We start from the raw sequence: 288358 nt of genomic DNA, 5'->3' as shown, positions 1-288358 counted from the left end.
CAGGTCATGTTTTCTAAACCACTGATCATTTTTGCTGCTCTCCTCTGAACTGGCTCCAGTTTCTTCACATCTTTTTTAAAGCGTGGTGCCCAGAATTGGACACAGTACTCCAAGCTAATACACCTCAGAATAACCTTTCCCTTTTTCACAACAGCATCACACTGTTGATTCCTATTCAGTGTGAGACCCATGATAACCCCCGGATCTTTTTCTGCAATAGTGGCACCTAGCCGGTTATCCCCCACTTTGCATTTGATTTTTCCTTCCCACGTGCATTACGTCACATTTGTTTTGACTGAAGTTCATCTTGTTGACTTCAGACTAACTCTCCAATTTAGCAAGCTTATTTTGAATTCTAACCTGTCCTCCAAAGTGCTTGCAACCCCTCCCAGCTTGGTGTCATCCGCAAACTTTAAAAACGTACTCTCCTCTCCATTAACCAAGTTGTTAATGAAAATATTGACTAGTACTGGATCCGGCATACCCCTGGGGGAGCCCACTTGAGACACCCTCCCAGGTTGCAAGTGAATCAGTGATAAGTCCTCTTTGAGTACGGTCTTTCAATAAGTTGTGCGCCCACCTTATAGTAATCTCATCTGAATCATATTGGCTTAGTTAGCTTATGAGAATGTCTGTCTGGTGGAACTGTGTCAAAAACCTTACGGAACTTCACATCCATCATCATATACTGCCTCCCTGCATCCACTAGGCAAGTAACCCTGTCAGAGAAGGAAATTAGATTTGTTTGGTATGGTTTGTTCTGTACAAATCCTGGGTGGCTATTCCTTATCACCCTATTATCTCCTCTAGGTTCTTACAAACTGTTTAATAATTTGTTCAGTATCTTTCTGGGTACCAAAGTTAGGCTGACTGGTCTCTAATTCCTTGGGGCCTCCTTTCTGAAGATATTCCCCTTTCTGAAGATAGGTTCTGGGTCTGCCCTTTTCCAGTCCTCTGGGACCACAGCCCTCCTAAAGGTTCAGACATTACTTAGCCTAGCTACATCGAGGGTGAATATCAGGAGGCTCTGCCAACTTAAATACATCTAACTGACCTAAATTGTCTTTTACCTGTTCTCTCCCTAGTCTGGCCTGTATTTCTCCCCCCTTGTTGTTAATATTGTGTTAAGCATCTTGTCGCCATTTACCTTTTCAGCGAAAACTGAAGCAAAAAAGGCATTAAACACCTTGGCTTTGTCTGTGCCATCCATTATTTGCTCTCCTTCCCTGCTGAGTAGTGGCTCCACACTTTCCTTTGTCTTTCTCTTGCTCCTAATGCATTTATAGAGCTGCTTCTGATTGCCTTTTATGTCCCTTGCCAGATAGAACTCATTTTTCATAGAATCATAGAATATCAGGGTTGGAAGGGACCCCAGAAGGTCATCTAGTCCAACCCCCTGCTCAAAGCAGGACCAATTCCCAGTTAAATCATCCCAGCCAGGGCTTTGTCAAGCCTGACCTTAAAAACCTCTAAGGAAGGAGATTCTACCACCTCCCTAGGTAACGTATTCCAGTGTTTCACCACCCTCTTAGTGAAAAAGTTTTTCCTAATATCCAATCTAAACCTCCCCCACTGCAACTTGAGACCATTACTCCTCGTTCTGTCATCTGCTACCATTGAGAACAGTCTAGAGCCATCCTCTTTGGAACCCCCTTTCAGGTAGTTGAAAGCAGCTATCAAATCCCCCCTCATTCTTCTCTTCTGCAGGCTAAACAATCCCAGCTCCCTCAGCCTCTCCTCATAACTCATGTGTTCCAGTCCCCTAATCATTTTTGTTGCCCTTCGCTGGACTCTCTCCAATTTATCCACATCCTTCTTGTAGTGTGGGGCCCAAAACTGGACACAGTACTCCAGATGAGGCCTCACCAATGTCGAATAGAGGGGAACGATCACGTCCCTCGATCTGCTCGCTATGCCCCTACTTATACATCCCAAAATGCCATTGGCCTTCTTGGCAACAAGGGCACACTGCTGACTCATATCCAGCTTCTCGTCCACTGTCACCCCTAGGACCTTTTCTGCAGAACTGCTGCCTAGCCATTTGGTCCCTAGTCTGTAGCTGTGCATTGGGTTCTTCCGTCCTAAGTGCAGGACCCTGCACTTATCCTTATTGAACCTCATCAGATTCCTTTTGGCCCAATCTTCCAATTGGTCTAGGTCCTTCTGTATCCTATCCCTCCCCTCCAGCGTATCTACCACTCCTCCCAGTTTAGTATCATCCGCAAATTTGCTGAGAGTGCAATCCACACCATCCTCCAGATCATTTATGAAGATATTGAATAAAACCGGCCCCAGGACCGACCCTTGGGGCACTCCACTTGATACCGGCTGCCAACTAGACATGGAGCCATTGATCACTACCCGTTGAGCCCGACAATCTAGCCAGCTTTCTACCCACCTTATAGTGCATTCATCCAGCCCATACTTCTTTAACTTGCTGACAAGAATACTATGGGAGACCGTGTCAAAAGCTTTGCTAAAGTCAAGAAACAATACATCCACTGCTTTCCCTTCATCCACAGAACCAGTAATCTCATCATAAAAGGCGATTAGATTAGTTAGGCATGACCTTCCCTTGGTGAATCCATGCTGGCTGTTCCTGATCACTTTCCTCTCATGCAAGTGCTTCAGGATTGATTCTTTGAGGACCTGCTTCATGATTTTTCCAGGGACTGAGGTGAGGCTGACTGGCCTGTAGTTCCCAGGATCTTCCTTCTTCCCTTTTTTAAAGATTGGCACTACATTAGCCTTTTTCCAGTCATCTGGGACTTCCCCGGTTCGCCACGAGTTTTCAAAGATAATGGCCAGTGGCTCTGCAATCACAGCCGCCAATTCCTTCAGCACTCTCGGATGCAACTCGTCCGGCCCCATGGACTTGTGCACGTCCAGCTTTTCTAAATAGTCCCTAACCGCCTCTATCTCCACAGAGGGTTGGCCATCTGTTCCGCATTTTGTGATGCCCAGCGCAGCAGTCTGGGAGCTGACCTTGTTAGTGAAAACAGAGGCAAAAAAAGCATTGAGTACATTAGCTTTTTCCACATCCTCTGTCACTAGGTTGCCTCCCTCATTCAGTAAGGGGCCCACACATTCCTTGGCTTTCTTCTTGTTGCCAACATACCTGAAGAAACCCTTCTTGTTACTCTTGACATCTCTGGCTAGCTGCAGCTCCAGGTGCGATTTGGCCCTCCTGATAACATTCCTACATGCCCGAGCAATATTTTTATACTCTTCCCTGGTCATATGTCCTACCTTCCACTTCTTGTAAGCTTCTTTTTTATGTTTAAGATCCGCTAGGATTTCACCATTAAGCCAAGCTGGTTGCCTGCCATATTTACTATTCTTTCGACTCATCGGGATGGTTTGTCCCTGTAACCTCAACAGGGATTCCTTGAAATACAGCCAGCTCTCCTGGACTCCTTTCCCCTTCAAGTTAGTCCCCCAGGGAATCCTGGCCATCCGTTCCCTGAAGGAGTCGAAGTCTGCTTTCCTGAAGTCCAGGGTCCGTATCCTGCTGCTTACCTTTCTTCCCTGCGTCAGGATCCTGAACTCAACCAACTCATGGTCACTGCCTCCCAGATTCCCATCCACTTTTGCTTCCCCCACTAATTCTACCCGGTTTGTGAGCAGCAGGTCAAGAAAAGCGCCCCCCCTAGTTGGCTCCTCTAGCACTTGCGCCAGGAAATTGTCCCCTACGCTTTCCAAAAACTTCCTGGATTGTCTATGCACCGCTGTATTGCTCTCCCAGCAGATATCAGGAAAATTAAAGTCACCCATGAGAATCAGGGCATGCGATCTAGTAGCTTCCGTGAGCTGCCGGAAGAAAGCCTCATCCACCTCATCCCCCTGGTCCGGTGGTCTATAGCAGACTCCCACCACTACATCACTCTTGTTGCACACACTTCTAAACTTAATCCAGAGACACTCAGGTTTTTCTGCAGTTTCATACCGGAGCTCTGAGCAGTCATACTGCTCCCTTACATACAGTGCTACTCCCCCACCTTTTCTGCCCCGCCTGTCCTTCCTGAACAGTTTATAACCATCCATGACAGTACTCCAGTCATGTGAGTTATCCCACCAAGTCTCTGTTATTCCGATCACGTCATAGTTCCTTGACATCACCAGGACCTCCAGTTCTCCCTGCTTGTTTCCAAGGCTTTGTGCATTTGTATATAAGCACTTGAGATAACCTGTTGATCGCCCCTCATTGCCAGTATGAGGCAGAAGCCCTCCCCTCACAGACATTCCTGCCTGTGCTTCCTCCCGGTATCCCGCTTTCCCACTTACCTCAGGGTAAGTGCCTTAGCTTTTCTGATTTTCACCCTATGCCTTGTGCTATTTTTTAGTACGTCTCCTTAGCAATTTGTCCCAATTTGTTTCTCTCAGTTCTTGCTCCCCGGGACCACGTCCAAGGAGGTGCATGGGCAGCTGAGGGCAGTGGTAAGGATCAGCTGGCTGATCAAACTCATCGCTGGGCACCACAAATTCAAGGTGAGCAGCCTTTGACCCTGGCCGCCTCCTAACTGCATTGAGCAGCCTCATGGTGCAGCGCTTCCTGGTAGGGAAAACCCCGGTCTAGAATAGTGACTCAGCAAGATCCTCGGTAGGAGTCCAGTCTAACAAGCACTGATGTCGACGGGTCTGTCCTCTGACTCCAGTGTGCTTTGGGTTGAGTCCCATAATTCTATCTCCAAGGACTCTCTCCGCTGTTCCCCTAGGACCAAAGTCTGCTCCACAGAGTCAGTGCATTTACACAGGATCGCCCTGAGAGCACCCTCTGAAACCAGGTGTCTGTTCACCCCCTTTGTCAGTTGTCCCCAAGATACTTTGGCATCAGCTCCTGCTAGGCTGCCACATGAATGCGCCCTGCTCTGGGTGCTCAGGGCCATTTCGCTGCTGCAGCTGCTCCATCCCCTCTGTGGCAGGGCCTCCCCTCTGGCAGCTGGAAGGGGGCGCTTGGATGACGTGCCCCCAGAGGCTGGGGCAGCGGAACAGAAGGAGGGAGGTGGGAGGGGACAGAGTGAAAGGGATGGGAGGAGCCAAAGGAGCCAGAGCAATGGGGAGTGGGTGTGGGGAGGCTGTGCAGACAGCAAGAGAGGAGCGCAAGGTGCTTGGTGCGATGTGGGGAAGAGCAGGAAGCCAGCGCAGAGGCTGCAGGAGGGGTAAGGGAAGGTCTGGAAGGAAGGGGAGACGAGAGGACAAGGCTGCAGGAGAGTGCCAGCAGGCTGGGCATGGTGCAGAAAGTGGGGGCTTTGGGGAGCTTCAGAATGGAGTGAGAGAGGCGGGATGCAGAGCAGAGGAGTCCAAGGTGACCCCAAGCTCCTGGGCCTGAGGTCAGTGGAGGGAGGGGGATGGCAGAAGGGGCTGGGATGAGGAGCTTGCCCTTGAGATGGAGACTGGATGTTAGTTCATTCATTACCAGGGTTCTCACTTGGGGGCAACGTTTGCTGACTTTGCTACCCAGATTTCCCATCCCTGCTGAGCTTTCCTCAGCCCCCGGTGTTGGGCCCCATGGCTCCTCCTGCTCTCATTGTCCCCGGTCTCTCTACGCTGGGCTCTGCCTCCCCTGGTTCTAACCCATCGCTAGTACAATGGCAGGGGGACATACTGCACCGGTCCTACAGGAGCAAGTGACTCCCTTTGCTCCCTCTCCCCGTCAGGGAGTGGAGGAGTTCAGAGTCCTGGGCCAGCTGGTGGGGTGTCCCAGTCTGTGCTGTGCTGAGCAGGAGCAGGAGATCTTCCGATGGGTTGTGGATGGACTTCACCACCTCTACTCCTTCATGCTGCAGCAAAAATGTAAGAGCACTGGAGACCCTTGTCCTTTCTAAATACACTGACATGGGGTTTCCAAAGAGAGAAAACATATTAAAGGAACACTTCCGCCTTTACTGCATCCTTTTAAACAGTCTCCATCTAGTAATGAGCCTACACCATTACTAGGATTTCTTTTGTTCCTAATACACTTAAAAAAAACCCTCCTTATTATCCTTTGTCCTGCAAGCCATGGAGTTTCCCCTAATGTCTTTAGCTTCCCTTATCCATATTCTACTCTTCATAACTTACATAAGAATGGACATACTGAGTCAGATCAATGGTTCATCTAGCCCAGTATTGTGTCTTCTGATAGTGGCCAGTGTGCCTCATGCTCCAGAGGGAAAGAAATGAACAGGGAAATTTTGAATGATCCATCCCCTGTCATCCAGTCCCAGCATCTGTTAGTTGGAGGTTTATGGACATGCAGAGTATGGGGTTGCAGGCCCTGATCATCTTGGCGATATAAAACTTGGTAGCTGTAAATTGTGAAAAAAACTATTGAAAAGGGCTTTGTGACTATCTGTGTTTCTGTTTGAAGGTCTCAGCAGCCCTTAAGTGAGCTAAAAGTTTTAAAGGAGCATCTTGATTTGTTTTCAAGGAGCTGTATGTCTGTTAATAAAAAAAAAATAGTTTGTGAGAACCTAGCTCTTATGTCCTTGTGTAAAAGAGACCCATTTACAGCAAAAAACTGAAATGTATGTTGTAGAATCATGTGAGGGGAAAAAAAACCCCTAAAAATGTGTTTACAATTAAAAAAAAAAACAGGGATGGTTCAGACATGTGTTTGAGTACAATAGAGCTGACCCACGCTGTTGAACTGAATGGTTTTAACCACACCCCCACTGAATAGTCAGGGTAACTGACATTACCCACCCTTGTTGCCATCAGGCTTAATCGTATTAGTAATAAGAAATTAAATTTGACGGGGGTACACCCACAGTAAGGGAGGTGGGTGGGTGAGGATGGCGAGATTTAATATGAAAGGAAATAAAACCTCAGGAGTTGGTAGACGCTATTAGACAGTTAAAAATATGACCCCAGGAGTTGGTAGAATTCTATTGGACAGTTTAAATATGACCCCAGGAGTTCGTTGAACGCTATGGGTCACTCTTTCTAGTAACTTAATGTCATTGAAATAATATATTTACAAAACTAAAAATGGGTCTAACCCAAAACTGAAATGTTTCAAGGGTTCACAAACCTCCACCATACTTTAGAACAAACATTTGCGCTAAAGACAATCAAACCTTTAAAAGCTCTGGGTATTTCTAGGGTGCTTACTATGGTTGTGGTACACCCATTTTATTTCAAAAACAATCCCCAGACTTTAAGCATGAAAGAAACATGTTTAAAAAAGAAACAGACAAGCACCAAGACATTCACTGATATCTGTGTAACCCTTCTGCCCGTCAGAGTTGGCAGCAACAAGGGCCGGGTTCAATATCTAGGGGTTCCATTCCAATAACACAATGCAAACCGGCTCGAGCCCCCACCCAGTGACCTGGGACCAATATATACCACCCCCGCTGGGCGCCTCCAAGAGGCAATACTTCCCCTCTCGCAAGCACATAGTCTGAGTGTAGCAAAAGTCTTTTAATAACAGAGAGAAACAATGTGGCATTATGTTGGGGAAACACCACCAACAGGATTCATAACACAACCCATGAGCAAAAACAACCCCACCCCAGGCAAATTGGGGCATGCCCTTTTCCCTTTGGTTCTTGAGTCCAGCAACCCCAAATCACCCAAAGTCCCAAAAGTCCAATGCCCCAAAAGTCTCTGTCCCTGGTCAGGGCAGCCCCAGAGTTCGAAAGTTTATCGGCGGAGCTTTACCTCCCAATCTGGGTGGAAATGGGACAGGGGTAAGAGGCACCTTACGTGATCTGAAGCTGACCGCCCCATAGCTCCATAGCGGCGCTCCGCTCCGCCAGCCGCCCCACGAACTCCTTCGCTCAGCTGCGCTCCGCTCCGCCAGCCGCCCCACGAACTCCTTCGCTCAGCTGCGCTCCGCTCCGCCAGCCGCCCCACGAACTCCTTCACTCAGCTCCACGGCCCACAAGCAGCTCCTGCCATCCACACACTGCTCCGCGTCGAACTGCTTCACCAGCCGTCCCGCAAATTGCTCCACAATATATCTTCAGGCTCCCCCACTACTTAACACAACACTCAGTGATTTCAGCTCTTAGGTGAATTCAGCTTATAGTAGGGGAGCCCCAGTGCTGGTGCACTGTCAGCCCAAAGTGAGCTCAGCAGCCTATAACTAGACTTCTAATGAAATCAAAATTAGCTCTGATATTCCACAGTGGAGAGAGGAGGAAGTGCAATCAGCATGTAAGGCCCTCACCAAGGGGCCCATGCCACCAAGTATTAATACTTGTCCCCAGCCTCTCTCCATTCACACAGTTTTGGAACCCATGACCCTTGCCTAGCGAGTGATACTTAGTTGATGGTGAATCCCTCCATCATAACAAAAGGCCACGTACAGTTCCAAGCACAGTTCCCATAATCAGGGTAATAGCAATTTATTCTTCCTGCCCCAATAACAGAGACACTGGGGATCCCACAGCAGCCAAAGTGACCATTTGGGCAGCTATGGTCTCATTCTAGGCGTGGTGGGTGTGCCTATGCAAATGAGATCGGCCCCTGAAGTTCTTTTCCACAACTTGCCACACCTCACCACCAGATGTCAGGGTGGAGCTCATCCTGACACTGCTTACATCTGTAAGGGGCCCCACACTTCGGAATGGGTACAGTAACGTTAAGGATTGTTGTGTATGGTGATTTACTGCTTAATACTTTAAGAAGTCCCCAGAGATAAATGTATTTTAACTTTAAAAAAAAAAAACCAAAAACCAAAAGCAGCCCTGTTGTGCAGACAACTTAATTCCCCCACCCCAGATCGCAAAAGGGAATGTTAGGGGAGGGGGCCCTAAAATGGTTTTTAAAAGCAGTTTGATTTTTATTCTGCAAATTTTTTTTTTTAAAAGGGGTTGTTTGTCGTCTTAAAAGAGTTGGCTTTAATGTTTAAATTTGTTAGTGATTCAGGGGCCTAAGCTAGATATAAGTGTAGGTGTTTGAAAAAGTATTTTGTTGCAAACTGTTGGTTTGGTGTTTTAAACTGCTGGGGGGTGGTGCACAAAACATAGGTGTGTTTTTTTAAAAAAGTATATGGCTGCAAACTATTGGTTTGGTACTTTTCAAACTAAAATGGATTTTAAAAGTTGGTTTTAAAGCAGTTTGTTTTTTATTATTTTCTATAAAATTCATTTATTGTCCTAGCAGAAATATTCATCCTCCACATTTATTGCTAATGGGGAATTCTTTTCACTCTTTGTTTAATTTCAGGTGTGAATTATGAGGGAGAATTTCTCATTTATCTCCTTGGATTCAATGAAGGTTACAAATCTGAATTCGGTTTAGGAACAACCTTGTTGCTCATCTCAGAATGTTCTCTTGCTGGTTTTCCGCTTTTACCACATGCCTGATAGAACATTCAGTGTAACCCCCCCGCCCACCGTCAAACAGCTGGCCATACCCAGAGGTGGCCTGCCATTGTCTCTCCGTTTGTTGTATTTCAGCCCCTCCCTGTGATGAACCCTGGAAACTGCACAATTCATCTGGCAAGAAAAACTTCCACTATGGGGAAGACTTTCAGAAAGGATTTAATATGAAAAAGGCAAAATTCAAGATGAAGAAATTATAGGCATAAAAAAGCAGGAAAATTCAACCCCCTTCAAACGGTGGAAAATTACACAAGGAAAGTTTATGAACCTTTTCCAACTCCCACTAGTATTTTCTACAACTTCACACAAATCTTATAGACAAAGCAGGTGTTTTTATCTACCAGGCAGGGACTGTCTCTAGGCATCATAGCAGAGGGAGCATTTCTGAGAGAAAAAGGCAAAGCATTTATATCATCACAAGGTTATTTTTTCCCAATCAAATCATTCTGATATTGATCCCCCAGAGTCACCATGTTCCACATCATCGTAACCTGTGTCTCCAGGAAGCGGGAATGGGGTTTCTCTGTCCATCCCAGAGACAACTTCACTCCTTTGCGAGTGCAGACTCCCACCTGAAAATACCAAGGGAGACACATACAGACAGTGGATCCACTCTCTGGTGATGGGCAGCAGCAGAGCAAGATGGAGTTTACAGCTGTGGTTCTCTAACTTATTTGATCTCCCCCCTTCTTTGTGTCCATTATAGTTGATGCCTCCCACCCCCACCACACAAGTACATACACCGATTTAAAAAAATCAGTGTGCAACTAAATATGAACAGCAGTCGGGCACTGAGTCCAAAAGAGCCATTTAAGTACATAGCTCTCCAGCCACCCAGCTCTGAAGGCAGCACTACCGCCAGCAGCAGCGGAGAAGTGAGAGTGGCAACACCATACGCTGCCATCCTTACTTCTGCGCTGCTGCTGGTGGCGGCGCTGCCTTCAAAGCTGGGTGCCCGGACAGGAGCCACCGCTCTCTGTTCTGGCTTCTCATGCCGTCCCAGAATACATTTCGTGCACCACAGCTGAGAATCTCTGCTCTGCAGTAATGGTTAGGAATTGTTCCCCCTTCAGTCTTCTGGCGGGTCTATGACAAGGTCTAATCCATCATCTCTGTAAATAGTCTGGAAATTAAAACCTTTGGTTTCCAGACCAGCTAACACTGCCCAGTGAGAACTCTATTTACCTGTTACTTCATGTAGAAAACCCAAGCACTTATCAGCCAGGAGCGCTTAGTTAAGAAGACCATAACTCACTCTGCCCTAACAATGAACATAAGAACATTCTTCTTATCAAATACTAAGCAATGCACATTTCATCACCACTGCACCTCTTCTGGGGTGGCCGATGGTCTCCCTGCTCACAGAAAAATCAGGAGGGGAGGGGAGATTTTCGCCAAGGACAATGGGCAAAGCCCAACTTTTACAGGATGTGTCATGGGCTCTTTAACATTTGCATAGCAGTAACAGGACTTTGGTTCATAGGATTCCGCCCAAAAGATACACGAGCAGTGAAGTGGTGGGAATCCAGCACATCCAGGGCGTGGCAGCCACACAAGGATTGGAACCTAGAGGCAGAAGGATCCTGGGTGTCTTGCTGGTCTGACCATGAAGTACCACCCAGCAGGGACCCTGCTGTTCCTCCCCCCATGGCAGGCACTGAAGCCTCTGCGTTGAGAGAATGGAGAGACGAGAGGAGAGATTTTCTCACAGGCATTGATTTGTCCAGAGCTGTTCCCTTGCTCTGTACCCCACATTCCCAGCCCTCCCACTCTGCAGAGACAGTGCGAAGTGTAAATAGTTCTCCACTCACCTGTCTGTGAATCCCTGTGTCTGTCCCTCGCCCCGGTGCCTTGCTCATCATTCTGCCCCGAAGCAGGGTCACCTTCAGAGTCAGACACTTCTCTGATAACTTCTCTGATAATAAATTGGTTAGTCTCTAAGGTGCCACAAGTCCTCCTTATCTTTTTGCGAATACAGACTAACACGGCTGTTACTCTGAAACCAGACACTTCTCTGGCATCATCATAACCATCCCCTGGGACATCTCCAGGCAGGGCAGGGGCATCTGACGGGAAGATGTGAAGTAATTAAGAGAATAGTCACAGTGAAGACAGAGTTAAACTACAAGCTGCAGATGCACCAGCCTCACTGATCCCTGGGGATCTCTCAGGGCAGTAAGAGGAGCCCTCTCTGGAACCCTCCGACGGGGCATTTCACATATCACATTGATTTGATACATTTCAAGAGCCAGTTAAGAGGATCCTAGAGCTCCCAGATGAGGAGGGGGGGTTCTAGAAAGAGGTGACTGGCATCTAGCCTAGAGGGATTGCTCCGCAAAGGCATTTTGTTACAGTAGTTATGTGTTCTCCTGATAAAGTTTACCCCATAAACTGCCATCAGTCTCCAACGTACCGACATCACTGGGAGCTGAGCCAGCTAATAAGGGTTGGACATGGGCCTTTGCGTGTAAAATCTACATGTCCCACCCATCCCCCTGTCACAGTCAGGGCTGGCCTTACCATGAGGCCAACTGAGGCGGCCACCTCAGGTGCCAGACTGTGGGGGGCGCCACTAGGACCCAGAGTGTAGAAAATTGTGTCTGCTGCTGGTCCGTATGTATTCTCTCTGCTCTAGATGCGCAGAGATGGTGGAGTGCTGTGCTGGAGGAAGGAGGGCACAAGAGACATAACAGGCAGGCAGGAGAAAAGGGGAGAGGGAATAACAGAAAGCAGCAGGAGCTGCAGGGAGAGAGAGAAGGAGGAGCCTCTTATTTACCTCTCTAGCACCCCCAGGAGCCTGGACTGATTAACACCTGCTTCTCAGGGAGCTTCCTGTTTCCTGCTGCTTCCCTGAACCCACTTGAGGAGAACAGGTAGCCAACTGAAGTAGTAGGAGCCAGTTAGGCCCTTAAGACGCTGATATCTTCCCACACTCAGGCCCTGCTACCAGCCTGCTTATTTGTCCCCTTCAATTGAGTGTTGAGAGCCACTATAGCTGGCACAGAACAGCAATCATGAGTGAAAGAAGAAAACGCCCCTCTGGGGCAGCATTCAGAAAAAGAAAGAAAGCAATGAAGCTTTTCTATCTAAGCCGGAAGGAGCTCTCCTGAGATACATAGACACAAATGTTCAGGGTGAGCCTTCCAGCCCCAGTGAGGAAGTGAGTGGTGAGGAGATGCCTGATCTTCCAGTTAGTGACTTGCAGGTGACCTGGCAGCTACTGCAGCACCGATATCTCCATCTCAGATGGATGTAACCATGCACATTCCTGAAGAAAAGTGTAGATCAGAGAAGAGTGTGATGGAGGCACAAGAAACAGCAGCTGCTGAGTTTAGTTCCTTAAGTCTAGATGATCCAGGACTGTGGACCCACTTGAGCAGTAGCCTGAGGGACTTCCTTGTACTGCATGGGCCACAGCAAGTGAAAAACTTCATGTTCCCCAAAGACAATGAAAACAGAAGTTTCCATCCAACACATTGCTAGTGTGAAGTCCCCAATGGTGAGAAAGTGGAGAGGCCATGGCTTATGTACTCAAAAACCCAGAATGCTGCATACTGTTTTTGTTGCAAACGCTTCCAGTCTAATGTTCCAGCCACACTGGGTTCTACAGGAACAAAGGACTGGAAAAATCTGGCTAGAAATCTGGCATGCCATGAGAAGGCAGCAAATCACCAGAGAGCATTCCACAGGTGGAAAGAGCTTGAGATGAGGCTAAGGTTAAAGGACACCATAGATGATCAGCATCAAGAGAAGATTGCATCAGAGTCTCTTTATTGGCAAAATGTTCTGAAAAGGCTCATTGCCATTGTGAGAATGCTTGCTACCCAAAACCTAGCACTGCGTGGCACTTCAGATCAGCTGTATGTGCCAAACAATGGAAACTTCCCTCAAACTGTGGAGCTGATGGCTGAGTTTGATGCTGTACTCCAGGAGCATCAAAGAAGAGTCACCACCCAAGAAATGTACACACACCACTACCTTGGAAAAACAATTCAAAATGAGATCATACAGTTACCGGCAACAAAAGTCAAACAGAAGATTGTGGCAGATCTGAAGTCAGCAAGATATGACTAAAAGAAAAGGAGTACTTGTGGCACCTTAGAGGCTAACCAATTTATTTGAGCGTGAGCTTTCGTGAGCTACAGCTCACTTCATAAGTACTCCTTTTCTTTTTGCGAATACAGACTAACACAGCTGTTACTCTGAAACCGTTCAAGATATGACTGTTATTCTGGACTGCACACCTGACATCAGCCATACAGAATAAATGACTTTAATGGTGAGTTTTGTAACAACAATAGAACCTACTGAAAATGTCCCTGCAATGGTGACTGTCAGAGAGCATTTTCTAGAATTTATTGACAGTGATGATACTACAGGAGCTGGTATGACAAATGTGCTTCTTAAAAAGCTGGAAGATACAGGAATTGAGATAGTCCTGACCTCTCTTGTCAGCTACGATAATGATTCCAACATGAGAGGAAAGAACAGAGGAGTGCAGGAACCGCCCCCACCAGCACTTACCAGCGGCGTGGCTGGGAGCCGGCGGCTTGGAGTGGGCTGGGGCCAGGTCGCTTCTCTTACCTCTGCCCGGTGAGTGCAGGGCCCACCCGACCCCTGCTTCAGTCCTCAGAGGAAGGGGTGAAGTAGGGGCGGGGCTGGGGCAAAGCAGGGGCAGGAAGAGGCAGGGTGGGGACTGGGTGTGGGATTTGGGGAAGGGGTGGAATGGGGGCGGGGCTGGGGTGGAGCGGGGGCGGGGAAAGCCATGGGGAAGAGGTAGTGCAGGGGCTGGAGCAGCATGCAGCTGCATAGGGCACCGTGTCCTACACAGCTGTGTACTTTGCCTGTGGGTAAGGACAGCCCTGAGTCAGAGATGTATTAACTTTTGCAAGAACCAATCGTGTCAGGGGAGAGCTGGTAAAATACTTTTCTAATGAAAAAAATTCATCAAAACTTCTGGTTTGAAGAAAGCAAATTTGGAAGAAATTTCCTTTTGGTGAAAAAATGTCAAATACAAAAATATTGGTGTTGTTTCTTTAAATTCCTCTCTTCAAATGTTTGGTTATTTTTTAATTTCACACTTTTTTCTCTCTGTTTCTTTTGTTTGCTGACCAAATTTTGTCCTATCTTGCCAGGTTTTCCATGCTTTCTGAGTGTGCCCACATGTACTGGGAGAATGTATGATTGGCTCAGCTGACCTGCATGTCCCACAGGGTGAACAGTTGCTCTGTCTATGATGAGCATTGATGCTAGGCCGAAACACAGTACAAGACTGACTGTCTGCTTCTGGGGTTCCCTATGGAGCTGCAGCTGCCTCCCCTGACATCTTTGGGCGGAGGAAAATGATTTGGGGATGGTGATTGTCTCACTGACCATTGCAATTTGCAGCTGCTTGGCTGGGATTTCCATTACATAGGAGTCCTGTGCAGGCCTTGTACACTGTGGAACTGGACACCTGCTGGCAGGGTTCCCTGCAGGGTGTCTGGGCTGCACACCCCTTCCCATCCTCTCCTCCTTATCCTCCCCCTCCTCCTCTTTCTTCTCTCCCACCCTCACCCCACCTTTCACACTCTGTAGGGGTTATCTTGGTGACATTGTTTTGGGGGCTTGAGAGTTTTTGTGTCTGTGTGTCTAGAAGCCAGGGACAGCCCACCCCTTCCTTCCCCATCACTGACACATTGGAAAATACACACAAGGGGCCACAACTCCATCTCCTCTGCTGACCTGAGATTTCAATGTTCCATTAGCTTCAAACTGAAAATATCCAAACTCTTCCTCTCTGGTTTTCAGTTCAAAACTGTCTGAATTTTACATTTTATGGGAAATTTCAACATTTTGTTCTATGTTAGAATAAAAAAGCTTTTGAAATTTCCCATTTCAGGAGGCAGGGAAACTGAGGCACAGAAAGGTGAAGCTAAGTCCACACAGGAACTGGGTGACAGAGCCTGAATTAGAAAGTCGGTTTCCTGTCTAGCAGCCTGGTGCTTTGTCCACTGCCCCACATCTCATGGTGATAGAGTCTAAGAGCTGCTCACCAGGCAGATACACTTGCCAGTCTTGCCATAAACAACCGGTTGTTAATTAACCCAATGGTAAATGATGGCACCAGCGAGAGCGGTGAGGAACACGCTCAGTCCCTGATTTTCAACAATAGCAGCCTGAGTTAGTCTTCTGAAGTCCATCCTTCAGCAACTACAGTCGTGTAGTTGGGAGTAAACAAGGGTAAATAGAGTTTACCAAAGTCTCATTTGGGGGATATGGAGTTTAGTTTGGAAGTTACGCCCTTCTTTTTTTACCACTACATCACTGCCCAACTAATTCCCGTGAGTACTCAGCATTTGCGAGCCTTTTTTATGACTTTCTCTCTCCAGCTGCCCTTGGTGATCCCCTCCCCTCCTGTGCATGTGACCGACAGCACAGATCCAGGCTGGGCTCAGGAAGTTCACAGTGTTAGTCCAGTGTCACAGATGTACTGATGCCAACAGCTAGTTAGTGCCATAGTGAATGCAGGGTCTCAGCTCCCTGCAGGAGAGATGGCTGATGTGGCAGACAGCTAGAGCCTCCTGCATGAGTTTCAGCAGTGTGAGCCATTAGCATCTCAACACCTGCCTGATCCCAGTGACCTGAATCAATCTCACTGCTGCTGTGCAGCCTTCCAGCCCAGCAGGCTGAATTCACAGAGGACACTAAGGGGAGGGTGAATAACAGAACAACCTTAATTTCCTTCTTGCCTGCAGCTGTGTACTTCTTCTGTAAGGCCCCCTAGTGGCCTGTCTAAAAAGTGTCCCTAGACAAAATCCTCCTCTGTGAGGAGGGAATGATAGTAAAACATTCCTCCAACCATAGGCCAGGCCAGGCCAGGCCAGGCTAGGGTCACCTCCTGCTTTTTCACCATGGCCCTGCTCGCACACCTCCTCTTCCTCCCTGCTCTTCCCCTCTCCCGAGGCACCTGCTGCTCACCGCTGGCTGAGTCCCTCCTCTCCTCCCATCAGGTGCCTGTCGCCTGCCACGTGTTTTTCACAAAGCCTCAGCCCCTGTAACCAGACATCATATTGAACTGTACTTAATAAAGAGGGACAAGATGAAGGTGAAATGGATCAGCAGGGGTCAGGCTCAGGATGGAGACAGAGGCTGTGCCTGAGCAGAAGCAGCAGGAGTGGAGGAGGGAAGGAATGCAGCACGTGTCTCAGGGGAGGGGGATGGAGGAGGAGAGGGACCTGGCCACCGAGGTGTCTCAGCTGAGCAGAAGTGGATTAAGTTTTATTGGGGCCCTGGGCACAAAGAACAATGGCCCCCGGTCCCCACCCCCACCACTGGGCCCCACCCCCTGCTCCTCTCCTTCCCCTCATGGCCCTGCCTCCTGGCCTAGCTGGAAGTCAGGCTATTGTTAGAGATGCTCAGGAAGCCTGGGCTGCTGCGTGGAGCCCCAGACCCTCCACCTGCCCTGGGTGGTGCACCCTTGGGAGCAGGGACACGGGCCGGGGGCTGCTCTCACGCACCCTGGCTCCTCACCCAGTTCAGGTGGAGGGTCCGGGGCTCCCCACAGCTACCCGGGTGGCTCTTAGTACAGACTAGGATGACCATACATCCTGTTTTGGCCAGGACAGTCCCCTTTTTAAGCCCTCACCTGGACATCCTGACTTTTTTGGCAAAATTGGGCATTTGTCCATCATCAGCAGGCAAGAGCAAAGGGAGCAAATGCCCAATTTTGCCAAACAAAGGAACTTGGGGTCAAGGCAGCTCCTCACAGGGAGGTGGGGTGGGTGGGGGGAGCATGAAGAAGCTCGGGGGGCCTCTAAAAGGGAAGGTCTGTTTACAAATACAGGGAGCAAAGGAGCAGTTTGTATATATATTTAAAAGAGAAGGGGAATTTTGGCTGTCAAATAGGGAAGGAAGGAATCTGAGTGAGGGTGAGAGGGGAACAGAGAAAAGCCTAGATAGCTTATATATATATATATAAACAGTTGGTATCTTAGGTTCAGCAGAAAGGCTGGATTCCTGCCTTTACACAACAGAGCAGCCTTGTGAATAGGCCCATAGACACTTTGGATATGTCTTGTGGTCTCTTGGTGAACTCTAATGCATCAGATGCCTTATGGATGCAAAAATTTGTCATTGTAAATCAGAAGGACTGTAGTTCAGACATAATGCTAGGGATTGGTTGTGTCTCTTTAAGGCCTGGTGTCCATGCAAGTTACCCAGCTGACAAGGGAGGAACAAATTTGCCTGTAGCTGTTGACAGTGAGAATGCAGCTGGCCAGCCTATAGATTCTGTTGAATCTAAAAGCTGTAATTTCAACTCTCTAGAAAGGGGAAAGAAGGAGGGCAAGTTAACCCTTGAAAGGCAGAATGCCCTTACAGTCTTACCCCACTTTGCCCTAAAATACCAAGACCCAAGGATGTAAACAACCTAAAAAATTATGCTAAAGGAAACACTAAAGTAAAAAGGAAGCTGATTAATTTTGTGCAAATATCCCAGAAGGGCACTGAGCAAACTGACAAACATTCTTGTGAAAGCACACCTGTGATAGGTTCAATATTAATATTGATACTAATAAGTCTTGGTATGAATGCAATGTTGAAGTCAAAATCTGTAAAAATGTACAATGTGTATGATTTATGGGAAAAATCCTTAAACATGCTGGAAATGGTACATGAGACTCACTTTGATAAAAAGTAGGGCTGTGGATTAATCACAGTTAACTCACACAATTAACTCAAAAAAAATTAATCATGATTAATCACACTGTTAAACAACAGAATATCAACTGACCTTTATTAAATATTTTGATGTTTTTCTACATTTTCAAATATATCAATTTCAATTACAACACAGAATACAAAGTGTACAGTGCTCACTTTATATTATTTTTATTACAAATATTTGCACTATAAAAATGATAAACAAAATAAATAGTATTTTTAAATTCACCTCATACAAGTACTGTAGTGCAATCTCTGTGTCATGAAAGTTCAACTTACAAATGTATTTTTTTTTGTTACATAACCGCACTCAAAAACAAAACATGTAAAACTTTAGAGCCTACAAGTCGATTCAGTCCTACTTCTTGTTCAGCCAATCGTGAAGACAAACACATTTGTTTACATTTGCTGCCCACTCCTTAATTACAATGTTACCTGAAAGTGAGAACAGGCATTCGCATGGCACTGTTGTAGCTGGTGTCATAAGATATTTATGTGCCGGATGCACTAAAGATTCATATGCCTCTTCATGCTTCGGCCATCGTTCCAGAGGACATGCTTCCATGCTGATGACGTTCATTAAAAAAATAATGCCTTAATTAAATTTGTGACTGAACTCCTTGGAGGGAGAATTGTACGTCTCCTGTTCTGTTTTACCTACATTCTGCCATATATTTCATGTTGTAGCCGTCTTGGATGGTGACCGAGCACATGTTGTTCATTTTAAGAACACTTTCACTGCAAAATTGACAAAATGAAAAGAAGATACCAATGAGAAATTTCTAAAGATAGCTACAGCACTCGACCCAAGATTTAAGATTCTGAAGTGCCTTCCAAAATCTCAGAGGAATGAGGTGTGGAGCATGCTTTCAGAAGTCTTAAAAGAGCAACACTGATGCAGACACTGCAGACACTACAGAACCCAAACCACCAAAAAAGGAAATCAACCTTCTGCTGGTGGCATCTGACTCAGATGATGAAAATGAACATGCGTCGGTCTGCATTAATTTGGATCGTTATCAAACAGCACCAGTCATCAACCGGGACGCATGTCCTCTGGAATCGTGGTTGAAGCATCAAGGGACATACAAATCTTTAGCGCATCTGGCATGTAAATATCTTGCAACGCCGGCTACAACAATGCCATGCAAATGCCTGTTCTCACTTTCAGGTTACATTGTAAACAAGAAGCAGGCAGCATTATCTTCTGCAAATGTAAACAAACTTGTTTGTCTGAGCAATTGGCTGAACAAGAAGTAGGACTGATTGGACTTATAGACTCTAAAGTTTTACATTGTTTTATTCTTGAATGCAGGGGTATTTTTGTACATAATTCTATATTTTTAAGTTCAACTTTCATGATAAAGAGATTGCACTACAGTACTTGTGTGACAAAGTTGGGGATTTTTGTATTGTTTTACATGAATAGCATGTGCGCACCTCAGTTTCCCTGTGTGCTGCATGTTTAACAAGGTGGTGGGAGAGGGTTTGTTGTTGCAGAGGACCAGGTGTGACCTTGCCTAATGGCCGGTGTGATGGGTTGGGAAAACCCCTTCGGAACTGCCAACTGATGTGCTGAGACTACTTCTAATCCATTTTCCCTGCCAGCTTGGGACTCCAGAACCTTACCAGTTTGAGCCAGACATGCTAGCCTGTTACAAACCCAGACACAGGTCTGAACTACGTCCCCCAACAGCTGCAGGCTTAACTGAAAGCAGCTTAAGAAGTGTTCCTGTCTCTAACACTCAGATGCCCAGCTCCCAATGGGGTCCAAACCCCAAATAAATCAATTTTACTCATAAATTGTTCGGCCTCTGTAACACTGATAGAGAGATATGCACAGCTGTCCCCCCCCCCCCGCAGGTATTAATACATACTCTGGGTTAATTAATAAGTAAAAAGTGATTTTGTTAACTACAAAAAGTAGGATTTAAGTGGTTCCAAGTAATAACAGACAGAACAAATTGAATTACCAAGCAAAATAAAATAAAACACATAAGTCTACACCTAATACAGTAAGAAAGTGATTACAGATGAAATCTCACCCTCAGAGATGTTCCAGTACAGACGCTCGCCGGGTTACGCAAACCTGACTTACACAAATCCGAGTTTACAGAAAAACTTCCATAAGCTAGAAATAGGAGGGTTTTTTTTTTTTTTTGCCTAATGGCTGGAGATATGTTTCCAACTTACGCAAATTTTGACTTACACAAGGCGTTCCAGAATGGAATGCTTGTGTAAATTGGGGAGTGTCTGTAAACTTCTTTTACAGACTAGCCTCCTTCTAGTCTGGGTCCAGCAATCACTCACACCCCCGTAGTTACTGTCCTTTGTTCCAGTTTCTTTCAGGTATCCTTTGGGGGTGGAGAAGCTATCTCTTGAGCCAGCTGAAGACAAAATGCAGGGGTCTCCCAGGGACTTAAATAGACTTTCTCTTGTGGGTGGAGACCCCCTGCCCTCTCCTATGCAAAATCCAGCTGCAAGATGGAGTTTTGGAGACACATGGGCAAGTCACATGTCCATATATGACTCAGTTTTTACAGTCAGCTGTCATTGCTCACATGCTATCTTGAATGTCTCCAGGAGGACATCTTATGTGGATTGGAGTCTTCCAAGAGCCATTGTTAGTTAAGTGTTTCTTGACTGGGCACTTAATTTGCACATTCTTTTCTCAAGAAGCTGACCAAATGTTTTACTAAGGCTACTTAAACGCAAACAAGTACACAGCCAATATTCATAACTTTGAATACAAAACTGATACATGCATACAAATAGAATGAATATATTCAGTAGATCATAACCTTTACAGAGATATGTTACATGGCATATGTAGCATAAAACATATTCCAGTTATGTCATGTTTACATTCATAAGCATATTTCCATAAAGCATTATGGGGTGCAATGTCACACCCGGGACCCCTGGACAATGGCCTGGAGATGGGGAACCCTAACAACTGGTGACCTGGTGACTAAGAGGCCCACCCCAGCTTGGCCGTCAGATGGTTCTGGCCAGTGGGAAGACAGAGGGCTGAGGAGAGAGGACCCCGATGACCTGACCAACCAGTTCCAGCCAGAGGGGAACAAAGGACGGAAGAGAGAGGGCCCCAGCAACCTGTTTACCTGGGATGGGACACAAAGGAGAGGGGAGGAGCTGTTGGGGACAAGTGATATCGGATGCCCAGCTGGAAAGTGCAGGGTCTCTGAACTGGAGAGAGAGAGCAAGCAGGGGCCACCAGGATGCAGGAGAGACTTAGATCTACTGTGCTGAGGGAGACCAGGCCTCAGGGCCCTGAGAGTTTCCTATGCTGTGTTCAGACATGCAATAAACCTTCCTGCTTTACTCTGGCTGAGAGTCACTCCGGTATTAACTTTTGCAAGAGCTGAGCATGTCAGGGAAGAGCTGGTAAAATACTTTTCTAATGAAAAAGATACATCAAAATAGCTGTTGTGAAGAAAGCAAATTTGGAAGAAATTTCCTTTTTGTGACAATATTTCAAACATAAAAATATTGGTGTTTTTTAAAAATTCCTCTTTTCAAATGTTTGATTATTTTTAATTTCATATTTTTTTCCCTCTCTGTTTCTAGTTTGCTGACCAAATTTTATCCCATGTTCCCAGGAGGTTTTCCATGCTTGGTGAGTGTGCCCACACACACTGGGAGAACGTGTGATTGCCTTAGCTGACCTGCATGTCACACAGGGTGAACTGTTGCTCTGGCTGTGATGAGCATTGGCACTAGGCCAACAAACAGTACAAGACTGACCATCTGCTTCTGAGGTTCCCAATAGAGCAGCTGAGCTGCAGCTGCCTCCCCCTGACATCTTTGGGCATAGGGAAATGATTTGGGGCTGGTGATTGTCTCCTTGACCATTGCAATTTGCAGCTGCCTGGCTGGCCTTTCCATTACATTACAGGGTCCTGCACAGGCCTTGTACATTGTGGAGCTGGGCACCTGCTATTATGGTTCCCTGCAGGGTGGCTGGGCTGCACTCCTGTTAAGGCTGATTCCCCACTTTGGCACTTTGAGTGCAGAAGGTGGGGGCCTGCAAGGACTTTAAAAATTAATACTGGCCACTCCAGGCTTGTATTAAACTCCCAAGGTTACAGCTTTTCTCTGATCTTGCCTGGGTAGATCCAAATGCAAAACCCCTTGGAACCCAGGATGGCGCACTTGGGAATTCTTTCCTGTGGGGTACCTTCAAGCCCTTTCACCCCCATCCAGGGAAGAGTTAAAAAAGGAAAACAAAGAAATCAGCTGTTGCCACCAGCTAACTAAAAAAATGTGCACAAACCTCTTAAGACACAAAAATCCAAATCCTGTTAGTAAAAAAGGTAAATTTTATTAAAAACAAAAAGAAAGAAAATACATCTGGAACTTCGGCTTTTGCTAGATTTAAAGAAATCCACTTACAAAAATTAAACATCAAGAATAACCTTGAGGTCCAGCTTAAAGGAGCAAAACAAGCAAAACAAAAACATTTGGTGGTTAGCACAGAGGAGTCCACATGCCATAAGGAAATAAAAGAAATAAACCTAATAGCGTCTTTTTAGACATTTTCTAATTTGCTTACATATCTGGGTAGTTCTAGGTATGATCTGATGATTTGCATACCTGGCAAAAAGCTTTTTACAGCATAGTCATAACCATGACTCTGCTCTGTCCCCTCTCTCTGGAGAAAGACAAAGGGAAAGTTTTTTCTCAATTTTAAAAAGTTCTAGCCTTCCCATTGTCTCTTTTGGTCAGGTGCCCGCTCCCTTTCTTTTTCCTATGGACTTTTTTAACCCTTTACAGGAAAGCAAGTAGAGTACAGCTACTAATAGGGATTTTATAGATAACTGGCTGTTCATAAAAGAGAGCTACCCCCCCCTTCATTTATCATAACTCCACTTCCCATCCTCTTCGCCTTATCCTCCTTCTACCCTTTGACACTCCGTAGGGGTTATGTTGGTGACATTGATTTGGGAGCTTGGGTGTTTTTGTGTCTGTCGGCCAGGGACAGCTCTCCCTTCCCTTCCCTGTCACTGACACACTAGTAAATACACACATAGGCCATGGCTCCATCTTCTCTGCTGCAGCAAGGAACCGTGGCTGGCAAGGCGGCCAGGTGGTTGGTGTGGTGGCCAGCCGAGCAAGCGGAAGCAAGGTGCCTTCTTCCTTGGGTGGGAGGTGAACTCACACAGATGCATCTCTGAGCCCTGGGTCCTCACTGACCAAGGACAACTACTGTGAGTGGGGTGTGGTGAGAGAGCAGAGAGGGGCACAGAAAAGGAACTTTTGGTTGTAGAACTAAAGAACATGAGGTGGAAGGCACTGCCCCACGCACGCTGGGGTGGGTCTCCTGCTAATAGTTTTATGTTTATGAATCCTGCTTCTGGCATTTTCCCTAATTAATGTCTGGTGATTTCCCTCCTTTCATTAAAAAAGTTTCTTTTCTACACTCAGACTCTGCTTGCGAGTGGGGAAGTATTGCCTCTCAGAGGCTCCCAGGGGTGGTGTGTAATTTTCCCAGGTTACTGGGTGGGGTCTTGAGCCTGTTCTGTGTTGCATTGAACCTGGCCCTGGTTGCTGCCAGCTCCACCTGGCAGAAGAGTTACATTTATAATGATTTTCTTTCCCCAGCTGCAGTTGGTGAACTCCTCGCCTTCTGTGCATGTGACCAACAGCACAGATCCAGGCTGGGCTCAGGAAGTTCACAGTGTTAGTCCAGTATCACAGATGTGCTGATGCCAACAGCTGGTTAGTGCCAATTTCCTCCTTGCCTGCAGCTGTGTACTTGTTCTGTAGGGCCCCCTAGTGGCCTGTCTAAAAAGTGTCCCTAGACAAAATCCTCCTTTGTGAGGCAGAAATGATAGTAAAACATTCCTCCAACCATTCTCTAAACATCAGCACAGACTACTAAAAACAGCCCACTGAAGGCTGGGCAGACTGCCTGACCCGTCAGTCTCGTGCCAGGGGATTGTTCTGCCCGGGGAAAACACTTGGCTACTAAATCCCTGAGTTCCTCAGGTTCCCAAGATCTGACCTAGCCTTTCAGGAAGGAGAGAGGCTGTTAGACCCAGCCGGGTTCCCCTTGCCTGTCAGATGTGGAGGAGATGGTGTGTATATCATAGAATCATAGAATATTAGGGTTGAAAGATACCTCAGGAGGTCATCAGTCCAACCCCCTGCTCAAAGCAGGACCGACACCAACTGTATGATCAGGGGGATCATTACTCAGAGGTTCAGCTTGCAGGTAGGGATCTGAGTGCTCCAGAGAGCTAGCTGCTGAAACAAACTGATGGCAACTGCTACCCCGGAACTAGAACAGGGTAAGATCGAGGGGTGTTCAGCTGTGCCTGTACTATTCCTTCTTCTGCAGAGCCTTTCAGCCACACCCGATCTCCTGCGTTCAGCTCCGTCAGGGGTTTGACTCTAACATCTGGCAAAGTTCCTCTTCCAAAAGCTTTTAGATTGTTCTTCCTTTCTTAGTAGCATTGGAAATTCCATCCTACTAAGGTCTAAGAGTGAAGGGATGGTTGGGATGATGGAACTCAACACAGCTACTGACTGGGGCTGAATCCATTTCCCAGAGGTGCCGGCCAGTATCCGAGCAGGGCCAGATACAGACCTGTGGATGTTGTAAGAATCTGTTTCACCGTTTTGAGTGAGAGTTGTGCCTCCCCATGGTTTTGTGAAAACTGGGAACTGATGTAACGTGGTGAAACTGCAGGGTTTTGTAAATTTAACAGTGTCCAGTGGAAACTGAGGATCATTATCTGAGCAGACTTGCAGTGGGAGTCCATTGCAGTGAACATGGATTTCATCCTAACCCCAGAGTCGGTGATGTAGTGGTCAGTACCTTGGCTATTTCAGTAAATCTTGACAAGCAGCCAGTCACTGGAAGAGAGGTTCCATTAGCCAGCTGGAGAAGGACTTTCCTCCATGGTGTGTCTGGGGGAGGGAAGGTAACGATGGTTCTGGTTGGTTGGTTCTCATGTGAGTGCAGGTCTCAGAGTTCTCACCTCTCTCTGGTACTTGTTCCTCAGTCAAGGCCACTGAACTGTTGAGCAGTTTCTGTGCATTTTGGGCCGGCTTGATGGCCCTCGTGCAGTTTATGAGAATGTCCTTTTTCACCCATGTGGGGATGGCTACTCTGGACGCCTTCAACAACAGCCTGGGGTTTTTGCTAAGATCACCTGAAACCACCCAGTGCAGTTTCATAGAGATGCCCGATGTTGCTCCTATGTCCAGCCTTCTTTGCAGTGGGTCGTGACTTTTCTGAGTAATTCAGCTGCCTTTTGCTTTCTTTTCACTGTGGAGGGTACGTCCACACTGTAGGCATGAGGTGTCATCACAGCTTGAGCGGACATACCAGCACTAGCTTTAATGTAGCTAGCTCAGGTATCAGACACCATACGCTTCATCGGTCTGTACCAGCCCACTCAGAACCCTGGGTAATTACCGGTGGGACTAGCCTGCACTGAAGCTTGTGCAGCCCAGTGTCACAGCTCCGGTACCCGAGCTAGGTGGATTAGAGCCGCGGTTCCCCAACTTGTTGCTTAGGCAACCCACTAACAGAATTTTGCTTTTCTTGTGATTCACCATTACCTATATGCAGCCTTCACCTGGCACCACAACCCAAATCCTGGCGTGGTGCAGGGGGTTCTGGGGTTGGAGAGCCAGCCCGCCCGCCCTGCACTCACCCTGCAGTGGTGGTTCCCGTCCTGCAGGGCTGGGCCCAGTTCCCTGCTCCAGGCATTGTGACCTGGCACATGGGGATGCAGGGCCTCTCAGGAGTGGCCTGGCCGCTCCTCCACAATGCCAGATGTGGGGCTGGGCCACATTTGAGTAAGTGGTGTTGCAACCCGACTCACAGTGTTGCAGTGCCTCTCAGGTTTGGACTGGACACCCATCCACAAGGACAGATGATGCATGGGGCAGTAGGGCCAAAACTGAGTGGCTTTGTGACCCCATTCGCCAGGTCCCAATGCCTGAAACAAGGAGCTGGTATGAGCTAGGAACCCTATGGTGTATAGTATTTCACAAAGATTCCCTGGTCAGATATATACATAGAATCATAGACTTTAAGGTCAGAAGGGACCATTATGATCATCTAGTCTGACCTCCTGCACAATGCAGGCCACAGAATCTCACCCACCCACTCCTGTAACAAACCCCTGACCTATGTCTGAGCTATTGAAGTCCTCAACTCGTGGTTTAAAGACTTCAAGGTGCAGAGAATCCTCCATCAAGTGACCCATGCCCCATGCTGCAGAGGAAGGTGAAAACCCCCAGGGCCTCTGCCAATCTGCCCTGGAGGAAAATTCCTTCCTGACCCCAAATATGGTGATCAGCTAAACCCTGAGCATGTGGGCAAGACTCACCAGCCAGACACCCAGGAAAGAATTCTCTGTAGTAACTCAGATCCCACCCCATCTAACATCCCATCACAGGCCATTGGGCATATTTACCGTGAATAGTCAAAGATCAATTAATTGCCAGAATTAGACTATCCCATCATATCATCCCTTCCATAAACTTATCAAGCTTAGTCTTGAAGCCAGATATGTCTTTTGCCCCCACTGCTTCCCTTGAAAGGCTGTTCCAGAACTTCACTCCTCTGAAAGTTAGAAACCTTTGTCTAATTTCAAGTCTAAACTTCCTGATGGCCAGTTTATATCCATTTGTTCTTGTGTCCACATTGGTACTGAGCTTGAATAATTCTTCTCCCTCCGTGGTGTTTATCCCTCTGATATATTTATAGAGAGCGATCATATCTCCTCTCAGCCTTCTTTTGGTTAAGCTAAACAAGCCAAGCTCTTTGAGTCTCCTTTCATAAGACAGGCTTTCCATTCCTCGGATCATCCTAGTAGCCGTTCTCTGTACCTGTTGCAGTTTGAATGCATCTTTCTGAAACATGGGAGACCAGAACTGCACACAATATTCCAGATGACGTCTCACCAATGCCTTGTATAATGTACAAACACCTCCTTATCTCTACTAGAAATGCCTCGCCTGACGCATCCCAAGACCGCATTAGCTTTTTTCACAGCCATATCACATTGGTGGCTCATAGTCATCCTGTGATCAACCAATACTCTGAGGTCCTTCTCCTCCTCTGTTACTTCCAAGTGATTCGTCCCTAGTTTACAACAAAAATTCTTCTTATTAATCCCTAAATGCATGACCTTGCACTTCTCACTATTAAATTTCATCCTATTAACTATTACTCCAGTTTACAAGATCATCCAGATCTTCCTGTATGAGATCCCGGTCCTTCTCTGTATTGGCAATACCTCCCAGCTTTGTGTCATCCAAAAACTTTATTAGCACATTCCCGCTTTTTGTGCCAAGGTCAGTAATAAAAAGATTAAATAAGATTGGTCCCAAAACCGATCCCTGAGGAACTCCACTAGTAACCTTCTTCCAGCCTGACAGTTCATCTTTCAGTGTGACCTGCTGTAGTCTCCCCTTTAACTAGTTCCTTATCCACCTTGCAATTTTCATATTGATCCCCATCTTTTCCAATTTAGCTAATAATTCCCCATGTGGAACAGTATCAAATGCCTTACTGAAATCGAGGTAAATTAGATCCACTGTGTTTCCTTTGTCTAACAAATCTATTACCTTCTCAAAGAAGGTTTCAGAGTAGCAGCCATGTCAATCTGTATCTACAAAAAGAAAAGGAGTATTTGTGGCACCTTAGAGACTAACAAATTTATTTGAGCATAAGCTTTCGTGAGCGGAGGCGGGGGGGAACTTTTGTAGTGACAATCAAGGTGGGCCATTTCCAGCGGTTGACAAGAACGTGTGAGGAACAGTGGTGGGGGGAGGGGAAATAAACATGGGGAAATAGTTTTACTTTGTGTAATGACACATCCACTCCCAGTCTTTATAACTCTTTATAAGACTGGGAGTGGATGTGTCATTACACAAAGTAAAACTATTTCCTCATGTTTATTTCTCCTCCCTGCCCCCCCCCCACTGTTCCTCACACGTTCTTGTCAACTGCTGGAAATGGCCCACCTTGATTATTACTACAAAAGGTCCCCCCCCCCTGCTCTCCTGCTGCCCACCTTACCTGATTACTCTCCTTACAGTGTGTATGGTAACACCCATTGTTTCATGTTCTGTGTATACAAAATCTCCCCCCTGTATTTTCCACTGAATGCGTCCAATGAAGTGAGTTGTAGCCCACGAAAGCTTACGCTCAAATAAATTTATTAGTCTCTAAGGTGCCACAAGTACTCCTTTTCTTCTCAAAGAAGGAGATCAGGTTGGTTTGACATTATCTACCTTTTGTAAAACCATGTTGCATTTTGTCCCAATTATCATTGACCTCAATGTCCTTAACTACTTTCGCCTTCAAATATTTTTCCAAGACCTTATATACTACAGATGTCAAACTAACAGGCCTGTAGTTACTCACATCACTTTTTTTTCCTTTCTTAAAAATAGGGACTACGTTAGCAATTCTCCAGTCATACGGTACAACCCCTGAGTTTACAGATTCATTAAAAATTCTTGCTATGGGCTTGCAATTTCATGTGCCAGTTCATTTAATATTCTTGGATGAAGATTATCCGGGCCCCCCGATTTAGTCCCATTAAGCTGTTCGAGTTTGGCTTCTATTATCCTTAACCTCCACTCCATCCTCAGTGTTTAGCGGTCCCACTTCTTCTTTCTTTGTTTTCTTCTTATTTATATGGCTATAGAACCTTTTACTATTGGTTTTGATTCTCTTTGCAAGGTCCAACTCTACATGGCTTTTCGCCTTTCTCACTTTATCCCTACATGTTCTGACCTCAATAAAGTAGCTTTCCTTGCTGATCCCTCCCATCTTCCACTCCTTGTAGGCTTTCTGCTTTTTCTTAACCACGTCTTTGAGATGCTTGGTCTACAACTCCTGCCTATGGATTTTTCCCCCTTTCTTGGGATGCAGGTTTCTGATAGTTTCTGCAACCTTGACTTGAAGTAATTCCAGGCCTCCTTTGCCTTTAGATCCACAAGTTCTTTAGTCCAATCCACTTCCCTAACTAATTTCCTTAATTTTTTAAAGTTAGCCCTTTTGAAATCAAAAACTCTCGTCACAGATCTATTTTTGTTTATCCTTCCATTTAGTTTGAACTGAATTAGCGCATGATCACTCGAACCAAGGTTGTCCCCTACAACCATTTCTTCTATGAGGTCCTCACTACTCACCAAAACGAAATCTAAAATGGCATCCCCTCTTGTTGGTTCAGCAACTACTTGGTGAAGGAATCCATCAGCTATCGCATCCAGGAAAATCTGAGCCCTATTATTATTACCAGCACTTGTCCTCCAGTCTATATATGGGAAGCTAAAGTCTCCCATGATCACACAATTCCCATTAGTATTTACTTCATTAAAAACATTAAAGAGGTCTCTATCCATATCCAAATCGGATCCCGGCGGTCAATAGCACACCACAAGTACTATCCCAGGGGAGGCCCTAAAATAAACCCTTCTGTTTTATGTTGGCTGAGAGTCACTCTGATCTAGAGATCAGGGTTGCATTCTTCCCTCTGGGAGTGGAGGCCCTGGGGTTCCAGAGAGAGTGGACTCCCTGAGGGGGCCAATGGCGAGGGACAGGCATGCAGAAAGCTCAGAGATATGGTCCCAGGGAGTGGTGGGGCTAGAGGGCCTAACCCCAGAGAGAGAGAGTGCAAGCTTCACGGAAGGCTGTCATGCTGAAGGAGGATCACTCCCAGGGACCCTACGGAGCCGAGGTGCATGAGTCCTGTGAGTCCATGACAGTTTTCAATGGAAATATAAATCCAGAACTAAAACATTGAGGATTTTTTTTTATTTTTGAAAACTCAGAAATGAAAAGGAGTGGATTGTGCTGTCTTTTTGGCTAATGTTTATCCCCCTTTCTTTTCTTATACTCAAGTCTACAGAGTATCAATCCTACTGAACCTCAGGACATACTATCTCAAAGGTTCTGAAGATGTACCCTACCTGTCCTGGACGTGGTCCCTGCCAGCTTATGTTATGCTAGCTTTGCTGACCCTGCTGCTGGAAGAGAGAGAGGGAAACATTACCTATCAATTGGATTTTCCCTTCAATTGCCTAGTCTTCAGTCTGGCCTGAACGTTCATGGATCAGGATCATTGAGCCAAGAGATGGATTTTAAAAAAAATGAAAAATTTTCACAAACACTTTGACTTTCTCAGATTTCCATTTCTTGGTAAAATGTCATGGATCATTTTGGGTTGAATGGGTAAAAGAATACAGGAAATCAGTGTTTCCCCAACACTATATTATGTAAAGTTTGCAGTTAAAAGAAGGTACAGAAAAAAGATGAAAAGGCGGATGCAGACTTAGTTTCTTTAAGCAAAAGGGGGCAATTGATGTGACCTCAAAATTCTTAGGGCTCATAATATGATATGGCAGAGATGAACCTTCTCAGTTTGCAGAATCTTTCAGTTTATGTTTGGGAGTGTGATGGATCTGCTAAGAAGGGAACTACAACCTATACTAGACCTTTCTCCACAGCACTTCCCTTTCCTCTGGCCAGGTAATGGGAAGGGTCCTGAACCAGGAAGTGGATGGGCTATTGTGGGAAGCAGTGACCACATGGAAAGCAAGGAACTGCACAAAGCTAGATGCAGAGGGCAGTCCCCAGGAACTGTATTGTGACCCACATGTGGAACAATCTCTGACTGCACAGCTTACAGCCTGGTGCAGTTCTGTGGGGGACTTATCGGGGAGCAGCAGCAGCTGGACAAGGAGCCAGTGCAGAGAGGGCCCCAATGAGAGACATTAAATGAACCAGGCCTGGAAACTTGCAAGCTCCTATTTGCTTGGCTAGAGAGTGGACTGGACAGGGCACCCCAGGCACTAAGCCTGAAGTGCCCGGACTCTCGACTGGACAGCCCCAGAGACCCAAACATTTACCACTATTGCTCACTGTGAACTGTAACTGATTAAGCCTCTGGACCTAGGGCATCTGCAACCTTCCCCTTTCCTGCCAGCCCTAGTAAAATGCCCTTTTCCTTAGCCAGGTGTCTGAGTGGTTATTGTGACCCTCCAGGGATAGCACCCACAAGGCCTAGCTGCTGAAACACCTACAACGCTTGCCTCTGAGTCACGGCACATGGCATGCTACTGGCACCTCAGGGGTTTGGTGTATTCCGGCACTGAGAAGCCCCAATAATTACAGGACAGTGGTAATTTTCTAATGGGTGTGATGGGGTGTACCAGCCCTGAACTGGTTCAGCAGGGGTTAATCCCACTCTTTGGGTCGAGGAGGCCATGCTCCCTCATCTCTGCTGGGTAGGCTCCAGCTGGAACCAGGATATAAAAGGGAGCAACTCAGCTCAGTCAATACTGCCAACTGGAACAGAGGTGCGCTGCTGGTTCCTGCAGAGGGACTGCCGACATGCCAGGACATGGAGGCCAGCCAGACTATGACAACCAATGATCCCCAGGCACGCAATGCCGTAGAGGGAGGAGAGGCTGTGGGACACCCGAGACAACTAGCCGTGGAGGAATGGGTAGGAAGTAACCCAGGGGAACTTAATGGGGAGCTGACTATAGAACCAAGGCTTGGCTTACTGTGCTTTGGCAGGATCCCTGCTGAGCAGGTGGCTTGTCAGGGCCCTGGGTTGGGACTTGGTGGAATAGGGAGGACACAGGTGCCTTTACCCTGGCGGTGGCCCGCCACTCCAGCCATCAGCCCACACTGCCCGGCTGCTCAAGGGTAGCCCTATCGCCTCTGGCCATTGGCCACACAGCCCTGACAAGAAGGGCAGTCATATTGAATCTGGTCATTAGGCCATGCAGCCCCACAAGAGAGGGCACCGCTAAGGACTTTGGTCACTAGACCAAGCTGCCCTGCTGCTCAGGGGTAGCCCTACTGACTCTGGCCATTGGGCCACTCAGCCCTAACGAGGAGGGCAGCTGTAGTGACTCTGGACACTAGGCCACACAGCCCTGCAAGGAAGGGCAGCTGTATTGACTCTGGCCACTAGACCATTCAGCCCTGTGGGGAAATGCAGCTGTATTGACTCTGGACACTGGGCCATGTAGCCCTGCAAGAGAGGGCAATCACATTGACTCTGGCCACGAGGCCGCGTAGTCATGCTAAGGAGAGCAGCCATATTGACTCTGGCACTTAGGCTGTTCCGCCCTGAGACTAAGAGCAGTCAGCTGGATGCAGCCGCGGGGCTATAATGCCCCCTTCCCATCCCAAAGGAGGACAGGCTGGACCAGCCCCGCAGCAACTGGGGGAGAATATGGGAAATGAGCGGGACTAGCTAGAAGGATCCAAACCAGACTGGTGAGCTGACCCCCAATATGAGAGTCATGGACACTGAGAAGCATTGAAGTGGCTGCTGGAGAGCCAGCAGCAGCAGGCCAGGCAGCAGCAGCAACAGCAGGCCCAGCTGTTCCCACAGATTGCCACCCAGCAACAGCTCCAGATGCCACAGCAGCAGCAATAGCTGATGCAGGAAATGGCCGCCGAACACCAGGCGCAGAAGAAGGGCCATCAGGGAGTTCCAAGACATCAAATACATGCCACACTCCCTCCCCCCTCCCCCCCCAGCGAAGGACCCGACAGAGGATGGACAAGGGTGGTTGGACATTGACGGGGATGGCCTAGAGGAGCAAAGGGGAGAGCCGAACTTCAGCTGGGCATGGGAACAGGCAGTGGGCCCCACTCAAGTGGAGGACCAACCCCAGCGATGCCCCCAAGGGCTGTGATTTGAGGTCCGTAACAACGTTCTCTATAGGCTGGTCAAGGATCCGCAGACAAAGGAGGAACTTCATCAACTGCTAGTCCCACGGAGGTTCTGGAGAGGCCTGCTACACCTGGCCCACCCCATACCCTGGGCAGGGCACCGCAACAATGGGTTAAAGCAGAACTTGTGCTGAGATTAAGATGTCCCTCTTGGGTTTGGTGTTTTTACAGTGTGAACTTGCTCTGGTTGTGGGTACAGTGTATGTGTTTCAGCTGGTACCCACACACCAACATGGCTGAAACACGCAACTCCCCATCATGAGTGTTTCTATCCCCCTCATCATTCCTTTCCACTGGGAGTGCTGGACTATCTCCTGCATGGACAGAGACCCTCGTGTATCTGTCAGGGGTGTTGTGAGAACTTTTGTTTTCCGTGACTAGTGACTGCCCTCAAAGTTATTCCCACAGCACCCTATTGCCTTTTGCGGCAGATGCCATTCCCTGAGTACTAGGAGGTGACTTGATTGGAAAGAGGGGGCACCTGTGAGTCAGAGTGGCCACAAGTCAGACACAGCAACATTGTAGCCATAATATAGATGTGCAGATTTTAAGGTCAGTCAGGACAACTAAATAATCCAGTCTAACCCCCATAAACATGAGAGGCCACCAAAGTCACCACTGCACTGGGACCAACAACCTGGATGAGACAAAGTATTACAGCCCTCAGGAGACTAAACTATTGCGTGCCACAGGCAGAGATTAGGCAGGACTGAGATGCACCAATACCCGAGTCCCCTGCATTGGCAGGGAAGTAATTTTGAGATATATCAAGATGATCCTAGCAATGATGTGCACCCCATGCTGCAGAGGATGGTAAAAAGCCTCCAGGGTCCCTGACAATATGATCTGGGGGAAATTCCTTGCCTACCCTTAAAATGGTGATCGGTTAGATCCTGAGCATGTGAGCAAGACCCACCAGTGAAGCAGCTAAGAGAAATAATTTTCTATACCACCTCAGAGCACTTGCTCAAACCCGCCCCCTCCCCTGTGTGAGGTAGACAATCTGTCTCATTTCCCTTTGTAGATTGTTCCAATGCTTAATTACCCTATTAAAATTTGTGCCTTATTTTAAATTTCAGTTTCTCTGGCATTAACTTCCAGCCATTGGTTCTTGTTGTGCCTTTTGCTGCTCTATTACAAAGCCCTTTAGTACCCAGTACTTTCTCTTTGTGAGGGTATTTTATGCACCGTAATCAAGTCACCTCTTGATCTTCTTTTTGATACACTGGAGAGATTGAGCTCTTGTCTCTCATTGTAAGGCATTTTCTCAGCCATCTTTTTTGTAGCTCTTCTCCACACCCTCTCCAATTTTTCACTGTCCTTCTTAAAATGTGGACCCCAGAACTGGGTGCAATATTCTGGTATTGGTCATAACAATGTTGTATACAGAGATAAAATCAGCACCCTATTTCTCATCACTATTCTCCTGCATATGCATCCAAGGATTGCGTTGGCCATTTTGGCCACAGCATCACACTGGGATTTCATGCTGAGTTGTTTCTTCATTATCACACCTAAATCTTCTTCAGAGTTACAAATGTATGACCTTGCATTTTATTAAAGCTCAGTATGTTTGAATGGACCCAGCCTACCAAGTGATCCAGATAGTAATAGCTTCATAACATGCACAAGGGAATCCCCTACTCAGTCACCTTCACCTGCTGTTGTTCCTTTTATCCAGGATCTGCATGTGCCATTCTGGGGGGAGTTTTCCTCTCTTTGCCTGTGAGTGATGTGACCCCACCCTGGACGGACTGACCAAACCCAGAATTCCTTCAGCCTGAAAGAAGAGAAGAGCCTTCACCGGCTCCCTCTTTAAGGCTCCAGTCCCAGGCCCTAGGCAGCATCAGCAGCCTGGGTTCCCTGCCAAAGCACAAACATCCATACGGGGGCCACTCCTCTCTCTGTGGTCATTTCCTTTGTCCCACAACTCTGTCTTGAGAACACAACCCCACAAACAGATGAGCAAAGCCCCTGAGATTTCCCTCCTCAGTCTCCAAGGGTCAGTATCCCCTATTACATGTCTCAATAATGTCTTATTTTGTTTTTCTCCTTTCAGAAGAAAATTGTTGTATTTCTAGTCTCTTCATATGACCACTGCTGAGCTGGAGCCGGTTCGCACTGGTTCGCTAGAACCGGTTGTTAAATTTAGAAGCCCTTTTAGAACTGGTTGTTCCACAAGGGACAACTGGTTCTAAAAGGGCTTCTAAATTTAACAACCGGCCAAATGTGGCACCTTAGGCACCGACTCCATGAGTGCTCCAGGGCTGGAGCACCCAAGGGGAAAATTTGGTGGGTGCAGAGCACCCACTGGCAGCTCCCCACCCCACCCCCAGCCCCAGCCCCAGCCCCAGCCCCAGCTCACCTCCGCTCCCCCTCCTCCTCCTCCCTTGAATGCTCCTCCCCACTCTGTTTGTCCACCCCCCCGGCTTCCCACAAATCAGCTGTTCACGTGGGAAGCTGGAGCGGGCTGAGAAGCAGGCGGCGGCTTCGCACTCAGGCCCAGGGAGGGGGAGGCGGAGTGGAGGTGAACTGGGGCAGAGGGGCACGAGGAGGGCCACCCACACCGCAGTAGGTAACCCGGGCGGGAGGGTGCATAGGGGAACCACTCCCCGTCCCAGCTCACCACTGCCACCCTCAGCCTGAGTGGGAAGCCGCCGCTTGCTTCTCAGCCCTCCCTGGCTTCCCACCGAACAGCTGATTTGTGGGAAGCCATGGGCGGGGCGGAGAAGCAGAGCGGGGCGATGCATTCGGGGGTGGAGCAGAGGTGAGGTGAAGTGAGCTGGGGCTGGGCGCGGGGCGGGGAGCTGCCGGTGGGTGCTCTGAACCCACAAAATTTTCCCCATGGGTGCTCCAGCCCCAGAGCACCCACAGAGTCAGCACCTAAGGAGCCACTTTTGATGTGATCAGTGAGGGGAGCAGCCGCTCCCCCTGTTCCCCCGCTGGCTACGCTACCCTGCCCCTAGGAGCCAGATGGACCTGCTGGATGCTTCCTGGGAGCTGCCCCAGGTAAGCACCGCTGGGACTCCTCACCTTGCCCCCCAGCAGGTCCCTCTGGCTCTTAGGGGTGGGGTGGGCACCCACTATGGTGGCCCACAAGACCCTCCTGCCCAGTTCTGGGGGCAGTCAGGGGACAGGAGAGGGGGTGGAGGGAGCAGGGGTCCTGGGGGGAGTGTCAAGGAACACGGGGGGTTGGATGGGGCAGGAGTGGGCAACGACCCCCTCGTGGGGTGAGGAGGGAACCAGTTGTTAAGATTTTGGCAGCTCATCACTGCATATGACCCCACCGGACCTGCTGTTTCCAATCATCTGTCGACCTTTTCTATTTTCATTCGAACCCGCTAGAGATGAAGTGACCAAAACTGAATGCAGGATTTGTGGTAAAGGAAAGAAAGACACTATTTCGGTGAAATAACAATGTATTCTGCATATGTTCTGGTATTGATTTCACTGGAGGTTCATCCAGAGAACACTTCTGGCTTTTCCACTGGTCAGTTCTCAGCTCAGCATTGATTTTAAACTATATTTGTGGATTGTCATGGAAATAAACATGCCATTGTGTGAATCAGTTTTACTGGGGTTTCTAGCCTTATTGGTTCAGTGAAAACCCAGACTCTTGTTAACCCTCTCTTTGTCATTATTGTCTATAAAATTAATTGATCCTCCTAGCAGATATTTTCATCCTCTGTATTTATAGCTAATGGGGAATTATTTTCACCATTTGCTTAATTTCAGGTGTGAATTACCCAGGGAGAATTTTTTCCATTTACAGTAACTCCTCACTTAAAGTCATCGCAGTTAACATTGTTTCGTTGTTTCGTTGATGATCAATTAGAGAACATGCTCATTTAAAGTTGTGCAATGCTCCCTTATAACCTTGTTTGGCAGCCGCCTGCTTTGTCCACTACTTGCAGAAAGAGCAGCCCGTTGGAGCTGGTGGGGACTTGGAACCAGGGTGGACCAGCAGGCTATCAATTGCCAGGCAGTTCAGCTGTTTGTGCCATTGCCATGTGCTGCTCCTGTCCTCTGCCTTGGAGCTGCTCCCAGCAGCCTCCTGCTTGCTGTGTGTGGGAGGGAAAAGGGGAATAACGTCAGGGTGTCCCCCTTGCTCCTGCTCCCACTTACCCTCTCTTGATAGAGCTAGGGGGGACACAACAGGGCTCAGGACGGAGGGAGCTTGCTGGCAGCAGCTGCTGTCTCAACTTGCTGATCTACTTAAAAGGGCAATGTGCTTAGAGTGCGCTCAGCGTACTTAAAGGGGCAATGCTCATCTCTCTCTCTCATACACACACACAGGGTGTGTGTCTCTGTCTCTCTCTGCCATGCTGTCTCCCCTCCTTCCATTTGTGCTGTCTTGTAGAGTGTGAGGCTACATTAACAACAACGTGTTAACCCTTTTGGGCTCAGCCGAGTGCTAGTTCATCATTGAGCAGTAAGGCATCCCCTGGGACATATCCCACCCTCTTCCACTCTCTGACTTCACCCCCTCAACCAAGCTTCACAATCATCACTGCTGTGTACAGTATTAAATTGTTTGTTAAAATTTATACTGTGTATATATATAGTTTTTTTTTCTGGTGAAAAAACATTTCCCTGGCACCTAACCCCCCCTCTTTACATTAATTCTTATGGGGAAATTGGATTCGCTTAATATCGTTTCACTTAAAGTTGCATGTTTCAGGAACATAATTTCATCATTAAGCGAGGAGTTACTGTATCTCTTTGGATTCAATGAAAGTTTCAGATCTGAATTAGGTTTAGGAACAACCATGTTGCTCATCTCAGAACGTTCTCTTGCTGGTGTCTCACTTTTACCACATGCCTGATAGAACATTCAGTGTAAACCCACCCTGCTATCAAACAGCCGGCCATACCCAGAGGTGGCCCACCCTTGACTCTTGGTTTGTTGTATCTCATCCTCTCCCCATGATGAGCCCTGGAAACTGCACAATTCATCTGGCAAGAAAAACTTCCACTGCTGGGCAGACTTTCAGAAGGGATTTAATAAGAAAAAGGCACAGATTCAAGCTAAAGAAATTACAGGGATAAAAAGGCAGGAAACTTCCATCCTGGCCGATGAATAGGAAATTATACAGAGGATGTTTGTGAACCTTTTTCTACTCACACTTGTATTTCCTATAAATTCACACAAACCCTATAAAAACACCTGCTTTGTCTATCTACCAGGCAGGGACTGTCTTCGGGCATCATGCAAGAGGGAGCATTTCTGAGAGAAAGAGGAGAAGCTTTTACATCATCACGAGGTTATTTGGCCCAATCAAATCATTTCTGATACCGATCCCCCAAAGCCTCCATGTCCCACATCATCATAACCTGTGTCTCCAGGAGGCAGGAACAGAGTTTCCTTCTCCACCTCAGAAACACCTTCACTCCAACCTGAAAATACCAAGCGAGACACATACAGTCAGTGGATCCATTCTGTGGCTATGCATGGCTGCCCAGCAAGAGTAGAGGGCACTCTCCAGTATGGATTAGAATTTAGAAAATGTTCCCTCTTCATTTTTCTGATTGGGTCCATGACAACTTTCAATCCATTATCTCTATCCATGTTCTGGAAATAAAACCCTGGATTTCCACTCCACTTCCAAGTGACAATTGCAGCTACCTGTCACTTCGTGTACAAAACCCAAACACTTACCAGGAAGGAGCTCTTAGTTAAGGACATCATAAAATTCACTCTGTCCTAGCAATGAACATAAGCACAATATTCGTACCACCCACCGCTTTCCACTTTGGCATCTCATGCCACCCCCAGAATATATTGTGTTCCCCAGTTTGAGAACCTCTTTTTTCCAGTACAGGTTAGGAATTGTTCCTCCTTCAGTCTTCTGCCTGGGTCTATGACAAATTCTAATCCATCATCTCTATGCATAGTCTGGAAATTAAAACCTTTGGTTTCCAGACCAGCTAACACTGCCAAGGGCCAGCTGTAGCTACCTCTCACCTCATGTACAAAATCCAAGCACTTACCAGCAAGGAGAACTTAGTAAAGAACATCATAACTTTCACTCTGCCCTAACAATGAACATAAGCATCAAGTACTAAGCAATGCACATTTCATCACCACTGCACCTCCCCTGGGGTGGCTGATGGGGTCTTTGCTCATGGCCCAATAGGGAAGGGAGGGGAGATTTTGGCCAAGGACAATGCGCAAAGCCCAACTTTTACAGGACATGTGACAGGCTCTTTAACAATTGTGCGGCAGTAACAGGACTTTGGTTCATAGGATTCCGCCCAAAAGATACACATGCAGTGAAGTTGTGGGAATCCAGCACATCCAGGGCGTGGCAGCCACACAAGGATTGGAACCTAGAGGCAGAAGGATCCTGGGTATCTTGCTGGTCTGACCATGAAGTACCACCCGGCAGGGACCCTGCTGTTCCTCCCCCCATGGCAGGCACTGAAGCCTCTGCGTTGAGGGAATGGAGAGACGAGAGAAGGAGAATTTGTCTCACAGGTGTTGGTGATAGGAAAAAAACCCAGAAAGCGACCCTATAATCATGTAAAGCTACGCTGCTGTCTTTTTTCTATGCTTATCTGTCCTTTCTACTTTGTTTATGGATAGAAAGAATGCGAACTGTGTGTAATCTGCACTCCCTGCTTTTGGGGAGAGAATTCCTTATACAGATAAGCCTCCATGCTCTTACCTACCCCAGAACTTCAAACAGACTGGGTTAACCGGTTCGAACTGGAAGAGATATCACAATGTATGTTGAACCAAGCTATAAAAGCTCATCCCTGTTCTTTGTTCGGGGCTTCACCATTTTCCTCTGAAAAGGAATTGGTGAGCCCTTCAGCTGTCGTATTCGCTAGCAATAAAGTGCCTCACTTTATCAAAGAGCCAAGACTCTGTGTTTTGTTTGGCTAATACAGAAGTCCAGGGAAGGCTACCCTCCTAACCCTAGACGGGAGGGGAACCCTTTTTCCCTAACAATTTGGGGGCTCATCCGGGATCGCCTCTTCTCCGGACCGGTGGACGGTCGGGACTCTGAATCCTTCTTGCCGGCACCCGGGTTGCTTTAACCCTGAAGGCTTCCCGTCTCGCTTCCACCCGCCGCTTCGGCGAAATAAGGCATCCCGAAGGCACTAGGGTCCGGACCTATTGGTGAACACCGGCCGGTGGGAACTTGGTGAGTTCTGAATTTTTCCTTTGTGATTGTCTAGACAACAGCCGGGGGTCCCGTCTTTGGGAAAAGATGGGGGGGGTCCAGTAGAACTGTTGATCCGTCTACGCCTCTGGGCTATATGTTAAAACATTATGATAGGGATATCAAGGCCTTACAATCGGATGGCAACAAAGCTTTGTATAAGTTTATATTTTTGTGTCAAGGTCCCTGGGTGGGAATGACGCAAGACGACCCGGAACCAGGAAATCGCTGGCCGGGGGAAGGAACATTTGAGTTACATAACATTGTTCAATTACGAAAAGTATTATATTATTTACAACCGCGGCAACTTAAGTATTCTGATGTATGGATAAGGGAGGCCGAACGGCGCAAAAGTGCCAGTGTAACTACTAGTTTACGTGCTGAGGTAGAAAAACTTAAAGCCATGCGGCCCCCACCATACAATCCAGAATCTAGTCATGCTGACCAGAAGCTAAAAACGTCAAAGTCTATTTATCCCCAACTCCCATTGAAAGAAGCGGGGGATCCTATACCATTGGAAGAATGTAGCTGGCTATGGGGTGGGGTACCGCAGCCTGACCCTGATGCACCCACTCCCCCAACCGGGGAAAGGAGCGGTTCCACTCTCCCACTAGCCACCGATACCCCCACAATTAACGCAGAGCGGGGGGGCGATCCGGAGGCTGGCGCCTCTACCAGGGGGTTGACACGTCCTGATCCGCGACACCCCAGTGATGCAACCCCTGCAAAGACCCGGTCTCACGGTTCTCTAGGCACCCCTAAGGCAAAAGTTCTTGGAGCTGCAATAGCTAGTGCAGTCCAAATGCCTATGCGACAACTGCCGAGCGGTGTGGGGGGGACACAGATGGTGTATGTCCCTTTTACCAGCACGGATCTAATGAATTGGTCATCTACTTTTCCCTCATTTCGACAGTGTCCGGAAGAATTTATTAAAAAGTTAAAGGGTATTTTCACAATGTATAATTGTAATTATGATGATGTGGAAATGATTTTAAATCAAGTGCTAAGCGAGGGTGAGAAGGAAACGGTGTATAAGAAAGCTAGAGAGACGGTGCAAGGCAGGGCGGCTTATCCGCAAGAGAAACCTGAAATGGATTGGGATGTTCCAGAGACCGTTCAAGAGTGGATAAAATGAGAAAGCGAATCTTAGAAGCATTAGAGGATATGTCTAAGCCTGTGTATGATTGGGGAAAAGTAGATGCATGTGTTCAAAAGCACGATGAGCACCCAGGGGAATTCTTCCACCGCCTTTGTAAGGTTTTGAAAAACCACGGCGGCTTAGATCCAACCTCCCCTGTAGCGAAAACACAAGTGATCGGCCAGTATGTAAAAAATTTATTACCATTCGCTCGGAAGTATGTGTGTAGTCAACCAGCTTATGAAAACAAAATGCTGGAGGAGGTGGTGGGGTTAGCAGCCCATGCCTGGAGGAATAGGAAGGAATTAGACACTAGGAGGTCCGAAAAGCTCCTTAATCTGCAGTTGCAAGGTTTCCAAGACGGCTCTCGGGGACGGGATGCAAGCCGCAGGAGGGGAGGCTTTCGGGGACGAGGCGGAAGAGGAGGCAGCTCTACCCAGGGATGGGGATCACAAGGTCAGAGCTTCCAGCCACGGCCCGGGAGGGCAGGGCCAGATGAGTGCCGGCGGTGCCGACAAAAAGGACACTGGGCTGCCCAGTGCCCAAATTACCCCCTCCAGCCAGCTGACCCTCTTATGCAAGCCTACCAGAGGGTACAGGAAAGGGGGGAAGAAAAAGGAAGTACTGATTGAAAGCTAGCCGCCCACAATGCTTCGTCCCCCTCGCCAGGAACCCCCTCCGCTTCTTGGACAGTGCAGTTGGATGCAAACCACCCGGAGCTTCCAGTTGTGGTGGGAGGAAAAACTTATTCAATGTTAATCGACACCGGGGCAGATAGAAGTACTCTACAGGACCCCACCCTTCCTACCACTTCTGCAACCGTAAAAGCTATAGGCGTTGGTGGCACCGTGTGCGCCCTTCCTCTAACTGCGGAGCAAACGGTCCAGCTTGGCCCGTTATCAGAGGATCATAGCTTTTTAATTGCAACTTCCTGTCCTGCAAATTTATTAGGTAGAGATCTGTTATGTAAACTACGAGCAACTATAACTTGCAGCCCGGAGGGGCTATATCTCTCAGTCCCTACTTCGGTCCCTGAAGCTACGGTAATGGCATTGTTAGCCACTACACCCACCGCCCCCTTTGTCCCTGCTGAGTTATCTGATATTCCTGAAGCATTGTGGGCCTCGGCGTCCACTGAAACTGGACTTTTAAAGTCAGCAGAACCGGTGTATATCAATTACCGTACAGATGTCCCTCTGCCCCGAAAAATGCAATATCCATTGCCTAAAGAGGCCATAGAGGGCATTCGGCCAGTCCTACAACAGCTTTTAACTCAAGGAATCATTAAGGAGGCTACCAGCCCTTGCAATACACCTATTCTTCCTGTTAAGAAACCCAAGCCTGGCCCCGATGGCAAACCGGTTTACCGTTTCGTGCATGACCTCCGACTGATTAATGCTATTGTGATCCCGAGAGCTCCGGTTGTTCCCAATCCAGCAACTATTTTAACTGCTATTCCCCCAGGGGCTACTTATTTTACTGTGATTGATCTGTCTTCAGCATTTTTCAGCATCCCTGTGCACCCAGACTCACAGTTCCTATTTGCCTTTACCTTTGACGGATGTCAATACGTATGGACCCGCCTCCCTCAGGGCTACAGGGAGAGCCCTACCATCTTCAGCCAGTATTTAAAGCGAGATCTGGACTCTATTTCGTTGATTATGGGTTCTTCTTTGATTCAATACGTTGATGATCTGTTATTGTGCTCTACAGCCAAGGCTGCCTGTGTACAGGACACTCGAATCCTTCTTTTTGCATTGGCCGAAAAAGGTCACAAGGTGGCACTCTCCAAGCTACAGTTTGCCCAACCCGAGGTGGAATATTTGGGGCATCGTATTTCATATGCTTCTACTGCACTTACTCAGGACAGGATTGAAAGCGTTCTGAGTATGCCAAGGCCTACCACTAAAAAGCAACTCCGCCAGTTACTGGGAGCAAGTGGCTATTGTAGAGCCTGGATTCCGGCTTATGCGGAGTTAGTGCACCCCCTCACCGATTTGCTGCTGGATTCCGTTCCCGAACCCTTACCATGGACGACTCTACACAATAACGCCCTTACCGCCCTCAAACAAGCATTAACTTCTGCACCAGCCCTGGGCAGACCGGATTACGCAAAGCCTTTCACCTTATTTTGCCATGAACAATCTGGCACGGCGTCTGGTGTGCTAACTCAGCCCTTTGGGCCTGGCCAGCGACCGGTGGCTTATTTTTCGGTCCTTCTTGACCCAGTGGCTCAGGGTCTTCCGCCCTGTCTCCGCGCTGTTGCGGCTGCCGCCGTGTTGGTCGAGAAAGCTTCGGGGCTTACCTTGGGCCACCCTCTTCTAGTTCAAGTGCCTCATGCCGTTGCAGCACTTCTTAATCGTGGATCCACGCAGCACCTCACAGCAGCCAGACTAACCAGAATTGGCCTTGCTCGCCAATCAGGCTCTTACCCTACGCCGCTGCGAAGTCCTGAATCCTGCAACCCTTTTGCCTCTGCCTGAGGATGGGGAACCCCATGATTGCCTCCACGTGGTGGATTTGATCTCCACGCCTCGTCCTGACCTCTCTGATATTCCATTGCAGAATCCTGACCTCCAATTATTTTGTGATGGTTCCGCCTGTCGGGACGAGTTTGGGGCCTTGCGAGTTGGCTATGCAATTGTTACCCTGATGGCAACGCTTGAAGCGCATGCCTTACCTACACAAAAGTCAGCGCAAGCAGCAGAACTTGTGGCGCTTGTTAGGGCCTGTCAATTAGCTGAAAACAAAACTGTGGCCATCTATACTGACTCCAAATATGCCTTTTCGGTATGCCACTCTACTGGACAACTTTGGAAGCATCGTGGGTTCCTTACCTCCAGCGGCTCTCAGATCTCCCATGTTGCCTTGATTTCTGCCTTGTTAGAGGCTATTCAACTTCCTGCAGCTGTTTCGGTTACACACTGTAAGGGCCACTCCCGCGCCTCGGACGAGGTTTCCAAGGGAAATGCTGCAGCCGATTCGGCGGCCCGTCATGCTGCCCTCTGTGGGGCTCCAGCCCCTTTTCCTTTTTTGGCACCCCTGCTACTGCAACCAGTGACGCCAGCCGTTTTGCTCTCTGCCCAGCAGACGACGCCCCCGGCCGAAGTTAGCCGTTGGAAATCCATTGGATGCCACCTAAATGAGGATAACCTCTACGTCAGCCCGGACGGTCGTCCGGTTCTCCCAAGACAACTCCTCCCTCAGGTTTCCCAGGCACTCCACCTGGCCTCGCACCTGGGAAAGGGGGGATTAGTGGCTCAAATGGAGAAGTTGTTTTTTGCTCCGGGGGTCCATGCAGCTGCGAAGACCGTCACTGCACAGTGTGAATTGTGTCAACGGTACAATCACCAAGGAGCAGTCAAACCACAAGCTATGGGACATTGCAAACTGCCTGAGTACCCATTTGCTGTGGTCCAGATGGACTTCATGGACTTACCACCAGTGACAGGACTAAAACACTTGCTTGTCCTGGTTGATCTTTTTTCAGGGTGGGTTGAGGCTTTCCCCACTCGAAGGGCAGATGCAGTATCCGTAGCGAAGTGTCTCCTCAAGGAGATAGTGCCCCGCTTCGGGATAATGACTCATTTGGAAAGTGACCAAGGCCCCCATTTCACTTCCCAAATTATTCAACACTTAGCAAAGGCCCTCGGCATAAAACAAGCCTTGCATACCCCCTATCATCCACAAAGTTCAGGAAAAGTAGAAAGGGTGAATGGGCTGATAAAAACCCAATTGGCAAAGCTATGCGAGCAGACTGGATTAAAGTGGCCTGAAGTGTTACCCATAGTGTTAACCAATCTTCGTAATACACCCCATAGGAAGCATTCGTTGACACCGTTCGAAATTCTATTTGGCCGACCCTTGCCGATTCCTCTAACCAGTGTAGACGGGTTTGCCCCAGCAAAAACTTCATTAATGGCTGGGCAAGATAAGTTGGCGGGTTATTGTCGCATGTTGCAAGATGCCTTGAGTGATGCATGGGCCAGAGTAAAAGATGCCCAACCTTTACCGCTTGATACTTGTGCGCACTCTCTTTTTCCAGGAGACTTTGTCTGTGTTAAAATCCATCGAAGGAAGCATTGCCTGGAACCAAGGTGGTCGGCCCCGGCCCAAGTCCTTCTGACTACTCCAACTGCAGTGAAGGTCGAGGGCATCGATAGATGGGTGCACTGCAGCCACTGTAAAAAGGTTCCTGCTCCAACATCCCCAACAACTCCCATCACGACCGCCGCTTCTACATGAACTGGGTACCGGTCAATCAGCGGAATCAGAAGCAGTTACAGAACTCTGGAGTATTAGTATACTGTTACAAATATTGTATTAATATTATTTTTTTTAGAGTTGTTAGTAGCTGGTAGTGTTTATAATGTATGTATGGCTATGGGCGTTAACCTGGACCTCTGCCCTGGGGGGTTGGGATAAAAATACGTTTCTACAATTAGCCCAAAATTTAACCAACGCATGGAATGTTAGTGACTGTTGGGTGTGTTCCCACTTCTCTTCCCATTCACTGCAAGGGTTCCCCATTTTGCCGGTTCCAGCGCTCCTCAATTCTTGGCAAAATGGTTTGGCGTGGTACGGCCAAAAGGGAAAAAGGGGAAGGGGACCCATAGATTTTAGGACCTGGATCCCGAACCATCGCCCAGACTTGCTCGTTAAGGCCCCCTTGTGCGTAGAAAAGAGGTCGCTACGCACCCGAGGCAAAACTACTCTGGGAAAATACCCGAAAACCCACTGTGAGAAAATTCTAATTTTGGGAAACAATGCAAGTACTACTCTTTTGCTGTATCCCAATGGTACTGAGGTAGCCAACTATGCCCGTGCTGGAGGCTATGTGGGGTACATTCTCAGAGAAAATGCGACTCAATTTGCCGGCCTTACATTATGGAAATGGGGGGGAATAGGACCCAATCCTGATGATGCTGCATCCCTGGTGGGACGATTGCAGGAAGTATCTCAGAACTCAGGGGGCAATAAAGGCAACTATAGCATAGTATTAGGAGATCATCACTTATGGTGGGTATGTGGCACTTGGGCAGGAAAGACCTTGCCCCCAAGGTGGTTGGGAAGATGCACGGTGGCCTTTGCCTGGCCAGGAGGGATGCATCGTAGAGACTTAATAGAAATCAGAGACACAACCCGACGAACCCGTCGAGATACCAGTTATAATCCTATTGTCGAGGAAGGCAGTACAGGTATGCGCGCCTTCCGTATTCTGTTTCCGTGGGTGGGGGTGGGCCAACTTGAATACGCGCTAAAAAATATGTCAGCCGAAATGGAAATATTTACTAACGCCACTCGAGATGCAATCCAAGCTTTGCAAGAAGAAATAAGCTCACTAGCTCGCTACAGTATGCAAAACAGGTTGGCCCTGGATCAGCTTTTAAGTGCACAGGGAGGGGTGTGCACATTTCTCAATGCCACATGCTGCCTTTATGTAAATCAAAGCGGACGCATAGTCACAGATACTAACATAATTGCAAACGTGTCAGCCTTCTTTCATAAGCAGGCCTCTATTTCTCCCAGTGTGGGCTTTGACTTGTGGGGCTGGCTCACCAGCTGGTTGCCTAACTTTGGATGGCTAAAAACCTTGTTTGTGTATGGAGTGGGATTCCTTATGATTGTGGGTCTGCTGTTTTGCTGTGCGTCCAGTTGTTGTGCTCTCTTCCACCGGGTATGTACCAAAACCATGAGCCCAGCAAAGATACTATATGTAAAAAAGGGTGGTGTTAACCAAGATGAGAAACACATGAACATGTTAAACAATGAATAATGAGCCATGTAAGATAATTATCTTCAGGTTCAAAGGGGGGAACTGATAGGAAAAAAACCCAGAAAGCGACCCTATAATCATGTAAAGCTACGCTGCTGTCTTTTTTCTATGCTTATCTGTCCTTTCTACTTTGTTTATGGATAGAAAGAATGCGAACTGTGTGTAATCTGCACTCCCTGCTTTTGGGGAGAGAATTCCTTATACAGATAAGCCTCCATGCTCTTACCTACCCCAGAACTTCAAACAGACTGGGTTAACCGGTTCGAACTGGAAGAGATATCACAATGTATGTTGAACCAAGCTATAAAAGCTCATCCCTGTTCTTTGTTCGGGGCTTCACCATTTTCCTCTGAAAAGGAATTGGTGAGCCCTTCAGCTGTCGTATTCGCTAGCAATAAAGTGCCTCACTTTATCAAAGAGCCAAGACTCTGTGTTTTGTTTGGCTAATACAGAAGTCCAGGGAAGGCTACCCTCCTAACCCTAGACGGGAGGGGAACCCTTTTTCCCTAACATTGGGTTGGCCAGGGCTGTTCCCTTGCTGCATACCCCACATTCCCAGCCCTCCCACTCTGCAGAGACAGTGTGAAGTGCAAACAGTTCTCCACTCACCTGTCTGTGAATCCCTGTGTCTGTCCCTCGCCCCAGTGCCTTGCTCATCATTCTGCCCCAAACCAGGGTCACCTTCAGAGTCAGACACTTCTCTGGCATCATCGTAACCATCCCCTGGGACATCTCCAGGCAGGGCAGGGGCATCTGATGTGAAGTAATGAAGAGAATATTCACAGTGAAGACAGAGATAAACTATAAGCTGCAGATGCACCAGCTACACTGGTGCCTGGGGATCTCTCAGCACTTAACTTTCACCCTCAGAGCAGTAAGAGGAGCCCTCCTCTGGAACCCTCAGACTGGGGGATTTCACGTTGATTTGATACATTTCAATAGTTGGTTGAGAGGATCCTAGAGCTCCCAGATGACAAGGGTGGGGGAAGAGGTCTAGAAAGGGGTGACTGGGATCTAGTCCAGAGGGATTGTTCCACAAGGCGTTCTGTTACAATAATTACAAATAGAAATTACTTGGAATTGCCCAGAGCTTGTCCCTGGCTTCCTAAACTTGACATTACTTTAAAATGTCTTTCAATGCATTCTCCTGATAAAGTTTACCCCATAAACTGCCATCAGTCCCCAACGTATTGGCACCACTGGGAGCTGAGCCAGCTAATAAGGGCGGAACATGGACCTTGGGTGTAAAATCTCTATGTCGCCCCCCCCGGCACAGCATGTCTGACACAGATGTATATAAACTGCTATAGCCACATGTCAGGAAAGGCTGACAGGGAACATTGCTGCACCGTACAGGTCTCTGCTTTGATGTGCCCTCTTCACAAATAGTGAGTAACCCTAGTGCTCATGGCAGTGAGGGTCACAGGACAGTGACCTGAGCCAAGTACCGCGTGGGCAGCTCCTGAGCGAAATGCTCCTTCAGTCCCTGCAATGGGCCTCTGTCATGACCTAGGACACCACACACTTCCCTACCCCTGGGCCTCCACACAGCTATTGTCATGCACCTGGTAAGCGCCCCCAGCATTATGCCAATAGACAATACTGGTGGGCAATGTTCCCTCTAATTTTTGACAGGCTGTGTGCGCAAAAAAATTTCTTCTGTGAAAATTTTTGTGCTTCTGTGCAAATTTTTATGTGCGCGGTGGTTCACCATGTGCGTGGGGTTTAGGATCTGTGTGTGCGTGCACAGCTTAGAGGGAACAGTACTGGTGGGTGAACTTTGTGGTTTTCTTAACAAACCACTATTGGCCCTACTGGGAAACATATTTAATTTTTCGACAGGGTGACATTGCTTCCAGAATGCGGATTCACTGCTCACCTTGGCCATCTGGAGTCTGGGGGACGTCGTTCAAGGCAGGATCGTCCACGCTATTGTAATCCAACTGAGACCCCCCCTGGGGAAGCTCCCTCTGGAACAGCAAACACCACACTCAGCCCAGGGCACCAGCAGTGTCTCTTCAGCGCAGGTGGCCATGATAACTAGAGCTGTTTGTCATGGCATGTGAGAGGGGAAGTCAGAGGGGCCCAGGGTGAGAAGGGCACTAGTCAGAGAACTACAGTGAAACAGGAGTCTCAGAAATAACTAGGGGTCATTCCTGTCCTTGCAGAATCCAACAGCAGCTCTTGTATGTGTTTCGGTGGGAGCAGGATCTGGGTTGTGCTGAGATAACAGGTTGGAACACGGGTGCTACCAGGCCAGAGACAGTCTCTGAATCCAGCTGATCTCCTGTTACACTGGGGTGGGGGAATCTTCCCGCTGCAGGAATTAAAGCTTACGCTGGGAGAGCGCTAGCCTGATCCTTTGTGAGCTCCTGCTCTCCACTAGCCTCTCGGGAAGCCCAGGGCTCAGCTTGGCAGCACTCCAGCTTCTCAGCCGAACTGGCTCATCTCCTCAGTGTCTCCTCCCCCAGCCATAGGCTAAACTCCCAAAGGGCCCAAATTAATGGATTCCCTTGAGAGCATCTGGGGTAGAAAGGCTGCTCTATTTATAATTAGAGATGGGGCCAGGCCACAAAGTTCAGATCCAGGGTTTTGCTTCAGCCTGTTATAGCGACAGATGCCAGCCCCAAAACTGAAATTCAGAGCTGGGGTCAGAATCTGCAAATTCCCCCTCCCCCAAAGTTCTGGTGGGTTCAGATCAGGGAGTTGGGCTGAGCCCATCTCTAATTATAACACAAGACAATCTTCCCTCTCTCTCTCAGGGGTGAGAGACAAGCTCTGCTGGGCATTGACACCTTCCACCCAAAGAGATTGACCCGTCTCCTCCAGCTCCTCACCTGGGGAGCTCAGAGGGATCTGTGCTCAGGAGATGGTCACATGTTCCCATCCTGAGATTCTGACAGAAATCCTATTCAATAGGATTAGACCCGACTATGTAAAATGGGGATCATGTTTGGGGAAATGGCTGCGATTGCAGAAAGTGTGATAGAAATTCATTTCTCTGCCCAGATTTGAGTCTCTCAGCCTGACTCTGCCCCTCCCCAATTACCTTTTTCTGATCCAGGATCGTTTTCCCTCTCGCTGTCCCCAGTGAAATACCGCAGCTTCATCACTGAGTCATCTGAATAGGAGACTGGAGAGACGAGAACCAGAAATTCATCACAGTGAGAACAGCAGAACTGTGGGACTGGGAACACATCCGGGGCCTGGAGTGGTATTTCCGGTCTCAGTCTATTCCTTCTTCCACAGGAGATGGTGACTCACAGCAACTCTGAGCGGTGAGAGGCTGACACAGACTCCCCAAGAGAAATCTCCATGTTACTGGGGTAAATGTGCCTGAGGGGATGATACAATCTGACCTGAAATATACTGAGGTGAGTGAATGGCCCGTCTCTGGCTGCTGGTCCAGGGAAGTTCCACAATGGTCCTGGCCTCCTCAGCCACAGAGGGGTGAAGGGTTAATGTCTAGCTATTCCACCTGGAAGCAGGCGGGGCACACCCTGACTGTTTCCTAGGAGCAATGCACACATTGCTCTATTCAAGGACAAGGGCTAGATATGAACCCTGAGAACTTGATTGTTTGGACAGCAACTGTGGGAGGTTTCTTTAGCCTGGGCTCAAGGCCTGAGAACCAGGACTGTAGTAGATAGAGGATGGTAACTAAGCATATGAATCAACATCATACATTCCTTTGTGTAGCAGTGTGTAATGCTTAGGGGGAGAAATATAATAAAAGGAGAAGGTGGAAGGCGGGGGGGCAGAACAGCCCATCTCCGCTGACCAGCCTGCTTGCTTGCATAAAGCTGTGTTCTGTCTCATCACTAAACCGCAACAACTGGCGCCCAACGTGGGGCCCTCAGCACTCACCTTGCCCGGCAAGGGTTTCAGACGCGTCACTCATCCACTTCGTGGATCCCGGTGAGTATTTTTCATTGTGGTAAGTATGGGAAGCTCCCTCTCTGCTTTGCAAGTGCAACACCGTAATGAGCTGCAGTATTTGCTGCGTAAGGCTCAGCATGACTGCCCGGCTCGAGAACTCACTCTCCTGCTACAGGAGGTGCGTGCCAAGTGCCCGTGGTATCCTGAAGCTGGAAGCCTTAAGCTAGCGGACTGGGAGCGATTGGGCCAGACATTGCACAAAGAGCCTCGGGCACCCGTGCAGGCTTTACATGCCTGGCACCTCTGCCGCGACGTGGTACAGCGTGTCGCCTCGGACAGACCCTCCCTCGCGAGGCTGGTGCTCTCGCCGCCCCCGTCCGCCCCTGCAGCCATCCCCCCTCCTGGCGATGCGACACAGCGTGTCGCCTCGGAAAGGCCCTCTCCAGCCCCAACAGAGGAGCTGCCGATCCTGCCACCCCCGTCCGCTCCTGCAGCCATCCCTCCCCCTGCTTCGCCCCCAGTGCCTCTATTACCACCGCCTCCCTGGCCTTCCCCACTGGAGCCGGTGTGTGATCACCCTCCCCACATGGGGCCCCCTGGAGAGTCATCTGCATCTGCTCAGAAGCTTTCGCTGGTGCAACAAATGGTTCACGCAGCAAAAGCTCGATCAGATCTTACAGCAGAGGAGCTGGCTGATCTGTTCTCCGTTTGCCCGGTGACCTGGCAAAATGATGACCAGGGCAACCCCGTGGGCACCTGGACCACTCTGCCATACTCGGTGGTTAGAGAGGTAAAGAAAGCAATTCGTGAATTTGGCCTGACTAGCACCTTTGTGCGTGGTCTCATTGAAGGGATGGGTGCTGGGTACTCCCTAATCCCTGAGGATTGGAAAACGCTGCTGCGCATGATGTTGTCACCCAGTCAGTATGTTATTTGGCTTAGTGAGTATCGGCAGATGGCAGAACGCCAAGCCCAGGTATATAGAGAGCAAGGTATCATTTATGAGCATTTGGCAGGGGAGGGCCAGTTTGCTACTATTGGGATGCAGTCTCAACTCCCTCAGGCTGTCTTCCCCATTATTTCCACCTGTGCCCAGCATGCTTTCAAGAAGGTCCCGGATTCAGGCAAGCCTACCAAAAGCTTTGTCAGTATCCGTCAGGGTGCCTTAAAGTCCTTTTTGGATTTTACCAACAGATTGCAGGAGGACACTGACTTTCAGCTGCCAGGGGAGGTCTGTGCCATACCTACACAGGTGACGGGACCTCTCCCTGCCGGCTTTGTAGGTCTTGTTCTCCCTCGCTCACATGCTGGGAAACAGGGCTTTTTTGTCATTCCAGGGGTCATTGATGCTGATTACACTGGCATTATTAAGGTTCAGGTGTGGACTCATCTTCCACAGTCGCTCCCGCGTGGACGGTCAATTGCACAATTAATTTTAGTCCCCTATCAGGTGCCAGCTGCCGAGGATCAAACTCGGGGTGGAGGAGGCTTTGGATCGACGTTGTCTCACTCGCCGTCTCACAGCGCGTCTTCTTGCCACTCGTCATTTCCCTTACTTTGTTGCTCATATTCGCAGTCATACCCCTCTGCCTGGGCCACTCACTGAGGGCAATGCACGCGCCGATTGCGCGTTGCGTGGTCAGGTAAATTCCCTTTTTTCTGACCCCATTGAAAGCCATGCCTTTTTTCATCAGTCTGCCTCTGTTTTGGCCCGGCAGTTTCACATTCCTGCTGATCATGCACGTTCCATTGTTCGTTCCTGCCCCCACTGTGCTGCTGCTGCTCCTACTTTTTCTTATGCTGTTAACCCCCGAGGTACCGCAGCAAATCAGCTGTGGCAAATGGATGTTACTCATGTACCACAATTCCGCCCCTATTCATTTTTACATGTTTCCGTTGATACTTATTCAGGCTTCCTTTGGGCAACCCCACAACGTGGGAAAGCCACTAACAAAGTTATTCACCATTTGCTGGCCTGCTTTTCTGTTATGGGTCGCCCTTGCCAAATTAAAACAGATAATGCCCCAGCCTACTGCTCTGCAGCCCTCTCCACCTTTTGTGCCCGCTGGGACGTCCGTCTTAAACACGGAATCCCTTATAATTCCACGGGCCAAGCCATTGTTGAACGTGCCAATCGCACACTCAAAACCTTGCTAGATAAACAATTAAAACAAGGGGAGCTGCATCTCCGAACCTTAGGAGACATTCAACAACAAATGTATATCCTCTTGTTTACTTTAAATAATTTAACACTGAATGCAGATCAGCAGACCCCTGCGGATCGGCATTTTCACAAATCTGAGGTACTGGAAAGACCGCGTGTCTTTTACCGTCAGCTGCCCGATCCACAGTGGCTGGGCCCAGCACCTCTAATCACTTGGGGTCGGGGATATGCTGCTGTGTCTCTCCCTGCAGGACCGTTGTGGGTTCCAGCCCGGTGCGTGCAACCAGCACTTAAACAACATGGCATGGCACCAGGGGCTGTCGAATCCCATACCAGAGTTTCAGCTGACCTTGGAGGAGACCGCGTTGCCCCCTGAGTCGACAACGGCAGGACGGAAACGGAGGAGGCGTAACGTCCCAAGCCAGCCCGTGACAGGGGGAGCAGTAAAAGCATTGGTCGCCACGGCTCAACGAAAACTGGCAGCAGATCAGCAGCCAGAAACTCCTAAGACTTTGTTTGTGGCGATTCTCGCCCAAATCACTGCTAATTCTGTGATGATTGTGTGCCTTTTGTGCCTGCTATTTCCTGTAGGGGTTGGCTCGGAAGCGCCTCCCCCGTTACAAGCCCAAAGGAGAATAAGATACTGCTCTTTGCTTATGCTAATTTTTTCTCCCAGTACTTTAGCATGGCTAATTGGGGCCCGGCCAACTATACTCTGCCTCGCACGGCTATATCCCTCCACACACCGTACCCAGCCGGGGCTCACAATGTCACCTGTGCGCGTGTAGTTAACTGCACTCGTACAAAGGTGCCATTGGGCTGTCAAAAAATTTCTCAATCCCTTTTAAATTGTTCCCATGCTGTTAATGTTTCATATAATTATGGCCATATCATCCTACCATCAGGATGGGTTTTTACTTGTGGTTCATGCACCTTTAATTATATTCCTGCAAATTTAAGTGATGGCACCCTTTGCTGTCTTAGTAGAATGATACTTATATTGCCTTTTGCTGGTTACAATTGTAGTAAAAGAAGTGTACCCCTTTTAGATGATTATATTGCAGATGTTAAGTTTTTGGTTATTTTGTGTTTGTAATCATTGGGCTTATTTTTGTTGCTGCTGTGTACAATGTATTCCTTCCTTGTTAAAACTTTGTAAAATTTTGCCCTGAAAAGCTCCCCAGGTTATGTCCTTGTCTGTCTGGGAGTTAAATAGCATGATAAAACAAATTGGCGGCTACCATAAGATGGCCAACTATCAATAAACAAAAAAGGGGAGATGAAGGGTTAATGTCTAGCTATTCCACCTGGAAGCAGGCGGGGCACACCCTGACTGTTTCCTAGGAGCAATGCACACATTGCTCTATCCAAGGACAAGGGCTAGATATGAACCCTGAGAACTTGATTGTTTGGACAGCAACTGTGGGAGGTTTCTTTAGCCTGGGCTCAAGGCCTGAGAACCAGGATTGTAGTAGATAGAGGATGGTAACTAAGCATATGAATCAACGTCATACATTCCTTTGTGTAGCAGTGTGTAATGCTTAGGGGGAGAAATATAATAAAAGGAGAAGGTGGAAGGCGGGGGGGCAAAACAGCCCATCTCCGCTGACCAGCCTGCTTGCTTGCATAAAGCTGTGTTCTGTCTCATCACTAAACCGCAACAGAGGGGACTCCTCCTGCTTAAGGGTAAATGCCCGACTCCCCCATGAATTAGTCGATCAGCTCTCCATGGTTTTTCTAGTTTAGGCCAAGACAGGCCCAGAGCAGAGTCTGTGATTTACTGTAACCATCTTGGCAGTGGTGCTGGGAGATGCCCTGAGCATGTTCCCAGAGCCCCACAACAGCAGAGCCCTGGGGCAGGATGTTCCCATCAGACATTAGGACAAAATGGCACAAAGGATAACTTGGCCATGCCTCAAAGTCATGTGGCTCTCCTGGGCTGATCTCTCTGCTCTGTGGGCAGGAGGGAGCTGACCCAGTAGACCAGTGACTGCAGTGGGAGGAGGCCACAGACCATCCCCTGCTCCAGTGTTACAAAGCAGTTTTCAAATGATAGTTTGGCCAAGCCCCAGACAGTTGCTTTCCTGACTCAAAACTGGTTACATTCCACAAGGCTACGGGATGGGCAGATGGGACATTAACTGTCCCTAGAATTGGGTCTCACAGAGTATTGTGGGAAGGAAGCCAATTTCCTTCCATCTACATGAGTAACTGCTGGTGTCCCCACTGACCCATCTCCCACAGCTAGAGCTTGGCAAAAATCAGAGGGTTTCGTTCTCTGGCCATTGTAAAAAAAGAAAAAGAAATGTTTTAGTATTGAGCCAAAAATGATATTTTTAGAAAAAAATTTGCAAATGCAAATGTAAAAAACATAATTTCATGTTGAATAAAACCATTTGGTGTTCTTTTGGACATTTTTGTGTATATATATTGTTAAGGTTCCTTTCCCACTCTGAACTCTAGGGTACAGATGTGGGGACCTGTATGAAAACCTCCTAAGCTTATTTTTACCAGCTTAGGTTAAAACTTCCCCAAGGTACAAACTATTTTTTCTTTTTCCCTTGGACTTTATTGCTGCCACCACAAAGTGTTTAACAGACATATAAGCAGGAAAGAGCCTGCTTGGAAACATCTTTCCCCCCTTTCTTGGGGAAGGCTTGATAAAAATCCTCACCAATTTGCATAGGTGAACACAGACCCAAACCCTTGGATCTTAGGAACAATGAAAAACCAATCAGGTTCTTAAAAGAAGAATTTTAATAGAAGAAAAAGTAAAAGAATCACCTCTGTAAAATCAGGATGGTAAATACCTTACAGGATAATTAGATTCAAAACAGAGAATCCCTCTAGGCAAACCCTAAAGTTACAAAAAGACACAAAAACAGGAATATCCATTCCATTCAGCATAGCTTATTTTCTCAGCCATTTACACAAACAGAATCTAACACATATCTAGCTAGATTACTTACTAAGTTCTAAGACTCCATTCCTTTCTGTTCCCGGCAAAAGCCTCACACAGACAGAGAGAGCTTTTGTTTCTCCTCCCCTCCCCTCTCCAGCTTTTGAAAGTATCTTGTCTCCTCATTGGTCATTTTGGTCAGGTGCCAGCGAGGTTAGCCTAACTTATTAACCCTTTACAGGTGAAAGGGTTTTTTTCCTCTGGCCAGGAGGGATTTTAAAGGTGTTTACCCTTCCCTTTATATTTATGACATGTATATAATTTTTATAAATAAAATTAAAGGAAATTTCTAATGGAAAATAATGTCAAACTGAAAAACAAAATGTTTTCTTTAGAAAATATTGAAATGAAATGAATTGTTCTGTGTGTATTTAGAACAATTGGGTGAAATTGACAGGAAATTGTGAAATATTTCGGTATCTCTGAATCTGCTTTTTTCACCAAAACATTTTGTAATGAAGGCTTTTGACCAGCTCCAATGACAAGCTCACAGGGCTGAAACTGCAGTGATTTAACTCTGGGTTAGGGCCTCAGATGGTCAGGGCATTAGATAGCTGCTCCCTGTTAAGAGTGAGACCCACAGACCTGAGCAACTGAACATCTCCTGCTTCTCTCTCATCAGGTTATAATCAATCTCCACATACACAGTCTCAGAGAAGGGATTCAGGGGTCCTCTGGAACCTGAAAACAAAGGGCAGGGTTTGTACAGGGTCACTGAAAGCAGAGATGGAAACACTGTTAGCTAATCCAGCCCCTCCCCCTGGGCCCAGTGCAAGCCTGAACCCTACAGCATGCTCCCACTGCTCTGTCCAGGCTGGATTTAAATGAACCAGGTGATGGGGACAATGTTCCATTCCACAAAATCCCTTTGATTGTGGCTTCAAGGGCTCCTTCACTGTCAGGAAGCTTCCTCACATTCATCTTAAATGTTCCCTCTTTAATCTATAAGCAGGGTGTGAATGAGCTCTCCCCTGATACCTAGCTGGAGTGGGGGAAAGACTTTAGGAGCAGACTGTATTTCCATATGCACACCTACTCTGCATAAGTATCCAGCAGACAGAGTGGTGTTGCCCAAAGTGATCAACTTTGGCTGTTGTTCGGTAACAAATCACTTTAGTACTGAATGCAGGGGTAGTGAAAGGTTGTTATCATTATTGTATGTGTAAAGGGGAGCAGAACTGTGCTTAGCCTGTCCTGATTGAGGGGGTCACCCTCAACTGAAAGAAACTCACTAAGCCAGAGGCTCAAATGCCAGACCCCTATAAAAGTAAGTGGGGGTAGGGGGATCAGGTGTCCCTGCTAGGCAGGGTGGGGGGTCTATCTCAGGCAAGCTTTAACCTGCTCCTTCCCACTGTTTAAAAACAGAGCTAAGTAGGACTGCATTAGGAGTCTTCTGTTTTAAGTACTCACTAGAGCCTAAATCACTTTTTGTGTGACAGAGTTTCTGCCCATCCTGCTTTGGTAATGAAGTTCCCACACTAGGAGTTGACAATCGCTGAGAACTGAAAATCACTAAGAGCTGGGGGGAAACCTCAAGAAACTGGCCTGCAGATGTCACAGTCAAGAAGCAGGTAGCAGCAGAGTATGATTGTGTGGCAAGTGGCTGGCAAAGCAGGGAGCAGCTGGTGGGGTGGCCAGACAAAGCAAGTGTTCAGATGGTGGAACAAGCTAGGTGCCTTCTTCCCCTATGCCCGCCCCGCCCCCCGAGATGGGAGGTGAACTTACACAAATGCACATCTGAATCCTGGGTCCTCACTGACAACCACTGTGAGTGGGGTATGGTGAGGGAGCAGAGAGGGGCATGGTAAGGGAACTTTTGGTTGTAGAACTCAAGAATATGAGGCAGAAGACACTGCCCATGCACTCTTTGGTTGGTGTCCTGCTCACAGTGTAGATTTATTAGGGAATCCTGCTTGTGGCATTTTCACTAATTAATGCCGAGTGACTTCCCGCCTTTCATTAAAAGTTTCTTTCCCACTCTCAGATGCTGTGCTTGTGAATGGGGAAGTATTTCCTCTCAGAGGCGCTCAGGGGTGGTGTATAATTTTCCCAGGTTACTGGGTGGGGGCTTGAGCCGGTTCTGTGTTGTATTGTTGAAAAGGAATGCCTAGATATTGAACCCGGCCCTGGTTGCTGCTGACTCCACCTGACAGAAGGGTTACAAATCTCATACCATTAATCCTAGTTATTCCCCTTTGGAGCAGCTTAAATATTTCTTGCTGGTGATTACACGCATTTACAAAATGGTGATAACTTTTTTTCATAGAGTTTAAGGCCAGAAGGGATCACTAGGACATCTAGTCTGACCTACTGTATAACACGACCACTGCATTTCACCCAGATACCTCTATGAGCCAGAAGACTCAGTTAAACTAAAGCATTTCAATCCTCAGGAGAATAAGCTATTGTGTGCCACAGGCAGAAAACAGGAGGGAATAAGATATCACCAATGCCTAGTGCCCCTGCAATGGCAGGGAACTGATGAGATGAGAGATACCAACATAATCATAGAATCGTAGAATATCAGAGTTGGAAGGGACCTCAGGAGGTCATCTAGTCCAACCCCCTGCTCAAAAGCAGGACCCATCCCCAATTAAATCATCCCAGCCAGGGCTTTGTCAAGCCTGACCTTAAAAACTTCTAAGGAAGGAGATTCCACCACCTCCCTAGGTAACGCATTCCAGTGTTTCCACCACCCTCCTAGTGAAAAAGTTTTTCCTAATATTCAACCTAAACCTCCCCCACTGCAACTTGAGACCATTACTCCTTGTCCTGTCCTCTTCCACCACTGAGAATAGTCTAGAATCATCCTCTCTGGAACCACCTCTCAGGTAGTTGAAAGCAGCTAGCAAATCCCCCCTCATTCTTCTCTTCTGCAGACTAAACAATCCCAGTTCCCTCAGCCTCTCCTCATAAGTCATGTGTTCCAGACCCCTAATCATTTTTGTTGCCCTTCGCTGGACTCTTTCCAATTTATCCACATCCTTCTTGTAGTGTGGGGCCCAAAACTGGACACAGTACTCCAGATGAGGCCTCACCAATGTCGAATAGAGGGGGACGATCACATCCCTCGATCTGCTCGCTATGCCCCTACTTATACATCCCAAAATGCCATTGGCCTTCTTGGCAACAAGGGCACACTGCTGACTCATATCCAGCTTCTCGTCCACTGTCACCCCTAGGTCCTTTTCCGCAGAACTGCTGCCTAGCCATTCGGTCCCTAGTCTGTAGCTGTGCATTGGGTTCTTCCGTCCTAAGTGCAGGACCCTGCACTTATCCTTATTGAACCTCATCAGATTTCTTTTGGCCCAATCCTCCAATTTGTCTAGGTCCCTCTGTATCCTATCCCTGCCCTCCAGCGTGTCTACCACTCCTCCCAGTTTAGTATCATCCGCAAATTTGCTGAGAGTGCAATCCACACCATCCTCCAGATCATTTATGAAGATATTGAATAAAACCGGCCCCAGGACCGACCCTTGGGGCACTCCACTTGACACCGGCTGCCAACTAGACATGGAGCCATTGATCACTACCCGTTGAGCCTGACAATCTAGCCAACTTTCTACCCACCTTATAGTGCATTCATCCAGCCCATACTTCTTTAACTTGCTGGCAAGAATACTGTGGGAGACCGTGTCAAAAGCTTTGCTAAAGTCAAGATACAATACATCCACTGCTTTCCCTTCATCCACAGAACCAGTAATCTCATCATAGAAGGCAATTAGATTAGTCAGGCATGACCTTCCCTTGGTGAATCCATGCTGACTGTTCCTGATCACTTTCCTCTCATGTAAGTGCTTCAGGATTGATACCTTGAGGACCTGCTCCATGATTTTTCCGGGGACTGAAGTGAGGCTGACTGGCCTGTAGTTCCCAGGATCCTCCTTCTTCCCTTTTTTAAAGATTGGCACTACATTAGCCTTTTTCCAGTCATCCGGGACTTCCCCTGTTCGCCACGAGTTTTCAAAGATAAAGGCCAATGACTCTGCAATCACAGCCGCCAGTTCCTTTAGCACTCTCGGATGCAACTCGTCCGGCCCCATGGACTTGTGCACGTCCAGCTTTTCTAAATAGTCCCTAACCACCTCTTTCTCCACATAGGGCTGGGTCTCTACTCCCCATGTTGTGATGCCCAGTGCAGCAGTCTGGGAGCTGACCTTGTTCGTGAAGACAGAGGCAAAAAAAGCATTGAGTACATTAGCTTTTTCCACATCCTCTGTCACTAGGTTGCCTCCCTCATTCAGTAAGGGGCCCACGCTTTCCTTAGCTTTCTTCTTATTGCCAACATACCTGAAGAAACCCCTTCTTGTTACTCTTAACATCTCTCGCTAGCTGCAGCTCCAGGTGCGATTTGGCCCTCCTAATTTCATTCCTACATGCCCGAGCAATATTTTTATACTCTTTCCTGATCATATGTCCAACCTTCCACTTCTTGTGAGCTTCTTTTTTATGCTTAAGATCCACTAGGATTTCACCGTTAAGCCAAGCTGGTCGCCTGCCATATTTACTATTCTTTCGACACATCGGGATGGTTTGTCCCTGTAACCTCAACAGGGATTCCTTGAAATACAGCCAGCTCTCCTGGACTCCTTTCCCCTTCATGTTAGTGCCCCAGGGGATCCTCCCCATCCGTTCCCTGAGGGAGTCGAAGTCTGCTTTCCTGAAGTCCAGGGTCCGTATCCTGCTGCTTACCTTTCTTCCCTGTGTCCCGGCAGGTGTTCCATGCTCTGTGCTTCAGAGGGAGATGATAATCCCCCAAGGTCCATTTTTGCAAATCTGACTCAGGAGAAAATTCCCTCCTGACCCCAAATCTGGCAACTGGTTTGACCCTGAGCAAGTGGAAAAGACACACCTGCCAGATATCTTAGAAAGAGGTTTCTCTATACCACTTCAGAGCACTGCTCCATCCCATCCAAGGTCAAAGCTCCCTCTGTAGTTAATGTCTGATGCTTCAGAGAAGGGCAACAAATAAAACAAAAAACAAACATGGGGGCTTCACAGAATTCCTTCCTGACCCCTGTAGATGACTGGCTGAAGCCCTGAAGCATGAGATCTGATTACAGTCATTGTCTTACTGCAAAGTAGTGAATGTTACCTGTATGTTGATAGCAATCCCGTTCTCTACCTTCTTTCCAAGGACTTGGTAGTGAATGTTTGTACAGTGTTTTATAGATGTGAAATCCTCTCCAAGTGCCATCCATGAGTATAATACAGTATAATGCTCCTTTTCTGCATTTCTCCTTCTTAAGATTGTCCTTTTTACTAGATCTCTCTCTTCATAACTATTTACCACAGCTCTATTTTTAGACACTTTTTTCCCCTGACAATATTTCCAGTCTCTCTAGGTCTCTTTTCATTATATCTCTCCTCGCTGATATTCAGACTCCGCCCCGTGACAGATATTGCAACCCCACACAGTATGTTTGGGAACCACTATAATAAATCCAAGAATGGTTTATGTACGATTGTGTTCTGCTGCATATGGCAAGCTTACCACAGCTCCTCCAAGAAGAAAAAACAGTGGGGGGTGATTAAAGTGAATCACTGAGGTTGTAAACAACTCCAGAAAGGTAACAATCTTCAGGGTGGTTTACACAGACTGGTTACAACTGAGTTACCAGAGACCAAGAGACAAACAAAGACTTCTGATATGAAAGGCTGAATTTAAACAGACTCAGGGTCTTCATTTTGATACAGGAAATGCACAGGACCTTCTGCCCACAGGGATCCCAATGCTGAATGGTTACACTCATAGACTTTAAGGTCCAAAGGGACAATTATGATAATTTAGTCTGACCTCCTGCACAACGCAGGCCACAGAATCTCACCCACCCACCCACTCCTGTAACAAACCCCTGACCTATGTCTGAGCTACTGAAGTCCTCAAATTGTGGTTTAAAGACTTCAAGGTGTAGAGAATCCTCCATCAAGTGACCCATGCCCCATGCTGCAGAGGAAGGCAAAAAAACCCCAGGCCCTCTGCCAATCTGCGCTGGAGGAAAATTCCTTCCTGACCCCAAATATGGCAATCAGCTAAACCCTGAGCATGTGGGAAAAACTCACCAGCCAGACACCCAGGAAAGAATTCTCTGTAGTAACTCAGATCCCACCCTATCTAGTGTTCCATCACAGGCCATTGGGCATATCTACTGCTAGTAGTCGAAGATCAATCACTTGCCAAAATTAGGCTATCCCATCATGTCATCTCCTCCATAAACTTATCAAGTTTAGTCTTGAAGCCAGATAGGTCTTTGGCCCTGTCAAGATTCCTTCCCCACTCTGAACTCTAGGGTACAGATGTGGGGACCTGCATGAAAACCTCCTAAGCTTACTTTCATCAGCTTAGGTTAAAGCTTCCCCAAGGTACAAACTATTTTACCCTTGGACTTCCACTGCCACCACCAAACTTTATCTGGGTTTACTGGGAAACGTTGTTTGGACACGCCTTTCCCCCCAAAATCCTCCCAACCCTTGCACCCCACTTCCTGGGAAAGGTTTGGTAAAAATCCTCACCAATTTCCATAGGTGACCACAGACCCAAACCCTTGGATCTTAGAACAATGAAAAAGCATTCAGTTTCCTTACAAGAAGACTTTTAATAGAAGTAAAAAGGAATCACCTCTATAAAATCAGGATGGTAAATACCTTACAGGGTAATTAGATTCAAAACATAGAGAATCCCTCTGGGCAAAACCTTAAGTTACAAAAAAGACACACAGGCAGGAATAGTCATTCTATTCAGCACAGTTCTTTTCTCAGCCATTTAAAGAAATCATAATCTAACACATACCTAGCTAGATTACTTACTAAAAGTTCTAAGACTCCATTCCTGTTCTGTCCCTGGCAAAAGCATCACACAGACAGACCCAGTCCCTTTGTTTTTCTCCCTCCTCCCAGCTTTTGAAAGTATCTTGTCTCCTCATTGGTCATTTTGATCAGGTGCCAGCGAGGTTACCTTTAGCTTCTTAACCCTTTACAGGTGAGAAGATTTTTCCTCTGGCGAGGTGGGATTTTAAAGGGGTTTACCCTTCCCTTTTTATTTATGACATATGTTTACATTTTTTTCCTCCACTTGGAATCCATCTTGGGTCAGACCTGGGGAAGAAGGGGAGGAAACGGCTGCCAGGGTAATTTTGTGGCTTCCACCTTCAGCCAAAGCTAATCCCATGCTGTTGCTTTCAATATCCCACAAAGCAATAATTTTATTGCTCACTACTCTACAACCAAGATGCTGAAAAAGACACAGTGCTCAGGTTTCAGATGTACATGGTGTTCGATTAGGTTTATGCACCACGGTTTAGTGGTAAGGACGTCCATGTAACAGTTAACCAATTCTCTGGCCTTCTCCTGGTGGGCCAGGGGCAGGATTTTTTTCTGATGGGTACCTTTGTGCACCACTCAGTCTCTGACCCCTGGGCAAATTTTGCCTCCAGAGTCAGGACATGGGCAAGACACACCTCCTGGGTACTTCAGGGCTTCATGATAGATCTGTGACACTGGTCACTTGCCCACCAATCTAACCCCATAGTCCACTCCCTGACTTGTTGGAGGATCTCAAAAGGCTCTTCCTTCATTGCCAGCTGTTTGCATTCAGCGAGAGTAGCAGCAGGAGAATGTTTTACGCCAGCTGGTAGACCCAGAGGCAGGTGTTTCTATTGAATTTTTGTCCCTGGGAGTGCTGTGCCACTCTCAGCTTCTCCTTAGCAAAGCCCCCTACCAAATCTAGTCTCTCCCTCAAGTTGAGGACACACTGGATTACAGTCTGGCTCAGTGGTGTAGTTAGGAGTGGAAATTTGGGTGGGCCCCGACGTACGGGTGGATGGGCAATGACAGACTGTGCGAGCCCAGCTTCTCTCCCGACATCACCCTCTCTGCCTAGCTCTGGTGCCCCCAGACACAGGGCTTCACCTGCCAAGCTGTGCACACGCATGGGGTGGCTCAGAAAATGGCAAGGTAGAGCAGCCGGAAAGGAGTTTTCTGAAGGGCGGGTGCATAGCTCCGTCCTGGATTTCAAGAGTCCGAGTGATGCTGTGGCAGCACTACACCCCTGCCCAGATTTGGGTGGGCTTGGATGCCAAGTGGTGGGCTGCAGCCCGTCCGTGTCTATGCCCCTGTTCTGGCTAGAAGTGTCTTGTTCCTGCCAAGACTGCTGTAAAAGACCCAGTACCCTCGAGGGTTGTCTTATGTACAGCAATTCCAAAGGCGAAAAGCTGGCGGAAGGTTGTGGGACCACCTGGATTGTGAGCAACAAATACAGGGGCATTTTGTCACAATTTGGGATTCTCAAATTACACATTTTTGCAACATCTCCAACATGAATGGATGGTTAAGCTGCTCTATCAGGCCATCTGTCTGTGTGTAGCAGAGGTTTTAAGCAACTGAAATTTCAGGAAAACTGAGACCTTGTGTGTTAACTGGGATGTGAAGGCTTTGCCTTGACCTGTCAGGAGCATTGCTGGAAATCCTATTCTAGCAAATACTTTCATTAATTGGGTAGCTATTGTCCGTGACATTGCTGAGCACAGAGCTACTGCTCCAGGGTACCAATTGCTGTAATCAGCAATCACCAGAATAAACCAACAGTGGCTTGAGTTGGGTCCAGTGACCCCATGCGGTCTACCCCAATTCTGTGAAAAGGTCTGCTCACCAATGGAAGAGGACTGAGGGGTCCCTGTGGGCTGGCTGGGGGCCACCACTTGGCATTCTGGAAAGGAAGCACAATGATCTTTGATGTCACCAGAAACCCCTTGCAAAAACAACTGGGCCTGTATCTTCTTTGGGGTCTTCTCCGCTCCCACATGACCAGACCACAGTACATCTTGGGCCAGTTTTAACACCTGGTTCTGATAAAATTTTGGGATCAGGAGTTGTGTTTTGTGGGCCCCATTTTTTTGTCCCACATCACCCTCATAAAGAGATCCACTTTGAGTTCAAAATGGGAGTACTGGACATAATTGTCAGGATCAGCCAGCCCCACATTTGCCTTAGTCAACCGGCCATGTAGCCGGCTGAAGACTAGATCCTCCCTTTGATTTTGGATGTAGTTGAACCCCTCCTCTAAGACGCATGGGTTTTCCCTAGGAGGAGGCTGTTCCTGTGGCTTCTCCGTAGGGAGCTCCAAACTATACTGCACCACGACCCTATGGGTTTGTCACTATTCCCAGCAGGACTTTGGTTTGGAACTGGACAGCTCGGGGCTGGAAAAGGGGAAAATTTCTTTTAGCTTAATCTCTCCTTGAGTCCTCAGGTTGAGTGCCAACCCTGCCTTCCCAGCCACCCTCACACGACTGGTTACAGGACTCCAGCCCTGCACCAATACTGTCAGGTAGGCTAGGTGTTGGGCCATGACCACCAATATTTTGCTCTTCTGCCCCTAGGATAGGGCCAAATGTCCCCATGAATACATCTTATATGCACAGATCTAGAGATCTGTAGAGCTATTGACTGCTCTTGGAGGAACATCTGCCCCAATCTGTTTCAGACAAGCCCAGCACCTCATTCCCTCCCCTGTAACAGGGACTACATTGGCCTTCAGCCCAAGCAGTTCGCCACACATTTCTGAGGAACAGAAATAGCCACAGACACACTGTCTATAAGGGCAATCTTAGTGCCAGGGCCATCTTGACCCAAAATGGAACAATCTAGGGACCCCCAACCCCCATCTTCTCAGCCGGGTCTCCTTCAGTGGTCGGCCCTCATTTGTTACAGCTGGCCCATTGTAAGGGCTTGGCCTGTGTTTCAGTCCCGAGGGATACCACAGGTGCACACTCTGACCCAATGTAGCCCTTCACAAGGGGTTTTCTGAGGCCTGAGGCACCTTCCCCATTGGACCTGAACCATGGATGTTCGATTGCCCCGGTTTCCCCAGAGGCTCGTTCTCTACTTCAGACTCAGGAAGTTCTCTACAAAGCATACTGCCTACTTAGTGGCGACAAACCCACTCCTGGGACTCTTCTGGGAGAACTCAGCAAAATTGCTCTAATGTCACTATTTCCATTGGCGAAGAAGTCTCTGATTTCAGCCAGAGAGAACACAAATCCCAGAGTTGTTGCTCTATTGCCCTCCGCTGGGAGGCCAGAGCCAATGGTTCATGCCACAATGGCTGACAATAGCATCTTCACCAAGCCCTAGGCAGACTAGTATGGTAGCTTGAGTGTCCTATAGGCCTTTGCTGCCTCTATCCCTGGTGTACGATATGCTGGCTTGGCCTTTCCTGACATGTAGAGTTTAATCATTGTGGCCATTCCTCCCGGGGCCACTGGTGTTCCCCAGCCACCCACTCAAGAGTCTCCAGCAAAGCCTCAAGGATGTCTTCTAGCCCCATTTTGGCAAGGACTCCTCCCTCTCACACAGGTAACCACAGCCCCACACCCACCTGGGGGCTCCAGTTCTCCAGGCTTAATAAACAAAGCATAAACGGCTGCTGCTCCCTGCTTCTTTTGATGGCACGGTTGTTGTAGCTGAAGCTGCTGGGTCACAATCTGCTGCCGCTGCTGCTGTTCTAGCTATTGGTGTTCACCCATCCATTTCAATGGGGCTTGAGGATCCATGGGTCTCCTGGGCTGTGGTGGAGAATGCAGGCAACGTCTACGAGTCAGGTGGGCCTGTCCTCCAACTTGGACAAAACAACCAGCCTCACCCAACTCTTCTTTAGCCTCCTCTTCTACACAAAAACAAGGCACGTGGAAAAGTCACAGAAGTGATAGTCCTGACCTGGGCTGATACTGCAGGATCCTCTAACTTCCTCCCACCCCGCTCTCAGGGAGCCACAGGGACAGCCTGTCCTGTTGTAGCCTTCTCCTGCTGCTGCTGCTAATACCTGTTTGTCTTTCTTCCCCCCCAGAGCTGGGTCCTCTCCTACATCTTCCAGCTGGGAACCAGAGCCACTCACTAGCTGCTGCTTAACTGGATCAGCTGGTTCCCAACACCTGCTGCTGAGCTTCTCCTTAGGTCAGGCCTTGCTGCTCCCTGCTCTGCAGACACAAGGGGCAGCTCCTCCTGCTACACAGAGCTTTTGGAGCTGTTTGCTAAAGAAACTTGAGGGCTGTAAACAAAAAAACCTGCTCCTTTCGTTCTTCATCCCTTCTGTGTTCAGAGTAGCAGGACTTTGTACATTCCTTGAAAACACCCAAGATAACACCAAAGAAAATACCAGACTCCATCAAATTCTGCTTCCAGCTGGAACATCCCTAGGGACCTGAATTTGACTAGATTCTTTCATTGAAAAGGGAAAACTGCCACAGTCAGGATTTGGGTTCCATTGTATATTGAAGACTATACAAATATGTAATGAAAGTCCCTGTCCTGCAGACTCTCGCAATGTAAAGAAATGTCTGAGTGACAGAGAGCACTCCCCCCCACCCCAAGACCCAAATTACAGGGGATTCACAATTCTGTTTATAGTGGTATGGTTTGAATAGTGCACATGTGTGATTTTCAGCTACTCTTATCTCTTATAATGATGATTATGTAAGAGCTGGAGCTAATAGCAGAATTTACAGTCAGGAAAGGAAAAAGTGACATTCTCTGAGTGGAAATGAGTGGTGGGAGAGAAACCAATTTCTTCCTAACCCAGGCCTGCTGGAGGGAGCATAGGAGTCTCCTATAGATGAGTTACTATGGACTGTGTTTTTTGCAGTTACGTCTGGCTTTTGAAAGGATTAATCTGTCTCTCCAGTGAGAGAAGGTTGGGACATTTTTTTTAAAATCATACACCTGAGAGAAATCTCTCTGGATCTGTGTGTGTGTCTGCGTGTGCTTTCCAATATACACCAAAAAGTCTGTTTCAAAAGTTTCCATTGTTATTCAAGCATGTCTGGGGAAAGCTGATCAAATATTTTTCAAATGAATAATAATAATAAATTCCTGTTTTGAAGAAAGCAAATTTGGAGGAATTTTCCTTTTTATGACAAAATTTCAAATACGAAATTTTGGTGTCATTTTCTAATTTTTATTTTCAAATATTTCATTTGTTTTAAATTTCACACTTTTTTTGGTCTCTCTCTTTCTTTTGATTGGTGACTGAATTTTGTGCCATGCTTCCAGCTGGTGTTCCATGCTTGGTGAACGTGCCCATACATCGTGGGAGAGCGTGTGATTGGCTCAGCTGACCCCCATGTCACACAGTGTGAACTGTTGCTCTGTGATGAGGACTGGGGCTAGGCTGACACACAGTACATGACTGACCATTTGCTTGTGGGGTTCCCTCTAGTGCTGGTGAGCTGCACCCACCCTCCCCACCGCAAATCTTTGGGCAAAGGGAAAAGATTGGGGCTAGTGATTGTCTCTCTGACCATTGCAATTTGCAGCTGCTTGGCTGGGCCTTCCATTCCAGGGGTCCTGCATAGTCTTTGTACATTAGGAAGGTGACCATCGACTAGCAGGGTTCCCTGCAGGGCTGCTGGGCTGCACCCTGCTCCCCATCTTCTCCTCATTATCCTTCCCTTCCCCCTCTTTCTTCTCTCCCACCCTCATCCCCACCTCCAACCCTTTCACAATCCACAGGGTTTATGACGGTGACATTGCTTTGGGTTTGGGGGGTTTTGTGTCTGTGTGTCTGGAGGCCAGAGACAGTCCACACTTCCCTTCCATGCCACTGACACACTGGAAAATACACACAACGGGCCCTTGCTGACCTGAGATTTCAATGTTCTATTAGATTCATACTGAAAATATCTAAACTTTTCCTTTCTACAGTTTTTAATTCAAAACTGTCTGAGTTTTATGGGACATGTCAACATTTCTTTCTGTGTTGAAATAAAAATGCTTTTGAAATTTCCCATTTCAGGAGGCAGGGAAACTGAGGCATATAAAGGCAATGTGAAGACCACACAGGGAAGGGATAACAGAGCCTGGAGTAGAAAGCAGGTCTCCTGACTACCAGCCTGGTGCTTTGTCCACTGCATCATATCTCGTGGTGATAGAGTCTAAGAGCTGCTCACCAGGCAGACAGACTTGCCAGTCTTGCCATAAACAGCCAGTTGCTAATTAACTCAGTGGTAAGTGCTGTCTGGGTGATGGCACCAGCGAGAGCTGTGAGGAACACGCTCACTGCCTGATTTTCAACAATAGCAGCCTGAGTTAGGCTTCCAAGTCCATCTTTAGGTACTTGCCTACAGTCGTGCAGTTGGGAGTAAAAGGGGGTAAACAGAGTTTATCCAGGTGTCCTTTGGGGAATATGGACTTCAGTTTGGGAGTTACCCCAGTGACAGGTTAGACCCCGCCCCCTTCTGGGATGCCACCTGATGTATTTGGATTTCATTGAGCCTACCCTGCTCAATCAACCTGGGCTCCCTCTCCCTGCTTTGCTGAATGAGGCTCTCTGGCCTCTTGCAGCACACACACACACAGGTCGGGCTGTGCCCTGCTCCAGACACAGACTGAAGTCAGGTCTGTGCCAGAGGACTCCCCCAGCACTCACACGCACACCCCTTTTTGGGAGATAAACCCAAAATAATATTTTCTTGCGCGGTATAGAAAAATCTGCACAGCGCAAGTGCATAAAAATCCGCCGTCTTCCTCAATGTGAAGAGAGATGTGCACACTTCTTGCCCCCCGCCTGTTAGAAATTACATAAACCGGGTTTTACTATAAACAAGAAATGAGTTTATTAACTACCAAAGGTGGATTTTTAAGTAAATATAAGAGATAGCAGACAGAACAAAGCAGATTACTGAGCAAATAAAACAAAGTACGCCAGCTAAACTCAATATACTTAAGAGACAGGTTACAAAATGTAATTTTTTACCCTAAATGTTATTTTCGGCAGGTTGCAAAGTTTCTGTGGTTTAGAGTTCCAGATATATTTCTTTTCAGACTGGACCCCTGTCTCAGTCTGAACTCCCCACTTGCCTTCTCTTCAGGTGTCTTTAGCAGTCTTTCTTCTTGGGCAGACAGGTCATGGAGACGAGGAGTCCCATTTGCCTTCCTCCCCACACTTAAATAGGATTTACATGAGGGGGGAATCCTTTGTTTCCCAAACTTGACCCCCTTCCCTTCCATTGGAAAGATACAAGAAGTCCCAGGTAATGTTTATTATCCGGTGACAAGACCACCTGACTCTACAGTATTACAGCATCTAGAAGTCAGTGGCAGTATGGAGCATCGCCAGGAAGACCAAGCCTTTCCGCAGTCCATTGTCCTCGCTGATGGGCCATCCACTTTGTCTGGCTTTTCCATTGTTGTACCTGAAGTGTTAGCAGTGGGCATCACGCAAAGTAGCATAGCTGAAATACAGATGCATACTCAATATTCCTAACTTTAGATATAGAAATGATACAGGCATAGAAATTGGATAATCACATTCAGTAAATTATAACCTTTCCAATGAAATCTTACAAGACCCACCTTGCATAAAGTACATCTCAGTTATGTCCTATTCATATCATAAGCATATTTTCATAAAGAATATAGAGTGAAACATCACAGCCCCCCTTCTTTTTTTAACACTACATCACTGCCTGCCTGATTCCCACAAGGGTTCAGCATTTGCAAGATTTCCTTATAATGATTTTGTCTCTCCAGCTGCACTTGGAGAATCCCTCCCCTTCTGTGCATGTAACCAACAGCACAGATCCAGGCTGGGCTCAGGAAGTTCACAGTGTTAGTCCAGTGTCACAGATGTGCTGATGCCAACAGCTGGTTAGTGCCATAGTGAATGCAGGGTCTCAGCTCCCTGCAGGAGAGATGGCTGATTTGGCAGACAGCTAGAGCCTCCTGCATGAGTTTCAGCAGCGTAAGCCATTAGCATCTCAGCACCTGCCTGATCCCAGTAATCTGAATCAATCTCATTGCTGCTCTGCGGCCTTCCAGCCCAGCCGGCTGAATTCACAGAGGACACTAAGGGGAAGGTGAATAACAGAACAACCTTAATTTCCTGCTACCTTCAGCTTTATCTTCAGTATGGCCACCTCGTGGTCTGTCTAAAAAGTGTCTCCAGAAAATAGGAGGGAACAACTGGAAAACATTCATTCAACCATTCACTAAACATCAACACAGAATATTAAAAACAAACAAACAACAGCCCAGTAAAGGCTGGACAGACTGTCTGACCTGTCAGCCTCATGCCAGGAGATTGTCTTTACCAGGTAAAACACTTGTCTGGCTACTAAATCCCTGAGTTCCTCAGGTTCCCAAGATCTGACCTAGCCTTTCAGAAAGGAGGGAGACTGTTAGATCTAGGCGGCTTTCTTCTCACACCCAGGTTCTGGAGGAGATGGTGGCTGGTCTATATGAGCAGGGGGATCATTACTCACAGGTTCAGCCTGCAGGTCGGGATCTAAATGCTCCAGAGATTTACCTGCTGAAACAACCAAGTGTCAGATGATACTCCAGAACTCAAATACAGAAAGATCGAGGGGTGTTCAGCTGTGCCTGTACTATTCCTTCTTCTGGGGAGCCTTTCAACAAGACATGATCTCCTGTATTCAGCTCCCTCAGGGGGTTGATTCTGTGATGTCTGACAAAGTTTCTCTTCTGACGGCTTTAGGTTGTTCTTCCTCCCTTGGTAGCACTGGAAACTCAGGCCAATGTGGGTCTAAGAGTGAAGCGGTGGTTGGGATGATGGACCTCAACTCAGCAACTCATAAGGGCTACATCCATTTGTCAAGGTGCTGGCCTGTATGGGAACAGGGCCAGATAAGGCCTGTGGGTTTTGTAAAAAGCTGTTTCACCATTTTTACTGAAAGTTCTGCTTCCCCATGGTTTTGTGAAGACTGGGATGTCACATGGGTGAAACTGCAGGGATGTGCAAACTTAACAGTTTGATAAAAACTGAGGATCCTTATCAGAGAGGACTTGCTGTGGGATTCCGTTGCAGCCAAACATGGATTTCATCCTGATCCCACTGTCTGTGATGTAGTGCTCAGCAGCTTGGCTAGTTCAATAAATCTTGAAAAGCAACCAATGACTAGAAGAGAGGTTCCATTCGCCAGCTGGAGAAGATCTTTCCACCATGGTGTGTCTGGGGGAGGGAAGGTAACGATGGTTGTGGTTGGTTGGTTCTCATGTGAATGCAGATCTCAGAGTTCTCACCTCTCTCTGGTACTTGTTACTCTGGCAAGGCCACTGAACTGACTGTTGAGCTGTTTCTGTGCATTTGGGGCTGGCTTGGTGGCCCCTGTGCAGTTTTTCTGGGGATGACTGTTCTGGACCCCTTCAAAAACAGCCTGGGGTCTAGGCTAAAATCACCTGAAACCACCCAGTGCAGCTTCCTTGAGAAGTCCGATGTTGCCCTGTTGTCCAGACCTCTTTGCAGTGGGTCATAACTTCGCAATTCATCTGCCTTTGGTTTTTCTTTCACTTTGGAGAGTACGTCTACACCGTAATCGCAGGGTGTGATCACAGCTTGAGCTGACACACTGGCTCTAGCTTTAATCTAGCGAGCTCAGGTATCAGAGCAGTGAAGCCACAGCACCATGCGCTTCATCAGCTCTGCACAAGCCCATCCAGAACCCTGTGCTAGCCTGGGACTCGCCTGTGTTGAAGCTTCTGCTGATGTAGCTTCACTGCTCTGGTACCCGAGCTAGGTAGATTAGAGCAGCGGTTCCCCCACTTTTTCCTAAGACTACCCAGTAACAGCATTTTACTTTTCTTGTGACCCACCGTGACCTATCTGCACCCTCCACCCCAGCACCACAACACTGAATCCTGGCCCGGTGCAGAGGGGCAGCCCCAGGGTTGGAGAGTGAGCCAGCACCTCACGCACCCACCAGCAGCAGCTGCTGTTCCATGGGGCTGGGCTCGGCTCCCTGCTCTGGGTGTTGTGAGCTGGCACATGGGGTTGCTTGACCTGTCAGGTTTGGCTCATCCTCCCCTCCATAATTATGGAGGAGCAGCAGGGCCAGACCCTGAGTGGTGCTGCAACCCCATGTGCCAGGTTGAAATATATGGAGTGGGGAGCTGGTTTTGACTTCTCCTCCAGGCAGCATGGACATTTCCCCAGGAGGTTCATATGCATAGATTTACTTGACATTGTGTGCGTCACTCATCTGGGTTATGGCTTGAACATTTCCTGGGTCTGCTCTGACCTCTGTCCCTCAATGATTTGACCTGTTCTCTGAGACCTCACCCTTATTGATTAATTTTAGGCCTAACTTCTCTAATCCCTTTACTACTGCGAAGAGACATTGGCCATGTTGGCTCTGCATTGACCTGTCTATGGGAATATCATTCATTTGGCAGAGGACCTCTTTACCCCTTATGATGTTTTCCCTTTGAAGTGCTCAGAGGCAGATGATTTGCTGAGCAGTACTTCATTGAAACAAAAGCCTCCCAAACCTTCTAGGTGTGATGAAAGCCGTCAATATACAGATTCCCTCTTTGATCTTCTGGACCAGTCCAGATGCCTGATTTCTCCACGGAGACAAAGCAATCGGACTTCCAATGGCTCGAAACCTCTCACACAGGGTTGTAACCATCTCTCAGCGTTTAGCTGTTCTCTCTGCTGCAGGTAGAGAACACTGTCCCTAGCATGCAGTTGCTGCACGAGAGAAGGTAGAAACAGGCCTCAGAGGCCTACAGGAACCCCTGGGAACACACCGTGGTGTGCAGCTGCTCTAGTAGGACAACCCCTGTGGACATGATGTGCAACTCAAGCCTGTCTGAGACCGGTGAATCTCTTGCCAACTTCAATAGTTGAAACATCAGGAATCAGGTCCCAGAATCATGAGACTGGCTTAAAAATCATGCACTGTTTTAAAGCAATATGTATGGATTCTGGTCTTTTGCCTTCTGTGTTAGAGCCTTTAGGGGGCCCTCTGTTTTCAAGCTTTTCTCCACAACCATGCTCCCACCTCCCGCAGCCGGCAGAGACATGGTGAAGTGAAGCATGTGCCATGATGGTGGAATCACCCGCTGACAGAGCCTGTCTTCAGGAGAGTCACTAATGATGGCTATAGACCTTAGAGACTATAGCAGTCTTCTTAGGAAAATGGGAAGACCTTACTTCCTATGAAGGAGAGCACATCAGAAAACATCAAATTTCTGTGTGTATGTGTTTTTTTAATTTCTCATAAACACTTTTTGTTTTTCAATGGAAATCTAAACCCAAAACGATAACATTGAGGAACTTTTTGGTTTTTGAAAATCCCAGAGTGAAAAGGGGTGGGTTGTGCTGATTTGTTGTTCGGTGTCCGTCCCTTTTCTTTTCTTAGACTCAGGTCTACAGAGTGTCAGTCCTACTGAGCCTCAGGCCATGCTGTCTTCAAGGTTTTGGAGATGTACCCTACCTGTCCTGGACATGGTCCCTGCCAGCTTATGTGACACTGGCTTTGCTGACCTTGTTGCTGGGAGAGAGAGAAAATTTGTCTATCCAATTCCCTTCAGTTGCCCAGTTTTCAGTCTGGCCCGAAAGTCCTTGGACCAGGGTCCACTGACCCAAGAGATGGTTTTAACAAAAAAAAAGAAAGAAAGAAAATTTTCACAAACACTTTGACTTTCCCAAATTTACATTTCGTGATAAAATTCCATAATCTTTTGGGGTTAAATCAGTAAAAGAATACTGGAAATCAGTGTGTTCCCAAAACTATGTTATGTAAAGTTTGTAATTTAAAAGGTACAGAAGTAAGCTGAAAAGGAAGATGTAGACTTTGCCATTCCCTTTGACACAGTTCACTGTTAATGGCCAATGAGAGCTGCGGGAAGTGGCGCGGGCCGCAGGGACACGCTGTCCACCACTTCCTGCAGCTCCTATTGGCCAAGAGCAGTGAACTGCAGCCACTGGGAGCTACGGGCGGCCATGCCTGCGGATGGTCAATGTAAACAAACTGTCTCGCGGCCTGCCAGTGGATTACCTTGATGGGCCGCGGGCCTCCCGCAAGACACAGGTTGCCCACCACTGACATGGATCCACAGATTTTAAGGTGAGTTGGAATGACTAAATAATCCGGTCTAACCCCTGTACATATATCACTGGCCACCAAAGTCTCCCCTGTGTAAGCAGAGTCTGAATGAGCTCTCCCTTGACATCTAGTGGTGAGCTGTGGAAAAAGATTTCAGAAGCTGATCTTGTTTGCACAGACGCACCCACCTCTTGATCTTCTTTTTGATACACTGACCAGGTTGAGCTGTTCTGTCTCTCTATAAGATATTTTTTCAGCTCCTGAATAATGTTTGTAGCCCTTCTCTGTTTTTCACCATCCTTTTTCAATTTGCACCGTCCTCTTTACAATGTGTACACCAGAACTCGATGCAATAGTTCAATATCGGTCTGATCAATGCTGTACAGGGGTAAAATCACCTCCCTATTGCTAGTCACTATTCTCCTGTATATATATATATAGTGACAGGGTCGGGCCAGATGGCTATAGGAGAGTAATTTTTTTTTGAAGCAAAAAGGATGTTTTTATTTGCACAACACACTTACAAAGTAAAAACAGCAGCATATGCAATGTGTAACACAGCAACCAGTCACAATTGTTTTCTCATTAGCTTCCTCAGGAGAAGGGACATGTTCAAGCTTGCCTAGGCCCAGAGTGGGGGGCTTCCTCCACTCTCGTGGTCTTCCACCTTTCCGAGTTACCTGGTGGTGCAGAGCGAGGGGGCTTCATTAACTCTCAAGGTCTGCCACCCCCTCGAGTTACCTGGCGCCACACCCAGTGTCACCAACAATTCCCTCCTCTGAAAGAACAAAACAAATGGGGCAGGCTGTGGGGTGGACAATCCGGGGGGGGGCACGTGCATCCATGTGTGAAAGGACCCCTCTAAGGTGGTGGTGTCCGCAGCAGCAATGGCTGGGGCTGGGGTCCCTTACTCTCTCCCCCAATCAAAGGGTCAGACAAAGGGACCCGGACGGGGACACCAAGCAGAGAACCTCGGACAGCGCCCACCGCTCCTCAAAAGCATCAAAGGAGTCGTTGGACGCCGCCCAGAGGAACTCCGCCCGGATACGTGAACAGACCGAGGATCGGAAAATGGCCCCACAGTCACAGGAAACTCCATCGGCCAAACTCCTCTCTCTGGTTTTATAGATGGCCGTTTTAGCCAGGGCCAGGAGGAGGTTAACTAGGAGATTCCGCGACTTTGTGAGGCCACAGATGGGGAGTGCATAAATAAAAAGGTGAGGGGAAAAATGCAACCAAAAACGTAGTAGGAGATTTGTTAGGAGCTGGAACAGTGGCTGCAGCCTGGCGCACTCCAAATACACGTGCGCCAGGGTTTCCCTCACACCACAAAAGGGACAAGTATCTGGGATGGGGTTGAACTGCGCCAAGTATGTGCCCGTGCTCACAGCTCCGTGAAGGAGCCGCCAACTGATGTCCCTGATGGGCCTCGGAACCAAGGTGGAATATAGGCTGGCCCACCAGGGCTGTTCAGCCTTCAAAGGTGGCAGAAGGTCTCACCACTTTGTGTCGGGGTGGGACACTAGGGTGAGGGCGTGAAGGGTGTGGAGCACAAGCGTGTATAGATGTTTCCTTGGCGTGGTTTGGAAGTGTACCGGCTGCAGTTCATGCAGCCGGATCGCAGTGAAGGTGTGAGGGGGTCGATTGGGTCTACGGGGCAGGGGTCCAATTAAAAGGTCCAGTGGGCCTGGGGTAGAGGGTGGGTGGGGCATGCCCTCGAGCAGGACCCGGTCGAGGTAAGCTTGAGCAGTGGGCGGCAAAGCGGCCTTCACCTCCTGAAGTGCGCGCAGGAGGGTACAAGGTCTGGAGAGCCCCATGCACCGGGCAAGGGTCAGGAGATCCAGCCAGTCTCCCTAGTCGTAGTCCAGGAGATCTCCGACTCTCGTGACTTCTGCCAGGATCAAGCTCTGGCGCACCGAGCGGGACTCCGCCACCTGCACACGGAGCTGGGGGTTGTGTAGCAGGGGCTCCACGAGGAGATCTACCCCTCGGTGGCCGCCACGGACCTGGTCTTTAAAAATAGTTTCCAAGTCCAGAGGAGGTCCTGGTAGAAGACCGGCAGCCCGGAGAGGTCTCGCAGAAGACCTCCCGGACGGAGATAAAAGGGCCGCCGGTCATATCGGAGCCCTCGCATGCAGCACAGGATGGCATGCGCCAGTACGCTCCACGCCAAACTGCCTGCACCATAAAGGAGCCTCTGTAGGGCCCAGAGGCGGAAGACACGGACTTTAGTGTATAGACACTTCAGGCCCTGTCCTCCTTCTTTCAGGGGTAGATGAAGAACCCCTACAGGGGCCCAATGCAGTCCTGACCAAAAGAACCCCAGAATCGATGTCCGGAGGTTGGTCAGGAAACCCGGCGCCGGGACCAGGGTGTTGAGCTGGTACCAGAGCATGGACAGGACTAGCTGATTAAGCACCAGCGCTCTCCCTCGGAGAGAGAGACATCGGAGTAGTCCCGTCCATTTCCAGAGCCGCTCTATCACCCCACCCTCAAAATTTTCCCAGTTCTCCAACGGAGAGGGATGTGTGGCAGAAAGGTAAACGCCGAGGTAGAGCAGCGGACCCGCGCTCCACCGGATGGTCTGAAGCGTGGGTGGGAGGGAGCTCACCTGCCGCCAGTCTCCTACCGCCAAGCCAGAGCTCTTGACCTAGTTGACCCTGGCGGAGGAGGCTGCTGAATAGATGGCCTGGCAAGTCTCCACCCGCGCCAAGTCACCGGGGTCCTGGATCATGAGGAGCACGTCATCAGTGTACGCCAACAGGACCAGGTGCAGCTCCAGCTCCCGCAACACCAACCCTGTCAACCTCCTGCGGAGAAGACGGAGGAAGGGCTCGATCACCAGATCACCCCTGCCATACTCCTCGCCCAAAGCTGACCGGTTCAGTTAGGGTCCAGTTGATCATAACCAGACATTCTGCGGAAGCGTACAGCACACGGAGAAAACCCACAAACTGGGGTCCGAAGCCAAACTCCCGCAGAGTGCTCAGGAGGTACCCGTGGTCCACCCTATCAAACGCCTTCTCCTGATCTAGGGATAGGAGGGCGAACGACAGACCTTCTCTACGCCCGAGTTCCAAAAGGTCTCGGACTAGAAATAGGTTGTCAAAAATGCTACGACCCAGGACAGTATAGGTCTGGTCTGGATGGATCACGTCCGCCATCACGGACCCTAGCCACAGCGAGATTGCTTTCGCTACGATTTTGTAGTCTGTGCTAAGAAGTGAGATGGGGTGCCAATTTCATTAATCGCAGAGGTCCACCTTCTTCGGCAACAAGGCGAGCACCGCTCGCGTGCACAAAAGAGGGAGGACCCCGCCCTGCAAAGACTCGGCCCAGACGGTGGCTAGGTCTGGGCCAAGGATGTCCCAGAATACGCGGTGGAACTCTATGGTTAGCCCATCCATGCCCGGAGATTTATTGGTGGGCATGCGACGAAGAGCTTCCGAGAACTTGGCCAGGGTGAGAGGCAGCTCTAGTCGGTCTCGGTCGCCCACACCGACTGTAGGGAGTTCCTCCCAGAGCACCCTGCAAGCGCCAGTATCGGTCGGATCCGGGGAGAAAAGGCTTGTGTAGAAGTCATGGGCCCTCCACACATCTCCACCGAATCCATGAGGGGGGTGCCATCTTCTGCTAGAAGGCAGGTGACGTGTTTCTTGGCCCCCCTCGTTTTCTCCAGGGCGTAGAAGAAATGGGAGGCACGATCCATCTCCTGAAGGAGGCGGATGCAGGATCGAACAAAGGCACCTCGGGCCCGGTGGTCCACGAGGGCCCAGAGCTCCTCTCGCTTCTCCCGGCACGCTCCGCAGAGGAGCGGGTCCTCGGGGCTGGCGGCCAGGCGCCTCTCCATCTCTAAGACCTCCCGTTCCAACTGCTCTATCGCCGCATTTCGCCATCGGCTGGTGCCCTGAGTGTAGTCGCGGCAGAAGAGCTTGGCGCGCACCTTCCCGAGATCCCACCATCGCCACACCGAGGGAAAGGCACGCCGCTGCTCTCGCCAGGCCAGCCAAAACTCCCGGAAGGACGTCACAAAGCTCTCGTCCTCCAACAGGCTGTTGTTAAAGTGCCAATAGGTTGGCCCCGGCCTCTCTGCACGGAGGGAGGCTGTTATGGTGGCTAGATGATGGTCGGAAAATGGGGCCAGCCGAATGGTGGAGGAGTGGGACTGTGAAAGATGGAAACGGGATAAATAAATACGGTCCAAACGACAGTGGTGTGACCGATGGGCCTCCACCCGGACAAAGGTGAACGTGGAAGTGTCATCTGGGTGGTGGGCACGCCAGACGTCTACTAGGGAGTGATGTTCGACTATTTCTCTGAGAATGTTCGCAGCGGCCGGGTTCAGCTCGGCCCCTGAGTGGTCCCGTTCCTCGAGGGTGGTGTTAAAGTCCCCTCCCAGGACTAGGCACTCGTGAGAATCTAGGGTGCCGAGGAAGTCAGACACCCGCTGATAGAATTGTGGCCGCTTCGGGCTCATTGTCAGGGCATAGATATTAATAAAGTTGACCACGAGCCCCTCCATACGGACTCGGAGATGCAGCAGGTGGCCCGGCACGGCCTCAGTGACCCCTAGCACCTCGGGCCGTAGGTTGGGGGAGAAAAGGGTCGCCACTCCAGCTTGCCGAATTGTGAAGTGGCTAAAGTATACCCCATCCCCACACTCCAGCCACCAGCTGTCTTCGGCGGTCGGATCCGTATGGCTCTCCTGCAGGAAAACTACAGAGTACCCCCCTTCCCAAAGGTAAGAGAGCACCTGGGACCTGGGGAGAGCCATCCTACAACCCCTGGTGTTCAAAGTTGTGATAAAGAGAGGCGTCATGTGGAGGGCTGGGAGGGGTGGGGGTTCCTTATTGGCAGGGGTGTTCGCGGCCCCCGGCGGGTCGCACAGCAATCCGTGACCCATCCCGTAAGTGAGTAAATCATTACGGAATCCGCGGGCCCACCCATAGGCCGCAGCACCGTGCTTTCCTTGCCCTCTACCCTCCTTTATAAGGGCCCTTGTGGCCTGGAGGAGTTGATCAAAGTCCCCCCATAGCTGGAGACCCAGCTGTACCCTGTTGCAGGAGCCACGGATGTTTTCTAAAAACTTCCGCAATGCATTTTGCAGCTCATGGTGGGGTGGGGTTGCGATTTCTGGGTTATTCCCTGGTGGGGCTCTTGATGCATCCTTATGGTCCGCTGAAGTGGGCAGGCAGGGTGCTGACCACCAACGGGGCATCTGACAGGCTAAAGTTATTAGGTCCATCTCATGCCTTGGGGTAGAAGGGGATGGTGGAGGGAAAATTGCAGCTCCTAATGGGTCGTGGCAGGAAAATGCAAAGGCTGCTCCCTGGGGGGAATCCGCAAAAAACAGAAAAGAAATAACTCCAGGGGCGGCAATAGCATTGCAGGAGGAGGTGGATTGGGCAGGGACAGGGGTGGGGGCGGGGGCAAAGGCAAGGCTCTGGGCTTCGGGAGGCAAGCAGCTGAAAGATGGTGCCTCCTGAGCAGATTCGAGGGTTGAGGGGTGTGGGAGGGGGCTCCCAGTGATGCTAGGCGTAGGCTCTGTGGTGGATTTGGTGGCCATGGCATCAGGTGGTGGACCACCTTCTGTAGGGTGCCCGCCCGGGAAGGCGGTTAGGGGGAGGGAGCAGGGGAAAGGGGGACTGAGGTGAGGTTGCCCAGATCGAGACCAGCCAGCAGTAGATCATCCTCTCCCTGGGTGACTGGAGTCAAACCTAGGGCCTCAATCTCCTCATACATGGAGGAGAGGTCGTCTTCTGCTACCCCGGGGGCCTCTCCTCTGGGGCCCGCCTCGACGGTCGCTTCGGGGTTTGCGGGGGGTTCGGGTGGTATCCGGGCAGAAGGGGCTTCCTCAGGGGTCTCGAAGGGGAGGGTCTCCTGCGGAGGGGAGATTCTACCTTCCAATGCTCTTCTGTCTTCCCCTCCCGACACCGGCGGATGGATCTCACTCGTGGGCATAGCGGAAGGCTCAGTATCAGTGCCTCCCTTCCTGGTCTTCCGGGGGGTCTCCGCATCGGATGGGTGCAGCGGAGTTCGAGCCTTCCGCTTGCCTCGCTTCCCCTGGACTAGGGTCCAGCCCTCTATAGCATCATCTGGGGGTTGGTTAGCAGGGGTCGTGTCGGGGGGCGGAGGCGATGGTTCAGGGGTTCGGGGGGTAACGGTGAGGCAGCATGAGGGGCGGGGGGTTCTCCTTGGGGTGGGCCCTCTCCTATACCCGGTTATGACTTTGCTGCACCCTCCTCCATAAGCTCTGCTGGATTGTTGATAGCAAGGGTGGGACTCCCTTGCTCATCTGGGCGTTGTAGGGGAGGTGTCTCTTGGGCCCAGACGGGAGCAGAGGTGGATCGAGCAGGAGGAGAGGTGGTTTCAGGTGCCGGGCGGCCAGGGACGTCGGCAACGACGGAGCCGACGTCCTGCCGGGTCTCGGGGGTCTCGGGTGCCCCTCCCCGCTGGGTCAAAGGGCAGTCTCTTTGGACATGCCCCGCTGAGCGGCAGAGGTAGCACCGGGCCTCTCCGGTGGATTAAAAGACCCGATAGCGGGCTCCCTGGTAGGGGACTAGGAAGGACCCCTCGAGTGCCTCTCCGTCACGCGCCACCGGCGGCGGTAGAAACTGCACTTGCCGGCAGAACGAAAGGATGTGACGGAGGGTGGGGTGCTTGCAGCCCAACGGGAGAGGGCTGATGACAGAAACAAGTTTCCCCAGGGTGGAGAGAACGGGTAACAGGGCGGCATTGGGTAGAAAGGAAGGGACGGAGGTGAGGACTAGGAGAACATCCAGGTCCTCTAGCGGCTCCAGGGGGAAAAACACCTCCCCCCCCACCGCCAGGCCCTTCTCCACCGCCTTCTGGGCAGCAGCCTCCGTAGCTAAGAAAAAGACGACCTTCCCGTACATTTTGGAGGCTGCCAAGATATCCATGGGTCCTACCACCCTTGCCAATGCCTGCAAGTGGGGCGAGGTGGGCACCAGGAGGCAATGGACGCCATGCTTCCTGGTCATGGTGGGAAAGGGGCCCCGGCCACTATTGATGGTAGCGGAGGCGGTGGGTGGGCGAGATGACGAGGCAGCAGGCGGGGTGGGCTGCCACCGCCTGGGCATACGCCCTGGGGGCTGGGGGAGGGACGCTCGCAGAGCTGGTGGAGGGAACAGCGGGGAGCGACGCCACGGTCGATGACGAGGCCACAGCGGTGAGGGCAGCCCCTGCCATGGAGGGCCTGGTGGTTTTAGCGGGGCCCTTTCCTTTCTTCACACCCTGGCCTTTCCAGCCAACTGGGGGGGTTTCCTAGAATCTGGGGGGGGAGTGGACATAGCAGCAGCAGTAATCACCCCGGTGCCTCCTGCTGCCGATGCCCCAGCGGGGGCGGTGGCAGATGTTTTGACAGCAGTGGTGACGGGGAGGGTTTGGGGGTTGGGCAGGGGGGCAGGTGGGGGAGGAACAACTGATATTGGTGGAGGGGCCTTGCCCGTCTCATTCCCCACCATTGTGAGCAGGGAGAGACGGGGAGACACCAGAAGGAGGAGGGGGGAGGGGGAAGCAGATTAACCCCTCCTCCCTGCTGGGCTGCAGGTAGGGGGGGGTACCAAATGGGTTGGACTGGAAGGGGGGAAAAAAGAGGAATCGGGGTCCGGTGTTAGGGGCAAGCTGTGGGATAAACAGTCCGGGGTGTGTGTGTGGACCCATGCACGTTTGTCCAAAGAGTCTCAGTTGGTCGGCTGTTATGTCCTGTCCGAAAGGCAAAGTACAAGGCAAACAGCTGGATCCGAAGGCAGATGGCAGGTTGCCAGCAGGGACGGACGGCGGGGGGCCGTGACAGTTGTAATAATGTTGGGGGGGCACCGATAAATCGGGGGGCAGCTCCGTGCCACACCCCCTGTGCCGCCACAAGCACAATTAAACCACAGTCAGACTCTCCCCCACGAGAGTATAATTCAAAAAGTTACTCAGTCTTACGGCCCCCTCCATGATGAATTGTAGCTTCCCTGGGTGATTTGTCTGTCTTCTGTTTTCTTCTCCAGCTGTGTTGGCTGTGTTCCAAGGCTTCCGGCAGGCCAAGAATATTGCAAAGATAAGCTGACAGCAAAACGGCTGGGTCTGGGGGCTTCTACTCCCTCCTCCGGATAGCGGGTCGGCAATCTTCCCCCCATCCTCTGGGGGTTTCAGCTGAGGCAAATAGCTGCGCCCGGGAGCAGGCGTAGGGCGGGGGGTGTGCTGGCAGCAAGTTGGCAGCCGACCAGCACTCAATGTCAGCAAAGAAAAATGGCAGAAAAACAAAACAAAACAAAAAAGCGTCTGGCCCAAATGGGGGGGAGGACTAAGGCAGGGGCGAAAAGTAAGAAAAATCCAGGCCAGGGGGCTTTAGGAAAAAATAGAAAGCAGATAGCTCAGGAGCAAGTGAGGGAGGTCCCGTTTCCCAACAGGGAAGGTTTTTTTGAAACAGAAAAGAATTTTATTGTGTAACACTTGCAAAGAATTACCAAAGAAACAAAACAACTATTCAACAAAACAAAGCAAACAGAAGGTATAACACAGCAGCTTTCAGGAGGGAGAAGTGTTCAGGCTAGCCTGGACCCAGAGCCGGGGGGCTTCCTCGACAGTCGTGGTCTTCCACCCTCCTGAGTTACCTGGTGGCCTAGAGCGGGGGGGGGGCCTTCCTCGACACTCGTGGTCTTCCACCCCCTCGAGTTACCTAGTGCCATGCCCAGTGTCACCGGTTATCCCTCTCCTGAGAGTGCCCGGCAAGATGGGCATGGCTGCGGGGTGGGCGGATTGGGGGTGGGGGTGGTAGACACCTATGTATTATAGGACCCCTCCTAGATGACAGTAATGATGGTATCCACAGCGGCAACGGCCGGGGCTGGCGTCTCTCGCTCTTCCCCTCAATCAAAGGGTCATACGGAGGGAACCGGATGGGGTCACCGAGCAGAGAACCCCGGACAGTGCCCACCTCTCCTCGAAGGCGTCAAGAGAGTCAGTGGACACCGTCCAGAGGAACTCCGCCCGGATACGTGAATGTACTGAGGATCGGAAAAGGGCCCTACAATCTCAGGACGTTTCATGGGCCAACCTCCTCTCTCTGGTTTTAAAAATGGCTGTTTTAGCCAAGGCTAGGAGGAGGTTAATCAGGAGATCTCGCGATTTTGTGGGGCCATGGATGGGGAGTGTATAGATAAAAAGATGAGGGGAGAAATGAAGCCAAAAGCTCAATAGAATATTTGTGAGGAGCCAGAAAAGGGGCTGCAATCTGGAACACTCTAAATATACATGCGCCAGGGTTTCCCTCGCATTACAAAAAGGGCAAGTATCCGGGATGGGGGTAAACCGTGTCAGAAACACGCCCGTGCTCACAGCTCCGTGAAGGAGCTGCCAACTGATGTCCCCGATGGGCCTTGGGACCAAGGTGGAATACAGGCTGGCCCACCGAGGTTGCTCACCTTCCAAAGGTGGCAGGAGGTCCCGCCACTTTGTATTGGGGCGGGACACCAGGGTGTGGGCGTGAAGGGTGTGAAGCGTGAGTGTGTATAAATATTTCTGTGGTACAATTTGAAAACTGACCGGCTGCAGTTCATGCAGCCGGCTTGCAGTGAAAGGGTGAGGGGTTTGTTGGGATCTACGGGATCGGCAGGGTAGGGGCCAATGGAAAGGTCCGGCGGGCCTGGGGTAGAGGATGGGCGGGGTGCGCCCTCGCGCAAGGCTCGGTTGACATAAGCCCGAGCAGCGGGGGGCAAGGTGGCCTTCACCTCCTGAAGTACGCGCCGGGGGGTACGAGGGCTGGAGAGCCCCATGCGCCGAGCGAGCGTCAGGGGATCCAGCCAGTCTCTCTGGTCGAAGTCCAGGAGGTCTCCGACCCTCGTGACTTCCGCCAGGACCAACCTCTGGCGCACCGAGCGGGACTCCGCCACCTGCACACGGAGTTAGGGATTGTGTAGCAGGGGCTCCGTGAGGAGATCTGCTCCCACGGTGGCCACTACGGACCTGGTCATTACAAACAGTTTCCAGGTCTGGAGGAGGTCCTGGTAGAAGACCGGCAGCCCGGAGAGGTCTCGCGGAAAACCTCTTGGACAAAGATAAAAGAGCTGCCGGTCATATCAGAGCCCTTGGAAGTGGCGCAGGAAGGCGTGCGCCAGTATGCTCCACGTTGAACTACCTGCACTGTAAAGGAGCCTCTGCAGGGCCTGGAGGTGGAAAACGCGGACCTGAGTGTACAGACACTTCAGGCCCTGCCCTCCTTTCTTCAGGGGTAAATGAAGAACTCCAAGAGGGGCCCAGTGCATTCCTGACCAGAAGAACTCTAGAATCAATCTCCGGAGGTGGGTCAGGAAACCCGGGGCCGGAGCCAGGGTGTTGAGCCGGTACCAGAGCGTGGACAGGACTAGTTGGTTAAGCACCAGTGCTCTCCCTCGGAGGGAGAGACATCGGAGTAGCCTCGTCCATTTCCGGATCCGCTCTATCACCCCGCCCTCTAAATTTTGCCAGTTCTCCAGCGGGGAAGGGTGTGTGGCGGAAAGGTAAACGCCGAGATAGAGCAGTGGACCCCAGCTCCACCGGATGGTCTGAAGCGCGGGTGGGAGGGAGCTTACCTGCCGCCAGTCCCCCTCTGCCAAGCCAGAGCTCTTGACCTAGTTGACTCGGGCGGAGGAGGCTGCCGAATAGATGGCTTGGCATGCCTCCACTCGTGCCAAGTCGCCCGGGTCCTGGACCACGAAGAGTACGTCATCGGCGCATGCCAAAAGGACCAGCCGCAGCTCCGGCTCCCGCAGCACCAACCCTGTCAACCTCTTGCGGAGGAGACAGAGGAAAGGCTCGATCGCCAGAGCATACAGCTGGCCCAAGAGGGGGCACCCCTGCCGCACTCCTCGCCCGAAGCTGACCGGTTCGGTCAGGGTCCAGTTGAGCCTAACCAAACACTCCGCGGAGGCATACAGCACCCGGAGACAACTCACAAACTGAGGTCCGAATCCAAATGCCTGCAGAGTGCTCAGGAGGTACCCATGGTTTACTCTATCGAACGCCTTCTCCTGATCAAGAGACAGGAGGGCGAACGACAGACCATCTCTCCGCCCGAGTTCCAAAAGGTCTCGGACTAGAAATAGGTTGTCAAAAATGCTGCGACCCGGGACAGTACAGGTCTGGTCTGGGTGGATCACGTCCACCATCACGGACCCTAGCCACAGCAAGATTGCTTTCGCTACGATTTTGTAATCCGTGCTAAGGAGTGAGACGGGACGCCAGTTTCGTAAATCACGGAGGTCCCCCTTCTTCGGCAACAAGGCGAGCACCGCTCGCCTGCACAACAGAGGGAGGACCCCCCTCTGCAAGGACTCAGCCCAGACACTGACTAGGTCTGGGCCGAGGATGTCCCAGAACGCGTGGTAAAACTCCACGGTCAGCCCGTCCATGCCCGGAGATTTATTGGTGGGCATGCGACGGAGGGCTTCCGAGAACTCGGCCAGGGTGAGAGGCAGCTCTAGCCGGTCTCTGTCGACCACGCTGACTGTGTGGAGTTCCTCCCAGAGCACCCTGCAAGCGCCAGGATCGGTCGGATCTGGGGAGAAAAGGCTTGTGTAGAAGTCATGGGCCCTCCCACACATCTCCTCCGGATCCGTGAGGGGGGTGCCGTCTTCCGCAAGAAGGCAGGTGACGTGTTTCTTGGCCCCCCTTTTTTCTCCAGGGCATAGAAGAAGCGGGAGCCGAAGGAGGCGGATGCAGGATCGAACGAAGGCACCTCGGGCCCGGTGGTCCTTGAGGGCCCGGAGCTCCTCCCGCTTCTCCCGGCATGCTCCGCAGAGGGATGGGTCCTCAGGACTGGCGGCCAGGCGCCTCTCCATCTCTAAGACCTCCCGTTCCAGCTGCTCTATCGCCGCATTTCGCCGTTGGCTGGTGCCCCGAGTGTAGTCACGGCAGAAGAGCTTGGCGCACATCTTCCCGAGATCCCACCATCGCCGCACCGAGGGAAAGGCACGCCACTGCTCTCGCCAGGCCAGCCAAAACTCCCGGAAGGACGTCACAAAGCTCTCTTCCTCCAACAGGCTGTTATTAAAGTGCCAATAGGCCGGCCCCGGTCTCTCTGCACGGAGGGAGACCGTTACGGTGACTAAATGATGATCGGAGAATGGGGCCGGCCGAATGGCGGAGGAGTGGGCCTGTGAAAGATGGAAACGGGATAAGTAAATACGGTCCAACCGAGAGTGGTGTGACCGATGGGCCTCCACTCGGAAAAAGGTGAATGTGGAGGTGTCATCTGGGTGATGGTCACGCCAGACGTCCACTAGGGAGTGATGGTCAACTATCCCTTGGAGAATAGTCGCAGCGGACTGTTGGAGGACTGAGGTGTACAAGCATTATCAGACACCAGGAGGAAGGTCCTATGGTGAGGATAAAGTAGGTGTTGGGAGAAGGCCATGGGGAAGTAGCCCAGGGAGTTGCAGTTGTCACACAGCTGTTCCAGGAGGCACTCTAGACAGCTGCATTCCACAGGACCCTGGGCTGGAAGCCGGACTAGAGGGTGGGCCCAGGTTCCCCCCAAATTCTCCCAACTCCTGGTCAGACACAGAAGGAGTTGATCTGGACTATGAGTTCAGAAAAATGGCCAAGCTGAGGGCTGCCGTGAAGCTCCAAGGCAAGCAAATCCGCCAATAAGTGCAAGACCCACCAAGGTAGAGCAGGAACTTTGTTACTATATATCTGTGATTGGGTGCCCACCGCACACAAGGTCTTGAGGGGTTAAAGTGGCTAGGCAGGATAATTAACTTCCCAGGCTGTGCCTGAAGAATAGGACTGCCAACTTTCTACTTGCACAAAACCGAACACTCTTGCCCTGTCTCCTGCCTCCCCTTCTCCGAGGCCCTGCCCCCCACTTACTCCATCCTGTCATCGTCCCCACTCTATCGTTTACTTTCCCCACCCTCACTCACTCTCTTCTCATTTACACCAGGCTGGCTCAGGGAGCTGGGGTGTGGGTTCCAGGGTGGGGACAGAAATGAGGAGTTCAGAGTGCGGGAGGGGGCTCCAGGCTGAGTCAGTGGGTTGAGATGCAAGAGGGGGTGAGGGCTCCAGCTGGGGGTGCAGGATCTGGTGCGGGGCCAGGGATGAGGGATTTGGGGTGTAGGAGGGTGCCCTGGGCTGTGACCAAAGGATTCAGAGAGCAGGAGGGGGATCAGGGCTGGGGCAGGGGGTTGGGGTGTGGGGGGGCAGAGTGAGGGCTCTGGCTGTGGGTGCGGGCTCTGGGGTGGGGCTGGTGATGAGGGGTTTGGGGTGCAGGAGTGTGCTCTTGGTTGGGACTGAGGGCTTCGGAGAGCGGGAGGGGGATCAGGGCTGGGCCAGGGGGTTGGGGCATGGGAGTGGGTCAGGGGTGCAGGCTCTGAGCCACACTTACCTGAAGCAGCTCCCAGAAACAGTGACAGGTCCTTCCTCTGGCTCCTGTGCATAGGAGCAGCCAGGGAGCACTGCCCCCGCACCTCCCGTTGGCCACAGTTCCCAGCCAATGTTGAGCTGCGGGGGTGGCGCTTGGGACAGGGGCAGTGTGCAGAGCCCCCTAGCTGCCCCTACGCGTAGGAGCCAGAAAGGGGGGATCCAGATAGGTAGGAAGAAGCCCAGGGAAATTGCAGCACGGAGTAGGACCATACAGCCCTTGGATGCTTGTGTGAGGGTTGCATGGCTGGAAGCCAGTGTAGAGGCAAGCCCGGGTTCCCTATCAGCCACTGGGAAGTGGCCCAGGGTGCTGGGGATGCCAGCTGGACAGCTCCTTCACAAGGACTTTGAATTTCCTGGAAGGGGAGAACCTTTGTGACTCAGCTCTCTGGCCAGGTCACTAAAAGGAAGCTGCAGCTCGAAGAGTGAAAGGGGCCATAGGGTGAAAGAGATGATGGGTAGAGACACCATCAGAGAAGGGTAGTGCCTGGCAAGAGCTAATCCCCAGAGCTGCCAGGAGGAGGCACCATGTGCAGTGAGTTGACCCCGTGAAAATATCCAAAGATGGCATTGGTCCTTTTGGCCACAGCATGGCACTGGGATTTCATGCTGAGTTGTTTGTCCGCTATGACACCTAAATCCTCTTCCGAGTCACAGAAATATGACCTTGCGTTTTATTAAAGCTCAGTGTTTGAATGGACCCAAGTGATCCAGATCACAATATCTCTATAACATCCCCCACTTATACAAGGGAATCCCCTACTCAGTCACCTTCACCTGCTGCTGTCCCTGTTCTCTTTCCTTTTCTCCAGGATCTGCATGTGTCATTCTGGGGGGAGTTCTCCTCTCTTTGCCCTGGAACAAGGTAGCACAGCCCCTGAGATTTCCCTCCTCAGTCTCCACGGGTCAGTGACATGTCTCAGAAAAATTAAAAAGACATGACTCTTTTCGAAAGTAAATTGCTGTATTTCTGTGTCTTCATATGACCCCTGACCCTGTTGAACGCAGATGATTGGAAACTCCTTCTCTCATCATTTCTATTTCCATTCTATCCTTCTACAGATGAAGTGACCAAACTGCAAGCAGGATTGGTGGTGAAGGAAAGAAAGATATTTCTGTGAAATAGCGATGTACTCTGCAAGCATTCTGGTATTGATTCCACTGAGGGTTCATCCAGAGAACACCTCTGGCTTCTCCACTAGTCAGTACTCGGCTCAGCATTGACTTTAAACTATATTCGTAGATTGTCATGAAAATAAATATTCCACTGTGTGAAAACAATCGGTTTTACTGGGGTTTCTAGTAACAACTCAGTGACTTGTTACTTGTTTTAGCCTTATTGCTTCAGTGGAAACCCAGATTCTTATTAACCGTCCTCTTGTCATTATTTTCTATAAAATTTATTTATTGTCCGAGCAGAAATATTCATCCTCTGTATTTATCGCTAATGGGGAATTCTTTTTACCTGTTTCCTTCAGTTGAGGTGTGAATTACCCAGAGAGAATTTCCCATTTATCTCCTTGGATTCAGGGAAAGTTTCAGATCTGAATTAGGTTTAGGAACAACCATGTTGCTCATCTCAGAATGATCTCTTGCCGGTGTCTCACTTTTACCACATGCCTGATAGAACATTCAGTGTAAACTCACCTCCCATCAGACAGCCGGCCATACCCAGAGGTGGCCCGTCCTTGTCTCCTGGTTTGTTGTATCTCAGCCTCTCCCTGTGATGAATCCTGGAAACTGCACAATTCATCTGGCAAGAAACACTTCCACAACAGGGAAGACTTTCAGAAAGGATTTAATATGTAAAAAGGCACAAATTCAAGATGAAGAAATTACAGGCATAAAAAAGCAGGAAACTTCCACCCCTTGAAACAATGGAAAATTATACAAAGAAAGTTTATGAATCTTTTCCCTCTCACACTTGTATTTCTTGCAACTTCACACAAATCTTATAAAAACACCTGCTTTGTCTATCAGACTGGAAGGGACTGTCTCTGGACCATCATAACAGGGGGAGCATTTCTAAGAGAAAGAGGCGAAGCATTTACATCAGCACAAGGTTATTTTGTCCAATCACATTGTTCTGATATTGATCCCCCAGAGTCACAATGTTCCACATCATCATAACCAGTGTCTCCCAGAGGCAGGAACAGGGTTTCCTTCTCCATCCCAGATACACCTTCACTCCTTCGCGAGTGCAGACTCCCACCTGAAAATACCAAGGGAGACACATACAGTCAGTGGATCCACTCTACGGTGATGGGCAGCAGCAGAGCAAGGCAGAGTTTACAGCAGTGGTTCTCAAACTTATCTGATCAGCACCCTTCTTTGTGTCCATTGTAGTTGACGCCCCCCACCCCCACCACACAAGTACATCTACCGATTTACAAAAATCAACATGCAACTCTCACTAAATATGAAAAGCAGTCGGGCACTGAGTCACAAAGAGCCATCTAAGTACATAGCTCCCCGGCTGCCGAGCTCTGAAGGCAGCACTACCGCCAGCAGCAGCGGAGAAGTAAGAGTGGCAACACCATTCTCTGCCATCCTCACTTCTGCGCTGCTGCTGGTTGCAGCGCTGCCTTCGAAGCTGGGCACCTGGAAAGTAGCCACTCTCTACTCTACTCTACTCTCTACTGCTCTCTGCTCTGGCTTCTCATGCTGCCCCAGAATATATTCTATGCTCCACGGTTTGAGAACCTTTGCTCTACGGTGTGGGTTAGGATTTGTTCCCCCTTCAGTCTTCTGGCTTGGTCTAGATCAAGTTCTAATCCATCATCTCGATACATAGTCTAGAAATTAAAACCTTTGGTTTCCAGACCAGCTAACACTGCCTAGTGCCAGCTATAGCTACCTGTACATTGGTGAAAAAAATCCCAAGCACTTGCCAGCCAGGAGCACTTACTTAAGGACATCAGAACTTTCACTCTGCCCTAACAATGAAGATAAGCATCAAGTACTAAGCAATGCACATTTCATCACCACTGCACCTCCTCTGCTCATGGCACAACAGGGAGGGGAGTGGAAACTTAGGCCAAGGATAATGGGCTAAGCCCGACTTTTACAGGAAGCGTCATGGGCTCTTTAGCATTTGTGCAGCAGTAACATGACTTTGGTTTATAAGATTCTGCCCAAAAGATACACGTTCAGTAAATAGGTAGGAATCCAGTACATCAAGAGTAGGGCAGCCACACCCAAGGACTTGAACCTAGAGCTTGAGGGAATCTGAGCTATCTTGCTGGTTTGACCAGGAAGTACCACCCAGCACAGATTCTACTTTTCCTCTCTCTATTTCAGGCACTGAAGCCTCTTCTTTGAGGGAATGGAGAGATGAGAGAAGGAGAGTTTTTCTCACAGGCGTTGGGTTGGCCAGGGCTGTTCCCTTGCTGTGCATCCCACATTTCCAGCTACCCCACTCTGCAGAGACACTGTGAAGTGCAAACAGTTTTCCACTCACCTGTCTGTGCATCCCTGTCCCTGTCACTCGCCCCAGTGCCTTTTTCACCATTCTGCCCCAAGCCAGGGTCACCTTCAGGGACAGACACTTCTCTGGCATCATCGTAAACAGCCCCTGGGACATCTCCAGGCAGCGCAGGGGCATCTGACGTGAAGATGTGCAGTAATTAAGAGAATATTCACAGTGAAGACAGAAATAAACTACAAGCTGCAGATGCACCAGCCTCACTGATCCCTGGGGGATCTCTCAGCACTTAACTTCCACCTTCAGGGCATTAAGAGAAGCCCTCCTCTGGAACCCTCAGCCTGGGGGATTTCACATATCACATTGATTTGATATGTTTCAGGAGCTAATTGAGAGGATCCTAGAGCTCCTAGATTACAAGTGTGGGACGGGGGGAGGTCTAGAAAGGGTGTCTGGGATCTAGTCCAGAGGGTTTACTCCACAAGGCATTTGGTTACAATAATTACAAACAGAAATGACTTGGAATTGCCCAGAGCTTGTCCCTGGCTTCCTAAACTTGACATTACTTTAAAAATGACTTTTCAGTGCATTCTCCTGATAAAGTTTACCCCATAAACTGCCATCAGTCTCCATGGCACTGACACCACTTGGAGCTGAGCCAGCTAATAAGGTCTGGACATAGGTCCTTGGGTGTAAAATCTCTATGTCCCGCCCAGCACAGCGTGTCTGACACAGATGTATATAAGCTGGGGCAGTGACCTGAGCCAAGTATAGTGTGGGCAGCTCCTGAGCAAACTGCTCCTTCAGTCCCTGCAATGGGCCTTTATTATGCCTTAGGACATCACATGCTTCCCTACCCCTGGACCTCCACACAGGTCTTGTCATGCACCTGGTCAGCGCCCCCAGCATTATGCCAATAGACAATACTGGTGGGTGAACTTCCTGGTTTTCTTAAGAAACCACTATTGTCCCTACTGGGAAATACAGTTAGTTTTTCGTCAGGGTGACGTTGCTTCCAGGAGGCGGATTCACTGCTCACCTCGGCCGTCTGGAGTCTGGGGGACGTCGTTCAAGGCAGGCTCCTCCACGTTATCGTAATCCAACTGAGACCCCCCTGGGGAAACTCCCTCTGGAACAGCAAACACCACACTCAGCCCATGACACCAGCAGCGTCTCTTCAGTGCAGGTGGCCCTTCTAACTAGAGCTGTGTATCATGGCACGTGAGAGGGGAAGTCGCTGGGGCCCATGCTGAGAAGGGCACAAGTCAGAGAACTACAGTAAAACAGGAGTCCCAGAAATAACAAGGGGCCAATCCTGTCCCTGCAGAATCCAACAGCAGCTCTTTCATGTGTTTCCGTGGGAGCAGGATCTGGGCCTGTGCTGAGATAACAGGTTGGAACACGGGCACTGCCAGGCCAGAGCCGGCCTGTGTGAATCCAGCTGATCTCTGCATACAGGTTTGAATTTTCCTGTTACACTGGGGAGGGGGAACCTCCCCTCTGCAGGAATTAAAGCTCCTACTGGGAGGTCACTGGCCTGATCCTTTGTGAGCTCCTGCTCTCCACTGGCCTCTTAGGCAGCCCAGGGCTCAGCTTGGCAGCGCTCCAGCTTCTCAGCAGAACTGGCTCATCTGCTCAGTGTCTCCTCCCCCAGCCACAGGCTAAACTCCCACAGGGCCCAAATCATGGACTCCCTTGAGAGCAGCTCGGGGAGAAATGCCGCCCCGTTTATGATTAGAGATGGGGCCAGGCCCGGAAGTTCAGGTCCAGGATTTTGCTTCAGCCTGTTACAGCGACAGGTGCCAGCCCCAAAACTGAGATCCAGACCTGGGGTCAGAATCTGCAAATTCCTCTGCCCCCCAAAGTTCTGGTGGGTTCGGATCAGTGAGTTGGGCTGAGCCCATCTGTAATTGTAACATACGACAATCTTCCTCTCTCTCTCGGGGACAAGAGATGAGCCCTGCTGGGCACTGATGCCTTCCACCCAAAGAGACTGACCCGTCTCCTCCAGCTCCTCACCTGGGGAGGTCACTGGGAGCCACTCCGAGGGGTGTGTGCTCAGGAGATGGTCACATGTTCCCATCCTGAGATTCTGACAGAAATCCTGTTCAATGGGATGAGACCCGACTGTGTACAATGGGAACCGTGTGTGTGTGGGGGGGGGGTGTGGAAATGGCTGCGATTGCAGAAAGTGTGATAGAAATTCATTTCTCTGCCCAGATGTGGGTCTCTTGGCCCCTCCCCCATTACCTTCTTCTGATCCAGGATCGTTTTCCCCCTCGCTGTCCCCGGTGTAATACTGCAGCTTTGTCACTGAGTCATCTGAATAGGAGACTGGAGAGACGAGAACCAGACATTCATTACAGTGAGAACAGCAGAACTGCAGGACTGGGAACACATCTGGGGCCTGGAGCAGGATTTCCAGTCTCAGTCTATACTTTCTTCTATAGGACATGGTGACTCACAGCAACTCTGAGCGGTGAGAGGCTGACTCAGACTCGCCAAGAGAAATCTCCATGTTATTGTGATAAATGTGACTGAGGGGATGATACGATCTGACCTGAAAGATGCTGGGGTGAGTGAATGGCCCATCTCTGGCTGCTGGTCCAGGGAAGTTCCACAATTCTCCTGGCCTCCTCAGCCACAGAGGGGACTCCTCCTTCTTAAGGGTAAATACCCACCTCCCCCATGAATCAGTCGATCAGCTCTCCGTGGTGTTTCCAGATTAAACCAAGAAAGGCCCAGAGCAAAGTCTGTGATTCATAAATTTGTTAGTCTCTACGGTGCCACAAGTACCCCTTTTCTTTTTGTCATTCATTGTAACCATCTTGGCAGTGATGCTGGGAGATGCCCTGAGCATGTTCCCAGAGCCCCACCACAGCACAGCCCTTGGGCAGGATGTTCCCATCAGACATTGAGACAAAATGGCACAAAGGATAAAAGGGCCGGGACTCAAAGTCATGAGGCTCTCCTGAGCTGATCTCTCTGCTCCGGGGGCAGGAGGGAGCCGACCCAGCAGACCAGTGGCTGCGGTGGGAGGGGGGCAAAGAACATCCCCTGCTCCAAAGAAGTTTTCAAATGATAGTTTAGCCTGCCCCAGACAGTCGCTTTCCTGACCCCTCACTGGTTACACGCCAAGGCTGCAGGACGGGCAGATGGGAAATTAACTGCCCCTAGAATTGGGACACTCAGTGTATGGTGGGAAGGAAACCCATCTCCCTCAGTCTACATGAGTAACTGCTGGTCTCACCACAGACCCAGCTCCCACAGCTAGAGCTTGGCAAAAAAACCAGATGGTTTGGTTTTCTGACCATTGGGGAAAAAAGCAAAACATAAGATTGTTTTGAGTTGAGCCAAAAATGACTTTTTTGGGAAATTTTTGGGAAATGCAAAAGTAAAAAAAAAAGTTTAATGTTGAATGAAACCATTTCGTGTTCTTTTGGACATTCGTTAATTTTTGTTTATTTGTTTTTTTTCCCGATAATATTAAAGGAAATTTCTAATGGCAAAGTAATATCCAATTGAAAAAAACAAAATGTTTTCTTTAGAAAGTGTTGAAATGAAATGAATCCTTCTGTGTGTATTTGGAACAATTGGGTGAAATCGACAAGAATTTGTTAAATGTTTCGGTGTCTCTGAATCTGCATTTTTCACCAAAACGTTTTGCAATGGAGACTTGTGCCCAGCTCCAATGACAAGCTCACAGGGCGGAAGCTGCAGTGATTTAACTCTGGGTCAGGGCCTCAGATGAACAGGGCATTAGATAGCTGCTCCCTGTTAAGAGTGAGACCCACAGACCTGAGCGACTGAACATCTCCTGCTTTTTTCTCATCAGGTTATAATCAATCTCCTCGTACACGGCCTCAGAGAAGGGATCCAAGGGTCTTCTGGAGCCTGAAAACAAAGGGCAGGGTTTGCACAGGGTCATTGAAACCAGAGATGGGAAACACTATGGGATCATCCAGCCCCTCCCCGTGGGCCCAGTGCGAGCCTGAACCCTACCGCACATTCCCACTGCTGGAATTTAAATGAGCCAGGTGACAGTATTTCTTTCCACAACAGCCCTTTGATGATGGTTCCCAGGGCTAATTCTCTGTCAGGAAGCTTCCTCACATTCATCTTAAATGTTTTTTAATCTCATCTCATTATTTCTGGCTATTCCCCTTTGGAGCAGCTTAAATAATTCTTCCCCCACGCAGGTGTTTCTCTGCAAAATGGTGAGAACATCTTTTTTTTCATCGAGTTTAAGGCCAGACGGGACCATTAGAACATCTAGTCTGACCTCCTGTATAACACAGGCCACTGCATTTCACCCAGATATCCCGAGGTTTGAGCCCAAAGATGCACTTAGAGTAAAGTATTTCAGTCCTCAGGAGAATAAGCTATTGTGTGCCACAGGCAGAAAGCAGGAGCGAGTAAGGTACCACCAATGCCCAAGGGCCCCGCAGTGGCAGGGAACTGATTACTTGAGCGATGCCTTGATAATCGTGGCTGGCGATTCATGCTCCATGGTTCAGAGGAAGAGGAAAATCCCCCAAGGTCCCTTTTTACCAATCTGACCTGGGGGGAAATTTCTTCCTGACCCCAAATCTGACAATTGGTTTAACCCTGAACATGTGGAAAGACACACCAGCCAGATATCTTCGAAAGAGGTTTCTCTGTATCACCTCAGAGGACTGGTCCAGCCCATCCAGTGTCACAGCTCCCTCTGTAGCTAAAGTCTGATGCTTCAGAGGAGGGCAAGAAACAAAACGAAGCAAAACAAAACACAAAGATGGGGGCTTCCCAGAATTCCTTCCTGACCCCTGCAGGTGACTGGCTGAAGCCCTGAAGCATGAGATCTGATTATAGTCATTGTCTTACTGCAAAGTTGTGACTGTTACATGTATGTTGATGGCAATCCCATCTTCTATCCTCTTGCCAAGGAGCTGGTCGCTAATGTTTGTATAAAGGGTGTTATAGATGTAAAATCCCCGACAAGTGCCAGCCTTGAGTACAAGATAGTAAAATGCTCCTTTCCCACACTTCTCCTTCCTAAGATTGTCTTTTCTACTGGATCACTCTCTTCACAACTATTTACCACAGCTCTATTTTTATACACCTTTTTTCCTTGACAATATTTCCAATTTCTCTCGGTCCCTTTTCCATGATGTCTCTCCTCATGATATTCAGATCCCCTCCCTGTGGCAGATACTGCAGCTCCAGGCAGTATCTTTGGGAATCACTGTATTAAAGCTATGAATGGTTTATGTTCTTCTGCATGTCGGAGGGTTACCACAGCTCCTCCAGGAAGAAAAAACACTGAGTGTGTGTGTGGGGTGGGTGATTAAGGTGAATCACTGAGATTGTAAACAACTCCAGAAAGGTAACAACCTTCAGGGTGGTTTATGCAGACTGGTTCAAACTGGGTTACCAGAGACCAAGAGACAATGGAGGACTTCTGATATGAAAGGCTGAGTTATAAAGACTCAGGGACTTCATTTTGATTCTGCAAATGGGCAGGACCTTCTGTCCATGGGGATCCCAACACTGAATCGTTAGAGGGATGTTGGTCTACCAGGCTGCCCATGAGGAAGATGGGTGAATTCTGGTATGTTCAGCAAGTGTGGAGGAATTTTTATTGTTTTTAATGTTTTCTCTGTCACACTTTTATCCTAGGAATAAGGTATAATCTGCTGAGAGAGAGCTGGGTGGTAACTTGTAACTGCTGGCAATGCCCTGCTCATAGCCCTTGAGAAGAAAGCACAGCATGGGGGCTGGCCTGTAGGCAGACTGGTTTGCTGGGGGTATCACAGTGGAAGGCAGGGGGCTGTGCAGTCTTAAAAACCCCTGGCCGCAAGGAGATGGGACAGGGGGTTCCCACCCAGAGACAGGTGACAGCAGGAGGCCTGAGTAGGCACTCCTGGAGTGGATCACCGGAGGGTGGGGGCGGGTGGGGATACAGATGCCGTTTCTTTGAAACTGTAAAGGTCCCTAGCTAGTATCATCTCCAGATTTCATGGCTGGGCTGTTCCACTGCCAGACAGTTAATGAAATATTCAATGAGAGAGGAGTTAACAGGCACCCTTGGCCACCCCACCCAGCCTGGTATCGCCCCTCACCCTGACACCCTGCAGCCCCCCTGCTATTGCAGAAACATTTCACACAGTGACACCAATCAGGACCCACCTCTGCGCTTTGCCCTAGCACTTTGCACCTGCGCCCCCAGGATGATTAAGACCAGGCAGAGCAGGGCCCCCAGAATAATGCAGATGACCACGGGCACCGTGACTCTCCCACTGTCAGTCGGAGGGCGGCTCAGGGGAGCTGGATGGAAATGAACATGTGACAGGGAGAGATTAGCCTGTGAGAGTCGTGGGAGCCCAGGGAGCTCCCCAGTCACTCATTGCAGGGCCCAGGACAGCAGGGTAATGGGCTGGGACACAGTCTGTGCACCATGGGGGCAGCTCACAGCATACTGTTTAAATCATGGGCCCTGCCAGGTCAGCTGGAGCCAGCAGACAGGAATCCTCTGGCTCAGCACAGCCTGCAGCTCCCACCCCGGTGTCATTCGCCCTCAGATGTCACAAGCCATGGAAAGGAGCTCCTTCCCTCAGGCTGCAGTTTGCAGCTCCTCCGCTGTGACCCAGCAGCAGGGAAATGTAGCCCTTGATGGGAGGAAGGGGATGCTTTAACTGGGGTATTTGGAAAATCTGTCCTCTCTGTCAGACCTGCAAAATTAAAGGGAGGAAACTTGGAACCTGTAGTAAGGAGGAGGTGATGTGTTTGTTCCTAGGGGGGATCCTCACCTCTGAGAGTTCCTTGTTGTCTCCAGCTATCACCTCCACAAACTCCCTCACAGCAGCACAGGACCTGTTTGTTAGTGATTTAGGGCCCAAGTCCCTTGTGCTCTGTGCAGCAATGAGGACTCTCATAACAAACCAGCACAGTGGGGCCTGTGATGGATGCAGGGGCTATGTGGGCTGATGCCTGAGCCAGTCTGACCCCACAAAGGTTCCACCCCTCAACATCCAGGATGCTCCAGCACTCAGGAGATGGAAGGGCCTGGTTTGGGACCAAAGGGGATGGGTGAGCTAAACCATCCTTTCCCCTGAATATTACAGCATGTAGCAGAAACATCTCCTGTCACTCACCTGAGCAATTCACGGCAGCATCTTCCTTATGACCACAGTTGCTCTCACCCCAGGGCCTGGCAGGACAGTCCCAGAGAGATGACTCTGTCCCTCTGCAATTCAACGTCTCCACCCAGATGGGACCAGTCCCCTGGCCGAATGCAGCCTCGCCCGGGGCAGATACAGCAGATCCACAGCCCAGTTGTTTACACACAACGTTAGCATCTGCCATGTCCCAGGAGTCATCACAAACTGTTCCCCAGGAGCCACGGTACCAAACCTCCACTCTCCCCGAGCATCTGTCCTCTCCTCCCATGATGCGCAACTTGTCCTGGTCTAGAAATGCAGAAACCTCACATGTTACTGGGACAACTTAGGGACCAAGAGGGAGACAGTGAGAAGCAAGATACCTGTGCAGCTGGGAGAGTTCGGGCATTCGGCAAACAGGGTCTGAGTTGGTGTTGGTTTTGGTTTTTTCCCTATGGAGAGAAAACGCTGAGGTGAATGCACTGGGTTGTGTGTGTGATGTGTGATGTGAGAGTAGAATTTATCTGTATTTTAAACCCCTAATTTCAGCACTGTGTGAACTGAAATGTGAACGCTGGGTCATTTAATACCTAATTACTTTGCTATTCAGCTGTTAATCAGACACACAGGCCGACATGCACCCAGATTTATGGGGGATTCCAGTTCTGACCCAAACTGCACAGCCTGGGCCCAGGTCTGATTGTTCATCCCAAAAGGATTAATAACCCCAGAGCTGCCTCATGATGGTCTCTAGGGAGAGGCTTTTCTTGGCTCTCAGACTACCTTATCGCAGTGTCTAACACCAGTCTCTTTTAAAATTAATTGATTAACTTCCATGTTTCTTGTTAATCAGACAAATGCTTGTTCCTATAAAACATCATGAAAATATGTTTGTATCTTGTGCTGAGAATTTAAATCTGCCTACACTGAGATGTGAACAACAACAAAAGTTCTATCCTAACCTTTCAATTAATTGAACACATCGCGTACATGTGGGTTTGCACGCGCGCATGCAGGTAGTTTCAGAATTACCAGTGCAAGAAATATGGGTCTCTTCTGCTCGGTTATCACATGACTTTGGATCCCAGGGCTCTGACGGGCACTGCCAGAGGGAGCTGTGCTGCTCACTGCATGCAACGTGGTCCAGCCACGTGGGACCAGAACCTGGTCCATATTCAAAGTCTCTTGCAATCTGCCCTCCGTCCCCACAGTTCAGCTGTTTGCAGACAATTGCTGGGGTGACTCCAGACATCGCATTGGAGCAAACACTGCCCCACGTCCCATTGTAGAAAACCTCCAGCCGCCCTGCACAGTCACTGTTGCTCACCAGCCTCAGATCTGTGAACTCTAGAAGGAAATGCAGAAAAAGGGAATTTAGATCATTTGATTCTGAAATGAACTGGGGTGTGAATAGTGAAATCCCAGCAATTGCTAACGATCCTGTGCCTCATTCTGCAAGAGCAACGGCTAGAGAACCACTCCAAGAGTAAGAGACTCTTTTGGACACCACAGGCCCCTTAGAAATACAGTGGGCGCCTCTGGAAGGCCACCATTTAGCAGCAGCTACATACAGATTGTAATAGATGAAGGCCGGGAAGGATTGTGACATTGGCAGGCCAGATGCCAGCTCTTGCCCAGGCTGCAAGCCTTAGCTGAGAACTTACAAGCTCATAGCTGGAGACCAGGCAGGGTCAAATGTGTGTTAGTTTTGCTGAAAACAGGTATTAGTCTTGGAAGAATGTATTGAGTGTTTAGACTTTATGAAATGCTGGTTAGTTGCTGCTGGCATTAATCTCACTTGTAATGTCTGTGGTCCATGCTACAAGAACATATGTAAGTTTTGCTTTATACTGAAAATGTTTGCTCTGAACTTGTGAACTCAGGCACGGGAATGATCCCCGCCGCCCATCCCCTGCATGTAGTACATGCAGAAGGTCTTATCCCATTGCTTTGAAGGCTGGAAGAGGGAAATAAAAATAATAGATGGGAAGATTTTTCATCTTTTTGGCTGTTTGAACTGTGACAGGGCTAAAGAAACCAAACTGAAGCCCGAGACCCCAAGGGGTTACCCCTGGGTCAGCGCTGAAGGACATTTGGACTTGACAGATCACTACAACTCTGTCACTCCGAGGATATAAATGGTAACTCATTTGTGTGTAGACGATTGCTTGCTTTAACCGTGTAAACAGCCATTTTATTTCTTTTTCCTAGTGAATAAACCTGTATATAGTTTATTACAGGATTGGCTACACGCATTGTCTTTGATGTAAGATCCAGGGTACCCAGTGATCTGAGTAAGTGGCTGGTCTCTTGGGATTGAAAGAAACCTGAATGTGATGTGATTTTAGGTGTAAGTGACCACTTATCCCTAAGTCCAGTTTGTTTGGGTGACAATAGACTGGAGAGTCTAAGGGGACGGTCTGTGACTCCATGGTAAGATAGATACAGTGATCCAGGAGTAAGTTCCCTCTGAGCTGTGTGGCCATATGGACGCACAGAAGGCTATCAAAGGCCTCATAGGCATGCAGCCACAGGGGCCTAGACTGGAGAGGCACCTCTTCCTCAGCCCCAGAGCTGCCGCAGTGGGGAGACGTGCCTCTCCCCTGGCCCCAGGCTGCTGCAGCAAGAGAGGCCTTGGGGGAGTTCTCTCTTCCCGCTGCAGCCCCAGGGCAGCCAGAACTACAAACCCCTCATCCCTGGCCCCACCCCAGAGCTCGCACCCCCAGTCAGAGCCCTCACCCTGTGCACAGCCACCCTCTGCCCCAGCCCTGAGTTGCCTCCCACACTCTGAACCCCTCAGCTCCAACCCCACCACACATCACCTCTAGACTGGTGCACAGAACAAAATTCATTCCGCACATGGAAGTAAAAATTACAGGGAACATTGGTCCAGGAGTTCACATCTGTTACTGGCTTGGTGAAATCTACTTATAGAACACACCAGCAGTTTGGGGTATTGCCTTGTTTCTCACCATCTGCCTGAGGTGGGCACTCAGTGCCATGAGCCTCTCCAGACAGTGTGACAGGGATCATGAGATCAAATAATTTGACCGTCTGTAAAACAGCTGCATAGAGCCTAATAACTTGAGTTTGACGTAAGCATAGCTTCCAGAAAGGCAACCAGTCTAGACAGAAGGATTTAAAGAGATGCATAATGCACCATTCCCTGGTAGTTTGTTCCGATGGTTAATCATCCTCCCTGTTAAAAACCTGGTCCTTATTTCTGAAGTGAATTGTCTGGTTTCAGCTTCCAGCCATCAACTATTGTTCTGCCTTTCTGCATTAGATTAAAGAGCCCTTTAGTAAGTGGTATGTTCTCCTTGTGAACGGATTTATGCCCTGCAATCAAGTTACCTCTTGATTGTTTTGATAAGCTAAACAGATTCAGCATCTGAAATCTCTCACCGTAAGGCTTTTATTCATCAGATCACTTTTCTGGCTCTTCTCTGCTCCAATTTTTGTGGACATACTGGAATACTGTGTCCAGTTCTGATCTGTCTCACCAGTACCATGTACAACAGTAAAATTTAGTCCCCACTCCTACTCACTACTCCCCTGTTTATACATCCAAGGTTCACATTAGCCTGTTTTGCCACTCACGACACTGGGAGCTTATGTTTACTTATTTCTCCACTCGGACCCTACATCTTTTTCAGTCACTGCTTTCCATGATACAATCTCCTTTAGATACCTGAGATGCAGCCTTCTAGCATTCTAAGGGAAATCTTGCAATATCTCCAACACCTCTGGGTGGGAGCTGAGGACTTTCTAATGGTGACCTTGGTAGGTAGTTACACAAGGCAAAGGGAGGCAGAGACAGTCAGGGAGAGTGTCATTCTCAGCAATCTCCTTAAACATCTGCCCCCTCCATTTAATCCCCTGGTAACCAGACTCACGTGAGCATTCCCAGAACAGACCTGAGCAGAGAACTCCCGCGTCCTCTTTGTGTCTGCAGTTGTGCTGGCCCCAGCCCCCCGAAGGACATGCCCAGAGATTGGATTCGTTCCCAGAGCAGTTCACATCGTCCAGCCAGATCTGCCCGGATCCTTGCCCATAATGAGCAGAGACAGTTGCATTGATGGCGCGTCCACATCCCAGTTGTTTGCAAACGACATTGGAGTCTGACAGATCCCAGGAATCATCACAGACCGTCCCCCAGCTGCCATTGTAATAAATCTCCACTCTCCCGGCACAGTGATCTGTCCCATTCACCAGTCTGATCTGCCGGCTCCCTGCAGGGATAGATCGCAGCTGTTAATATGTATTTTCTTACTGAACAGACAATGTTTGTGAGATTTGGAAATGAATCACCTGAGCAAATGACACTGACGTCCTCAGCAATTGCTGCCTGTGCTGTCTCAGATGTGGAGTTGTCACAGAGAATCAGACGAGTCTCATTTCCTGCACACTGGACCCTTCTCAGCCCCACAGGGCCCGTTCCTTGCTCAGACTTTGGGGGGTTAAAAGCTTTCTCAGCCACTCCACACTGGAGCTCCCTGCACACCACGCTGGCATCGTCCATGTCCCACTGGTCATCCAGCACTCTGCCCCACACACCCAAGAGGGAAATCTCAACTCTCCCATCACACCGACTCTCTCCGTTCAGCAGTCTGAGTGATTCAGAGTGACCTGGGCTCAGGGGAGATGGGAAACACACTGAATAACACTCTCTCTCATACACTAGAAATAATATGCATGAAATTGTGGACTATTTCTCAATAAAAAGGTATAAGCCAGTGATCAGAGTGTGTCACAGTGTTAAAGGGAACAACCTCTGTCAGAAGACACTTATTCCTGTGAATCTATAAGTGGAAGGTGCTGTTAGGATTTTAAAACTCTGAGCTTGATACAAGGGCTTGCCAACAGACTCTCTAAATGAGTGAGCGAGGGAATTCCTGCAGATTACTGATTGGGAAAATAGTCTCTGTGTGTGGTGGTGGAATGGCTGCTGAGGTTTGTAGTCACTTTATCCAGGCTTAAATGGCTGGAAGCCAGTGAACGGTGTCTGCACAAGCACTTAGCAGGTGGGTCGTGAATGATTTAGGCAAGTTTGCCTTCAGGAAGTTTGGCCAATGGAAGAGCAGGGTTCACGGTGGTCAGGAACAGGTTATTGTTGGTAAATACCCTTAGTTCCCTCTGATCTTTACTCAGCAGGTGGCAACTTTCTTGGTTCACGTAGATCCAGTGCAGGAGCTCCTAGTGTTAGATAGTTCCCGGCACTGGTGGTTCTAACTGGAGCTGTCCCCTGAAATGTGGTGTCATCTCTGAGTCTTACGTGAGATTCCAGCTGATCGATTCATAGCACAAGAAGCAGGTTGTGTGTGGGGCGGGGAAGGGGACGTGCTTTGTTGGTGAATATTGTGACTCCCTTGGGATGTGAATCTCAGTCTTTGCGTGTGTCTTAGAATCAGAGAGTCCGACAGCAAGGTGGTAAGTTAGGAATTACTCCCCGAGTTCAGACCCAGGTGCAGCCAGGAGAGACTGACAATGTTAAAAGACAACAGCAGAGTCAGTGCAGGGCACACCCACTGGCTGTGTCGGGTACAGTATGTACTAGTATGGCGACCTGATGGGTAAAGTGTGTGTGCACTGGATCCAACCAGCTCAAGGATCTTGGTAGCCAAATAACATTTCAAGGCTAAGAGTGAAATCCTGGCCCCACTGACGGCAATGGTAAAACCTCCTTTGACTTCAATGGAGCCAGGAGTTCACCCTAAGACTGGACCAGGAGACTGCCTGCATGCAGCTAGTGTAGTGCAGGGGTAGCCACGGGTCGGCTGTGGCCTACCCAGTGATCATCCAGGCCCACCCAAATTAGGGCTGGAGCCCCCCAAATCCACAGGCTGGGACTCCCAACCCCAGCTCGGTGTCCGTCAGTCTGTCTGCATCTTTTTTCTGCCAGCACCATGCGCTGCTTCCCTGGTCTCTGACCCAAGCATTAGCCCCGCAGGGGGTGTGCCTCGTGAGGGCAGGTCTGGGTGGGGCAAGTGCTGGGGCCAGAGACCGGGGCAGCAGCTCCCGGCACCGGCAGGAAAAGGACATGGCTGGGCTGACGGACACTGAGCCAGGGTCGGGAAGGGTGAGTAGAGCTTGAGCCCTCGTGGGACCCTGCTTTGCCCAAAAGGCACGCCTAGGTGACCAAATGTCCCAATTTTATCGGGACAGTCCTGATATTTGGGACTTTTTCTCATATAGGCGCCTCTTACTTCCCACCACCTGTCCAATTTTTCACATTTCCTATCTGTTTTCCCTAGGCACGCCCCGCAGCCTGTGTTCCCCGGGCAGCCTCAGATTTGGGTGCCTGCTGAGTGGTAAGGGCCGGCTGGAAGGGGTGGAGGGAGGAGAGCCCCCCTCTCTCCTGCCCCCTTCCCAGGGCACTGGATTCCTCCTGTACTCCTCCCTCTGCTCCTCCCGTCCCTGCCCACCCCCCTGAAAGCTGGGGCCCACCCAAGTTTCCTGTCCTAGGTATGCCACTAGTGTAGTGTGAGGGCAGAGAGTAGATCTGGGGCTTTCCGAGGAGGCTCATGGATATAACTGGGTACCACAGCCCCTCACGAAGGCCAAATGGGATCACGGCAGATGGAGCTTGTATGGAAGGGACCAGGTGTTCTTCCTTAGAAGGGATTCTCCTTCCAGCAATTGTAGGGAGAAATCAGCATCTTCATGTGCTGAGGAGTTCCCTCCGAGAACCAGGGTCTGGGCTGGGTAGCTAATTAGGAGAGGCAGGGCAGGGCTGCAGGGAATTCAGTTAGGAATGCAGGTATCAGCCTCTGTGAGAAGCAGGAGAACTGCGAGGTGAATTGTCCCCAAGGTACAAAGGTATCAGCTGTAAAGAGGAGAGTAGACGTCTGTTGAGAGTGCTGGGCAGCACCCTATAGGCTTAGTCGTGGTGTGTAATGGCACCAGTGACCCTGGGCTCTGTGGGAGACAGTCCTGGAAGCTACGTGTCCATTATTAGGAAGAAGGTTGAAATCCAGGGTTTCTGCAGTAGGTTTCTCTGTAAGGACCCCAGTTCCAGCCAGGCAAGAAGCCCTGTGGAGACTCTGTACATGGATGAGAAGATGGGGCAGAGAGGGGAGCTGCAACTTCATTAAGCAGGAGGGGTCCCTTTGGTGAGGGGAGAAGAGATGATCACAATGGCCTCTTTGGGTCTTAAAACTCTGCGGATCTACAGACCGATAAGATGGGCTCCATTTAGCCACAAGGGAACCAGGTTGGCTGGCCACTAAAATTAAGTTTTCGAGTGAATTATTTTTCCCGCACTTTCAGTGCCCAGGATGGATAAATCGGGGTTGTGAAGCATCAGGCTGTTACCTGTACGACCCCTGCCTCACTCACTTTAGAAACTGGAAAGCCTGTCGAGAATGAGCAGGGGAGCGCAGGAAGAACTAGGATGATCTTGTTAAGACAGTGACCGTCATTCAGTAGAGCTCAGTTCTATCCCTGCCTCTTCCGCAGACTTCACAGGTGATGCTGAGCAGGTCTCTTCAACTAGTTTTCATGGGGTCTGATTTTCAGAAGTACTGAGCACTCGCAACTGCCGCCAGGGTCAAGACAAGATGTGGCTGCTCAGCTCTTCAGAAGTCAGGCAGTGTGGTTGGAGGGAACGAGCACAGGGCTGTGAATCAAAATACTGAGTTTTATCCTGTGTCCGCTGCTGACTTACTGGATGGCCTTGGGCAAGTCACTTTGCTTTTCTTTCTCAGTTTCACTATCTGTAAAATGGAGCTGATATAAATACTTACCACCTGCTTCCCTGGAGTTCTGAGAGGGTTTATTAATGTCTGGACAGTACTTTGAACACACAAAGCTCTATAGAAATGGTGAGTACTCTGAAGAATCAGGCCATGAGGGTCTCAGGTTGGTACCCAATCACTCCAAATAAGTAGCGAGTTTGGAAGTTTGGCTTTAATCATTGTATGTAACATTTTCAAAAGCAGCTAAATGATGTCGGAGCCTAAGTGCCATTTTCAGAAGTGATTTAGGCTACAAGAAGGTGAAGTCTCCAGGGTTCTTGGGCTCCTACGTTATTGGAGAAAATGGGACTTAAGTCCCTCAGTCACTTAGGCAGTTTTGAAAATGTTATTCTTGGGCTTCTAAGTGTCTAAGTCACTTTTGAAATGGCATTATAACAGTCTGCTCTCTCCCAGTGGTGTTGTGAAGACAAATTCACTAATGCTTGTGGTGCACTCTGATACTACGGTGAGGAGCACCATAGAAAAGCCCATGAAGAAATGAATAATTCTGTATTCAGTGCAGTGTTTGTACGGTCTGTAGAGTGAATAAGGCCCTGGGTCACAGGTTGAATGATGAGGATAAAAAGAAAGATCCTCCAGCTCCTCCATCCCCTGAGCACCATCCTCCCATGGCACTGAAGGAGGCAGGAGCTGGTGGGATGGAGGGGAATAACAGGACGTGTGCATGCAATTAGACTGTGTCATAATGTAGATGAACAGGGGGGGCTGAATGAACATTGCACAGGTAATCTTAATTCTGATATTTCCTAATTCTTGTGCCTTTGGCTTTCACTAATAACACTGTTTAATTTGTTAATGTTTTTATGTGAGGTAAATATTTTCCCTGCTAAGTACTGTGTGGTCATGCAGGATTTCAGCTTCCAAACACACCCGAGAGACTGGCATGGGAAAATGGAAGGAGCATTTTTGTTTAGATTCTAACTAAAACATTGATTCATTTTAACTTTTGGAAAATGAAAAAATCAATTTTCCTTTTCATATTTGGGTTTACAGGTTTTCCCCCTTTCTCCCCCTTCCTATTTTTTCATCTTTTTTGCCACTGTAAAAAATTAGCAAAAATCAAGAAAAGTGTAAGAGAGCAGGGGGAGCGGGGGGATCTTTCTGAGTTTTTTTTCAACTGGAAAGGTGTGAAAAAGTTAGAAAAAACCAAAGTGAGATAAAGTGCTACTTTCTCTGTGGCACGCTCCCAAAAATACCCTCAGGAACTCAAATGAGAGAAGAGAAAAGTTTATTTTCCACAGTTTCTAATTCAGCCAACCTGGAAGGGATTTCCCTGCACGAGGGCAAGGCACTTCCCTGGCCCCAGCACTGATCCCTTGCCAAATTGCAAAGGCCTGCTGCAGACAATGAAGGCATACAATCTCCTCAAGAGCTGGTGGTGTGAGTATTTGATCAGAGAAAGTGTGATGCAACCTCCATCTTGGGAATTGCTAGTAGCTCCCCCTCTAATTACTACAGCAGTGATTTGGAGAAGGATGAGAACAGTGAATCGGTGACATTTATGAAACCCGAAGGACAAAGTGCTGCCCCTGCTCCACTGCCCGGTGGAAGGACAGAGTTGCTGATGTTTTTACTGGAGAATCCAGGGCATTCCCGGGTCATCACTGTTCTTTTTGAGGTCATGTTTACTTTAATTTTATTTTTAATACATTTACCATTATGATACGTAGTTTAGAATCTTGCTCCCTCTCCCCTTGCTGTGCCCTGAGGTTTCCCCGCTCTTGGGTCAGTGTCACACACTGAGGGGCCAGTGTCATTAATCCAGCATTACACTTACCTGAGCAAACCACACTGGCATCATTGTCATGGGAGCACTGAGAGGCCCCCAGGGCAGTAACAGGGCAGTGGCCCAAATGGGGTTCAGTCCCTTTGCAGTGAAATGTGTCTGTCCAGACAGAGCCAGTTCCCCTTCCAAAATACCCTCCTCCTGGGGCTGATTCAGCGAAGCCGCAGTCGAGCTGACAACAGAGAACGTTGGCATCCGGTAAATCCCAGCGAGAGTCACAGAGGGTTCCCCAGGCATCAAGAACCTGGATCTCCACCCTCCCTGAGCACGTTGTGCTGCCGTTCACCAGGCGGAACCCTGTGTGCCCTGGGGAGAAGGGAGAAGGGGTTTAGAGAGGGAAACTTGGAGCTATTTTATACCAAATAGTTAAAGAAAGGAAAGTCAGGGGAGGATTTGATCTGATTCTATTTATCTTGGATCATTTGTGTTTTACGAGAAGCTGGTGCCATCCTATTACCCTAGCTCTCTACACAGTGAGATCTGTATACTGCTTCACCCTAATCTAGAATTCACATCACTGGGATTTTAAAAACTTTGCACTGAATTCTTACCTGAGCATATGGCTCCAGCATCATTTGCATGTGAGCATGACTGACTGATGTGCGATATCCGGGGACAGTACGCATGGTGGGACTCATTCCCCGCGCACCGGAATGCTTCAGTCCAGATTGGTCCATGTCCTTCTCCAAAGTGAGCTCCTCCTGGGATAGACAGAGCTGTTCCACACTGTAGTTCATTACAGATAACGTTGGCAGCTTTGAGATCAAAGTGGGCATCACAGACTGTGCTCCATGTTTCTCCATCTTTTATTTCCACACGTCCTAAACAGGCACTATGCCCTCCAACCAGCCGGGGCTTAATGTGTCCTAGAAATTTAATGAAGGCAGGAATTTACAAAGGGGCCTCAGGGAGTTAGATGCTCGACAGCCATAACATTTTGCCTGAACGCCAATCATGGCTCAGTGGCAAAGTGCAGGCCGCAATGAGAAATAAAAAAGCAATATATAACAAATGGGAAACAGTGGTATTACATAACAATCAATATACATTAGATGATATAATGTGTAGAAAATTGATAAGGGAAACTAATGATGTCAGGGAAAAAATAATGGGTTGCTGCACTTAGGGGATTCACAAGGCATTTTTAACTATACTAGGAACAAACAAAAAATCCTAACAGTGGTGTAGTTCCACTGCAAATCAAGGTGGTAAAATTGTTAACAACAATGAAGAAAAGGCAGAAGTATTCAATAAATATTTCTGATTTTGGATAGAAACAGGATGTATCATATTATGTGAAAAGGATGAACTACTCTTCAGTCCATTGGTAACTCAGGAGGAAGTTAAACAGCCTTTACTATTTTTATATCAGCAGGCCTCAAGAGCTGATAAAACCCCAGAAGAAGAGAAATGTAGGGTTGGAAGGAACCTCAAGAGGTGATCTAGTCCATCTCCTCACACCAAGGGAGGTTTAAGTATACCTAGGCCACCCTGACAGATGTTTGTCTAACTTTTTGTGCAAAGTCACCAATGATGGGGATTACACAACCTCCCTACGTACCCTGTTCCAGTCCTTAATTATCCCTATAGTTCGAAACTTTTTTTCTAATATCTAATCTGAATCTCATTTGCTGCAATCTAAAATGATTGTTGAGTCCTACCCTTGGTGGATGTGGACAACAATTAACAAACAATCTTTCAGTTATTTGAAGACTGTTATCAGTTCACCTCTCAGTCTGCTCTTCTCTAAACTAAAAATGTCCAATTCTTTCAACATTTCCTCATAGATCATGTTTTCTAAACCTCTTACTCTGTTTGTTGCTCTCCTCTGGATGTTCTCCAATTTGTCCTTATCTTTTTTAAACAATGATGAGCAAAAACGGACACAGTACTCCAGCTGAGACCACACCATTGCTAAGTAGAGAGGGACAATTACCTCCTGTGTATTACATATAACATTCTTGTTAATATAATTCAGAATGACATTTCTCTTTTTCACAAGAGGATCACAGCTTTTCAGATTGTGATCCACTATAACTCTGAGATCATTTTCTGCAGAACTGCTACCTAGACAGTTATTCCCCATTTTTTTTATTTGATTTTTCCTTCCTAAGTCTCATACTTTGCACTTGTCTTTACTGAATTTCAATTTGCTGATTTTGGAGCAATTCTCCAGTTTATCAAGATCATTTTGATTTTCAACCCTTCCTTCCAAAGAGCTTGCGACCCCTCTCAGCTTCGTGTCACCCACAAATTGTGTCCGAGTATTCTCTACTCCATCAACCAAGTCACTTATGAAAATATTGATGAGTACCGAACCCAGGACAGTGTTATTTTTTATTTATCCACAGGAACACAGAAATCACAGAGAAAAGAATAAAGCAACTGAAGACCTACAGGCCTATGTCTTACCTAAAGCTCAGCTTTTCCCTCAAAACCTGGGTTGACTCAGCTTATCCAAGGAACCCCTGCTCCTGGGGACTGTGTTATAGTCTCCCTCCCTAAAGACCCTGCCTCACCCCCTCTGTTCCTCAGGGCTCCCCTGTTAACAATTCCCAAGCTCTCTGTTTAAGATTTCTCATCTCAGGGGCCCATCCCAAGGAAGGTGACTTGTGCACAGCTTGGCAGATGCAAAAGTTCCAAAGCCCTGACACCTGTATTGTCAGTTAAGTACCAGTAACTGGGTTCTATGAAACCATTGTCTGCCGTCCTGGGACATATGGGGAGCTCAGACGGGGGTTGCCCTTTGAACCCCTGAAGGAAATGTGAAAATAGCAGTAAAAGGAACTGAGGTGCACGTAATATTCACAGAAATACAGATATAGCCCATGTTCTTTACAGGGGTCATAGTAGACAAAGAACTGAACATGAGCTCCCAGTGTGATGCCGCTGCAAAAACGGCGAAGGTGATCCTTGGATGTATAAAGAGGGGAGCAATGAGGACAGCTGGCTGAAATGCAGGATTTCCAGTGTACAGGAAATGTCACTATTTTAAAATTTCCTGCAAATTGGAAATCCGACTAAAATTTTGTTTTGGAAACTCCAACCCATGGTGTATCCAACTTGAAATTTGCTCCCAGGAACCCCAACAGATGCGGAGTGACACTGACATTCTTGTCAATTTCACCACTGTTAACATCAGGACAAGCATGTCAATTTCTCAGAGCCACTGCTGGGGCTCTGGGGCAGCCTCATCATGTGGCCTGCCCTGGACTGGGAACCCCTGAGCTTCCAGACTCCTTGGCCAGCTGGCAGCCAAAATAGGCAAATAGCCCAGTCCGGGACATTCTGCAAGGCAGGGCTGCCCCAAGCCACAGACCCTGGGACACCAGAATCCATCCCGGGACTTCCAGGATCCCTGATGCAGACCCTGGAGCCGAGCCTTGGTTAGAGCTGGGGCTCCCAGGGCTTGCAGGTTCCTATCCCATGGCAGAGAGCCTGAAAGCATTGGCAGGGCTTCCCTGGAGCCCAGACCCTCGAAAGACTAGGGTCTCCAATTTTGGGGCAATCTGTATGGTGGGGCTGCCCCAGAGCTGCAGATGCTAGAAGACTGGGGTACCCAGCCCCAGGACAATCTGCACAGCAGGACTAACAGGAGCCACCAGGGAACCTGGCAGGGAACCATGGACATTTCAACCAGACAATGCTTGTGGTTTCGAGAAAGTTCATTGAACCCCAGTTCACTTTCATGATAAATGTTGAGTTCAACAAACTGGCACTTTCAAATGAAACTCTGGTTTGCCAGATAATTTCCAACAAGCTCCAGTAGGGAGGTGATTTTTCCTCTGTGTACAGCACCGGGGAGACAGATACTGCATCTGCTTTTAGTGTCCACATTGTAAGAAGGATGTTAAAAAATTGGAATGGGTGCAGAGAAGATCCACAATAATGATTCCAGGGCTTTAAAATGTGCCCTGCAGTGAGAGATTTTAGGAGGTCAATCTGTTTAGCTTATCAAAAAGATGACCGAGACGTGTCTTGATTTCAGTGTATAGATACTTTCACATGGACAAAACACTGCATAGTAAAGGTCTTCTCAATCAAGTGGGGAAAGGCATAACAAGAACCAATGGATGGAAGTTAAAGACAGATACATTCCTATTAGAGGCAAGGCATACATGTTTCCAGTACTACTGATGAAACATTGGAACAAACTACCAAAAGAAGCAGAACATTCTCCACCTCCTGAAGTATTCAGAACAAAATTGGGTGCCTTTCTGGAAGATATGCTTCAGCCAAACACAAGTTCAGATGAAGTACAGGAGTAATTGGTTTAAATTCTATAGTTTTTGTTACCCAGGAGGTCAGACGAGATCTAATGCTCCCTTCTGGCCTTAAAATCTATTCAGCTATGAATCAAAAAGAAAGTTAACGTTTGCAAAGTGAAGCACTCAAACATTCAGAATGCCAGACTTGCACTTGCCTGTGAAACCTTCATTAGCCCCTTTTGTGACTGTGCGTGCGGGTCCATTGTCCAGAGCATGAACCTGGCAAAGGCATGGTTGGTGTTGCAAAAACACAAACACTCATGAGAAGTGCTCGGCACTGGCACGTGCATAAACACCTTCCAGAAGGGTGGGACCAGAACACCCTGACACAGGGTTATGGTGTAAACACACTCCCCAAAGATGATGAAAGGAAAACATTTACTCCCTCCGAAAGATAAGGTCAGGATGACAGGGTGATGGATAGAGATGTTTTGGTCAAACCAACATGGACAAGGCAAAAGGTGGTAACTAGTCACATCAGAAGGGCAACATGTAACTTGATTTTATCACAGTACAAAAGACAGGTCACATGGAGGGGGCGGTTTCCGGCCTAGGTGCAGGGGGTGAGTGGGGAGTGGAAAGTCTCGCCACTCACTGAGCCAAGCCCATGGTAAGGGGCCTACATGTGCCAATGTAACTGTAGACATTGATCCGGGGAGCTAGTACCGTCCTTCGTCAGCAATAAACCTGAACGAGCATTCGCCACTGAACTGAGTCTGTGGTCTTCTTAGGCAGTTTGGTCAAGGCCTGCTGCGTCAGCTATCTGCGCAGAGCTGAAAACACACACAGAGAGAAAACACGCACAGCCAACAACTGACAACACTGGGGAGGTAGGGAAGTGTTATTATCTCCATTTTACATGGAGAACCAAAGCCCAGAGACACTCTATGGCCAAAATTATCAAAAGTGTCCAGTGATTTTGGGTGCCCAACCTGAGATACTCATGTCCTGGCTTTTGAGAGGATTTAGGCTTGTGCAGCACGGCTCCCACTGCCTTCAGTTTAGAGCTGTGGGTGCTCAGCACTTCTTCAGCTCAGATGTGCATGGTCTCAAGGGGGCCACCCATAAAATGAGGTACAGACAATTAATGACCACCTGTGAAACATTTGGTTTAAGTGACTTGCCAAGCATCACATAGGAACTCTGTGGCAGAGGCAGGGATAGACTCTAATTCTCCAGGGCACCATTCAGCTGCCTTAACAAGAGACCCTCCTTTCTCCTTCTGCAATCCCCTGCCTCACACACAGCACACTTCACAGTGTCTGCAACAAATGAGGCAGGGGTCCTGTAGACAACAGCCTCCTTCACTCCACAACCCTGAGTCAGAGCACCGTCAGTTCTGTGTGCTGAATGAAGCAGGGGTCCTGTGGAGAAAATAGCAAGTTATCCTGTCATGAAAGACTGAATCTTAACGCATACGTAAAGATGGGCCAAAATAGAGCTGCAAAGACAACTTTAATTCTGCTATTTCCTTATTCTTTATCGCTGAACTTTGCAAACTGAATGTTCCTTAAAAGTAATGGAACGTTTTAAGGTTTTAAAAAAGCAAACTGAAAAAACGGAAGATCAGTGCCACTGTGTCGATGCAGCGCCGCCGATTGGGCACGTCTGGTGAAGACGGGTGACGTCGAGGGGAGAGCGCCCTCCAGTCGCGTAGCTGGGGGGGGCGGGGCAGCGGCCACTCTCCCACCGAGCAGAAGTGGAGCCTTTTTAATTTTTTGGAGCCTTTTCAATTTTTACACACCCGGCGGCGCTCCAGGGCTTCAGTGGTGGGTTCGGCGGTGGGTCCTTCACTCGCTCGGCTCTTCGGCGGCATTTCGGTGGCGGGGGGTCCTTCAGTGCCACCGAGGACCGGAGCGGGTGAAGGACCCGCCGCTGAAGCGCCACCGAAGACCCGGAGCGCCGCCGGGTGAGTACAAGCGGGTGGGGCCTTTTTATCTGTCCGCTCCCCCTGTTCTCTCCACCGGGCTACGCCTCTGGCGCCCTCCTGTCTGTACAATGAGCCCACCTCATCAAGAGGCAGAAGTTCTGCTGGTGGGAGAGCGTCTTCCGCTGACATAGTGAGATGTGGACAACGCTTTAAGTCGATGTCAGTTACATTGCTCTGGGGGGGAGCGGGGGGCAGGGGTTCACACCCCTGAGTGACGTATCTTACATCAACTTAAGCAGCAGTGTAGACAAGGCCTTAGTGCACAGCCACACCATCCACATGGGCACCTGGTGCCTGGCAGGACACTGCAGGGTAGATTTACACTCCAGCTTGCCACAAACTCAATGTTCATGTCGATCTGCTCTCAGTCTCCCCACCCCACCCTGTCTGCTTATTCCAGTCTCCTCGCCCAGTTAGTCTTAGACTCCCCACACACCCTGGTTCCTGATCTGATCTGTTTTTCCTCACCCACCACCGGTTCCTTCCCACTGGTTCCCAGTCCCAGACTCCTCATCCAGTGTGGCATTCTATACTTTGGGGTGGGGGTGCTGTAATCCCCATAATCCTCATTTTCATATAATTGTGATCTTACATATAAAGCATGCCTTCTAAGCTATCAGGGGAAAGATTAGGATCTGCTGAAAGTCATTTCTCTATTCATATGTGTAGATCATTAATGCTTATGAAGTTATGAGAATTGTGTGGTATGGTTGTCACTAAAACATGCTGTAAATTGGGGGATCAGCCAGATATGAGCTCCCCAGAGGCAACAGCAAGGAAAGTAACCAACGCCTGGGCAGGATATCAAACAACCAATCAACTGCCATTGTCCAGGAAGGGAGTTACAATGAATGACTCACCTGCATGAGGCCACACCAGGGGAATTGCTCAATCTTCCTTGGAGAGATTCAGTAATGCTCACCTCACTCTGAAAAGGAGTGGGGAGGCAGGGGCAAAACCATGGGGGCAGAAAGGACATGATAAAAAGAAGAGACATTTGCCATGGTCTTCCTCTCTCTTCCACCTACATCTACAGACACCACCACACCAAGCCACTGAAGCGCTGATCAAAGGGGAGAGCCAGGCTGAAGAGTAACCAGGAAGCCTGCGGTGAGAAACATCTAAGTTTGTAAGGGCACTGAAAGTGTTAAGATCAGCTTAGAATGGGTTTTGCTTTTATTTCTTTTGACCAAATCTGACTTGTTATCTGTTATGTATTGACATAAACTGTGACTGTATAAATCATTGTTGCAACCACTGTGATACATTTGCAGCAAATATTGTACAAAGGTTGTCGTGTGAGGTGTCTATGGAAAGGTTCTGATCTGCTGGTTATGATTATGCTATCTGTATGCATGTATCAATTTTGTAGTTGAAATTATGAATATTGGCTATGTACTTGTTTCTCAATGTGTTTGATTCTAAGTAGCATTAAGAAAAGGAGTACTTGTGGCACCTTAGAGACTAACAAATTTATTTGAGCATAAGCTTTCATGAGCTACAGCTCACTTCATCGGATGCATTGTTAGTCTCTAAGGTGCCACAAGTACTCCTTTTCTTTTTGCGAATACAGACTAATTCAGCTACTCTGAAACCTGTCATTAAGTAGCATTAGTGAAGCATTTGGTCAGCTTCTTGAGAAAGGAATTTGCAGACTGAGTGCTCAATCGAGAAACACTTAACTAACAATGGACCTTGGGAGACTCCAATCCACATATGAGAAGTCTTCCTGAGATGTTCAAGGTGGCATGTGAGGAATGGCTGCTGCCTGCAAACTGAGTCATGCATGGACATGTGACTTACCCAGGTGGCTACAAACTCCATCTTGTTGCTGTGATTTTGCACAGGAGAACAAAGGGAAAGAATATAAAAGGCCCTGGAAACCCCTCCATTTTGTCTTCAATCCTGCTTTTTTACTTCTGGAGGAACTTTGCTACAAACTGAAGCTCCGAACAAAGGACTGAATGACCCATCCAAGCTGTGGATGTACTCCAGAGACTTGATTTAAACCTGCACTTTATTCCATCACTGCTACAAGCCTGAAAAAATAACTTTGCCATTACTGTATGTAATTGATTCCATTTAACCAGTTTTAGCGCTCATCTACAATTCTTTCTTTTTATGAATAAATCTTTAGATTTTAGCTTCTAAAAGATTAGCAACAGCTGCTTTTGTAATGAGCCAGCCAGTCCCAGTCCCTATTCAAGCCCAAATTAATGGTGTTAAAAGCCAGTAGGAGAACACTTCAATCTTCCTGGACATTCTATAACAGATGTAAAAGTAGCTATACTTGAACAAAAAAACTTCAGAAACAGACGTCAAAGAGAAACACCAGAATTACAATTCATTTGCAAATTTAACACCATTAATTTGGGCTTGAATAGGGACTGGGAGTGGCTTGCTCATTACAAAAACTGCTTTGCTGCTCCTGGAATTGACACATCCTCATCTATTATTGGGAGTGGACTGCATCCACCCTGATCAAGTTGGCCATGTCAACACTGGTTCTCTACTTGTGAGGTAACTCCCTTCCCTTCGGGTGTCATTATATAATGCCTGCATCTGTAATTTTCACTCTATGCATCTGAAGAAGTGGTGTTTTACCCACAAAAGGTTATGCCCAAATAAATCTGTTAGTCTTTAAGGTGCCACCAAACTCCTTGTTGGTTTTGTCCTGAATTGATACTCTCAGCTGTGTCCTGCCAGAGGCAACATTGTTACATTATGTTTTGTCTTATAATCACTTAAAATCTATCTTTATAGTTAATAAATTTATTTGTTTATTCTACCTGAAGCAGTGTGTTTGGTTTTAAGTGTGTCAGGGACTCCCCTTGGGATAACAAGCCTGGTCCATATCAATTTCTTTGTTAAATTGATGAACTCAGATAAGCTTGCAGTGTCCAGCGGGCATAACTGGGCACTGCAAGATGGAGGTTCCTCAGGTTGTGTCTGGGGATAGTGGCTAGTGTGATTTGGTTGTACAATCCAAGGAGCAGCTTACATGCCAGAGGCTGTGAGTGAGCAACCCAGGAGTGGGGGTTCTCACAGCAGAGCAGGGTAAGGCTGGCTCCCAGAGTCAAGGATTGGGTGACCTAGCAGATCACTGGTCTGGATAACACCAGAGGGGAATGTCACACCCAGTCAGTCCCAGTCTCCCCAGCTCCCAATCTCCTTGCTGAGCAAGTCACAGTCTCTCCCCACCCACTCCCTGTCCTAATCGCCCTTCCTAGCCAGTCCTAGTCTCTTTTCCCCTCCTCCCAGTCCCAGTCTCCTTGCCCAGCCAGTCCCCATCTCCCACTTTCTTTTCCAGTCCCACTTTCTCTCCATCCACCAGCCTCAAGGCTCAGAATATTCCCCCTGCATCCTTATCCTTATCTACTTTCCCCCTCACCCTGGTCTGCATTCAGTTCAGCTAGCTTCCTCCCCATACTGCCTGAGCCCAATAGGTGGAAACAGTCTCCGTCATCTTAGGTCTAGTGCCTGGTGCCACTCTGGTGCACAGCGGCCAAGAGTATGATTTCAGCATAATTTAATTGGTTACACATCTTGCCATGGCTGCAACACCTCTTCGGGGACCGTCACCTTGTTGTGGTGAAGGGGCTTGTGTGCTCCAAAGATCCTCAGAGCTATGCTGTTGGGAGCTTCATGTTTCTTCAAATGTGGTATAATGAGAAGCTTTTGGAAGCCTTGAAAAATACCAACATTGTTACCATCTTTAAAAAAGGAATAAGTTGGAGTGTGGAAATTATCATGGCATTGCCTTGCTATCTACAGCAGGGAAAATTCTCACCCATATCCTCTTAAACTGATTACTTCCCCTTGTTGAGGAAATATTGCTGGAATCTCAGTGCAGTTTCAAGCCATCCCGCAGAACAACTGACATAATCTTTGTTGCCCACCAAACCCAGGAAAAGTCTTGGGAGCAAAATTATGACCTGCACATGGCCTTCATTGATTTGACAAAGGCCTTCAACTCTGTCAATCACAAAGCCCTGTGGAAGGTGCTGGCCAGATTTGGCTGCCCTCCAAAATGTATTAAGGGCTTAAGGCTTCTTCATGATGAGAGGACAGCCACCATTCTCTGTAATGGCCTGGAGATGGATCCGTTCGTCATCAAAACTGGGGTTAAGCAAGGATGTGTTATTGCCACAACCCTGTTCTCCATGTATTTAGCAGTCATTTTGATCCTTTTTAAAGACCGCCTTCCCACTGGAGTTGACATTCAATACAGAATGGATGGGCGGCTTATTAATATTTGACATTTCCGTTCCAAGTCTAAACTGCTCAAGGCATCCATTACTGACCTGTAGTATGCGGATGACTGTGTTGTCGTCACGCACACTCGGAATGACCTTCAGTCCACACTGGATTTTTTGCACAAGCTTACTGAAGCCTATGACTCTCACTCAATATCAAGAGTTGAGGACTTCTGTTACCTCGGTAGCCAACTTTCTCAAAATGCAAAAATTGACAGTGAGATCCAACACAGGATCTATTGTGCAACTGCTTCCTTTGGGAAACTGCTCTGGCACGTTTTCACAGACCGTGACTTACGGAAGGACACCAAAATCCAGGTCTAGGAGACAATTGTTATTTCTACACTCCTTTATAGATGTGAAACCTCTATTAACAGCACCTCAAGAGTCTGGAAATGCATCATGAAAGATGCCTCTGGAAGATGCTTTGCATCAAGAGGAAAGATCGCTGGACTAACACCAGCAATCTCATTGAACCTAATGTCACCAGCATTGAAGCAATGATCCTCACTCATCAACTCTGCCGGGCTGGACATTGTGTGCGGATGCCAGACTCTCACCTCCCAAAGCAAAGCCTCTACTCTCAGCTCACCCATGGTCGGAGATCCCGTGGTAATCAGAGGAAACCCTACAAAGACACACTGAAAGCGTATCTCAAGAAAACTCATGTGGACATCAGAAGGTGGGAGGACCAAGCAACCAACAAATCTCAATGCCGCTTCATCCTCCATCAGGCAGTGGCCGGCTTCGAGGAGAAGTGCCTTGCCCTCAAAGTTGAAAAGAGAGAGAGAAGAAAGGAAAGAAAAAGAAATTTCTCCCAGCAGGCAGCTGACCCCTCAGGCAATGTCTATACCTACTGCGGGCAGATCTATGGTTCCAGGATCGGATTCCTCAGTGATCTCAGGACCCATATGTAAATCTGTGGTAGAGATCATCCTTGAATGGAGGGATCACTGATGATGACAATGCTGCTGCTGCAACTGATGAGGCTTGGGCCTACAGACAACAGCCTCTTTCACTCTGAATCCCTGATTCACTCCTTGGGCACCATCTGAGGCAGGGGACCTTGGCAGAGGAGAATGATTTTGGCAAAATTTGGTATGAATCCAACCAGAAATTAAAAGTGATAGCTGGACGAGATGGGGTTGAGAGAGTCAAAGCCGCTGAGGTAATATCTTTTATTGGACCCACTCCTGTTGGTGAAAGAGACAATCTTTTGAGCTTACACACAGCTCTACTCTGTCAGATCAAAAGTTTGTCTCTTTCCAGCAGAAATAGGTCCAATAAAAGATATTACCTCACCCACCTTGTCTCTCTAATATCCTGGGACTAACACGGCTACAACAACACTGCATATAAGAAGATGACTGCCACCTTTTGGAAAGTTTTTGAGTATTCAGTCAGGAGAGCAGCTCTGAAAAATTGCTTGGTGCAGAAACATCACAGCTCTCATATGTGTTTGTTCTCAGTGATATCTAGTGCACAGGGCAGTTTGTAGAGGGCTGACTGGTTATTTCTGGAATAATCCTGAATCGGCCCAATCCTGAGTCTTTTATTCTGTTTCTACTCAGTCTGGACAAAGCAAACTCACATGACAGTCAATAGCTGACTGCCTGAGTAAGGAACCCTGGGTTTGGCCCTATGAGCTGGCCCTGCACCTATACCCAGGGAAGACAGGGATTAGTGACAAGAATGGACATAACTATAAGGGCCATGGAAAAACTCATCCTCCTCTCCAACCTTCAGCACAGGCATGTGGAACTACCCTGCCAGCACGGCAGGGGTTAAAGGGAGCCTTTGGGCCCGACTAGCCCCACCCCGCTGTACCTGCAGCCAATGGCAGGCCTTGGGGGATGTAGAAAAGGAGAGAGCCTGGCTCAGTTGAGGGCTGACTGGTGAAGAGGCAGGAGCTATCTGCCTCCCTTCTTGAGGGGAAGGTCACCAGCCTGCCAGCTGGGGCAGTCACCAGGGAGTAAGCACTGGCTCCCTGGCCAAGGGGGACTGAGGAGGAGACCAAGGAGCCTCTGTCAACTGAAGTAACTTGGTCCCTGAAGCCCAGAGACATTGTGGGGTTCAGTCTCACAAAACTTGTGGCTGCCCCACCTGAAGGAGCCTGGGACCACAGCATGGTGCCACTCAAAATCCACGAGACAGCGCTATGGTATGCAAGCCACCCAGCAAATGGGACTAGGGGGCCATGCAGTGGTAGAAAGTAGCCCAGGGCAGTGGATTTAGACTCTTTGCGGGGAGGCCTCCCCTATTTAGGGGTTGATGCATGCAGGACCCTGGCCTGGGACCTGGTAGAGAGGGAGGGCCTGGGTTTCCCTACCTCACTGCCTAAAAGACTGAGGAAATAGACCTTGAAAACCAGGGGCTGGAGTTCAGGGGCACCAACCACTAGGCAGTCTGGCCCTTCAAACGCCCTGTAACAAACTTGAACTTGATTCCCACTGCAAACGTGCAGCTCCAGCTGAGATGCAGCGGCAGTTTTACAGAAAGGTGCACAGACGGGACTTTTGCTCTGATACCCCTTTGTTTGTGTGCAGCTCCCTCCTTCTGGTGAGGTTCAGAGGAGAGGGACTCCCTGCTGGGCACTTGCTCGGTGGGCAGCACAAGGCATTGAGTAGTTGTTAGTACCAGGTTAGGGGGTTTACATTGGTGAAGGTCGATCTGTTTTCTGCAGAGTTTCCAAGTCCTGACAATGAAGCTCATTTTTGTAACGTTCCTGCCCAACCCAGCTTTTTATTGTTTAAAGATACAAGGAAATGGCAGGTGTAAGCAGGGTCTGATTGAGTTCTTCCCTGACAGCTGCTGGGAGGGGGAGAGAGTTACATGAACACACCCCCTCTGCCCAGAGATCCAGCAGATAGAGCGGGGTATAAATCACTGGGGTGTAAATTTACCCCACACTAGCCTGCTGCACCCTGAGTGTCCGTGTGGACCCTGCTGCTGTGCATGAACAGTTCCCCAGTGCTGGGAACCGGGAGCAGATCGAAGCACACGAGGGAACTGTTAGTGCACGGCAGCACGATCCCCATGGACACTCGGTGCCTGGCAGGCCAGAGCAGGGGAGATTTACTCCCCAGCTTGCCACACACTAAATGTTCATGTCAATCTGCTCTCGGTCTCCTCCACCCCACCCTGGCTGCTTATTCCAGTCTCATCGCCCAGTTAGTCTTAGACTCTCCCCACACTCTGGCTCCTTTTCTGGTCTGTCTCTCCTTACCCACCCCCAGTTCCTCCACACTGGCTCCCAGTCCCAGCCTCCTTCTCCAGTCAGTCCCAGTCTCCCCCAGCTCCCAGCCTCCTTGCTCAGTATGTCACAGTCTCTGTCCCCCGACTCTTGTTCTATTTACCCTGCCTAGCCCGTAATAGTCTCCTCCCCCTCCCTCCTCCCAGTCCCAGTCCCCTTGCCCAGCCAGTTCCCATCTCCCCCTTTCTCTCCCAGTCCCAGTTTCTCGCTTCCCACCAGTATCCAGTTTCAGAATGTCCGTCTGTCCCCCCCGGCCACCCGACAGGCTCCTTGTCCCAATCTACCCTCCTCCTCTCATCCTGGTCTGATTCTTGTCCCTTCTACATTCAGTTCAGGTGGTTTCCCTTCTGCACTGCCTGGGCCCAGTAGGGGAAGACAGTCTCCCTGGGACAGAGTGCCGGGAGCGAACAGATGAGCCTGCACTCTGATTGTGATGCTGGCAGATCAGGTGCCAGCTCATGCCAAAGCCCCAGGTCTCACTGAAAGCTTACAAATGCACAGCCTGGCCCATTCACGTGTGCATTAGTATTGATCAAAGTGATTATTAAATGTGTAAATGTATAAGAGTGTTTAATCTTCAAGAAAACTAACCATGTTATTTGCATGGTTCTCACTTATCTGTATCACGTTATAATGCAATAGCAAACATTTCCACTGTGTATAGCCCGGTAACGAAATAACTAATCAAACGAGAAAGAAGCCTTGTGGAATGCAAATGAAGAACTTTCACAGAAAAGTGCTAATTTCAAAGCAAGTGGTCATTGTGTGTGATGATCGGAGGCAAACACTCTAAATGCATTCCTCACTCTCCATCACCAAAGGAAGAGTTCATGTGCGTAGTGACCCTGCCAGCTTGTTTTCTGTGAGATGAAGCTATAAGGCTGGATTCAGGGAAAGATCCTTCATCTCTGGACTGTCTGGATTCTAACAGGGTGGAATAAGTAAACAAAAAGATGGAGATCCCCCGAGTTATTCTGGGTAGCTCTGAGAGAGTTTTGGGAAACTGTCAGATGACTACATCTCTGCTACCATTTTGAATTATAGACCACAGCCACTGGGAGCTGCGGGTGGCCGTGCAAATGTAAACAAACTGTCTTGAGGCCCAACAACAGATTACTCTGATGGGCCATGTGCAGCCTGCAGGCCGCAGGTTGAACACCACTGGTCTAAGGGCACTGTCTGTGACTCCATGGTAAGACTGTTATTGTAATCCAGGCATAGGTGCTGGCTTTCAATTGTCCCAGGGGGTGCTCAACTCCCGCTCCACCCTCAGTCCCGCCCCTATTCCATCCCTTCCCCAATTCCCCAGTGCACTCACAATCCACAGAGGGTTAATATTAAACACTTACCTTTAGCTCCCATTGCCAGGGGGAGCTGCTAAAACTTTTGAAATTCTAAAGGAAAATATTCTACTCTTCCTTGTGCCTTTTGAATAGGAATTTATTACTCCTACTAACTGTTAAAAAGAGAAAAGTTAAAAATAAAACTTATAATGGACCCATAATTGTAATGTTAACTATTAAGTCACAGGAAATTCCTCCATAATACAATATTCTTGTGCTGTGTAAGGCTGAGACATGCTTTTGGCTGATCCCTCTATGGTACACCAGATCTACAGGGTATCAGAGAGCGGGGACGATCAACCCATTGCCTGGTCAACCTATGAGGGTGGGAAGGGGCTCCATAAACACCCTGCGCCCTGCGCATCTCCCAAGCTACTCTGGCTGGGTACGGGGGTCTGGATTTTAGTCTAAGGGTAAAAATTTTAGAAGTGCCTCAGTGACCTAGGAGCCTACGTGTCATTTTCAAAAGTGACTCAGGGCCAGATTTTAAAAGACACTCAGGCACCTAGGAGTGCAGACAGGCATCTACTGGGACTTTCCAAATCTCCTGGGAGTTCGGCACCAGGCACATTTGAAAATCCCACTGAGCACCTATCTGCATTTATAGATACCTAAATATCTTTTAAAACCTGGCCCTTGGGCACTTAGGATCCATAGTCTCACTGAAAGTCAAAGCAAATTGGGCACTGAACTCCCATCAGCCCAGTGTAAATTCATATACAATTTTTTGGCAATCCCAATGTAAATTCATACACAATTTTTTTAACAGAAGTTAATGGTTATAAAGAACCAGACACATTATTTGCCAACAGGCAAATTCACTAATTCAATGATTTTCATTAAATGTTTCTATGACCATGACTAAGTTTCCCAAATATTTTCCCCCAAAAGGGGCAACTGGCAGCACCAGGCACAGGGCCCTATGGGGCAGACAGCACCAGCATCACTACTGCCCTGATGAACAACGGCATCAAGAAGAAACCTTCCACCCTGCAGAGCAGGCTAACTCCTGGCCGGATCAGAGATTCCTCCCACATAAGCCTCCACCCCTGGCCACAGGTCCCAAAGCTGGGCTGAGACCCTCCATGACACTGACCCACATTCAGAAAATGAACTGGAAAATGGGAGCCATTGCAAGGGAAAGGAAAGGCCTGGCACCGGAACAACTGGAGATGAGAAAATGAAAACACTTCACAGTCACAGAGGGGGGTCCGCAGTGGCCAGTGCCCTGCAAACACTGACCCTCCTCCCCAGTCAGAAACAACCCCACACTTGTTACATTTTACAACCCCTTTGCCCCTTCTCACAACCCCCTTCCCATTACTTAGTGTTTCATCTTACACTGTCCTTTCACCATCCCATCATTAAACACACGGACTGCTTCCATCTCCCACCTCACTGCTGCAATCCCCATGGCAAGAAGATGCCTGTGCTCCACCACTGACACACCCTGCAGAACACAGCGCTGAAATGATGCATACTGGATCCCTCCAGGTACATTGGCATCTCTTCCCTTTGATCACATGGGTGTCTCAGAACCAGATCTCATATCACAATCACAGCTCTTCCAAGTGGCTCTAACTCATCGCCTCCACCATTCAGTACAGCTACACCTAACACAGGGACTGCAGCTGGAGCACTTGAAAACAATTCCCAATGGCAATGGCTAGTCCAGCTCCAGGGGGCAGAGTTAAGGCTGCCTTGGCATTCACCTTAACTCTGGATTACCTGGTTTTCAGGGGTTTGAGTTTTGCCCAACCCAAGGGAATGGGATACCTTGGGCAACCTGAACTCTGTGTGAATGAAGTCTTTGTCAGTGAATTTTAACTTAATTCCACAGTCTCTGACATGCGAAGCTGTCTGTCCACAGGCAGTAAGGAGAGTCTGGCCTTCATTGCAATGAATGAACAATGACCTCCTGTCTCGGGCGGGACTCGTAGAGCTCCAGTGAGGATAAGTAGGTCACCAGTGTGAAAAATGTTTAACTCTAGCAGTGACTGCAGGGCTATGTGCACACAGAGGGCTCAGGTCTCCATACCGCTATCTGTAGGCAGCTGCACTCATGTAAAGGTGGAGTAAAGTGGTCCTTACACATCACTACTAGTGAGTTACACCGACCCACCACCTCTGAAGTGGTTGTCGCCTGTGTGAAAAGGTTTAACTCAACCAGTCTAGCTGCAGGTAATGAGACAAGAGTCACGCTCCAAAAGAGAATGAGGCTGAACAAAGGAGGGAGTGGTTAGCACAACTCTACACTATGCTTAGTCTCCAGTGCAAGCCTGGGTAAATTTGGTGCAAGTGGCTGGAGTACGTGCAAAGCTGGTGTACCGGCGTCCTACTCGATAACCATTTTTAACAAGGCCATGCTCTGTGCTGACCTCGCCACTGTTCTCCCCTGGGGAGACAAGTCTGTTTTTATGCTCCCCCCCCCGTGTACTGCGTGTGTATATAGGATTGCTGCCTGGCGTGTAGACTATGGGGAGGGCCCTACCAAAATCACCATCCATTTTGGTCAATTTCACTGTCATAGGATTTTAGAAATCATAAATTTCATGATTTTGGCTATTTAAATCTGAAATTTCAGGCTGTTGTAATTGTTGGGGTCCTGGCCCAGAAAGGAATTGTCGGGAGGGTCCCAAGGACAATGTAGGGGGCGGTTGCGATGCTGCTACACTTATTTCTGTGCTGCTGCTGCTGCTGCTGCTGCTGGTGGCACTGCTTTCGGAGCTGGGCAGCTGGAGAGCGGCGGCTGGTGGCCAGGATCCCAGCTCTGAAGGCAGAGCTACCGCCAGCAGCAGCGCAGAAGTAAGGGTGGCCTGATGTGGTGTTGCCACCCTTATTTCTGCACTGCTGCTGGCGGGGCGCTGCCTTCAGAGCTGGGTGCCTGGGAAACAGCTGCTGCTCTCCGACCGCCCAGCTCTGAAGGCAGTGCACAAGTAAGGGTGGCAATTCCACAGTCCCCCTAAAATAACCTTGTGACCCCCCCACCCCACAACTCCCTTTTGGGTCAGGACCCCCAGTTTGAGAAATGTCGGTCCCCTGTGAAATCTGTATAGTATAGGGTAAAAGCACACAAAAGACCAGATTTCACGGGGGGAGACCAGATTTCATGGCCGTGAATTTGGTAGGATCCTAACTATGGGAACTGTATTGTATTTGCCTTGGTGCGATATGGATAATTGGCCAGGCAGGTTCTATGTGGGTGCAGAATGTGAAAGCCGTGGGGAAGACAGGAGAAATGAGAGAGAGGGAAAATGGCAAAGCAACTGAGAAGATTACTGACTGATAAAGTGGGGCCTTTCAACATCCAACTAGTGCTTTTCCGGATGGGGAAGGGTCATTGTGCAGGCTCATACATGTGAGCATTGCCCTAAGACAGACACTGGGCAACTTTACAGTGGCTGTGTCTGGGCAGCAGAACTCTCAACTGCGGTGATGAAGTGGGAATTCTGTGTAATATTTTATGAATGCTTGGCAGGGCAGTGACTTACCTGGCTAAGGATTGCTACCCAATCAGTGCAATAAGATTACAAAGCTCTTCCGGGGGAGAGCTGAAGACATGTGTCACTTAACTGTCTAGGGTGGGATGAATGAGTTATTACAGGACTGGCTGGAGCTCACCTATATTAATGGAGGATCCTGAAAGACAATGGGAACCTCAGGGATTGAACAACTGACAACTAACCCTGGGAAACTTCAGCAGGCAGAACATGTGAACTTGGCAGGGGTCAGCAGGAGAAGGACAATGGACGGAGCAGTGATAGGAGTCTAGGACAAGAGCTGGCCTTTGGAGAGACACGAGAGCTCACCTGGGACTGAGAGACAAAGAGACAGAGAAAAAGTGGAAACCAAGACGGGTCCAAGCAGCATGGCTCATGGGAGCCCTGACTTGGCCAGTATGGACCACATCGTAATTTTGCTTCTTCTCTGTGCTAACTGAAGAACTTCCCGAAGGCGTGTTCCAGTTGACCAGTAAATCCTGCTGTGGTTTGAAAAGGCTGCCGGGTGTCACTGCAGATACTTGTTGAGGTGCATTGGTCCCTGATGAGTATAAACGTCTCTAAGCTGGGGTCTATCTCAGTTGAACCCACTGGGCAGAGCATATGGGGTGAAACAGGAGTGTTGGAGCCCAGAGGCTCTGTCTCGGAGGCGTTGAGGCTACGTGATCTACCTTTAAGGAAGTGTGGGACCCTTGCGGGGTCTGGCAAACTGAAGGGGTTCTTCCCCAGGATTGTTTAAAAGCTGGGGCATAGCACAGATCTTGTAGATCTGTGACACCTGCCAAGGCCCAGATGTGGTGCCTGTGACGTTGCACTCTACACGCTTTATGAATGTGAATAGGATGTAACTGGAATATGTTTGATGCAAAAGGTCTCTTGTAAGGTATCATTACAAAGCTTATAATCTACTGAATATATTCATCCTATTTCTATGAATGTTTCATTCTTGTATCTGAAACTAGAAATCTGAAGTATAACTCTGAGGTCCTACTGTAATTATGTAAAGTGTGGGCCATTAATGGTGGTGTAAAATCTTGATGACTCCCATTGACTTGGACAATGGACTGTAAATGGCTCTGTTTACCTGCAAGCTTGCCTGTGTACATGTAGGCCAGCCCATTGGTAATGAAAAATGAGGTCTTACAGTGAGATGTGACCATGTCACCTGATACTGGAATCCATCTCAAACCTGGTGCTTTTCCATTTAGAAGGAGGGGTGTGGATCCAGAGAGACAAAGGATTCCCACCTTGTGCCAAAGCTATAAAAGGGGGTGGAGCAGGACAAGGGTGGTCCCAGTCATGAGAAAGCCCCTGCTTTTCACCGAAGATGCCTGCTGGAACTAATAAGGATTGTACCGGGGAAAGGATTGGGCCCAGACTAGGAAAGAGTCTAGTCTGTGAAAGAAACCTATTGGAACATCTCTGGGGGTGAGAGATGTTCCAATACCTCTAATCAGTTTCCTAATGTATTAGGCTTAGACTTGCATGGTTTGTTTTGTTTCGCTTGGTAACTTACTTTGTTCTGTCTGTTATTACTTGGAACCACTTAAATCCTACTGTTTATACTAAATAAAATCACTTTTGTTTATTGATAAACCCAGAGTAAGTGATTAATACCAAGGGGAACAAACAGCTGTGCATATCTCTATTTCAGTGTGATAGAGGGTAAACAATTTATGGGTTTACCCTGAATAAGCTTTATACAGAGTAAAATGGATTTATTTGGGGTTTGGATTCCACTGGGAGCTGGGTGTCTGGGTGCTGGAGATAACCAACAACTGCCCAGCAGGTCACCTAAGGTCTGGAGCTTTGGGGGCATGGAGCAGACCTGGGTGTGTGTTGTAGCAGGCTAGCGTGTCTGGCTCAACAAGGCAGGGTTCTGGAGTCCCAAACTGGCAGGGAAAACAGGCTCAGAGGTAAATTCAGCACATCAGGTGACAGTCATAGAGGGTCTCTGTGACCGAACCCATCAAAGTGCCAATGTGCCAATAACTTGTGCCAATAACACAAGTTATTGTGCCAACAATAACAACAACAACAACAACTTGTGCCAATAACTTTTATTGGACCGGCTCCTGTTGGTGAAAGAGACAAGCGTCTCAGCTTACAGACAGCTCTTCTCTGTCAGATCAAACATTTCTCTCTCTCCAACAGAAGTGGGTCCAATAAAAGATATTGCCTCACCCACCTTGTCTCTCTAATATCCTGGGACTAACCCAGGTACAACAACACTGCATATACGAGGATCACTGTCACTTTTTGGAAAAACAACAAGGAGTCCGGTGGCACCTTAAAGACTAACAGATTTAAGGTGCCACCAGCCTCCTCATTGCTTTTGTGGATACAAACTAACGCGGCTACCCCTCTGATACTTGACCCTTTTTGGAAAGTTTTCTAGTATTCTGCCAGGACAGCACCTCTCAAAAATTGCTTGGTGCAGAAACATCACAGCTCCCGTATGGGTTTTTTCTCAGTGATATCCAGTGCACAGGGCTAGTTTGTAGACAGATGACTGGTTATTTCTGGAATAATTCTGAATGGGCCCAATCCTGAGTCCTTTATTCTGTTTCTACTCAGTCTGTACAAAGCAAACTCACATTACAGTCACTGGCTGATTGCCCGAGTAAAGAACCCTGGGTTTTGCCCTTTGTCCTTGCCCTGCACCTCTACCCAGGGAAGATGGGGCTTAGTGACAGGAATGGACATAACTATGCGGGGCATGGAAAGACTCCTCCTCCTCTCCAGCCTTCAGCTCAGGGATGGGGAACAACCCTCACTTTATCCCCACTGCAAAAGTGCAGTTCCAGCGGAGACGCAGCAGCCGTTTTACAGAAAGGTGCACAGACGGGACGTCTGCTCTGATACCCCTTGGTTCGTGTGCAGCTCCCTCCTCCTGCTGAGGTTCAGAGGTGAGGGACGCCCTGCTGGGCACTTGCTGCGTGGGCAGCACCAGACATTGAGCCGTTGTTAGGACCAGGTTAGGGGGGTTACATCTGCAAGAGCCCACTGTATTTTACGTCTGCAGAGTTTCAAAGTCCTGGCAATGAAGTGCCTTTTTACTAAGTTCTTTTCTCCGATCTTTTTTATTTATTTTTAAAGACTAGGAAAGTGCATAAAACCCTCCCACCCCCGCTACTGCCCCTCCCCCCATGTTAAGAGATTTTCAAGGTTTGTCATTGAAACACTCAAAATCCAAGAAAGGGCCAAGATTAAACACAACCCTTAGCTACCATCACCATGGGGAGCTGGTAAAACTTTTGGAACTATAGGAAAATATCCTCTCTTCCATGTGCTATATTCAGAGGAAGATATTATTCCGACCAAATGTTAAGAAATGAGAGTTTAAAATAAAACTTATAAGGGGCCCGTAGTTGTAACGTTAACTATTAAGTCACAACAAATGTCTCCATAATATGATACTCTCTAGGCCAGATCTACAGGGTATCAGAGATTTTATAATTTTCTATTACTGGTTGGTCCAAAACATGAAAAGTAACAAAACAGGCTGGGGGTTTGGGGAGTGCTCTGAGCTAACTCTAATTCTGGTCAAGCCAGGAGGATCCTCCCATTTCCTGATCACCCTATGGGGGGGGGGGGTCAGAATCTTCATAAATGCCCCACCCTCTGTGCATCTCCCCATCTCCTTTGGCTGGGCGTCTGGGTCTGGATTTGAGTCTAAGGGTAACATTTTCAAAAGTGCCTCAGTGATTTAGGGGTTTATGTGCCATTTTCAAAAATGACTCAGGATCAGATTTCAAAGGGCATTCAGCTGCATGGAAATGCACAAAGGTGCCTAGTGGGATTTTCCAAAACTCCTGGGAGTTTGGCACCAGGCACATTTGAAAATCCCACTGGGCACCTATCTGCAGGTTTAGACACCTAAATATCTTTAACAATCTGGCCTGTAGGCACTTAGGATCAATTGTCTTATTCAAAGTAAATGCCAGTTGGGCACCAAACTCTTGTTGGACTCTTTGGAATCCCAATGGAAAATCATATAAAAGTTTTAAACAGACGTTAATGGTTATAGATAAACAGACACATTATTGGGAAACAGGCAAGTTTGCTAATTCAATGATTTTCTTTAAAATTTTCCCTGATGATGGCTACGTTTCCAGCTCTGAGCCAGATATTTTCCCTCCAAAATGGCAGCTGCCAACTGCAGCCACAGGCTCCTGTGGGGCAGACAGCCCGAGCACGGCTAGTGCCCTCATGAACAACTGCATCCTAAAGAAACCTTCAGCCCTGCAGAGCAGGAAGCTCCTGGCTGGGTCACAGACCTCTCCCAAATGAGCCCTGACCCACTGGCCACGGGTCCCTCCCTGTCACTGACTCATATTCAGAAAACAAACTGCAAAATGGGAGCCATTCAAAGGGAAAGGAAAGACGTGGCATTGAAACAACTGGAAATGACATAACAAAAATGCTTCACAGTCACACAGGGGGATCCTCAGTGGCCAGAGACATGAACAGTAATAATTACAGTTCAGTAATAAAAATAATGACAGGACTTGCTCCGGCTTTTGTACATTTCTCGTTAGGGTCACAGGCACACGACGCTCTCTGAGTTCAAGCCCTTTTGTCTCAGGGGATTTGCCTTTTAGGACTGAGCTGGCTGATTCTTACCTGAACAGGTCACTCCAGCATCCTCTGTATGATCGCAGTTACTCTTATCCCATCCGTTGTTCCCGCAGTGCCAGAGAGCAGACTCAGTACCACGACAGGCAACTTCATCCAGCCAAATTTTTCCAGATCCTGGTCCAAATGGAGCCAAGCCAGGGGCACTGACAGCAACTCCACATCCCAACTGCTTACAGACAACTCCAGCATCTGCCATGTCCCAGCTATCATCACACACCGTCCCCCACTGATCCTGGTGTTTAACCTCCACTCTCCCGGCACAGGGGCTGCCTCCATCCGCCAGCCTCAGCTCGTCTGCACCTTCAAAGAGAGACACAGAGCAGGTCAGAGTGAGCAGGGAGCCCCCTCCCCAGCGTTATCACAGCAGAGGCCACACCCGGCAGCAGGGGATCCACGCCCAGAGCCAGGAGAATGGGACATGCCCAGAGCTGCCTCATGGCTCCACCTGATCCCATCTCAGGGCCTCACACTCAGAGCTGTCACTGCTGCAGCTCTCACCATTTTATCCCCACTCTGGTGATTTGGGGTGTTTTTACCCATCCTATGATAATACGTTGAAGGTGCCAACTCACTGAGTTTCCCTTATTCCAAATGGCACCATCTCCTGTCATTGTCACTGGGGCTGAAGCCAGCAAGATGCCGCTATGACGGGTTGGATCACAGAACCTCCCTGGGAGCTGCCACCTGATGTGCCCAGACTACTTCTGCCCATGCTTTCCCTGCCAGTTTGGGACTCCAGCACCCTGTCTTGCTGAGCCAGACACACCAGTCTGCTCCAACACAGATCCAGGGTCTGAACCACATGCCCCAAACTGCAAACTTAACTAAGAGCAGCTTACAGAAGTGTTCCTGTCCTTGACACTCAGATGCCCAACTCCCAATGGGGTCCAAACCCTAAATAAATCCATTTTACCCTGTATAAAGCTAATAAAGGGTAAACTCATAAATTATTCACCCTCTATAACACTGAAAGAGATATGTACAGCTGTCCCCCCCCGGCAAGTATTAATACATACTCTGGGTTAATTAATAAGTAAAAAGTGATTTTATTAAATACAGAAAGTAGCATTTAAGTGGTTCTAAGTAGTAACAGACAGAACAAAGTGAATTAACAAGCAAAATAAAATAAAACATGCAAATCTAAGCCTACTACCGTAATAAAACTGAATACAGATAAAAACCTCACCAGTTCCAGTACACTCTCTTTTACAGATTAGTCTCCTTCTAGTCTGGGTCCAGCAATCACTTACACCCCCTGTAGTTACTGTACTTTGTTCCAGTTTCTTTCAGGTATCTTTGGAGGTGGAGAGGCTCTCTCTTTAGCCAGCTGAAGACAAAATGGAGTTTTGGAGTCACCTGGGCAAGTCACATGTCCCTGCATGACTGAGTTCCTTACCAACCAAGACACATTCCTGGGAAAGCCCAGATGTGGATTGGCGTTTCCAAGTTCATTGTTGGCTTAAGGGCTTCTTTATTGGGCACTTACTGAGAATAGACCAACTGCTTCACTAAAACCTACTCAGAATCAAACAAGTATACAGCCAATATTCATAACTTCAAATACAAAAATGATACATGCATACAAATAGGATGAAGAGATTCAGTAGATCATAACCTTTACAGAGATATGTTACATGGCATATGTAGCATAAAACACATTCTAGTGATGTCATATATACATTTATAAGTATATTTCCATAAAGTCTTATGGGGGGCACCGTCACAGCCGCCATCTCCCTACAGTATGACAGCATACAGGATACAGAGGGACTTAGACAAATTGGAGGATTGGGCCAAAAGAAATCTGATGAGGTTCAACAAGGACAAGTGCAGAGTCCTGCACTTAGCACAGAAGAATCCAATGCACCGCTACAGACTAGGGACCGAATTGCTCGGTAGCAGTTCCGCAGAAAAGGCCCTAGGGATTACAGTGGATGAGAAGCTGGATATGAGTCAGCAGTGTGCCCTTGTTGCCAAGATGGCCAATGGCATTTTGGGATGTATACGTAGGGGCATTGCCAGCAGATCGAAGGATGTGATTGTTTCCCTCTATTCAACACTGGTGAGGCCTCATCTGGAGCACTGTGTCCAGTTTTGGGCCCCACACTACAAGAAGGATGTAGAAAAATTGGAAAGAGTCCAGCGGAGGGCAACAAAAATGATTAGGGGACTGGAACACATAACTTATGAGGAGAGGCTGAGGGAACTGGGATTGTTTAGACTACGGAAGAGAAGAATGAGGGGGGATTTGATAGCTGCTTTCAACTACCTGAAAGGGGGTTCCAAAGAGGATGGCTCTAGACTGTTCTTATTGGTAGCTGATGACAGAACAAGGAGTAATGGTCTCAAGTTGCAGTGGGGGAGGTTTAGGTCGGATATTAGGAAAAACTTTTTCACTAGGAGGGTGGTGAAACACTGGAATGCGTTACCTAGGGAGATGGTGGAATCTCCTTCCTTAGAAGTTTTTAAGGTCAGGCTTGACAAAGCCCTGTCTGGGATGACTTAGTTGGGGATTGGTCCTGCTTTGAGCAGGGGGTTGGACTAGATGACCTCCTGAGGTCTCTTCCAACCCTGATATTGTATGATTCTATGAGGGAATGAGGCCGCCCTGAGTAAAGCTGGCTGCCACTTCTCACTTAAAGCCCACTGGGATCATGGCTGTCTCTGTGTGGCTGAGGGGGTTGGAGAGGACCCAGGGACCGTGGTGGGCAGCAGAGACCCTGTGAAAGGAGGATGGGGAGAGTGAGGGGAGCAGGGCATTGGGGAGACAGGAGGCAGATTCAAGCGTTGCAAGGGAATGGGGTAAAGACAATAAGTCAGCCGGAGGGAGCGGTGGGGAGGGGGTTCTGGAGGAAGGGGAGGAAAGAGGGTGGGGAAGGGAGAGTGTCTGGAGCAGGGGGGCAGAAGGGACAGAAGGGAGGAAGGTCTGGAAAGGGGCATAGGAAGGGGCAGGAGCGAGGAGGTGGGACTGGACTGGGGGGCAGGAAGGAGGTTGGAAAGCAGGGGCAGGAGGGAGAAGTGGGGAGGGGATGGGTGTCTGCATTGGGAGTTAACAGGGAGGCAGGAAAGAGAGAGTCAGAAGGGAGGGGAGGGGACAGGGATCTGAAATTGGGGCAGGATGGAGGAGTAGAGATGGAGCACAGGGTGGTCTGGAGTGGGGAGCAGGGAGCATGGGGCTGGAGTGGGTTATTGAGCAGGGGGAAGGAGGGAGGGGAGGAGAAGGGGGTTTAGAAAAGGGAGTCTGCATGGCGAGAGGAAGGGGTCTGGAGTGGGGGACAGGAGTGAGAAGTGAGGAGGGGATGAGGAATCAGGGGCAGAGAGGAGAAAGGGGGCAAAAGGAGGCATTGGGGAGAAGAGGGGGTTTTATAAGGGGGGAAAGAGGAGAGAGGGGTGGGGAAGGGTGAACTTCTGGGGGAAGGAGGGAGGGGGTTTGAAGCAGGGCTGCAAGAGGGTGAGGAGGGGAGGGGTGTGGAGTAGAGGATGGGAGGGAGCTTGGAGCAGGGGCACATGAGGGAGGATTGGGGAGGATGGAGGAGTGGGGATGGAGTGGGGAGTCTGGTGCCAGTGGACAGGAGGTAGGGGAGGGGTTGTGGGGAAGGGGGACAGGAGGTAGTATTGGGGAGGGGAACGGAGTCTGGAATAGGCAGGGGATGGGGTTAGGAGTGGGAGGGGGCAGGAGCAAAGGGGACACAGGCAGGAGAGGGGAGGGGTCTCTAGAATGGGGGCAGTGCTTCCCGGTCTCAGGTGGAGAAGTTGCAGGGGCAGTGTGGGGTGGAGGAAGTCAGGGAAGTGTTGCTGTTTGCAAAAGGCTAAACCAAACCTGTCCTGTTACAATGACATAATTTATGTGAAGGGTTAATGTCAGATCAGAGTGAAGGTCTCCAGTACCTCTGTCTGTAACTCACCCCTGAACAGTAACAGAAGTTGTGTGTGTGAGCGTGAACTACGCTGCATGAATTAGCTCAGTAGCTGTCAAGCTATTTCCCAGCCAGCCCTTCGTCTGTCAGAGGAACTGAACCAGGAGGCAGAGCGAAGGCAGTGCTGGGCAATGGAGGGCAGTTCCCTGTCTCAGGGGTGAGGGGAGGGTAAGCGCAGTCTCCAGCTGAGCAGCCAGGGAGAGTCGTGCAGTTCGGGTGCACTAAAGGGTGACTTTTCAGCCTGCGATTCTCACCCCAACGCTGGCAGAGGAGTGGGGGGGGGGGTTCCCAACGTCCAAAGACAGATGGAAAAATGAGACTGGATTTTTTTTTAACCTCACAACTTTTGTTCTGTGGAGCTTGGCATTACAGCCTGGTGCTCCCTGCCAGAGCTTCCTCTCCCCACCTGCCCCACACATTTCCCTCTTCCACTGGTCTCTTCCCACCCACCTCCCCTGGGCTCTTCCTCCTCCTCTTCTCCCCTTTCTACCTGGCCTCTCTGCCCTGCATGTACAGGCTGCTCCTTCCCCAGATGAGCAGCAGACTGCCCCCACTCCCTGCAAGCTGCTTTCCTCCCAGTAGCTCTGAGCTCCACCCCATGCCCCCAGTTGTCTCTACAGCTGTTTGCATTTCTGGGGGTTGTGGAGAGGCAAAGCTGGCAGCTGGAAGAGAGACAGTTAACAAGGAATGAGAGGAGGGGCCACTGCCTGCCACACAATTCTGGGATATTGGCTGGGAGAACTGGCCCCCCAGGACAGGGTGTGAAGAGCTAGGACTGTCCCTGAGACTGGGAGCAAGTCCAGGCATCATTACAATGCCCAGGAGTTACAGCTACATGCAGAGTTCCACTGTGAGACCTGGAACAAGCTGGTTGCAGCAGTGGATGGCTGAGCTGGGGACACCATGTTTAAGGAGCCTCCATGGAGCTGAGAGAACAGTGCAGTTCACACCAGTATGTGGCCAGACCATCCTGCTCCTTCAATGGCAAGCAAATAGAAAATGCTCACTTTACTGCAATCCACAGGGCTGTTTATTCAGGTACAGCTCACTTCCGTGCAGTCCCACAGGGAACCCATGGGGCCTGGTCTGCACTAAGAAAAATAGGGGCTTTTTTTCAACGGAGTTAACTCCGTGATGTTCACTTGTGGCAGGACCCAAGGCTGCAGCACTGCTCTAGCTAAGTGCACACACAGTTCTGTTTCCCTGCACCCAGTAGAAACTAAGAACAGCCGGCAGTTTCCTTGCTCAGAAATCCCCCAGCCTGCCCCTCCAGTGAGCTCCAACTGGCTTTGTTTCCTTTCTGCTTCCAAAATCCCAGTCACAACTCCTTCTACTGGCTTCTCCCCGCAACAGACACAGTCTGACGCCAGTATCCTAGCCCCTGCTTTGGCAACAGTGGAAACCCCTGGCTTAGCTCTGCCCTGCCCATGTGGCCAGTGCCTTTGGCAGTTGCCCCCACTGTCTGCAGCTGTTTTTACGACATAAAGGATCTTGATTGCTCCGTCTGTTGAGCCTAAAAGAGAGTTCTCGTCCTGCCATTGGCTTTCATTCATTGTCTTAGGATCAAAGATTCCCCGATGGCAGCCATCAGCACCTTTCTGGATAACAATCACATTTACATACTGCACCTACCATATACTGGCTACACCTCTGTAGCTCAACTTGGAATAATGACCCCACCCAGCACTCTGAATATTGGAGAAGTTCAGATCTGGGTCTGGGAGTGAAACCTGCCACTTTGGCCCACCCCTGATATTTTCTCATTTGTTTGCCTGGACACCACATCATTTTACAAATTTGTTTTCCCGCACAATGTAAAGAGGTCAATGATTGTGAAACACAATCTTCTGGCAAAGACTGACCTGGCCTCTGCTCAGGGAGGAGGATTCGGGCACTGAGGGAAAGGGAAAGCTACATGGTGCTATCTCCTATGTTGTATACCACCCCCCCACACATACCACTGTGTCTGTGTTCATGTGAAGAAAACTCAAGTTTCCCATAGAAAATAAAAAATATCAAAGGGATGATACACATTTCCTCAGCAATCCAACAAAAATGCATTGAGCTGAACATGTGCTTGGCATCACTATATGACACTATCCCACAATCGTGCAGTAATTTATCCCTCACGTGGTAGTAACTGTCCATCCCCTGCAATGTCAGTCTGATCAGCAGAAGTCACCACAGAATTCCATGCTTTCCGGTCATACACAGCTGTGTCATGGGCTCTAATCCCAGCACATTATATAGGAACTTCTTGGGAATCTGAAATATAAACGCCAAGTAACCTGCTAGAGGGTTGGTTTTGTCAGGATTTTCTGGGTACCAGCCCCCTACTCACCGCAGTTACTGAGCTGTCTGTGAAATATACATCAGGGCAGGTTTTTCTCAAAGATAATAATTGAGACTGACCTTGCTGATTATCAAGGTCAGGGTCAGTTTCTCAGGCTGGCGCAGCAGCACATCGGGTTCCCATGAACCAGCTACTGCTGAGCAGTTCACTGCCCTGCCAGACACATGGATCATTCTTGTGCTGCTAACACCAGCCCAGCAGGTTCCAATCACTGCATTATTTGAATCATATCTGGGTCCCACATTCAATTTGGATCCTATTGCTGATCAGTTTTGGATTCTTTAGGCCAGATTCACTCCCTAAGACGCACCAGCACATGCTGATGTACCTCATGATCTGCTCCCCCCTCCCCCAGTACAGTTAAGTCTTCCTGGAGCTGGGATACTGGATGGCAAGGAGCCTGCAGCCCCCTCTGTGCTGGAGGAATGAGAGCAGCCCTGAAACTGGGCAGGGGCGGCCTTAAGGGAATGAAACCAACGTGGCCGTGAGAGGCCCTGATGCGGCACCTCTGCCATGCCGCTTGTGCTGGTCGGGCTTCTCTCGACTCCAGCTAGGATTCAAAGCTTCTCTGCTCCAGCAGAAATCCTGGGGGAGGGAGGCAGGGCTCCTGCAGGATAAATCTTCCTGCAGGCAGAGCTCCCGATACCCCCATGGGAACAGGGCATTGCACACTGCACCCCAACACATGCACACCCCCCTTCTCTGGGAGGAATCAGCTCTGGGTTTATTTGGATAAATCCTGCTCACTTCAAAATTGCAAAACTTATACTGGCTTCAGTGAGCGTATGGGGGAGTGAGGAGACAGGACTTGGCCCTTGGAGCTGTTGGATTCTGGACAAAGACTGTTGGCACCTGGACAACATTGATAACACACTCAAATCCCATTAGCATGAAGTGACCATTTCAACAGGAACTCAGCTAGCCAGATACCTACAGAAACTCCTTCCCACCCCTTTCTCATTATGTGATGCACAGCCTGGGTCCTTCCCACCCCCAACCCCCAAACAAGTGTCTTTTGCAGTGTGCCCAGAAGGTCAACAAATTTTGGCTATTTTGGCCCAAACAGGATAACAAGTTTCAGAGTCCTGGAGGCCTCACAGAGAACACCCTGCCAGCCACCCCTCTCCTTTATAAAAAGGGGGAACCAGCTCAGGTGTCCCTGCTAACCATAGCTGTGTCCGTATGGAGAGAGGTGATCTCTCAGGGAGGCTGGTCCCAGATCATTCAGGACTTTATAAATCATCACCAACACCTTAACCTCCACCCAGAGATGGGCAGCCAGTGCAGATCCTGCAGCACGGCTGTAACATACTCCCAGCATGATGCCCTGCTCAATGAGTTGCTGCCATTTTCATCAGCTTCGTTCTCTGAATGGTTTTAAGGTGCAGCCCCACATTAGGCTCATTTGAATAGTCCAATCTCAAGGTAACAAAAGCCTCGATAACAGTGGCAAGATCCAATCCCGAAAGGAAAAGTCACAAGCTCCTAGACTGGACTTCTACATAGAGTGCTTCCGCCGACGTGCACGGGCTGAAATTGTGGAAAAGCAGCATCACTTGCCCCATAACCTCAGCCATGCGGAACGCAATGCCATCCACAGCCTCAGAAACAACTCTGACATCATAATCAAAAAGGCTGACAAAGGAGGTGCTGTTGTCGTCATGAATAGGTCGGAATATGAACAAGAGGCTGCTCAGCAGCTCTCCAACACGAGTTTCTACAAGCCATTACCCTCTGATCCCACTGAGAGTTACCAAAAGCAACTACAGCATTTGCTCAAGAAACTTCCTGAAAAAGCACAAGATCAAATCCGCACAGACACACCCCTGGAACCCCGACCTGGGATATTCTATCTACTACCCAAGATCCATAAACCTGGAAATCCTGGGCGCCCCATCATCTCAGGCATTGGCACCCTGATAGCAGGATTGTCTCGCTATGTAGACTCCCTCCTCAGGCCCTACGCTACCAGCACTCCCAGCTACCTTCGAGACACCACTGACTTCCTGAGGAAACTACAATCCATCGGTGATCTTCCTGATAACACCATCCTGGCCACTATGGATGTAGAAGCCCTCTACACCAACATTCCACACAAAGATGGACTACAAGCCGTCAAGAACACTATCCCCGATAATGTCACGGCTAACCTGGTGGCTGAACTTTGTGACTTTGTCCTTACCCATAACTACTTCACATTTGGGGACAATGTATACCTTCAGATCAGCGGCACTGCTATGGGTACCCGCATGGCCCCACAGTATGCCAACATTTTTATGGCTGATTTAGAACAACGCTTCCTCAGCTCTCGTCCCCTAAAGCCCCTACTCTACTTGCGCTATATTGATGACATCTTCATCATCTGGACCCATGGAAAAGAAGCCCTTGAGGAATTCCACCATGATTTCAACAATTTCCATCCCACCACCAACCTCAGCCTGGTCCAGTCCACACAAGAGATCCACTTCCTGGACACTACAGTGCTAATAAACAATGGTCACATAAACACCACCCTATACCGGAAACCTACTGACCGCTATTCCTACCTGCATGCCTCCAGTTTTCACCCTGACCACACCACACGATCCATCGTCTACAGCCAAGCTCTGCGATACAACCGCATTTGCTCCAACCCCTCAGACAGAGACAAACACCTACAAGATCTCTGTCAAGCTTTCTTACAACTACAATACCCACCTGCAGAAGTAAAGAAACAGATTGATAGAGCCAGAAGAGTTCCCAGAAGTTACCTACTACAGGACAGGCCTAACAAAGAAAATAACAGAACGCCACTAGCCGTCACCTTCAGCCCCCAACTAAAACCCCTCCAACGCATTATTAAGGATCTACAACCTATCCTAAAGGATGACCCAACACTCTCACAAATCTTGGGAGACAGGCCAGTCCTTGCCTACAGACAGCCCCGCAACCTGAAGCAAATACTCACCAACAACCACATACCACACAACAGAACCACTAACCCAGGAACTTATCCTTGCAACAAAGCCCGTTGCCAACTGTGCCCACATATCTATTCAGGGGACACCATCACAGGGCCTAATAACATCAGCCACACTATCAGAGGCTCGTTCACCTGCACATCCACCAATGTGATATATGCCATCATGTGCCAGCAATGCCCCTCTGCCAGGTACATTGGTCAAACTGGACAGTCTCTACGTAAAAGAATAAATGGACACAAATCAGATGTCAAGAATTATAACATTCATAAACCAGTCGGAGAACACTTCAATCTCTCTGGTCACGCGATCACAGACATGAAGGTCGCTATCTTAAAACAAAAAAACTTCAAATCCAGACTCCAGCGAGAAACTGCTGAATTGGAATTCATTTGCAAATTGGATACTATTAATTTAGGCTTAAATAGAGACTTGGAGTGGCTAAGTCATTATGCAAGGTAGCCTGTTTCCTCTTGTTTTTTCCTACCCCCCACCCCCCAGATGTTCTGGTTTAACTTGGATTTTAACTTGAAGAGTGGTCAGTTTGGATGAGCTATTACCAGCAGGAGAGTGAGTTTGTGTGTGTATGGGGGTGGGGGGGATGTGAGAACCTGGATTTATGCAGGAAATAGCCCAGCTTGATTGTCATGCACATTGTGTAAAGAGTTGTCACTTTGGATGGGCTATCACCAGCAGGAGAGTGAATTTGTGTGAGGGGGTGGAGGGTGAGAAAACCTGGATTTGTGCTGGAAATCACTTTAGATAAGCTATTACCAGCAGGACAGTGGGGTGGGAGGAGGTATTGTTTCATATTCTCTGTGTATATATAAAGCCTGCTGCAGTTTCCATGATATGCATCTGAGGAAGTGAGCTGTAGCTCACGAAAGCTTATGCTCTAATAAATTGGTTAGTCTCTAAGGTGCCACAAGTCCTCCTTTTCTTTAAGCTCCTAGATGGGCACCAATGGTAAAAACCTGACTGTAAAAGTTACCACCCTCATTCCAGTTAACCCAGCTCCCCTGGTGAAGCACAGAGGAGACTTACCTGCTGTGTCCTGAAATGAGAGGAGAAGAAGCCACAGCACCGGAGTGGAGAGATGTCCCTTCATTGCCAGCCCGACCTGCTGTCCCCCCACTCACTGCACTGGCTGCACCTAAGCACCTGCCAGGGCTCCACTGTGTCTGACAAGTGACAACAAAGCAGTGGAAGGGAAATATATAGATTCAGAGGCTGGCATCAGCTGTGCAAAGGAACCAATAGCAAACCCATCTGCCTTTTTAGTTATTATCAGTGGTTTTATCTGGGACTTTATGCAGCTAAAACATCCAATAAAACTCGAAAGCAACAAACATCACCATATATGAGTGATGAGCCCCCTCCTGATGTCAGGTTTACCACAGCCTCAGATCATCGGGTAACCCCCAATCTCCGGAGCCGGAAGGAAAAGTTCTGCACAAACTGTAGCCGTGCTGTTTCTCGCCCTGATAGATTCTATATCATATTAAACATGAACTAGGAGACATTCGAGGCAGGCTATTTTATAAACTAGGAAAGAAATCTCTTGTGCCAAAGGTGATCATTACAAGACCAATTCCCAGTACAGGACATGCCCAATTACAGACAAGGACAACTCACTAGAACCAGGTTGTGTCGCTCAAATCAGCTTTATAGGAGAAGAATTACTCAGCAGCATCTGAAATATTGACAGTTCTTCTACTAATAGGCCTTGGGGCAGGGGGGAAAGTCGGCCGGTACAACATACCAGTAAAAAGTGGCTGCCGGTAGAGGCCCGTACACAGACGACGTTAAAGTGCTGCCACAGCAGCGCTTTAACATCATTGCCCCCACACCCAGGCTGCCAAAGGGGGGCACAAAAGGGGCAGCTGCCCCGGGGCCAGCAATTTACAATTTAAATCACTGACGGAGCCCCGGGCAGCACAGGCCAGGGAGCGCGGATGGGCTGGCTGGGGGAGGATGACCCCCAGCCCCACCCCTTCTGCCCATGGCCCCGCCCTTTCCAGGGGCCCAGAGTCAGGCCCCTGTACCGGTAAGGGCTTTATGTTACTTGCACCCTGGCCTTGGGGTTTCCTGTCTAGACCATGATTCGTAGTGGTAGAGGCAGAGCATAGGGCTTCCTGAGTAGGCCATGACCCTCTCTTGCAGTAGCAGGAGGTCCTGCACACACCATGCCCATTGGTGTTATCAGCAGCAGGATAGATAGTAGGATAGCATCAGTGCTATCAGCAGCACTTCGAAACAAGTGTACTTGATTCATGGGACACAGACAATTCAAGGAACAGGCACAAGGGAAGGGAAGAGCACAGAATAACGACTGGCTGGCACCGCACCTACCTCCTGCTCTTCCTCAAGAGAACTGCTATAAATACTTGGATTAAGGGAAACGTCTTTAACTTTTTACCTTTGCATTTTCTCCCATGCTGCCCTATCTGTATGGAGAAAACTCTCTCAGAAATTCTGTGGAACCAACACCTGATCCTCCTTCGAATCCCTCCTTGAGACTCCGCTCTGTTGTGATTCCAGAAAAACACTTGACAGTGAGTGACTCGCTTGGCAGATGAGGAGGTGTGGCTGTGCCTTTTCCCCATCCTTCCCTCTCCTTATTTTTTCTACACTCCCTGCCCCAATCATGCCATTCCTCCTCACTCTGCCCTCCAACTATTTAAACAAACAGTAATGACAAAACAGGAAATATCAACAAAGTAGTAGAAGGGTCCTACTGTCAATCAAACGTTAGTCCAGCCCCTTAACCCCTTAAGCCCTGCTCACCTGTCACCGAAAGTCCCACCCATGGGGTATTACTTCTGGGGTCAAGCTGGACACATGAACAGAAGCCAGGTGTCTCATGTGACCCCTCTAAGAACTCCTCCCACTGCCCTCTACCAATCAGGATGGGTTTTGCCCTGGTAGGACTGCACCAAGAGGTGATTTGACCAATCGGGGGGAGTTCCAGAGGGGGTTGACCCATCCAGAAGTGGGTTGTGTGACCCCTCTAACATCTTCTCCCACCGCCCTCTACCAATCAGGATGGGTTTCAGCTGCTGGGGGGAACCACCCTCGAGAGGATATTTGACCTATCGGGGGAACTCTGGGGCAGGGTGACCCATCTGGAAGTGGTTTGTGTGACACCTCTAGAAACTCCCCCCACCACCCTCTACCAATTGGGATGGGTTTTGTCCACAGAGGACTGCCCTGAGAACAGATTTGATCAAAATAGGGCAGGTTCTGGGGCAGAATGAACTGCCCAGAAGAGGGTCATGTGACCTCTCTAAGACCGCCTCCCACCACCCTCTGCCAATCAGAGTGCAGCACCACCGCCCCATAAGTCCCAGCACTGGGCAGAAGAGGCCATCTCTTACTAAGAACACGTGTTGTAGAAATCGTGGAAATGCTGAGAGGAAACATGGACTCCTTCACCACCCCCATGAAAACTTTGGACTTTCTTTTAGGCCCGACGGCCTTCGACCATCCACAGAGAAAGTGCTACATCAACGAGAATTCTGAGGAGGAGGAGGGAACAGTCAAGGGGAGCCCTTTGGTCCAGCCATTGATGGATATGCTGGAACCTGACCCCGAAACCCAGCTGCTCATGAGACACCCCGATAAGTGTGCTGGCCTCTCGTCGTCCACCCCCCGGAGGTGGAAGGCAAATGCAGCTCGGGTGAGTCACCGGCAGACAAGGTGAACGGAAAAGATGTCGCTCAGGTAAATGAACAATTTAGAAGTAACATTAGAGGATGTGTGTGTGTGGGCGTGGGTGTGTGTGTGTGTGTAATGGGGTTAGGAACTGGGCTTGTGTAAATCTAAAAACAAGCAGTGGGAACTTACACTTGTTTCTTTTCTGAAAATCTCTCAACAGCTAGAGGATGCCTTTCTCAAGTCCCTGGAGGCCCTGGACAGCGTTGCATCAAACAGCAAAGACGAACCAGGCCCGCCTTGTTTTTGTTCAATACCGACACAAATTGTTGAAGAGGACTCGGAGGATGACAGCTATGAGGAGTTTAAGAGGAGGCTTGGCATGGAACTAACTGAGCCAATGCCACGTCATGAGCGTAAAAAGTCATACTTTTATTGTACACATTGCAGTTTATGCTGTCCTTAATCACTGTCTTAGGGAAAGATTTTCAAAGATTGTGAGAGCTGTGTCATAGATGCACGAGGCCAGCGGCACCATGACTGTGTAGCCTGGATTTCAATGGATATAAACTGCAAGCTCCGGGGCTTGTGTGCTGAGCTGTGTTTGGAAAGCTTCTTAAACACTGTTATTGCCATAGGTGATGCTATGCAATGTCTGTGCTGAACTCAAGAATATTTAGTGCAAGGGGTGACCTTGATAAATGCTGTGCAATTCAGTGGAGACCCTGAAGTGTTTAAAGAAAATGACCAAACCGGAAGATGCCTGCTTATAGCGTTATATTGACCATCTGGTCTGCACAAAAAGTTACAGAACCCTGCTTAAGAAATCTAAAAGGATTAGGTTAGAGAATGGTGAGGGGACAAACATGCCATATAAAACTTGGTCGCTGTAAATAAAAAAAAAATGTATTGAAAAGGGCTTTGTGACTATCTGTGTTTCTGTTAGAAGGTCTCTGCGGCCCTTGAGTGAGCTAATAGTTTTAATGGAGCATCTTGGTTTGTTTTCAAGGAGCTGTATGTCTTTTAAATAACAAAAATAGTTTGTGAGAACCTAGCTCTTGTGTCTTTGTGTAAAAGAGACCCATTTACAGCAAAAAGCTGAAATGTATGTTGTAGAATCTTGTGAGGGGGGGACACACCCTAAAAGTGCGTTTACTGTTGTAGGCGCAGCAGTGATCTGTATGCTCTGTATGGCTATGCTATGTATAACCTGTTTGCTCAAAAGGTCTGTTACACTCCCCGCGGCCCCTTTGTCTCCTCTCCCTCTTCGAATACCCGTGAAGTGGCTTTCCCACTCCCTGTCCCTCCTGGAATGCTTGTGGGATGAATGGGCTGGGTGAACAGCTGGAAGTTCAGAAGAGCTCCCAGGTAGACAAGGAGTCTGGGACTCTAATTAGGCAGCGCTCACACACCCAATGCATGGACACTGCATGGACACTGCCTGAGGCGGAGTGTGACCAACCAGACTTGACCAAGTCATGTCTAGTCGCAGGCCATGAGGAGCAGGTCCTTAAAAGGGGAAGGGCCCATGTGCTCAGGAGTGCACTCACAAGCTTGGACCTCCCGTGAAGGCCCTTCACCCAGACTGCCTGGCCAGTGGTTCCCCGTGTTGCGTTCCATCGTGCCTCGGGAAGACTTACCTTCATCGCACCGTCCATCGCTGCACTGTGGGACACTTACCTTGAAGGATCCTGACATCTCCAGTGCCGTGCCTGTCCTGTGAGCGTGAGTATGCGGGTGTAAGTGTGACACCCCACCCCCCATCCCTTCTTTTGAGCTTAGCTGTCAGTATAATAAACGTGCTGCTTTCTGCTAAACTCTGGTGGGTCATTAGTTCTCCCTAAGCTTACTAGCTGGCTCAATTTTGGGTAATATTTACAATTTAAAAAAAAACAGGGATGGTTCAGACATGTGTTTGAGTACAAAAGAGCTGACCCACCCTGTTGAACTGAACGGTTTTAACCACTCCCCTGCTGAATAGACAGGGTGACTGAGATTACCCACCCATGTTGCCAACAGAGTTAATCATATTAGTGATCAGTAATTAAATTTGATGGGTGTACACCCACAGTAAGGGAGGGGGGTGGGTGAGGATGGTGAGCTATGATTAATATGAAATGAAATAAAACCTCAGGAGTTTGCAGATGCTATTGGACAGTTTAAATATATCTCCAGGAGTTGGTTGAATGCTATTGGACAGTTTAAATATAACCCAGGAGTTAGAGTGACCCATAGCGTTCAACTTTCTAGCAACTCAAAGTCATTAAAATAATATAGTCACAAAAATAAACAAGGGTCTAACCCAAAACTGAAATGTTTCAAGCATTCACAAACCTCCACCATCCTTTAGAACAAGCATTTGCGCTAAAGACAATCAAACATTTAAAAGCTCTAGGTATTTGTAGGGTGCTTACTATGGTTGTGATACACCCATTTTATTTCAGAAACAACCTCCAAACTTTAAGCACAAAAGAAACGTGTTTAAAAAACAAACAAGCCCGAAGACATTCATTGATATCTGTAAGGGGTCCCACACTTGGGAATGGGGTACAGTAACATTAAGGATTGTTGTATATGGTGATTTACTGTTTTTTTCATTGAAACAGAAAAATGTATTTTAACTAAAAGAAAAAAAAAAGCCAAAAGCAGCCCAGTTGTGCAGAGAACTTAATTCCCCCACACCAGATCACAAAAGGGAATATTAGGGGCAGGGGGCCTAAAGTCCTTAAGTATCTGTTAATTCAGAGTTGTGATCGAATCAACCTGCTAACTGCAGACTTTTGAAGTCTGTTTGAAACAAACAGTTAGGATGGTATAAAAACCTCAGTTTTTTTGAGACTGTCCTTTTTCAACAGAAACTATCTTGAATTGAATTGCTACTGGACTGCAAGAGGAGGTATGCTCCCTGTTTTTTACTCTGGAAATATATATTATATGTAAGCAGGGTCAGAATGAGCTCTACCCTGACATCTAGTGATGAGCTGTGGAAAAGGACTTCAGGTGCCGATCTCCTTTGCATGGGCACACCCACCCTGCCTAGCACGATGGACTGCCTGCCCAAATGGTCACTATGGCTGCTGTGGGATCCCCAATCTTTTTGTTATTGGGGCAGGAGTAATAGAGGGTTGTTATCCTGGTTATGTGAATCAAGAACAGTAGAACTGTACTTGGCATTTTATGATGGAGGGACGCACCCTCAAGTAAGCAGTACTCATTAGGCAAGGGACATGGGTTCTAAAATTCAGTGAATTGAGAGGCAGGCAGTGTGGGCACTTTTTGAGGTCCTGAAACAGTACTCTGACTCCTTTCTTCTCCCTTCACTGTGTAAGAACAGAGCTAATTTTAAAAAGAAAAGGAGTTTTTTTCTTTTTGGGGCTACAGACTAACATGGCTGCTACTCAGAGCTAATTTTGATTCTATTAGGAGTCTTGTTACATGTTGCAGAGCTGAAATCACTGATACCTAGGTCTAAGCTTGAGACCTACTTTGGGCTAGTGGTCCACCAGCACTGAGGCCCCCCTACTACTAGCTAAACTCACTAAGAGCTGAAGTTACTAGGAGCTGAGAGCTGTGTTAAGGTGGGGGACTGAAGACAAGTTGGAGAGTGGTTAGCAGCATGGCTAGCGGATAGCAGGGCGGCTGGTGGAGAGGCACACAGAGAAGAGTGGACAGCTGGATGGCTGGAGGAGAGGAGCGCAAAGCGGATAGCAGGGCAGCTGGCGGAGAGGAGTGGACAGCAGCAGAGAGGTGCAGCTGGTGGTGAAGACTGCAGCAGGACCCCATGGAGAGGTATGGCACGCTGCCATCGACCCGAGCAGCGGAGCATGTAAGATGCCCCCCATACCTCCCTCCACTTGCACCCAGGCTGGGAGGTAAACTCTGCAGATGAACTTCTGAACTCTGGAGGCTGCACTGACCAAGGACAGAAACTGTGGGTGGGGTGACTTTTGGGTTGCTGGACTTAAGACCCTGAGGGGAAAAGGACACTGCCAAACATACTTGGGGGTGGGTCTTTTGCTCATAGTTTGTGGTATGAATCCTGTTTGTGGTGTTTCCCCAACATAATGCCACATTGTTTCCCTCCTTTATTAAAAGGCTTTTGCTACATTCAGACTCTGTGCTTGCGAGAGGGGAAGTATTGCCTCTGAGAGGTGCACCGGGTGGGTGGTATGTAATTGTCCCTGGGTGGGGGCTCGAGCCGGTTTTGCATCGTGTTATTGAAACAGAACCCCTAGATACTGAACCTGGCCCTTGTTGCTGCCAAATCAGCTGGGCAGAAGGGCTACATATATAATGTCACTCTTTGGCCATGCTGTCCTTACTAAATAATGGTACCTATCTTAATTGCAGTGTGATCTGTTTAGCATAGAACCAGTAACTTTAAGCTGATTTCACCACCAAGACAAGGTGGTAAAAGCCAAAAAAACATTTTTAACGAAAGTTGTGCTTAATGCTGTTAAATTAAAAAACTTCAGGTATTACACAGATTGTATAGGGGTTTGATGCATTTCAGGAATGATACGAACTAAAATTTTTGCTTGTTCTTTAACCCAAAGGCCCAAACACACATGGGGAAAAACAGAACAACCATGCGGTAGGAACCCTTCATCCTGTGGTAGAAGGTAATTTTCTGCAATTGGCTTTTAAATGCATGTGGGTTTATTGAAAAGTATTTTGTTGCAAACTGTTGGATTTAAACTGCTGGGGTTTTATGGCTGCAAGCTGATGGTACGGTGTGTTTTAAACTAACAAAGTGTTTTTCTGTGCAAAATGGTTTTTAAAAGCAGTTTGGTTTTTATTCTGCAAAAAAACTGAGATTTTTTTAAATGGGGTTGTTTGTCTTCTTAAAAGAGTTGGCTTTAATTTTAAATTGTTAGCGATTCAGGGACCTAAGCTAGAGATAAGTGTGGGTGTTTAAAAAGGTATTTGGTTTGGTGTCTTAAACTGCTGGGTGTGTGTGTGTGTCTGAGTTTGTGCAAAACTTCGGTGGGTTTTTTTTTTTTAAAAAGTATATGGCTGCAAAGTATTGTTTTGGTGTGTTTCAAACTAACAGGAGTTTCTGGAAAAAATGTGTTAAAATGGATTTTTAAAATTGGTTTTTTAAGCAGTTTGTTTTTTATTCTGCAAAATGAGATGTGCTTTTAAAAATGTTTGTAGGTTCTCTTGGGTTTTTTTACGTGGTAGAAATAAACTCAAAACCTGTGTTTGTTGTACAGCCTGAAATGGATTATTTTGTTTTAAAGCAATGACTTTTTAAATAGAAAAACACCCTAATGAGTATTTTATTTTTTAAGTTTACAAGACAGTTTCATGCGTTTTGTAATAATCATGTTGTCTGCTCCACAGTACGGTCAAAACATGAGAGATCCTTAGACCAGAGGGTAAACAAGCTCAAAAGAAAAAGGAAAGAGACAACTGAAAAGGAAAATTCACCAGCATCAGTGACTGATGGATGGATGAAGCCCAGTAAATGTAGTTTGCTTATTGGTTTGGTTGTTTTATGAGGTTGTGTATTTTAAGTAAACACATAGGGGTGGGTGAGAAAGATGGGAAAGTTAAGTTTTGTAAAATGTTTTTTCCCCCCTAATCAGGCATGTGCAGCTCTCCTGACAATGCTGTAGTCAGAGCTAGAGGGGCACCTCCAGCAGAACCGCCAAAGAACCAGGAATCTCCTTTGAGACCTTTACCAACACCAACACAAAACAGCACAAGAGTGCAGATGAAGCATCAGGGCAGTCCAAACTTCATATACATCAAACCCAAGGACAAAACAAAAGACCTGGGTAAAAACCAACCACGCAAACACAACTCCAGTTCCTCAGTGGCCACCACCGCACCAAGCCCTGAGAAAACTGTGAGCGAAAGTGCCCACATTCACAAACCTTCAGCATGTGCTCTAGGGGTTGTGAATAAAAAAACAAGGACTGAAAGCTGCGATGCTGAAGTATTGCAACCATGCAAACACAACTCCAGTTCCTCAGCGGTCACCATCACACCAAGACCTCAGAAAACTGTGCATGCGCTCATGGGGTTGTGAATCAAAACCAAGGATTGAGAAACCATTCTCCCAACACCCTAAGATCATCACAGCTCCCCCATTTTCTAGTATTTGGGAAAAGTCTGATGCTTCATTCAGAAAACTGTTGGACGCTGTATCCTCAGGGGTTCTAAAAGAAAGGAGGGCTGTAAACTATATCAAAAATCCAAAAGCTCTTGTGGGTGACTTTTTGAAAAAATACTTCAATTTTTCCAAAGGGTGGCTCTGAGCAGGCCTGACTATTCGTGGAAAGGGGCTTGGGTAAAAGGGACACCCTCAAGGGCACACATCAGCTAAGGTGTAAACAAAAGGGAGGACAGAGCTGGGGGGATAAAGAGACGGCTCCCAAAAAGTTCCAGGCCAGGGTCACTGTAAAAATTTAAAAAAAGGCTAAAGAGGTAATGAGGAAAAAAACAAAACAAAGAGATGCCCACTACTGGAGGCTCTCAGACTGGCTTGTCTGGAAATGGGGAGGCAGAATCTGACCTGCGGGGTGGAGGTGACTCTCACATAGAGTCTGATTTAGAAAATTCCCCAGAAGGCTCTCTAGATGGGTCCCCGTCTACTCCTGATGACCCTCATGGAGGCCCCTGGGAATCTGACTCTCAAATAGCATGTGATGTAGAAGATGCCACTGATGGTCCCATAGAGGAACCCCCAAGTAACCCTGAAAATGCAGAGGTATATAGGGAGAGAGTGAGAAGTTGGCAACATGAATGACCTAGATTGGGGGGGGGGGGGTCAATGTACTGTGAGGAATTTTGTTCTGTCAATCTTGAGCGAATAAATTCACCTCAGCAGGTTTTTGAAGCCATACACAGGGGGATACAGTTAGTTCTCGATGACGTTAATGGGAGGGTAGGCCTGGATGATTATGTTCAGTTACGTTTAGAGCCGTAATTTAACGAACCCTTTGTTTTCGGTCAGAACTAGGGATGAGCTATCTGCTGAGGATTTCTTCAATCAGACCTCAAAGCTGCTACAGAGCAATAGAGAATTGCATGTCGATGGGACGTTGCATCTTGTTGTGACAGTTGTAAAAACAGGGGTGTGGGCTGTCGTAGAGTTTTAAATTCTGCCTCAGTACTCAAATCGTCCATAAAAAGAGACAATGTTTAGTAGACCTGACTTACACCGGTACCAACCTGTGTTTTGCAGGCGGGCTCTTGGCCGTCATGTCCAACCATAAACCTACGGACGTGGAATTGTTAGCAGGGGCAAGAAAGTTGCATGAGAAACTGGGGCGGTCAGATCAAAAAAAGGTTCTACTCAGTGACGTAGCAACATTTGAACAGCATTTAGGAGTCAACATACAAGTGGTGCTTTATGGGGCAAAAGGGGGATGGGGCTTCGTTAAACCGTGAGGCCCGGTGTACCCCAAGACTTTTTTGATCCTGTTGTACAATGAGCTTTACTATGGGGTTCTGGACGTGAAAAAGTTGTTCAGAGCAAAAAATTATTGTGAGTTTTGCCACACGGTGTACAGTCACGACCACTCTTGCAGGTATTGTTGCCGCCTCTGTTTGAGCGTAACGTGCTCGGGCCGCGTGGGCGTGCCGCTGAGGTGTCCTAGCTGTTGACTGTATTGTCGGTCCAAGGAGTGTTTAGACGGACACGTCAACTGTGCATCGAAAAAACCAGTCGAATGCCTGTCTAAAACTGTGTGTGATAAGTGTCAGTCTTACATGGACAAGCGGCACAGGTGTAAAGGGAAGCGCTGTAAGCAGTGTCAGGGTTTGATCGCTGGTGATGTACACAGCCACCTCTGTTTTGTGGATCGCATTAGAAAGCCCAAAAGTATATTTTTTACAATTTTGAATGCACGCAGGAGACGGGGTTGCATGTGCCCAATTAAATGTTTGCTATGTCCCTAAAGCTGGAAAAATCCTGGGAATTTAAGGGCTGTGAGTGTCTTTCTATCTTTGTTAAGACCTTTTTTGGCAAAGAGTTCCAGGACTACATGTTCCTAGCGCACAGTACCAAAGGTTACGATGAGTACTTCGTCATTAGACAGTTACTGAAGGAAAAGATGTACATAGAACTCATCACTCAGGGTAGTAAACTAATGTGCGTGGAAGTTAAGGCCCTGGGCATTTGTTTTATGGACTCTTTAAACTTCTTGCCCTTGAAGCTTAGCAAGCTCCCGCAGGAGATGGGGTTTGAAGGGTGCAAAGGGTATTTTCCACATTTTTTTAGCACTTTAGAAAATCAAAATTATGTGGGGCCCATGCCCAGTGTTGAGCACTATGGTGTAGAAAGCATAATGCCAAGGGAGAAAGCAGAGTTTCTCAACTGGTATCAGGACCACAGGTATGAGACATTTGACTTGCAGAAAGAGCCTACGTATTCCTGTCAGCAGGAGGTCAAAATTTTGAGATAGGACTGTATCCTCCACAGAAAAGAGATTATGAAAATGATGGAGATGGGAAATATAGTAGAAAGAGGCCCTGGTAAATTCACCGAGATAAAACTGTGTCTAGATCATTTCCGGTACATAATGCTGGCATCTGTCTGCATGGCTATGTACAGGTTTATGTTTTTGAAGCCTAACACGGTAGCTCTTCTCCCTCAAGACTATTGTGCGATGTTACAGTTGTTGGCAACCTCTGTATAAAGAACTGCTCTGTAAATACCCCTTTATCAATTTTGTGGAGGGGCTACCTGATGCTTTTGAGGATGACCGTTTGTTTCCTACCAACAAAGTAAATATGATTATCATGGATGATCTGATGAACTCTGCTTGTGAAAGCAATGAAATTGAGAAAATCTTTACCAAGTACATGCAACACAGGAACCTGAGCATTATGTATATAGTCCAGAATGTATTTTGTCAGGGAAAAAAGGGTCGTACGATTAACTGAAACACAAAGTACGTGGTTCTGTTCAAAAACCCCAGGGATGAATTACAAATTGCTATGCTAGCTTGGCAATTGTACCCCGGTAAAGCTCAGTTCTTTCTGGAAGCTTTTGAGGATGCTACCAAAAGACCTTATGGCTACCTGGTGGTGGATTTAAACGCTTCCACACCAGAAGCGTAGAGACTAAGAACCGGTCTTTTCCCTCCAGACTGGCCGGCGGTTTATACTTTGAAAAGAACAACAGCCGGGTATAAAAAGAGATGAATTATAAGCAGGCCCCTTTTTAACAGCCAGGGTTGCTGACCGAAAACATGTCTAGCTGCGTGAAGAGAAACCTGGTCCTTTGAAAATTACTTAGCAAATCGTCCACACAGCAGAGGAGGGGTATACTGTGTTCGGCTTCTGACGATTTAGTGGCGGCCATCTCAGAAATAGCACGCAATACCTTAAAAGGAAACGTACCTTTGACACAAGATCAAGTGCGCTTATAAAAACTCTGTGTAATCAAAGGGTTTCTCTTAAAAGAAAGAAGCATCTGGTGAAGCAGTGTGGGGGGTTTATTGGACCTCTGTTAAGTTTTGCTACCTCTCTGATAACGGGGCCTTTGACTAATCGATAATGGAGTATGCAGAAAAAATTTACCTGCTGCCCAGCACCAGCTGGAGCAATTAAGGGCTCCCCTTCCTGTTGAGGAAAATATCAGAATGACCGCAACTCACTTCCTGGATGCTGAAATGAAGTCTGTTCTTCAAAGAACTGACTTAGCCAAATACAAAAAGGCTGAACTTTACAGCGCCGTGCTTCAAAGGTACCTAACGTACGTGAAGCAGAGCGATGTGGACAAAGGGAAAATAAGTCTGTTTCTACCGGAACAGGAACAGAGTGTGACTGCCCATCCCCCAGAAACACCAATGTCCTCAGACTCTGTTGCTCAGGAGGTGCTGGATAATGTGAATAAGAAAAAATGCATTAGTATTGCTAAATAAACTGGGCCAGGGTAAAAATATCTCTTTGTGGAATGATAAAGGGGCTTTTGTGTACAAAGGCTCTGTGGTTAATGATTCTAACATGCTCGACTTAGTCAGGGCCATCACCCAGATGCACTCTGTTCCTAGCAGAGGTGTACCTAAAGGATGGGATGTGTTTATGAATGCCATGGCAGAACTGAATGTACCATCTTCCATCATGGGCAACCTGGCCAACAGAGATCTTTTGGAACGCTCAAAGGCCTTGACTGCCAACACCGGGGGTTGATTGAGAAACCGTCACCCCTTTTTTGCGATCTAAAAACCAAAATTGGCGAAAAGATCCAAATGGCTCAGTGTGTAATGATTTTCATGTTCTAAAAAAATATATTTAAAACTGGTAAAGTTTTGCTTTAAATAAAGCATTTCTATACTTTTTTTTAAAAAAAAATCTACGTGTAATTTTCTGAATTGGTCATTCTTTAAAAAAGAAAAAAGAACAACAAAAACCCACCAAATATCAATTGTCTTAAAACACCCGAGGTGAGAGGTTTTATTGGGTAACATGGCTATGAAAATCCTTGCAAGATACACATGTCTGGGTTTGTTTAAACATGTTTTGAGGGAGGCTAGGCATGACCGAGAATTTACATTTTATATTTTTTACAAAATTCATCACCCTTTGGTTGTTTTGCACTAAGTTGTTAGAATACAATTTTAAAATCTGGTCAAAAGATAAACCCTTGCTACAATGATGTAAGGAAAACACCCAGTGATATAGCCACAGGCGATGGAGCGGGGGTCAATGTCAGTGGCATTTTTGTTTAAAAAATTCATAATGCTTCTAGGAAATGACACAGTTTGGGGGATGACTGTATGAGTCAAAAGCTCTCCATGGTTGTGCTCCGCCAGATACAAGGTGAGCCAGTGTTTAGCTGGTTGGTTGTGCAGTTGCGTGTTGACCACCAAACCTAGAGGTCTCTGAGACAGTTTGCCACAAGGGAGCCAATCACAAGGGAACACATCTGACAAATTCTTTTTTGTGTAAGCGTCCATTGATAAGACACGTGAGAGCTGCATGGTGTCCATATTCACCTGTAGTCAAACAGAACGTTTCTCCTCTGATTTATCTCTATGACGTTATCAAAAACCCCATACACGATCATATTGACGGTGACTGTCAAAGCCGTCCCAAAATGTATTTCTGCTCTCAGGTTCCCGGTTTTAATCAGGGAATAGTGATCGGCGCATTCCTGGTCTGGAGACAGGTCAAAGGCAAACAAGGTGTCACCCTGTGCAAACTCCTCACTGTCATTTAACAGAAAACCATCTTTCATGTGTTTACCAGCCGTCTGTACCAGATTCATGTATTCTCTTACGCAGCCTCTGGCCTCGAAGTCTGGTTGCAGAGGCTTGGCTCATATCTGTTCACGATCCACATACAAGGCCACAAAATTAATATCGTAACGTTTAAAATGAAAGGGGTTTTTAGTGTAACTTCTGCTAAAGGCATCATTATCCACAAACCCTAGAACAAGCATTTTGGGTAACTGTCCCAAGAACAGATTCTCCTGGTTACTGACCCTGCTGCCCGCAGGGATGCTAAACACTTTCATTCTCACATGGTCCATGGAGTATTTAGCATTAGTGGTAAGCAGGGCCACCGTGTGCCCCAGATGGATGCCCGGGGCCACCCGTATTTCTTCACAAAAAGGGACGCTGATAAAATGGGCAGTTTAAAGCCTTCGGCCACATCACCCATTAAACAGAAGGCGTTTTTGCTCTGCGTCAGTTTAATTTTTACATACACTTTGTTCAACAAAAGTTCTTCTTGAAAAAGCAGGTCGCTGTGTAAATGACCCAATAGTTCTACCATCCTGCTCTGGGCAGTCAGCTTTGCACACCTCAGAAACCCTAGATTCCCATCATCCAACTCCCTTTCTTCGTTTGCCCAGGAGTGTCTTTGTAAAACAGACCGACAGAAAATTGTGTGGTGAGGGTGTCGCAACTGTAATTGAGCACCGATTCTATAAAGGCCCTGTAAGGCTATGTGACGTTATTGACACAAACTGGGTCCGTATAGATCACTGTAGCAATCAAGGTCCTGTAGTGGCACCAAATCTTGTATAAAGGGGGTCAAATAAGGTGTCTAAGACAAGGTTATGGTTTGCTGGTTATGATTATGCTATCTGTGTGCATGTATCATTTTTATATTTAAAGTTATAAGTATTGGCTCTAGACTGTCTGTATTTCAAACTTGTGCTATGCTTCTGGGTGACACCCCAGACAAGTTGGCATCAGCACTGGCTAGCCTGCTTGATGGCCCATTAAGGACCATCAGCTATAGAAGTGACCCATTGAGAGAAGGCAGATACACCTTGTGACTCAGCAAGGCATGCAGGGACATGCCTATGCACAGAACTCTAAGGTTTTTTCCATGCCATGTGCTGGATAGCTTGTTTTTGGAACAAAGGAAGCAGAGGCCAAATGGCAAGAGACTATAAAAGGCTGCTGCATCTCCTCCATCTCGTCTTCAATCCTGCTTCTAACCTCTGGAGGAACTTTGCTACACTGAAGCTCTGAACAAAGGACTGAATGACCCATCCCAGCTGTGGATGTTCTCCAGAGACTTGATTTGAGCCTGCAGTTAATTCCATCACTGCTACAAGCCTGAACCAAGAACTTTGCCATGACTGTATGTAATTGATTCCTTTAACCAGTTTTAGCTCTCATCTATATTTCTTTCTTTTTATGAATAAACCTTTAGATTTTAGATTCTAAAGGATTGGCAACAGCATGATTTGTGGGTAAGATCCGACTTGTCTGTTGACCTGGGTCTGGGGCTTGGTCCTTTGGGATCGGGAGAACCTTTTTTCTCTTACTGGGGTATTGGTTTTCACAACCATTCGTCCCCATAAAGAGTGGCACTGGTGGTGATACTGGGAAACTGGAGTGTCAAAGGGAACTGCTTGTATGACTTATGGTTAGCCAGTGGGGTGAGACCGAAGTCCTCTCTGTTTGGCTGGTTTGGTGTGCCTTGATAATAAAGGAAACCCAGCCTTGGGCTGTAACTGCCCTGCTCTAAGCAATTTGTCCTGAACTGATACTCTCAGTTGCGTCCCGCCAGAGGCCGCATCGTTACAGGATGACAGTTGTTGCTTTGGCTTACTATGGGGTCTCCCACTGGAACGTCCAACTGGCTAAAAATAGAGGCCACTGGGTAATTCACCAGGCCCCACCTCAGCATCCCTGGCAAGTCCAGTTCCGTCTCCTTCTACAATCTTTCAACACAGGTACAGCAGCATGTTGTTTAAATTGATGCCATTCCCTGCTATAAAAAGTCAATGGGGGCAGACTCCATAACCAGCCGCGTAGCCAGGTGGAGGGAACAGGGGGAGCGATCCAAAAAAAAGGGGCCACCCGCTACGGCGCGTTTACTCACCCAGCGGCGCTCCGGGGGCAGACCCTCACTTGCTCCGGGTGTCTTCGGTGGCACTGAGGTGCCACTGAAGACCCGGAGCGAGTGAAGGTCCCGCCACCGAGGTGCTGCCGAAGACCCGGTGCACCACCGGGTGAGTAAGATGGATCGCTCCCCCTGTTCCCTCAACAGGGGAAAACTGAAAAGGCGCCAAGACATTCACAAGGCACCACTTGTGCTCAGCGGGGGAGCGGCTGCTGCCCTGCTCCCCCCCAGCTACTCCACTGTCCGTAATGGCCGATAGAGGCGGCATCTTAATGTAGATGCTTTTCTCAATGCTGGTCTGCATAGGGGCTATTTGAAATAAGTCTAGTTCAGAGTTGGTGCACTCTTCCGATCTGCAGTGAACAAAAGCCATGTTGATTAAAATATCTCTCTTTTACCAGCCGGAAAACATCTCCTCTTTACCAGGCTTCCTCTTGGACTTTCGCTTATGGCTGGCCCTGCGTGTCAAAGCCCTTCTTTTAAAGGGTTTTGGGAGACCTATGCGTTGCGGGTATGACGCATTTCTCTTTCTCTTCCCCCTTTTAATGTACATCAGCCCCGATCCCTCCTGTGAACCTGGATTTCCCACTTTCTCCAGAACAACGCGGGAGACATGGCCAACCACGTCTCCAGCTATGTTTTGAGGGACGGTTTTTACATAGGGTTTAATAATCTCTAGCCCTCTCCTCAAAAGCGGTAAGACTTTTCGAAAGAGGTTATGGAATATTCCGCCTGTGCCAGCCCTGTACATCACGGGGGCCCCATGATATCCAGGTGGGGCGTATCCAGCCTGAGCTCTGGAATAGTTTGTGTAGTTGCTGGGGTCGCCGTAATATTTAGGATTGCCATAATAGTGTTTTGCTTTTTAGAAATCTCCGGGGATGCAGGTGCAGCTTGATGATCACTTTGCCGAAGCGAAATGAGATGTGTTTGTCCTGATCTGTCTTTATTTCAATGGTGATGGTGTCACTGTGGAGTTTACAGACAGGGACGTAATGAGGTTTATTGCCGGTAGAAAACATATCAATAAAATCGATGGATTTAAGTCTAACTTTTCTACCCACGGGGTCATAGTTCATGACTACCTCAGGTGATCCTGGGTGACAAGCCACGGTATTGTTCACATGATCCAGTAATTTGGGTATGGACGAGTAATAACCTCGTCACAGGATGAAACTCCATGTCATATCTCCAAAGGTGAATTCGAAAGGGGTGTCTTCATGGATCGTGTTCCAGCTGTGCGGGTATTGTATTTCCACTAACCACACCTCTCAGGCACCCAGGAGATCAAAGGGCTTAATTAGCTGTATTGTAAAGTTTGAGCTGGTGTTTTGGGGAAAAGTTGCAGAGCTGGCATTGCTGGGCAAAGTGATGTAAAACCCACCATCGCTCACTTCTCTCTCTCTCTGTCTTTGCAGGAGGAATCTTTTTTGTTCGTGTCTAAATGTCACAGAGTTGAGACGCTTCCACCCAGCTGTTAAACTTAGCGGGCCATCCCAACCATTTCACCAGTAGCTGCTTTTTTCTCCCTTTTCCTTTCTCCGCGAGAAACTTTTCAATCCTGTCTTGTTTGGGGTTTACTTTTTGTAATTCTTCAGGGTAAAAGATCCAGTAACTGTCTCACCCTTGTAATCTTTTAATCGGTAAACAAGTCTCTGGCCCCTGGTTAAGGCTTCATCCACTATGAATATCTCATCAGTAAACATCTGTTCACAACCTTTCTCAAAAGCTCCTTTGGTTTTAGAAAGTCTCACGTGGTCGCCCTTTCTAAAAGGGGCAACAACCAGTTTGATTTTAAAACCGTCTCCATAAACCGTTTTCCATACCTTCAGAGAATTTGAAGGGTTAACATCAGTGGGTCTGGTCCATACAGTTCTGTCAAAGCTCTGGTTGTAACTCTTTATAAAGTCAGGTAACATGTCTCTGTAGCAAAAGGTGTTAGGGCTGTAAAATAACTCCACATCCTCATTTTTAAAGTTCTGTATTTTGCTCCACAGCCCCTGCTTTGACTTTGTTATTAGTAACACAATGGTGAACGCCATGCTGTTTTATCAATCTGCTTAAATGTTTGTTGAAAAATTTTTCCCCCGATTGGTTTGTAATTTTTGAGGCACACGACTTTCACTGAAAATAGCTTTTAAGGCCTTGGATACCTCATCACTCCTCTTGTCTTTCAGGCCTAAGGCCCAGGCGTATTTGGATAGAATAGGAGTACTTGTGGCACCTTAGAGACTAACCAATTTATTTGAGCATGATGCATCCGATGAAGTGAGCTGTAGCTCACGAAAGCTCATGCTCAAATAAATTGGTTAGTCTCTAAGGTGCCACAAGTACTCCTTTTCTTTTTGCGAATACAGACTAACACGGCTGTTACTCTGAAACCTTTGGATAGAATGTCTATCACTGTTAAGATGTACTTAAAACCGCTGTTGTGTTTGGAGAACCAGTGCATGTCTGCCAAATCTGCCTGCTACTGCACTTCCACATCTGAAACAACGGTCTTGTTTCTTTTAAAACGTATTCGAGCCGGTTTGTGTAGAGCAGTCAGGAACTGTAGAAAATTGATAAGGGAAGCAAAGGCATACAAGGAGAAATCTATAGCTAGCAGAATTAAGGACAATTGGAAGCAATTTGTAAAGTATACTGGCAACAAAAAGAATATTAAAAATGGTATCAGTCTATTTACGAGACAGAAATGGTAGAATTAACAGTAGCAATGCAGAAAAAAACAGAAGTGTTCACTACATATTTTTATTCCATATTTGGGACAAAGTCAGATGATGTTGTCATATCACATGAAGATAAGGATGATGATGAAGAAACAACTCAGGAGAATGTTAAACAGCAGCTACCATTAGACATTTTAGAATCAGCAGGTCTGGATAACTTTCAACCAAGAGTTTTAGAAGAAGTGGCCAAGAAGCTGCCTGAATCATAAACATTGGTTTTCAGGAACTCTTGGAACACTGGGGAAGCTTCACAAGACTAGAAGAAAGCTAATGTTTTGCCAATATTTAAAAATGCTGAACAGCTTGACCTAGGTAATTGTAGGCCTGTGAGACTTACATCAATTCCAGACAAAATAATAGAACTTCTAATATGGAACTCATTTAAGACACAATTAAATAAGTGTAATATAATTAATGTGAATCAATGTGGGTTTATGGAAAATGGATCCTGTCAAATTAACTTGATATCTCTTTTTGGTGAAATTACAAGTTTTGTTGATACATAGCATCACCGTGGTTATGGATTAAAAACTGGCTACCTGACAAAGTGAAGCCATTGATAAGTTTAAGGTGAACATTGCACAGGTCACTAATAACAGGTTCTTTACTCAGGGAGCTACCTGAGATTATTATCAAGTGAGATTGGTGAATCAGACAAACAGAAATAGGAAGATTTTATTTACATTTATTTAAAATCCAAATAAATCCAAGCATAATTATATGAAAACAAATACATATAACACAACACCCCCACAGCTCACATTCTTGAAATCTTATGGAGACCATTAGAGATAAAGATGAAGAGAACAGTAAGTGGAGAGCAACCAATGTTGGCAGTGACAATCTGTTTCCACCATACTGTCATCCCGATGTCTCAGGTAAGGGTTGGTCTGACCATCTGTTTATAAAAGAAATGAGATAGGTGAGATAATATCTTTATCTGCAAACATCTTTTTATACCATTTTCCTCACGTCCCCCACACATTTTTGATTTAGGTCTCCGTCCACTGTCCATATTTGTCATTCCGGGGCCCATAATTTAGATTCTGGTTGCTAGCATTAGCTCTTTTGGGGTCGTTCTTTTTTCAGTGGTTGCAACACATAAATGTGGTTTGTCCATGTTACAAATCCCCATAAATCCCCTAGAAATACATTATTTCCAGGTTCTGTGGTGTCCTTGTGTATCTAAGCTATGTATTGTGAACTATTGTTAAATCTTATAACGTTAGGTTACACTGTCATGCTAACTCCTTTCCTACATAGGCTATCATGACTACTAAGAGACCCACTAGGCCTCAGCTTATTGTTAAGCCCTCCTTAGTTGTTACACAGATTCTTCTGTAAACCTACTAGCAAGTCTTGCATTACAGCTCTAATAGCTTCTATTTTACGATCTTCAAGCATTTGAATATGCCTTAACACGTGATATATAATCGAATCTTGCACACTCAGATTAGGTCAGTGTTACAGGTCAACACAGGTCTCAAAATGTAACTGTATCCTGGGATTTATCATTGAGTGGGTGTGTTTCCAGTGGGGCCCCACAGGGATCAGTTCTTGGCCTTATGTTAGTTAACCTTTTTTTATCAAAGACCTGGAAAAAAATAAAGTCATCTCTGATAAGGTTTGAAGATGGCAAACGACTGGGGGAGTAGTAAACAACAAAAAGGACAAGTAATTGATACAAAATGCTCTGGATCACTTGATAAACTGGTAAAACATATAATATTGTTTTAATATGGCTAAATGTGAAGTTATATATCTAGGAACAAAGAATGTGTAGACCATGCTTATAGGATGGGGGACCTTTGCTGGGAAGCAGTGACCCTGAGAAAGACTTAGGGTTGCCAACCCTTCTGGATTGGCCAGGAGTCTCCCAGAAGCAGGCTCGATTTCCAGGAGGCTACTGAAGCCGATCCAGGAGATTTTAGGTGGCTAAAGGTCGGGCAATGCAGCGGGGCAGGCAGTCTCGTAGACAGGGGCACGGCAAGGGGGTTCTGCACGCTGCCCCAGCCCGGGGCACCAACTCCACAGCTCCCATTGGCCAGGCACTGCGGCCAATGGGAGCCGTGGGGGCAGCGCCTACAGGCAGGGATAGTGCGCAGAACCACCTGGCCGTCCCTGAGCCTAGGAGTCAGACATGCCAGCCGCTTCCGGGAGCCACCTGACGTAAGCGCCGCCCAGCTAGAGCCTGCACCCCTCACTGCCTCCTGCACCCCAACCCCTTGCCCCAGCCCTAAGCCCCCTCCTGCACCCAAAATCTCTACCAGAGTCTGCACCCATCAGGGCAAACTGGTTGAAACTATAGTAAAGAACAAAATTATCAGACACTTAGATGAACATATTTTGTTGGGGAAGAGTCAACATGGTTTTTCTAAAGGGAAATCATGCCTCACCAATCTACTAGAATTATTTGAGGCGGGCCAACAAGCATGTGGACAAGGGGGATCCAGTGGATATAGTGTACTTAGATTATCAGAAAGCCTTTGACAAGGTTCCTCACCAAAGGCTCTTAAGCAAAATAAGCTGTTATGGGATAAGAGGGAAGGTCCTCTCATGGATTGGTAATTGATTAAAAGATAGGAAACAAAGGGTAGGAATAAATGGTCAGCTTTCGGAATGGAGAGAGGTAAATAGTGGGGTCCCCCAGGGGTCTGTACCAGGCCCAGTCCTCTTCAACATGTTCATAAATGATCTGAAAAAAGGGGTAAACAGTGAGGTGGCAAAATTTGCAGATGATACAAAACTACTCAAGATAGTTAAGTCCCAGGCAGACTGCAAAGAGCTACAAAAGGATCTCACAAAACTGGGTGACTGGGCAAGAAAATGGGAGATGAAATTCAATGTTGATAAATGCAAAATAATGCACATTGGAAAACATAATCCCAACTGTACATATAAAATGATAGGCTCTAAATTAGCTGTTACCACTCAAGAAAGAAATCTTGGAGTCGTGGATAGTTCTCTGAAAACATCCACTCAATGTGCACCGGCAGCCAAAAAGACAAATAGAATGTTGGGAATCATTAAGAAAGGGATAGATAATAAGAGAGAAAATATCATATAACCTCTATATAAATCCATGGTAGGCCCACATCTTGAATACTGTGTGCAGATGTGGTTGCCCCATCTCAAAAAAGATATATTGGAATTGGAAAAGGTTCAGAAAAGGGCAACAAAAATGATTAGGAGAATGGAACAGCTTCTGTATGAGGAGAGATGAATCAGACTGGGACTTTTCAGCTTGGAAAAGAGACAACTAAGGGGGGATTGAGGTCTATAAAATCATGACTGGTATGGAGAAAGTGAATAAGGAAGTGTTATTTACCACTTCTCATAACACAAGAACTCGGGGTCACCAAATGAAACTAATAGGCAGCAGGTTTAAAACAAACAAAAGGAAGTATTTCTTCACACAATGCACCTGTGGAACTCTTTGCCAGAGGATGTTGTGAAGGCCAAGTCTATAACAGGGCTCAAAAAAGAACTAGATAAATTCATGGAGGATACGTCCATCAATGGCTATTAGCCAGGACAGGCAAGGACGGTGTCCCTAGCCTCTGTTTCCCAGAAGCTGGGAATGGGCGACAGGGAATGGTTCATTTGATGATTACCTGTTCTGTTCATTCCCTCTGGGGCACCTGGCATTAGCCACTGTCAGAAGACAGGATACTGGGATAGATGGACCTTTGGTCTGACGCAGTATGGCCATTCTTGCGTTTTTATGCTGTGCCTGAACTTGACTGACCATCCAGAATTTCTCCTGGATGAAATATTTGCAGGCATCACCTGCATTGAGTGGGGGAAAATTAGGGCAACATTACCAGGATGCTGAATTAGGATGCAGAGGTAACAGAACAGTTTCTCCCTCCTTCCCCCTCCCACTCCAGCCCATACAGCATGACGCAAATGTACAGAAGAAGAAGGACAAGCAGTGCGGAGGGGGCGGGGGAGGAAACGGTTGCCAGGGAAATTTTGTGGCTTCCACCCTCAGGCGAAGCTAAACCCATCCTACTGCCAGCAATATCCTCCATTGCAACAACTGTATTGGTCACAACACAGAAATCCCTCCCTGTTACACTACACTTTCCCCAAAAGTAATAATAAAGATGGTGGGCAGATCTGATCCTTACCACACTGTGAATCCAATCCCTGGCTCTGTGCTGCTCCTTCTCCAGGCTCTTCCTCAGGTCCATCCCCAAACCAGGTCCTTGGAAAACGGATCCTGGACACTCACTATCCCAGAGATTCCCATACTTTTTCTGTCGTGCTCCACCCTGCTTCAGAGACCCATGCCCCCCAGGCGCCTCCCTCCCTCCAAGCAGAAACAGCAACTTCATGGATGCCTGGGGCCCTGGATCCCACATCAGCCAAGATGCCTTAATGCTCCCAGCCCACAAGAACCCCCTGCTTGGGACATGCCCCAGGTGGGCAACCCGAGTAGGACAAAAACAGCCCATCTGCTCCCCTTTCTGTGACATTACCCATGGAACTCCCTCATCCAAACCACCCACAGGCCACAGACTCCTCCAGACCCAGTGTGACCCCAGCACACACGCCCAACAGCCTGCACAGACAGGGGGGAACCACCTCCCAAGGGATGCACATGCACCAGCCTCCAGAGATGCAAGCGAGTTGGAATGGGCCCCCCAACTTCACACAGGAAGTAGCCACATCCCATTGCTCCCCATCCTGCCCTCCTCATCGCTCCTCCAGCCCATCAGCATTGTTAGGGGCCGAGGTGTAGGTGGTCTGGCCTAGCGGTCACTACTGGGATGGGATCCACAGGTCAGGGACTTCCTGGGGCTCCCTCCAGGGTTAAATAAGGCACTTAGCCAATAAGAGGACCTCAGGGTACTGTCATTCTGGATCCCTTGGGCGATACTTCCTGCGGCACCTACTGTCCACAGTGGTCCCTGGCAGTGGCTCCACAGGGCCTCCCAGTGGTACTGTGGGAACATCAGCTGTCCCGGGCTCTGCAGACCTGGGTTCTAGTCAATGAATTCTTACATCACCCCCTCTTCAGGGCACCCTTCCTCTGGATGGGAGCTGGGCCTGGTATATCTGGGTGGTCTTGATGAGACCTTTTTACTAGGTATGGGGCATGGACGGGGCAGTGGGTTCCTAGGAGCATTTATCAGCACTGTAGCCCTCCCAATTGATTAGGTAGTACAGTCTCCCCCTCTGCAGTTTAGAGCAGAAGATAGCACGGACTATGTATTCCTTGTGCCCTTGGACCTGGACTTGCAGGGGCGGCTGTTGCAACGGTCCTCTGTGTAAGTCTTCAGGAGGGATACATGGAAAACGGGATGTAAGTTAAGTGATCGAGGGAGCTGCAATTTGAAGGTGATGGAGTTAATTTGCTGACAAATCTGGAAGGGTCCAAGGAACTGGAGGTCTAGCTTGCAGTATGGCTGGTTCATATGGAGGTGTTTTGCTGAAAGCCAGACCCTTTGACCCACCCTGAGAGCTGGGCCTTCCTGGTGTCAAAGATCTGCTTATGGCTTGTAGTCCCTTTTCACATCTTGGAGATGGTCCTTAAGCTCCTCCTGGATATGGAGAATTTGTTGGATCCAGTCGGCAGTTGCTGGGTTTGGGAGGCTGCTGTCAAGTCCAGGTGGAAGCTAGGGTGGAATCTGTAATTTGCACAGAATTGACTGTGCCCATGGAGGTGTGTTCAGCTTGTTGTATGAGAACAAAGCTTAAGGAAGGAGGCAGAACCGGTTATCTTGATGGTAGTTAACAAAGCACCATAGGTTTTGCTCTAATACTTGGTTCACCGGCTCTGTCTGACCATCTATCTGGGGACAGTACATGGAGGAGTTAAAAACGTGAATATCCATTAGCCTGACTGCTTCATGCCAAAAGTGTGAGACAAACTGTGGACCTCAGTCCAATGTGTTACACTCTGGAAGTCCATCAAGATGGATCACATGAACCATTAGGAGTCAGCAGAGGGCAGGCTGTTACAGGGGATGAAGTAGACCAACTGATCAAAATGGCACACCATACTCAAGACCACTGTGTGGTTATGAGAGTCAGGGAGTTCCACCATGAAAGTCCAAGGTGATGGAGGTCCAGGGTCTAGTCAGTGATCTCCAACCTTTTTATGCACAAGATCACTTTTTGAATTTAAGTACAACCCAGGATCTACCCTGCCCCTTCTGCTAGACCCTGCCCCTTCCCAAAAGCCCCAAGCCGCTCACTCCACCCCCCTCTCTCCGCGGCTCAATCTTCCCCATGATAACTCACTTTCTCCAGGCTGGAGCAAGGGGTTGGGGATTGGGAGAGGGTGTGGGTTCTGGGCTGGGGCCGAGTGGTTTGGAGTGTGGGAGAGGGCTTTGGGCTGATCCTGGGACAGGGTGTTGGGGTGAGGAGGGTTTGAGGGATGAAAGCTCTGGGATGGAGTTTGGGTGCAGGAAGGGGCTCCGGGCTGCAGCAGAGTGTTGGGGTTCAGGAGGGGGTACAAGGTGTTGGCTCTGGGAGGATGGTCAGGGCTGAGGCAGGGGCTTGGTGTGCAGGATGAGGAATGGGGTGAAGGAGGGGGTATGGGGTTCTGGGTCTGGGAAGGGGCTCAGGGCTGGGGCTTGCTGTGTAGAAGGGGGTTCAGGGTGAAGAACAGGGTATGGGGTGCTGGCTCCAGGAAGGGGCTTATTGCTGGGGGTTGCGGTGTGGGCTCCCGCTGGGCGACACTTAACTCGTGCTGCTTCCAAGCGGTGGCACAGCAGGACTAAGGCGGGGTCCCTGCCTGCCCAGGCCCCATGCCATTCCTGGAAGGGGCCAATTTGTCCCTGCGGCCCCTGGGGTGGCACGTGGCTCCATGTGCTGCCCCTCTGCAGGCACCACCCCTGCAGCTCCCATTGGTCACACTTTCCCGTTCCTGGCCAATGGGAGCTGCGGAGGTGGTGCTTGCCAGCAGGAGCAGCACATGGAGACCCCTGCCTTCCCTCTCTCCCAGGGCTGCAGGGGTGTGCTGGCCCCTCCCAGGAGCAGCGTGGGGCCAGGGCAAGCAGGGAGCCTGCCTTAGCGGCAGCCCCGCTACACCACCAGACTTTTAGCATCAAGAGATCGCAATTGACTGGGTGGTCACCTCTGGTCTAGCTAGAGTCTCCAAGGGTACTAGGGCACAAAGGGATTCAGTACATGGCCTGTAGGAGTGCACGCACAGGTCACAAAAATCAATGTCATCACAGATTTCAACTCAGATGTGGGACCACCAGAAGAAATGGAAAGCTGTGTGGAAAGTCTTAAGGTAGCCTGTCAAGGTTCCTTCCCCACTCTGAACTCTAGGGTACAGATGTGGGGACCTGCATGAAAATCTCCTAAGCTTACTTTCACCAGCTTAGGTTAAAACTTCCCCAAGGTACAAATTAATTTTATCCTTTGCCCCTGGATTTCCACTGCCACCACCAAACTTTAACTGGGTTTACTGGGAAACATAGTTTGGACACGTCTTTCCCCCCAAAATCCTCCCAACCCTTTCTCCACACTTCCTGGGGAAGGTTTGGTAAAAATCCTCACCAATTTGCCCTTGGATCTTAGAACAATGAAAAAGAATTCAGTTTTCTTACAAGAAGACTTTTAATAGAAGTAAAGGAATCACCTCTGTAAAATCAGGATGATAGATACCTTACAGGGTAATTATTTTCAAAACATAGAGAATCCCTCTAGGCAAAACCTTAAGTTACAAAAAAGACACACAGACAGGGATAGTCATTCTATTCATCACAGCTCTTTTCTCAGCCATTTAAAGAAATCATAATCTAACACATACCTAGCTAGATTACTTACTAGAAGTTCTAAGACTCCATTCCTGTTCTATCCCCGACAAAAGCAACATGCAGACAGACACGGACCCTTTGTTTCTCTCCCTCCTCCCAGCTTTTGAAAGTATCTTGTCTCCTCATTGGTCATTTTGGTCAGGTGCCAGTGAGGTTACCTTTAGCTTCTTAACCCTTTACAGGTGAGAGTATTTTTCCTCTGGCCAGGAGGGATTTTAAAGCGGTTTACCCTTCCCTTCATATTTATGACATAGCGAAAGTGGCCTGCGAAAGAAATGTCAGAGCAGAGATGGAGCACTTCTAGCCGGGGCATCCTGGTGGAATGAATATGCACCCATCGAGGTAAGTAATCCCATCATATGTGGAACATTACATTTTGGTTCTGTCTCTCATTTGCTCAGGCTGTTCTGTCACCTCCTGCGATAATGGACTTCCCCACGAAGCAGATCAGATTAGATCAAGCAGGTCTTAGTATATTGTGGCACTAAGGAAGTTATGAGGTTTTCAGAGACAGGGTGGTTCTTTGTTAGGCTCCTCACCCTCTTGGTAGCACTCCCCCTTTCAGGATAAGGCATTGGCTTTCCCATTCTTGGTTCCCGGTGATAGGTGATGATGAAATCAAACCAAGAGAAGAATAATGCCCACCTGAGCTGTTTTTAGTTCAAGGCTTGAGCCTTATGCAGATATTCAAGTTTCTTACAGTCAGAAAAGACTTGCACTGTGTGTTGGGCTCCCTTGAGATAATTTTGCCACTCTTTGAAGGCCAATTTAATTGTGAGTAGCTCCTTATATATCATAATTCTATTCAGCAGGGATGAGTTTTCAGGAGTAGTAGGCAAACGGACTGAATACTTGCTGTGCACCATGGCTCTGAGAGACTATGGCCCCAATGGCTACATTAGAGGCATCAGCTTCTACTATGAATACCTTCTGGGGGTCCATCTGGACCCCTTCTCAGAGGCCATACTTCTGTAGTCTTTAAAGGATGGAACGAACATGGTAACAATGCTGCTCAGGATTATGTGAAAACACAAAGTTGTCATTGAGATAGATGACTACCTACTGCTCTAAGACGTCTCTAAATATGTCATTCATGAAGTACTGAAAGGTCACAGGAGTGTTGGTCAGCCAAATGGCATTACTTAATCTTCAAAGTGCCCATAACAGGATCAAAAGGCAGTCTGCCATTCGTCTCCTGACCTGATGCAAACTAGTTTCTACGTGCCACAGAGGTCCAGTCTGCTGAAAATTTAGGCACACTGCACACTCCGAGATTAAGGGCAGGAGATACAGGTTTCAGACTGTCACCCAGTTTAGGGCCTGATAGACTATGCAAAGATGTCACTTTTGGTCCTTTTTCTTAACACAAAGGACTGGCCCCTTGTCAAGGTTCCTTCCCCACTCTGAACTCTTGGGTACAGATGTGGGGACCTGCATGAAAGACCCCCTAAGCTTATTCTTACCAGCTTAGGTTAAAAACTTCCTCAAGATACAAACTTTGCCTTGTCCTTGAACCCTATGCTGCCACCACCAAGCGTGTTAAACAAAGAACGGGGAAAGAGCCCACTTGGAGACGTCTTCCCCCGAAAATATCCCCCCAAGACCTTTCACACCCACTTTCCTGGGGAAGGCTTGATAAAAACCCTCACCAATTTGCATAGGTGAACACAGACCCAAACCCTTGGATCTTAAGAACAATGAAAAAGCAATCAGGTTCTTAAAAGAAGAATTTTAATTGAAGAAAATGTAAAAGAATCACCTCTGTAAAATCAGGATGGTAACTACCTTACAGGGTAATTAGATTCAAAACATAGAGAATCCCTCTAGGCAAACTCTTAAATTACAAAAAGACACAAAAACAGGAATATACATTTCATTCAGCACAACCTATTTTACCAGCCATTTATCAAAAGGAAATCTAACTAATTTCTAGCTAGATTACTTACTAACTTAACAGAAGTTCTGAGGAGTTACAAAGAGCATTCCTGATCTGTTCCTGGCAAAAGCATCACACAGACAGACAGACCCTTTATTCCTGCCTCCCTCCAGCTTTGAAAGTATCTTATCTCCTCATTGGTCATTTTGGTCAGATGCCAGCGAGGTTATCTTAGCTTCTTAACCCTTTACAGGTGAAAGGGTTTTGCCTCTGACCAGGAGGGATTTTATAGTTCTGTATACAGAAAGGTGGTTACCCTTTCCTTTATATTTATGACACCCCCCTTCTCGGGAGGTGGAGCACCAGATGAAGCCCTTGGCCAGGTTCTCCTGGGTTTACACATGAAGGGCTGCTAATTCTGGCTCAGACATTGAATAGATCTGTCCATAAGGGACATTTGCCGTGGGCTGCAGGTCTATGAGGCAGTCATAGTCCCAGCGCAGAGGTAGCATGTCTGTATTCTTCTTTTAAAAATGTCTCCATAATCCCAATACTTTTCAGGGATATGGGGACTGAGGCTGTGGAAGTGACCACTTCAGTCTAGCCACCATGAACTGGAGTTCCCACACAGATGCTTCAAATGGGCTGCAGGAGACCCAGACCAGAAGGCTGGGGCTAGGTGCATGCAGTCAGACCCTTTGACCGTATTCAGAGAGGAAGCTGATCCTCTTTTCTCACCAGGAGATGCAAGGTTTATGCAGCTCCAGTCAGGTGATGTAGAGAATTAGGGGGAAGTGTGGAGAATAGATCACATTGAACTGTAGCACTTCCTAATGGCCCTGAATGGTCTCTAGCAGTACTGTTTCTGTATCACTGGCCCTGAGGACAGGAGGGACTCGTATATCGTTTCTACGAGAAATGTTGTAAGCTTTAAACAGAGATGGATTTGTAGCACTTGAGCAACTTGAGCATCTATGAAGTTATCAGTAGCCTCGGTATTGATCAGAGCGCACAGGGAGGCAATCAGCTTGGCCCCATCCATGGCATGTAACTATTTGTACTTGGAAGTGGGGGGAGGACTTGCATGTCCTGGATCAAGTTTCTCTTGAGGGCCGGAGAGTAGTTCCAGAACACAGTGACCTGGTGGTCCCATTGAGTCCAGGGACATATAAGGGTGACAGCTTGAAAGTGCTGATTGACCCGGTCCGCTCAGACTTACTCTGTTAATACGTGTGTTTGTGTGCGTGTGTGTGTGTGTTCATCCGGTTCTGGGGCTGGAGGAACCCAGCCCTGGGGAAACTGCGGGATAGCTCCATTGGGAGGGAACTTGCAGAAGGGAAAGGTAGAGCTCCATATAAAAACACAAGTGACACAAACAGTACATTAATAGAATTATAGAAATACCCCCCCGCAAGAAGACTAACCCTAATAACCCTAATAAATGAGCATACCCCAAAGTAACAGGCAAATCTGGTGACAAAGTAAATAGGATGAAATTCAATAAGGACAAATGCAAACCACTCCGCTTAGGAGGTATAAAACCTTTGGGTGCCCTGCTAAAGACCCAGCTTCTCCCTGTTTCCCTGTAGGGTAGACGGGTGTATGGGCCAAGACCCGTAACAGGGAGCCCAGCTGCAGGCCCTAATGAGGGTAGGCTCAGGGTGATCTGCTGAGCCGAGTGGAACCAGCTGGGGTGATGACTGGGCAGGTGTATAAACCCAGGGAAAAGCTCAGGGAGGGGGGTAGCCAGGGAGGAAGATAGGAGGGTTGAGGCTCTGACTCTGCTGGCTGACACAAGCCTCAAAGGCCAGAGGACCCAGTGAGGGGTCGGAGCGGGGACAGGTGTTGGGGGAAGAGGGACTGTACCGCCACTGTAAACAAAAGAACAAGGGTGAAGCAACCGCAAGAGACGTCTGAGACCCTTTCTTTGGCCATCCCAAGCACAAGGCGCAGGGACAAGGAGAAGGAAACTTGGGCCGCCCTGTAACACTGTCCTTTCTGTCCATCCCTTTCTTCCTTCACCCTCCTGTTGAAGAGAGCCCTTAAAGGGACAACACCCCTTTCCTGCCAGATAGCTGGACAAACGAGTCTCCCTTTCTTTACTTCGGACTATTTGTTGAACTAGTTTTAAGAGAACCCGCCAGCAAAATCAGTACCTTAGTAAGATATAAAATCCTTCGTTATGCCTAAAAGCTTTGGAAACATAGTTTTTAAAGTTGGTGACATTTCATAAACATGTCTATTGTTATGGAGATCACACAAAGTAAATTAGTGTTCCCTTTTTCTAAAAGCAACGAACCTTGTTATGAACACACAAAACCTCTCTGATTAATTTAAAATAATCTCTTTGTTTCAGTGAGTTAAATATGCAGTAATCTGGAATGATTACTTTATGAAGGCTTAAGAGTTTACATTTAAAATATAAAATCATTTTAGAAATACAGATTAAGAAAATGTAAAACAGAGAAGAGCTGCGTCATGAAATATTATAGAATAAATGTTGTATTCAGCAGGGCAGCTGACTTGCCCTTACAACAGTTTTTGCAGATAAATCTCTGACAAACTTCAGGGTATATCAAAAAACCCAGGACTGACATTTTTTATTCCCAAATTTAGTGCTTTTAATTAGGTACCTTCTGCATGTCCAGGCTTCACCTTCTGGCATGCAGTGGCAAACATGCTCCATTTTCTTTAGAAAGCAATTGTAGAAGAGTGTTTTTTTTCAAATGTCATTTGCTTCATTTGGGTTTTTCAGGGATTTAGCTGGAAGGGGGTGATCAGGAATGGGGAGGGAAGAGAGGCAGGAGACTGTGGGGAGAGGGCGGGGCCTGGGCAGAGCGTGGGTGGGACCTTGGGCAGAGCAGGGGTGGAGTATGGATGGGACCACAGGCAGAAGAGGTGGGCTGGGGAGCTAGCCTCCCCAAGCGGCAGCTTCACCCACCACCCATGACAGCAGGTAAGAGCCAGTTGGCTCCCGCACACCCAGTGTTCACTACAGTCTCCTTAGGCAGGGACCGTATTCACAGAGCGGTATGCATCGTGCTGCACATTCTGCATGAGGGAGAGGGTATGGGCGTCTCTGCAGGGAAATGTGACTCTCCACCATCGTAAGGCAGGCTGGGCAGCTCGGTATCCTTTGCTGCCTCATCTCTCCCACCCCCCTCTGGGGTTTTGAGCCTGGGTTACCCTCAGGCATAGGGGCACCAGTTTAATAATACTGCATAGGGCCCCATAAATCCTAAGAATGGCCCTGCCAATAACGTATTTCCAGGACAAATTCATGATATTCATGAGATTGGAAAGTAATTGGGAGAGTCCCAAGCAGTCACCTGAATTGTGGCCTGACCTCATGAACAACAGCAAATGGAGTTGGAGCTATTTGTCTGGGATGATACGTAAATCTTTTTCCTTATTCAAACAGTTCCACTAGGAAGCCTCCACTTGGGAGAAATTAAGGTCATTGAGGTCACCAGATCTAGTGAATCAAATTTATCCCAGGAATTGCCGAAACTGAGTAAATTCACTACAAAAGCTGACCATTGATAGCCACATCCGACTGTATGGCGGGATGGCGGTCATCTTGTGTGTATTGTAGATGGAGCGCCAAGGAACCCCCGCGCTGCAGGCTATGGTCAATGTTGCCTGAGCATTTCCATTTGAAATGGTCTCTCTTCAGCTCCTTATAGCTTTTTATGTTTCAGGCTGAATTCTTCCACAACTGGTCTCTACTTAAGGTGTTTTACATTTGTTTTTAGTGAAAATGAGTCAGCCGTTTGTGAGCACAAAAAGAAATGATATATTTATACCATTATTAAAAACCCCAAAACAAACAAAAAACAACCCCCAAACCACCTTATCCTCACCACCAACAGTACTTCTGGGATTTAGTGCAGACACTAGATGTTTAGCAGATGTTGGTTGCAGATGTGCTCTTAGACAGCACAGAGAAAATGTCTGGATTTCACCTAGTTCTGAGAATTTACAGAATGGATGTGACAGATGTTGCAAGATATTGAAGTATTTGGGGGCGGGGTGCTCTATATTGTATTTGATGTATAAATTATGAAAATGTGCAAAACCCATTGCACTGAGACAGGCCAGACAGTCTGCGCTGTAGAATATCCCTAGCTCTTTAAAATGAGGCATTATATTTATCATTATTTGTATAAGGGTAGTGTTCAGAAAGCCCTTCATATGAACTGCATGAAACCTTATCATAGGTTGAGTTAAATCCCCCTGGAAACTGATAAGTATGAACTCACGTTTCAATTAACATAACAGTCAGCATAAGCCCCCATCTCAGACAAAAGGTGTCTGTGAATCCACCTGTCATGGGTTCAGTCTCACCCTCAGGGATGTTCCAATAAGCTTCTTTCACAGACCAGACTCCTTTCTAGTCTGGGCCCAATCCTTTCCCCTGCTCCAGTCCTTGTTAGTTCCAACAGACATCTTAGGTGGAAAGCAGGGTCTCTCTCATGACTGGCAGCCCCCTCTGTCCTGCTCTACCCCTTTTCATAGCTTTGGCACAAGGTGGGAATCTTTTGTGTCTCTGGGTCCCCACCGCTCCTTCTACATGGAAAAGTACCAATTTTAAGATGGATTCCAGTATCAGGTGACATGATCACATGTGCTGTGAGACCCCAGCCTCCATTCTTCCTGTGCTGGCCTGCACATCCCCAGGAAGGTTTGCAAGTAAACAGAGCCATTTAGAACCAATTGTCCTAGTCAGTGAAAGCCATCAAGATTCTGAACCACCATTAATGGTCCACACTTTGCATAATTACAATTAGACCTCAGAGTTATACTTCATATTTCTAGCTTCAGACACAAGAATGACACATGCATACACACAGGATGACCACACTCAGTAGATTATAAGCTTTGTAATGATACCTTACAAGAGGCCTTTTGCATGAAGCATATTCCAGTTACATCATATTCACATTCATAAGAATATTTTCATAAAGCACATGGAGTGCAACTTCACACCACCCAGGAGCTTTTGGCTGAGTAGTGTTTTATAAAGGGCAGTGGGGGAAGAGAGTTCACTTAGAAACTGAGAACAGACAAGAAGAGTGGGATAGGCAGAAACAAAAGACAAGAGCGCCAAGCAGTCATCTGTGAATGAGCACAATGTGTCCCTGACAAAATCCAAAGAGTGTGTGTGTTGTCTGGTGTGTCTATCAGGTGGAGGACAAAACAGTCACCCACACCCAACTTTGTTTTATCTTTCTGCACAGGCTCTGTTATTCTTCTGCCCCGCAAACACAAGGTATATGGAAAAGTAACAAGACTGATAGTCCTGACCTGGACTGATACTGCAGGGTCCTCTACTCTCCAGTAGCTCACGGCTCACAGCCCTCCCTTAGCCTCAGGGGGACCACAGAGCTGGCCTGCCAGCCTCCCTTGCTGTTGTTTAGGAAAGTGTTTGTCCTAGTGCCCCCGTCTTACAGACCTGGCCCCTCACTTATATCTTCCAGCTGGACATGGGAGACACTCATTAACTACTGCTTAGCTAGATCAGCTGGTTCCCAACATCTGCTGCCCGGCTTCTGCTTAGGCCAGGCCTTGCCGCTCCCTTGCTCCTCAGCCCCGAAAACGGCAGACTGCCCTGCTACATGCCTCCCCCTGGAATGGACTTGACTTCTCTTGATCTTACCAGCCCCTCCCCCATCTTGTGAAAAAAGTCCTCTTTCATATATGTGGCACTGGCTCGATGGCGAAGTGTAAACACATCAGGATGCGGAGCCAAGTACCACTGGGCAACCTGGGGTTTGTGTCTCTCCTGGCATGCAGCCATTTTAAAGGTGAATGGTCTATGATGAGAGTAAAATAAATAGTATCTAAAGTCCTGGGTGGCCCAGTTTACCACAAGGCATGATTTCTCTATCACAGTGTATGTTTGTTCTTGGAGCAGCAACTTCTTTCTCAAGTGCAAAATGGGGTGGTCTCTATCCTCCAATTCCTGGAAGAGTGCAGCCTCCAGGTCCCATTCCAATGCACCCATTTGTTAGATGAACTCTTTATTAAAGTCTGGGCTGTGAAGTACCAGGACACTGCAGCCGCATACGCAGAGGTTCCCAGCATCTTTTGGGGTGCCTGGCTGCACAATAGCTATGCCAGTGGGGCTATAATCATAGCAATGTGGGGTATGAAGCACTGGTGGCTCCTAGCCAACCCCTGGAAAGATTATATTTGCCACTTTGAGGTGGGGACAGGACATTCTGTGAGGGCTTTTACCTTTTCTATTAAGGGTTAGATCCTCCCATTCCCCAGTGTATAGCTGACATACTTCATCTCCGCACAGCCAGTCTGGCACTTGGCCGGGTTGGCTGTGAAACTCACAGCTCAAGGGGACAGGAGTACAGGAACTTCTCACTTAACCTTTTAGTTACGTTCCTGAAAAATGCGACTTTAAGTGAACCAATGTTAAGCAAATCCAATTTCCCCTTAAAAATGAATGTAAATTGGGGGGTTAAGTTCCAGGGAATTTTGTTTTGCCATACAATACAGTACTATAGTTGGGAGGTCCCCCGCCTTACCCCACACAGGCACAGCCCACTGGCACTGGAGATGAGGCAGGCAAGGAGGCTGAAGGTGCTGTAGGCTAGGAGAAGCATGTTGAACAGCAGCAGCTTCCCCTACTCTGCACATACCAGTGGCAGGCAGCTCAACCCTTGGCCCGCCCACTCCACCCCTGCCCCCAAGCCCCCACCATTAACCCGCCTCTTCTCCCTGCCCCCTTTCTTCCGCACAGCGCGTCCTCGCTCCTCCTCCCTCCCTCCCCTGCCTCCTGCCCAAGGCAATCAGCTGGCTTGCGGAGTTCAGGAGGCAGGAGGGAGTGGGGAGGAGCGAGGACACAGCGCGCAGGCTCCCCCTCCCTCCCCTGCCGCCTGAACAATGCAAACCAGCTGATTGCCACGGGCAGGAGGCAGGGGAGGTATGGGGGAGGAGTGCCACGTCCTCGCTCCTCCCCACTCCCTCCTGCCCATGACAATCATCTGGCTTGCAGTGCTCAGGGGGCAGGGGACGGAGGAGCAAGGACCCAGTGCACAGCCTCCCCCCTTCCTCCCCAGCCTCCTGTCCATGACAATCAGCTGGTTTGCGGTGTTCAGGAGGCAGGGGAGGGGGAAGCCTGCGCGCCGAGTCCTTGCTCCTTCCCCCTCCTTTCTGAATGCCGCAAGCCAGGCATGGGCAGGAGGCGGGGGAAGGTGCTGATCCGCAGGGTCTACCAGCAGGTGGGAGGTGCTGTGGGGGGGCATATGGGAGGTGATGGGGGGGCCTGCCAGCTGTGGACAAAGCAGACGGCCAAACGACATTATAGAAAAGCATTGCACAAACTTTAAAATGGAGCATGTTCTGTAATGGAGCAGGGACGTAAGATCGAAATAACGTTAAGCGAGAGAACATTAAGTGGGGAGTTACTGTATTGCACCGACACAATGTGGGTGCACTGCCCAGGTGGTGGAATAGATCATTACATCGTCTAAGGCCATGTCTACATGTTTTGTTGGCAAAACTTTTGTTGATCAGGGATGTGAAAACACCCCCCGCATCTCTCCGAGTGACAAAAGTTTTGCCGGCATAAGCACTCATGTCACTCGTGTCTCCCTCCAACTTAGCTACCACAGCTTCTTGAGCTGGTTTTATTAAGTCGATAGGAGAGCTCTCTCCGATCAGCATAACAAGGCTACACAGACGCTTTTACAGCACCACAGCTGAATCGGTACAACTGTGCTGCTGTAAGCTTGTAAGTGCAGACACGGCCTACGTATGCAGTGCCATAATCTTTGTGGGGCAGAAGTACTTTATCCATGAGTCTGTGAAGTGTCACAAGAGCTCCATAGAGCCTGAATGAAAAGGTCTGGAAGTGGTACAGCCCACAGGGCGTGGTGAATGCAGTTAACTCCTTGGAGTCAGGTGACAAGGGGATTTCCCAATAGCCCTTTGTAAGCCTGAGAGCGGTTATGTAATGAGCCTTCCCCAGGCCTTCAGGCATCTCGCTGATCCGGGGTATAGGATGGCATCAAACTTTGACACTCCATTTAATTTGTGAAAATTAATGTGAAGGCGAATGCTGTGGTCTGGCTTAGGGACCAGCACAACTGGGCTGCACCAGTCGCTCTTTGATTCCTCAGATACACCCAATTGCAACACAATTTGTAATTCCTTCTTGGCTGTGTCCTTTAACCTCTCCTGTCCCTGGAAGCAGCCCTTGTGGACATAGCTCTCAGATTTCAGATGTATGGGTGGAGGCTGACAGCTCGCGACCCCGCCCCCCATGTAATAACCTCATGACCCCCTGAGGGGTCACAACCCCCAGTTTGAGAACCCCTGAACTACACTGTCCTGCTCTGGTCAAAAGCCTGATCAGTATATGTGTTTATTACCCAATCCACCTGTCTCTCAATGTGGAAAGGACAATGCGCACGCCTTTGTTAACTGAGCTGAGATTTTCCCCCAAGCACTTCATTCAAACCACACAGTTTTTAGGTAAAGTATAAAATTGATGTATGAACTACAGAAAGATAGATTTTAAGTGATTATAAGTAATAGCGTACAGATCAAAGTTGATTACCATTGAAAATCAAACAAAAAACACAATCTAAGTTCTCTAAACTGGAAAGGATTTGAATCAAGCTGCGTCTCACCCTGTTGGATAGTACAAGTAGTCCACCAAGCTTCCATACACAGGCAGGCTTCCTTCTTTCCTGCCTGGGACCCCCCATCCCCAGTGCAGTCTTTGTTCCTCAGATGTTTCCAGGTGTTGTGCTGTGGGGGGAGAGTGAGGCCCCATAGTTATATCACTTCCCCCTTTTACAGCTTCTTCCATCTTCCTGGAAAGATCTTTTGCTGTGACCTGACTGAAACAGTCCTCATTGCGTAGTGCTATCTCTGAGAGGTTTCTATGGTACCCGGTTCCTGGGGTAATTCTTGTGAGTGTATTTCCCTCAATAGGCCATTAACACGGTTTGGCCTTTTCATTGTTGTACTTGAAAGGCTGGTTTTGGGTGTTTTTAACTTCACAACATATTTCAGTGACAGATGCTGAGCAGAACTTCATAACTCTAGATATAATGATAGCACAGAAACATTAATATCCTGTTAAATTGTAACAGATTAAGACTTTTTAAATATCTCTCAAGCCATACTTTGTACAAAACATATCATAATCGTATCACAATGATATTCATAATGATATTACTCTGGAGACTATAGGGTGCAGAGTGTTACACCTTAGTTATAAATTTTTGAAACATCTTTTTTAATGTAGCGTTAAGCTGCTCGACCAGAGCGTCTGTTTGCGGGCAACAGAGGTTTTAACTGACTACATTTTCAGGAGACCACAAAACTGAGGTATTAACTGGGACATGAAGGCTGTGCTCTGGTCTGTCAGGAGAACTCTTAGAAACCTGTCTCTTGCAAACACATCCATTAATTGGGTCGCGATTGTGTCTGGGACACTGCTGAGCACAGGGCTATGGCTCGGGTTACCAAGTGGTATAAACGAACAGTCACCAACATAAACTGACATCAGATTGAACTTGGTTCCAGAGACCACAAGAGGTCGACCCCAATGGTGGCAAAAGGGCTGCTCAGCAATAGAAGAGGACTGAGGGGCCCTGTGGGCTGGCTGTGGGACCACCAGTTGGCATTCTGGACAGGATGAACAATGATTTTTCAGGTTGCAATAATCCAAAAGAACTGAGCCAGAATCCTCCCTTGGATCTTTTCCACTCCCAAGTGACAGGACCACGGGACATCTTGGGAAAGTTTTAAGACTTAGTTCCAATACAACTTAAGGACCAGGAGTTGGGTTTGGCAGGCCCTGTTTTTTTTGTCCCGGATCACACACACCAAGAGATCCCCTTTTAGTTCAAAATGGGGGTACTGGGCATCCTGGTCAGGAGCAACCAACCATCCATTTGCCCAAGTCAACCGGCCATACGGAAGACTCAAGACTGGCTCCTCCCTCTGACTCTGGATGAAGTTGGGCCCCTCCTCTCAGGCCAGTGGGTTGTCCCCAGGAGGAGGCTGTGTCTGTGGATGCTCTTCAGGGAGCTCCAAACTACACTGAACCCTGACCCTTCAGGACTGACACTGCTCCCAACAGCACTTTGGTTTGGAACCGAACAGCTCAGGGTCAGAAGAGGGGAAAAATTCTTTAAGCTTAACCTGGGATGCCAAGAGGAGGTTAAGTGCCAACCCTGCCTTCCCAGCTACCCTCACAAGACTGGTTACAGGTCCCCAGTCCCAGCCCAATACCATCGGTTAAGCTAGGTGTCAGGCCACCGCCACTGACATTTCAACCTGCTGCTCCACACCATTAACCTGACTTTAGCCACAGGGTAGGACCAAACATCCCAGTGAATACACTCTACATAGACCAATTTGGCCCCTTTAGAGATCTGTGGGCGTTTGATTGCCAAGGTTTTCCCAGAAGCTCACACTCCAGTTCAGTCTCCAGCAAGTTCTCTACGAGGCAGACTGCCTCCTCCAGACAAGTCACCCGGTGGCAGCCAACCCTCAACTTGGGCCACCCCAGGATAGTCTGGCAAAACTGTTCTAACTTTACCATTTCCACTTCCAAATAAGTCTCTGATTTCAGCCAGAGAGAACACAAATCCTGGAAGCGTTGGGCTGCAGCCCTCAGTGGGAATCTAGAGCCAATCGGTTCATGTTTGAATGGACGATGATAGCCCTCTCCACTAAGTCCTAGACAGGCTAGGGTTGCTCCAGTGTCCCATTGTCCTTTGCCATCTCAACCCCCAGGTCATGACACACTGCTTAGGCCTCTCCTGTTGAGTAGGGAGCAATCTCAGTGGCCGACTCCTCCCAGGGCCAATAGTATGCCCTGGCCAGCTGCTCAAAAGTCCCTAGGAAGGCCTCAAGAACATCTTCTGTCCCCATTTTGGTGAGGGCTTCTCCCTCCCACACAGGAAACCACAGCCCCGCACTCACCTGTGGGCTCCAGTTTTCAGATGAGGCATAAACCACTGCTGCTCCCTGCTGCTTTTGCTGGCACTGTTGTTGTTGTAACTGAAGCTTCTGGTGTAACTGCTGCTGCTGGGTCACAATCTGCTGCAGCTGCTGATGTTGTAGCTACAGTTGCTCCCCTGTCCATTGTAAAGAGGATTCAAGATCCATGGTTTCCTGGGGAGTGGCAGACACAGCCTGCATTCTCCACCCTTCCGCTGGGCCTGTCCACCAGCCTGGGCGCAAAACAACCAGCTCCACCTGTTAGGGGGCTTATTCCTTCACCCACTTACTTCCCTGGTCCTTCTCACATGAACAGAGAGCAACAATACCCGAAGTCCAAAGGTGCAAACAATTCGATGTTTATTGGGGTGAACTTCCAGCAAGCATGATTCCAGTTTCCTTCCTTAGTATCCTCCTTCCCAGCTCTGACACCACAGAGCTTTTCACCTGTGTCCCTGTTCCCATTCCTACCCTTAGCCAAGCATGATTCCAATTTTCTTACTCCCATTCCCTGTTCTCATTTCCCCCTTTAGCAAAACATGATTCCAATTTTCTTACCCCCATTCCCTGTTCCCATCTCCCTTACCCACATGCCCATGCCCACACCCCACCCACTTCCTCATTGACTACAGATTATATAGTAAAACTTGAGTTCTGCTTAGCTATACCTTAACCAATCATTTTCCTGAAATTTAACTAACCAATCCTAACATATTGTAACATGATTATGTAACCAATTATATCCCACCACCTCAATTAGTTTACACCCAGCAAAATTAATTATACAGCAGACAGGAACAATCACAGAACCAGACAGAGATTATACAGACAAACAATAGCAAAGTGGGAACTACAATGACAAGACAACACAGAAGCAAGGATTTCACATCCCAGCTATTGATAAGTGAGTTCTTGCCAGACAGGATGCTATCAAACTAAGTTTCCTTTTACATTTTCTAGGCACTTCCCTTTCTCTGGAGGTGATAGGAATACAATCCTGTCCTGATAGTGCCTAACAGCCCAACCTTATTTCAATGTGACTAGTTTGGAATGTGAGGATGTGACCGTTCGCTTCCCAGCTTATGGCTGCCTCTGCTGCTTAGCCAAAGGCCTGAGCCTAAGCACAGGGCCACAAACTGTCACAGTAAGAGAAGGCCCTTACACTGGCAGACAGTGGTTTTGATTCTTTCTTTTATACCTCTAGAATTAGCCAAGCAATAAGAATACACCTAAATTCTTAAAGTACAGGCCTTTGCAGACAGGCCTGAATATCTATATCCTAACACCACCCGACTCTGCTTTAGTCACCTCTGTTGTTCCTCTGCCACACAAAGACAAGGCACATGGAAAAGTAACACAAGTGATAGTCCTGACCTGGGCTGATACTTCAGGGTCCTCTAACCCCAATAGTTCAAGGGTCACAGCCCTCCCTTTGCCTCAGGGGGCTACAAGGCCCTGCACTATTGCAGCCTTCTCCTCCTCCGACTGCTCAGGGAAGTGTTTGTCTTTTGTTCCCTCCAGGCCTGGGTCCTCTCTTACATCTTCCAGCTGGGAACTGGAGCCACTCATTAGCTGCTGCTTAGCTGGATCAGCTGGCTCCCTACACTTGCCTGCTGAGCTTCACCTTAAGCCAGAGCCTCCTGCTCCCTGGCCGGACAGGCCCTTCATAGAGCAGATCCCTGTGCTAAAGAGAGCATTTGGGTCTGTCAGCTAAAGAAGTTGAGGGCTGTAAAATAAAAAACGGCTCCTTTTGTTCTTAGTCCCTCCTGTGTTCAGACTTTGAACATTCCTTGTAAACAACCAAGATAGCACCAAAGAAAACATCAGACACCAATAATTTCTGCCTCCAGCTGGAACAGCCCCAGAGCCCCAAACTTTGACAAACTGCTTCAGTCGAAAAGGGGCAACAGCCCCAGTCAGGATTCGGGCCCCATTGTACATTGTGGGCTATACAAATACATAATAAAAAAGAGTCCCTAGCCTGCAAACTCTATGAGGAACACGCTCAGTGCTTGGTTTTCAAAACCAGCAGCCTGAATTAGGCGTTCAAGTTGATCCTTCGGCACCAGCCTGCAGTTGTGTAGTTGGGAGTAAACGAGGGTAAACAGAGTTTATCTATGTCTCATTTGGGGAATATGGAGTTTAGTTTGGGAATTCACCCACCTCCTTTTTTTACCACTACATCACTGCCTGCCTGATTCCCACAAATGCTCAGCATTGACAAGCCTTTTTTATCATGATTTTCTCTCTCCGGCTGCATTTGGAGAACCCCTCCCCTCCTGTGCATGTGATCAACAGCACAGATCCAGGCTGGGCTCAGGAAGTTCACAGTGTTAGTCCAATGCCACAGATGTGCTGATGCCAAGAGCTGGTTAGTGCCCTCATGAATGCAGGGTCTCAGCTCCCTGCAGGAGAAATGGCTGATGTGGCAGACAGCTAGAGCCTCCTGCATGAGTTTCAGCAGCATGAGCCATTAGCATCTTAACACCTGCCTGATCCCAGTGACCTGAATCAATCTCATTGCTGCTGTGCAGCCTTCCAGCCCAGCCGGCTGAATTCACAGAGGCTGCTGAAGGGCAGGTCAATAACAGAATAACCTTAATTTCCTCCTTGCCTGCAGCTGTGTACTTCTTCTGTAAGGCCCCCTAGTGGCCTGTCTAAAAAGTGTCCCTAGACAAAATCATCCTCTCTGAGGAGGGAATGAAAATAAAATATTCATCGATCCAGCCATGTGCTAAACATCAACACAGACTATTAAAAACAGCCCAGTGAAGGCTGGGAAGACTGTCTGACCCTTCAGTCTCGTGCCAGGGGATTGTTCTGACCAAGTAAAGCACTTGGCTACTAAATCTTTGAGTTCCTCAGATATCCAAGGTCTGACCTAATTGTTCAGGAAGGAGGGAGGCTCTTAGATCTAGCTGGCTGTCTCCTTTCACTCAGATTCGGAGGAGATGGTGGATGGTCTATTTGAGCAGGGGGCTCGTTACTCACAGGTTCAGCCCGGAAGTACGGATCTGAGTGCTCTGTGAGATTTACCTGCTGAAAAGCCTGGTGCGAAATGATACTCCAGAAGTTGAACAGGGTCAGATCGAGGGGTGTTCAGCTGTGCCTGTACTATTCCTTCTTCTGCAGAGCCTTTCAACCACACCCGATCTCCTGCGTTCAGCTCCCTCAGGGGATTGAGTCTGTGACTCCTGACAAAGTTTCTCTTCTGACGGCTTTTAGGCTGTTCTTCCTTTCTTCGTAGCATTAGAAATTCAGTCCAACTAAGATCTAATAGTGAAGGGAGGGTTGGGATGATGGAACTCAACTCAGTTACTCATTGGGCCTGAATCCTTTTGCCAGAGGTGCTGGCAAGCAGGGGAACAGGGTCAGATATTGTAAGAATTTGTTCCACTGTTTTCCCAGAGAGTTGTGCTTCCCCATAGTTTTATGAAAACTGGGAACTGATGTAACATGGTGAAATTGCAGGGATTTGTAAATGTAACAGTGTCCGATAGTAACTGAGGATCATTATCAGAGCAGACTTACGGTGGGATTCCATTGCAGTCAAACATGGATTTCCTCCCGACCCCACTGTCTGAGATGTAGTGGTCAGCACCTTGGATATTTCAATAAATCTTGACAAGGAGCCAGTGAATGGAAGGGAGGTTCCATTAGACAGGTGGAGAAGATCTTTCCACCATGGTGTGTCTGGGGCAGGGAAGGTAATGATGGTTCTGGTTGGTTGGTTCTCATGTGAATGCAGATCTCAGAGTTCTCATCTCTCTCTGGTACTTGTTCCTCTGGCAAGGCCACTGAACTGACTGTTGAGCTGTTTCTGCGCATTTGGGGCTGGCTTGATGGCCCCTGTGCAGTTTTTGGAGAATGTCCTTTTACACCCATGTGGGTATGACTCGTCTGGACCCCTTCAACAACAGCCTGGGGTCGAGGGTAAGATCACCTGAAACCACCCAGTGCAGCTTCCTCGAGAAGTCCGATGTTGCCCTTTTGTCCAGATCTCTTTGCAGTGGGTCATAACTTCGCAATTCATCTGCCTTTGGTTTTTCTTTCACTTTGGAGAGTACGTCTACACCGTAATCGCAGGGTGTGATCACAGCTTGAGCTGACACACTGGCTCTAGCTTTAATCTAGCGAGCTCAGGTATCAGAGCAGTGAAGCCACAGCACCATGCGCTTCATCAGCTCTGCACAAGCCCATCCAGAACCCTGTGCTAGCCTGGGACTCGCCTGTGTTGAAGCTTCTGCTGATGTAGCTTCACTGCTCTGGTACCCGAGCTAGGTAGATTAGAGCAGCGGTTCCCCCACTTTTTCCTAAGACTACCCAGTAACTGCATTTTACTTTTCTTGTGACCCACCGTGACCTATCTGCACCCTCCACCCTAGCACCACAACACTGAATCCTGACCCAGTGCAAAGGGGCAGCCATAGGGTTGGTGAGTGAGCCAGCACCTCACGCACCCACCAGCAGCAGCTGCTGTTCCATGGGGCTGGGCTCAGCTCCCTGCTCTGGGTGTTGTGAGCTGGCACATGGGGTTGCATGACCTGTGAGGTTTGGCTCATCCTCCCCTCCATAATTATGGAGGAGCAGCAGGGCCAGACCCTGAGTGGTGCTGCAACCCCATGTGCCACGTTGAAACATATGGAGTGGGGAGCTGGTTTTGACTTCTCCTCCAGACAGCATGGACATTTCCCCAGGAGGTTCATATGCATATATATACTTCACTGACATTGGGTTATGGCTTGAACATTTCCTGGGTCTGCTCTGACCTCTATCCCTCAATGATTTGACCTGTTTTCTGAGACCTAACCCTTATTGATTAATTTTAGGCCTAACTTCTCTAATCCCTTTACTACTGCAAAGAGACATTGGCCATGTTGGCTCTGCATTGACCTGTGTATGAGAATATCATTCGTTTGGCGGAGGACCTCTTTACCTCTTATGACAGGTTTCAGAGTAACAGCCGTGTTAGTCTGTATTCACAAAAAGAAAAGGAGTACTTGTGGCACCTTAGAGACTAACCAATTTATTTGAGCATAAGCTTTAGTGAGCTACAGCTCACTTCATCAGATGCATACTGTGGAAAGTGTAGAAGATCTTTTTATATACACACAAAGCATGACGTTTTCCCTTTGAAGTGCTCAGAGGCAGAAGATTTGCTGAGCAGTACCTCATTGAAACAAAAGCCTCCAAAACCTTCTAGGTGTGATGAAAGCCGTGAATATGCAGATTCCCTCTTTGATCTTCTGGACCAGTCCAGATGCCTGATTTCTCCACAGAGACAAAGCAATTGGATTTCCAGTGGCTCGAAACCTCTCACCCAGCTGAGAAACCATATCTCAGCTTTTAGCTGTTCTGTCTGCTGCAGGTAGAGAACACTGTCCCTAGCAGGCAGTTGCTGGATGAGAGAAGGTAGAAACAGGCCTCAGAGGCCTATAGGAACCCCTGGGAACACACTGTGGTGTGCAGCTGCTCTAGTAGGACAACCCCTATGGACATCAACTTCAATAGTTGAAACATCAGGAATCAGGTCCCAGAATCATGAGACTGGCTTAAAAATCATGCACTGTTTTAAAGCAATATGTTTGGGTTATTGTCTTTTGCCTGCTGTGTCAGAGCCTTTAGGGGGCCCTCTGTTTTCAAGCTTTTCTCCACAACCATGCTCCCACCTCCCACAGCCAGCAGAGACATGGTGAAGTGAAGCATGTGCCATGATGCTGGAATCACCCGCTGACATAGCCTGTCTTCAGGACAGTCATTAATGATGGCTATAGACCTTAGAGACTATAGACAGTCATCTTGGGAAAATGGGAAGACCTTACCTCCTATGAAGGAGAGCATGTCCAAAAATGTCAAATTTGTGTGTGTGTTTTAATTTCTCATAAACATTTTTTTTTTCCAATGGAAATCTAAACCCAAAACGATAACATAGAGGAACGTTTTGGTTTTTGAAAACCCCACAGTGAAAAGGGGTGGGTTGTGCTGACTTGTTGTTTGGTGTCTGTCCCTTTTCTTTTCTTAGACTCAGGTCTACAGAGTGTCAGTCCTACTGAACCTCAGGCCACGCTATCTTCAAGGTTTTGGAGATGTACCCTACCTGTCCCGGACATGGTACCTGCCAGCTTATGTGACACTGGCTTTGCTGACCTTGCTGCTGGGAGAGAGAGAAAATTTGTCTATCAAATTCCATTCAGTTTCTTCAGTCTGGCCCAAGAGTCCTTGGACCAGGGTCCACTGACCCAAGAGAAGTTTTAACGAGAAAAAAAAAAAAAGAAAATTTTCACAAACACTTTGACTTCCCCAAATTTACATTTTGTGATAAAATTTCATAATCTTTTGGGGTTAAATCAGTAAAAGAATACAGGAAATCAGTGTGTTCCCAAAACTATGTTATGTAAAGTTTGTAATTTAAAAGGTAGAGAAGTGAGCTGAAAGGGAAGATGTAGACTTTGCCATTCCTTTTGACACAGTTCACTGTTCCTGGACAATGAGAGCTGTGGGAAGTGGCACGGGCCACAGGGACACACTGTCCACCACTTCCTGTAGCTCCCATTGGCCAAGATCAGCAAACCACAGTCACTGGGAGCTGTGGGTAGCCATGCCAGCGGACGGTCAATGTAAACAAACTGTCTCACAGCCTGCTAGTGGATTACCCTGATGGGCCGCGGACCTCCCGCGAGATACAGGTTGCCCACCACTGACATAGATCCACAGATTTTAAGGCAAGTTGGAATGACTAAATAATCCGGTCTAACCCCTATACACATATCACTGGCCACCAAAGTCTCCCCTGTGTCAGCAGAGTCTGAATGAGCTCTCCCTTGATATCTAGTGGTGAGCTGTGGAAAAAGACTTCAGAAACTGATCTTGTTTGCATGGACACACCCACCCTACCTAGGTGCTCAGCATGATGGGATTACTTGCCCAAATGATCACTTGTGGCTGGTATTCGATCCCAAGTTTCCTTGTTATTGGGGCAGGAGCAATAAAGCCTTCTTCTTCTTGTTGTGCCAACTGAGGGCAGCAGAACTGTACCTGGCATACCCTGATGGAGGGACTCACCCTCAACAAACAGCACTCGCTAGGCAGGGGACATAGGTTCCAAAGGCCAATGGATTGAGAGAGGGATTTGGATTTGCTCTGTTATCTGCCTAGGGTCTAATAAGAGAGCTACTTTAGAGTCTGTTGAGAGTCTTGTTTCATGCTGTAGAGCTGAAATCAGTTATATCTGGGTCTAAATATTAGACCTGCTTTGGGACAGTGTCTCTCTTGCAAGAGACTGTGCACTAGCAGTGAAGATCCCCCTCTAACAGCTGAAATTATTGAGAGCTGTGTCAAGTGTGGGGGTCTTGAAGACATCTTGGTGAGTGGGAAGCTGCCAGAGAAGTATGGCTGGTGGAGAGGGCCGGAGCAGAGCCCCACAGAGGTGCGACAATTGGCTGTTGGGGCAATGAGCAAGTACCTGAGCGGTGGAGTCTGTAAGGTGCTTCCTTACCCTGCCCCCTCCACGCAGGGTGGGAGGTAAACTCAGCATCTGTGAGTGGGGTACAGAGAAGGGACTGGCACGTTAAAGAGACTTTTGGGTTGCTGGACTTAAGACCCTGAAGGGAAAAGGACACTGCCCAACTTACTTGCTCTTGTCTTTTGCTCATGGTTTGTGTTTATGAACCTCGTTGTGGTGTTTTCCGAAATTAATGCTGAGTTACTTCCTTCCTTTTATTAAAAGTTTTTGCTACACTCAGACTCTGTGCTTGCAAAAGGGGAAGTATTACCTCTGAAAGGCGCCCAGGGGGTGGTGTGTAATTGCCCCAAGTCTCTGGGTGGGGCTCGAGTTTTCTGTTGTATTGTTGAAAAGGAACCCCAGATAATGAACCCGGCCCTTGTTGCTGCTGGCTCCACCTGGCAGAAGGGTTACACCTGCACAGAGCCCGCCAACCTGAATTAGACCAAAGCGTAACAGTCCTGAGGAGAATAAACTATTGTGTGCCACATGCAGAGATTAGGAGGAACTGAGGGGCACCAATACCTGAGGCCCCTGCCTTGGCAGGGAATTGATTTGTTGAGATATACCCAGATCCTGCTCTCAGGGAACTGATGGACAGGATCCTCTGGGAGGCTAATATGAGGGGAAAAGGAGTGCAGGAGAGCTGGCTGTATTTTAAAGAAGCCTTATTGAGGGTGCAGGAACAAACCATCCCTATGTGCAGAAAGAATAGCAAGTATGGCAGGCAACCAGGTTGGCTTAACAGAGAAATCTTTGGTAATCTTAAACTCAAAAAGGAAGGTTACAAGAAGTGGAAACTTGGACAGAAGACTAGGGAGGAGTATAAAAATATTGCTCGAGCCTGCAGGGGTGTAATCAGGAAGGCCAAAGCACAATTGGAGTTGCAGCTAGCAAGGGATGTAAAGGGTAACAAGAAGGGTTTCTACAGGTATGTTAACAAAAAGAAGAAGGTCATGGAAAGTGTGGGAAACTTACTGAATGGGGGAGGTAACTTAGTGACAGATGATATGGAAAAAGCTGATGTACTCAATGCTTTTTTTGCTTTGGTCTTCACAGACAAGGTCAGCTCCCAGATTGCTGCCCTGGGCAGCACAGTATGGGGAGGAGGTGAGCAGCTCTCAGTGTTGAAAGAACAGGTTCAGGACTATTTAGAAAAGGTGAATGTGCACAATTCCATGGGGCTGTATGCAATGCACCTGAGAGTGTTGAGGGAGTTGGCTGATGTGCTTGCAGAGCCATTGGCCATTATCTTTAAAAACTCGTGGTGATCAGGGGAGATCCGGGACGATTGGAAAAAGGCAAATATAGTGCCCATCTTTAAAAAACGGAAGAAGGAGAATCCGGGGAACTACAGACAGGTCAGCTTCACCTCAGTCCCTGGAAAAATCATGGAGCAGGTCCTCAAGGAATCCATTCTGAAGCACATAGAGGAGAGAAGGTAATCAGGAACAGTCAACATGGATTCACCAAGGGCAAGTCATGCCTGACCAACCTGATTGCCTTCTATGATGAGATAACTGGCTCTGTGGATATGGGGAAAGCGGTGGATGTGAAATACCTTGACTTTAGCAAAGCTTTTGATACGGTCTCCCACAGTATTCTTGCCAGCAAGTTAAAGAAGTATGGATTGGATGAATGGACTATAAGGTGGATAGAAAGCTGGCCAGATTGTCAGGCTCAATGGGTAGTGGTCAACTTCTCAATGTCTAGTTGGCAGCCGGTATCAAGTGGAGTGCTACAGGGGTTGGTCCTGGGGCCGGTTTTGTTCAACATCTTTATTAATGATCTGGATGATGGGATTAATTGCATGCTCAGCAAGTTCGCAGATGAGACTAAACTGGGGAGAGAGGTAGATATGCTGTAGGGTAGGGATAGGGTCCAGAGTGACCAAGGTTGAGGTTCAACAAGGACAAGTGCAGAGACCTGCACTTAGGACGGAAGAATCCCACGCACAGCTACAGGCTGGGGACCAACTGTCTAAGAGGCAGTTCTGCAGAAAAGGACCTGGGGATTACAGTGGACGAGAAGCTGGATATGAGTCAGCAGCATGCCCTTGTTGACAAGAAAGGGTAATGGCATATTGGGCTGCATGAGTAGGAGCGTTGCCATCAGATCAAGGGAAGTGATTCTTCCCCTCTATTCGGCACTGATGAGAGCACATCTGGAGTACTTTGTCCAGTTTGGGGCCTGACAGTAAGGATGTGGACAAATTGGAGAGAGTCCAGTGGAGGGCAATGAACATTATTAGGGGGCTGGGGCGGATCTTAAACATAAAAAAGAAGCTTACAAGAAGTGGAAGGTTGGACATATGACCAGGGAAGAGTATAAAAATATTGCTCGGGCATATAGGAATGTTATCAGGAGGGCCAAATCGCACCTGGAGCTGCAGCTAGCCAGAGATGTCAAGAGTAACAAGAAGGGTTTCTTCAGGTATGTTGGCAACAAGAAGAAAGCCAAGGAATGTGTGGGCCCCTTACTGAATGAGGGAGGCAACCTAGTGACAGAGGATGTGGAAAAAGCTAATGTACTCAATGCTTTTTTTGCCTCTGTTTTCACTAACAAGGTCAGCTCCCAGACTGCTGCGCTGGGCATCACAAAATGGGGAAGAGATGGCCAGCCCTCTGTGGAGATAGAGGTGGTTAGGGACTATTTAGAAAAGCTGGACGTGCACAAGTCCATGGGGCCGGACGAGTTGCATCCGAGAGTGCTGAAGGAATTGGCGGCTGTGATTGCAGAGCCATTGGCCATTATCTTTGAAAACTCGTGGCGAACCGGGGAAGTCCCGGATGACTGGAAAAAGGCTAATGTAGTGCCAATCTTTAAAAAAGGGAAGAAGGAGGATCCTGGGAACTACAGGCCAGTCAGCCTCACTTCAGTCCCTGGAAAAATCATGGAGCAGGTCCTCAAAGAATCAATCCTGAAGCACTTGCATGAGAGGAAAGTGATCAGGAACAGCCAGCATGGATTCACCAAGGGAAGGTCATGCCTGACTAATCTAATCGCCTTTTATGATGAGATTACTGGTTCTGTGAATGAAGGGAAAGCAGTGGATGTATTGTTTCTTGACTTTAGCAAAGCTTTTGACACGGTCTCCCACAGTATTCTTGTCAGCAAGTTAAGGAAGTATGGGCTGGATGAATGCACTACAAGGTGGGTAGAAAGCTGGCTAGATTGTCAGGCTCAACGGGTAGTGATCAATGGCTCCATATCTAGTTCGCAGCCGGTATCAAGTGGAGTACCCCAAGGGTCGGTCCTGGGGCCGGTTTTGTTCAATATCTTCATAAATGATCTGGAGGATGGTGTGGATTGCACTCTCAGCAAATTTGCGGATGATACTAAACTGGGAGGAGTGGTAGATACGCTGGAGGGGAGGGATAGGATACAGAAGGACCTAGACAAATTGGAGGATTGGGCCAAAAGAAATCTGATGAGGTTCAATAAGGATAAGTGCAGGGTCCTGCACTTAGGACGGAAGAACCCAATGCACAGCTACAGACTAGGGACCGAATGGCTAGGCAGCAGTTCTGTGGAAAAGGACCTAGGGGTGACAGTGGACGAGAAGCTGGATATGAGTCAGCAGTGTGCCCTTGTTGCCAAGAAGGCCAATGGCATTTTGGGATGTATAAGTAGGGGCATAGCGAGCAGATCGAAGGACGTGATCGTTCCCCTCTATTCGACATTGGTGAGGCCTCATCTGGAGTACTGTGTCCAGTTTTGGGCCCCACACTTCAAGAAGGATGTGGATAAATTGGAGAGAGTCCAGCGAAGGGCAACAAAAATGATTAGGGGTCTAGAACACATGACTTATGAGGAGAGGCTGAGGGAGCTGGGATTGTTTAGCCTGCAGAAGAGAAGAATGAGGGGGGATTTGATAGCTGCTTTCAACTACCTGAAAGGGGGTTCCAAAGAGGATGGCTCTAGACTGTTCTCAATGGTAGCAGATGACAGAACGAGGAGTAATGGTCTCAAGTTGCAGTGGGGGAGGTTTAGATTGGATATTAGGAAAAACTTTTTCACTAAGAGGGTGGTGAAACACTGGAATGCGTTACCTAGGGAGGTGGTAGAATCTCCTTCCTTAGAGGTTTTTAAGGTCAGGCTTGACAAAGCCCTGGCTGGGATGATTTAACTGGGAATTGGTCCTGCTTTGAGCAGGGGGTTGGACTAGATGACCTTCTGGGGTCCCTTCCAACCCTGATATTCTATGATTCTATGATTCTATGGGGCACATGACTTATGAGGAGAGGCTGAGGGAACTGGGCTTATTTAGTCTGCAGAAGAGAAGAGTGAGGGGGGATTCGATAGCAGCCTTCAACTACCTGAAGGGGGGTTCCATAGAGGATGGAGCTAGGCTGTTCTGACTGGTGGCAGATGACAGAACAAGGAGTAATGGTCTCAAGTTGCAGTGGGGGAGGTCTAGGTTGGATATTAGGAAACACTTTTTCACTAGGAGGGTGGTGAATGGGTTACCTAGGGAGGTGGTGGTATCCCCATCCTTAGAGATTTTTAAGGGCCGGCTTGACAAAGCCCTTGCTGGGATGATTTAGTTGGGGTTGGTCCTGCTTTGAGCAGGGGATTGGACTAGATGGCCTCCTGAGTTCTCTTCAAACCCTAATCTTCTATGATTCTATGATTTTAAGCACATAAGATAAATAATTTTCTTTACCACTTCAGAGTATTTCCTCAGCCCCAACCCCATGTGGGATGGAGAATCCATCCACCTGTAATTTGTTCTGATGTTAATCAGCCTATTAAAAACTTGTGCTTTGATTCAGATTTCAACGTCTCTGGCATTGAATTCCAGCCATTGGTTCTTGTTTTGCCTTTTTGTGCTAGATTAAAGAGTCCTTTAGTACTCAGTACTTTCTCTCTGTGAGGGTATTTATGCACCATAATCAAGTCACCTCTTGATCTTCTTTTTGATACACTGACCAGGTTGAGCTGTTCTGTCTCTCTATAAGACATTTTTTCAGCTCCTGAATAATGTTTGTAGCCCTTCTCTGTTTTTCACCATCCTTCTTCAATATGCACCATCCTTTTTACAATGTGTACACCAGAACTCGATGCAATAGTCCAATATCAGTCTGACCAATGCTGTACAGGGGTAAAATCACCTCCCTATTGCTAGTCACCATTCTCCTGTGTATATATATATAGTGACAGGGTCGGGCCAGATGGCGATAGGAGAGTAATTTTTTTTTTTAAGCAAAGATTTTTTTTTTATTTCTATAACACACTTACAGAGTAAAAACAACAGCATATGCAATGTGTAACACAGCAACCAATCACGATTGTTTTCTCATTAGCTTCAGGGGAGGGAAGTGTTCAAGCTTGCCTGGGCCCAGAGTGGGGGGCTTCATCGACTCTCGTGGTCTTCCACCCCCTCGAGTTACCTGGCACCATGCCCGAGTGTCACCAACAATTCCCTCCTCTGAAAGCACCCAACAAGAGGGGCAGGCTGTGGGGTGGACAATCCGGGGGGGGGGGGCACGTTCACCCACATGTGAAAGGACCCCTCTAAGGTGGTGGTGTCCGCAGCAGCAATGGCTGGGGCTGGGGTCCCTTACTCTCTCCCCCAGTCAAAGGGTCAGACAAAGGGACCCGGACGGGGACACCAAGCAGAGAACCTCGGACAGCGCCCACCGCTCCTCAAAAGCATCAAAGGAGTCGGTGGACACCCCCCAGAGGAACTCCGCCCGGATACGTGAATGGACCGAGGATCGGAAAACAGCTCCCAGTCACAGGAAACTCCATTGGCCAACGTCCTCTCTCTGGTTTTATAAATGGCCATTTTAGCCAGGGCCAGGACGAGGTTAACTAGGAGATCCCACGACTTTGTGAGGCCACGAATGGGGAGTGCATAAATAAAAAGGTGAGGGGAAAAATGCAACCAAAAACGTAATAGGAGATTTGTGAGGAGCTGGAACAGGGGCTGCAGCCTGGTGCACTCCAAATATACATGCGCTAGGGTTTCCCTCACACCACAAAAGGGTGGTGTGTCTGGGATGGGGGTGAACTGCTCCAAGTACGTGCCCATGCTCACAGCTCCATGAAGGAGCCGCCAACTGATGTCCCCAACGGGCCTCGGAACCAAGGTTGAATATAGGCTGGCCCACTGGGGCTGCTCACCCTCCAAAGGTGGCAGAAGGTCTCGCCACTTTGTATCGGGGCGGGACACTAGGGTGAGGGCATGAAGGGTGTGGAGCACGAGTGTTTATAGATGTTTCCTTGGGCCGTTTGGAAGTGTACCAGATGCAGTTTATGCAGCTGACTCGCAGTGAAGGGATGAGGGGGTCGATTGGGTCTGCCAAGCAGGGGTCCAATTAAAAGGTCCGGAGGGCCTGGGGTAGAGGGTGGGAGGGGTGTGCCCTCGAGCAGCGGGCGGCAAAGCGGCCTTCGCCTCCTGAAGTACGCGACGGGGGGTGTGAGGTCTGGAGAGCCCCATGCGCCGAGCGAGCGTCAGGGGATCCAGCCAGTCTCCCTGGTCGTAGTCCTGGAGGTTTCCGACTCTCATGACTTCTGTCAGGATCAAGCTCTGGCGCACCGAGCAGGACTCCGTCACCTGCACACGGAGCTGGGGGTTGTGTAGCAGGGGCTCCGCAAGGAGATCTACCCCCTCGGTGGCTGCCACGGACCTGGTCATTAAAAACAGTTTCCAAGTCTGGAGGAGGACCTGGTAGAAGACCGGCAGCCTGCAGAGGTCTCGTGGAAGACCTCCCGGACGGAGATGAAAGAGCTGCCAGTCATATCGGAGCCCTCGGATGTGGCGCGGGATGGCGTACGCCAGTGTGCTCCATGCCGAACTGCCTGCACCATAGAGGAGCCTCTGTAGGGCCTGGAGGCGGAAGACACGGACCTGAGTGTGTAGACACTTCAGGCCCTGTTCTCCTTCCTTCGGGGGTAGATGAAGAACCCCTACAGGGGCCCAGTGCATTCCTGACCAAAAGAACCCCAGAATCGATGTCCGGAGGTTGGTCAGGAAACCTGGGGCCGGGACCAGGGTGTTGAGCCGGTACCAGAGCATGAACAGGATTAGTTGATAAAGCACCAGTGCTCTCCCTCGGAGGGAGAGACATCGGAGTAGTCCCGTCCATTTCTGGAGCCACTCTATCACCCCGCCCTCTAAATTTTCCCAGTTTTCCAGCAGAGAGTGATGCATGGCAGAAAGGTAAACGCCGAGGTAGAGCAGGGGACCCGCGCTCCACCCGATGGTCTGAAGAGCAGGTGGGAGGGAGCTCGCCTGCTGCCAGTCTCCTACCACCAAGCCAGAGCTCTTGACCCAGTTCACCCAGGTGGGAAGGCTGCCGAATAGATGGCCTGGCAAGCCTCCAACCGCGCCAAGTCGCTGGGGTCCTGGATCACGAGGAGCACATCATCAGCATAAGCCAACAGGACCAGCCACAGCTCCGTCTCCCACAGCACCAACCCTGTCAACCTCCTGCGGAGGAGACAGAGAAAGGGCTCGATCACCAGAGCGTATAGCTGGCCCGAGAGGGGGCACCTCTGCTGTACTCCTCTCCCGAAGCTGACCGGTTCGGTCAGGGTCCAGTTGAGCTTAACCAGACACTCTGCGGAAGTGTACAGCACCCGGAGAAAACCCACAAACTGGGGTCCGAAGCCAAATGCCTGCAGAGTGCTCAGGAGGCACCCGTGGTCCACCCTATCGAAAGCCTTCTCCTGATCTAGGGGCTGGAGGGTGAACAACAGACCGTCTCTACTCCCGAGTTCCAGAAGGTCCCGAACCAGAAATAGGTTATCAAAGATACTGCGGTCCGGGACGGTGTAGGTCTGGTCTGGGTGGATCACGTCTGCCAGCACATACCCTAGCCTCAGCGAGATTGCTTTTGCTACAATTTTGTAGTCAGTGCTGAGGAGCGAGACGGGACGCCAATTTCGTAAATCGCAGAGGTCCCCCTTCTTCAGCAATAAGGCGAGCAGAGCTCTCCTGCACGAAAGAGGGAGGACCCCGCTCTGCAGAGACTCGGCACAGACGGTGACTAGGTCTGGGCCGAGGACGTCCCAAAACAGACGGTAGAACTCCACGGTCAGCCCGTCCATGCCTGGAGACATATTAGTGGGCATACGACGGAGGGCTTCCGAGAACTCGGCCAGAGTGAGAGGAAACTCTAGCCGGTCTTGGTCGCTCGCGCTGACCATAGGGAGCTACTCCCAAAGCACTCTGCAAGTGCTAGGGTCAGTCGGATCCAGGGAGAAAAGACTTGTGTAGAAGGCTTGGGCCCTCCCGCACATCTCTGCCGGTTCCGTGAGGGGGGTGCCGTTTTCTGCCAGGAGGCAGGTGACGTGTTTCTTGGCCCCCCTCATTTTCTCCAGGGCATAGAAGAAGCGGGAGCCGCGGTTCATCTCCCGAAGGAGGCGGATGCAGGACCGAACGAAGGCACCTCGGGCCCGGTGGTCCTCGAGGGCCCGGAGCTCCTCCCGCTTCTCCCGGCATGCTCCGCAGAGGGACGGGTCCTCGGGGTTGGCGGCCAGGCGCCTCTCCATCTCTAAGACCTCCCGTTCCAACTGCTCTATCGCCGCATTTCTCCGCCACTCCAGCCGCCAACTGGCTGGTGCCCCGGGTGTAGTCGTGGCAGAAAAGCCGGGCACGCACCTTCCCCAGGTCCCACCATTGCAGCGCCGAGGGAAAGGCACGCCGCTGCCCTCGCCAGGCCAGCCAGAAATCCCGGAAGGACGTCACGAAGCCTTTGTCCTCCGACAGGCTGTTGTTAAAATGCCAATAGGCCGGCCCCGGCCTCTTTGCACAGAGGGAGTCTGTCACAGTGGCTAGGTGATGGTCAGAAAATGGGGCCAGCTGAATGCTGGAGGAGTGGGCTCGTAAGAGATGGAAGCATGATAAATAAATGCGGTCCAACCAGGAGTGGCACGACCGATGGGCCTCCACCCGAACAAAGGTGAACGTGGAAGTGTCATCCGTTTGGTGGTCACGCCAGATGTCCACTAGGGAGTGATGCTCGACTATCTCCCGGAGGGTGTCCGCAGTGGCCGGGCTCTGCTTGGTTCCCAAGGAGTCTTGCTCCTCGAGGGTGGTATTAAAATCCCCTCCCAGGACCAGGCACTCGTGAGACTCTAAGGTGCCGAGGAAGGCGGATGCCTGTTGATAGAATTGCAGCCTCTCCAGGCCCGATGTCGGGGCATAGACATTAACGAGGTTAACCACAAGCCCCTCTATACGGACCCAGAGATGCAGCAGGAGACCCGACATGGCCTCGGCGACCCCGAGCACCTCAGGCCGTAGGTCGGGGGAGAACAGGGTCACCACTCCAGCCTGCCGAATCGTGGAATCGCTAAAGTAGACCCTGTCCCCCCACTCCAGCCGCCAACTGTCTTCGGCGGTCGGATCCATATGGGTCTTCTGCAGGAAAACCACAGAGTACCCCCCCTCCTGAAGGAAGGAGAGCACCTGGGACCTGCGGACAGCCATCCTATAAACCCAGGTGTTCAACATTGAGATGGTGAGAGGTGTCATGGGGAGGGCCAGGGGGGATCCTCACTGGCAGGAAAGCTCGCATCCCCCAGCTGGCCGCACAACAGTCCTTGACCCATCCCGTAGGTGAGTAATTGGTCATGGAAGACGCGGACCCGCCAGTAGGCCGCGGCATCCTGCTTCCCCATCCCTTTACCTTCTCCCATGAGGGCCCTTGTGGCCCGGAGGATTTGAAAAAAGTCCCCCCATCGCTGGAGAGCAAGCTGTACCTTGTTGTGAGAGCCACGGACATCCTCTAAAATCTTCTGCAGTTCTCCTCGCAGCTCATGGGGGGGTAGGGTTACGGTTTCCCAGTTGTTCCCCGGAGGGGCCCTTGGTGCAGCCCTGTGGTCCACTAAAATGGACAAGCAGCGTGCGGACCCCCGACAGACTGCCTGATGGGCTGGAGCTTCTAGGCCCGCCTCAAGCTCTGGGGCGATAGGGGGCGGTGGAGGGAAGATAGCAGCTCCTAATGGGTCGGGGCAGGAGAACACAAAGGCCGCTCCCTGGGGGTCATCAGTTGGGAAAGGGAAGGAGACAGCCCCGGTGGCAGCAATAACATTGCAGGAGGTAGACTGGATAGGGGTGGGGCAGGGGCAGAGGCAGAGGTAAGGTTCTGGGTTTCGGGAGGCAAGCAGCTGGATGGTGGTGCCTCCCAATCAGACTCGAGCGTTAAGGGGGTGGGGAGGGAGCTCTCAGTGATACCGGGAGCGAGCTCTATGGTGAATTTAGCGGCCACAGCATCAGGAGGTGGATTATATTCTGTTGGGCCCCTGCCCGGGAAGGAAATCGATTGCTCCGCACCAATGGGAGGTACCCCTGGCAACTCGTGTCCCGGCCGCATGGCGCCGGCTGTCACCTGAGCAGGCTCGGTGGTCGTCAGCGGGGTGCCATCAGTGGCCGGGTTGATGGAGGAGTCCAGGGGCTCCTCTGAGATGGGAGCAGAAGCAGCAGTTGGGGGAGGGAGCATGGGGAAAAGAGGGGTGGAGTGAGGTCGCCCAAATCGAGGTTTGCTGGCAAAAGGTCGTCCTCCCCCTGGGCGACTGAGGTCAGATCTAGGGCCTCGGTCTCCTCAAACATGGAAGAGAGGACACTTTCCATCGCCCCGGGTTCTCCTCGCCGGCACCTGCCATGACAGTTGCCTCGGAGTTCACAGGGGCTTTGGGTAGTGTCAGGACAGAAGGGCCATGGAGGGGAGACACTACCCTCCAGTGCTGCCACGTCTTTCCTGGCTGACACCAGTGGATGGGACGCACTCGTGGGCAAAGCAGAAGGTTCGGCATTGGTGCTCCCCTTCCTGGTCTTCTGGGGGGCCTCTGCCTCAGGTAGATGAGGCGGAGCTCGAGCCTTCCGCTTGCCTCGCTTCCCCTGGACTAGGGCCCAGCCCTCCATGGCATCATCTGGGGGCTGGTTAGCAGGGGTCGTGTCAGGGGGTAAAGGTGATGGCTCAGGGACTTTGGTGGGGGGCAACGGTGGGGCGGCATAAGGGAGGGAGGATTCTCCCTGGGGCAGGCTGTCTCCCATGCCTGGTGGTATCTCTGCCACACCCTCCTCCATAGGCCCCGCTAGATTGTCAGCAGCGAGGGCGGGGCTCTCCTGCTCGTCTGGGCGTTGTAGGGGAGGTGCCGCTTGGGCCTGAGTGGGAGTAACGGTGGTCCTAAAAGGAGGGGGGGCGGGTTCGGGTACTGGGTGGCCAGGGGCATCGGCAATGATGGGGCCGATGTCCTGCCGGGTCTCGGGGATCCCAGGTGCCCCTCCTTGCCGGGCTAAGGGGCAGTCCCTCAGGACATGCCCTGACGCCCAGCAGAGGTAGCACCGGGCATCCCCTGTGGAAAAGTACACCCGGTAATGGGTCGCCTGGTGGGGGACTAGGAAGGACCCTTTGAGCGCCACTCCATCGTGCACCGCCGATGGCAATAAAAGTTGCACTTGCCGGCGGAAGGAAAAAATGTGACGGAGGGTGGGGTCCTTGCAGCCCAACGGGACAAGGCTGATAACAGAAACAGGTTTCCCCAGGATGGAAAGAGCAGGTAGCAGGGCAGCATTGGGGAAAAAAGGAGGGACAGAGGTCAGGACCAGGCAGACGCCCAGGTCCTCTAGCGGCTCTAGGGGGACAAACACCCCCCCCCACCGCCAGGCCCCTCTCCACTGCTTCCTGGGTGGCAGCCTCCGATGCTAAGAAGAAGATAACCTTTCCATACATTTTGGAGGCCACCACAATGGCTGAGGGCCCCACCACCCTTGCCAATGCCCACACGTAGGTCTCCACATGGGGCGAGGCGGGCATCGGACACTGTGCTTCCTTGTCATGGTGGGAAAGGGGCCCCGGCCGCTATTGATGGTAATGGAGGCGGTGGGCAGGAGAGATGACGAGGCAGCAGGCGGGGGGGCTGCCGCTGCCCAGGCATACATCCTGGGGGCTGAGGGAGGGACATCCGCAGAGCTGGTGGAGGGGGCAGCGGGGGAGGATGCCATGGTCAGCGGCGGGGCTGCAGCAGTGGGGGTGGTCCCTTCCATGGAGGGCCTGGTGGTTTTAGTGGGGCCCTTCCCCTTCTTCTTGCCCTGGCCTTCCCCGCCGGCTGGAGGGGCTTCCCTAGAGTCTGGGGAGGCGATGGGCATGGCAGAGGTGGAGGTCACCCTGGTGCCCTCCCTTGCTGATGCCCCAGCGGTGGCGGTGGCAGGTGGTTTACAGGAGTTGGGGTCAGATAGAAAGGGACAAGCTGTGGGGTGGACAATTCGTGGCGGGGGGCACATAAACCACCATATGCTTGTCCAGAGAGTCCTGTTTGGTTGGCTGGTGCTTCTGGTCCACACAGTGGAATCAGAGTGAGCAGCTGAGTCCAGAGGCAGATATTAGATAGCCAGCAAAGATGGCGGAGCAGGGAGGCAATGAAGAAGGTCGTGGTGTGGAGGTTGGGAGGACACAGATATACTGGGGGGCAGCTCCGTGCCACACCCCCCGTGTCCCTACAAACACAATTAAGACACAGTCAAGGCCTCCCCCAACACAAGAGCACAGTTTGAAATTTACTCAGTCTTAGGCCCCCTCCACAGCGATTTGTAGATACCCTGGGCGGTGTTCCTCTGGTGGACGGCTTTTTCTCTGTCTATTCCAGGTTTTCTTTTTTTCAGCAACAGCATTCCAGAAATGCCAAAGTAAGTGATAAGAGTCCTCTTGACCAAAGACAGGTCTGCAGACAAACAGCAAGCGCCTGGATCTGGGGGCTGGTCCTTCCACTCTCCCCCTCTGGGGAGCGGGCTGGCAAGCCCCCCCTCACTCAGCGGGGGGGGGGGTTCAGTTGGAGCGGCAGCAGTGTCCGAGAGTGGGCTGGTGGGGTGGGGTCTAACAGCTGGCCGGCAGCCGGCCAGCACTCTAGCAACAGCAGGAAAGAAAAAAAACAACAAAAAGAAAAGAAAGGGAGGAGAAGGGAGGAGAACGTCTGGCCCGGTCAGGGGGGAAGCCGAGAGCAGGGGCAAAAAGCAAGGAAAGCCCAGTCCAGAGGGCAGCAGCAGGAGAGCAGGTTAAGTAGGTCCCTTTTCCCTGGGTAAGGGAACAGGGAAGGTTTTTTTTTTGTTTTTGTTTTTTAACAGAAAATAATTTTATTGTGTAACACTTGCAAAGAGTTACCAAGGAAAACAAAACAAACTATGCAACAAAACAATGCAAACAGAAGGTATAACACAGCAGCTTTCAGAAGGGAGAAGTGTTCAGGCTAGCCTGGGCCCAGAGCGGGGGGCCTTACTCAACACACGTGGTCTTCCACCCTCCTGAGTTACCTGGTGGCATAGAGTGGGGGGGCTTCCTCGACACTCGTGGTAATGAGGAGACAGAGGAAAGGCTCGGTCGCCAGAGCGTACAACTGGCCCAAGAGGGGGCACCCCTGCCGCACTCCTCACCCAAAGCTGACTGGTTCAGTCAGGGTCCAGTTGAGCCTAACCAAACACTCCGCGGAGGCATACAGCACCCGGAGAAAACTCACAAACTGAGGTCTGAATCCAAACGCCTGCAGAGTGCTCAGGAGGTACCCATGGTCTACTCTATCGAATGCCTTCTCCTAATCAAGAGACAGGAGGGCGAACAACAGACCATCTCTCCGCCCGAGTTCCAAAAGGTCTCGGACTAGAAAGAGGTTGTCAAAAATGCTACGACCCGGGACAGTATAGGTCTGGTCTGGGTGGATCACGTCCGCCATCACGGACCCTAGCCGCAGCGAGATTGCTTTCGCTACGATTTTGTAATCCGTGCTAAGGAGTGAGACGGGACGCCAGATTCGTAGATCGCGGAGGTCCCCCTTCTTCGGCAGCAAGGCGAGCACCGCTCGCCTGCACGACAGAGGGAGGACCCCGCTCTGCAAGGATTCAGTCCAGATGGTGACTAGGTCTGGGCCGAGGATGTCCCAGAACGCGCGGTAAAACTCCACGGTCAGCCCGTCCATGCCCGGAGATTTATTGGTGGGCATGCGACGGAGGGCTTCCGAGAACTCGGCCAGGGTGAGAGGCAGCTCTAGTCGGTCTCGGTCGCCCACGCTGACCGTGGGGAGTTCCTCCCAGAGCACCTCGCAAGCGTCAGGATCGGTCGGGTCCGGGGAGAAAAGGCTTGTGTAGAAGTCACGGGCCCTCCCACACATCTCCTCCGGACCCGTGAGGGGGGTGCCGTCTTCCGCAAGAAGGCAGGTGACGTGTTTCTTGGCCCCCCTCGTTTTCTCCAGGGCATAGAAGAAGCGGGAGCCGCGGTCCATCTCCCGAAGGAGGCGGATGCGGGATCGAACGAAGGCACCTCGGGCCCGGTGGTCCTCAAGGGCCCGGAGCTCCTCCCGCTTCTCCCGGCACGCTCCGCAGAGGGACGGGTCCTCGGGATCGGCGGCCAGGCGCCTCTCCATCTCTAAGACCTCCCGTTCCAGCTGCTCTATCGCCGCATTTCGCCGTCGGCTGGTGCCCCGAGTGTAGTCACGGCAGAAGAGCTTGGCGCGCACCTTCCCGAGATCCCACCATCGCCGCACCGAGGGAAAGGCACGCCACTGCTCTCGCCAGGCCAGCCAAAACTCCCGGAAGGACATCACAAAGCTCTCGTCCTCCAACAGGCTGTTATTAAAGTGCCAATAGGCCGGCCCCGGTCTCTCTGCACGGAGGGAAACCGTTACAGCGACTAAATGATGATCGGAGAATGGGGCCGGCCGAATGGCGGAGGAGTGGGCCTGTGAAAGATGGAAACGGGATAAATAAATACGGTCCAACCGAGAGTGGTGTGACCGATGGGCCTCCACCCGGACAAAGGTGAACGTGGAGGTGTCATCTGGGTGATGGTCGCGCCAGACGTCCACTAGGGAGTGATGGTCGACTATCCCTTGGAGAATATTCGCGGCGGCCGGACTCGGTTCGGCCCCTGAGCGGTCCCGTTCCTCGAGGGTGGTGTTAAAGTCCCCTCCCAGGACCAGGCACTCATGCGAATCCAGGGTGCCGAGAAAGTCGGACACCTGCTGATAAAATTGTGGCCGCCTGGAGCTCATTTGCGGGGCATAGATGTTAACAAGATTAACCACGAGCCCCTCCATACGGACTCGAAGGTGCAGCACGTGGCCCGGCACAGCCTCGTTGACCCCTAGCACCTCAGGCCGTAGGTTGGGGGAGAATAGGGTTGCCAATCCAGCCTGCCAGGTCGCAAAGTGGCTAAAGTATACCCCGTCCCCCCACTCCAGCCGCCACCTGTCCTCGGCGGCCGGGTCTGTATGGGTCTCCTGCAGGAAAACTACAGAGTACCTCCCCTCCCGAAGGTAAGAGAGCACCTGGGACCTGCGGAGAGCCATCCTACAGCCCCTGGTATTCAGGGTCGCAATAATAAGAGGCGTCATACGGAGGGCTGGGGGGGTGGGGGTCTCGTATTGGCGGGGGGGTTCAGGGCCCCCGGCGGGTTGCGCAGCAACCCATGACCCATCCCGTGGGTGAGTAGATCGCTGCGGAAGCTGCGGGCTCGCTCGTAGGCCGCAGCACCACGCTTTCCTTGCCCCCTGCCCTCCTTTATAAGGGCCTTTGTGGCCTGGAGGGGTTGATCAAAGTCCCCCCATAGCCGAAGAGCCAGCTGTGCCCTATCGCGGGCGCCACGGGAGTGCTCTAGGAACTTCCGTAGCGCATGCCGCAGCTCATGGGGGGGTGGGGTTACAATTCCCGAGGTATTCCCTGATGGGCCTCTTAATACAGCCTCGTGGTCCGCTAAGGCAGGTAGACAGGGTGCGGACCACCGACGGGGCGTCTGACAGCCTGGGGTTATTAAATTCATTTCACGCCTTGGGGTGGAGGGGGATGGCAGGGGAAAAATTGCCACTCCTAACGGGTCGCGACTAGAAAGTGCAAAGACTGCTCCCTGGGGGGAGTCTGCAAAAGGCGGAAAGGAAGTAACCCCAGGGGCGGCATTAACATTACAGGAGGAGGGACCTTGGGCAGGGGCAGGGGTGGGGGCAGGGGCAGGGGTAAGGCTCTGGGGTGCAGGAGGCGAGCAGCTAAAGGAAAGTGCCTCCTGAGCAGAGTCAAGGGTTAAGGGGGAAGGGGAAGGGCTCCCAATAATGCCAGGTGCTGGCTCCATGGTGGTTTTAGCGGTCACGGCATCAGGTGGTGGACCGCCTTCTGCAGGGTGCTCACCCGGGAAGGCAAATAGGGGGAGGGAGCATGGGGAAAGGGAGGCTGGGGTAAGGCTGCCCAGCTCGAGGCCAGCCGGCAGCAAATCATCCCCTCCCTGGGTGACCGGGGTCAAATCTAGGGCCTCAATCTCCGCATACACGGAGGAGAGGCCAACTCCTGCCACCCCGGGGGCCTCTCCGCTAGGGCCAGCCTCAACGGCCGCCTCGGGGTCCGCGGGGGGTTCGGGTAGCGTCCAGGCAGAAGGGGTGTCCTCAGGAGTCTCGGAGGGGAGGGTTTCCCGTGGAGGGGGGATTCTGCCCTCCAATGCCAGTCCGTCTTCCCCTCCCGACACCGGCGGATGGATCTCGCTCGCGGCCGTGGCGGGAGGCTCGATAGCAGTGCCTCCTTTCCTGGTCTTCCGGGGGGCTTCCGCGTCGGGTGGATGCAGCGGAGCTCGAGCCTTCCGCTTGCCTCGCTTCCCCTGGACTAGGGTCCAGCCCTCCATAGCATCATCTGGGGGTTGGTTAGCAGGGGTCGTGTCAGGGGGCGGAGGCGATGGTTTAGGCGTTCGGGGAGGTAGCGGTGGGGCAACATGAGGGGCAGGGGCTTCTCCTTGGGGAGGGCCCTCTCTTATACCCGATAATATCCTTGCCACACCCTCCTCCATGGGCTCTATTGGGGTGGTACTAGCAAGGGTGGAAACCCCTTGCTCGCCCGGGCATTGTAGGGAAGGTATCTCTTGGGCCCGGACGGGAGCAGCGATGGGTTGAGTAGGAGGAGGGTTGGTTTCAGGTACTGGGCAGCCAGGGGCGTCGGCAGCGACGGGGCCGATGTCCTGCCGGGTCTCGGGGATTTCGGGTGCCCCTCCCCCCCGAGCCAAAGGGCAGTCTCTGCGGACGTGCCTCGCTGAGCGGCAGAGGTAGCACCGGGCCTCTCCGGTAGAATAAAAGACCCGATAGCGGGCTCCCTCATAGGGGACTAGAAAGGACCCCTCAAGCGCCTCTCCGTCACACGCCCCTGCCGGTGGTAGAAGCTGCACTTGCCGGCGGAACGAAAAAATGTGACGGAGGGTGGGGTCCTTGCAGCCCAACGGGAGAGGGCTGATGACAGAAACAAGTTTCCCCAGGGTGGAAAGAGCGGGTAACAGGGCAGCATTGGGTAAGAAGGGAGGAACGGAGGTAAGGACGAGGTGAACGCCCAGGTCTTCCAACGGTTCTAGGGGGACAAACACCCCCCCTACCGTCAGGCCCCTCTCCACCGCCTCCTGGGCGGCATCCTCCGAGGCTAAGAAGAAAACGACCTTCCCATACATCTTGGAGGCCGCCACAATAGCTGTGGGTCCCACCACCTTCGCCAACGCCTGCACGTATGTCTCCACGTGGGGCGAGGCGGGCACCAGGAGGCAACGGACGCCGTGCTTCCTGGTCAAGGCGGGGAAAGGGCCTCGGCCGCTGGTGATGGTGGCGGAGGCAGGGGGGGGCGAGATGACGAGGCGGCTGGCAGCGGGGAGCCCGCTGCCGCCCGGGCATACGTCCTGGGGGCCGGGGGAGGGACAATCGCAGAGCTGGTGGAGGGAAACGCTGGGAGGGGCGCCACGGTTGATGACGAGGCCGCAGCGGTGGGGGCAGCCCCTGCCATGGAGGGCTCAGTGGTTTTAGCGGGGCCCTTTCCCTTCCACCCGCCCTGGCCCTTCCGGCGAACCGGGGGGGGTTTCCTAGAATCTGGGGGGGGGGGGGGTGCAGCAGCAGCAGCAATCACCCTGGTGCCTCCTGCTACCGGTGCCCCAGCAGGGGGGGTGGCAAGTACCTTAACAATAGTAGTAGCGGGGGGACCTTGGGGGTTGGGCAGGGGTGGTGGTGGGGAAGGAACAACTAATTTTATTGAAGCAGTCTCGCCCCTCTCGTTCCCCGCCATTGTGAGCAGGGAGAGACAGGGAGACACCGGAAGGAGGAGGGGGGAGGGGAGAAGGCAGAATAGCCCCTCCTTCCGCTGGCTGCGGACGGGAAGGGAAAAAATGCCGAGGGAGGGGGGCTGGGAGGAGCGGGGGGAACAAAATCGGGGTCCAGTAAAAGGGGCAAGTTGTGGGATAAGCAATCCGGGGGGGGGGGTGCAGACCCACACACGTTTGTCCAAAGAGTCTCGGTTGGTCGGTTGTTAGGTCCGGTCCGGAAGGCAAAGTTCAAAGCAAACAGCTGGATCCGAAGGGAGATGGCAGATTGCCAGCAGGGACAGACTGCGGGGGGGCCGTGACAGTTGTAATAACGATGGGGGGGTAGGGGCACCGATGGATCGGGGGTGGGGGTCTCCACGCCACACCCCCTGTGCCGCCACATACGTAAGTAATCACAGTCAAACTCCCCCCCCACGAGAGTATAATTCAGAAAGTTACTCAATCTTACGGCCTTCGTCACGATGATTTATAATATTTCTTCTGTCTGCTGAAATCTCCGTCTCCGGCTGTTTTCGCTGTGTTTCAAGGCTTCCGGCATGTTAAGAATGTTGTTAGGTCCGAGCTGCTGGCAAAACGGCTGGGTCTGGGGGTTTCCACTCCCCCCTCCGGACAGCAAAATCGGCAATCTTCCCCCCCCTCCTCCGGGGGCTCAGCTGAGGCAAATAGCTGCGCCCGAAAGCAGGCGTGGGGGGGGATGGCCGGCGAAGGACGTAGACGGAAAAAAAACACAAAAAATGAAAAGAAAAATCAAAAAAGCGTCTGGCCCGGTCGGGGGGGGACTAAGTCAGGTTCAAAAAGTAAGAAAAATCCGGGCCAGGGGGCTTTAGGAAAGAATAGAAAGCAGATAGCTGAGGAGCAAGCAAAAGACGTTCCGTTTCCTAACAGGGAAGGTTTTTTTTTTTTTTTTTTTTTGAAACAGAAAGGAAATTTATTTGTAACAGTTACAGAGAATACAAAAGGATAAAGAAAAACTTAGCAACAAAACAACGCAATCAGAAGGTATAACACAACAGCTTTCAGGAGGGAGAGGTGTTCAGGTTAGCCCAGGCCCAGAGCGGGGGGGCTTCCTCGACACTCGTGGTCTTCCACCCTCCAGAGTTACCTGGTGGCCTAGAGCGGGGGGGCTTCCTCGACACTCGTGGTCTTCCACCCTCTCGAGTTACCTAGTGCCGCGCCCAGGGTCACCGACCCTCCCTCTCCTGAGAGTGCCCGACAAGATGGGCACGGCTGCGGGGTGGGTGGTTGGGAGGGAGGGGGGTACACCCATGTATTATAGGACCCCTCCTAGAAGACAGTAATGATGGTATTCACAGCAACTAACGGCTGTGGCTGGCGGCTCTTGCTCTTTCCCTCAATCAGAGGGTCAGACGGAGGGAACCGGACGGGGTCACCGAGCAGAGAACCCCGGACAGCGCCCACCGCTCCTCGAAGGTGTCAAGGGAGTCGGTGGACGCTGCCCAGAGGAACTCCGCCCGGATACGTGAATGTATTGAGAGTCGGAAAAACGGCCTCACAATCGCAGGACGCCTCATGAGCCAACCTCCGCTCTCTGGTCTTATAAATGGCTGTTTTAGCCAAGGCTAGGAGGAGGCTAACCAGGAGATCCCGCGACTTGGTGGGGCCACGGATGGGGAGTGTATAGATAAAGAGGTGGGGGGAGAAATGAAGCCAAAAGCGCAAAAGAATATTTGTGAGGAGCCGAAAAAGAGGCTGCAATCTGGCACACTCTAAATAGACGTGCGCCAGGGTTTCCCTCACGTTGCAAAAAGGGCAAGTCTCCGGAAGGGAGGTAAAACGTGTCAAAAACACGCCCGTGCTCACAGCCCCGTGAAGGAGCCGCCAACTGATGTCCCCGACGGGCCTCGGGACCAAGGTGGAGTACAGGCTGGCCCACCGAGGTTGCTCACCCTCCAAAGGTGGTAAGAGATCTCGCCACTTTGTATCGGGGCGGGACACCAGGGTGCGGGCATGAAGGGTATGGAGCGTGAGTGTATATAAATATTGCCGTGATGCAACTTGAAAACCGACCGGTTGCAGTTCATGCAGCCGGCTTGCAGTGAAAGGATGAGGGGTGTGTTGGGATCGGCAGGGTAGGGGCCCGATGGAAAGGTCCGGCGGGCCTGGGGTAAGGGATGGGCGGGGTGCGCCCTCGCACAAGGCTCGGCTAACATAAGCCCGAGCGGCGGGGGTCAGAGCGGCCTCCACCTCCTGAAGCACGCGCCGGGGGGTGCGAAGGCTGGAGAGCCCCATGCGTCGAGCGAGCGTCAGGGGATCCAGCCAGTCCCCCCGGTCGTAGTCCAGGAGGTCCCCGACCCTCGTAACTCCCGCCAGGACCAACCTCTGGTGCACCGTGCGGGACTCCGCCGCCTGCACACAAAGTTGGGGGTTGTGTAGCAGGGGCTCCGTGAGGAGATCTGCCCCCACGATGGCCGCCACGGACCTGGTCGTTGAAAACAGTTTCCAGGCCCGGAGGAGGTCCTGGTAGAAATCCGGCAGCCCGGAGAGGTCTCGCGGAAAACCTCTCGGACAAAGATAAAAGAGCTGTCGGTCATATCGGAGCCCATGGAAGCGGCGTAAAAAGGCATGCGCCAATATGCTCCACGTCGAACTACCTGCACTATAAAGGAGCCTCTGCAGGGCCTGGAGGCGGAAAACGCGGACCTGAGTGTACAGACACTTCAGGTCCTGCCCTCCTTCCTTCAGGGGCAAGTGGAGAACTCCAACAGGGGCCCAGTGCAATCCTGACCAAAAGAACTCCAGAATCAATCTCCGGAGGTGGGACAGGAAACCCGGGGCCGGGGCTAGGGTGTTGAGCCGGTACCAGAGCGTGGACAGGACTAGTTGGTTAAGCACCAGTGCTCTCCCCCGAAGGGAGAGACATCGGAGTAGCCTCGTCCATTTCCTGATCCGCTCAATCACGCCGCCTTCCAAATTTTGCCAGTTCTCCGGCGGAGAAGGGTGCGTGGCAGAAAGGTAAACGCCGAGATAGAGCAGAGGGCCGGCACTCCACCGGATGGTCTGAAGCGCGGGTGGGAGGGAGCTTACCTGCCGCCAGCCCCCCACCGCCAAGCCAGAGCTCTTGACCCAGTTGACTCGGGCGGAGGAGGCTGCCGAAAAGATGGCTTGGCATGCCTCCACTCGCGCCAAGTCGCCCGGGTCCTGGACCACGAGGAGGACGTCATCGGCGTACGCCGACAGGACCAGCCGCAGCTCCGGCTCCCGCAGCACCAACCCCGTCAACCTCCTGCGGAGGAGACAGAGGAAAGGCTCGATCGCCAGAGCGTACAGCTGGCCTGAGAGGGGACACCCCTGCCGCACCCCTCGCCCGAAGCTGACCGGTTCGGTCAGGGTCCAGTTGAGCCTAACCAGACACTCCGCGGAGGCGTACAGCACCCGGAGAAAACTCACAAACTGAGGTCCGAATCCAAACGCTCGCAGGGTGCTCAGGAGGTACCCATGATCTACCCTATCGAACGCCTTCTCTTGATCGAGAGACAGGAGGGCGAACGACAGACCGTCTCTCCGCCCGAGTTCCAAAAGGTCTCGGACTAAAAAGAGGTTGTCAAAAATGCTGCGACCCGGGACAGTATAGGTCTGGTCTGGGTGGATCACGTCCGCCATCACGGACCCTAGCCGCAGCGAGATTGCTTTCGCTACGATTTTGTAATCCGTGCTAAGGAGTGAGATGGGACGCCAGTTTCGTAGATCGCGGAGGTCCCCCTTCTTCGGCAGCAAGGCGAGCACCGCTCGCCTGCACGACAGAGGGAGGACCCCGCTCTGCAAGGACTCAGTCCAGATGGTGACTAGGTCTGGGCCGAGGATGTCCCAGAGCGCACGGTAAAACTCCACAGTCAGCCCGTCCATGCCCGGAGATTTATTGGTGGGCATGCGAAGGAGGGCTTCCGAGAACTCGGCCAGGGTGAGAGGCAGCTCTAGTCGGTCTCGGTCGCCCACGCTGACCGTGGGGAGTTCCTCCCAGAGCACCTCGCAAGCGTCAGGATCGGTCGGGTCCGGGGAGAAAAGGCTTGTGTAGAAGTCACGGGCCCTCCCACACATCTCCTCCGGACCCGTGAGGGGGGTGCCGTCTTCCGCAAGAAGGCAGGTGACGTGTTTCTTGGCCCCCCTCGTTTTCTCCAGGGCATAGAAGAAGCGGGAGCCGCGGTCCATCTCCCGAAGGAGGCGGATGCGGGATCGAACGAAGGCACCTCGGGCCCGGTGGTCCTCAAGGGCCCGGAGCTCCTCCCGCTTCTCCCGGCACGCTCCGCAGAGGGACGGGTCCTCGGGATCGGCGGCCAGGCGCCTCTCCATCTCTAAGACCTCCCGTTCCAGCTGCTCTATCGCCGCATTTCGCCGTCGGCTGGTGCCCCGAGTGTAGTCACGGCAGAAGAGCTTGTCGCGCACCTTCCCAAGATCCCACCATCGCCGCACCGAGGGAAAGGCACGCCACTGCTCTCGCCAGGCCAGCCAAAACTCCCGGAAGGACATCACAAAGCTCTCGTCTTCCAACAGGCTGTTATTAAAGTGCCAATAGGCCGGCCCCGGTCTCTCTGCACGGAGGGAAACCGTTACAGCGACTAAATGATGATCGGAGAATGGGGCCGGCCGAATGGCGGAGGAGTGGGCCTGTGAAAGATGGAAACGGGATAAGTAAATACGGTCCAACCGAGAGTGGTGTGACCGATGGGCCTCCACCCGGACAAAGGTGAACGTGGAGGTGTCATCTGGGTGATGGTCGCGCCAGACGTCCACTAGGGAGTGATGGTCGACTATCCCTTGGAGAATATTCGCTGCGGCCGGACTCGGTTCGGCCCCTGAGCGGTCCCGTTCCTCGAGGGTGGTGTTAAAGTCCCCTCCCAGGACCAGGCACTCATGCGAATCCAGGGTGCCGAGAAAGTCGGACACCTGCTGATAAAATTGTGGCCGCCTGGAGCTCAGTTGCGGGGCATAGATGTTAACAAGATTAACCACGAGCCCCTCCATACGGACTCGAAGGTACAGCACGTGGCCCGGCACGGCCTCGTTGACCCCTAGCACTTCAGGTCGTAGGTTGGGGGAGAATAGGGTTGCCAATCCAGCCTGCCAGGTCGCAAAGTGGCTAAAGTATACCCCGTCCCCCCACTCCAGCCGCCACCTGTCCTCGGCGGCCGGGTCTGTATGGGTCTCCTGCAGGAAAACTACAGAGTACCTCCCCTCCCGAAGGTAAGAGAGCACCTGGGACCTGCGGAGAGCCATCCTACAGCCCCTGGTATTCAGGGTCGCAATAATAAGAGGCATCATACGGAGGGCTGGGGGGGTGGGGGTCTCGTATTGGCGGGGGGGTTCAGGGCCCCCGGCGGGTTGCACAGCAACCCATGACCCATCCCGTAGGTGAGTAGATCGCTGCGGAAGCTGCGGGCTCGCTCGTAGGCCGCAGCACCGCGCTTTCCTTGCCCCCTGCCCTCCTTTATAAGGGCCTTTGTGGCCTGGAGGAGTTGATCAAAGTCCCCCCATAGCCGAAGAGCCAGCTGTGCCCTATCGCGGGCGCCACGGGAGTGCTCTAGGAACTTCCGTAGCGCATGCCGCAGCTCATGGGGGGGTGGGGTTACAATTCCCAAGGTATTCCCTGATGGGCCTCTTAATACAGCCTCGTGGTCCGCTAAGGCAGGTAGACAGGGTGCGGACCACCGACGGGGCGTCTGACAGCCTGGGGTTATTAAATTCACTTCACGCCTTGGGGTGGAGGGGGATGGCAGGGGAAAAATTGCCACTCCTAATGGGTCGCGACTAGAAAATGCAAAGACTGCTCCCTGGGGGGAGTCTGCAAAAGGCGGAAAGGAAATAACCCCAGGGGCGGCATTAACATTGCAGGAGGAGGGACCTTGGGCAGGGGCAGGGGTGGGGGCAGGGGCAGGGGTAAGGCTCTGGGGTGCAGGAGGCGAGCAGCTAAAGGAAAGTGCCTCCTGAGCAGAGTCAAGGGTTAAGGGGGAAGGGGAGGGGCTCCCAAGAATGCTAGGTGCTGGCTCCATGGTGGTTTTAGCGGTCACGGCATCAGGTGGTGGACCGCCTTCTGCAGGGTGCTCACCCGGAAAGGCAAAAAGGGGGAGGGAGCATGGGGAAAGGGAGGCTGGGGTAAGGCTGCCCAGCTCGAGGCCAGCCGGCAGCAAATCATCCCCTCCCTGGGTGACCGGGATCAAATCTAGGGCCTCAATCTCCGCATACACGGAGGAGAGGCCAACTCCTGCCACCCCGGGGGCCTCTCTTCTAGGGCCCGCCTCAACGGCCGCCTCGGGGTCTGCGGGGGGTTCGGGTAGCGTCCAGGCAGAAGGGGTGTCCTCAGAAGTCTCGGAGGGGAGGGTTTCCCGTGGAGGGGGGATTCTGCCCTCCAATGCCAGTCCGTCTTCCCCTCCCGACACCGGCGGATGGATCTCGCTCGCGGCCGTGGCGGGAGGCTCAATAGCAGTGCCTCCTTTCCTGGTCTTCCGGGGGGCTTCCGCGTCGGGTGGATGCAGCGGAGCTCGAGCCTTCCGCTTGCCTCGCTTCCCCTGGACTAGGGTCCAGCCCTCCATAGCATCATCTGGGGGCTGGTTAGCAGGGGTCGTGTCGGGGGGCGGAGGCGATGGTTTAGGTGTTCGGGGAGGTAGCGGTGGGGCAACATAAGGGGCGGGGGCTTCTCCTTGGGGAGGGCCCTCTCTTATACCCGATAATATCCTTGCCACACCCTCCTCCATGGGCTCTATTGGGTTGGTACTAGCAAGGGTGGAAACCCCTTGCTCGCCCGCGCATTGTAGGGAAGGTATCTCTTGGGCCCGGACGGGAGCAGCGATGGGTCGAGTAGGAGGAGGGTTGGTTTCAGGTACTGGGCAGCCAGGGGCATTGGCAGCGACGGGGCCAATGTCCTGCCGGGTCTCGGGGGTTTCGGGTGCCCCTCCCCCCCGAGCCAAAGGGCAGTCTCTGCGGACATGCCCCGCTGAGCGGCAGAGGTAGCACCGGGCCTCTCCGGTAGAATAAAAGACCCGATAGCGGGCTCCCTCGTAGGGGACTAGAAAGGACCCCTCAAGCGCCTCTCCGTCACGTGCCCCTGCCGGTGGTAGAAGCTGCACTTGCCGGCGGAACGAAAAAATGTGACGGAGGGTGGGGTTCTTGCAGCCCAACGGGAGAGGGCTGATGACAGAAACAAGTTTCCCCAGGGTGGAAAGAGCGGGTAACAGGGCAGCATTGGGTAAGAAGGGAGGAACGGAGGTAAGGACGAGGCGAACGCCCAGGTCTTCTAACGGTTCTAGGGGGACAAACACCCCCCCTACCGTCAGGCCCCTCTCCACCGCCTCCTGGGCGGCATCCTCCGAGGCTAAGAAGAAAACGACCTTCCCATACATCTTGGAGGCCGCCACAATAGCCGTGGGTCCTACCACCTTCGCCAACGCCTGCACGTATGTCTCCACGTGGGGCGAGGCGGACACCAGGAGGCAACGGACGCCGTGCTTCCTGGTCAAGGCGGGGAAAGGGCCTCGGCCGCTGGTGATGGTGGCGGAGGCAGGGGGTGGGGGCGAGATGACGAGGCGGCTGGCAGCGGGGAGCCCGCTGCCGCCCGGGCATACGTCCTGGGGGCCGGGGGAGGGACAATCGCAGAGCTGGTGGAGGGAAACGCTGGGAGGGGCGCCACGGTTGATGACGAGGCCGCAGCGGTGGGGGCAGCTCCCGCCATGGAGGGCTCAGTGGTTTTAGCGGGGCCCTTTCCCTTCCACCCGCCCTGGCCCTTCTTGCGAACCGGGGGGGTTTCCTAGTATCTGGGGGGGTGGTGGGTGCAGCAGCAGCAGCAATCACCCTGGTGCCTCCTGCTACCGGTGCCCCAGCAGGGGGGGTGGCAAGTACCTTAACAATAGTAGTAGCGGGGGGACCTTGGGGGTTGGGCAGGGGTGGTGGTGGGGAAGGGACAACTAATTTTATTAAAGCAGTCTCGCCCCTCTCGTTCCCCGCCATTGTGAGCAGGGAGAGACAGGGAGACACCGGAAGGAGGAGGGGGGAGGGGAGAAGGCAGAATAGCCCCTCCCTCCGCTGGCTGCGGACGGGAAGGGAAAAAATGCCGAGGGAGGGGGGCTGGGAGGAAGGGGGGAACAAAATCGGGGTCCAGTAAAAGGGGCAAGTTGTAGGATAAGCAGTCCGGGGGGGGTGCAGACCCACACACGTTTGTCCAAAGAGTCTCGGTTGGTCGGTTGTTAGGTCCGGTCCGGAAGGCAAAGTTCAAAGCAAACAGCTGGATCCGAAGGGAGATGGCAGATTGCCAGCAGGGACAGACTGCGGGGGGGCCGTGACAGTTGTAATAACGATGGGGGGGTAGGGGCACCGATGGATCGGGGGTGGGGGTCTCCACGCCACACCCCCTGTGCCGCCACAAACGCAAATAATCACAGTCAAACTCCCCCCCACGAGAGTATAATTCAAAAAGTTACTCAATCTCACGGCCTCCGTCACGATGATTTATATTATTTCTTCTGTAAATCTCCGTCTCCGGCTGTGTTGGCTGTGTTCCAAGTCCTCCGGTATGTTAAGAATGTTGTAAGATCCGAGCTGCTGACACAACGGCTGGGTCTGGGGGTTTCCACTCCCCCCTCCGGACAGCAAAATCGGCAATCTTCCCCCCCCTCCTCCGGGGGCTCAGCTGAGGCAAATAGCTGCGCCCGAAAGCAGGCGTGGGGGGGGGATGGCCGGCGAAGGACGTAAACGGAAAAAAAACACAAAAAATGAAAAGAAAAAACAAAAAAGTGTCTGGCCCGGTCGGGGGGGGGACTAAGGCAGGTGCAAAAAGTAAGAAAAATCCGGGCCAGGGGGCTTTAGGAAAGAATAGAAAGCAGATAGCTGAGGAGCGAGCAAAAGACGTTCCGTTTCCTAACAGGGAAGGTTCCAGAACAATCAGGAACCTTCTGGAGACAATTAAGACAGGCTGATTAGAACACCTGCAGCCAATCAAGAAGCTGCTAGAATCAAGTAAGGCAGGCTAATCAAGGCATTTGGGTTTTGAAAAGGAGCTCACTTCAGTTTGTGGTGTGGTGTGAGGAGCTGGGAACAAGAGGCACTAGGAGCTGAGAGGGAGAATGCGGACTGTTGGAGAAGTGAGGTGCACAAGCATTATCAGACACCAGGAAGAAGGTCCTATGGTGAGGATAAAGAAGGTGCTGGGAGGAGGCCATGGGGAAGTAGCCCAGGGAGTTGTAGCTGTCTCACAGCTGTTCCAGGGGGCACTCTCGACAGCTGCATTCCACAGGGCCCTGGGCTGGAACCTGGAGTAGAGGGCGGGCCCGGGTTCCCCCCAAATCCTCCCAACTCCCGGTCAGACACAGGAGGAGTCAACCTGGACTGTGGGTTCAGAAAAACGGCCAAGCTGAGGGCTGCTGTGAAGCTCGAAGGCGAGCAAATCGGTCAATAAGCGCAAGGCCCACCAAGATAGAGCAGGAACTTTGTCACTATATATATCTATATCTATCTGTGATTGGTTCCCACCCCACACAAGGCCTTGAGGGGTTAAAGTGGCTAGGCAGGACAATTAACTTCCCAGGCTGTGCCTGAAGAATAGGACTGCCAACTTTCTACTCGTACAAAACCGAACACTCTTGCCCTGTCCCCCGCTTCCCCTTTTCTGAGGCCCTGCCTCCCACTCACTCCATCCTGTCGTTCCCCCCCACATTGTCGTTCACTTTCCCCACCTTCACTCACTCACTCACTTCTCATTTACACCAGGCTGGCTCAGGGAGCTGGGGTGTGGGTTCCAGCGTGGGGACAGAAATGAGGACTTCAGAGTGCGGGAGGGGGCTCCAGGCTGAGTCAGTGGGTTGGGATGCAAGAGGGGGTGAGGGATCCAGCTGGGGGTGCAGGATCTGGTGCCGGGCCAGGGATGAGGGATTTGCGGTGTAGGAGGGTGCTCTGGTCTGTGACCAAAGGATTCAGAGAGCAGGAGGGGGATCAGGGCTGGGGCAGGGGTGTGGGGGGGCAGAGTGAGGGCTCTGGCTGTGGGTGCGGGCTCTGGGGTGGGGCTGGTGATGAGGGGTTTGGGGTGCAGAAGTGTGCTCTTGGTTGGGACTGAGGGCTTCGGAGGGCGGGAGGGGGACCAGGGCTGGGTCAGGGGGTTGGGGCATGGGAGGGGGTCAGGGGTGCAGGCTCTGAGCCGCACCTACCTGAAGCAGCTCCCAGAAACAGCGACATGTCCCTCCTCTGGCTCCTGTGCCTAGGAGCAGCCAGGGAGCACTGCCCCCGCAGCTCCTGTTGGCCACAGTTCCCAGCCAATGTTGAGCTGCGGGGGTGGCGCTTGGGTGGGGGCAGTGTGCAGAGCCCCCTAGCTGCTCCTACGCGTAGGAGCCAGAAAGGGGGAATCCAGATAGGTAGGAAGAAGCCCAGGGAAACTGCAGCACGGAGTAGGACCATACAGCCCTTGGATGCTTGTTAGAGGGTCGCATGGCTGGAAGCCAGTGTAGAGGCAGGCCCAGGTTCCTTATCAGCCACTGGGAAGTGGCCCAGGGTGCTGGGGATGCCAGCTGGACAGCTCGTCCACAAGGACTTTGAATTCCCTGGAAGGGGAGAACCTTCGTGGCTCAGCCCTCTGGCCAGGTCACTAAAAGGAAGCTGCAGCTCTAAGAGTGAGAGGGGCCATAGGGTGAAAGAGACGATGGGTAGAGACACCAACAGAGAAGGGTAGTGCCTGGCAAGAGCTAATCCCCAGAGCTACCAGGAGGAGGCACCACATGCAGTGAGTTGACCCCGTGAAAATATCCAAAGATAGCGTTGGTCCTTTTGGCCACAGCATGGCACTGGGATTTCATGCTGAGTTGTTTGTCCGCTATGTCACCTAAATCCTCTTCCGAGTCACAGGAATATGACCTTGCGTTTTATTAAAGCTCAGTGTTTGAATGGACCAAGCTAACCAAGTGATCCAGATCACAATATCTCCATAACATCCCCCACTTATAAAGGGAATCGCCTACTCAGTCACCTTCACCTGTTGCTTTCCCTGTTCTCTTTCCTTTTCTCCAGGATCTGCAGGTGTCATTTTGGGGGGAGTTCTCCTCCTCTCTTTGCCCTGGAACAGGGTAGCACAGCCCCTGAGATTTCCCTCCTCAGTCTCCATGGGTCAGTGACATGTCTCAGTAATGTCTTCTTCATTTTTCTCTTTTTGAAAGTAAATTGCTGTATTTCTGTGTCTTCATATGACCCCCTGACCCTGTTGAATGCAGATGATTGGAAACTCCTTTTCTCATCATTTCTATTTCCATTCTATCCTTCTACAGATGAAGTGACCAAACTGCACGCAGGATTGGTGGTGAAGGAAAGAAAGATATTTCTGTGAAATAGCGATGTACTCTGCAAGCATTCTGGTATTGATTCCACTGTGGGTTCATCCAGAGAACACTTCTGGCTTCTCCACTAGTCAGTACTCGGCTCAGCATTGACTTTAAACTATATTCGTAGATTGTCATGGAAATAAATATCCCACTGTGTGAAAATGATCGGTTTTACTGGGGTTTCGAGTAACAACTCAGTGACTTGTTACTTGTTTTAGCCTTATTGCTTCAGTGGAAACCCAGATTCTTATTAACTCTCCTCTTGTCATTATTTTCTATTCAATTTATTTATTTTCCTAGCAGAAATATTCATCCTCTCTATTTATTGCTAATGGGGAATTCTTTTTACCATTTCCTTCAGTTCAGGTGTGAATTACCCAGAAAGAATTTCCCATTTATCTCCTTGGATTCAGGGAAAGTTTCAGATCTGAATTAGGTTTAGTAACAACCATGTTGCTCATCTCAGAATGATCTCTTGCTGGTGTCTCACTGTTAACCACATGCCTGACGGAACATTCAGTGTCAACCCACCTCCCATCAAACAGCTGGCCATACCCAGAGGTGGCCCACTCTTGTCTCCTGGTTTGTTGTATCTCAGCCTCTCCCTGTGATGAACCCTGGAAACTGCACAATTCATCTGGAAAGAAACACTTCCACAACAGGGAAGACTTTCAGAAAGGATTTAATATGCAAAAAGGCACAAATTCAAGATGAAGAAATTACAGGCATAAAAAAGCAGGAAACGTCCACCCCTTGAAACAATGGAAAATTATACAAAGAAAGTTTATGAATCTTTTCCCTCTCACACTTGTATTTCTTGCAACTTCACACAAATCTTACAGAAACACCTGCTTTGTCTGTCAGACTGGAAGGGACTGTCTCTGGACCATCATAACAGAGGGAGCATTTCTAAGAGAAAGAGGCGAAGCATTTACATGAGCACAAGGTTATTTTCTCCAATCACATTGTTCTGATATTGATCCCCCAGAATCACAATGTCCCACATCATCATAACCTGTGTCTCCCAGAGGCAGGAACAAGGTTTCCTTCTCCATCCCAGATACACCTTCACTCCTTTGCGAGTGCAGACTCCCACCTGAAAGTACCAAAGGAGACACATGCAGTCAGTGGATCCACTCTATGGTGATGGGCAGCAGCAGAGCAAGGCGGCGTTTACAGCAGTGGTTCTCAAACTTATCTGATCAGCACCCTTCTTTGTGTCCATTGTAGTTGATGCCATCCACCCCCACCACACAAGTACATCTACCGATTTACAAAAATCAACGTGCAACTCTCACTAAATATGAAAAGCAGTCGGGCATTGAGTCACAAAGAGCCATGTAAGTACATAGCTCCCTGGCCGTCGAGCTCTGAAGGCAGGACTACCGCCAGCAGCAGCGGAGAAGTAAGAGTGGCAACACCATACGCTGCCATCCTTACTTCTGCGCTGCTGCTGGTGGCGGCGCTGCCTTCGAAGCTGGGCACCTGGAAAGTAGCCGCTGCTCTCTGCTCTGGCTTCTCATACTGCCCCAGAATATATTCTGTGCTCCACAGTCTGAGAACCTTTGCTCTATGGTGTGGGTTAGGATTTGTTCCCCCTTCAGTCTTCTGGCTTGGTCTAGAACAAGTTCTAATCCATCATCTCGATACATAGTCTAGAAATTAAAACCTTTGGTTTCCAGACCAGCTAACACTGCCCAGTGCCAGCTATAGCTACCTGTACATTGGTGAAAAAAATCCCAAGCACTTACCAGCCAGGAGCACTTACTTAAGGACATCAGAACTGTCACTCTGCCCTAACAATGAAGATAAGCATCAAGTACTAAGCAATGCACATTTCATCACCACTGCACCTCCTCTGCTCATGGCACAACAGGGAGGGGAGTGGAAATTTAGGCCAAGGATAATGGGCTAAGCCCGACTTTTACAGGAAGTGTCATGGGCTCTTTAGCATTTGTGCAGCAGTAACATGACTTTGGTTTATAAGATTCTGCCCAAAAGATACACGTTCAGTAAATAGGTAGGAATCCAGTACATCAAGAGTAGGGCAGCCACACAAGGATTTGAACCTAGAGCTTGAGGGAATCCTAGCTATCTTGCTGGTTTGACCAGGAAGTACCACCCAGCACAGATCCTACTTTTCCTCTCTCTATTTCAGGCACTGAATCCTCTTCTTTGAGGGGAGGGAATGGAGAGATGAGAAAAGGAGAGTTTTTCTCACAGGTGTTGGGTTGGCCAGGGCTGTTCCCTTGCTGTGAACTCCACATTTCCAGCTACCCCACTCTGCAGAGACACTGGGAAGTGCAAACAGTTCTCCACTCACCTGTCTGTGCATCCCTGTCCCTGTCACTCGCCCCAGTGCCTTTGTCATCATTCTGCCCCAAGCCAGGGTCACCTTCAGGGACAGACACTTCTCTGGCATCATCGTAAACAGCCCCTGGGACATCTCCAGGCAGGGCAGGGTCATCTGACGTGAAGATGGGAAGTAATTAAGAGAATATTCACAGTAAAGACAGAAATAAACTACAAGCTGCAGATGCACCAGCCTCACTGGTCCCTGGGCAGTCCACCTTCAGGGCACTAAGAGAAGCCCTCCTCTGGAACCCTCAGACTGGGGGATTTCACATATCACATTGATTTGATATATTTCAGGAGCTAATTGTGAGGATCCTAGAGCTCCCAGATTACAAGCGTGGAGGGGGCGGGGAGCCAGCTAATAAGATTGGAACATGGGTCCTTGGGTGCAAAATCTCTGTGTCCCCCGCAGCACAGCATGTCTGACACAGATGTATATAAGCTGGGGCAGTGGCCTGAGCCAAGTATGACGTGGGCAGCTCCTGAGCAAACTGCTCCTTCAGTCCCTGCAATGGGCTTTTATTATGCCTTAGGACATCACATGCTTCCCTACACCTGGGCCTCTACACAGCTCTTGTCATGCACCTGGTCAGCGCCCCCAGCGTTACGCCAATACAGAATACTGGTGGGTGAACTTCCTGGTTTTCTTAACAAACCACTATTGTCCCTACTGGGAAATACAGTTAGTTTTTCATCAGGGTGACATTGCTTCCAGGAGGCGGATTCACTGCTCACCTCGGCCGTCTGGAGTCTGGGGGACGTCGTTCAAGGCAGGCTCCTCCACGTTATCGTAATCCAACTGAGACCCCCCTGGGGAAACTCTCCCTGGAACGGCAAACACCACACTCAGCCCATGACACCAGCAGCGTCTCTTCAGCGCAGGTGGCCCTTCTAACTAGAGCTGTGTATCATGGCACGTGTGAGGGGAAGTCACAGGGGCCCATGGGGAGAAGGGCACAAGTCAGAGAACTACAGTAAAACAGGAGTCCCAGAAATAACAAGGGGCCAATCCTGTCCCTGCAGAATCCAACAGCAGCTCTTTCACGTGTTTCCGTGGGAGCAGGATTTGGTCCTGTGCTAAGATAACAGGTTGGAACATGGGCACTGCCAGGCCAGAGCCGTCCTGTGTGAATCCAGCTGATCTCTGCAGACAGGTTTGAATTTTCCTGTTACACTGGGGAGGGGGAACCTCCCCTCTGCAGGAATTAAAGCTCCCGCTGGAAGGTTAATGGCCTGATCCTTTGTGAGCTCCTGCTCCTCACTAGACTCTCAGGCAGCCCAGGACTCAGCTTGGCAGCGCTCCAGCTTCTCAGCAGAACTGGCTCATCTGCTCAGTGTCTCCTCCCCCAGCCACAGGCTAAACTCCCACAGGGCCCAAATCATGGACTCCCTTGAGAGCAACTGGGGGAGAAATGCCGCCCCGTCTATGATTAGAGATGGGGCCAGGCCCGGAAGTTCAGGTCCAGGATTTTGCTTCAGCCTGTTACAGCGACAGGTGCCAGCCCCAAAACGGAGATCCAGAGCTGGGGTCAGAATCTGCAAATCCCTCTGCCCCCCAAAGTTCTGGTGGGTTCGGATCAGTGAGTTGGGCTAAGCCCATCTGTAATTATAACACAGGACAATCTTCCTCTCTCTCTCGGGGGCAAGAGATGAGCCCTGCTGGGCACTGACCCCTTCCACCCAAAGAGACTGACCCATCTCCTCCATCTCCTCACCTGGGGAGGTCACTGGGAGCCACTCCGAGGGGTGTGTGCTCAGGAGATGGTCACATGTTCCCATCCTGAGATTCTGACAGAAATCCTGTTCAATGGGATGAGACCCGACTGTGTACAATGGGAACCGTGTGTGTGTGTGTGGGGGGGGGGGGGTTGGAAATGGCTGCAATTGCAGAAAGTGTGATAGAAATTCATTTCTCTGCCCAGATGTGGGTCTCTCGGCCCCTCCCCCGTTACCTTCTTCTGATCCAGGATCGTTTTCCCCCTCGCTGTCCCCGGTGTAATACTGCAGCTTCGTCACTGAGTCATCTGAATAGGAGACTGGAGAGACGAGAACCAGAAATTCATTACAGTGAGAACAGCAGAACTGCGGGACTGGGAACACATCTGGGGCCTGGAGCAGGATTTCCAGTCTCAGTCTATACCTTCTTCTACAGGACATGGTGACTCACAGCAACTCTGAGCGGTGAGAGGCTGACTCAGACTCCCCAAGAGAAATCTCCATGTTATTGTGATAAATGTGACTGAGGGGATGATACGATCTGACCTGAAGGATGCTGTGGTGAGTGAAAGGCCCGTCTCTGGCTGCTGGTCCAGGGAAGTTCCACAATTCTCCTGGCCTCCTCAGCCATAGAGGGGACTCCTCCTGCTTAAGGGTAAATACCCACCTCCCCCATGAATCAGTCGATCAGCTCTCCGTGGTGTTTCCAGATTAAACCAAGAAAGGCCCAGAGCAAAGTCTGTGATTCATAAATTTGTTAGTCTCTATGGTGCCACAAGTACCCCCTTTTTTTTTGTGATTCACTGTAACCATCTTGGCAGTGATGCTGGGAGATGCCCTGAGCATGTTCCCAGAGCCCCACCACAGCACAGCCCTTGGGCAGGATGTTCCCATCAGACATTGAGACAAAATGGCACAAAGGATAAAAGGGCCGGGACTCAAAGTCATGAGGCTTTCCTGAGCTGATCTCTCTGCTCCGGGGGCAGGAGGGAGCCGACCCAGCAGACCAGTGGCTGCGGTGGGAGGGGGGCACAGAACATCCACTGCTCCAAAGAAGTTTTCAAATGATAGTTTAGCCTGCCCCAGACAGTCGCTTTCCTGACCCCTCACTGGTTACACGCCAAGGCTGCAGGACGGGCAGATGGGAAATTAACTGCCCCTAGAATTGGGACACTCAGTGTATGGTGGGAAGGAAACCCATCTCCCTCAGTCTACATGAGTAACTGCTGGTCTCACCACAGACCCAGCTCCCACAGCTAGAGCTTGGCAAAAAAAAAACAGATGGTTTGGTTTTCTGACCGTTGGGGGAAAAAAGCAAAACATAAGATTGTTTTGAGTTGAGCCAAAAATGACTTTTTGGGGCAATTTTTGGGAAATGCAAAAGTAAAAAAAAAGTTTAATGTTGAATGAAACCATTTGGTGTTCTTTTGGACATTCGTTAATTTTTTTTTCCCGATAATATTAAAGGAAATTTCTAATGGAAAAGTAATATCCAATTGAAAAAAACAAAATGTTTTCTTTTGAAAGTGTCGAAATGAAATGAATCGTTCTGTGTGTATTTGGAACAATTGGGTGAAATCGACAAGAATTTGTGAAATGTTTGGGTGTCTCTGAATCTCCATTTTTCACCAAAACATTTCGCAATGGAGACTTGTGCCCAGCTCCAATGACAAGCTCACAGGGCGGAAGCTGCAGCGATTTAACTCTGGGTCAGGGCCTCAGATGGACAGGGCATTAGATAGCTGCTCCCTGTTAAGAGTGAGACCCACAGACCTGAGCGACTGAACATCTCCTGCTTTTTTCTCATCAGGTTATAATCAATCTCCTCGTACACGGCTTCAGAGAAGGGATCCAAGGGTCTTCTGGAGCCTGAAAACAAAGGGCAGGGTTTGCACAGGGTCATTGAAACCAGAGATGGGAAACACTATGGGATCATCCAGCCCCTCCCCGTGGGCCCAGTGCGAGCCTGAACCCTACCACACATTCCCACTGCTGGAATTTAAATGAGCCAGGTGACAGTATTTCTTTCCACAACAGCACTTTGATGATGGTTCCCAGGGCTAATTCGCTGTCAGGAAGCTTCCTCACATTCATCTTAAATGGTTTTTTAATCTCATCTCATTATTTCTGGCTATTCCCCTTTGGAGCAGCTTAAATAATTCTTCCCCCACCCAGGTGTTTATCTGCAAAATGGTGAGAACATCTTTTTTTTCATTGAGTTTAAGGCCAGACGGGACCATTAGAACATCTAGTCTGACCTCCTGTATAATACAGGCCACTGCATTTCACCCAGATAGCAATAGGTTTGAGCCCAAAGATGCACTTCGAGTAAAGCATTTCAGTCCTCAGGAGAATAAGCTATTGTGTGCCACAGGCAGAAAGCAGGAGTGAGTAAGGTACCACCAATGCCCAAGGGCCCCGTAGTGGCAGGGAACTGATTACTTGAGAGATGCCTTGATAATCGTGGCTGGCGATTCATGCTCCATGGTTCAGAGGAAGAGGAAAATCCCCCAAGGTCCCTTTTTACCAATCTGACCTTGGGGGAAATTCCTTCCTGACCCCAAATCTGACAATTGGTTTGACCCTGAACATGTGGAAAGACACACCAGCCAGATATCTTCGAAAGAGGTTTCTCTGTATCACCTCAGAGGACTGGTCCAGCCCATCCAGTGTCACAGCTCCCTCTGGCGACTCGTGGCGAACCGGGGAAGTCCCGGATGACTGGAAAAAGGCTAATGTAGTGCCAATCTTTAAAAAAGGGAAGAAGGAGGATCCTGGGAACTACAGGCCAGTCAGCCTCACCTCAGTCCCTGGAAAAATCATGGAGCAGGTCCTCAAAGAATCAATCCTGAAGCACTTGCATGAGAGGAAAGTGATCAGGAACAGCCAGCATGGATTCACCAAGGGAAAGTCATGCCTGACGAATCTAATCGCCTTTTATGATGAGATTACTGGTTCTGTGGATGAAGGGAAAGCAGTGGATGTATTGTTTCTAGACTTTAGCAAAGCTTTTGACACGGTCTCCCACAGTATTCTTGTCAGCAAGTTAAGGAAGTATGGGCTGGATGAATGCACTATAAGGTGGGTAGAAAGCTGGCTAGATTGTCGGGGTCAACAGGTAGTGATCAATGGCTCCATGTCTAGTTGGCAGCCGGTATCAAGTGGAGTGCCCCAAGGGTCGGTCCTGGGGCCGGTTTTGTTCAATATCTTCATAAATGATCTGGAGGATGGTGTGGATTGCACTCTCAGCAAATTTGCGGATGATACTAAACTGGGAGGAGTGGTAGATACGCTGGAGGGGAGGGATAGGATACAGAAGGACCTAGACAAATTGGAGGATTGGGCCAAAAGAAATCTGATGAGGTTCAATAAGGATAAGTGCAGGGTCCTGCACTTAGGACGGAAGAACCCAATGCACAGCTACAGACTAGGGACCGAATGGCTAGGCAGCTGTTCTGCGGAAAAGGACCTGGGGTGACAGTGGACGAGAAGCTGGATATGAGTCAGCAGTGTGCCCTTGTTGCCAAGAAGGCCAATGGCATTTTGGGATGTATAAGTAGGGGCATAGCGAGCAGATCGAGGGACGTGATCGTTCCCCTCTATTCAACATTGGTGAGGCCTCATCTGGAGTACTGTGTCCAGTTTTGGGTCCCACACTTCAAGAAGGATGTGGATAAATTGGAGAGAGTCCAGCGAAGGGCAACAAAAATGATTAGGGGACTGGAACACATGAGTTATGAGGAGAGGCTGAGGGAGCTGGGATTGTTTAGCCTGCAGAAGAGAAGAATGAGGGGGGATTTGATAGCTGCTTTCAACTACCTGAAAGGGGGTTCCAAAGAGGATGGCTCTAGACTGTTCTCAATGGTAGCAGATGACAGAACGAGGAGTAATGGTCTCAAGTTGCAGTGGGGGAGGTTTAGATTGGATATTAGGAAAAACTTTTTCACTAAGAGGGTGGTGAAACACTGGAATGCGTTACCTAGGGAGGTGGTAGAATCTCCTTCCTTAGAGGTTTTTAAGGTCAGGCTTGACAAAGCCCTGGCTGGGATGATTTAACTGGGAATTGGTCCTGCTTTGAGCAGGGGGTTGGACTAGATGACCTTCTGGGGTCCCTTCCAAACCCTGATATTCTATGATTCTATGATTCTGTAACTAAAGTCTGATGCTTCAGAGGAGGGCAAGAAACAAAACGAAGCAAAACAAAACACAAAGATGGGGTCTTCCCAGAATTCCTTCCTGACCCCTGCAGGAGACTGGCTGAAGCCCTGAAGCATGAGATCTGATTATAGTCATTGTCTTACTGCAAAGTTGTGACTGTTACATGTATGTTGATGGCAATCCCATCTTCTATCTTCTTGCCAAGGAGCTGGTCGCTAATGTTTGTATAAAGTGTGTTATAGATGTAAAATCCCCGACAAGTACCAGCCTTGAGTACAAGACAATAAAATGCTCCTTTCCCACACTTCTCCTTCCTAAGATTGTCTTTTCTACTGGATCACTCTTTTCACAACTATTTACCACAGCTCTATTTTTATACACCTTTTTTCCTTGATAATATTTCCAGTTTCTCTCGGTCCCTTTTCCATGATGTCTCTCCTCATGATATTCAGATCCCCTCCCTGTGGCAGATACTGCAGCTCCAGACAGTATCTTTGGGAATCACTAGATTAAAGCTATGAATGGTTTATGTTCTACTGCAAGTGGGACGGTTATCACAGCTCCTCCAGGAAGAAAAAACACTGAGTGAGTGTGTGTGTGTGTGGGTGGGTGGGTGATTAAGGTGAATCACTGAGATTGTAAACAACTCCAGAAAGGTAAAAACCTTCAGGGTGGTTTATACAGACTGGTTCAAACTGGGTTACCAGAGACCAAGAGACAAAGGAGGACTTCTGATATGAAAGGCTGAGTTTAAAAAGACCCAGGGCTTTCATTTTGATTCTGCAAATGGGCAGGACCTTCTGTCCATAGGGATCTCAACACTGAATCGTTGGAGGGATGTTGGTCTACCAGGCTGCCCATGAGGAAGATGGATGAATTCTGGTATGTTCAGCAAGTGTGGAGGAATTTTTATTGTTTTTAATATTTTCTCTGTCATACTTTTATCCTCGGAATAAGGTGTAATCTGCCGAGAGAGAGCTGGGTGGTAACTTGTAACTGCTGGCAATGCCCTGCTCATAGCCCTTGGGGAGAAAACACAGCATGGGGGCTGGCCTGTAGGCAGACTGGTTTGCTGGGGGTATCACAGTGGAAGGCAGGGGACTGTGCAGTCTTAAAAACCCCTGGCCGCAAGGAGATGGGACAGGGGTTTCCCACCCAGAGACAGGTGAGGGCTGGAGGCCTGAGTAGGCATTCCTGGAGTGGATCACCGGAGGGTGGGGGCAGGTGGGGATACAGATGCCGTTTCTCTGAAACTGTAAAGGTCCCTAGCCAGTATCATCTCCAGATTTCATGGCTGGGCTGTTCCACTGCCGGACAGTTAATGAAATAGTAAAAGAGAGAGGCGTTAACAGGCACCCTTGGCCAGCCCACCCAGCCTGGTATCGCCCCTCACCCTGACACCCTGCAGCCCCCCTGCTATTGCAGAAGCATTTCACACAGTGACACCAATCAGGACCCACCTCTGAGCTGTGCCCTGGCACTTCGCACCTGCGCCCCCAGGATGACTAAGACCAGGCAGAGCAGGGCCCCCAGGATAATGCAGATGACCACGGGCACCGTGACTCTCCCACTGTCGGTCGGAGGGCGACGCGGGGGAGCTGGATGGAAATGAACAAGCGACAGGGAGAGATGAGTCTGTGAGAGTCGTGGGAGCCCACAAACCTGTAGCAAGGGGGAGGTGACGTGTTTGTTCCCGGGGGGATCCTCACCTCTGAGAGTCCCTGGTTGTCTCCAGCTGTCACCTCCACAAACTCCCTCACAGCAGCACAGGGCCTGTTTGTTAGTGATTTAGGGCCCAAGTCCCTTGTGCTCTGTGCAGCAATGAGGACTCTCATAACAAACCAACACAGTGCGGCCTGTGATGGATACAGGGGCTATGTGGGCTGGTGCCTGAGCCAGTCTGACCTCACAAAGGTTCCACCCCTCAACATCCAGGATGCTCCAGCACACAGGAGATGGGAGGGCCTGGTCTGGGACCAAAGGGGATGGGTGGGCTAAACCATCCTTTTCCCTGAATATTACAGCATGTAGCAGAAACATCTCCTGTCACTCACCTGAGCAATTCACGGCAGCATCTTCCTTATGACCACAGTTGCTCTCACCCCAGGGCTTGGCAGGACAGTCCCAGAGAGATGACTCTGTCCCTCTGCAATTCAATGTCTCCACCCAGATGGGACCAGTCCCCTCACCGAATGCAGCCTCGCCCAGGGCAGATAGAGCAGATCCACAGCCCAGTTGTTTACACACAACGTTAGCATCCGCCATGTCCCAGAAGTCATCACAAACTGTTCCCCAGAAGCCACGGTACCAAACCTCCACTCTCCCCGAGCACCTGTCCTCTCCTCCCACGATGCGTAATTTCTCCTGGTCTAGAAATGCAGAAACCTCACATGTTACTGGGACAACTTAGGGACCAAGAGGGAGACAGTGAGAAGCAGAGATACCTGTGCAGCTTGGAGAGTTCGGGCATTCGGCAAACAGGGTCTGAGTTGGTTTTGGTTTTTTTCCTATGGAGAGAAAAAGCTGAGGTGAATGCACTGGGTTGTGTCTGTGATGTGGGAGTAGAATTTATCTGTATTTTAAACCCCTAATTTCAGCACTGTGGGAACTGAAATGTGAACTCTGGGTCATTTAATACTTAATTAATTTGCTATTCAGCTGTTACTCAGACACACAAGCCGACATGCACCCAGACTTGTGGGGGATTCCAGTTCTGACCCAAATTGCACAGCCTGGGCCCACCTCTGAGTGTTCATCCCAAAAGGATTAATAACCACAGAGCTGCCTCATGATGGTCTCTAGGGAGAGGCTTTTCTTGGCTCTCAGACTACCTTATCGCAGTGTCTAACACCGGTCTCTTTTAAGATTAATTGATTAACTTCCATGTTTGTTGTTAATCAGACAAATGATTGTTCCTATAAAACATCATGAAAATATGTTTGTATCTTGTGTTGAGAATTTAAATCTGCCTACACTGAGATGTGAACAACAACAAAAGTTCTATCCTAACCTTTCAATTAATTAAACACATCGTGTACATGTGGGTTTGCACACGCACATGCAGGTAGTTTCAGAATTACCAGTACAAGAAATATGGGTCTCTTCTGCTCGGTTATCACATGACTTTGGATCCCAGGGCTCTGACGGGCACTGCCAGAGGGAGCTGTGCTGCTCACTGCATGCAACGTGGTCCAGCCACGTGGGACCAGAACCTGGTCCATATTCAAAGTCTCTTGCAATCTGCCCTCCGTCCCCACAGTTCAGCTGTTTGCAGACAATTGCTGGGGTGACTCCAGACATCTGATTGGAGCAAACACTGCCCCACGTCCCATTGTAGAAAACCTCCAGCCGCCCTGCACAGTCACTGTCGCTCACCAGCCTCAGATCTGTGAACTCTAGAAGAAAATGCAAAAAAAGGGAATTTAAATCATTTGATTCTGAAATGAACTGGGGTTTGAAGAGTGAAATCCCAGCGATTGCTAACGATCCTGTGCATCATTCTGCAGGAGCAACGGCTAGAGAACCACTCCAAGAGTAAGAGACTCTTTTAGACACCACGGGCCCCTTCGAAATACAGTGGGCATCTCTGGAAGGCCACCATTTACCAGCGGCTACATACCGATTGTAATAGATAAAGGCTGGGAAGGATTGTGACATTGGCAGGCCAGATGCCAGCTCTTGCCCAGGCTGCAGGCCTTGGCTGAAAACTTACAATCTCGTAGCTGGAGACCAGGAAGGGTCACATGTGTGTTAGTTTTGCTGAAAACAGGTATTAGTCTTGAAAGAATGTATTGAGTGTTTAGACTTTATGAAATGCTGGTTAGTTGCTGCAGGCATTAATCTCACTTGTAATGTCTGTGGTCCATGCAACAAGAACATATGTAAGTTTTGCTTTATAACTGAAAATGTTTGCTCTGAACTTGTGAACTCAGGCACGGGAATGATCCCCGCCGCCCATCCCCTGCATGTAGTACATGCAGAAGGTCTTATCCCATTGATTTGAAGGCTGGAAGAGGGAAATAAAAATAATAGATGGGAAGATTTTTCATCTTTTTGGCTGTTTGAATTTGACAGGGCTAAAGAATCCAAACTGAAGTCCGAGACCCCAAGGGGTTACCCTTGGATCAGCGCTGAAGGACATTTGGACTTGACAGATCACTACAACTCTGTCACTCCGAGGATATAAATGGTAACTCATTTGTGTGTAGACGATTGCTTGCTTTAACCGTGTAAACAGCCATTTTATTTCTTTTTCCTAATGAATAAACCTGTATATAGTTTATTACAGGATTGGCTACAGGCATTGTCTTTGGTGTAAGATTCAGGGTACCAAGTGATCTGAGTAAGTGGCTGGTCTCTTGGGATTGGAAGAAACCTGAATGTGATGTGATTTTTGGTGTAAGTGACAACTTATCCCTAAGTCCAGTTTGTTTGGGTGACAATAGACTGGAGAGTCTAAGGGGACGGTCTGTGACTCCATGGCAAGATAGATACAGTGATCCAGGACTAAGTTCCCTCTGAGCTGCGTGGCCATATGGACGCACAGAAGGCTATCAAAGGCCACATAGGCAAGGAGCCACAGGGGCCTAGAGTGGAGAAGCACCTCTTCCTCAGCCCTGGAGCTGCCGCAGTGGGGAGACGTGCCTCTCCCCTGGCCCCAGGCTGCTGCAGCAAGAGAGGCCTTGGGGGAGTCCTCTCTTCCCGCTGCAGCCCCTTGGGCAGCCAGAACTACAAACCCCTCATCCCTGGCCCCACCCCAGAGCTCGCACCCCCAGTCAGAGCCCTCACCCTGTGCACAGCCACCCTCTGCCCCAGCCCTGAGTTGCCTCCCACACTCTGAACCCCTCAGCCCCAACCCCACCACACATCAACTCTAGACTGGTGCACAGAACAAAATTCATTCCGCACATGGATGTAAAAATTAGAGGGAACATTGTTTCAGGAGTTCACATCTGTTACAGGCTTGGTGAAATCTACTTATAGAACACATCAGCAGTTTGGGGTATTGCCTTGTTTCTCACCATCTGCCCTGAGGTGGGCACTCAGTGCCGTGAGCCTCTCCAGACAGTGTGACAGGGATCATGAGATCAAATAGTCTGACCTTCTGTAAAACAGCTGCATAGAGCCTAATAACTTGAGTTTGACGTAAGCATAGCTTCCAGAAAGGCATCCAGTCTAGACAGGAAGACTTCAAGAGATGCAGAATGCACCATTTCTCCGGTAGTTTGTTCCAATGGTTAATCACCCTCCCTGTTAAAAACCTGGGCCTTATTTCTGATCTGAATTTGTCTGGTTTCAGCTTCTAGCCATCGACTCTTGTTCTGCCTTTCTGCATTAGATTAAAGAGCCCTTTAGGAAGTGGTATGTTCTCCTTGTGAAGGGACTTATGCCCTATAAGCAAGTTACCTCTTGGTCGTTTTGATAAACTAAACAGATTCAGCATCTGAAATCTCTCACCGTAAGGCTTTTATTCATCAGATCACTTTTGTGGCTCTTCTCTGCTCCAATTTTTGTGGACATAAGAACTGGACACAGTATTCCAGTATCTGTCTCACCAGCACCATGTACAACAGTAAAATTTAGTCCCTACTCCTACTCACTACTCCCCTGTTTATACATCCAAGGTTCGCCTGAGCCCGTTTTGCCACACATGGCACTGGGAGCTCATGTTCAGTTATTTCTCCACTAGGACCCTACATCCTTTTCAGTCACTGCTTTCCATGATACAATCACCTTCAGATACCTGAGATGCAGCCTTCTAGCATTAGGGAAATCTTTCAATATCTCCAACACCTCTGGGTGGGAGCTGAGGACTTTCTTATGGTGACCTTGGTAGGTAGTTACACAAGGGAAAGGGAGGCAGAGACAGTCAGGGAGAGTGTCATTCTCAGCAATCTCCTTAAACATCTGCCCCCTCCATTTAATCCCCTGGTAACCAGGCTCACGTGAGCATTCCCAGAACAGACCTGAGCAGAGAACTCCCGCGTCCTCTTTGTGTCTGCAGTTGTGCTGGCCCCAGCCCCCGGAAGGACACGCCCAGAGATCGGATTCGTTCCCAGAGCAGTTCACATCGTCCAGCCAGATCTGCCCGGATCCTTGCCCATAATGAGCAGAGACAGTTGCATTGATGGCATGTCCACATCCCAGTTGTTTGCAGACGACATCAGAATCTGACAGATCCCAGGAATCATCACAGACTGTCCCCCAGCTGCCATTGTAATAAATCTCCACTCTCCCGGCACAGCGACCTGTCCCATTCACCAGTCTGATCTGCCGGCTCCCTGCAGGGATAGATCACAACTGTTAATATATATTTTCCTACTGAACAGAAAATGTTTGTGAGATTTGGAAATGAATCACCTGAGCAAAAGACACCGACGTCCTCAGCAATTCCTGCCTGGGCTGTCTCAGACGTGGAGATGTCACAGAGAGTCAGACGAGTCTCATTTCCTGCACACTGGACCCTTCTCAGCCCCACAGGGCCCGTTCCATTCTCAGACTTCAGGGGGGTAAAAACTTTCTCAGCGACTCCACACTGGAGCTCCCTGCACACCACGCTGGCATCATTCATGTCCCACTGGTCATCCAGCACTCTGCCCCACACACCACGGAGGGAAATCTCCACTCTCCCATCACACCGGCTCTCTCCATTCAGAAGTCTGAGTGATTCAGAGTGACCTGGGCTCAGGAGAGATGGGAAATTCACTGAATAACACTCTCTCCTACACATTAGAAATAATGCACATGAAATTGTGGACTATTTCTCAATAAGAAGGTATAAGCCAGTGATCAGAGTGTGTCACAGTGGGAAAGAGAACCACCTCTGTCAGAAGACACTTATTCCTGTGAATCTACAAGTGGAAGGTGCTGTAAGGATTGTAAAACTCTGAGCTTGACACAAGGGCTTGCCAACGGACTCTCTAAATGTGTGAGCGAGGGAATTCCTGCAGATTACTGATTGGGAAAATAGTCTCTGTGTGTGGTGGTGGAATGGCTGCTGAGGTTTATAGTCACTTTATCCAGGCTTAAATGCCTGGAAGCCAGTGAATGGTGTCTGCACAAGCACTTAGCAGGTGGGTCGTGAATGATTTAGGCAAGTTTGCCTTGAGGGAGTTTGGCCAATGGAAGGGCAGGGTTCATGGAGGTCAGGAACAGGTTATTATTGGTAAATTCCCTTAGTTCCCTCTGATCTTTACTCAGTAGGTGGCAACTTTCTTGGTTCACCTGGGTCCAGTGTTAGATAGTTCCTGGCACTGGTGGTTCTGACTGGAGCTGTCCCCTGAACTATGGTGTCATCTCTGAGTCTAACGTGAGATTCCAGCTGATCAATTCATAGCACAAGAAGCAGGTTGTGTGCGGGGTGGGGAAGGGGACATGCTTTGTTGGTGAATATTCTGACTCCCTTGGGATGTGAATCTCAGTCTTTGAGTGTATCTCAGAACCAGAGACTCTGATTACAAGGTGGTAAGTTAGGAATTACTCCCAGAGTTCAGAGCCAGGTGCAGCCAGGAGAGACTGACAATGTTAAAAGACAACAGCAGAGTCAGTGCAGGGCACACCCACTGGCTGTGTCGGGTACAGTATGTACTAGTATGGCAATCTGACGGGTGCAGTGTGTGCGCACTGGATCCAACCAGCTCAAGGATCTCAGTAGCCAAATAACATTTCAAGGGTAAGAGTGAAATCCTGGCCCCACTGACGGCAATGGTAAAAACTCCATTGACTTCAGCGGAGCCAGGACTTCGCCCTAAGACTGGACCAGGAGACTGCCTGCATGCAGCTAGTGTAGTGCAGGGGTGTAGCCATGCGTGGGCTGTGGCCCACCCAGTGATCATCCAGGCCCACCCAAATCAGGGCCGGAGCTCCCGAATCCACAGGCTGGGACTCCTACCCCCAGCTCGGTGTCCATCAGTCTGGCTGCATCTTTCTCCTGTTGGCGCCGTGCGCTGCTTCCCTAGTCTCTGACCCAAGCACTAGCCCCGCGTGGGGTGTGCCTCGTGAGGGCAGGTCTGCGTGGGGCTAGTGCTGGGGTCAGAGACCGGGGCAGCAGCTCCCGGCACCGGCAGGAAAGGGATGTGGCTGGGCTGACGGACAATGAGCCAAGGTCAGGAAGGGTGAGTAGAGCTCGAGCCCTAGTGGGACCCCACTTTGCCCAAAAGGCACGCCTAGGTGACCAGATGTCCCGATTTTATCGGGACAGTCCTGATATTTGGGGCTTTTTCTCATATAGGTGCCTATTACTTCCCACCACCTGTCCAATTTTTCACAATTCCTATCTGGTTACCCTAGGCACGCCCCGCAGCCTGTGTGCCCCAGGCAGCCTCAGCTTTGGGTGCCTGCTGAGTGGTAAGGGCCGGCTGGAAGGGGTGGAGGGAGGAGAGCCCCCATTCCTCCTGTCCCCTTCCCAGGGCACCAGATTCCTCCTGCACCCCAACCTCTGCTCCTCCCGTCACTGCCCACCCCCGAAAGGTGGGGCCCACCCAAGTTTCCTGTCCTAGGTATGCCACTAGTGTAGTGTGAGGGCAGAGAGTAGATCTGGGGCTTCCCGGGGAGGCTCATGGGTATAACTGGGTACCACAGCCCCTCAGGAAGGCCAGATGGGATCATGGCAGATGGAGGTCCTATGGAAGGGACCAGGTGTTTTTCCTTAGATGGAATTCTCCTTCCAGCAATTGTAGGGAGAAATCAGCATCTTCATGTGCTGAGGAGTTCCCTCCGAGAACCAGGGTCTGGGCTGGGTAGCTAGTTAGGAGAGTCCGGGCAGGGCTGCAGGGAATTCAGGTTGGAATGCCCGTAGCAGCCTCTGTGAGAAGCAGAACTGCCAGGTGAATTGCCCCCAAGGTACAAAGTTATCAGTTGTAAAGAGGAGAGTAGATGTCTGTTGAGAGTTCTGGGCAGGGCCACATCGGCTTAGTCATGGTGTGTAACGGCACCAGTGACCCTGGCCTCTGTGGAAGCCAATCCTGGAAGCTACGTGTCCATTATTAGGAAGAAGGTTGAAATCCAGGGCTTCTGCAGTAGGTTTCTCTCTAAGGACCCCAGTTCCAGCCAGGCAAGAAGCCCTATGGAGACTCTGTTCATGGATCTGAAAATGGGGCAGAGAGGGGAGCTGAAACTTCATTAAGCAGGAAGGGTCCCTGTGGTGAGGGGAGAAGCAGATGATCACAATGGCCTTTTTGGGTCTTAAAACTCTGTGGATCTATAGACCCATAAGACGGGCTCCATTTAGGCACAAGGGAACCAGATTGGCTGGCCATTAAAATGAATTTTCCAGTGAATTATTTTCCTGCAGGGCCCTGGCCACTTTGAGTGCCCAGGATGGATAAATCAGGGTTGTGCAGCATTAGGCTGTTGCTTGTATGACCCCTGCCTCATTCACTTTAGAAACTGGAAGACCTGTGGAGAACGAGCAGGGGAGCGCAGGAAGAACTAGGATGCTCTTGTTAAGAGCAGTGACCGTCATTCAGTAGAGCTCAGTTCTGTTCCTGCCTCTGCTACAGACTTCACAGGTGATACTGAGCAGGTGTCTGAAGCCAGTTTTTATGGGGTCTGATTTGCAGAAGTATTGAGTATTCACAACTGCCGCTAGGCTCAAGACAAGATGTGGCTGCTCTGCTCTTCTGCAGTCAGGCAGCGAGGTCGGGTGGAATGAGCACAGGGCTGCAAGTCAAAACACTGAGTTTTATCCTGTCTCCGCTGCTGACTCACTCAGTGGCCTTTGGCAAGTCACTTTGCTTTTCTCTCTCCATTTCACCATTTGTAAAATGGAGCTGTGACATTGCACTCTGTATGCTTTTGTGAAAGTATGCTGATGAGTGTGAATATAATGTAACTGAAATATGCTTCATGCAAAAGGTCTTTTGTAAGGTATCATTACAAAGCTTATAATCTACTGAGTGTGGTCATCCTATTTGTATAAATGTATCACTTGTGTATCTGAAACTAGAAATTTGAAATATAACTCTGAGGTCCTATTGTAGTTATGCACAGTGTGGGCCATTCATGGTGGTTTGGGATCTTAATGGCTCCCATTAACCAGGACAATCCACTGTAGATGGCTCTGTTTTACTTCTAAATCTTCCTGTATGCTGGCAAGTGGGTAATGAAGTCTTACAGTGACATGTGATCATGGCACCTAAACTCAAATCCACCTTTAACCTGGTGCTTTTCCATTGAAAAGGAGGGGTGGGAACCCAGAGAGGAACAAAGGATTCCCGCCTTATGCAAATAAGATATATAAGTGAGTGGAACAGAACAAAGGGGGCTGCCATCATGAGAAATCCCCTCCCTACCACCTGAGCTGGAACAAGGGCTGTACCAGGGAAAGGATTGTGCCCAGACTAGGTAGGCATCCAGTCTGTGAAAGAAACTTATTGAAACATCTCTGAGGGTGAGATTTTATCTGTATTCGGCTTAGATTTGCATGTTTTATTGTATTTTACTTGGTAATTCACTTTGTTCTGTCTGATACTACTTGGAACCACTTAAATCCTACTTTCTGCATTTAATAAAATCACATTTTACTTATTAATTAACCCAGAGTATGTATTAATACCGGGGGGGGCGGTAAACAGCTGTGTATATCTCTCTCCGAGTGTTATGGGGGTGGACAATTTATGAGCTTACCCTGTATAAGCTTTATACAAGGTCAAATGGATTTATTTGGGGTTTGGACCCCATTGGGAGTTGGACATCTGAGTGTTAAAGACAAGAACACTTCCTAAATTGCTTTCAGTTAAGTCTGCAGCTTTGGGGCATGTGTTTCAGACCCTGGGTCTGTGCTGGAGCAGACTGGCATGTCTGGCTCAGCAAGACAGGGTGCTGGAGTCCTAAGCTGGCAGGGAAAGCAGGGGCAGAAGTAGTCTTGGCACATCAGGTGGCAGCCCCCAAGGGGTTTCTGTGATCCAACCTGTCACGGGAGCTAATAATAATACTTACCCACCTACTTCCCTGGAGTTTGGTGAGGCTTTATTAATGTCTGGAGAGTACTTTGAACACATAAAGCGTTGCAGAAATGGTGAGTACTCTGGAGAATCAGGCCCTGAGGGTCTCAGGTTGCTGCCCAATCACCCCAAATAAGTAGCAGGTTGGGAATTTTGGCTTTAATCGTTGTAAGTACAATTTTCAAAGGCAGCTAAATGATGTAGGAGCCTAAGTGCCATTTTCTGAAGTGACTTAGGCAGCAAGGGGGGGAAGTCTGTATGGTTCTTGGACTCCTATGTTACTAGAAAAAATAGGATTTAAGTCTCTAAGTCACTTAGGCCTTTTGAAAATATTATTCTTGGGCCTCTAAGTGCCTAAGTCACTTTTGAAATGGATCTCATAAGAGTCTGCTCTCTCCTGGGGTGTTATGAAGACAAATTCATTAATGTTTGTGGTGCATTCTCACACTACTGTAATGAGCACAATAGAAAAGCCAATGAAGAAATGAATAATTCTGTATTCAGTGCAGTGTTTGTACGGTCTGTAGAGTGAATAAGGCCCTGGGTCACAGCTTGAATGATGAGGATAAAAAGAAATATTTTACAGCTCCTCCATCCCCTGAGCACCATCCTCCCTGTGCAATGAAGGAGGCAGGAGCTGGGGGTAGGTGAGAATAATAGAATATGTGCATGCAATTGGACTCTATCATAATATATATGCAGAAGGGAGGGTGGGGGACTGAATTAACATTACATAGATAACCTTAATTCTGGTATTTTCTAATTCTTGTGCCTTTGGCTTTGACTAAATGAACTAAATAATGCTGTTTATTTTTTTTATTTATTTTTATAAAAGCTAAGTATTAGAGTGGGTCAACAACCCAAAATTTTTCCTGTGATGTTTTTTGAGTGCAGTATTTCAATTTTTAAACAGATCTGAGATACTGGGATGTGGAAATGGAATGAAAATTTTTGTTTAGACTCTAAGTAAAATATTGATTCATTTCAACTTTTGGTAAATGAAACATTCCATTTTCCTTTCCAGTTTTTGATGTACAGGTTTGCCACTTCCACCCCCTTTCTATTTTGTCACACAATCAGACTATAAGAGACCTGAGGAGGTCATGTAGTCCAATCCCCTGCTCATCTTTTCTTCCACTGTAAAAAGTTAGAAAAAGGTAAAAATGTGTAAGAAAGTAAGAAAGCAGGGGAAAAAAATCTTTGGAGTTTTTTCAATTGGAAAAGTGTGAAAAAAGTAAAAAAAAACCTCAGTGAGTGAAAGCACTACTTTCTCTGTGGTGGGCTACCAAAAATACCCCCAGGAACTCACATGAGAAAAGGGAAATGCTGATTTTCAGCAGTTTATAATTCAGCCAAACCTGGAAGGAATCTCCCTGCAGGAGGAGAAGGCACCTCCCTGGCCCCAGCACTGACCCCTTCCCAAATTGCAAAGGCTCCAGCCATCAAGGAAGGTGCGAGAGCTTCTCAAGAAGGTGCCGAGAATATTTTATCATAGAAAGTGTGAAGCAAGCTCCATATTGGGAGTCACCACCAGCTCCCCCTCTAATTACTATTGGAGAAGGCGGGGGACGGTGAATCGGTGACATTGATGTAACCCGAAGGGCAAAGTGCTGCCCCTGCTCCGCTGCCCCGCGTCAGGACAGAGTTGCTGATGTTTTTACTGGAGAATCCAGGGCTTTCCCCACTCACAACTGTTCTTTTCTGATGATATTATTGACTTAAATGTTATCTTTAATACATTTACTGTTATTTTCTGTGCTTTAGGATCTAGCTCCCCCTCCCCTTGCTGTGTCCTGAGGTTCCCCTGCTCTGGGGCAGCACCACACACTGAGGGGCAGGTGTCCTTAAGCCAGCATCTCTCTTGCACTTACCTGAGCAAATCACACCGGCATCATTGTCGTGTGAGCCCGGAGAGGCCCCCAGGGCAGTAACAGGGCAATGGCCCAAATGGGTTTCAGTCCCTTTGCAGTGAAATGTGTCTGTCCAGACAGAGCCAGTTCCCTTCCCAAAAGACCCTCCTCCTGGGGCTGATTCAGCGAATCCGCAGTCGAGCTGACGACAGAGAACGTTGGCGTCTGGCAAATCCCAGCGTGAGTCACAGAGGGTTCCCCAGGCACCAAGAACCTGGATCTCCACCCTCCCTGAGCACGCTGTGCTGCCGTTCACCAGCCGGAACCCTGTGTGCCCAGGGGAGAAGGGGTTTAGAGAGGGAGCATTTAAGATATTTTATAGCAAATAGTAAAAGAAAGGAAAGTCAGGGGCACTTGATCCCTTTCTCATTATCTTGGCTTGTCTGGGGTTTTGATCCAATCCTATCAAACCCAGATCCCTACACAGTTAGATCAGTACATTGCTTCACTATAATCTAGAATACACAGAATTGGGATTTTAAAGACATTGTGTTGAATTCTTACGTGAGCATATGACACCAGCATCATTTGTGTGTGAGCATGTCTGATTCGCTTGTGATATCCTGGGACAGGAGAACAGGAGAGACTCATTCCCCACACACCGAAATTCTTCAGTTAAGATCAACCCTTGTCCTTCTCCAAAGTGACCTCCTCCTGGGGTAGATACAGCTATTCCACACTGTAGTTCATTACAGATAACGTTGGCAACTTGGAGGTCAAAGTGTGCATCACAGACTGTGGTCCATGTGTTTCCATGTTTTATCTCCACACGTCCTGAGCAGGCACCGTCTCCTCCAACCAGCTGGGGCTTAATGTGTCCTAGAAAGTCAATGAAGGCTGAAAATTATAAAGGGGGCTTTGGGAGTTGGAGTGCTCCACTGGTATAAAACATTACCTATAAGCTCATTCTCGGTCAGTGGCAAAGTGAAGGCAGCAATACAAATAAAAAGGCAATATATTTTAAAAAATGGAAATAGTGGGAATTAGAGCAAATCAATATACATTAGAAGTTATTATATGAAGAAAACTGATAAGGGAAGCTAAAGACATCAGGATAAAATCCGTGACTGGGAGAACTATGACAAATAACGAGTTTTTAAAGTATATTAGGAACAAACAAACAAACAAATCCTAACAATGCTATAAGCCCATGAGAAATGGAGACGGTAAAATTGTTAATAATGAGGCAGAAAAGGCAGAGGTGTTCAATACACATTTCTGGTTTTGGACAGCAGCAGGATGTCTATTCATATCTCTGAAGACAATGAATCTCTCTCCAATCTATTGGTACCTAAGGAGCATGTTAAATGGCATTTATCAGGGATTAACATTTTTTTCATATCAGCAGGTCTGAAAAGCTGATAAAACCACAGAATAATAGAAATGTAGGGTTGGAAGGAACCTTAAGAGGTGATCTAGTCCATCTCCTCACACCAAGGGAGGTATAAGTATACCTAGGCCACCCGGACAGACGTTTGTCTAACTTGTTGTGCAAAGTCACCAATGATGGGGATTACACAACCTCCCTAAATACCCTGTTCCAGTCCTTAATTATCCCTATAGTTAGAAAGGTTTTTTTTTTTAATATCTAATTTGAATCTCATTTGCTGAAATCTAAAATGATTGTCTAGTCCTACCCTTGGTGGATCTGGACAGCAATTGAGAAACAATCTTTCAGTTATTTCAAGGCTGTTATCAGGTCACCTCTCAGTCTTCTCTTCTGTAAACTTAAAATGTCCAATTCTTTCAACATTTCCTCACAGATCATGTTTTCTAAACCTCTTACTCTGTTTGTTGCTCTCCTCTGGACATTCTCCAATTTGTCCTTATCTTTCTTAAACAGTGACGAGCAAAACTGGACACAGTACTCCAGCTGAGGCCACATCAGTGCTAAGTAGAGTGGGAAAATTACCTCCTGTGTCTTACATATGACATGCTCGTTAATACAATTCAGAATGACATTTCCCTTTTTCACAACAGCATCACCCATTTCAGTCTGTGATCCACTTTTACCCCGAGACCATTTTCTGCAGAACTGTTGCCTACTCAGTTATTCCATATTTTCCCTTCCTAAGTCTAATGCTTTGCACTTGTCTTTCATGAAATTCAATTTACTGATTTCAGACCAATTCTCCATTATATCTAGATCATTTTAATTTTAGATTTAGTTGGGGATTGCTCCTGCTTTGAGCAGGAGGTTGGACTAGATGACCTCCTTAGGTCCCTTCCAACCCTGATATTCTATGAATCTATGATTCTGTGATTTTGAATTTTAACCCTGCCTTCCAAAGGGCTTGTGACCCCCCTTTCAGCTTCATGTCATCCACAAATTGTGTCAGTGTATTCTCTCCTCCATCATCCAAGTCATTTATGAAAATATTGAATAGTACCAGATGCAGGACAGTGTTATTTTTTATTTATCTATAGGAACACAGCAACCACAGGGAAAAGAAGAAAGCAACTGACGGCCTACAGGCCTATACCTTACCTAAAGCTCACCTTTTCCCTCAAAACCTGGGCTGACTCAGCTTATCCCAGGAACCCCTGCCTCTGGGGATTGTGTTTCAGTCTCCTTCCCGGCAGACCCTGCCTCATCCCCTCTGTTCCTCAGGGCTCCCCTGTTAACAATTCCCAGGCTCTCTGTTTAAGATTTCCCACCTCAGGGGCCCATCCCAAGGAAGGGGGCTTGTGCTTAGCTTGGGCAGATGCAAAAGCTCAAAAGCTCTGACACCTGTATTGTCAGTTAAGTACCAGTAACTGGGTTCTATGAAACCATTGTCTGCCGTCCTGGGACATGTGGCGAGCTCAGACGGGGATTGCCCTTTGAACCCCAGAAGGAAATGTGAAAATAGCACTAAAAGGAACTGACATACACGTAATATTCACAGAAGTACAGATATAGCCCATGTTCTTTGCAGGGGTCATAGTAGAGAAAGAACTGAACGTGAGCTCCAAGTGTGATGCTGCTGCAAAAACAGCAAAGGTGATCCTTGGATGTATAAAGAGGGGAGCAATGAGTGCAGCTGGCTGAAATGCAGGATTTCCAGTGTACAGGAAATGTCACTATTTTAAAATTTCCTGCGAATTGGAAATCCGGCTAAAAGTTTGTTTTGGAAACTCCAGCCCATGGTGTATCCAAAATGAAATTTGCTCCCAGGAACCCCAACAGATGCAGAGTTTCACCACTGTTAACATCAGAACAAGCATGTCAATTTCTCAGAGCCACTGTTGGGGCTCGGGGGCAGCCTCATCATGTGGCCTGCCCTGGACTGGGGACCCCTGAGCTTCCAGACTCCTTGGCCAGCTGGCAGCCTAAATAGGCAAATAGCCCAGTCCAGGACATTCTGCAAGGCAGGGCTGCCACAGACCCTGGGACACCGGAACCCATCCCAGGACTTTCAGGATCCCTGATGCAGACCCTGGAGCCGAGCCTTGGTTAGAGCTGGGGCTCCCAGGGCTTGCAGGTTCCTATCCCATGGCAGAGAGCCTGAAAGCACTGGCAGGGCTGCCCTAGAGCCCACACCATAGAAAGACTAGGATCTCCAATTCTGGAGCAATCTGTATGGTGGGGCTGCCCCAGAGCTGCAGATCATAGAAGACTGGAATACCCAGGCCCAGGACAATCTGCACGGCAGGACTAACAGGAGCCATCAGGGAACCTGGCAGGGAACTATGGACATTTCCACCAGACAATGCTTGTGGCTTTGAGAAAGTTCATTGTACCCCAATTCACTTTCATGAGAAATGTTGAGTTCAACAAACTGGCATTTTCCAATGAAACTCTAGTTTACCAGATAATTTCCAACCAGCTCTAGTAGGGAGGTAATTTTGCTCTGTGTACAGCACCGGGGAGACAGCTACTGCATCTGCTTTTAGTGCCCACATTGTAAGAAGGATGTTAAAAAATTGGATTGGGTGCAGAGAAGATCCACAATAATGATTCCAGGGCTTCAAAATGTGCCTGCAGTGAGAGATTTAAGGAGGTCAATCTGTTTAGCTTATCAAAAAGATGACCGAGACGTGTCTTGATTTCAGTGTATAGATACTTTCACATGGACAAAACACTGCATAGTAACGGTCTTCTCAATCTAGTGGGGAAAGGCATAACAAGAACCAATGGATGGAAGTTAAAGACTTCCAGACACATTCCTATTAGATGCAAGGCATACATGTTTCAAGTACTACTGATGAAACATTGGAACAAACTACCAAAAGAAGCAGAACATTCTCCACCTCCTGAAGTATTCAGAACAAAATTGGGTGCCTTTCTGGAAGATATGCTTCAGCCAAACACAAGTTCAGATGAAGTACAGGAGTAATTGGTTTAAATTCTATAGTTTTTGTTACCCAGGAGGTCAGACGAGATCTAATGCTCCCTTCTGGCCTTAAAATTTATACAGCTATGAATCAGAAAGAAAGTTAAAGTTTACAGAGCGAAGCACTCAAACATTCAGAATGCCAGACTTGCACTTGCCTGTGAAACCTTCATTAGCCCCTTTTGTGACTGTGCGTGCGGGTCCATTGTCCAGAGCATGAACCTGGCAAAGGCATGGTTGGTGTTGCAAAACCACAAACACTCATGAGAAGTGCTCGCCACTGGCACGTGCATAAACACCTTCCAGAAGGGTGGGACTAGAACCCCTGACACAGGGTTATGGTGTAAACACACTCCCCAAGGATGATGAAAGGAAAAAATTACTCCCGCCTAAAGATAAGGTCAGGGTGACAGGGTGATGGAAAGAGACATTTTGGTCAAACCAACATGGACAAGGTCAAGGGTGGTTACTAGCCACGTCAGAGGGGCAATGTGTAACTTGATTTTATCACAGTACAAAAGAGAGGTCACGGGGGGGGTCTTTTTCTGGCCTGGGTGCAGGGGGTGAGTGGGGAGTGCAAAGCCTCGCCACTCACTGAGCCAAGCCCATGGTAAGGGGCCTACATGTGCCAGTGTAACTGTAGACATTGATCCGGGGAGCTAGTACTGTCCTTCGTCAGCAATAAACCTGAACGAGCATTCGCCACTGAACCGAGTCTGTGGTCTTCTTGGGCAGTTTGGTCGAGGCCTGCTGCGTCAGCTATCTGCGCAGAGCTGAAAACACACACAGAGAGAAAACACGCACAGCCAACAACTGACAACACTGGGGAGGTAGGGAAGTGTTATTATCTCCATTTTACACATGGAGAACCAAAGCCCAGAGACACTCTATGGCCAAAATTATCAAAAGTGTCCAGTGATTTTGGGTGCCCAACCTGAGATACCCATGTCCTGGCTTTTGAGAGGACTTAGGCTTGTGCAGCACGGCTCCCACTGCCTTCAGTTTAGAGCTGTGGGTGCTCAGCACTTCTTCAGCTCAGATGTGCATGGTCTCAAGGGGGCCACCCATAAAATGAGGTACAGACAATTAATGACCACCTGTGAAACATTTGGTTTAAGTGACTTGCCAAGCATCACATAGGAACTCTGTGGCAGAGGCAGGGATAGACTCTAATTCTCCAGGGCACCATTCAGCTGCCTTAACAAGAGACCCTCCTTTCTCCTTCTGCAATCCCCTGCCTCACACACAGCACACTTCACAGTGTCTGCAACAAATGAGGCAGGGGTCCTGTAGACAACAGCCTCCTTCACTCCACAACCCTGAGTCAGAGCACCGTCAGTTCTGTGTGCTGAATGAAGCAGGGGTCCTGTGGAGAAAATAGCAAGTTATCCTGTCATGAAAGACTGAATCTTAACGCATACGTAAAGATGGGCCAAAATAGAGCTGCAAAGACAACTTTAATTCTGCTATTTCCTTATTCTTTATCGCTGAACTTTGCAAACTGAATGTTCCTTAAAAGTAATGGAACGTTTTAAGGTTTTAAAAAAGCAAACTGAAAAAATGGAAGATCAGTGCCACTGTGTCGATGCAGCGCCGCCGATTGGGCACGTCTGGTGAAGACGGGTGACGTCGAGGGGAGAGCGCCCTCCAGTCGCGTAGCTGGGGGGGGGGGCGGGGCAGCGGCCACTCTCCCACCGAGCAGAAGTGGAGCCTTTTTAATTTTTTGGAGCCTTTTCAATTTTTACGCACCCGGCGGCGCTCCAGGGCTTCAGTGGTGGGTTCGGCGGTGGGTCCTTCACTCGCTCGGCTCTTCGGCGGCATTTCGGTGGCGGGGGGTCCTTCAGTGCCACCGAAGACCGGAGCGGGTGAAGGACCCGCCGCTGAAGCGCCACCGAAGACCCGGAGCGCCGCCGGGTGAGTACAAGCGGGTGGGGCCTTTTTGTCTGTCCGCTCCCCCTGTTCTCTCCACCGGGCTACGCCTCTGGCGCCCTCCTGTCCGTACAATGAGCCCACCTCATCAAGAGGCAGAAGTTCTGCTGGTGGGAGAGCGTCTTCCGCTGACATAGTGAGATATGGACAACGCTTTAAGTCGATGTCAGTTACATTGCTCTGGGGGGGAGCGGGGGGCAGGGGTTCACACCCCTGAGTGACGTATCTTACATCAACTTAAGCAGCAGTGTAGACAAGGCCTTAGTGCACAGCCACACCATCCACATGGGCACCTGGTGCCTGGCAGGACACTGCAGGGTAGATTTACACTCCAGCTTGCCACAAACTCAATGTTCATGTCGATCTGCTCTCAGTCTCCCCACCCCACCCTGTCTGCTTATTCCAGTCTCCTCGCCCAGTTAGTCTTAGACTCCCCACACACCCTGGTTCCTGATCTGATCTGTTTTTCCTCACCCACCACCGGTTCCTTCCCACTGGTTCCCAGTCCCAGACTCCTCATCCAGTGTGGCATTCTATACTTTGGGGTGGGGGTGCTGTAATCCCCATAATCCTCATTTTCATATAATTGTGATCTTACATATAAAGCATGCCTTCTAAGCTATCAGAGGAAAGATTAGGATCTGCTGAAAGTCATTTCTCTATTCATATGTGTAGATCATTAATGCTTATGAAGTTATGAGAATTGTGTGGTATGGTTGTCACTAAAACATGCTGTAAATTGGGGGATCAGCCAGATATGAGCTCCCCAGAGGCAACAGCAAGGAAAGTAACCAACGCCTGGGCAGGATATCAAACAACCAATCAACTGCCATTGTCCAGGAAGGGAGTTACAATGAATGACTCACCTGCATGAGGCCACACCAGGGGAATTGCTCAATCTTCCTTGGAGAGATTCAGTAATGCTCACCTCACTCTGAAAAGGAGTGGGGAGGCAGGGGCAAAACCATGGGGGCAGAAAGGACATGATAAAAAGAAGAGACATTTGCCATGGTCTTCCTCTCTCTTCCACCTACATCTACAGACACCACCACACCAAGCCACTGAAGCGCTGATCAAAGGGGAGAGCCAGGCTGAAGAGTAACCAGGAAGCCTGCGGTGAGAAACATCTAAGTTTGTAAGGGCACTGAAAGTGTTAAGATCAGCTTAGAATGGGTTTTGTTTTTATTTCTTTTGACCAAATCTGACTTGTTATCTGTTATGTATTGACATAAACTGTGACTGTATAAATCATTGTTGCAACCACTGTGATACATTTGCAGCAAATATTGTACAAAGGTTGTCGTGTGAGGTGTCTATGGAAAGGTTCTGATCTGCTGGTTATGATTATGCTATCTGTATGCATGTATCAATTTTGTAGTTGAAATTATGAATATTGGCTATGTACTTGTTTCTCAATGTGTTTGATTCTAAGTAGCATTAAGAAAAGGAGTACTTGTGGCACCTTAGAGACTAACAAATTTATTTGAGCATAAGCTTTCATGAGCTACAGCTCACTTCATCGGATGCATTGTTAGTCTCTAAGGTGCCACAAGTACTCCTTTTCTTTTTGTGAATACAGACTAACACGGCTGCTACTCTGAAACCTGTCATTAAGTAGCATTAGTGAAGCATTTGGTCAGCTTCTTGAGAAAGGAATTTGCAGACTGAGTGCTCAATCGAGAAACACTTAACTAACAATGGACCTTGGGAGACTCCAATCCACATATGAGAAGTCTTCCTGAGATGTTCAAGGTGGCATGTGAGGAATGGCTGCTGCCTGCAAACTGAGTCATGCATGGACATGTGACTTACCCAGGTGGCTACAAACTCCATCTTGTTGCTGTGATTTTGCACAGGAGAACAAAGGGAAAGAATATAAAAGGCCCTGGAAACCCCTCCATTTTGTCTTCAATCCTGCTTTTTTACTTCTGGAGGAACTTTGCTACAAACTGAAGCTCCGAACAAAGGACTGAATGACCCATCCAAGCTGTGGATGTACTCCAGAGACTTGATTTAAACCTGCACTTTATTCCATCACTGCTACAAGCCTGAAAAAATAACTTTGCCATTACTGTATGTAATTGATTCCATTTAACCAGTTTTAGCGCTCATCTACAATTCTTTCTTTTTATGAATAAATCTTTAGATTTTAGCTTCTAAAAGATTAGCAACAGCTGCTTTTGTAATGAGCCAGCCAGTCCCAGTCCCTATTCAAGCCCAAATTAATGGTGTTAAAAGCCAGTAGGAGAACACTTCAATCTTCCTGGACATTCTATAACAGATGTAAAAGTAGCTATACTTGAACAAAAAAACTTCAGAAACAGACGTCAAAGAGAAACACCAGAATTACAATTCATTTGCAAATTTAACACCATTAATTTGGGCTTGAATAGGGACTGGGAGTGGCTTGCTCATTACAAAAACTGCTTTGCTGCTCCTGGAATTGACACATCCTCATCTATTATTGGGAGTGGACTGCATCCACCCTGATCAAGTTGGCCATGTCAACACTGGTTCTCTACTTGTGAGGTAACTCCCTTCCCTTCGGGTGTCATTATATAATGCCTGCATCTGTAATTTTCACTCTATGCATCTGAAGAAGTGGTGTTTTACCCACAAAAGGTTATGCCCAAATAAATCTGTTAGTCTTTAAGGTGCCACCAAACTCCTTGTTGGTTTTGTCCTGAATTGATACTCTCAGCTGTGTCCTGCCAGAGGCAACATTGTTACATTATGTTTTGTCTTATAATCACTTAAAATCTATCTTTATAGTTAATAAATTTATTTGTTTATTCTACCTGAAGCAGTGTGTTTGGTTTTAAGTGTGTCAGGGACTCCCCTTGGGATAACAAGCCTGGTCCATATCAATTTCTTTGTTAAATTGATGAACTCAGATAAGCTTGCAGTGTCCAGCGGGCATAACTGGGCACTGCAAGATGGAGGTTCCTCAGGTTGTGTCTGGGGATAGTGGCTAGTGTGATTTGGTTGTACAATCCAAGGAGCAGCTTACATGCCAGAGGCTGTGAGTGAGCAACCCAGGAGTGGGGGTTCTCACAGCAGAGCAGGGTAAGGCTGGCTCCCAGAGTCAAGGATTGGGTGACCTAGCAGATCACTGGTCTGGATAACACCAGAGGGGAATGTCACACCCAGTCAGTCCCAGTCTCCCCAGCTCCCAATCTCCTTGCTGAGCAAGTCACAGTCTCTCCCCACCCACTCCCTGTCCTAATCGCCCTTCCTAGCCAGTCCTAGTCTCTTTTCCCCTCCTCCCAGTCCCAGTCTCCTTGCCCAGCCAGTCCCCATCTCCCACTTTCTTTTCCAGTCCCACTTTCTCTCCATCCACCAGCCTCAAGGCTCAGAATATTCCCCCTGCATCCTTATCCTTATCTACTTTCCCCCTCACCCTGGTCTGCATTCAGTTCAGCTAGCTTCCTCCCCATACTGCCTGAGCCCAATAGGTGGAAACAGTCTCCGTCATCTTAGGTCTAGTGCCTGGTGCCACTCTGGTGCACAGCGGCCAAGAGTATGATTTCAGCATAATTTAATTGGTTACACATCTTGCCATGGCTGCAACACCTCTTCGGGGACCGTCACCTTGTTGTGGTGAAGGGGCTTGTGTGCTCCAAAGATCCTCAGAGCTATGCTGTTGGGAGCTTCATGTTTCTTCAAATGTGGTATAATGAGAAGCTTTTGGAAGCCTTGAAAAATACCAACATTGTTACCATCTTTAAAAAAGGAATAAGTTGGAGTGTGGAAATTATCATGGCATTGCCTTGCTATCTACAGCAGGGAAAATTCTCACCCATATCCTCTTAAACTGATTACTTCCCCTTGTTGAGGAAATATTGCTGGAATCTCAGTGCAGTTTCAAGCCATCCCGCAGAACAACTGACATAATCTTTGTTGCCCACCAAACCCAGGAAAAGTCTTGGGAGCAAAATTATGACCTGCACATGGCCTTCATTGATTTGACAAAGGCCTTCAACTCTGTCAATCACAAAGCCCTGTGGAAGGTGCTGGCCAGATTTGGCTGCCCTCCAAAATGTATTAAGGGCTTAAGGCTTCTTCATGATGAGAGGACTGCCACCATTCTCTGTAATGGCCTGGAGATGGATCCGTTCGTCATCAAAACTGGGGTTAAGCAAGGATGTGTTATTGCCACAACCCTGTTCTCCATGTATTTAGCAGTCATTTTGATCCTTTTTAAAGACCGCCTTCCCACTGGAGTTGACATTCAATACAGAATGGATGGGCGGCTTATTAATATTTGACATTTCCGTTCCAAGTCTAAACTGCTCAAGGCATCCATTACTGACCTGTAGTATGCGGATGACTGTGTTGTCGTCACGCACACTCGGAATGACCTTCAGTCCACACTGGATTTTTTGCACAAGCTTACTGAAGCCTATGACTCTCACTCAATATCAAGAGTTGAGGACTTCTGTTACCTCGGTAGCCAACTTTCTCAAAATGCAAAAATTGACAGTGAGATCCAGCACAGGATCTATTGCGCAACTGCTTCCTTTGGGAAACTGCTCTGGCACGTTTTCACAGACCGTGACTTACGGAAGGACACCAAAATCCAGGTCTAGGAGACAATTGTTATTTCTACACTCCTTTATAGATGTGAAACCTCTATTAACAGCACCTCAAGAGTCTGGAGATGCATCATGAAAGATGCCTCTGGAAGATGCTTTGCATCAAGAGGAAAGATCGCTGGACTAACACCAGCAATCTCATTGAACCTAATGTCACCAGCATTGAAGCAATGATCCTCACTCATCAACTCTGCCGGGCTGGACATTGTGTGCGGATGCCAGACTCTCACCTCCCAAAGCAAAGCCTCTACTCTCAGCTCACCCATGGTCGGAGATCCCGTGGTAATCAGAGGAAACCCTACAAAGACACACTGAAAGCGTATCTCAAGAAAACTCATGTGGACATCAGAAGGTGGGAGGACCAAGCAACCAACAAATCTCAATGCCGCTTCATCCTCCATCAAGCAGTGGCCGGCTTCGAGGAGAAGTGCCTTGCCCTCAAAGTTGAAAAGAGAGAGAGAAGAAAGGAAAGAAAAAGAAATTTCTCCCAGCAGGCAGCTGACCCCTCAGGCAACGTCTATACCTACTGCGGGCAGATCTATGGTTCCAGGATCGGATTCCTCAGTGATCTCAGGACCCATATGTAAATCTGTGGTAGAGATCATCCTTGAATGGAGGGATCACTGATGATGACAATGCTGCTGCTGCAACTGATGAGGCTTGGGCCTACAGACAACAGCCTCTTTCACTCTGAATCCCTGATTCACTCCTTGGGCACCATCTGAGGCAGGGGACCTTGGCAGAGGAGAATGATTTTGGCAAAGTTTGGTATGAATCCAACCAGAAATTAAAAGTGATAGCTGGACGAGATGGGGTTGAGAGAGTCAAAGCGGCTGAGGTAATATCTTTTATTGGACCCACTCCTGTTGGTGAAAGAGACAATCTTTTGAGCTTACACACAGCTCTACTCTGTCAGATCAAAAGTTTGTCTCTTTCCAGCAGAAATAGGTCCAATAAAAGATATTACCTCACCCACCTTGTCTCTCTAATATCCTGGGACTAACACGGCTACAACAACACTGCATATAAGAAGACGACTGCCACCTTTTGGAAAGTTTTTGAGTATTCAGTCAGGAGAGCAGCTCTGAAAAATTGCTTGGTGCAGAAACATCACAGCTCTCATATGTGTTTGTTCTCAGTGATATCTAGTGCACAGGGCAGTTTGTAGAGGGCTGACTGGTTATTTCTGGAATAATCCTTAATCGGCCCAATCCTGAGTCTTTTATTCTGTTTCTACTCAGTCTGGACAAAGCAAACTCACATTACAGTCAATAGCTGACAGCCTGAGTAAGGAACCCGGGGTTTGGCCTATGAGCTGGCCCTGCGCCTCTATCCAGGGAAGACAGGGATTAGTGACAAGAATGGCCATAACTATAAGGGCCATGGAAAAACTCCTCCTCCTCTCCAACCTTCAGCACAGGCATGTGGAACTACTCTGCCAGCACGGCAGGGGTTAAAGGGAGCCTTTGGGCCTGACTAGCCCCACCCCGCTGTACCTGCAGCCAATGCCAGGCCTTGGGGGATGTAGAAAAGGAGAGAGCCTGGCTCAGTTGAGGGCTGACTGGTGAAGAGGCAGGAGCTATCTGCCTCCCTTCTTGAGGGGAAGGTCACCAGCCTGCCAGCTGGGGCAGTCACCAGGGAGTAAGCACTGGCTCCCTGGCCAAGGGGGACTGAGGAGGAGACCAAGGAGCCTCTGTCAACTGAAGTAACTTGGTCCCTGAAGCCCAGAGATATTGTGGGGTTCAGTCTCACAAAACTTGTGGCTGCCCCACCTGAAGGAGCCTGGGACCACAGCATGGTGCCACTCAAAATCCACAAGACGGCGCTATGGTATGCAAGCCACCCAGCAAACGGGACTAGGGGGCCATGCAGTGGTAGAAAGTAGCCCAGGGCAGTGGATTTAGACTCTTTGCGGGGAGGCCTCCCCTATTTAGGGGTTGATGCATGCAGGACCCTGGCCTGGGACCTGGTAGAGAGGGAGGGCCTGGGTTTCCCTACCTCACTGCCTAAAAGACTGAGGAAATAGACCTTGAAAACCAGGGGCTGGAGTTCAGGGGCACCAACCACTAGGCAGTCTGGCCCTTCAAACGCCCTGTAACAAACTTGAACTTGATTCCCACTGCAAACGTGCAGCTCCAGCTGAGATGCAGCGGCAGTTTTACAGAAAGGTGCACAGACGGGACTTTTGCTCTGATACCCCTTTGTTTGTGTGCAGCTCCCTCCTTCTGGTGAGGTTCAGAGGAGAGGGACTCCCTGCTGGGCACTTGCTCGGTGGGCAGCACAAGGCATTGAGTAGTTGTTAGTACCAGGTTAGGGGGTTTACATTGCTGAAGGTCGATCTGTTTTCTGCAGAGTTTCCAAGTCCTCACAATGAAGCTCATTTTTGTAACGTTCCTGCCCAACCCAGCTTTTTATTGTTTAAAGATACAAGGAAGTGGCAGGTGTAAGCAGGGTCTGATTGAGTTCTTCCCTGACAGCTGCTGGGAGGGGGAGAGAGTTACATGAACACACCCCCTCTGCCCAGAGATCCAGCAGATAGAGCAGGGTGTAAATCACTGGGGTGTAAATTTACCCCGCACTAGCCTGCTGCACCCTGAGTGTCCGTGTGGACCCTGCTGCTGTGCATGAACAGTTCCCCAGTGCTGGGAACCAGGAGCAGATCGAAGCACACGAGGGAACTGTTAGTGCACGGCAGCACGATCCCCATGGACACTCGGTGCCTGGCAGGCCAGAGCAGGGGAGATTTACTCCCCAGCTTGCCACACACTAAATGTTCATGTCAATCTGCTCTCGGTCTCCTCCACCCCACCCTGGCTGCTTATTCCAGTCTCATCGCCCAGTTAGTCTTAGACTCTCCCCACACTCTGGCTCCTTTTCTGGTCTGTCTCTCCTTACCCACCCCCAGTTCCTCCACACTGGCTCCCAGTCCCAGCCTCCTTCTCCAGTCAGTCCCAGTCTCCCCCAGCTCCCAATCTCCTTGCTAAGTATGTCACAGTCTCTGTCCCCCGACTCTTGTTCTATTTACCCTGCCTAGCCCGTAATAGTCTCCTCCCCCTCCCTCCTCCCAGTCCCAGTCCCCTTGCCCAGCCAGTTCCCATCTCCCCCTTTCTCTCCCAGTCCCAGTTTCTCGCTTCCCACCAGTATCCAGTCTCAGAATGTCCGTCTGTCCCCCCCGGCCACCCGACAGGCTCCTTGTCCCAATCTACCCTCCTCCTCTCATCCTGGTCTGATTCTTGTCCCTTCTACATTCAGTTCAGGTGGTTTCCCTTCTGCACTGCCTGGGCCCAGTAGGGGAAGACAGTCTCCCTGGGACAGAGTGCCGGGAGCGAACAGATGAGCCTGCACTCTGATTGTGATGCTGGCAGATCAGGTGCCAGCTCATGCCAAAGCCCCAGGTCTCACTGAAAGCTTACAAATGCACAGCCTGGCCCATTCACGTGTGCATTAGTATTGATCAAAGTGATTATTAAATGTGTAAATGTATAAGAGTGTTTAATCTTCAAGAAAACTAACCATGTTATTTGCATGGTTCTCACTTATCTGTATCACGTTATAATGGAATAGCAAACATTTCCACTGTGTATAGCCCGGTAACGAAATAACTAATCAAACGAGAAAGAAGCCTTGTGGAATGCAAATGAAGAACTTTCACAGAAAAGTGCTAATTTCAAAGCAAGTGGTCATTGTGTGTGATGATCGGAGGCAAACACTCTAAATGCATTCCTCACTCTCCATCACCAAAGGAAGAGTTCATGTGCGTAGTGACCCTGCCAGCTTGTTTTCTGTGAGATGAAGCTATAAGGCTGGATTCAGGGAAAGATCCTTCATCTCCGGACTGTCTGGATTCTAACAGGGTGGAATAAGTAAACAAAAAGATGGAGATCCCCCGAGTTATTCTGGGTAGCTCTGAGAGAGTTTTGGGAAACTGGCAGATGACTACATCTCTGCTACCATTTTGAATTATAGACCACAGCCACTGGGAGCTGCGGGTGGCCGTGCAAATGTAAACAAACTGTCTTGAGGCCCAACAACAGATTACTCTGATGGGCCATGTGCAGCCTGCAGGCCGCAGGTTGAACACCACTGGTCTAAGGGCACTGTCTGTGACTCCATGGTAAGACTGTTATTGTAATCCAGGCATAGGTGCTGGCTTTCAATTGTCCCAGGGGGTGCTCAACTCCCGCTCCACCCTCAGTCCCGCCCCTATTCCATCCCTTCCCCAATTCCCCAGTGCACTCACAATCCACAGAGGGTTAATATTGAACACTTACCTTTAGCTCCCATTGCCAGGGGGAGCTGCTAAAACTTTTGAAATTCTAAAGGAAAATATTCTACTCTTCCTTGTGCCTTTTGAATAGGAATTTATTACTCCTACTAACTGTTAAAAAGAGAAAAGTTAAAAATAAAACGTATAATGGACCCATAATTGTAACGTTAACTATGGAGTCACAGGAAATTCCTCCATAATACAATATTCTTGTGCTGTGTAAGGCTGAGACATGCTTTTGGCTGAGCCCTCTATGGTACACCAGATCTACAGGGTATCAGAGAGCGGGGACGATCAACCCATTGCCTGGTCAACCTATGAGGGTGGGAAGGGGCTCCATAAACACCCTGCGCCCTGCGCATCTCCCAAGCTACTCTGGCTGGGTACGGGGGTCTGGATTTTAGTCTAAGGGTAAAAATTTTAGAAGTGCCTCAGTGACCTAGGAGCCTACGTGTCATTTTCAAAAGTGACTCAGGGCCAGATTTTAAAAGACACTCAGGCACCTAGGAGTGCAGACAGGCATCTACTGGGACTTTCCAAATCTCCTGGGAGTTCGGCACCAGGCACATTTGAAAATCCCACTGAGCACCTATCTGCATTTATAGATACCTAAATATCTTTTAAAACCTGGCCCTTGGGCACTTAGGATCCATAGTCTCACTGAAAGTCAAAGCAAATTGGGCACTGAACTCCCATCAGCCCAGTGTAAATTCATATACAATTTTTTGGCAATCCCAATGTAAATTCATACACAATTTTTTTAACAGAAGTTAATGGTTATAAAGAACCAGACACATTATTTGCCAACAGGCAAATTCACTAATTCAATGATTTTCATTAAATGTTTCTATGACCATGACTAAGTTTCCCAAATATTTTCCCCCAAAAGGGGCAACTGGCAGCACCAGGCACAGGGCCCTATGGGGCAGACAGCACCAGCATCACTACTGCCCTGATGAACGACGGCATCAACAAGAAACCTTCCACCCTGCAGAGCAGGCTAACTCCTGGCCGGATCAGAGATTCCTCCCACATAAGCCTCCACCCCTGGCCACAGGTCCCAAAGCTGGGCTGAGACCCTCCATGACACTGACCCACATTCAGAAAATGAACTGGAAAATGGGAGCCATTGCAAGGGAAAGGAAAGGCCTGGCACCGGAACAACTGGAGATGAGAAAATGAAAACACTTCACAGTCACAGAGGGGGGTCCGCAGTGGCCAGTGCCCTGCAAACACTGACCCTCCTCCCCAGTCAGAAACAACCCCACACTTGTTACATTTTACAACCCCTTTGCCCCTTCTCACAACCCCCTTCCCATTACTTAGTGTTTCATCTTACACTGTCCTTTCACCATCCCATCATTAAGCACACGGACTGCTTCCATCTCCCACCTCACGGCTGCAATCCCCATGGCAAGAAGATGCCTGTGCTCCACCACTGACACACCCTGCAGAACACAGCGCTGAAATGATGCATACTGGATCCCTCCAGGTACATTGGCATCTCTTCCCTTTGATCACATGGGTGTCTCAGAACCAGATCTCATATCACAATCACAGCTCTTCCAAGTGGCTCTAACTCATCGCCTCCACCATTCAGTACAGCTACACCTAACACAGGGACTGCAGCTGGAGCACTTGAAAACAATTCCCAATGGCAATGGCTAGTCCAGCTCCAGGGGGCAGAGTTAAGGCTGCCTTGGCATTCACCTTAACTCTGGATTACCTGGTTTTCAGGGGTTTGAGTTTTGCCCAACCCAAGGGAATGGGATACCTTGGGCAACCTGAACTCTGTGTGAATGAAGTCTTTGTCAGTGAATTTTAACTTAATTCCACAGTCTCTGACATGCGAAGCTGTCTGTCCACAGGCAGTAAGGAGAGTCTGGCCTTCATTGCAATGAATGAACAACGACCTCCTGTCTCGGGCGGGACTCGTAGAGCTCCAGTGAGGATAAGTAGGTCACCAGTGTGAAAAATGTTTAACTCTAGCAGTGACTGCAGGGCTATGTGCACACGGAGGGCTCAGGTCTCCATACCGCTATCTGTAGGCAGCTGCACTCATGTAAAGGTGGAGTAAAGTGGTCCTTACACATCACTACTAGTGAGTTACACCGACCCACCACCTCTGAAGTGGTTGTCGCCTGTGTGAAAAGGTTTAACTCAACCAGTCTAGCTGCAGGTAATGAGACAAGAGTCACGCTCCAAAAGAGAATGAGGCTGAACAAAGGAGGGAGTGGTTAGCACAACTCTACACTATGCTTAGTCTCCAGTGCAAGCCTGGGTAAATTTGATGCAAGTGGCTGGAGTACGTGCAAAGCTGGTGTACCGGTGTCCTACTCGATAACCATTTTTAACAAGGCCATGCTCTGTGCTGACCTCGCCGCTGTTCTCCCCTGGGGAGACAAGTCTGTTTTTATGCTCCCCCCCCCCCCCCCCCCCCCGTGTACTGCGTGTGTATATAGGATTGCTGCCTGGCGTGTAGACTATGGGGAGGGCCCTACCAAAATCACCATCCATTTTGGTCAATTTCACTGTCATAGGATTTTAGAAATCATAAATTTCATGATTTTGGCTATTTAAATCTGAAATTTCAGGCTGTTGTAATTGTCGGGGTCCTGGCCCAGAAAGGAATTGTCGGGAGGGTCCCAAGGACAATGTAGGGGGCGGTTGCGATGCTGCTACACTTATTTCTGTGCTGCTGCTGCTGCTGGTGGCACTGCTTTCGGAGCTGGGCAGCTGGAGAGCGGCGGCTGGTGGCCAGGATCCCAGCTCTGAAGGCAGAGCTACCGCCAGCAGCAGCGCAGAAGTAAGGGTGGCCTGATGTGGTGTTGCCACCCTTATTTCTGCACTGCTGCTGGCGGGGCGCTGCCTTCAGAGCTGGGTGCCTGGGAAACAGCTGCTGCTCTCCGACCGCCCAGCTCTGAAGGCAGTGCACAAGTAAGGGTGGCAATTCCACAGTCCCCCTAAAATAACCTTGTGACCCCCCCACCCCACAACTCCCTTTTGGGTCAGGACCCCCAGTTTGAGAAATGTCGGTCCCCTGTGAAATCTGTATAGTATAGGGTAAAAGCACACAAAAGACCAGATTTCACGGGGGGAGACCAGATTTCATGGCCGTGAATTTGGTAGGATCCTAACTATGGGAACTGTATTGTATTTGCCTTGGTGCGATATGGATAATTGGCCAGGCAGGTTCTATGTGGGTGCAGAATGTGAAAGCCGTGGGGAAGACAGGAGAAATGAGAGAGAGGGAAAATGGCAAAGCAACTGAGAAGATTACTGACTGATAAAGTGGGGCCTTTCAACATCCAACTAGTGCTTTTCCGGATGGGGAAGGGTCATTGTGCAGGCTCGTACATGTGAGCATTGCCCTAAGACAGACACTGGGCAACTTTACAGTGGCTGTGTCTGGGCAGCAGAACTCTCAACTGCGGTGATGAAGTGGGAATTCTGTGTAATATTTTATGAATGCTTGGCAGGGCAGTGACTTACCTGGCTAAGGATTGCTACCCAATCAGTGCAATAAGATTACAAAGCTCTTCCGGGGGAGAGCTGAAGACATGTGTCACTTAACTGTCTAGGGTGGGATGAATGAGTTATTACAGGACTGGCTGGAGCTCACCTATATTAATGGAGGATCCTGAAAGACAATGGGAACCTCAGGGATTGAACAACTGACAACTAACCCTGGGAAACTTCAGCAGGCAGAACATGTGAACTCGGCAGGGGTCAGCAGGAGAAGGACAATGGACGGAGCAGTGATAGGAGTCTAGGACAAGAGCTGGCCTTTGGAGAGACACGAGAGCTCACCTGGGACTGAGAGACAAAGAGACAGAGAAAAAGTGGAAACCAAGACGGGTCCAAGCAGCATGGCTCATGGGAGCCCTGACTTGGCCAGTATGGACCACATCGTAATTTTGCTTCTTCTCTGTGCTAACTGAAGAACTTCCCGAAGGCGTGTTCCAGTTGACCAGTAAATCCTGCTGTGGTTTGAAAAGGCTGCCGGGTGTCACTGCAGATACTTGTTGAGGTGCATTGGTCCCTGATGAGTATAAACGTCTCTAAGCTGGGGTCTATCTCAGTTGAACCCACTGGGCAGAGCATATGGGGTGAAACAGGAGTGTTGGAGTCCAGAGGCTCTGTCTCGGAGGCGTTGAGGCTACGTGATCTACCTTTAAGGAAGTGTGGGACCCTTGCGGGGTCTGGCAAACTGAAGGGGTTCTTCCCCAGGATTGTTTAAAAGCTGGGGCATAGCACAGATCTTGTAGATCTGTGACACCTGCCAAGGCCCAGATGTGGTGCCTGTGACGTTGCACTCTACACGCTTTATGAATGTGAATAGGATGTAACTGGAATATGTTTGATGCAAAAGGTCTCTTGTAAGGTATCATTACAAAGCTTATAATCTACTGAATATATTCATCCTATTTCTATGAATGTTTCATTCTTGTATCTGAAACTAGAAATCTGAAGTATAACTCTGAGGTCCTACTGTAATTATGTAAAGTGTGGGCCATTAATGGTGGTGTAAAATCTTGATGACTCCCATTGACTTGGACAATTGACTGTAAATGGCTCTGTTTACCTGCAAGCTTGCCTGTGTACGCGTAGGCCAGCCCATTGGTAATGAAAAATGAGGTCTTACAGTGAGATGTGACCATGTCACCTGATACTGGAATCCATCTCAAACCTGGTGCTTTTCCATTTAGAAGGAGGGGTGTGGATCCAGAGAGACAAAGGATTCCCACCTTGTGCCAAAGCTATAAAAGGGGGTGGAGCAGGACAAGGGTGGTCCCAGTCATGAGAAAGCCCCTGCTTTTCACCGAAGATGCCTGCTGGAACTAATAAGGATTGTACCGGGGAAAGGATTGGGCCCAGACTAGGAAAGAGTCTAGTCTGTGAAAGAAACCTATTGGAACATCTCTGGGGGTGAGAGATGTTCCAATACCTCTAATCAGTTTCCTAATGTATTAGGCTTAGACTTGCATGGTTTGTTTTGTTTCGCTTGGTAACTTACTTTGTTCTGTCTGTTATTACTTGGAACCACTTAAATCCTACTGTTTATACTAAATAAAATCACTTTTGTTTATTGATAAACCCAGAGTAAGTGATTAATACCAAGGGGAACAAACAGCTGTGCATATCTCTATTTCAGTGTGATAGAGGGTAAACAATTTATGGGTTTACCCTGAATAAGCTTTATACAGAGTAAAATGGATTTATTTGGGGTTTGGATTCCATTGGGAGCTGGGTGTCTGGGTGCTGGAGATAACCAACAACTGCCCAGCAGGTCACCTAAGGTCTGGAGCTTTGGGGGCATGGAGCAGACCTGGGTGTGTGTTGCAGCAGGCTAGCGTGTCTGGCTCAACAAGGCAGGGTTCTGGAGTCCCAAACTGGCAGGGAAAACAGGCTCAGAGGTAAATTCAGCACATCAGGTGACAGTCATAGAGGGTCTCTGTGACCGAACCCATCAAAGTGCCAATGTGCCAATAACTTGTGCCAATAACACAAGTTATTGTGCCAACAATAACAACAACAACAACAACTTGTGCCAATAACTTTTATTGGACCGGCTCCTGTTGGTGAAAGAGTCAAGCTTCTCAGCTTACAGACAGCTCTTCTCTGTCAGATCAAACATTTCTCTCTCTCCAACAGAAGTGGGTCCAATAAAAGATATTGCCTCACCCACCTTGTCTCTCTAATATCCTGGGACTAACCCAGGTACAACAACACTGCATATACGAGGATCACTGTCACTTTTTGGAAAAACAACAAGGAGTCCGGTGGCACCTTAAAGACTAACAGATTTAAGGTGCCACCAGCCTCCTCATTGCTTTTGTGGATACAAACTAACGCGGCTACCCCTCTGATACTTGACCCTTTTTGGAAAGTTTTCTAGTATTCTGCCAGGACAGCACCTCTCAAAAATTGCTTGGTGCAGAAATGTCACAGCTCCTGTATGGGTTTTTTCTCAGTGATATCCAGTGCACAGGGCTAGTTTGTAGACAGATGACTGGTTATTTCTGGAATAATTCTGAATGGGCCCAATCCTGAGTCCTTTATTCTGTTTCTACTCAGTCTGTACAAAGCAAACTCACATTACAGTCACTGGCTGATTGCCCGAGTAAAGAACCCTGGGTTTTGCCCTATGTCCTTGCCCTGCACCTCTACCCAGGGAAAATGGGGCTTAGTGACAGGAATGGACATAACTATGCGGGGCATGGAAAGACTCCTCCTCCTCTCCAGCCTTCAGCTCAGGGATGGGGAACAACCCTCACTTTATCCCCACTGCAAAGGTGCAGTTCCAGCGGAGACGCAGCAGCCGTTTTACAGAAAGGTGCACAGACGGGACGTCTGCTCTGATACCCCTTGGTTCGTGTGCAGCTCCCTCCTCCTGCTGAGGTTCAGAGGTGAGGGACGCCCTGCTGGGCACTTGCTGCGTGGGCAGCACCAGACATTGAGCCGTTGTTAGGACCAGGTTAGGGGGGTTACATCTGCAAGAGCCCACTGTATTTTACGTCTGCAGAGTTTCAAAGTCCTGGCAATGAAGTGCCTTTTTACTAAGTTCTTTTCTCCGATCTTTTTTATTTATTTTTAAAGACTAGGAAAGTGCATAAAACCCTCCCACCCCCGCTACTGCCCCTCCCCCCATGTTAAGAGATTTTCAAGGTTTGTCATTGAAACACTCAAAATCCAAGAAAGGGCCAAGATTAAACACAACCCTTAGCTACCATCACCATGGGGAGCTGCTAAAACTTTTGGAACTATAGGAAAATATCCTCTCTTCCATGTGCTATATTCAGAGGAAGATATTATTCCGACCAAATGTTAAGAAAAGAGAGTTTAAAATAAAACTTATAAGGGGCCCGTAGTTGTAACGTTAACTATTAAGTCACAACAAATGTCTCCATAATATGATACTCTCTAGGCCAGATCTACAGGGTATCAGAGATTTTATAATTTTCTATTACTGGTTGGTCCAAAACATGAAAAGTAACAAAACAGGCTGGGGGTTTGGGGAGTGCTCTGAGCTAACTCTAATTCTGGTCAAGCCAGGAGGATCCTCCCATTTCCTGATCACCCTATGGGGGGGGGGGGTCAGAATCTTCATAAATGCCCCACCCTCTGTGCATCTCCCCATCTCCTTTGGCTGGGCGTCTGGGTCTGGATTTGAGTCTAAGGGTAACATTTTCAAAAGTGCCTCAGTGATTTAGGGGTTTATGTGCCATTTTCAAAAATGACTCAGGATCAGATTTCAAAGGGCATTCAGCTGCATGGAAATGCACAAAGGTGCCTAGTGGGATTTTCCAAAACTCCTGGGAGTTTGGCACCAGGCACATTTGAAAATCCCACTGGGCACCTATCTGCAGGTTTAGACACCTAAATATCTTTAACAATCTGGCCTGTAGGCACTTAGGATCAATTGTCTTATTCAAAGTAAATGCCAGTTGGGCACCAAACTCTTGTTGGACTCTTTGGAATCCCAATGGAAAATCATATAAAAGTTTTAAACAGACGTTAATGGTTATAGATAAACAGACACATTATTGGGAAACAGGCAAGTTTGCTAATTCAATGATTTTCTTTAAAATTTTCCCTGACGATGGCTACGTTTCCAGCTCTGAGCCAGATATTTTCCCTCCAAAATGGCAGCTGCCAACTGCAGCCACAGGCCCCTGTGGGGCAGACAGCCCGAGCATGGCTAGTGCCCTCATGAACAACTGCATCCTAAAGAAACCTTCAGCCCTGCAGAGCAGGAAGCTCCTGGCTGGGTCACAGACCTCTCCCAAATGAGCCCTGACCCACTGGCCACGGGTCCCTCCCTGTCACTGACTCATATTCAGAAAACAAACTGCAAAATGGGAGCCATTCAAAGGGAAAGGAAAGACGTGGCATTGAAACAACTGGAAATGACATAACAAAAATGCTTCACAGTCACACAGGGGGATCCTCAGTGGCCAGAGACATGAACAGTAATAATTACAGTTCAGTAATAAAAATAATGACAGGACTTGCTCCGGCTTTTGTACATTTCTCGTTAGGGTCACAGGCACACGACGCTCTCTGAGTTCAAGCCCTTTTGTCTCAGGGGATTTGCCTTTTAGGACTGAGCTGGCTGATTCTTACCTGAACAGGTCACTCCAGCATCCTCTGTATGATCGCAGTCACTCTTATCCCATCCGTTGTTCCCGCAGTGCCAGAGAGCAGACTCAGTACCACGACAGGCAACTTCATCCAGCCAAATTTTTCCAGATCCTGGTCCAAATGGAGCCAAGCCAGGGGCACTGACAGCAACTCCACATCCCAACTGCTTACAGACAACTCCAGCATCTGCCATGTCCCAGCTATCATCACACACCGTCCCCCACTGATCCTGGTGTTTAACCTCCACTCTCCCGGCACAGGGGCTGCCTCCATCCGCCAGCCTCAGCTCGTCGGCACCTTCAAAGAGAGACACAGAGCAGGTCAGAGTGAGCAGGGAGCCCCCTCCCCAGCGTTATCACAGCAGAGGCCACACCCGGCAGCAGGGGATCCACGCCCAGAGCCAGGAGAATGGGACATGCCCAGAGCTGCCTCATGGCTCCACCTGATCCCATCTCAGGGCCTCACACTCAGAGCTGTCACTGCTGCAGCTCTCACCATTTTATCCCCACTCTGGTGATTTGGGGCGTTTTTACCCATCCTATGATAATACGTTGAAGGTGCCAACTCACTGAGTTTCCCTTATTCCAAATGGCACCATCTCCTGTCATTGTCACTGGGGCTGAAGCCAGCAAGATGCCGCTATGACGGGTTGGATCACAGAACCTCCCTGGGAGCTGCCACCTGATGTGCCCAGACTACTTCTGCCCATGCTTTCCCTGCCAGTTTGGGACTCCAGCACCCTGTCTTGCTGAGCCAGACACACCAGTCTGCTCCAACACAGATCCAGGGTCTGAACCACATGCCCCAAACTGCAAACTTAACTAAGAGCAGCTTACAGAAGTGTTCCTGTCCTTGACACTCAGATGCCCAACTCCCAATGGGGTCCAAACCCTAAATAAATCCATTTTACCCTGTATAAAGCTAATAAAGGGTAAACTCATAAATTATTCACCCTCTATAACACTGAAAGAGATATGTACAGCTGTCCCCCCCGGCAAGTATTAATACATAATCTGGGTTAATTAATAAGTAAAAAGTGATTTTATTAAATACAGAAAGTAGCATTTAAGTGGTTCTAAGTAGTAACAGACAGAACAAAGTGAATTAACAAGCAAAATAAAATAAAACATGCAAATCTAAGCCTACTACCGTAATAAAACTGAATACAGATAAAAACCTCACCAGTTCCAGTACACTGTCTTTTACAGATTAGTCTCCTTCTAGTCTGGGTCCAGCAATCACTTACACCCCCTGTAGTTACTGTACTTTGTTCCAGTTTCTTTCAGGTATCTTTGGAGGTGGAGAGGCTCTCTCTTTAGCCAGCTGAAGACAAAATGGAGTTTTGGAGTCACCTGGGCAAGTCACATGTCCCTGCATGACTGAGTTCCTTACCAACCAAGACACATTCCTGGGAAAGCCCAGATGTGGATTGGCGTTTCCAAGTTCATTGTTGGCTTAAGGGCTTCTTTATTGGGCACTTACTGAGAATAGACCAACTGCTTCACTAAAACCTACTCAGAATCAAACAAGTATACAGCCAATATTCATAACTTCAAATACAAAAATGATACATGCATACAAATAGGATGAAGAGATTCAGTAGATCATAACCTTTACAGAGATATGTTACATGGCATATGTAGCATAAAACACATTCTAGTGATGTCATATATACATTTATAAGTATATTTCCATAAAGTCTTATGGGGGGCACCGTCACAGCCGCCATCTCCCTACAGTATGACAGCATACAGGATACAGAGGGACTTAGACAAATTGGAGGATTGGGCCAAAAGAAATCTGATGAGGTTCAACAAGGACAAGTGCAGAGTCCTGCACTTAGCACAGAAGAATCCAATGCACCGCTACAGACTAGGGACCGAATTGCTCGGTAGCAGTTCCGCAGAAAAGGCCCTAGGGATTACAGTGGATGAGAAGCTGGATATGAGTCAGCAGTGTGCCCTTGTTGCCAAGATGGCCAATGGCATTTTGGGATGTATACGTAGGGGCATTGCCAGCAGATCGAGGGATGTGATTGTTTCCCTCTATTCAACACTGGTGAGGCCTCATCTGGAGCACTGTGTCCAGTTTTGGGCCCCACACTACAAGAAGGATGTAGAAAAATTGGAAAGAGTCCAGCGGAGGGCAACAAAAATGATTAGGGGACTGGAACACATAACTTATGAGGAGAGGCTGAGGGAACTGGGATTGTTTAGACTACGGAAGAGAAGAATGAGGGGGGATTTGATAGCTGCTTTCAACTACCTGAAAGGGGGTTCCAAAGAGGATGGCTCTAGACTGTTCTTATTGGTAGCTGATGACAGAACAAGGAGTAATGGTCTCAAGTTGCAGTGGGGGAGGTTTAGGTCGGATATTAGGAAAAACTTTTTCACTAGGAGGGTGGTGAAACACTGGAATGCGTTACCTAGGGAGATGGTGGAATCTCCTTCCTTAGAAGTTTTTAAGGTCAGGCTTGACAAAGCCCTGTCTGGGATGACTTAGTTGGGGATTGGTCCTGCTTTGAGCAGGGGGTTGGACTAGATGACCTCCTGAGGTCTCTTCCAACCCTGATATTGTATGATTCTATGAGGGAATGAGGCCGCCCTGAGTAAAGCTGGCTGCCACTTCTCACTTAAAGCCCACTGGGATCATGGCTGTCTCTGTGTGGCTGAGGGGGTTGGAGAGGACCCAGGGACCGTGGTGGGCAGCAGAGACCCTGTGAAAGGAGGATGGGGAGAGTGAGGGGAGCAGGGCATTGGGGAGACAGGAGACAGATTCAAGGGTTGCAAGGGAATGGGGTAAAGACAATAAGTCAGCCGGAGGGAGCGGTGGGGAGGGGGTTCTGGAGGAAGGGGAGGAAAGAGGGTGGGGAAGGGAGAGTGTCTGGAGCAGGGGGGCAGAAGGGACAGAAGGGAGGAAGGTCTGGAAAGGGGCATAGGAAGGGGCAGGAGCGAGGAGGTGGGACTGGACTGGGGGGCAGGAAGGAGGTTGGAAAGCAGGGGCAGGAGGGAGAAGTGGGGAGGGGATGGGTGTCTGCATTGGGAGTTAACAGGGAGGCAGGAAAGAGAGAGTCAGAAGGGAGGGGAGGGGACAGGGATCTGAAATTGGGGCAGGATGGAGGAGTAGAGATGGAGCACAGGGTGGTCTGGAGTGGGGAGCAGGGAGCATGGGGCTGGAGTGGGTTATTGAGCAGGGGGAAGGAGGGAGGGGAGGAGAAGGGGGTTTAGAAAAGGGAGTCTGCATGGCGAGAGGAAGGGGTCTGGAGTGGGGGACAGGAGTGAGAAGTGAGGAGGGGATGAGGAATCAGGGGCAGAGAGGAGAAAGGGGGCAAAAGGAGGCATTGGGGAGAAGAGGGGGTTTTATAAGGGGGGAAAGAGGAGGGAGGGGTGGGGAAGGGTGAACTTCTGGGGGAAGGAGGGAGGGGGTTTGAAGCAGGGCTGCAAGAGGGTGAGGAGGGGAGGGGTGTGGAGTAGAGGATGGGAGGGAGCTTGGAGCAGGGGCACATGAGGGAGGATTGGGGAGGATGGAGGAGTGGGGATGGAGTAGGGAGTCTGGTGCCAGTGGACAGGAGGTAGGGGAGGGGTTGTGAGGAAGGGGGACAGGAGGTAGTATTGGGGATGGGAACGGAGTCTGGAATAGGCAGGGGATGGGGTTAGGAGTGGGAGGGGGCAGGAGCAAAGGGGACACAGGCAGGAGAGGGGAGGGGTCTCTAGAATGGGGGCAGTGCTTCCCGGTCTCAGGTGGAGAAGTTGCAGGGGCAGTGTGGGGTGGAGGAAGTCAGGGAAGTGTTGCTGTTTGCAAAAGGCTAAACCAAACCTGTCCTGTTACAATGACATAATTTATGTGAAGGGTTAATGTCAGATCAGAGTGAAGGTCTCCAGTACCTCTGTCTGTAACTCACCCCTGAACAGTAACAGAAGTTGTGTGTGTGAGCGTGAACTACGCTGCATGAATTAGCTCAGTAGCTGTCAAGCTATTTCCCAGCCAGCCCTTCGTCTGTCAGAGGAACTGAACCAGGAGGCAGAGCGAAGGCAGTGCTGGGCAATGGAGGGCAGTTCCCTGTCTCAGGGGTGAGGGGAGGGTAAGCGCAGTCTCCAGCTGAGCAGCCAGGGAGAGTCGTGCAGTTCGGGTGCACTAAAGGGTGACTTTTCAGCCTGCGATTCTCACCCCAACGCTGGCAGAGGAGTGGGGGGGGGGGTTTCCAACGTCCAAAGACAGATGGAAAAATGAGACTGGATTTTTTTTTAACCTCACAACTTTTGTTCTGTGGAGCTTGGCATTACAGCCTGGTGCTCCCTGCCAGAGCTTCCTCTCCCCACCTGCCCCACACATTTCCCTCTTCCACTGGTCTCTTCCCACCCACCTCCCCTGGGCTCTTCCTCCTCCTCTTCTCCCCTTTCTACCTGGCCTCTCTGCCCTGCATGTACAGGCTGCTCCTTCCCCAGATGAGCAGCAGACTGCCCCCACTCCCTGCAAGCTGCTTTCCTCCCAGTTGCTCTGAGTTCCACCCCATGCCCCCAGTTGTCTCTACAGCTGTTTGCATTTCTAGGGGTTGTGGAGAGGCAAAGCTGGCAGCTGGAAGAGAGGCAGTTAACAAGGAATGAGAGGAGGAGCCACTGCCTGCCACACAATTCTGGGATATTGGCTGGGAGAACTGGCCCCCCAGGACAGGGTGTGAAGAGCTAGGACTGTCCCTGAGACTGGGAGCAAGTCCAGGCATCATTACAATGCCCAGGAGTTACAGCTACATGCAGAGTTCCACCGTGAGCCCTGGAACAGGCTGGTTGCAGCAGTGGATGGCTGAGCTGGGGACACCATGTTTAAGGAGCCTCCATGGAGCTGAGAGAACAGTGCAGTTCACACCAGTATGTGGCCAGACCATGCTGCTCCTTCAATGCCAAGCAAATAGAAAATGCTCACTTTACTGCAATCCACAGGGCTGTTTATTCAGGTACAGCTCACTTCCGTGCAGTCCCACAGGGAACCCATGGGGCCTGGTCTGCACTAAGAAAAATAGGGACTTTTTTTCAATGAAGTTAACTCCATGATGTTCACTTGTGGCAGGACCCAAGGCTGCAGCACTGCTCTAGCTAAGTGCACACACAGTTCTGTTTACCTGCACCCAGTAGAAACTAAGAACAGCCGGCAGTTTCCTTGCTCAGAAATCCCCCAGCCTGCCCCTCCAGTGAGCTCCAACTGGCTTTGTTTCCTTTCTGCTTCCAAAATCCCAGTCACAACTCCTTCTACTGGCTTCTCCCCGCAACAGACACAGTCTGACGCCAGTATCCTAGCCCCTGCTTTGGCAACAGTGGAAACCCCTGGCTTAGCTCTGCCCTGCCCATGTGGCCAGTGCCTTTGGCAGTTGCCCCCACTGTCTGCAGCTGTTTTTACTACAAAAAGGATCTTGATTGCGCCATCTGTTGAGCCTAAAAGAGAGTTCTCGTCCTGCCATTGGCTTTCATTCATTGTCTTAGGATCAAAGATTCCCCGATGGCAGCCATCAGCACCTTTCTGGATAACAATCACATTTACATACTGCACCTACCATATACTGGCTACACCTCTGTAGCCCAACTTGGAATAATGACCCCACCCAGCACTCTGAATATTGGGGAAGTTCAGATCTGGGTCTGGGAGTGAAACCTGCCACTTTGGCCCACCCCTGATATTTTCTCATTTGTTTGCCTGGACACCACATCATTTTACAAATTTGTTTTCCCGCACAATGTAAAGAGGTCAATGATTGTGAAACACAATCTTCTGGCAAAGACTGACCTGGCCTCTGCTCAGGGAGGAGGATTCGGGCACTGAGGGAAAGGGAAAGCTACATGGTGCTATCTCCTATGTTGTATACCACCCCCCCACACATACCACTGTGTCTGTGTTCATGTGAAGAAAACTCAAGTTTCCCATAGAAAATAAAAAATATCAAAGGGATGATACACATTTCCTCAGCAATCCAACAAAAATGCATTGAGCTGAACATGTGCTTGGCATCACTATATGACACTATCCCACAATCGTGCAGTAATTTATCCCGCACGTGGTAGTAACTGTCCATCCCCTGCAATGTCAGTCTGATCAGCAGAAGTCACCACAGAATTCCATGCTTTCCGGTCATACACAGCTGTGTCATGGGCTCTAATCCCAGCACATTATATAGGAACTTCTTGGGAATCTGAAATATAAACGCCAAGTAACCTGCTAGAGGGTTGGTTTTGTCAGGATTTTCTGGGTACCAGCCCCCTACTCACCGCAGTTACTGAGCTGTCTGTGAAATATACATCAGGGCAGGTTTTTCTCAAAGACAATAATTGAGACTGACCTTGCTGATTACAAGGTCAGGGTCAGTTTCTCAGGCTGGCACAGCAGCACATCGGGTTCCCATGAACCAGCTACTGCTGAGCAGTTCACTGCCCTGCCAGACACATGGATCATTCTTGTGCTGCTAACACCAGCCCAGCAGGTTCCAATCACTGCATTATTTGAATCATATCTGGGTCCCACATTCAATTTGAATCCTATTGCTGATCAGTTTTGGATTCTTTGGGCCAGATTCACTCCCTAAGACGCACCAGCACATGCTGATGTACCTCATGATCTGCTCCCCCCTCCCCCATTGCTGTTAAGTCTTCCTGGAGCTGGGACACAGCTTGGCAAAGAGCCTGCAGCCCCCTCTGTGCTGGAGGAATGAGAGCAGCCCTGAAACTGGGCAGGGGCGGCCTTAAGGGAATGAAACCAACGTGGCCGTGAGAGGCCCTGATGCGGCACCTCTGCCATGCCGCTTGTGCTGGTCGGGCTTCTCTCGACTCCAGCTAGGATTCAAAGCTTCTCTGCTCCAGCAGAAATCCTGGGGGAGGGAGGCAGGGCTCCTGCAGGATAAATCTTCCTGCTGGCAGAGCTCCCGATACCCCCCTGGGAACAGGGCATTGCACACTGAACCCCAACACATGCACACCCCCCTTCTCTGGGAGGAATCAGCTCTGGGTTTATTTGAATAAATCCTGCTCACTTCAAAATTGCAAAACTTCTTCTGGCTTCAGTGAGCGTATGGGGGAGTGAGGAGACAGGACTTGGCCCTTGGAGCTGTTGGATTCTGGACAAAGACTGTTGGCACCTGGACAACATTGATAACACACTCAAATCCCATTAGCATGAAGTGACCATTTCAACAGGAACTCAGCTAGCCAGATACCTACAGAAACTCCTTCCCACCCCTTTCTCATTATGTGATGCACAGCCTGGGTCCTTCCCACCCCCAACCCCCAAACGAGTGTCTTTTGCAGTGTGCCCAGAAGGTCAACAAATTTCAGCTATTTTGGCCCAAACAGGATAACAAGTTTCAGAGTCCTGGAGGCCTCACAGAGAACACCCTGCCAGCCACCCCTCTCCTTTATAAAAAGGGGGAACCAGCTCAGGTGTCCCTGCTAACCATAGCTGTGTCCGTATGGAGAGAGGTGATCTCTCAGGGAGGCTGGTCCCAGATCATTCAGGACTTTATAAATCATCACCAACACCTTAACCTCCACCCAGAGATGGGCAGCCAGTGCAGATCCTGCAGCACGGCTGTAACATACTCCCAGCATGATGCCCTGCTCAATGAGTTGCTGCCATTTTCATCAGCTTCGTTCTCTGAATGGTTTTAAGGTGCAGCCCCACATTAGGCTCATTTGAATAGTCCAATCTCAAGGTAACAAAAGCCTCGATAACAGTGGCAAGATCCAATCCCGAAAGGAAAAGTCACAAGCTCCTAGATGGGCACCAATGGTAAAAACCTGACTGTAAAAGTTACCACCCTCATTCCAGTTAACCCAGCTCCCCTGGTGAAGCACAGAGGAGACTTACCTGCTGTGTCCTGAAATGAGAGGAGAAGAAGCCACAGCACCGGAGTGGAGAGATGTCCCTTCATTGCCAGCCCGACCTGCTGTCCCCCCACTCACTGCACTGGCTGCACCTAAGCACCTGCCAGGGCTCCACTGTGTCTGACAAGTGACAACAAAGCAGTGGAAGGGAAATATATAGATTCAGAGGCTGGCATCAGCTGTGCAAAGGAACCAATAGCAAACCCATCTGCCTTTTTAGTTATTATCAGTGGTTTTATCTGGGACTTTATGCAGCTAAAACATCCAATAAAACTCGAAAGCAACAAACATCACCATATATGAGTGATGAGCCCCCTCCTGATGTCAGGTTTATCACAGCCTCAGATCATCGGGTAACCCCCAATCTCCGGAGCCGGAAGGAAAAGTTCTGCACAAACTGTAGCCGTGCTGTTTCTCGCCCTGATAGATTCTATATCATATTAAACATGAACTAGGAGACATTCGAGGCAGGCTATTTTATAAACTAGGAAAGAAATCTCTTGTGCCAAAGGTGATCATTACAAGACCAATTCCCAGTACAGGACATGCCCAATTTCAGATAAGGACAACTCACTAGAACCAGGTTGTGTCGCTCAAATCAGCTTTATAGGAGAAGAATTACTCAGCAGCATCTGAAATATTGACAGTTCTTCTACTAATAGGCCTTGGGGCAGGGGGGAAAGTCGGCCGGTACAACATACCAGTAAAAAGTGGCTGCCGGTAGAGGCCCGTACACAGACGACGTTAAAGTGCTGCCACAGCAGCGCTTTAACATCATTGCCCCCACACCCAGGCTGCCAAAGGGGGGCACAAAAGGGGCAGCTGCCCCGGGGCCAGCAATTTACAATTTAAATCACTGACGGAGCCCCAGGCAGCACAGGCCAGGGAGCGCGGATGGGCTGGCTGGGGGAGGATGACCCCCAGCCCCACCCCTTCTGCCCATGGCCCCGCCCTTTCCAGGGGCCCAGAGTCAGGCCCCTGTACCGGTAAGGGCTTTATGTTACTTGCACCCTGGCCTTGGGGTTTCCTGTCTAGACCATGATTCGTAGTGGTAGAGGCAGAGCATAGGGCTTCCTGAGTAGGCCATGACCCTCTCTTGCAGTAGCAGGAGGTCCTGCACACACCATGCCCATTGGTGTTATCAGCAGCAGGATAGATAGTAGGATAGCATCAGTGCTATCAGCAGCACTTCGAAACAAGTGTACTTGATTCATGGGACACAGACAATTCAAGGAACAGGCACAAGGGAAGGGAAGAGCACAGAATAACGACTGGCTGGCACCGCACCTACCTCCTGCTCTTCCTCAAGAGAACTGCTATAAATACTTGGATTAAGGGAAACATCTTTAACTTTTTACCTTTGCATTTTCTCCCATGCTGCCCTATCTGTATGGAGAAAACTCCCTCAGAAATTCTGTGGAACCAACACCTGATCCTCCTTCGAATCCCTCCTTGAGACTCCGCTCTGTTGTGATTCCAGAAAAACACTTGACAGTGAGTGACTCGCTTGGCAGATGAGGAGGTGTGGCTGTGCCTTTTCCCCATCCTTCCCTCTCCTTATTTTTTCTAAACTCCCTGCCCCAATCATGCCATTCCTCCTCACTCTGCCCTCCAACTATTTAAACAAACAGTAATGACAAAACAGGAAATATCAGCAAAGTAGTAGAAGGGTCCTACTGTCAATCAAACATTAGTCCAGCCCCTTAACCCCTTAAGCCCTGCTCACCTGTCACCGAAAGTCCCACCCATGGGGTATTACTTCTGGGGTCAAGCTGGACACATGAACAGAAGCCAGGTGTCTCATGTGACCCCTCTAAGAACTCCTCCCACTGCCCTCTACCAATCAGGATGGGTTTTGCCCTGGTAGGACTGCACCAAGAGGTGATTTGACCAATCGGGGGGAGTTCCAGAGAGGGTTGACCCATCTAGAAGTGGGTCGTGTGACCCCTCTAACATCTTCTCCCACCGCCCTCTACCAATCAGGATGGGTTTCAGCTGCTGGGGGGAACCACCCTCGAGAGGATATTTGACCTATCGGGGGAACTCTGGGGCAGGGTGACCCATCTGGAAGTGGTTTGTGTGACACCTCTAGAAACTCCCCCCGCCACCCTCTACCAATTGGGATGGGTTTTGTCCACAGAGGACTGCCCTGAGAACAGATTTGATCAAAATAGAGCAGGTTCTGGGGCAGAATGAACTGCCCAGAAGAGGGTCATGTGACCTCTCTAAGACCGCCTCCCACCACCCTCTGCCAATCAGAGTGCAGCACCACCGCCCCATAAGTCCCAGCACTGGGCAGAAGAGGCCATCTCTTACTAAGAACACGTGTTGTAGAAATCGTGGAAATGCTGAGAGGAAACATGGACTCCTTCACCACCCCCATGAAAACTTTGGACTTTGTTTTAGCCCCGACGGCCTTTGACCATCCACAGAGAAAGTGCTACATCAACGAGAATTCCGAGAAGGAGGAGGGAACAGTCAAGGGGAGCCCTTTGGTCCAGCCATTGATGGATATGCCGGAACCTGACCCCGAAACCCAGCTGCTCATGAGACACCCCGATAAGTGTGCTGGCCTCTCGTCGTCCACCCCCCGGAGGAGGAAGGCAAATGCAGCTCGGGGGAGTCACCGGCAGACAAGGTGAACGGAAAAGATGTCACTCAGGTAAATGAACAATTTAGAAGTAACATTAGAGGATGTGTGTGTGTGGGCGTGGGTGTGTGGGTGTGTGTGTAATGGGGTTAGGAACTGGGCTTGTGTAAATCTAAAAACAAGCAGTGGGAACTTACACTTGTTTCTTTTCTGAAAATCTCTCAACAGCTAGAGGATGCCTTTCTCAAGTCCCTGGAGGCCCTGGACAGCATTGCATCAAACAGCAAAGACGAACCAGGCCCGCCTTGTTTTTGTTCAATACCGACACAAATTGTTGAAGAGGACTCGGAGGATGACGGCTATGAGGAGTTTAAGAGGAGGCTTGGCATGGAACTAACTGAGCCAATGCCACGTCATGAGCGTAAAAAGACATACTTTTATTGTACACATTGCAGTTTATGCTGTCCTTAATCACTGTCTTAGGGAAAGATTTTCAAAGATTGTGAGAGCTGTGTCATAGATGCACGAGGCCAGCGGCACCATGACTGTGTAGCCTGGACTTCAATGGATATCAACTGCAAGCTCCGGGGCTTGTGTGCTGAGCTGTGTTTGGAAAGCTTCTTAAACACTGTTATTGCCATAGGTGATGCTATGCAATGTCTGTGCTGAACTCAAGAATATTTAGTGCAAGGGGTGACCTTGATAAATTCTGTGCAATTCAGTGGAGACCCTGAAGCGTTTAAAGAAAATGACCAAACTGGAAGATGCCTGCTTATAGCGTTATATTGACCATCTGGTCTGCACAAAAAGTTACAGAACCCTGCTTAAGAAATCTAAAAGGATTAAGTTAGAGAATGGTGAGGGGACAAACATGCCATATAAAACTTGGTCGCTGTAAATAAAAAAAAAAATCTATTGAAAAGGGCTTTGTGACTATCTGTGTTTCTGTTAGAAGGTCTCTGTGGCCCTTGAGTGAGCTAATAGTTTTAATGGAGCATCTTGGTTTGTTTTCAAAGAGTTGTATGTCTTTTAAATAACAAAAATAGTTTGTGAGAACCTAGCTCTTGTGTCTTTGTGTAAAAGAGACCCATTTACAGCAAAAAGCTGAAATGTATGTTGTAGAATCTTGTGGGGGGGGGGACACCCTAAAAGTGCGTTTACTGTTGTAGGTGCAGCAGTGATCTGTATGCTCTCTATGACTATGCTATGTATAACCTGTTTGCTCAAAAGGTCTGTTACACTCCCCCTGTCCCCTTTGTCTCCTCTCCCTCTTCGAATACCTGTGAAGTGGCTTTCCCCCTCCCCGTCCCTCCTGGAATGCTTGTGGGACGAATGGGCTGGGTGAACAGCTGGAAGTTCAGAAGAGCTCCCAGGTAGACAAGGTGTCTGGGACTCTAATTAGGCAGTGCTCACACACCCAATGCAGGGACACTACATGGACACTGCCTGAGGCAGAGTGTGACCAACCAGACTTGACCAAGTCATCCCTAGTCGCAGGCCATGAGGAGCAGGTCCTTAAAAGGGGAAGGGGCCATGTGCTCAGGAGTGCACTGATTAGCTTGGACCTCCCATGAAAGCCCTTCACCCAGACTGCCTGGCCAGTGGTTCCCCGTGTTGCGTTCCATCGTGCCTCAGGAAGACTTACTTTCATCGCACTGTCCATCGCTGCGCTGTGGAACACTTACCTTGAAGGATCCTGACATCTCCAGTGCCGTGCCTGTCCTGGGAGCATGAGTATGCGGGTGTAAGTGTGACACCCCACCCCCCATCCCTTCTTTTGAGCTTAGCTATAAGTATAATAAACATGCTGCTTTCTGCTAAACTCTGGTGGGTCATTAGTTCTCCCTAAGCTTACTAGCTGGCTCAATTTTGGGTAATATTTACAATTTAAAAAAAAACAGGGATGGTTCAGACATGTGTTTGAGTACAAAAGAGCTGACCCACCCTGTTGAACTGAACGGTTTTAACCACTCGCCTGCTGAATAGACAGGGTGACTGAGATTACCCACCCATGTTGCCAACAGAGTTAATCATATTAGTGATCAGTAATTAAATTTGATGGGTGTACACCCACAGTAAGGGAGGGGGGTGGGTGAGGATGGTGAGCTATGATTAATATGAAATGAAATAAAACCTCAGTGTTAGGATATAGATATTCAGGCCTGTCTGTAAAGGCCTATACTCTAAGAATTTAGGTGTATTCTTATCACTTGGCTAGTGATAGAGGTATAAAAGAAAGAATCAAAATCACTGTCTGCCACTGTAAGGGCCTTCTCTTACTGTGACAGTCTGAGGCCCTGTTCTTAGGCTAAGGCCTTTGGCTAAGCAGCAGAGGCAGCCATAAGCTGGGAAGCAAACGGTCACATCCTCACATTCCAAACTAGTCACATTGAAATAAGGTGCTATTGGGCTGTTAGGCACTATCAGGACAGGATTGTATTCCTATCACCTCCAGAGAAAGGGAAGTGCCTAGAAAATGTAAAAGGAAACTTAGTTTGATAGCATCCTGTCTGGCAAGAACTCACTTATCAATAGCTGGGATGTGAAATCCTCACTTCTGTATTGTTTTGTCATTATAGTTCCCACTTTGCTGTTGTTTGTCTGTATAATCTCTGTCTGGTTCTGTGATTGTTCCTGTCTGCTGTATAATTAATTTTGCTGGGTGTAAACTAATTGAGGTGGTGGGATATAATTGGTTACATAATCATGTTACAATATGTTAGGATTGGTTAGTTAAATTTCAGGAAAATGATTGGTTAAGGTATAGCTAAGCAGAACTCAAGTTTTACTATATAATCTGTAGTCAATGAGGAAGTGACTGGGGGGGTGGGCATGGGCATGTGGGTGTGTGAGATGGGAACAGGGAATGGGGGTAAGAAAATTGGAATCATGTTTTGCTAAAGGGGGAGATGGGAACAGGGAATGGGGATAAGAAAATTGGAATCATGTTTTGCTAAAGGGGGAAATGGGAACAGGGAATGGGAGTAAGGAAGTTGGAATCATGTTTGGCTAAGGGTAGGAATGGGAACAGGGACACAGGTGTAAGGCTCTGTGGTGTCAGAGCTGGGAAGGAGGATACTAAGGAAGGAAACTGGAATCACGCTTGCTGAAAGTTCACCCCAATAAACATCGAATTGTTTGCACCTTTGGACTTCGGGTATTGTTGCTCTCTGTTCATGCGAGAAGGACCAGGGAAGTAAGTGGGTGAAGGAATAAGCCCCCTAACACTCCCTTGAGATAATTTTGCCACTCTTTGAAGGCCAATTTAATTGTGAGTAGTTCCTTATATATCATAATTCTACTCAGCAGGGATGAGTTTTCAGGAGAAGTAGGCAAACGGACTCAATACTTGCTGTGCACCATGGCTCTGAGAGACTATGGCCCCAATGGCTACATTAGAGGCATCGGCTTCTACTATGAATACCTTCTGGGGTCCATCTGGACCCCTTCTCCGAGGCTATACTTCTGTAGTCTTTCCAGGATGGAACGAACATGGTAACAATGCTGCTCAGGTTTATGTGAAAACACAAAGTTGTCATTGAGATAGATGACTACCTACTGCTCTAAGACGTCTCTAAATATGTCATTCAGGGAGTACTGAAAGGTCACAGGAATGTTGGTCAGCCCAAATGGCATTACTAAATATTCAAAGTGCCCATAACGGGATCAAAAGGCAGTCTTCCATTCGTCTCCTGACCTGATGCAAACTAGTTTACACGTGCCACAGAGGTCCAGTCTGGTGAAAATTCAGGCATGCTGCATACTATCTGCACACTGCACACTCCGAGATTAAGGGCAGGAGATACAGGTTTCAGACTGTCACCCAGTTTAGGGCCTGATAGACTATGCAAAGATGTCACTTTCAGTCCTTTTTCTTAACACAAAGGACTGGCCCCTTGTCAAGGTTCCTTCCCCACTCTGAACTCTTGGGTACAGATGTGGGGACCTGCATGAAAGACCCCCTAAGCTTATTCTTACCAGCTTAGGTTAAAAACTTCCTCAAGGTATAAACTTTGCCTTGTCCTTGAACCCTATGCTGCCACCAGCAAGCGTGTTAAACAAAAAACAGGGAAAGAGCCCACTTGGAGATGTCTTCCCCCGAAAATATCCCCCCAAGACCTACACCCCCTTTCCTGGGGAAGGCTTGATAAAAACCCTCACCAATTTGCATAGGTGAACACAGACCCAAACCCTTGGATCTTAAGAACAATGAAAAAGCAATCAGGTTCTTAAAAGAAGAATTTTAATTGAAGAAAAAGTAAAAGAATCACCTCTGTAAAATCAGGATGGTAACTACCTTACAGGGTAATTAGATTCAAAACATAGAGAATCCCTCTAGGCAAAACCTAAAGTTACAAAAAGACACAAAAACAGGAATATACATTCCATTCAGCTCAACCTATTTTACCAGCCATTTAACAAAAGGAAATCTAACACATTTCTAGCTAGATTACTTACTAACTTAACAGAAGTTCTGAGGAGTTACAAAGAGCATTCCTGATCTGTTCCCGGCAAAAGCATCACACAGACAGACAGACCCTTTGTTCCCACCCCCCTCCAGCTTTGAAAGTATCTTGTCTCCTCATTGGTCATTTTGGTCAGGTGCCAGCGAGTTTATCTTAGCTTCTTAACCCTTTACAGGTGAAAGGGTTTTGCCTCTGGCCAGGAGGGATTTTATAGTTCTGTATACAGAAAGGTGGTTACCCTTTCCTTGATATTTATGACACCCCCCTTCTCGGGAGGTGGAGCATCAGATGAAGCCCTTGGCCAGGTTCTCCTGGATTTACATATGAAGGGCTGCTAATTCTGGCTCAGACATTGCATAGATCTGTCCATAAGGGACATTTGCTGTGGGCTGCAGGTCTGTGAGGCAGTCATAGTCCCAGCGCAGAGGTAGCATGTCTGTATTCTTCTTTTAAAAATGTCTCCATAATCCCAATACTTTTCAGGGATATGGGGACTGAGGCTTGGAAGTGACCACTTCAGTCTAGCCACCATAAACTGGAGTTCTCACACAGATGCTTCAAATTGTCTGCAGGAGACCCAGACCAGAAGGTTGGGGCTAGGAGCATGCAGTCAGACCCTTTGACCGTATTCAGAGAGGAAACTGATCCTCTTTTCTCACCAGGAGATGCAAGGCTTATGCTGCTCCAGTCAGGTGATGCAGAGAATTAGGGGGAAGTGTGGAGAATAGATCACATTGAACTGTAGCACTTCCCAATGGCCCTGCATTATGGTCTCGAGCAGTACTGTTTCTCTATCACTGGCTCTGAGGACAGGAGGGACTCGTATATTGTTTCTACGAGAAATGCTGTAAGCTTTAAACAGAGATGGATTTGTAGCACTTGAGCAACTTGAGCATCTATGAAGTTATCATTAGCCTCGGAATTGATCAGAGCGCACTGGGATGCAATCAGCATGGCATGTAACTATTTGTACTTGGAAGTGGGGGGAGGACTTGCATGTCCTGGATCAAGTTTCTCTTGAGGGCCGGAGGGTAGTTCCAGAGCACAGTGACCTGGTGGTCCCACTGAGTCCAGGGACAAAAAGGGTGACAGCTTGAAAGTGCTGATTGACCCAATCCGCTCAGACTTACTCTGTTAATACGTGTGTGTGTGTGTGTGTTCATCTGGTTCTGGGGCTGGAGGAACCCAGCCCTGGGGAACCTAGGTCCTGCGAGATGGCTCCATTGGGAGGGGACATGCAGAAGGGAAAGGTAGAGCTCCATATAAAAACACAAGTGACACAAACAGTACATTAATAGAATTATAGAAACACCTCCCCCCCCCCCCCAGAAGAGTAACCCTAACAAATGAGCATACCCCAAAGTAACAGGCAAATCTGGTAACATAGTAAATAGGATGAAATAGGGTTAAGCTGCTCGACCAGAGTGTCTGTTTGCGGGCAACAGAGGTTTTAACTGAGTACATTTTCAGGAGACCACAAAACTGAGGTATTAACTGGGACATGAACGTTGTGCCCCGGTCTGTCAGGAGAACTCTTAGAAACCCGCCTCTTGCAAACACATCCATTAATTGAGTAGCGATTGTGTCTGGGACACTGCCGAGCACAGGGCTATGGCTCGGGTTACCAAGTGGCATAATGAACAGTCACCAACATAAACTGACATCAGATTGAACTTGGTTCCAGGGACCACAAGAGGTCGACCCCAATGTTGGCAAAAGGGCTGCTCAGCAATAGAAGAGGACTGAGGGACCCTGTGGGCTGGCTGTGGGACCACCAGTTGGCATTCTGGACAGGATGAACAATAATTTTTCAGGTTGCAATAATCCAAGGGCCAAAGGAACTGGGCCAGAATCCTCCCCTAGGTCTTTTCCACTCCCAAGTGACAGGACCACGGTACATCTTGGGCCAGTTTTAACACTTAGTTCCAATACAACTTAAGGACCAGGAGTTGGATTTGGCAGGCCCTGGTTTTTTTGTCCCGGATCTCTCTCTCTCACACACACACACACACACACACCCCCTCCCAAGAGATCCCCTTTTAGTTCAAAATGGGGGTGCTGGGAATCCTGGTCAGCAGTAACCAACAATCCATGTGCCCAAGTCAACCAGGCATACGGAAGACTCAAGACTGGCTCCTCCCTCTGACTCTGGATGAAGTTGGGCCCCTCCTCTCAGGCCAGGGGGTTGTCCTGAGAAGGAGGCTGTGCCTGTGGCTGCTCTTCAGGGAGCTCCAAACTACACTGCACCCTGACCCTTCAGGCCTGACACTGCTCCCAACAGCACTTTGGTTTGGAACCGAACAGCTCAGGGTCAGAAAATGGGAAAATTTCTTTAAGCTTAACTTGGGATGCCAAGAGGAGGTTAAGTGCCAACCCTGCCTTCCCAGCTACCCTCACAAGACTGGTTACAGGTCCCCACAGGTCCCCTGTCCCAGCCCAATACCATCAGGTAGGCTAGGAGTCAGGCCATCGCCACTGACATTTCAACCTGCTGCTCCAGACCATTAACCTGACTTTAGCCACACGGTAGAACCAAACATCCCGATGAATACACTCTATATAGACCAATTCAGCCCCTTTAGAGATCTGTGCGCGTTTGATTGCCAAGTGAGCTGTAGCTCACGAAAGCTTGTGCTTAAATAAATTTGTTGGTCTCTAAGGTGCTATAAGTACTCCTAAGCTTTTCCCAGAGACTCACGCTCCAGTTCAGTCTCCAGAAAGTTCTCTACGAGGCAGACTGCCTCCTCCAGGCAAGTCACCCGGTGGCAGCCAACCCACAACTTGGGCCACCCCAGGATAGTTTGGAAAAACTGTTCTAACATCACCATTTCCACTGGCAAATAAGTCTCTGATTTCAGCCAAGAAGAGAACACAAATCCTAGAATCGTTGGGCTGCAGCCCTCGGTGGGAATCTAGAGCCAATGGGTTCATGTTTGAATGGACGATGATAGCCCTCTCCACTAAGTCTTAGGCAGCCTAGTAGGGTTCCTGCAGTGTCCCATTGTCCATTGCCATCTCAACCCCCAGGTCATGACACACTGCTTGGGCCTCTCCTGTTGAGTAAGGAGCAATCTTAGTGGCCCACTCCTCCAGGGCTAATAGTATGCCCTGGCCAGCTGCTCAAAAGTCCCTAGGAAGGCCTCAAGAACATCTTCTCTCCCCATTCTGGTGAGGGCTTCTCCCTCCCACACAGGAAACCACAGCCCCGCACTCACCTGTGGGCTCCAGTTTTCAGATGAGGCATAAACCACTGCTGCTCCCTGCTGCTTTTGCTGGCACTGTTGTTGTTGTAACTGAAGCTTCTGGTGTAACTGCTGCTGTTGGGTCACAATCTGCTGCAGCTGCTGATGTTGTAGCTACAGTTGCTCCCCCCTCCATTGTAAAGAGGATTCAAGAGCCATGGTTTCCTGGGTAGTAGCAGACACAGCCTGCATCCTCCACCCTTCCGCTGGGCCTGTCCACCAGCATGGGGGCAAAACAACCAGCCCCACCCGACTCTGCTTTAGTCACCTCTGTTGTTCCTCTGCCACACAAAGACAAGGCATATGGAAAAGTAACACAAGTGATAGTCCTGACCTGGGCTGATACTTCAGGGTCCTCTAGCCCCAATAGCTCAGGGGTCACAGCCCTCCCTTTGCCTCAGGGGGCTACAGGACCCTGCACTATTGCAGCCTCCTCCTCCTCCTACTGCTCAGGGAAGTGTTTGTCTTCTGTTCCCCCCAGGCCTGGGTCCTCTCTTACATCTTCCAGCTGGGAACTGGAGCCACTCATTAGCTGCTGCTTAGCTGGATCAGCTGGTTCCCTACACTTGCCTGCTGAGCTTCTCCTTAGGCCAGAGCCTCCTGCTCCCTGGCTGGACAGGCCCTTCATAGAGCAGACCCCTGTGCTAAGGAGAGCATTTGGGTTTGTTAGCTAAAGAAGTTGAGGGCTAGTAAACTAAAAAACGGCTCCTTCTGTTCTTAGTCCCTCCTGTGTTCAGATTTTGTACATTCCTTGGAAACAACCAAGATTGCACCAAAGAAAATACCAGACACCAACAATTTCTGCTTCCAGCTGGAACAGCCCCAGAGCCCCAAACTCTGACGAGCTGCTTGGGTTGAAAAGGGGCAACAGCCCCAGTCAGGATTAGGGCCCCATTGTACATTGAGGGCTGTACAAATACATAATAAAAGAGAGTCCCTGGCCTGCAAACTCTGTGAGGAACACGCTCAGTGTCTGGTTTTCAAAACCAGCAGCTTGAATTAGGCGTCCAATTTGATCCTTCGGCACTGGCCTGCAGTCGTGTAGTTGGGATGCAGTGACCATGAGTTGGTTGAGTTCAGGATCCTGACGCAGGGAAGAAAGGTAAGCAGCAGGATACGGATCCTGGACTTCAGGAAAGCAGACTTCGACTCCCTCAGGGAACGGATGGCCAGGATCCCCTGGGGGACTAACTTGAAGGGGAAAGGAGTCCAGGAGAGCTGGCTGCGTTTCAAGGAATCCCTGTTGAGGTTACAGGGACAAACCATCCCAATGAGTCGAAAGAAAGTAAATATGGCAGGCGACCAGCTTGGCTTAATGGTGAAATCCTAGCGGATCTTAAACATAAAAAAGAAGCTTACAAGAAGTGGAAGGTTGGACATATGACCAGGGAAGAGTATAAAAATATTGCTCGGGCATGTAGGAATGATATCAGGAGGGCCAAATCGCACCTGGAGCTGCAGCTAGCAAGAGATGTCAAGAGTAACAAGAAGGGTTTCTTCAGGTATGTTGGCAACAAGAAGAAAGCCAAGGAAAGTGTGGGCCCCTTACTGAATGAGGGAGGCAACCTAGTGACAGAGGATGTGGAAAAAGCTAAGGTACTCAATGCTTTTTTTGCCTCTGTTTTCACTAACAAGGTCAGCTCCTACTGCTGTGCTGGGCACCACAAAATGGGGAAGAGATGGCCAGCCCTCTGTGGAGATAGAGGTGGTTAGGGACTATTTAGAAAAGCTGGACGTGCACAAGTCCATGGGGCCGGACGAGTTGCATCCGAGAGTGCTGAAGGAATTGGCAGCTGTGATTGCAGAGCCATTGGCCATTATCTTTGAAAACTCGTGGCGAACGGGGGAAGTCCCGGATGACTGGAAAAAGGCTAATGTAGTGCCCATCTTTAAAAAAGGGAAGAAGGAGGATCCTGGGAACTACAGGCCAGTCAGCCTCACCTCAGTCCCTGGAAAAATCATGGAGCAGGTCTTCAAAGAATCAATCCTGAAGCACTTTCATGAGAGGAAAGTGATCAGGAACAGCCAGCATGGATTCACCAAGGGAAGGTCATGCCTGACTAATCTAATCACCTTTTATGATGAGATTACTGGTTCTGTGGATGAAGGGAAAGCAGTGGATGTATTGTTTCTTGACTTTAGCAAAGCTTTTGACACAGTCTCCCACAGTATTCTTGTCAGCAAGTTAAGGAAGTATGGGCTGGATGAATGCACTATAAGGTGGGTAGAAAGCTGGCTAGATTGTCGGGCCTAACGGATAGTGATCAATGGCTCCATGTCTAGTTGGCAGCCGGTATCAAGTGGAGTGCCCCAAGGGTCAGTCCTGGGGCCGGTTTTGTTCAATATCTTCATAACTGATCTGGAGGATGGTGTGGATTGCACTCTCAGCAAATTTGCGGATGATACTAAACTGGGAGGAGTGGTAGATACGCTGGAGGGGAGGGATAGGATACAGAAGGACCTAGACAAATTGGAAGATTGGGCCAAAAGAAATCTGATGAGGTTCAATAAGGATAAGTGCAGGGTCCTGCACTTAGGATGGAAGAATCCAATGCACCGCTACAGACGAGGGACCGAATGGCTAGGCAGCAGTTCTGCAGAAAAGGACCTGGGGTGACAGTGGAGGAGAAGCTGGATATGAGTCAGCAGTGTGCCCTTGTTGCCAAGAAGGCCAATGGCATTTTGGGATGTATAAGTAGGGGCATAGCGAGCAGATCGAGGGACGTGATCGTTCCCCTCTATTCCACATTGGTGAGGCCTCATCTGGAGTACTGTGTCCAGTTTTGGGCCCCACACTACAAGAAGGATGTGGATAAATTGGAGAGAGTCCAGTGAAGGGCAACAAAAATGATTAGGGGTCTGGAACACATGACTTATGAGGAGAGGCTGAGGGAGCTGGGATGGTTTAGCCTGCAGAAGAGAAGAATGAGGGGGGATTTGATAGCTGCTTTCAACTACCTGAAAGGGGGTTCCAAAGAGGATGGCTCTAGACTGTTCTCAATGGTAGCAGATGACAGAACGAGGAGTAATGGTCTCAAGTTGCAGTGGGGGAGGTTTAGATTGGATATTAGGAAAAACTTTTTCACTCAGAGGGTGGTGAAACACTGGAATGCGTTACCTAGGGAGGTGGTAGAATCTCCTTCCTTAGAGGTTTTTAAGGTCAGGCTTGACAAAGCCCTGGCTGGGATGATTTAACTGGGAATTGGTCCTGCTTTGAACAGGGGGTTGGACTAGATGACCTTCTGGGGTCCCTTCCAACCCTGATATTCTATGATTCTATGATTGGGAGTAAATGAGAGTAAACAGAGTTTATCCAGGTGTCCTTTGGGGAATATGGAGTTTAGTTTGGGAGTTCACCCACCTCCTTTTTTTACCACTACATCACTGCCTGCCTGATTCCCACGAGTGCTCAGCATTGAAAAGCCTTTTTTATCAGGATTTTCTCTCTTCGGCTGTATTTGGAGAACCCCTCCCCTCCTGTGCATGTGACCGACAGCACAGATCCAGGCTGGGCTGAGGAAGATAACAGTGTTAGTCCAGTGTCACAGATGTGCTGATGCCAACAGCTGGTTCGTGCCCTTGTGAATGCAGGGTCTCAGCTCCCTGCAGGAGAGATGGCTGATGTGGCAGACAGCTCGAGCTTCCTCCATGAGTTTCAGCAGCGTGAGCCATTAGCATCTCAACACCTGCCTGATCCCAGTGACCTGAATCAATCTCATTGCTGCTGTGCAGCCTTCCAACCCAGCCGGCTGAATTCACAGAGTCTGCTAAAGGGCAGGTAAATAACAGAATAACCTTAATTTCCTCCTTGCCTGCAGCTGTGTACTTCTTCGGTAAGGCCCCCTAGTGGCCTCTCGAAAAAGTGTCCTGAGACAAAATCCTCCTCTGTGAGGAGGGAATGAAAAGAAAACATTCATCGATCCAGCCATGCACTAAACATCAACACAGACTATTAAAAACATCCCAGAGAAGGCTGGGAAGACTGCCTGATACTTCAGCCTCATGCTAGGGGACTGTTCTGCCCAAGTAAAGCACTTGATTACTAAATCCCTGAGTTCCTCAGGTATCCAAGGTCTCACCTAATCTTTCAGGAAGGAGGGAGGCTCTTAGATCTAGCTGGCTGTCTCCTTTTAGTCAGATTCAGAGGAGATGGTGGATGGTCTATTTGAGCAGGGGGCTCATTACTCGCAGGTTCAGCCCGGAAGTACGGATCTGAGTGCTCCGTGAGATTTACCTGCTGAAAAGCCTGGTGTGAAATGATACTCCAGAAGTCGAACAGGGTCAGATCGAGGGGTGTTCAGCTGTGCCTGTTCTATTCCTCCTTCTGCAGAGCCTTTCAGCCACACCCGATCTCCTGCATTCAGCTCCCTCAGGGGATTGAGTCTGTGACTCCTGACGAAGTTTCTCTTCTGATGGCTTTTAGGTTGTTCTTCCTTTTTTAGGAGCATTAGAAATTCAGTCCAACTAAGATCTAATAGTGAAGGGATGGTTGGGATGATGGAACTCAACTCAGCTCCTCATTGGGCCTGAATTCTTTTGCCAGAGGTGCTGGCAAGCAGGGGAACAAGGCCAGATATTGTAAGAATTTGTTCCACTGTTTTCACAGAGAGTTGTGCTTCCCCATGGTTTTATGAAAACTGGGAACTGATGTAATGAGTGAAACTGCAGGGATTTGTAAATTTAACAGTGTCCAATAGTAACTGAGGATCATTATCAGAGCAGACTTACAGTGGGATTCCATTGCAGTCAAACATGGATTTCCTCCTGACCCCACTGTCTGTGATGTAGTGGTCAGCACCTTGGTTATTTCAATAAATCTTGACAAGCAGTCAGTGAATGGAAGGGAGGTTCGATTAGCCAGCTGGAGAAGATCTTTCCACCATGGTGTGTCTGGGAGAGGGAAGGAAACGATGGTTCTGGTTGGTTGGTTCTCATGTGAATGCAGGTCTCAGAGTTCTCACCTCTCTCTCGGGTACTTGTTGCTCAGTGAGGGCCACTGTTGAGCTGTTTCTGCACATTTTGGTCTGGCTTGGTGGCCCCCGTGCAGTTTATGCAGAATGTCCTTTTTCACCCCCATGTGGGGATGACTAGTCTGGACCCCTTCAACAACAGACTGGGGTCAAGGCTAAGATCATCTGAAATCACCCAGTTCAGCTTCATAGAGATGTCTGATGTTGCTCTTATGTCCAGCCTTCTTTGCAGACTTTTCTGAGGGCTTGTCTACATTACCCGCTGGATCGATGGGCAGCAATCAACCCAGCAGGGGTCGATGTAGTCTAGACACAATAAGTTGACGGCCGAGCGCTCTCCCGTCGACAGACACCTATCTCCCTGACTGGTCATTTGTATTGTGTATTGCACTCCTCACAATGGAAGCCTATTTGTCTTCTGAGCCAGAGGAAGTGGAAAGTCTGCAAAATCTACAAGAGAGAAATTCTACAGGGAGGAACAAAAGAGCGGGGGGTGTCCTGTTTATGAATCAAGACAAAGGATGGGACGGTATATTTTTAGGGGGGCAAAGGAACACACAGGATCCTTCACTTTGGAGGCAAGCTGCCAGCGTACTTGACTCATGAAAGGAAGGTCACAGCCAATGTGGCTGTAAAACGCTGCAAGTGTTTTGGGTAAGGATTATTCTACAAGACATGAGAGTATCTTGTTAATTAAATCTGGGCTGCAGAAGGCATGTTACAATTTTGTTTTATACATAATTCCTTTCCAATACTTCTGCTTGCTACTGCTTGAATCTCAGTCTTTGTTAAATAATCTTATACTTGATTTAACTAGAAGCATATCTAAGTGCTGTATGATGAGTGGAGCAGTGATCGGAGGTGTAACTGCTAAGCTGGGTTCCACAGCTTCTTTTGAAGCAATGACTCCATGAATATTGTGAGTGTCTAGGGGACCAGGAGCTGGACTGGAGGAGGATTTACAGTAAAACACAGGGTGCCCTGGCATGGGGCTCCCCAATGACAGGGGGCCCCAGGGGGCAGGTGTGGGGGCAGAAGCTTGGTCCTGCTGACTCCTGCTGCAGACTCTGCACGCACCGGTAGCCAAGCTCCCCCCTTCCCCGCCTCTTTCCCACCTCCTCCCCTCAGCGTGCTGTGGTCCCGCCCCTCCGTCTCCCTCCCAGCGCTTCCCCCGCCGCCAAGCAGCTGTTTGCCAGCACTCAGGTCACTCCGGGAGGGAGCGGGAGGAGAGGGGCCACAGCACCCTTGTGGGAGGAGGCGGAGAAGATGTCGGGGTGGGACCTTGGGGCAGGGGCTGGAATCAGGGCAGGGTGGAGCAAAGGCGGGGCACCTGCAGTCGCCCTACACATACCTCCCCAAACCTCTGTCGTGAGCTGCTCAGGGCAGGGGGCTGGAGTGGGGTGGGTCAGGGGACTGAGAGCACCCCCACGACCTCACCCCCAAAACCCCAGCCCCTTGCCCTGACTCCTGCACCCCCCTCACACACTCCCAGCCCCCTGCCCTCCTTGACTCCTGTAACCCCCCCACATACCCAGCCCCCCCACTCCTCATGCCCTGACTCCTGCACTCCTCCATCCCCACCCCCACCCTGAGCACCAAACGGGAGCTCCTCCCCCTCCCCCACATTCCCACCTGCACCCCTCGCACCAAATGGGAGCTGCCCCAGGTAAGCGCTCCACACTTAACCTCCTGCCCCAACTCTGAACCCCCTCCTGCATCCTAAATCCCTCCCAGACCCTGTACCCCCTCACACACTCCCAGCCATGACTCCTGCACCCCTTCACACACACCCAGCCCCCTGCCCTGCCTGACTCCTGCAACCCCTCACACACCTGCCCCCTACAGCCCCAGCCCCCTGCCCACCCTGACTCCTGCACCCTCCCCACATCCCCACCTGCACCCCTTGCACCAAACAACAGCTGTCCCAGGTAAGTGCTCTAAACCCCAACCCCCTGCCCTAGCCCTGAGCCTCCTCCTGCACCCTAACTCCTGGCCAGACCCTGCACCCCAACCTCTGGCCTGCTCCTGCACCCTAACTTCCTCCCAGACCCTGCACCTCCAGCCCTGAGCCCCCTCCCACACCCTAAGTCCTGGTCAGACCCCGCACCTCAATGTTTTTTTACATTTTTTTTTATAAAGCGCTCTTATCCAAAGCGCTTTACAATAGTTAGCTAATGGTACAAACAATATTTAGAAAGATCATTAAGTGGTCCGTTGAGACCCTCTGCAATTTTCAAGTGGCCTGTGGAAAAGTAAGTTAGACTACAAAAACAATCAAGATACCTCACTTTATTTTCATTTACTTCCTATTACTTATAGGAGGAGGAGGAAGAAAAAAGGGGACGGGAGGGAGATAAGAGAGAATGTCCTTTTTCTTGTCTGGATCCCAAGGAGGGGCCCGCAAAATGAAGCTGAGCACAGGGCCGGGGGGCCCCACTAACTCTAAATCTGCCAATGAGCTGGACACTGCAGGGAGACGCTTGGAGGGCTCGAGGCTTAGTGTACACCTACCTCTAAGCTGTGTGGTAACAGCAGGGCCTGTGAGGCACAGAGGGGAGGACTTGTGTTGCCCAGGGCCAGTGGAGGTGGGATCTGAGCCATGGCAGGCACAGATAAGTCTTCCTCCTGCTTGACTAGAGATTGGACTGGAGAGGCACCCCAGACACTCGGCCTGAACAGCCCTGACTCTCGACTGGACCTTTTCTATTTCCATTGTAGCCGTGTACAGATGAAGTGACCAAGCTGAATGCAGGATTTGTGGTGAAGGAAAGACAGACACCTCTGTGAAATAGTGATGCACTCTGCAAGCATTCTGGTATTTACTTCTCTGAGGATTAATTCGAACACTTTTGGCTTCTGCACTGGTCAGTACTCAGCTCAGCATTGATTGTAAACTGTATTTGTAGATTGTCATGGAAATGAACATGCCACTGTGCGAAGATGATTAGTTTTAATGGGGTTTCCAGTGAGAACTCAGTGACTTGTTACTTGTTGTAGCCTTATTGGTTCAGTGGAAATCCAGACTCTGATTAACCTTCCCCTTGTCACTATTGTCAATAAAATTCATTTA

General features: G+C 49.3%; 1 protein-coding gene across 1 annotated transcript; it reads right to left on the bottom strand.

Annotated features, from left to right (window-relative positions):
* Positions 1-90163: 90163 nt before the first annotated feature.
* On the bottom strand, positions 90164-270067 carry LOC140907321 (scavenger receptor cysteine-rich type 1 protein M130-like). The gene is made up of 24 exons (XM_073333014.1): positions 270004-270067; positions 262141-262455; positions 239406-239725; positions 238868-239177; positions 232414-232731; positions 232020-232334; positions 229134-229448; positions 228498-228560; positions 228108-228422; positions 225168-225187; positions 131383-131686; positions 108758-109072; positions 108198-108512; positions 102975-103292; positions 102581-102895; positions 99696-100010; positions 99047-99115; positions 98658-98972; positions 97693-97830; positions 95323-95418; positions 93775-93858; positions 92564-92653; positions 91561-91704; positions 90164-90312 (listed from the first exon to the last, which is right to left on the bottom strand). The coding sequence occupies exons 1-24, from the start codon at positions 270065-270067 to the stop codon at positions 90164-90166; spliced, it is 5322 nt and encodes a 1773-aa protein (XP_073189115.1).
* Positions 270068-288358: the final 18291 nt, after the last annotated feature.

Source organism: Lepidochelys kempii, chromosome 1 (genome assembly GCF_965140265.1).
Source record: "Lepidochelys kempii isolate rLepKem1 chromosome 1, rLepKem1.hap2, whole genome shotgun sequence".
Lineage (NCBI taxonomy): Eukaryota > Metazoa > Chordata > Testudines > Cheloniidae > Lepidochelys > Lepidochelys kempii.
This window is presented reverse-complemented; position numbering and strand designations above follow the sequence as displayed.

What these genes read in the sequence shown, in the direction of transcription:
- LOC140907321 (XM_073333014.1), bottom strand. Translation starts at nt 270,067, where the DNA reads ATGAAGGGACATCTCTCCACTCCGGTGCTGTGGCTTCTTCTCCTCTCA. An exon ending in CGCGGGAGTTCTCTGCTCAG is followed by an intron (nt 229,449 to 232,019) that starts GTCTGTTCTGGG and finishes ATTTTCTTCTAG; the next exon opens with AGTTCACAGATCTGAGGCTG. An exon ending in CGATCCTGGATCAGAAGAAG is followed by an intron (nt 92,654 to 93,774) that starts GTAATGGGGGAG and finishes TTGCTGTTCCAG; the next exon opens with AGGGAGTTTCCCCAGGGGGG.